General features: G+C 42.1%; 6 protein-coding genes and 1 long non-coding RNA gene across 48 annotated transcripts; 4 read left to right on the forward strand and 3 right to left on the reverse strand.

The window, feature by feature from the left end:
- Positions 1–1,940: 1,940 nt before the first annotated feature.
- On the reverse strand, positions 1,941–6,991 carry MSTN (myostatin). The gene is made up of 3 exons (XM_053947757.1): positions 6,619–6,991; positions 4,423–4,796; positions 1,941–2,321 (listed from the first exon to the last, which is right to left on the reverse strand). Exons 1-3 carry the CDS (start codon positions 6,989–6,991, stop codon positions 1,941–1,943), a joined length of 1,128 nt encoding a protein of 375 aa, XP_053803732.1.
- An 18,149-nt stretch (positions 6,992–25,140) lies between these two features.
- C7H2orf88 (chromosome 7 C2orf88 homolog) lies at positions 25,141–46,137 on the forward strand. 7 transcript variants are annotated; one of them, XR_008431928.1, is made up of 5 exons: positions 32,320–32,443; positions 33,085–33,233; positions 33,448–33,643; positions 38,320–38,392; positions 42,368–42,499. XR_008431928.1 is itself a non-coding variant. In XM_053948291.1 (4 exons), the coding sequence occupies exon 4, from the start codon at positions 42,527–42,529 to the stop codon at positions 42,788–42,790; it is 264 nt and encodes an 87-aa protein (XP_053804266.1). In that variant the 5' UTR covers positions 25,141–25,179; positions 26,278–26,352; positions 38,320–38,392; positions 42,368–42,526; the 3' UTR covers positions 42,791–46,137. The 7 variants fall into 7 exon arrangements, 3 of the variants coding, with proteins under 3 accessions (XP_053804266.1, XP_053804265.1, XP_053804267.1); XR_008431929.1 differs by lacking the exon at positions 33,448–33,643 and adding an exon at positions 39,755–39,922; XM_053948291.1 differs by lacking the exons at positions 32,320–32,443; positions 33,085–33,233; positions 33,448–33,643 and adding exons at positions 25,141–25,179; positions 26,278–26,352 and having other exon boundaries at positions 42,368–46,137.
- A 1,298-nt stretch (positions 46,138–47,435) lies between these two features.
- On the reverse strand, positions 47,436–85,043 carry HIBCH (3-hydroxyisobutyryl-CoA hydrolase). Of its 6 annotated transcripts, XM_053948285.1 has the most exons (15): positions 84,764–84,796; positions 84,076–84,132; positions 83,840–83,882; positions 82,829–82,969; positions 81,805–81,889; positions 80,818–80,898; positions 78,799–78,851; positions 66,352–66,430; positions 62,043–62,188; positions 61,287–61,373; positions 60,068–60,126; positions 59,252–59,333; positions 54,292–54,411; positions 53,124–53,157; positions 47,436–48,142 (listed from the first exon to the last, which is right to left on the reverse strand). In XM_053948285.1, exons 4-15 carry the CDS (start codon positions 82,964–82,966, stop codon positions 48,027–48,029), a joined length of 1,080 nt encoding a protein of 359 aa, XP_053804260.1. In that variant the 5' UTR covers positions 82,967–82,969; positions 83,840–83,882; positions 84,076–84,132; positions 84,764–84,796; the 3' UTR covers positions 47,436–48,026. The 6 variants fall into 6 exon arrangements, with proteins under 6 accessions (XP_053804260.1, XP_053804264.1, XP_053804259.1 ...); XM_053948289.1 differs by lacking the exons at positions 84,076–84,132; positions 84,764–84,796 and adding an exon at positions 84,952–85,043; XM_053948284.1 differs by lacking the exon at positions 84,076–84,132 and having other exon boundaries at positions 84,764–84,827.
- MFSD6 (major facilitator superfamily domain containing 6) lies at positions 84,914–136,322 on the forward strand. 26 transcript variants are annotated; one of them, XR_008431924.1, is made up of 12 exons: positions 84,914–85,003; positions 85,261–85,362; positions 88,654–88,751; positions 97,361–97,415; positions 102,128–102,901; positions 112,044–113,640; positions 118,655–118,752; positions 124,339–124,500; positions 125,064–125,162; positions 126,943–127,223; positions 129,546–129,804; positions 135,231–135,320. XR_008431924.1 is itself a non-coding variant. In XM_053948257.1 (12 exons), exons 7-12 carry the CDS (start codon positions 112,097–112,099, stop codon positions 129,726–129,728), a joined length of 2,367 nt encoding a protein of 788 aa, XP_053804232.1. In that variant the 5' UTR covers positions 84,914–85,003; positions 85,261–85,362; positions 88,654–88,751; positions 97,361–97,415; positions 98,969–99,075; positions 102,128–102,901; positions 112,044–112,096; the 3' UTR covers positions 129,729–131,751. The 26 variants fall into 26 exon arrangements, 25 of the variants coding, with proteins under 25 accessions (XP_053804232.1, XP_053804231.1, XP_053804233.1 ...); XM_053948257.1 differs by lacking the exon at positions 135,231–135,320 and adding an exon at positions 98,969–99,075 and having other exon boundaries at positions 129,546–131,751; XM_053948256.1 differs by lacking the exon at positions 135,231–135,320 and adding an exon at positions 100,906–101,005 and having other exon boundaries at positions 129,546–131,751.
- NEMP2 (nuclear envelope integral membrane protein 2) lies at positions 131,752–146,885 on the reverse strand. 4 transcript variants are annotated; one of them, XM_053948282.1, is made up of 10 exons: positions 146,416–146,663; positions 145,997–146,134; positions 144,362–144,477; positions 142,651–142,879; positions 142,405–142,477; positions 141,309–141,402; positions 140,495–140,609; positions 139,628–139,853; positions 137,255–137,431; positions 131,752–135,268 (listed from the first exon to the last, which is right to left on the reverse strand). In XM_053948282.1, exons 3-10 carry the CDS (start codon positions 144,449–144,451, stop codon positions 135,043–135,045), a joined length of 1,230 nt encoding a protein of 409 aa, XP_053804257.1. In that variant the 5' UTR covers positions 144,452–144,477; positions 145,997–146,134; positions 146,416–146,663; the 3' UTR covers positions 131,752–135,042. The 4 variants fall into 4 exon arrangements, with proteins under 4 accessions (XP_053804257.1, XP_053804258.1, XP_053804255.1 ...); XM_053948283.1 differs by lacking the exons at positions 145,997–146,134; positions 146,416–146,663 and adding an exon at positions 146,797–146,885; XM_053948280.1 differs by having other exon boundaries at positions 145,997–146,423.
- A 22,779-nt stretch (positions 146,886–169,664) lies between these two features.
- Positions 169,665–195,638, forward strand: NAB1 (NGFI-A binding protein 1). Of its 3 annotated transcripts, none has more exons than XM_053948012.1 (8): positions 169,665–169,766; positions 175,165–175,995; positions 181,423–181,556; positions 182,535–182,586; positions 187,954–188,064; positions 190,386–190,527; positions 191,724–191,873; positions 192,981–195,638. In XM_053948012.1, exons 2-8 carry the CDS (start codon positions 175,180–175,182, stop codon positions 193,070–193,072), a joined length of 1,497 nt encoding a protein of 498 aa, XP_053803987.1. In that variant the 5' UTR covers positions 169,665–169,766; positions 175,165–175,179; the 3' UTR covers positions 193,073–195,638. The 3 variants fall into 3 exon arrangements, with proteins under 3 accessions (XP_053803987.1, XP_053803985.1, XP_053803986.1); XM_053948010.1 differs by lacking the exon at positions 169,665–169,766 and adding an exon at positions 169,791–169,983; XM_053948011.1 differs by lacking the exon at positions 169,665–169,766 and adding an exon at positions 170,313–170,476.
- A 40,340-nt stretch (positions 195,639–235,978) lies between these two features.
- LOC128790798 (uncharacterized) lies at positions 235,979–238,176 on the forward strand. The gene is made up of 3 exons (XR_008431862.1): positions 235,979–236,247; positions 237,275–237,419; positions 237,526–238,176. It is a non-coding gene; the product is annotated as an uncharacterized LOC128790798 (long non-coding RNA).
- The last annotated feature ends 5,886 nt before the right edge of the window (positions 238,177–244,062 follow it).

Genomic DNA, 244,062 nt, shown 5'->3' on the forward strand with positions numbered 1-244,062 from the left:
CAGGGACCTGCTCTGGTGAACTGCATTGGGAGAAGCTGAACATCTGCTTGATGCCTGGACACAGCTTTAGTAGAGCTCCTAATCATTCAAAAGAAATTGCAGAAAATCTGTTTGCTTTTAGATTTCAAACCTCATCACTCAAACTTTAAGTTTTAATGTCCTTACATACAAATTCTTTAAAAAAGTAAAAAAACTCAATACAAAATATTTACCGCCAAAGCAGAAAATATATAAAAGAGGAAGGGAAAGAAAATCAAGCAGTTTTGCAATTTTAGGGTGGTTTTACACAAAGGAAAATTCAAAACTGATTTCTGGAATATAACAAAAACGTGCATCATACTAACATGAAGATGTTTTAACAGTGATTGTGTTGTCTTAACAAACACCTGGTTTATCAGCTCTATTTCACATGTGAAATGAAATGGACTTTATAGTAAATAGATCTTTTTAATTTCAATTAACAATATTTTACTATAAGGAAAATGTACAGAATTTTTGTGGAAATCCATGTACTATGTTTACTCAAATACAGAAAATACTTTGCTGCAAACTTTTAAATATAATAAAATGCATTTAATAGCAATCTTTTGTGGTATCATCATTGTTTATGAACATAGCATTCAAAATACGGAAATTCAGTTGTGGATCAAAATGACCATAAAAACAGTAACCCAAAGAACCTTATAAACATGTCAACAGCCATCATTTATCTTAGATGGCTCATACCAATGTAAAAAACATATAAAATGTAGAATAAGTCTCAACATATGGTTTACTTTGTTGCATTGTTCCTACATATTATTTGTGTTAAAATCCAGAAAATTATATTATGAAGAGAATATTGGGGTTTGTTTATTAAACTAAAGTACAGGTTAAAGTAATTCTTTTCTTGTGATGAACATATACCAACAGTGATTAAAAAATAAACATTTATTTACAAAATATTGATGCATACATATTACACAAGTCAGTTATATCAAAGTGGTTTTAAACAATATCTGTAGCAACCAACTATTTGCATTGGTTTACCATAGTGCAAATGGTAATGTTGCAAAGGCAGGTTAAAATGTGGGATTGCAATTTGGATGTTAGATTTCTCTACTGCCTTCTGTTTTTCTATGTCTAGAAAACTATTCCTTTTCATTAAAAAAAATCTATTTCTTGCGAATGTTGAATAGTGTACCTGAGGATAGGGCAAATTCGTTATTAAGCCTAAATTCTTTCACTTATATAACTATCTTTCTATTTACTCAGCCTGCTTACGTAGCACCATTGCCATTGATTACTAACATACTAATGAGAAAAAGGAATGGAAACACACTAAATACACTATGCCATCCCTAATTTCAGGGTTTGTCCATTTGTGTGGAATTTCGTCTGATACATTTCACAAGTCTGCACTATATATTCAAGTGTTTAAGGATGATTCTGGTGGTATTGTGTAGTGGCGTATATGTTTACCAGTATATATGTTCTTGTAAATATGATATTAAGTGAAGCTGTGAAGAAAGGAACCTAAAAGCCTGCTCCTTCTGTCCTCAGGTGAGAAGGAGCTTGCTTTTGATTACCAATGTGTACTGAAACCTGCATACAAATTTGCATCCAAATGACTGAATATTGATTCCCTCATAATGTAAGAACTTAGTGGATTAAATCCAGTGATTTTGATTGTAGCTTTTCTCTTTTGCTGGCTCACAAGCAGCCATCAGGTAATTATATTGTCCTCTAGTTCACGCTCTGTAACTGCTGCCGGTAGCACGCAGGAGGTCGGCAATGCCTTGTGTACGTAACTTCACAGTTTGAAACACTGGTGAGGGAGTATAACTTTTTCTATTTTTCTCCTTTTTTTTCCTTTTTTTTTTTTTTTTTTTTTTTTTTTTTTTTCCTTTTTTTTTTTGGTAGCTTCCACGATGTGTGAAGCGGTGGATCCAACAAGGATCTCATGAGCACCCGCAACGATCTACAACCATGGCTGGTATCTTGCCATAGATGATTTGTTCTTTGCCGTTGAAGTACAGCATATTGATGGGGGACATCTTGGTGGGCGTGCAGCAAGGGCCTGCCGAGCCTCTGGGATTGGCTTGGTGCACCAGGTGGGTGTGCGGGTACTTTTGTAAAAACACAAATTCACATTCTCCGGAGCAATAATTCGCTTTGTATCTTTTAGGAGCGATAATCCAATCCCACCCGAATGCTTCAAAATCCACCGTCAGCGGGTAGCGGCAACATCGGGATTCTGTCGAGTGCTCGTCACAGTCGAGACCGAAATCTCTGCGGGACCGTTTTGGTGTGTCTGTAACTCTGACCTCTAAAAATGGGTTCTGTGAGAAGAGGAGAAGGAATTGGAATCATTTCTGAGGTAAGCCCAAGTTCATTCAAAACATGCAACAATATTTAAGTGTAGATGTATCAAATTAATATTCTGAAATGAAGTTTGCAAACAAAATTTGACATGCAATTCTGTTTGTTATCTCTGCATTTCCCTGCTGTTTCTCTATACAGAGCTTTAATACCTGAGTATTTGTCCCTGAAATCACCACGGTCTCAGTGCTAACATTCTTTAACAGCTATAAGAACATTTCAGAAATTTGGAGGATGCTGGATTTTTACTTTTGATGTGGTTTTTAGTTTGTTTTAAACTCCATAATAAGAGCTTTTGTGAGTCCTTCTGAAATTCCCTTCATTAAAATCATATTGAATTCAGGCTTTCTGGGTTTCAAGGAAAGTGTTTTGTCCGGACCAAGGAGGACGAAAGTTGCTCCCCTGTTGCTGCTTGCTTGAATGACTCTATGACTGAATGAATTTGGAGGGCCAGCTAAATATTTTGACTCCTGGAAGAGTCCTGTGGCCAGGAATGCACTTTTGGCAGATCCCTGAGGCACGTGCCTCCTATGGAAGGTGTATTTCCACAGTCACCAACTGAGACTAGAAGAAAATTGCAACCTCCACGATTGCAACTTCGAAAAAGTTCCCAAAGTTGCTGACTACCACACACTGATTTCTGCCCCATGTGCTGGTTTGGCAGTGATGGGGCCATCCCATGGAGACCATTCCTCAGGAATAACAGCCCAGCTAACTTTGTTATGCAGGTTTCCCTCTCCCCAGACACCTTCAAGCTGTGGAGCTGCTGGAAGTGCCCTTTCCAAAGGTAAATTATATGGGGAGGTGTTTGGTGAGAGGAGCACCCCTGTACTGGGAGGGGAGCTGCTGGAGAGGAGTTGAGGGGAAGAGAGATTTCCTCTCCCATTATCTGTGCCTCTAACCCTGCTCTGCCATTGAAATGTTTATTTATAAATGATGATAGCCATGGGTTATCTGTATGTATCATCATTTGAATGGATGGAGGTGGCGAGGACATTCCTGATCATGCTATCCACCTGGCCTGTTTCAAATACAAGAGATCCACATTTATATTGGATGTACAATTAAGATATCACAGAGTTTTTCTTTTAAGCACTTATAAATTATATTATACTGCTGTGAAGTTAAATGTTGCATAAATATGGTTGGACAAAATGGTCTTCTCGAATCTAAATATTTCTATGTTTCTGTGATCAACAGATTCATCTACAGATTCGTCAGAAGTAAAAGTAGAATAATATTCTTCATACTTTGTGCAAAAGGAGGTATCACTTGGTTGTGATAAGTTTAGAAATTTGTATAGGTTGTAGATGATTAGGGATTTACAGGAACAAATAGCAAGGGAAATGCTGTAGTTTCACTTCAGATTTACTTCAGGTGTACTTGTAGGTACAGTTCAGATTTAATTTGTTCATCTGTTCTTATAAAAACAAACCAGATAGTTATTTTGTGCACTTTCTTATCATCATGATTCGATTATTGTATCAAGCAGAATTTCTCTATTCAGACACTTCTAATAGGTAGAATGATGCACTCTACCAAATAGTGAAAGGTAAAGAACTTAACGTTACAAAGAAAATCTGTTCTCACCTTCATAAAGAGAAAATTTTTGTTGTTGTTAATAGAAAATATATGCATAGAGAGTAAGTGGGAACTCCCTTGCCTTCTCAGCAATATTGGAGGCATCTTTCCCAACCAGTAAAAGAATCTAAGGGCTGTTCATTAACTTTATGTGAAATAGCTGCTTATTAAGCAGTATTTGCTCTCAAAATTGAAAACAATGTTACTTTGATAGTATCATCCATCAGTAATTGCCAAAACCTCTTCTAGTTGATGCCTCGCAATGTCTCTCTGAAATACTGCAATTTCTTTCAATTTGTCAGATAGGGAAACGGAGGCAGAGGAAAGCTATTGATTTTTGGCATGCTCAGAGAGCAAAGAATGAAAGAATTGGGTATACAGAACTTTTATCTTCCATTCCCTGAACACTGCATCCATTTTATCCTTAAAACAGACCTTAAATGCTTTTCAATGAAATGGGATTTTTCTAAATAGACTTACCAATCCATCTTCCCCCGGTCCTGGGAAAGTTACAGCAAGATTCCGTCCGTTCTCATCAAAAGCTTTTATTTCGATGCCTAAATTGGATTCAGGCTGTTTGAGCCAATTTTGCAACACTGTCTTCACATCAATACTCTGCCAAATACCGGTGCCTGGGTTCATGTCAAGTTTCAAAGATCGAATTCCAGTATATCTTGTACCATCTTTCATGGGCTTAATAAGTCTCAGGATCTGCACAAACACCGTTGTAGGTTTTTGGACTTGCCTCAAGTATATCCACAATTGTGCTTTTACTACTTTGTTATATTGTATTTTAGAGCTAAACTTAAAGAAGCAACATTTTGGTTTTCCCTCCATTTGTACAAGAAAATCAGCTATAAATGAATGGAAAGAACAGATTACTGAACAGGGAACAAGAAAAAAATGCGTATATAAACCTGACTATTTTTTTCAGACTGTATAAAAAATATTACAATACTTTATAAAGAGTACCAGTAGCAAAGTGGATTTAACTTAATTCATTTTCTATGGTTTACACTCTACAGCAACTTTAGTGGATGTCAACAAAATACTCTTTCACCTACTACCAATTCACTTCTGATGGTCACCTCCTGAGGACCTTTGTAAAGCATGCAGAATAGCAACTTTGCATAAGCTGACTCAACATGTGTGTGGTGATCCAGCTATTTCTAATTTACTCCAAAGCCTCAGCCTGCTGCAGACCATACAGCCCTGGGCAAACTGCACAAACACTTACATTTCTTTTCTCAGTGGGAAGAAAATAATTGAGGGGATTAATATAAGGATCATTTTGTTTTCATTTGAATAATATTAGAGGAAAGTCACGTGCAGTGCTGCGTGCCTCCTTCCTGTAGCCTACGATGCAGCTGTCATACCTAGTCATGGCAATATCTTTCCATGCCAGGATAAAATGGGTAGTACTAATCCTAAATGGTGCAGGACTTTAACGTTCATAAATCTCATCACTTAAGATACCTGTCTCTTTAGTGCATTTAAAATAGCTCAAGTTCTTTTTATAAGAAGTAGGAAATGAACTCAGAGCAATGAAATACAACTACTTTTCTTGCCGTTGTAAATATGTAGCAATTTGATTAAAAATAGTTATAAAGCCTCAACATAAAAGTCTGGAATAAAAATGCAGGCAGACCTCAGCTTTGTTATAAGGCAGCAGTAAAATAATGCTATTAAGTGCCCATCCTAATAATTACTAAGTTGAAAAATTTCACTGAAAAATTTACTTTTTGATCTGTGGGTTCATTTTTAGCTGGTGAGAGCAGCTGATATTATTCTAGTCTGCATATCATAATGATATCTGTAACTGCTAACATGCCTTATATGTCCTGTCATATTTTTCCTTTTTGACATCATATTCGTAAGTGTTATTTAAAAAAACAGCTGCCATAGTCAAATACTTTAGCTGATGAAGAACATAAGATACTACAGTATTAGCTGTGCAAAAGATACTTGATAGGAGGCATAGCAGATGTTTAGCACTCGGAAGATAACTCAGAATCTGCTCATTCAGTAAATGCCTTCATTCTTCCTTGGCACGATTACATGGGCTGATTGCTATAGCACGGACATTTTTACATTTAATCTGTTACACACATATTTGCTTTAAATATACAGTTTTAACTCCGAGGTGGGTGGTGCTAGTTTATGGGATCAGCGAAGAGGCAAGAATTTAACTCTCTGCTTGCACTTGCTGTAGCATGTTGCAGTTAGGTAGGTGTAGTGCTCTAACCTGCATTTCTGTTAATTTCTATTGCTTCTAAAAATACTGACCAGTGAAACCTCTCTCACAAAAATATAGTTCTCTCATTATCTGCACTTGTACTTTATATTTGTGAGAGGAAATGCCCCGAGTGCTGCAGATAACGAAGTTGACTGAACTGCAGATCTCCCTTTGCTTTCTAAGGCAATGGGCAAATCCTAAGTGCTACAGGGCACACACGTTATAAGGAGCCAAAAACCGAACAGTAAAACAAAGGATCGCCACACGGTCATCTGAACCTGGCTCAAATTCTTTAGAAATAACTCTCCTCCCTCCCTCCCTCCAGCAGACTTCAGACAGCAGCCTGTTGGGAGAGCCTGAGGAGGAGTTGTGTGCTCTACAGCAGGGAGACAACTCTCTCAGAGGGGCAGTGGGAGGCGAAAGAAGCAGGGTTTACTTACACTCTGTAGGCATTGTGATAATCGTTTCGGTGGTGGCATGATAGTCATCATCTTCCAAAGAGCCATCGCTACTGTCATCTCTCTGCACATCATACTGATCAATCAGTTCCTGCAGTGGAGGAGCCTTGGGTAAAAGTTGCTTAATAACATCCCTGCTAATGTTAGGAGCTTGTTCCAGACGCAGTTTGCTGAGGATCTGAATTTTTATGGCTTCTATTCTGGAAGATTTTGTATTCTGTCTCCATGTACAAGCATTGCACAGTCCGTCCTTTTCAGCGTTCTCTGTGGGCTGGCTACTGTCATCAAGAGCCACCGGATCAACTGAAATCAGCATGAACAGGTAAATAGAAGCATAGAGCACTAGCTTTTGCATGATCTCACATTCAGTGCAGCACTTTTCCCTTCTTTTTTTCCCCCTCCCCCTTTCCCTTTCAGTACTAAACAGATCCGTGCAAGCAAATGCAATCTGAGAGACAGCTTGCCACACTGGTGTACCTTATATATTCCAAGGGGGCTTTTTATACTCCAACTTTGATTAGGCTCATGTCGTCAAACCCGACGATTGGTTGCTGTCCCAACAATGAATGTGGCTGTCAGAGGGTAAAGCCCTGTCGATCACAAGTCACTAGACAGCATTTAGTTACAGCCAAGGGTGAACTGATTTATCTGGGTACTTCACAGAGGATATGCCTTTGCATTCTGAAAGGATATATTTCCAAGTATTGTGGGCAGCAGTACTGAAAGGCAGCACTGTCATTCTTAAATATTATACCAACTGTGTGCTTGTACTATGAATCAAGAGAAACCTTGCTCTAAACTTGCTTTAGGCTTCTACCAATCTTTCTGACTTGAAAGTTTGTTCTATTTAAAAGAAAATCCCAAGGGGTTACTTTTAGCAGGCAGGAAAATTATACTTTAGAAATGGTTTGCAATAAGTACTGATTTATATTGTTCAACAACTGATATATATTTAGCAGTTCCCATTTCAGAAAACCTTACTGGGTTTTCCTAGACACTGGCTAAAGCAGTATTGGAGGTTTTGTGCATATGTGATACTATGCAAATGCCTGTCTTATTTGTTTTCCCCCTTTAGCATACACCAAAATCCACAGAACAAATCCTTTACTGAATTAACAGTCACTAATGAAAAACTATTCTGTCCCCTCTTCATGCTGTCACCAGAATACTGGGCAGTAAATTAAGTATCTTTAGTAGCAAAGGTATTTTTAAGGAATATCTTTAGCTAGTCACTCTAATATTACACAGGAATAGTTTAACTTGCTTTTTTCATTATTAGTAAAAGCATTAAAAGACTTAAAATATTTAAATCTCTACTGTGTATTTATCTTCATTTTCCATGTAACCTTTTATTTCTCTTCAAAATATCTCTGTATTATGCCAACTTAAGTGGTATCTCTGCACTTTATTACTTTCTACTCAAATACATAGAAATTCTCTTATGTCCTGCTTGTATGTTAAAAAAAATGCAGTTTTAATATGCTTTCTGCATAAGAGAGAAACATCTCTGTGTGATTGCATAGGTTATGGCTTATAAAATCTTACATTTGATCTTAAAATCAAATGTAGTTCACATTTGATGCACTGTTAGCAATAATTATGGAACACACAGTGAGGGGGGTGAGGGGGTTACTGCTCAACACAGGCTGCATGTCACAGCAAACAGAAACCCTGGAATTGGTATGTATTGTATATATTTGTATATTTGGAATCTGTGTATTACAGCAAAGGGAAATCCTAGAATTTCATGCAATATGCCAAAGTTTGCCTAAGTTAGGACTGAATTTTCAGTTTTTCATGGATTTTCTTTTTTTTTTTTTCCATTCTAAGTACACCTAAAAATATGTCAGACAAGGAGTTTTGCACGTGTTCATGTAGGAAAAATGTTGGTATAAGGAAAGATGTGGACAGAACTCTCAATTTTTTTTGTTTTCTGCCTGGTCATTGATATTCTTTTTGTATTGCCTCTCCAGGGCATGCAAGTTCACTGTGTACCACAGAACTGAGCCTAATATTCAGTTCATAACCAGTGACATAAATCACAATTATTCAATTGAAATTGGTCGTCCTGCCCTGATGTAAAGTTGATGCAAGTGATAGATGTATCATGCTCACACATTCCAGGCATATAGCTTTAGGGTCAGACCCTGATATTCTGATTTTAGCCAAAACCCATGTTTAAAGCAAGCAGTTTGCTGCCTTACTCCTGAGCATTTGATTTTTACACAGAGATGTGTAAACTGCAGCAACTTTCAACATCTGGTAACAAAAATGGGCCATGGTTCACTGGAATAAGAAATCAGGAGTTTTCAGTGCAGACTGCCTGCCATGCCTACAACATCTTTAAAACAGACTCTTAGTGCATTTCAAGTGCTAGAAATGTGTTTTTATGGAACATGCATAGGATGATTCACAGTAAGAATCTTTCTGAAAAGCACTGACCTGTTAGTGAATTTTGGGGGGATTTAAGTTGGGGGTTGCTTACTATTTCTATGGTTAATGTCATAATAAAATTATTTTTAATTATTTCTTTATTTTAATTTAAACTTAACCATATGGCTATAGAAGAGAATCTACCCCAAGTGGAAAGTTCGACAACTACCAGGTTTCACACCAGAAACAGTTTAAGATAATTATCCATCAATAATGATGGAAATAATCATGCAGTCATTGATAAGAAAGTAATTCAGTGTTCTGGCAGACCATGGCTAAAAGCCACTCATGAGGGAGAGGGGCAAGAGAGGTGCTTAGCAAAGCAGTTCCTCAGCACCGGGATCCTCTTGGGCTGTGCTCTGCAGCCACACTGGGACCTTGCCTGCTCCTTCTCCTGCCACTCCTCCTGCTCTGGCTGGCCAGCGTGACCATGCAGAGCTTCAAGGTTCTTTTCCCAGTCTTTTGCAGAGAGTCCATTAATCTGCAAGCAAGAGTCCCTTTGCTCCTTTTTGTTCAGCATTTGGTTATGGCTGCAAGGCCAAGGCCCTCTCCTGTAAGCCCAAAACCCCACGGAGCTCAGAGCAAGGGCTCAGGTGACACGTGGTGACAAACAGACCCTGCTGAGCACTGCTGTTTAGGAGGCAGCAATAGCAGCTGGAGTGGTGACACAGGGACTGGAGGTGACAAAAACCCCCCAGAATTCACCAGCAGCTGCATCACAGAGAGCAATATTTCCATTTCCCTCGTAAAATGCATTTCATAGGTACTATGAATAACTCTAGGCTGTTAGTAGAATACTATTCATCTTTTCTGGTTGCTGACTTACCATTATTTTTCTCTGGAATTGCAAGAATTTAGGAAAGAACACAAAGAGTTGCACTTGGTCAGGAGCTATTGAAGGGTCTAATTTATTTGATAATAGAATATGTGATTTATTTTTCTATCTGACTGGCATTATAGTGTTTTTGGAAAAACCGTGATGACTACAAGTGATGAAAAGTGATGACTACAGAAGTAGGTGATAGAAGAGAAAAAAAATAAGTGATGAAGAGACCAGGTAAAAATTGTTCTAAAATTTATTAGGGGAAAAAAAATTTAAAAACTCCGACAACAACAAAACCCTAACACATTATCACTAGCAAAACTAAAGAAGAGTTAAAAATGAAATGCACATCTTACTGAACTTTATGGCATTTTAATATTATCTTTGGGATTTGTGTCATTCTACCCATTGTGCCTGCCAATAGTGAATAGTATTCCCAATCCTGACTGTGCAAAGATCATGGCTCAGGCCCCCAAAATCAAGCACTGCAAGAATGTTCCTTTGTAAAGGAAAAAGGCATTCATCTGTCTACCTGGCAACTTCTCCTCTACTTTCCCCCTTCCACCATGAGCTTTTGGAAAACCTTAAAAAAACGTTGAAAAAAAGGGAAAAGAAACCAAACCCACCCCTCCAAATTTGATAAAGAGGTTTCAAAGACATGCTGTAACTGCAAGTTATGTGGAAAAACAGTGACTGTGCAGAGGAAAAGGAGATTACTAATGCCCTCCCTGAGGAGAAGGCAAGCAGAGCCCAAGCATTACCCATCCTTTTTGGCAGGCTCTCGTTAGGCAGCGAGCTCGTGCTCCCCCGGCAGCGCTCAGCACACCGCTCGCCCTGCAGCATCCGCAACCTGTCACCCCTGCCCGGCCAGCAGCGCCCAGGGACAGCCAGCTGAGAGCTCAGCTTGTTTTGGGGGAGGACCAAATGGACATGGAAGGCAACCAGGACATTTCTGAGAAAAGGGAGAGTTACAGGAGTATGAAGGAGCTGCTTTCCTGGCAGGGGAGGAAAGGGACATGGGTTATAACCCTACCAGTAACTGGACGACTTTATCCTGCTGTGGGTTACATTTTCAAACACTTCCTTACAGCCTGCAGGACCAGAAATTCACTTTTCTTTTTTTCTGTTTTTTAAGTTAAATGAAATAGTTCTCATAATTGATTCACCTCAGAAGGCAGAACTGGAAGAAACAAAGCAGGTGTTGCAAAATGCACTGTAAATCTGTGATTGCTATTTATGTTGATGTCAAGTGCTACCTCTGAACCAGTTGGCTTCTCTCCCTGATTTGCTTATAAGGAAGAGATAACATTCTTCTGCTGAGGAAGGTACTAATTGAGTAAGCTTTTCTCTCACTTTTGACAGCACAAAGCCTAAATTCAAGAATAGCAAAATGAAATGGATACAAAACTCCATTTTAAATCTTTTTGGACTAGACTAATTTCTCTCTTTGCTGCTATAAGCGGGAAATAATGTTTGTGCAGTTATTTTGTTTGGAACAGTTAAATTTGAATAGAAAAATTCAGACATCATAAAATGTATTGGAGTTAGGGTGTTTCAAGTGCTTAACTATGAGTCCAGCTCACCAGGTGCTTTCTCTTAGCCATCTGAATCACAAGATAAATGCATTACTTAGAACCACAATACAGATATAAGACCATGCCTATAAAACACCTAAAAAGAACCCTCACAATAACAAAATGCCTATGGAAACACCATCCCAATTACATTATGTAAATGTAAGGCAAACACAGCCACTTTTAAACTTATCACCATGAATTAAATATGAAAGCTGTAACTCATGTGAGTTCTTGCTCTGGAACAAATGGCCTGAAAGAGTTTGTCCTTTGCTATACTTCTTCCTTTCCCCTAAAAAAGTAGTCATATATAACCTTCTAAACATTCTGCTGTATCAGCTACTGGAAGTCAACTTCATGGATGTTGATGGTATGAATATTTAACTCCCTCACCTTACCAAGAAAGAAATAAGCATTAGTTTTGCCAGTTCTGAGTTCTAGATATCCTGTTTCACACAGGAGAAGAGCAGGTGTAGCTCAGAGTATGGATGCCTTGGTAGACTGGCATCTGGATGGGGTATCCTGCAATGCCTTTTCTACCCCTGCTGGCAGGTGGCTTTCCCATGAAGACCAAGATGTTCAGCAATTTGGGATTTTGAGTGGTCTCCCCTGAGGTGTACTTGGGTCTGTGGTTTGAGTAGCAGGACAAAATAGCAGATGATTTCCTCCACTCAGAAGCTGGGAGTGTTGCACTAGTGAGGTCTGCCTGCTAAGGAATGTCTCACAAGCCATGGTATGCAATTGTGCAATGGATAAAATGGGGGAAATGGGTAAAACTGGTGGCAAAGGGCTGCTGTGGCCATTTCAGCCCATGATGCACCTCTCAGCTTACCCAAGAGATGCTGCTGAACACAGGCTTTGGGGAAGTTGTTACCTTCAGCTTCTGGCCCTCTCCCTCCTCCCTGCAGCTTTTGTGTTGCCATGCATAATTGTGCCTGTGGAATTAGGCCAAAAATGCCCTGTTGCTTTTTCCTCTCCTGCATGTTCCAGTACACTTTGCTCCAGAACCAACCTGATATAACAGTTGAAATGAAACCTAGAAACAGATAGGGAAGTACATTAAGTTCATTAAAAGCTTTTAAGGAAGAATGCAGTTATAGTGAAAGGTTTTTTTTGAGTTCCTTTGTGTTCAGAATTTTATTCTGCAGCCTTTACTATGGTGTCTATATATCTTGTAAAAGAGTCCTGTTAAATATCTACTTAATTCTAAGAGTTCTGACCTTCTTAAAGGATGCTGTCTTTTCTTTCTTTTCTTTACAGTTGTAGGTTTTCTGCTTTTGTCCAAAATTCCTGACATTCATCCTGACTTTCATCTTCAATATATTTTAAAATAGCTGCATCAGCTGCTGCATCGCTGATGGGAAACCTTGGATTCCTCTCAAGAGTTGTTACCGTGCTTGGAGAGGTTTCACTTGTGCATTTGCACAATCAAAGTGCTTGAAATACCAAAATACTCTGTCTCAGCATCACTTGCTACAAGAATGTTTGTATTTTCTCCGTGGCACAGCTCTTCGGAAGGGATTTTCACCCCAGGAGGTCAGTGGTTTTGTGTGAGTGGCCTGTCCTCTGCTGGGTTCTTCTGGAACAGCATCTGCTGGGAAGCGAGGGCCGCTGCTCTGAAAAGTCTTTTTGCTTTTCCTGTTTCTTTTTCCTTTCCTTTGTTTTCTTTTTTTTTTTTTTTTTTTTTTAATCCATAAGGGGTTTAAACTCTCTGGTGTTCCCATCTTGGCTCCGATCACCTCACAGTCCCTTGGCTCATCTCTGTAGACTTCAAATGTGCTCCAGCACAACCAGTGTGTCTTGGAGTCACCAGCTCAGGGCTCTCACTTGCATCCCATCCCTCTAACCCTGGCATATCATCCCACAATTTGTCATGGCCATTCCTGACGTTATCCCCTCTCCCTTCAAGTCTAGTTCAAAGCTCTGTCAATCAGCCCTGCTGGCTCATAAGCAAAGACCTTTGAGGAAGGTGAATTCCATCAATAAGATGAAGTTATGGCAAAATTAAGCTTTTTTTCCTTTCTGACATGTGCTGGTCTATGATCAGCTTTAGACAGGCTAATTTAAGGCAAATACCACTAGGATTGAATGAAAAGTGGTGGTGACATTCTCCTAGAAATCAAGCAACATTCAGATCTGCAGTCATCCAAGAAGGCCTTTGAATCTGGCATATTCATCAGCAAAGGTCAAATTTACAACTTAGAGCCAGGCTACCTCATTCAACCCTGACATTAAAAATGCTGGTAGTGTAAATTTTTAATAACCCTATAGAAAAAAATTAATCAGCTATTTTCTTACGATGAAATATAATATATTACAAACATATAACCCTACAAGGTCATTTAATGTCATAAGTGTATTATGGGAAACAGCAAGCACAAAATGCTGTGGTTTCTGAGGAAGCTGCTTCTTTTAAAGACCCCAAAGAATCAGGTATTTATGAAAACCCCTGTACAAAATAATGCAGAGACAGGAAATCACATAAGCTGCTTTAGGGTTTTAGAAGACAAAGAGCAGATCAGAGACTGCATAAAATTTCTCTATGTATTTGATTCTTATTTGGAGGAAAAGAACATAAATTAGGTACCTTTAAAGGATTTTCACATAACTAGCACAACTGTTTAAAGGTATTGGGGCATCCAAGAAGAAATTCAGCTTTTACTCCCCCTGCTTTATTTATATCTTTCCTTATTTGTTGTTCATTCCCTGCTGATGCAGTAAAGATGTTCCCTATTTATGAGCTCCATTATGAAGCATCACATAAGAGTATCAACTGAAGGCTAAAGCTTTAGCTTTACTGCCCTTTTCTCTTGGGAATTGCCTCTGGCTGCTCTGGCAGACACTTCCAATTCCTAACAATTTTAAAGGCTGATGCTCTAAAAATGTACAAGTTTGTTTTTGGTTTTTATCCTTGGGAATTCAAGTTCTTCTCTCCCATCAGCCTGCTAGTTGGCAGCATTAGCTAACAGGTTGATAGGAAATGGGATAAATCACAAGGGAATTGCCTGGCTTTTTTTACCTTCAGTAACAGACTTTTAATCCCCCTCTACCATTCTGCAGAGATATAAAACTACTTAAGAATTAAGTCTTCACAGCAACCATTGCTGTATCCATGGCTATATGCCTTACAATCATGGAAATAATGTAAAGATTTTATACTCTCTGTTGACTATGCAAATGATTGAAAGGATGCTTAAAAATTGGAATTCACATAGGAAATCTGAAATTGTTACAGTGGCTGTTGCTTCAAAATTTAAAGATGTCCCAGCATAATGAAGGCTTGAGAATGGCTTTTAGTGAGTAGATCTGGAAGAGTTAATGGAGAAAAATATTCCGTGGATACCCAGATTAATGGATACAGAGTTATTTGTTTGCTACTGACTTTGTGATAACTACACAAAGGTTTTTTTATGTCAAGTGAACTTTGTGCCAGGGTTTTTCCAGTACATAAATCTGACGAACTTCACGACTGCTTCTGATGTTTTGAGAAGAAAAAAGACTTGCTGCATACAAAGCTGAGGTTATGATCAATTAAAAATATAATCACTTGACGAAACTTAAGGCTTTCCAGATCATACTAATAAAAGAGATTGATGGTACAATTAGGAATGCAATGCAAAATGGAAATAAAATTGACTACATCAAATTACTTTATTATACTTTCTACAATTTACTGAAGTAGCTCAACATTAAGAAATGGAAGCATTTTGTCATTTTGTCCAAAGCCTCTAGAACAAAGGAAAATTAATGAATAACTATTGAATTGTGCAGTTGCCTGCTTCACTAATTCTAAACCTTAATTGATGTATCTAATGATTTATATGAGTGACCCTGAGAAAGCAGTGTGGTAAATTTTAACATCCCAGTAATAACTTGGTAGAGAGAAATTGCTTCACTAGATCCCAAATTGTATTAAAAGTTCCTATATTGGTATACTTGTAGTTATAGGGTTTGTGTACATATATTCCATATAGATATGTTTAAGTGGACAGTCAAGTGAAAGAGCAGTTTCTGCTCAAAAGCTTTCTCATTGCACTGGCTGGTTTGAGAAATAAGAATTCCTTATTCTTATTTCAAAGTTTAGCCCTTTCTTCACATCAGTCAATCAGGCATTAGCTAGGGGATCGTAATGGTACAGCTTTGCTACCTGTGCTACCTGACAAGTTCTATATATTTCTTAAAAGAAATAGGATTTATCAAAATAACATGAAGGAATTACTTATTTCAGTGTAGATCTGGAATGGTATGAAATGTGTATTTACAGTTCATATAGGAATAATGCTGTACTTAGAAATGGTAATTATTTAGTGATAGGAACATCTTGCACTTTGGGCTAACAATTCAAGTCACCTGATATTGATAAAAATTAATAATTTTAATAATAACTCAGATTAACAGGTTTTGGTTTTTTTTTTTTTAATTTCAACATCACTGTATAGGGTTAAATTTCATGTTCTTTCAGCATTTAGAACTAATAAAGAGTAACAAGAAGTGGAAAGATGGTAAGCAACTTTGTAGCCTCTTCTGTGAGTAATTTTGAAACAAGTATATTACATGGGAAAGGATGTTAGTTTTGCATTATGATGTGCTGTGTTCCAAGAAAATCTTTGAATGCCCCCAAGCTATGTTAGCCCAGAGTGAATCAGAACAGTGCAGCAAGTACAAATTCAGAGCATAATACCAGCAAATACCATTGCATAGCACAGAATTTAATTTTTATTCTCTAGAGAGAATCTAACTGAAAAGTGTTTTTCACTATAATGATGTAATTTGTGGTTTGCAGACAGTGAGAAAGTCACATCTGTCAGCAATTTCTCCCTACAGCAAGGTATGAGGTGTTCTTTTTAGTTATCTTATAAAGGATTAGAGCCCCAGAATGCTCTGAGTGTTTGCAGCATTTGGAAAGGGTTTTTCTTCCTGAAAACAGCCATCTTCCTAAGCTGGAGCATTGGAGCCAGTCACTGGGGTTGAGCTGCTCTTTGGGAGCTGGCATTAATATGCAGTTCCTGCAACACACCCGTCATGCTTTATGCACCTCTTCCCTCTCAAATGAGTGTGTTCGCCATCTGCAGTGTATAAATCACAGTCAACCTTTCCCATATCCTTCTTCCTTGGGAAAACACCAGGCACTGGGACCAGAGCATGGCAGGCTGGATGCTTGTGCTGGAAGGAAGGACAATCAGGGAACCCACACCTTTACCAGAAACACACCAAAGGATCACCTCACATGAGAAGGGTCATGATGGCCCAGCCAAAACTTTCCTCTTTCTGTACAGAACAAGAAAAATCGGCCAATGGTAACAGGGGAGTGTTTCCATCTCAGTTTTCTCACAGCACTGCCCTCATGGAGTTTCTCTTTCAGTATAAGAGCAGACAGCACAAGAACACACAGCACAAGCATTCCCAATCCTGGGAATTTGTGGAGGTTAAGGGGAGACCAGCATGCCCTCTGCAGCTGCCTGGTTTGTGAAGTAACAGCTATGGAACATGGCAATGGTGGCTCCTCTTCTCCCAGCTGCAGATTGTAGTGATGCTAAACGAGTATTTTTCCATCTTCCAGCAGCGAATTGAGCTTGGAGTGTATTATTTGGGCTTTATTTTGGGGGGAAGTCAGATTTCCTCTGAGGACAAGTACATTTTCTAGCTTTGCCTTGAGAGACACTTGCCTCACATTTTTTATTCCTGAGAAGTGCCAAGAAGGGAACCAAAGGCAAGGGGAAAAATGAGGACCTGGAACCAGCTTGCTCAAATACACTGGCACTGGCTCAGCTCAGCTGGTGATGAAGGTTGATCTGAGACATGGCTAAAGAACTGAAATAATTTTTGTCTTATCTACACAGGTTCCTTTGCCCCCCCCACAGCACAGGGGAAATATCAATCACAGTTTGTATCCAGGTACTCCATTTACAAACTTCTGTGGCAGGTGCAGTAGCCATTAAAAAATAGAGTGGATTTGGTTTGGGGTTTTCCTGGAAAATCTCTTTTGGCACTCTACAAATGATAGAGTAAGAGCAGGTGTTTAAATAGAGAACCACAATAAAACACAAATCTTCTTAATGAATTGTAATCAACCAAAAAGCTAATGGGGTTGGGGGAGTTCTTGTGAGTGTCTGAGGAGTCTCAGGCCTCCAGAGAAGGCTTTGCATCCATAAGATAAAATCCTTGGGAGCCAGGAATTCAGGTTGCTTTCATTCCCCTTCAGACAAGCCTGGTAAGGTTTCTTTGCTTTTGTAGTGATGTAAAGCAAGTATCTTTTCAATATCTCATTGCTGACTCTTAGGCTTGTATTCTTGGATCTAATTCAGCCATTTAGTGTCCTAGGCATTAACATTCAGTTGATTTATATTTCTGTGCTTACTAATTGCTAATTCCTTAAAATTTATGGACTTCTTTTTAATCAGATTCAAGAGGCTTTATCCAGAGGTATGAAGGGAAACGTGGCTACAGGAAATGCAAACTTTGTTACTTGAGCTGCTGTTCCCTCTTTTACCTTTCCATTCTCTCTTCTCTCAAAAGACCATTGTCTTTTGTTTTCCAGGGAAACTGTCATTAAGTTGCATGTTCTATGAAATATGTACTTTTCTGTTTTCTGCTGTTTAATTAATACCTCACTAATTTTGGCTGAGGCTGTGAAATCATTGGTAACTGTGCTTGTTTGAATATAACCAGGTTCTTTGTTATATCACCAAAATCATGGGTGCTAGGAAACTGCATAATCCTCAAGGAATCTCAGCAAGCCTGCAAAATAATCTGCCACCTCACACCTTGAGCTCTGCTAAAGGCTGGCTTAAGTGTCAAATAAATCCTTTCCAATCTTTGAGGTGTATACTGCAGTAAATCTGGGTGCTCTAAATCCATTATAATGGTGGCATCTCCTGTGAGCTCATTATGTATTAGGTATTGTCTTTTTAACCCCTATGGAGTGTCTTTTCTTCCTATTCCATTATATGGTCTATTATACCCTTTAAAATTTTTTATTTATTTTTATGAGAAATCAGTGATTGCTTATCTTCCTTCTCTGTTCCATGCATAACTTTAGATAATTTATTTTGTTCTTTTTTTTTTTTTTTTCCTGTAGTAAATAGCTCTGCTTTTTAGGTATTGGTTCTTCAGCTCTGTATCATTTTTGTCTCCCTTCTCTAGGGTTACACTGCAAGGAGTTTCTTTCTCTGAAGATGGAGTAATCAACAATATTCTGCAAGTGTTTACAGTATTTCTGGCAAGGTAACATACAGATTAGATGAATGTAGATAAACCAGAGCTGTCCTATATTTACTCATTCTACACACTAGTATTTGAAAGTTACAAAAAAAAGTACCTGCATGTTGAAGAGAAGTTTTTAATTAAGCTATCCACAGTGGCATTCTCATTAAACAATAACAGTTTTTAAAAAGAATAATAAACATGAAACCCTGTAAGTTTTGCAGGTAATTCACTTGTTCCTCTGGCTGACTGAGTACTCCCAGCTGAACAGTTTGCTCCACAGGTTTGTGACTGGAAGGCAGAATGAAAGCATTTTTCTCAAAGTAGTTCCCATTTAGCTATGGCCAAACCTCATGAGAACTGTGGGTCTTAAAAAGCAGCACTAAATTATTCCACTTTGGGTGGTTATGACTACTTCTATAACAGACATAAGACATATTCTATGTCTTGAACCTAAAACCAGATTTGCATAGGTTAGATTCATGCAAACAACGTATTATTAGAGGTTTTTTTAAATCAGGTAATAGCTTTAAATACTGTACTTGAGTTTACTGAGGTGGTAATTAGAATACAAAATGCTTCTATCAGTGGCATCCCTTAAATATAATTTAACAGTGGGTAAGAACCCAAAATCTTTCAAAGACAAGATTTTATTTCCACTTGAAGATCTGAAATGTACTTTTCCTCATGGGGTAAAAGTAAAATGTAACATTATTTTTACTACTAGCCAGTGGTGTATCATGCAGCCAGTGTATACACCACCACCTCTGATTTTGCCTGCTGCATGCTCAGTGTTCAGGAAATAAGCTAGAACAAATTTATTTTCCATCTGCTTTATGCTTGAGTGTGGGAGCAGCCTGACTATATTTAAAGAAAATTCATGAGGAAGAAGTGTTTCAGAGCTTAAATAAACAGACTTTGTTCACTTGACTGATGCTCACTGATGACTTTTGGAAATGGCTGAGAACCTTCCAAAATGGCTTTTCATGGGTATAGGACTGAGCTTGGGGGGTTTTGATTGTGGGGAGGAGGGTACTATGGATACTATTCCAGTGCAATGGTATCATCATCAATGTGCCTATGTAAGCATTTGTAACACCATCAAATTCACTGCAGGAGAGAGCACAAAACCTTGCTTGTAGTTTACTGCTTGGGAGAACTGAGAAGCTGTATCAATACCCAAAAGGATGCAGACAGCTTTTCACTAAATTCTTTATTCATGCCTATAATACAGACAGAGACCAAAACATTGAAGTGACTTTCTTCATTCTACAGATGAAATAACAATAAATTTGAAGCATGGTAAAGGTACAAGAAAGTCACAGTGCTAGTTGAAGAGATCAAATCTTGTGTGCAGTTCTGGTCTTTAAGAGGCATATACACAAAGCCATGAGTAAATACCAATAAAACCTGGCAAAATATCACAGAAGACAAAATATTCCAAAGGCAATGTTATCAAAATCCTTTCCAACTGAATTATAAGATCATTTGGACTTGCAAAAGCTGTGTGGAAAAGGGCCCAAGAGAAGTCAATTCTTGGCTTTAGTCTCCAGTGTCCTTTGCCCTTTTGCATCAAGCAGGAGCTTCTTCCAAAAATAATTTCCTGAATGCAAATGACCTGTTATAGCACTTATTACTTGGGGTGTAATGTTCGAAGCAGGAGTGACCCTTAAATTAGTTGAGGAACACATATGAAACTTGCAACTTCTAATAATAGTGAGGCAAGTCTTCCATATGTTGTTATAAATTTCAGTCCAAGATGATTAACGTGGCTCACAGGCTACTCTTGTAAGATGATAGAAGAGATATTTTTGCTGCCTCTCCTGAGAGGGCTAGTGTTTCAAATTATTTCCAAACAAGCTTCTTCCAAGTGAGAGATGGTTCTCATTTTTTTGTCACCTTAATAAAAAGGTGATGAACACTCTCTTCTTAACTGTGCCCTTATATGAACATCAAACAAATATTATGACAGTATGATGTGATAACAGCATGTATGTGCCAGCCATGAAATAATGTTATATTCATAAATACAAGTCATTAATTTATTGTGCCTGTCATTATGTTTGGAATAGAGTGCTTGTATTGTAAGCCTGCAAGGAATCTCAGAAGTGAATTCAACAGCTACATCTTTATTCAAATTTATTCTTACTTACAGCAGGTCTCTATCTAGTATATTTTACATCAATACTGTCCAAAGACTTCAGAAGAAAAAAATCTTTTGAACTCCTTTATTAATTAAAATCAAGGCAATAATAAATAGAGTAGGAAATTGTTCACAGCCATAAACAAGATGGAGTGGCCTAGGATTTTTTTTTTTTTTTTTTTTGTATAGAAAAAGGTGACTGATGAAGCTCAAAGGATCCTATTTGGTCATTCATTTATTTATTTGCAGCTTATTTATTTATTTACTGGTCCTATGTGATGCTGTTCCTAGATGAGATATTCTAAATGAGAACTCTAAATCTTCTTGTTTGGCTGAAACTATTCATCCTGATTCATCCTGTGATTCAGAAGAAGTGAGGCTTGAAATGCCTGTCTGTCTGTGGATCCTGTTGACGCTGGCTGAAAAGAATTTGTCAGACTGTGTGTGTTTGTGAGCTCTTAGCTGTGCCACTGAACAACTCCTTTAGTTCACTAAATGCAGGCTTGTTTTGAAGCTAAGTGACACAAGTTTTGCTGTGGAAACTGCATCTATTTGTTGGCCTCCCATCACAAAGCCTTTATTTGAGTAAAGTTTTCCAGCTAATAAGAGGTCATGCCACATACAAGCAGGATCTTGAACTTTGAACTGTGTGAGATGAACAATCTTTAATTCAGACATCAAAAAGCAGACTTCTGAATTGAGGGAAAGGGGAAGAAGGGACAGCCAGAAAAAGAGTGAGAAGTTATTCAAGTTAATATTAAGCTATAGGGTTGTTGGCAGATCACCTGGGATCAAATGGCCTTCCTGGGTTTTTTGTAGTCCACTTGTCTCTCAGAGATTATATTACTTTTCTATATTAACTATATTATTTTATTAAAACATAACTCTATAATCATACTGAAAATCCCTCCAAGGCATGTTCTAGTTTTAGGAGCTACGGGATCATAGATTATTAGGGTACAAAACTCCATGTGTGTCTGTGCATATCTGTCCTCGTTAAAACTCAGAGCCACATCCCAAACCGCTGTGGTACAGGATATCTGCACTCTAAAAGAGCCACAGACTGATCCCGAGAGGCTTAATTCTCATGTAATACTCATGACATTTTTCTAATGTACACTTCTGCTTGGATAACAAAACCAGGCATCAGTTCATACTGCCTGAGGTAAGCTCTTTTGTAAGCTGGAAAATGGATGGAGATTGGAGCTCCTGCCATTAAACTTCCACTGATAAATTTTGTAGCCTTGGTGGTTTTTGGCAGGCTTCTATAAACAAGATTTTGCCTTAGATCCAAGTTTTCTTCCAGCCTAAACCCTATTTGTCTTTGCCTAACCCAATGCTTAGGCATCACTTCTCAGGGCATATTGGCAGTGTACTTGTGGATGTTTATTTTTTGCTGTAGGTCTGACCTGCCCCTAGCTCCAGCCCTGGCTCAGCTCAGCAGCCTCTGCCAGTCCCAAACCTATAGGTGCACCCAGCACCTGTCAAAGGTGAACAGTGTATCTCAATTAACACTAAAACTGAGGTATTAATCCTGGTGTTATTCCATCCCAAAGCTTATTCCACAGACCCTTTACTATTCAAATCATGCTTTCGCAATTTTTAGATCTTTTTAGCAGTAGATGATCTTAAGCTTCAATGGCTTATTTAGAATGATGCATATTAGCAGATCAAACACTTTGAGTCTTTTTAGTCATAAAAATGTTTTATGTGCACTCAAGATTAGCTTTTCTTCAAAGCCCTGACTTGAAGTAAATCTATAGCAATTTTATGCCATCTAACTCCATATTCCAACTGAAATATTCTTTCCACTACTATATTTAAGGTAGGAATGGGCATCATAAAATTAATGAAAAATTGGGGAAAATGAGACTTGAAGCAGAACTCTAGTCCAAAAGGGCTCCTGAAATGTGAGTTCATGCTCTGTTCAATCTCTGAGCATTGAGTAACTGTTGCACACACCATCCATAACTAACATTATTTCAGCAGAGTTTTCTTCTTGCTTACATTGTCCTCAAAACAGTTGTGTCCCCCCAAGTAAATTACTTTTTCATTGTTAAAAGTTTTTTTTTTTTTTCTCTCTCTTGACATCGAATTGCAAAGTTATGTGTGTAGGCATCTACCTACAGCATGAATGAAATTTGTTATTTTCTTCTTTGCCATTATGTGGTTATTGGTAATATTTCTAGTTATGACCTCCAAAAACTATTATTGCATCTTTATATTTGATCTATAGAATGTCATAAATTTTCCTCTGTACAAGAGTTCTGATTTGAAGGTGATGCAGCTGAAAAACCTCATGATAGAGTGAAAAGGACATTTAATATTGGATGGTATCTCAGATAAGATAATTAGACAATTTGGTATTGAAAAATGTCTAGAGATATCAAAATATTTATTATGTGAGGTAATCATGATGACATTGTTGGTAAGTTAGACTCTTCTGAAAATTAATTTCAAATATATCTTCTCATTTCAGTGACAACTGAAGTAATTTTGTGACTTTATAAAGGAATTTATTTGCCATTTGCACTGCAAAAGGTGATATTGGTGTATGAGAAAAAGTACAGAGGGCTTGATCTCAGCCAGCAAGACAATTTAGGGAAATGGAAGTTTTCAGCAGCAGCAATAGCTCAGATTCAGTCACCCATAAATCTCCTCAAGGGATGCGATTCCTCAGCATCTGTATCCTTCAGTCCCCTGTCTTTGCTTTAATGTATCCTCTGAGGCAGTCACTACCCCAGCTTCTTTCTAAGGCATCTTCTGGCTCATTTCTTCTGGCTCATTTGAAAATCCATTTGCCCTGTGCTCAAAGGGAGCCAGTTTTATTGCCCACCTCCTGAGCACACTGACCAGTTCTGCATGGCAGAACAGAGTCTTTGGTGCTCTCTCCACGGGCTGCCTGTGATATCCCTGAAAGTCAGGGGGATGCAGGTCTGCCCTCGAGGAGCATTGAGAGAAGTGGGCCAGGCTCTTAAAGCAGCAAAAGCCATCATCACTGCTCTCATGGCAGCAAGAGTTCACCCTTTCACATGTTTGTAATGCTTAATCTTTCAAGGTAGATAAAGTGATCTGATAGAGAAAAGTGGTTTGAGGACTTAATGTAGGTACTAGGAAAAACCCTGCATTTCACACCCGTTCATCATCTTTGGCCTTGTCCCTAAAAGCACGTGAACAACAAGTTCTTAGGGGTAGGGTGCCTTACTCTGAAAAAAAGCTGGGATAAAATAATGTGTTGGGTTAATCTCAGTTAACAGCCACACACCCACCTGGTTGACCATGCCCTCCCCTCTCCTGAGAAAGAAGGAGGAAGGAAAGATTTATGGATGGACATAAAGATAGGCAGGTGCAGCCAAAGCAAGCTGTGAAAGCAAGGCAGAGGAGAAGGAAAAGGGAGGAGTTGTTGCTCATCATAATGTTGATCTCAGTGTGAAAATTTGGAGATGCAGACGTGGGTACAACGTTCCTCTGAAACACATGATTTCCCTACATTCATGTCCACAGATGTCACAAATTAGTAGGAGCAGGGTTTTAGTGTGTCACAGTTCTGCTGATCCACAACCACGCCTGCAGTAATGTTTGTTTTTATCGCTGCTGGGAAGCAATTTCCTGTTTAATAATTAATTTTAGTATCTTTTTGGAGCAGGAACACCGACAGTGATTTTTATCTGGGAGAAGGAAATATTATGGTAAGATTGGGCCTCAAGTTCCTCTTACTTCTCTGTATTGTTTCCTTTTGTATGGCAATTTTTGTACAGCTACTGCTTTGTTGCTGCCCTCAGGGCTCTTGGTTTTAGGCGTGCCAGCAACTATGTTTCAATGTGATTCTCACTTTTTTCCAGCTAATACTTGACTGTCACAAAGCTATGATTTTCAGTGTAGAAAGAAGGTGGCTTTGTTTGCAGCTCCATGTCACAGGGAAGCCTGATCTGGTGTTGTATTGCAGTGCACATCCTGAAATTTAAGTTTATTCTAGGAGACATCTAAATGCAAAACATTTACCCACTTTTTCTCTGTCCAGCTTCTCAGCTGACTGTAATTCTGGTGGGTGGCTTTTCAGTCACAAATCTCTTTTGATCCTCTTTGCAATATTCTAATGCCTCATGTTTGGTTAATCCCCTTGCTGTGCTGCTGCCTGGGTTTTCCAGGGCTGCAGTTTGCATGTCTGCCTAGGCTTCATGCCTTAGTGCTGTTAGGTACTGATAAAAAATTAAGTAAAAGAGGACTTGCATATAAATCAGGAATATTTCTGAGGCTGCTCTACTGCCTTATTTGAAAAAAATGTGAATAAGATTTGGTATTTATGATATCTATTTCTATTTTCCAGCCCTGCACATGGGATAGGGATGCTCCCTGCTCACCAGGAGGTAAGTGCCTGAGTGCACAGGCTGGTGCAAACCACACCAGGGCTGCTGCTGGGCCCTGGGTGTCCACATTGCCTCTCATAGCCAATGTATGCTCAGACTCACTGCTGACCTCCTGCCAAACACAATCTTCAATTTCATAAACGCACTGAAAAACAGCTATAGCTGCCTCTTCCCCAGACCGAGCTCCCGGGAGGAGGGGTTAGTGCTGCTGTTTCTGTTATCCTCCGTGATGAATGTGCCGTGCTGCGGTGGTGATTTAGCACCCGGCTTCTGTGGACACCACAGAAGGAGCCATCATGCAGAAAGGTTTCTTAGGGAAAAACAACCCTAGTTCTTGCTATGGCCTCGAGATCAGGCCTGGACCCGAGGCCAGTGTGAACAGGGGAGCAGGCTGCACTCCTCTGGCAGAGCAGAGCCCAGGTCGGGCTCACTGTAATCTCCCCCTGCTGGAAGAAATTCCCCTCTTTTGGAAAACTGTCACCTCGAGTCAAAATTAATACTCGATTTCTTGTTTGCCTCTGAATTCCTTAGGTGTCTTTGCTCTGTGGTTACTCAGAGACACTGACCTCACTGCCCTTGGAGAGTTTGGAATGGCCCAGGGAGTCAGCACCACTGTCCATTCCAGGACACAAAACCTGGAAAGCCCCAAGAGCAAAAATTTCATTTTAAAGGTTCCTAAAATTGCCTGAATAGATTTCCATTTAAAATTTTCTAATAATTTCTGGATTAATTACACAAAAGCATCTAACAACTATTACATTCAGTTGGATAAACATTTGTGCTGTGTAGAAATGTGACATTTATTTTACCCTCTTCTTGATTATCTTAGAAGTTTCCCAGCCTAAATCATTCTGTGATTCTGGTTTCTTCTTTTTTACATTGATGCTAAGTATAGGTTTTTCTATGGGAGAAAAAAATACCCACATATTGCATCTCATTTTTTTGAGCAGAGTGCCTTTATAGTGTAACTTTATCATAATTATTTTCTTAGCACATTTTTAAGCATCTAGACAAATTCTAAGCAGATTATGTTGGGTTTCTTTCCTGGAAAATTTTGCAAATATGGTGACTTAAGCAGTTCTAAATATCTTTGCACAGGTGTTGCTGACTGGATGAAATTAATTTCTGCAACTCAGCCCTTATCCAATGAAGTCCTGCAGGACACACTGAAGTGTAAGTACATGAGTGAAACAGAGCATGTTCTTCAAATTCTGCTGCTAAATGAGGTATTTTTTCATTTAAAAAAAAAAACCTAAAAAAACAAGTCCTTCCCCAAATGTCTCACTGTAATAATCACAAAGGGCTGGGGATTTTTTAATGGGTACAGAGTTCAGGGCACACACTGATTTTGTGGTTTTCCTTTGAGTTATAGCAGTATATGCACATCCAACTAACTCCAAAAGAAGTAAAACTAATAGCAACGTGTTAAACCTATTTTAAATATTCAGGATCTCTTCATACAAGAAAGTGGAATAAGGCTTTACATCTATATTCTATTGTATTTTAACTTAAGTGTAAAAGCTATCAAACCTTTTTCTGAGAGCAGGAGGATGGGACATTCCAAAAATAATCATGATCTAGAAATCAATGTTGTGCCCTAAGGTTTGGAGCAGTCGTGCAATCCCCACTGTCATGTACTTTTGGTAGTAACAGAGTTGAAAACTAGGGCAGCACTGAGGGACTGCCATGGCATGTGCTTGGGCATCCTGCAATCATATTTGTCCTTAATTTTAGTCAACCTGGTTGCAGCCATCAAGGAAATATTTTAAGAGAATAAAAGCTCTGAGAAAAGGCTTTGGTAAATCTCGGTTGTGCGTAGAACAGCGAGAGCAGCTGAGAGTGGTGTATAATGAAAGAAGAATTAGGTAAAAGAAAGAAAAATCTATAGCTGAGAAAAGAACACCTTTCCCATGCACAAAGTTTTTGAAAATAGTGCCTTTATTTAGACAGTGGTTCCTTAGTCTATAAAGCTGTGTTGCAGTGGCCTCCTTTGCATCATAGGTTTGATTCTGAAACTCTACCAAAGTACTTATTAGAAGGTATTCACAGCATATCAGGTACAACTTCAAGGCTTTTGGATTATTAAGAGGTTTTAGTCAATAACAAAAATTTTCAGGGCTTTATAGCTCTTCAGACTTTATATTGATTCTTCTCAGACTGTGCAACATTTCCCAACTCGTACAGTTAGTGGATTACTGCACATATAAATAGATTTGGTAAAGTCACCACGTGGCTGTGGGCATGCTGGGGGGAGCTCCTGGGGCAGAGAGTGCTTGTCATGGCTTCCCTTTAGCTCTTCAGCTGAATTAGAAATACATGCTGAAGTGAAGCCCTCCCTAATACCAGTGTCTGTTTGTATAGTTAAAAAACTAGTTGAGAAACAGAGCAATTGTTTCAGCCAGTGACCTCTGACTGGGGATTGAGTTGGTGGTTGGATTTGGATAAATTCATGGAGTTTTGTAGCCCTTTTTTGAATGCCACATCAGTGGGTTGTCAGTGGGTTCTTAAATGAACTTAAGCACTGCTTGGGAAAAATGTTTGTATTTTCTCTGCTTTCTGTTGGAAAGGCAGGGAGAATCTGACCCAGCATCTGTGCTGAGCAGGACTGATGGACTGAGCATCTGAGCAGCACCTTGGCAAAACCTGAGCAGGTGCTACTGCTGCCAACCACACAGCACAGGTCAGAAGACGTGGAAGAAAGCTGGGGTTACTGGAAATTTGGCACAATTTATAGGTCAAATGGGAGGAAGCTGAGGCAGAAAAACATGTAAGTTGTCCAGAACAAGAGTAGGATATTGTGAGTGTGTGAGACAGAGAAGAGGAATTGAAACCTTGGAGAGGGGTTCACAGACCTGGAGGAACTGTTAAGGGTAGCAAGGGTAGGAACTATGAAATTGTATCAGAGGGAGGCAGAAACCAGCTTTCATTTATTCAGTTACCCTTGGACAAACTCATTAAAACTTTGCCATCTGGTGCAGAGATGGCAAATTGTAACCCAAAAGGAGTAGGCTAGCAGTTTCTTACCCAGGTTCCTCTGAAGCTTCAGCATAGCTGAACCATCCAGTCTGGGTACCATTCCAGCAGTTCCAATGCTAACACCATCCCCTGAGTTCTGTGGTTCACTTTGCACCAGTTTCCCCCGTTGCAGCTGTATTGATGCAGCATCCACATCACTCTGGGGTAAACATGTGCACACAGAGCAGGGCATGCCAAGAATTTAGAGGGCTTAGGCTATATTATAGGAAGAACTAGCAAACTCCAATAAGAAAACTAATAAAAATAGCTAATAAAATAAATACCAGGTCTATGGCAACAAAAACTTAAACTTGCTTTAAAACTATTTCTTCTGGAGGAGAGAGTGCCTTCCTTACTCCTACAGGAAAATGCTTTCAGCCACTGAAATCTGGGAGAGGGGTGTAAGAGGCAGCATTATCTGGCAAGTTGTGTTGCAGGAAAGGCTTTGATGCCTGTGCCCTCCCAAACCAGTCCATGCCCAGCAGGGGTTCCTGCACCCTGGCACGGTGTGGGACCTTGAAGCCCCATAGCCCCACTCCCTGGGCATCTGCTGCACCTCTGAGGCCTCCACGTTGGGGGCTGGGGAACCTCAGATTTGGGTATTGTGTTTTTCAACATCACAGCACCCATGTCTGGCCCCAGCCTTGCACACTGAAATGCTTTACAAGCTAAATATTTCATTGGCTGCCTAGCCTGTGCCTGGCTGTAGTAATTTCAAATGGATGCTCTGCATTTAAAAACACTGGCTGCTTTGCCTCAGCCCAGCATAATCAGCTGTCTTGCAAACTCCACAGCTAATGAAATATTAAATCTGTTTTGGCACCCAGAAATAAATACGGGCTCAAGATTCTCATCGCATATATCTCCCTCTCCTTAGCTCCCTGTCCCTGCCACATCACACTGAGGTGCTGCTGCTGAGGACAAGGTTTGTTGCTGGGTGGTGGCACAGGAGATGAGCAGTGCTCCAGGACCAGACTGTTATCTATTGGGATGCAGTGATCCAGTCAGGCACCAGCTGTGCTTGCAGCCTGTGGAATGTCTGCCCCACGGCACCAAGTTGCTCAGTGGGAGCTGCATTCATTTAAAAGCTGAAGATAAAAGTAGAAACTTGCATTAGAAACCAGGCTAGAATAATAAAGAGCACAGTAGCCATAAGCCTATACAAAGATATTTATAATTTAGTTACAAAATTCTTATTTAAAAATAGGATATAGTTTTAAAATCACTTTTGTAGTAATACCACTGTATTAATGCAAAGTGACCATGCCTTTCCAGTACTTCATCTTGTTTTAATTCTCAGGGCTAGGAGTTTATTTGATTTTCTCCTCCAGCCATCTACAGGTGAGCTGAAACAGTAATAAAACATGTGCACAAGATCTGCCCAGGTCAGCAGGTCCCAAGTCAAAGCTCCTTGAAATAAGAGGGCACAGTGTCACAGCTTTAACAGGTCGAGCTCCTCAGACCTGCCCCTGCAAGCCCTTGCAGCACGTGCTGAGTGCCCAAGGGGCTTAATCGTGCCTGGGGAACTTGTCACTTAAAAATCACACGTGTGAGGACCTGGAGCTGGTGAGGACCTGAGGCTGCCTGCCCTGGAAACTGCTGCTAAGGGTTGAGCTTGGGTTTCCTGTAGCACCCCAGCCCCAGAAGCTCTGCCTTTGGTCTCTGAGGGAGCATGGGTCCCAATAGAGCTGGATGAAATGACACAGCACACGCACTGTGTACAAACCCTGTGCGCAGCACTTGGCAGCACAATGCTTTCTCCAGGCCCCAAGGCAGTAATTAGTAAAATATGTGGGGTTTTTAATTCACAGGTAGACTGATTGCAAGTAATGAGTGTAATATTGTGTGCTGTTGTTGGGTGGTCACAACAGCTGTAGCAGCAGACCTTTGGAACAAGGAACTGCTGGATTTTGTTGGTGGGTGTGTACAGAGGTGGCTGCCTGCTCCCTGTCTCCCAGCTTTCCAGGCTAGGGAGGGTTTCCCAGCCACTGGAGGAGCAGAGGCATGTTGTTCTTATTTTTGTGTGCCTGTCCATCTCCCGGCTCTTGACAAATGTTACCAGCACAGTGTTTTCTTTGGCTTTGAAAACATTGCAAGAAATTCCTTGGCAAGGCCATGACTGACTGGAAAAGTGTTAGAAACCTACTTGACAACTGGAGATCTGCTTGGCAATAATCATTGAGGTGCTGCAATGTGCCCAGGAGCAGGCAACAGAGCTGGGTGAAGGGGCTAGAGAGTCAGTCATGTGAGGAGGGGCTGAGGCACTGGGTGTGTTCAGTCTGGAGAAAAGCTGGCTCAGGGGAGACCTTATTGCTCCCTAGAACTGCCTGAAAGGAGGCTGTAGTGAGATGGCTTGGCCTCTTCTCCCAAGTAACAGCAACAGATCCAGAGGAAATGGCCTCGGGTTGTGCCAGGAGAGGTTTAGGTTGGATATTAGAAAAAATTCCTTCATCAAAGGGATGGCCAAGCATTGTAACAATCTGCCCGATGTCGGGGAAGATGAAACAAGAAGGCCTTATAGGTACGATTGCCTAGCGGGAGATTGGGAAAGTGCAGAGAATGTGAGCCAGATTGAGATGGAAACAAGCTTTGAGATGACAGACCTTGGTTGCTAAGTAGCTGGTGGGCAGTGGTGTAGCTGGTGGAAGATAACTCCCTTTTTTGACCCACAGACAAAGCCAAGGGTCAGATAAATTGTTCTGTCTCATTCCTCAAAAATGTAGAGCTTATCTGGCACTTGTAACCCTCCCCTGAAGATGATGTATCTGTAATCCCATTGGTCTAAAGTCCTTTTCCACACCCACCTTCAAGCCCCCTTGATAAGGTGTACCAGAGAAGCCGGGGCCATCTTCTTCCTCTCCATCTTCTTGTTCTTCTCTCTCTTTTGCCTCCCTCTCTCTCTGCTCTCTTGGACCTCTCTGGCTATCTCGCCCTGCCCCCACTCCTTGGGGCCTGCTTCGGGCTGTGCCTGCAGCTCTGAGCAGGGCCCCAGATAAACCAGATATCCTAAGACCGGGCTCTAGAGATCTCTCGTCTCTGTCTGTCCTGACCGTCCTGGACCAGCGCTCGCCACAGACCAGGGCAGTGGAGGAGTCACCATCCCTGGAGGTATTTAGAAGCTGTGTAGGTGTGGCACTGAGGGACGTGCTTTAGTGGTGTGGTGGACTTGGCAGTGCTGGGTCATCAGCTGGACTTGATTACCTTGGAGGTCCTTTCCAATCTAATTTAGATTCCTCAATCGATGGGAGACTTAGAGCTCAGCACAGGCACTGAGAGTGCCCCTCCAGCAAGAGGCACAAGCACAGTGCCCAGCCCTGCAGCACAGGGTCAGCATGAGCCTTGTGTCCCCAGGCCTGTTACCATCAGGGCCAGGAGACTCCTGCGAGTCCTGGGGTGCTGTTTGCCAGCCCCAGCCCGGCATGAGCTCCGTGACAGCATCCCAGAGGTGATGCCCAGGCATGGTCCTGTGTATTGTACAGTAGTTTGGGTGTCAAGAACTCCCCAAAAGCAGGAATGCTTTACCCAGGGTGTCTCTTTACAGCCTCTCTTACAGAATAATTTTCAGTTTTAGCACAGCTTTTATTTTTAAAAAATTGAAAATGTTATTTTTGTTTGCTCGGCTTTCATTCTGGAAGCTTTCTTTTGGAATGGGGGTGTTTCTTAAAAAACTTTGGTATAATTACTACTTCTCTGTGGTTGTACGTGATTTGATGCTGCCTGACAGGATAAAATCAGAGAAGCATCACCCAGGCCTCTCTCCCTGTCTTTTCCACTGTTTTCTTTGCTTTAATGCTCAGCAGTCCTTGCATGCTCAATGTGTTCTGGCACCTCAGTGCTGTCCCAGGGCTGAGTGGAACACGCAATGTGATGGCCCTAAGCTTTTATATGGCAACTCCATTCTTTGAATGTGCTTTTCCACATTTCACAGAATCACAGAATTGATAGGGTGGTTGGAAGGGACCTCTGGAGATCATCCAGCCCACCCCTCCTGCCAAGGCAGATTGACCTGGAGCAGGGGGCACAGGAACACACCCAGGTGGGTTTGGAATGTCTCTAGGGAAGGAGACTCCATGACCTCACTGGGAAACTGTTCCAGTTCTCTGCCGCTATCAGTGTAAAGAAGTTCTTCCTCATGTTGAGGTGGAACTTGTGTTTTATTTTGTGGCCACTGCTTCTCATCCTGTAGCTGGGCACCATTGAGAAGAGTCTGGCACCATCCTCTTGGCACCCACCTTTGAGATGCTTATATGTAATGATGAGATCCCCTCTCCGTCTCTTTTTCTCTGGACTAAACTGGTCCAGGTCCCGCGGTCTCTCCTTGTAAGAGAGTGCTCCAGGTCCCTCATCATCTCTGTGACCTCTCCTGGACCCTCTCCAGTAGCTCCTCGTGTTTTTTGTACCGAGGAGCCCAGACCTGGACACAGCACTCCAGATGTGCCTCACTAGGGCTGAGCAGAGGGGGAGGATTTAAAGGAGGAGAAGCCAATGGGAGGCGGCTTTCCTGCCTGGCTGATTTTTTCCCCTTTTTCCCTTATTTTAAATGGCAGGGCCGGCGCTGAGGCGCTGCGGCCCCGCTGTGCCCGGGCAGGGCAGGAGCGCCGTGGCCGGGGGCGCTCGGGGGATGCGGGGCGGGCGCAGGTGCCGGCGAGGGGACAGGTCGGGGCCGCGGCGCTGCTCCCGGGTTCGGCGGCGCTCCCGCCCCCCGGCCCCGCCCGGCCCCGCCGCCGCCGCCCCGGGGAGGGCGGGGAGCGCCCGGCGGAGCGGCGGGAGCGGCGGCGGGCGCGGGGGCCCTCCCGGCGCTACCTGTGCGAGCGCCGCGGGGCCGGGCGGGGGGCCGGGAGGCGCTCCCAGCATGGACTTTGACGGTGGGTTTGCGTCTTTGCCGTTCAGGAGCCTGGAGGAGGCGGCGGCGTCGGTGGGACGAGGGCCGGATCCCGCGGGCACCGCCGGAGGAAGGGGCAGCCCGGCGGCCGGGGACCGTGCGCGGCGGGGCCACGCTTCCAGCATGCTGCTCGCACGGACACCGCCCCGCCGCGCCGGTATGTGCCCGGCTCCATCGCCCCGAGCCGCGCCGGGGCCGGGAGGGAGCGGGGATGCGCGGCCGCACCCGCGGGGCGAGCCTGGCCGTGGGCAGCACTGGCCTTCAGCCGCCTCGGGCTCGTGTCGTGCAGGGGAGCAGGGAGAGCCGTGCTTTGAGGTGGGGTTTGTCAGGACAGGCGGCGGGGCTGCTTTACTCCTCCCATCATCTCGCAGCGAGGTTGCCGGCCACGGACTCCTCCGAGCTGAGCGAAGCGGAGGTGCCGCTCCCGCTGGGCACCCTGAGGAAAGGTGGTGCTACGGACAGCAGTGAGAGTGATGCGGAGTGGGAAGGTGAACGGCGTGGCCGGTTCTCTCCGAGCGGTGTTCCTGCTGTGGGGAAGACGTGAGACTACTGTATTTGCCGGCCGAGGTGATGTGAGGGTCTGTCAGCCCCTGCTTTGCCATGAGTACCTTTCCAGGCTTCCACATTGACCCTTATACAGAGCAGGTTACCTTCATCTGGCATGTTATAAAATACAGATTTAATAATTCAAGACCCGTCGTGGCAAAAATTGTTAAACATTTCGAAATATTTTATGCTTTCTCATAGTTGAGTAAGTAGCAGTCCAAATTAGATTTCTAAATATAGTAATTACAAAGAAAAAAAGAAAAAATGCAAGGATTTATCCCGTAGCCTTAACAAAGTGGCATTTTTAACCTTCAAGTACATACAAATTAGTTTTCTTGTGAACATCACGTTCTGCTGAGAACATTCTTGCTTTAAAATCACCTTGGTTCGTACCAGTTGCCCCAGGGGTTGGGCAGAGCCTCAGGACACTCGTGTCCCTGGGGACAAGGTGTTTCCGTGGGCAGGGTCGTGGGGACAGAGGGCTGGCAGCGGTGCCAGGCTGTGCGGGCACAGCTGCCTCGCCTGGCTGCCGGCCTTCCCGCTTCCCAGGCGCGAAGGCGGCAACTGCTGGAAGTAGGAGCTGGCACGTTAGGAGTGATGGAATTCAAGGAAACAAATACTGGGGGAGAGCTGTGAGACAGAGTGATTTTTAAGGCTGACATAGTTCTTTGTTGCAATTCGGGGCAGCTTTTGTACAGTTGGAGCATCTGGTTGTTTACTCCCCACTTTGTCCTCTTACTCCTCGGTTTGTGCAAATCAGTAGTAACATAGTTGTGATTTTAAAATGTGGGGCTGTGTTTTCCTGTGCCTTCCTATGTGAGATGTGGGAAAATGGCTTTCCTGGTGCATTCCTAATTCCCATTTCCCTTTTTATAATTGGCTTCTGGAGATTAAAGAACAGAATGGGGTTGTGTGCTGCTTTTATTGTGCTCTTCTGTGGTTGATCTTGGGCAGATCTTGACCATCCCCTTCCTTCTGACTTTCATTTGTGTTAATCCAGTGGAGCCTTCGGCTTCCTGAGGGTGTCACAAAGGCAGGCAGTGTCCCTCATTCATACCTTATGCTCTGCAGCTCCATATGTTTGTAGCTGAATCTTGTGACAGGCACTACAATAAAACCCGACCCTGTCAGCCTGAGACAGCGATCCGCTGCCTTAGCTGCTGCTGCTCCTCAGTTCCTGCTGGCAGGATCCCCAGGCTGGGCAGCAGCCAGCAATAGCTGCAGGAGGGGTTTTTCTTGCTCGTAAAGATTTGTGCATCCCTTTTCATTGTCTGCAGCTCTGTCTTTGCCAGGCACCTGTGGAGGACAGTAATGCACCTTTACAAACCAGGCTACATCCTGAGCCTTAGTCTCAGAGTTAGTAACTTAATGTTTCAATGTGATCCTGAAGAGGACTGTTAGTAGAAAGGCTGTGACTCCACAATTCGGTTGTTGGGATGAAGTTTTGTGGTATATGTAGGAAAATTCCTGTTTACACTCTAGTTCATTCCAGTGTTGGAGCATTGTAATAAACCAAGAGGCTGCTTTGTCTGGGCCCATTGCTGTGCCTTAGAGCAGTCTAACCTGAGTGTAGGACTTGGCCAGTGTCTCTGACACCTTTGGAGGTGTGCCTTGTGTTTTCCCCTGCTGTGGGGATGGTCTTCAGACCATGGATTTGCAGCTAGTACAGATGGGAGGGGCTGATAATTAAAAGAGCTGTGGGCTTTGCTGAAAGAAGTGTTGGACCTGCATCCTCTGGTGTTATGCAGGGCAAGGAAACAGCTGTACATGTATGTCAAAAACTTTATATCCATTTTTGGAATTTTTTTTTCTGTTCACTCACCAGTTTTGAGCATTATTTTGTATTTGGGGTCTTGGAGAATTTTGGATCTCCTCTGTCACTATTCACTTTCCCTTCTAAAGGCATTCCTCTACAGTTTCTGTAGTTGGGTTCCTTAAGTCTTGGCTAAACTTCCTGCAGATGGAGTTTCTGAGAAGTGCTGCATCTTCTTCATGCCCTTTCTTCTCCAGCCTCACTCCAAGGCCTTAATTGCTAAGGAAATCCATTGGTTCACTGTTACCCACCTAGAAAACAGGCTTCCATCAATGGTAGGCATCCTTCTCCTGTTCCTGTGGGGGTAGTTAAGTTAATGTTCCCTCTTGTCCATGGTCTGGCAGAGTCTGTACTGGTGTATGCATGTATTCTGAGACATTGGGGAAAAACCATCAATGCATTGTAAGCATTCCTGTCCACTTTTGGACTAACAGCAGTCTATACAGCTGTTTGGACAAGTAGCTGAGGTAAAATATGAGCAGAACCTGTAAAAAATTTTTAGCATCCTGTTCTCCAATGGCCTTCAGGCTGCCCACTGAGCTTTGTGTGCAGTTCTGGTGAATAAACTGCTGCACTGGAGGGAGGATTTCAGGACAGGCCAACTGGGTACAGTTTTACTTTCATGAAATTAGACAGCTACCAAGCACACAGTGTTCTTTGCTTTTAACAAGACTTCTTTTTCCTGGATGAAGAATAACACTGTGGCTGCTGAGGGCTGTACCTACTGGCATTGCTGTTCTCTGAACTACTGGTGTTTTCACCCAAAGGTTTCTTTTGGTATTTCATCTTGGTTTGCTGCTTCCCAAAGCTTGGGTAAAATTGCTAGTGCAGAAAGCACTTGATTTTGTTCCTGGCTTCTGTGCTTGTGTGTCTTGGGGAGGGGGCAGACTGTTTCTTGATTTTCTGGGGGATTTTGCCTTCTTTTATTTTTATTTTAAGTCAGTACTAGTTTTAGATTTCCAGAGTTTGTCAGCATAAAAACTCACATCGACACAGCTGTACTATTTAGCAGCAAAAACATCCACTTGCACTGTGTATGTAAATCATAAAGTGAAGTAAGAAGAAACATTTTCTTCTCTCTTGTTTTTCCCTTTAGTTTGAAAATTTTCATGTTCCTTGGCTGCATTGCTAAAGTGCTTGAGAGATGAAATTTGACATGGAAATTGCCTCCATTAAGTAACTCAGTGCTCTGACAAAGGAGGTTGTAGGCAGGTGGGGCTCAGTCTCTTCTCTCAGGTAACAAGGAATAGATCCAGATGAAATTAGCTCAGGTTGTGCCAGGAGAGGTTCTTAGGTTTTAGAATTAGTAAAGATTCTTCACTGAAAGGGTGGCCAAGATTGGAACAGGCTGCCCAGGATGTGGAGATGTGGCCCTTAGGGACAGGTTTTAGCTGTGGATGTGGCAGTGCTGGGATAATGGATAGGACTTGATCTGAAAGGCCTTTTCCAACCAAACCAAATTTATGATTCTGTGATCAGCTGTGCTCTTATTGAAAAACCTTTTAAAGTAAACTAGAGGTCTGTCTGATTTAGAAAAGCAAATGTGTAATTCCCCCATTCAGTTACAAACTGACTTAGAAGGCTGGAAAAGCTTTATCAGTTCTGGCCATGGTGGGGAAAAACCCAAGCCTTTGAAATTCCAGGACGTTCCTTGAGACAGATTACCAGGAGACTTTCACTTCCATGCTAATCCTGCACAGCAGTTGTTTGCAGTTGCTGCATCCAGCCTTTTCCAATCTGCAGCTCTTATCTCTTGTTGGCACTAAGTGACAGGAGAGGGAGGGGATGGCTCTGAAAGGAATGAGAGCTCCATTTTTGCTTTTCATGTCCTGAGTTGTTTTGGGATGTTTGGGTATCAGTGATTGCCTGAGGCAGCAGAATCTTTGGTATTGTGCTTGTCTTAAAAGTATCTGTAGCTGTTCAAAACTTCATTTTCCTATGATTAGGATGAGTTGCTATAATGAATGTTATGCAGTGCATCTCCTCTACAGGATTTTCAGGATGTTAAGGAGAGGCAGAACTGAAGCCTGGTGGGTTGGACTGCTCTGGGAGCCCCTGCCTGGGGCTGCTTTGCACAGGGAGCTCTGAGTCCTGCAGCGATGGAGGGGATGCTGTGCACTGAGTGAATGATTCATCCCGCTGCCATTTATGTGCTGCTGCTCTGCTTGCAGCTGCAGAGGATCCAAAGGCCAGTGCCACGAGTGCTCCTGAATTACAGCCCACCTCGTTAGGGAGAGAGGATGTTCTGGGTTTCCTCTCTGTGATTACATGCAGCGTGTGAATATTTTAAGTGACTGGGTGCAGTTCAGAGGTGCAGATGCCGCAGTGCTGTTTGGTTACCTCTGCTGGTAGGTCACCTGCCCAAACTCCAGCTTTGAATACCTTTGTTCCAGAGTTTATTGTTTCCATGATAATGGCAGCACTGGGATTGTCTGACTGTTCTGCCTGTGTCCTTGGATAATCCAGGTCCAGGTCTCAGTAGAAGCTTTGAGAGGGAGAAGGGGAAACAGGAGAGAACTTTTGAGGTTAGGCATCAGATGGAGCACATTACCCTTCCCCTATCCTTGCTGAAATCCTTACCTGGACTTGCTGTGGGAGGAGGTTGGCATCCTGCAGATGGTCAGGAGCCACTTGCCCAAGCAGTGGCCCCACTCTGAGCCCAGCATTAGGTGCTGTGTATAAATTGTTGCAGCCTGTCATTCAATCTAATTTATTAAGTGCTGTATCATCCTTTTACCTTTGTCAAAGTCAAGTTCTGTGTGGGAGAAAAGGCAGGCAGGCTTGTGCAAGGCCAGCACTACAGATTCATTACCTTGGTGGTGAACAATGTGCGCCTCTGACATCCTGGAGAGTGCTAAGCTCTGTTCCTGGGTTCCCTTTGCAGAGTCCCAGACGTGAAGCTGTCTGTGCTCTCCTGGGGACGAGGGGACAACCTGTTAGAAGCAGATGTGTTTCTGGTAAGTGGCACTCTGAGCTTCTCTTGTGGATACCCAGGGGAAAACTGAAAGCCTCCCTGCTGCAGGAGGAGTCGTATTTGAACCAAAAAGTTTGGCTCTGTCACAGCAGGAATTACTTGCTGCCTTCAGCTGGGCAAAGCTGCGCGTTTTGAATCTATTTTGAAAACTATGACTTATTTTTAATCCAGTGATTGCTGTAACATAAAGTGTTGCAGAAAATGGTTTCTTACAGCATAATATTGAACTCCAAGGTTTTTTCCTGAGGTTCTCATGGATGGAAAACCTGTAAATGGTAGCAGGAACTTACCTGCTTATGATGGCTACAGATGTTGCATAACAGCAAAACGCTTGCTTTTCTGCCTGTTTTCATCATATGATGGTATATTGCAGAGGGCAGTGAAACCCTTATTTTTTGATGTCTTACATTTACCTTTTTGCAATTCCTGTTTGTTTTAAAAATGGCAGTTACGTGATTAATGTTTTTTTCTTCTATTTTTTATTGTCTAAGAGCAAATTGCAGGCATCCTTTCAGCATTGTTTTTCCTTCAGTAGTTAGAAATGAACTTACCTTGGCAGGAAACACTTCGCCAGGCTGGCAAAGAGACTGCTTAGCCCTCGTGTGCCCACTGAGTTCAGCTACCACCCCCTCAGTATTTTCTCACTCCTATTATTACCACAGTAAATAAAGAAATATTGTTACTTTATTATTATATTTATCTGAACTTATCCTTGGGAACTTCCAATTCCAATATGGAATTGATTGTTTTCAAGGCTTTCATTAAAGTCATACACAGTGTTGTACTGAAGTTAAATGAAGCATATAAAAACATTTTGACTGTACATCCAGTAAAATTGAGCACAACTAGTAGCCTATATTTTTCAGATGAATAAATCAGCATTTCACCTACTGTAAAATCTGCCTCTAAAAAGAGAAGATGAGTTCTGGTTTCTGATGGTGCTGCTTTAGCTCCTGGTTGAGAGTGAGCGGAGCAGGCAGAGCTTGCTGACCTCTGGCTCCAGCTAAGCCCAGCAGCTTTGTCACGTGAGGAACTGCGCTGCAGAGCTCTTGGCCTGAGCCCCAAACCATCTATGCAGTGATGTCTGAGGCACAACTGGCCACAGAGCAGAGCTTGGGCACTGACAGAAACAGGCTCCTATCACACAGTTTTGCCTTGTGCAGTTACAGGATGCAACATCGTGCTGGGAGTAAAATGAGCTGGTTTAATTTGTTGGGTTTTTTCCCTCTCAGGGTATGAGCATTGCAAGGAATGGTAGAGATGTTAAAATCTCTGTCAGAACTTAACACTCTGGAGATGAGTTAGGCAGAGAGGATTTAAACAGCATTTCACCATGTGTGTGCAGGCAAGGGCTGTCAGCAAAACAAGGAAGCAGCCAGAAGGCTGAGAGCAGCTTCATTTGCAATCATTTCCGTGCCAGCAATTATTAACTCCCGTAGACCAGGCAAACTGTAACACTCACTTCAGTGCCTTGGAAAGTACTAAGCTCTGTGAAGAATAAAATGAGCAACAGGTAAGAATTTAAACTAAATTCTGTAACTTGGCTTTGAAGCTCAACTGTTTTGGAACAGTTGAATTGTATTGTGTGCCTTGCTGTCTGCAAGCTTTAGAGCTGCCCTATCTTCTGTGTAGGACAGTCCCAGGAACGTTTGATTTGGCCCAGATGAAGAGGCAGAGGTAGTGAGTTCTGCAGAGGAAGATGCTGACCATTTCTCCCTACCTGCTTTAGGAGAAGTTTATCTTCTCTCTACTCACATTCTGTCCTTTCCATTAGACACTAACTCATGTGCTGGTATCCCCTAACAGAAATCTCCAGCTGCATGAGGGAAATATTAAAGCAATGATAAAATCCTAACTAAAGATAGCTTCTATTTAACAGACCTCCATTAAAAAAGGAAAAACTACGGCTCCAGACTTGGATAAAAAAATCCAAATCTGAATAGTCTATTTTAAGGAAAGTGGCAGGGATAAACTCTGATAAAAATACACTGCCGCTGTGTATTACCTTGGCTGGACCAAGACTGCAGCTTTCAGGCATCAGCAGTGCTGGGTGGTACCTGCTGTTAGTGATTCTTTACCATGTACTTGGATCTACATATTTGTCCAGAAGAGCAAGTGGAAGTGATTAGTATTAATGTTTTATTGATGGTAAATATTTAAATCAGACATGCACAAGATATTACTATTAAAGCTTTGAATTATTCAGCCATCTGAATTGCTTTCAGGCCTCTCCTTGGCCTCTGGTCTGGAGGCATGTTAAGTTTGATCAGTGTATGTGATGGATAGTCATGGGTATGAACCTCCATAGAGACAAATACAGTTTTTTGTGCAATGAAGGGAATCTTGCTGTATACTCATCTGATAATAAGTTATCCATCCAGTCTTTACACATTTACTGATGAGTTATTGGAATAAAAATCTGATAGCTTGGCTCTCCTCTGTGTTGGGTAAAACTGCAAGCAGAGGTCAGCCCTTAGCAGCAGGGTTTGTGTTACAGGCCTGTGAACAGCAGTGTCTGTCCCAAAGCACTGGGCACGTGCTGCACAGGTCAGTGTGCACAAAGGAGACTCGCTGAACTTCAGTGAGGTGGTTTACAAATGTTCCTCTACAGTGAAATGTCCTGCTACAAAGCTAAAGGTGTGACAATGTTTGCATGGACTTGGTGGTTTCTGGAGCCCTTTAGGACTGGCTTCGTGCCAGGAGTGCCAGCCACTCCTTCTGTGCTGCACTTCAGCCCTGCAAACAGGTAGCAATGTTTTTTATGAAGCAGCAAAGACAGGAGAGGAGCTTGTCCCGGGAATCTCGTTCTCCTGAGTCAGCTGCTAGACTGGGGAAGTCCCGTCCTACCTGTGAAGAACCATTTGCCTGCAAATGGGATTGATTTCCTCTGCAAATATTTGCCTCTAATCAGGTTACTGGATTGGAGCCCCTATTTCCTCCAGTGTATAAAGGAAATAAATAAGGCTTAACGTCTTTGCCATGATTGTGTTTTCAAAGGCTATTTACAAAAAATCTTTAACTTTGGCTGACCTTAATACAACGTCATTGGGTGAAGCTGTAGGGAACAGTTGGTTTCTGTGCTGCGCAGTCTTTATTTTGGCTGGCAGTCTGTTAACTCTGATAAGTGGGTAAGTGCATGCCAAGCAAAGTCAGGCGTAGCGTGAGATTCTGCTTTGCCTGAGTGAAGGTAGCTCCAGAAACAGCTTTGTAGGCCAGTAAACAAAACTACAAATACCAGCATTTGGAGTTGACCAATTCTGGATCTTGAGGACTTGAAAAGGACTCTGCCAGGTGTTTCGTTGGTCATTTTCCCTACTCTTGATGTAGAGTCGTCCTGCTCTAATGAGAATGGTGCTCTGGCTCTGTTGGAACTGCCTTGATCACAGCAGGCTGCTGCTGCTTTCCCTACCCTCTCCAGGGAAAAAACAAAAACAGCCCTTGTTCCTTGTGAATACCTTCTGGTGGCTGCCCTGCTCCAGCCTCCTTCAGCAACAGCAGAATGACACTGGGAATTAGTGTCATTGTGCCCAGAGGGCGTGTGACAGCCATGACACGGGACTCTGGCTATGGTGGTTGTGTGGTGCTTCTGAGGTGGTTTTGGTGTTTATTTCCAGCAGCAGCAGTCCCTGGAGCTAAACAGCATTTGTTTGCAGTTTCAGGAGAAGCGTAACGCATTGTCGGCTTGGAAGAAACAGACTTTATTTTTTTTATAAGACTTTTACATTCCTAGATGGCCTACATCCTGTACTGGGAATTGCATTCAAAGGCAGCGTGAATTCAGGTCAAACTTTGCCTACTTGTAGTAGATGGATGTTACCAATAAAAACATTTTACGCAGACTGGGCAGAGATTTACTTAAGCCACTTCTACAAGCGCCTGTAGTGAATTTATGTTTCCTTTGAGCTCACTGAGAATGGTATTGTATTTATTGCCTTTATATGAAACACTGTTTTGACAGATTTCCTCGGAAGAAGCACAAAAGGAGATGTTCTGTTCTTTGAAAATAACTGGAGCCACTGGCAAGAAGCAGTAACACTGCATCGAACAAGGGAACCACTTCCAGGTTATCAAAACATGCTGTTGAACTGAATTTTGCAGCTGCATTTTCCAATGTACCATGGGATGCATCAAATCCAAGGCTGCCTTCCAAGGTTCCAACGCTGTCCAGGATGAGAGGATCGGGGGAGGCGGCGAGGGCTGCACTGGGGAGAAGTCGTCGCTGCTGGCGGTGCAGGCAGAGGAGAAGGGCCCCTCGAGCACCATCGTGCTGGACTACGCGCAGCGGCTGTCGTGCGAGATCCTGGAGCAGGCGGTCAAGCAGTGGGCGGTGACCGAGAGCAAGTACAGCGACATCCCCTTCATCGAGAGCGACGTGCCCTGAGCTCTCCGGGGCCAGCCCGGCTGCGAGCGCTCTGTGCGTGCTGCCAGTGCAGAGAAAAGCACCCCCAGCCGTCCTCTGAGCATCGCTGTGGGGAGGTGTCTGCAGGGAGAGCCTGAGAAAATTTGCCCTTTGGCGTAGATTGCTAACAAACTAGTTGGATCACAGTAGAACCTGTTCATCAAGTGTCATTCGTTGTCAGCCACGTGTTGAGTATATTCTGTCTTTGTATGTGTTGGATGTGACCAGAAATTAGCGTTAAAAGGAGGATGAGAAGACTGTGGCTGCCCTGCACCTCTACAAGCACTGCCACAGAGGACAAAACGTGGATTATTTCTATGTTCTGCATAAAAGATCAGTGGTCTGTCTGTAGGTGGGATGAACTCTCTGTGCTTGGTGAATTTGTCTGCGTTTCGCTAAAGTGAAATCAAGGTCTGCATGTAGCAAAGGTTACTGCCATCATAAATTTTACTTTTGATTCTGTGACCTAACTAAATCTGTAAAATCACAAATGAAGGTGACAGGAGGCACTTTGTAAACCCCAGTAGTATTCAGGGAGCCATTTGGATGATGATGCTATTCACCTTCCATTGAAGTGAACCAGTGAGAAACATGCCAGTGTTGATAAGCAGTGCATTATCATTAACAGATGCTTCTGTAAATGCATGAAAGCTTTTCTCTAAAAGCCTGCAGTAAGATAGGTTAATGACATCTGGTCGCTGTGTTCAGACCAAAGCTGTTTGTTTTTTTGATTTTGTTTGGGGTTTTTTTGTGTTAGGGTGCCCGTTTGGGAGGATTTGGTTTTGTCATTTTACCAGAGAGATGTGCAAAAACTACTGATGGTAACTAGTGAAAGGAACCTTCAAAGGTGTGACAGTGCTTTAGGACAATTTGTTTCACGGGAGCTGTGGTTGCATTACACTGCAATTCCTCTCTGAAGTACCACCCTTGGGACAGGATGTCTTCCTTCAACTTCTGTAGGTTGCTGCTTCCCCATTGGAAAACCTGTTCATGGCAATGCCAGCAGGAGCCACAGGAGCACTGAGCAGTGCCCTGAATGCAGTTAGAAACTAAGCCTTAGGCCCAAAGCTCAAGGGCTGCATTTCTCCCCCAGTGCATCCACACACTGCTCCCTGCTTGCCCAGGACTCGCAGCCTGACCCACTGCACTCACAGCTGGCGTCTGCCAGATCAGGACACCGATGGATTCTTTTCATTCATCCCAAAGGTACAATGTTGCTGAGGTTTATACAAAGTGAAGGCCTTCTAACAGCTTGGCTTTTACCACCTGTTTGTTCCTTTCTCTGTGCTGCCCAGCTTAAAAGACGTAGTTCTTTTTCCTAGATCAAAATGCTTTCCATTTTGTTTTAATTTTATAAAGAAATGCTTTCCATACCGGCTAAAGCTGTTACTATTTTTAAAAGGTACACATAGTTCTAGTAAATGATCCAAAGCAGTATTTTTCAAGCAATGGGAAGCAAGCAGAAAGAGGACCACGTCAAATGGTGTAGAAAGTTTATGAATTGAGCTGTTTTGCAAATGTTGTGACACAAATGTAGATATTTGAAATTCCCCTGTATGGGGAAGTGGTTTTATCGGGAATGAAAGGTGAAAAATGCTTCTCTGTGACACAGCACAAGGTTGCCATTAAATCCCAGTGGCCAGACTGGATTCCCAGTGACCTGCTATTAAGGCTGTTCTCAGGCTTTTGCTGGAAAAGGGAACAAAATCAGCTTATGCTGTAATGTTGTCCTCTTTGAAGTTACGTAGTTGTCTTCAAAGCCGCTTGCAAAGTGGGACTAAGGTTTTATGGTTCACTTAAATTCTCCTGCTAAGAGTGACGTTCCTTCAAGTTCTACAGCATATAAAACATACTGTTTGCTCTAAAATACCTCCATATATTAGTGTGAGTTAGAAAGCAAAGCCAAATGACTGATCAAGTCAGTACATATCAATTGGATATTGCTTAAGCACAGTATTAAAAAAGATTCCTATTCTTACTCTTGCTAAAATAAAGCTTTATTACAAAAAAGAAAAAAGGGCCAACCTTTCTAACATGAGTGTGGGCTTGAGAATGTGAACACTGCTAACCACAGTAATTAAAAATAAAAAACCAAAGCTCCACAGCCATTGTTGGCCAGGCAGGTGAGGAGCAGGTGGAAAACTGCACTCACTGTCAGAGCACCTTGAGGTGGATCTGCCCTGGCCCTTGCACAAGGCACCCTGGTGGTTGCCACAGGCAGTGAGGTGTTGCAGTGCTTCCTGTTGCCACGTCTCAAATCCTTCCTCTGGATGCAGCCTTAGCATCTGACACTCTTTATGAATATCAGATGCACTTTTGAAAGCAGTTCCCTGCTGGCAGGCTGCCACTGCACGGTCCAACAGCAGGCAGAGTTATAGAACAGCCTGAGGTTCCACCACAGCATCCCTTGTGATCAGCACTGGGAACTTCCCCGGAGGAGGAGGTCGCCCAGGCACCCTGAACATGCCCCAAGGACTGCTCCCCTGTGCAGGAGCTGCTGTGTGGGGTGGCTGCCCTGCCTGCCCCCAGAGCTGCCCCGGGGTGACTCAGCACCAGCTGCTTGTGGCCCAACCAGTCCCTCACCTGCAGCCACCAACCCCGGCCCTCACTGGTGCCTGAAGATTACAGCACTCAGAGTGGCCCCAAGTGCAATTCCAGCTGCTCTAGGATGCTTTCCATGACACTGGCACTTCAGGGAAGGCATGCAGCAAATGGAAAGCAAACAACAGGGAGACAGCTTCTCACCAGGAAAATCATCTCTTGTACAGGATGCTGTCCTTATAAATAATGCACTCACCCTTAATAGAAAATAAATCTGTTCAGTGCTACGGTCTGGTAGGAGATGGAGGGAGATCCCTCTCCAGAGTTCTGCTGTACATTTAACAGGCTCAATACTAATACATTGTAAAAATGAAGACTTGTTCACCTAAATACATTTATGCTAAGCTGTGTTAGTTTTAGAGCCACTGACAGTGGGTTTCCAGCTAAGTTATCACTGATTCTTTGACTTGATTTTGTGTAATAAAGGCACTCCAGTTTGGGACTGGCATACTCTGCAAAACTGTTTACTTCTATTTAGGAGTTAAAAATACATTTGCTTTATATTTTCTCCAGGAAACAAGATTAATCTGAGTGGATATAATGTGACTGACTTGATATTCTAATAATGGTTCAAAATACATTAACTGCAGCACAACTTTGTAAAGTTGACATTTCTGGACTAAGACACATCAGTATTCCCAAATAAAACACACTACAATATATTTTTACAATATTTTTTGTGGAAAATATTTTCTTGTGGACCAAATAAAATTCAACTTACCATCTTGGCTTGTATGCCTTTTATTTCAAAAAAACACATGATTGCACAGATTGGACAGGATCTTGTTACATTGAGCTTGGGATAATTCCTGTTCACATAAATTCTGGAAGCAGGTGAACATGCAGGTCAAAGTTTATTAATTCAAAATAATGTTCTTCCTTAGATGGTGTACAATCAGAGGAGGCATGATGCTTACTCCCTGGGAATTAGTGTGTTTTTCATTTAATATAGCTGGCTGAAGATTGCTCCTTTTATACAAAAATAATGGAATTATTAAGATGACCAGTCTTTAAAAAATAAGTTAAAAATAGTAATTGTTTATGAATGTAAAACGTACAAAAATTTTAAATAATACAGGGGGAGGTTTGCACTTCTTATGGGACCAGCCTGAGGTAGAAAGTCACGTGACACTTTCAGAATTACCCTGGAGGTTTTAATGAAATCTCAATTACTTTGGAACTAAACTCAAGGACAGTCCCATAACAAGTATGTCCACGGTAACATAAACTCACAGCTGAAATTTTAGCAATTTTATCTTACAAGACTCTAGTGCCAAAGCAAGGTGCCATTTTTTCTTAATTTAGCTCTCCATTTGCTCACTTCTGATTTTTCAAAAGTCACCTTGATGCCTGAATTTCCTGAACTTTGTTTCCAGGTAACAGCTCCTAAAAAGGAAGGAGCCTTAAGCCATTGCAGACCATTGATGTTGGTCATAAAAACTGCCCAATGTTGAAAACTCCATAATGGTTCTGCTGCCGCTCTGACTTTTTGATTCCCCAGTGCTGGTTACTGACTATGGCATATGAACAGAAGTTTTCTTCCTTTGGTCTTCAGAGAAGCCAAAATTTGTACTTGTGACCTGCCTGTAAGTGTAGAAGTAAGAAGAAAGAAGCACTGCTACATGATCTGATGAAGCATAAAAAATAAGGTGTAATGTTGAAGAAAGATTAATAGCTTTCTGTTGCATATACAATAGAAAAAATAATTTCCCTCCCACAAATACTTGCATCTAGAAGTTGTGGTTATGTTGTGTAACTTCATGTATTATCAGCATAAGAACCCTGCCACCTTGAATGCACTGGAAATGTGCTGCTTGGTGTTCACAGCAAGGTTTGAGGCACTTGTTTCTTCACCACTGTAAGACCAAGAAAAACCATCAATTTTCTGAAATAGTGAAATACTGATTATGCAGTTGAATCAGACATAATGACATTTTTAAAAATGGGCTATGCATGGAAAGAGAAGTGTGCTCCAGGCTCTGGCAACATTATCATATTTGAAATAATGTTTACATCACACAGCAAAGCTGAAAAATTACAAACGTTTAATCAACAGAACAATTTCTTGTTCTCAGACTAATAATGTATCAGTCTGAGCTTTTATTCAAAAGTATATTTAACACCATGGATTCTGTCTTGCATTTTCCTTTGTAGCTCTGATTGCATTAAAGGTTTAACCATATTTTATTTTCATTGTACACAGAAGAATCTGTGGCACAATCCCAATTTACCAGATCAGTGACAAAGCCAATAGCACAAAAGGTATCTTGACTTTTTGCTTATTAGATCACCCCTTCAACTGTGCTCTTTTCCCCAAGGGCTCCTCCTAAACTAAGAGTTGATGCAAAAAATTAAATGGTAATCACTGTGTAAATCAGTAAAAATAACAATTTGCCTTAAAGTGATTTTTCCCATTATTAAGAGATACAATTATTTTCTCATTAGAGAATGTTCCTGAATGAAAAAAAAACCAAAAAAAAACCAAAAAAAAAAAAAAAACCCAAAAAAAAAACTTGTGAATCTCAGGCTAGTTAAAAAAGTCTTGTCCAAATGCATCACACTGCAGTTAATTTTTTATCATAGAACTAAGCAGATAAGATGTCAATAGGTTTGATCTTTACAGCTTGAGATCGTCATTTCCCAGTGGTTTAAAACAATTGTCCACAAATTCATCGCTGACTTCTTCTAGAGCAGCTGGCTTCCATTTGGGGGACTGGTCTTTGTCAATCAGCACTGCCAGGTGGAACAGAGAAACACCAGAGTTACTCATAAACTTCCTCTAATTAAATGACTTAAGATTGCATCAAGACAGATCACTACAGTGATTCCATGGGGGAGACAAATCCGTGTGCTCTGGAGAAGGCAGCTTTGGTACCAGAGATATTTCTACTCTAATCAATGTTCCTGAGTTGTGACCTGTCCAGAGATGACTCTGGGAGTTGCCAGATGATACAAGGAGCAGTGAATCACTTCGGAAGCAGCCCAAGATTTGAAGGAATAGACCTGAAATGAGTGGTTTAGTTAGACCTGCCACTCTTGGATGACTTACACTTCTTCTTGGGAGCCTGCGAACGGCACTTTACGGTGCTCCTTTTGGACAAGGCTTTCACACCTCTCTGCAAAATCTGACTCTTGGGAGGGTACAGGAGATGACTCAGTGGTGCTGAGTGCCTAAAGCTAATTTAAACACATCACATTAATAATGAAATAACTCACGAGGAGAGAGTAAAGCAGGGTATCTTTGTGGGAACTGAGGGTGTTTATTTGTAAATACTGACAGCTACTGAGGCCTGGGTAGATTTAACTGTGGCAGTCTGTATAATCTTAGTATAATCTTTATGCTACAGCCTGGGAAATACATCACTGAAGATAAAAACCATCACTGAATGAATCACACGTAAAAGGCTGACACAAAAATGCCAATTCCCAAAGAATATTCCCTGTATCACAGGAATGCTGAAGGCATGTCAGCAATGGCTGCATTAGCAAACAATAAAACAAGAGGGAGTTAATTTGTGTGTAAAAATGAGCAGTATTTATGGAATTCCAGAGCATCCTTTCAGGCTTTAAGAAACCCATAAGTTAATTTGTGTGTAAAAATGAGCAGTATTTATGGAATTCCAGAGCATCCTTTCAGGCTTAAGAAACCCATAAAAAATGTGAATTTTTTATCATTTAAAGAAGAACAGCTGTAAGAACTGTGGCTCTTTAGGATGCACTGATTGCCTCACAACCCTCATTCCCTTCAGATGAGTGAGATCAACAACTGATTTGGAGATGCACCTGTGGCCTGGGGAAACCTCCTGACCAACACAGCTCACAGCATATAAGAGAGGATGGGCAGGAAGAGGAAGCACATTTCAAACTTCTCTCTTGAGAATTTTATTTTATTTGTTTGTTTTCTGACAAAGAGTTTAGAGGAGGAGGATTCTGAAGACAGGTGACCAGATATTTCCACGAATAACAGGTATTTTTGGGCAAGCTGTTATGCTTTTCTAAACTGAGTTTGTTCTTATAGAGTGAACTACAAATGTCCAAGATAAGGAATGTGTAAGGGGGTGGAATGCTATGTTCAGTGAAAAGAATACCTACCTAGAGACTGTGCTTATTAAAAAAATAGGCATTATGGTCTGCCTACCAACTTGTAGTAAAAAAAAAAATGTGACCTGAAAACTTCTCTTTAACTTTTCTGTCTTTAACCAATGGTTGAGAATGGCTAGAAAATACACACCATTCAAATGACAACTGCACTAATTAATATTTCTGTAGCTGAAGATACACAGGCATCACAATGCTTTAGCTTACATCCCCAAAGAAAAAGGCAAATCAGAGCCCTACACCTATTTACTTGTAAATAGGGAACTAAGGACTCCTTAGAAACAAATTAATTGTAAAAAGTAACCCATTATATAGGAAACTGCAATTCCACTGAAAACAGAATCCATGAGGACAGTTCTTTAAAAGAAAAGTCCTATAAAAGAGTGCTTTTACTATGATGTTCAACTAGGTAACTTACTGAAAAGCTGGGATCTTGCAGGGTATTTCTGAACATGGTGAAACCACTGATTGGCTTGAGTCAAAATATATAATTATTCCAAATAAACTATATTTATTCCATTGGAATAAAAATTATCTAGAGATCTTCTTCAATTTTAGTTGAAGTTCACAGTCTAGCCAAAATAGTCTGTTATCCACAAAAGCCAACACTGACTAGAGATGGTTTAAATTAAAGAGGAAAAAGTGTCCGTGTGTATGTTACTACAGCTTCCCCTCTGCCATGCTGTAGGAAGTGCTGCCAGTTCTCCACTCCAGGGTACTGCTGTCTATTCAAGTTCATCTTTCTGTTTGGATCTGTGGCCAGTTTTACTCTGGAGGATAAACTCAATGCTCATAATGGTCTCTCCAGTGGAGTCTTTAATCTTGTATGACTCAAAATATTTGTTTTCTAGTATAATCATGAAAATATTGCCTTTCTGCATTGGCTTCTTTATATTTTCTATCTCTCCAGCTGGAGATCAATCACTAAGAAAAGAGAAATTCTGAGGACTTCTAAAGTAGGCTAAGAGAAATTCATTATGATAAAAGTAACTGAGCACAGACATTGTGTTAAGGGTTTGTTCTTGTGTTTCACTTTTTAAAATCAAAATCTCAAACCCCTCTGTTCAGTAGCAGTGACTTTATCAGACTTCAGTTAGTGCTCTGTTGCTGAGCTTCCTCCAGCACAGTCAAAGTCTGGTATTTCCAAGCCCCTGACATTCTGTTTGCTGCCATAAAATCTCTCAGCTCGTGCAGGGCCCTGGGGTGCCCAGGGTACAGCTTGCATCTGCCAGCCCTGCAGGGGAGGTGGCAGAAGCTGCACAGAAATACCATCTTTGCAGCATCAGCAAGATGTAGGAGTCCTTTACAATTCCATTTCAAGTGCATATTCCTGCACAAAGAGTTAGGAGGGTGAGTGAACAGATATTTGTCCCTGAGATTTGCTGCTGAGGTTGTGTCCTACCTGGATGTGTTTGAGCATTGACTCCAAAAATGGCCACTTAGGCAGTAAAATTTGAAAAACAATTCTTGGCAACTACCCAGACCTATGCATTTCTTAGTTGACATATTATTCTATTAATCAAGGTGAAAAATTGATACCTACTGTGTTCCAAGTCCACTTTTACCATTTTACAGGAAAATGCAGATGAAATACGATCTGTGTGTTTTATACTTTAAGAGTTTTGGCTTTTCTTTAATCACTCCAATCACAATAGTCATAAACAGGGAAGACTGCCACAGCAGATTTTCAGGTTGAAAGAAAAAAGAGAAATTTTGACCTCAGGTCAAAGCTGGCTTTAAAAGCTTTAAAACTACTCCCTAGAAAGCCTTTTAAAATTATAGTTTGAAGCAGATGAAAGGTATTAGTAAAACCTGACCTGTGGCCATTGGCTGCTGAGAAACATTCTTACACTAAAATCTGATTGTTGTAACTCAAGTTCTTTTGGTGGTAGATCTTTTTGTGGTAGAGAGGGCCGAAAGCCAGCTCTTAAATACTCGTAATGTAAGGCTTTAAGAAAGAGAAAGCTAATGCTTAACACTTTAATCAATTTTATTCACAATGGTTGGTCCTGTGAAGTACTTAATAATCTCCCTTCCTGTTAAAAAGGATGCTTAGCACATTGATGGATAATGATTTTTATGAAATTAGACCAAACTACAAAAGTGATCTTGAGTCAGATTCTACGCTCCTCTGCAACAAGAGAAACAATGCTAAGACTGAAAATCTGAGAACAGGATCCATGCAGTAAGCAGAGAACAAAAGTGTTTCAGGAACAAATTATTATAAGCAATCCCCTCAGTGCAGTTGGATCTTTGGGTTTGTTTTTTTCCTTCTTCTGATATAGTTAAACTTTTGCTGCATCATCCTGTATAAAAGAGAAGCTTCTCAGCTGCTGTTCTTGCAGCCTCTCTCTTTACAAGCAGTTTGTGTATTTCCTGGCCATACTGACAAGGGATTTGCCTTTGTACTGTACTGTGGTCCCAGATGGTTTCATGACCTTGTGACTTGCAAAGAGAAATTCAGTTGGTGTTCCTCTGACTCTCAGACTTGGAGTTTGTCACTTCCTGAATAACTACATTTCAGCAGCTTATTTGCTGATTTAGTAAATATCCCAGGAAAAGTATTTTTAAGATATCCTTGTCCCCATTACCAACATAATGAAAACCACTTCTCAACATGTGTGGTAAATTCTTCAAAGGAGTGTCTGCTAATAAGTGCTAAAGACTAATTAATTAAAATCAGAAACCTTCCCCATGCTGGATGAATAAATTTTGCATCTCTCACCCCAGGCTATCTTTAGTACAGTGTTACTAATAGCAGACACTCCAACTAATATCCATTCCTCAAGTGGAATTTAAACTGCTTCATACAGACAGATATAAAACAATGAGGAGGAGGTGATAATACTTGAGTAAGTAACTGTGTGAATTAGAAGTCCAACCAAAAGTTATCCATCCAAATGACTTGTATTGTAAGCTCCTTGGAAAAAGAAATGCCTTTGCTTTATTTCATCTCGTGATGAACAGTACATAAATAATTGCTACAGCTCCTAACAGATGTGACTTTGGGCTTGACAAACTGCACAGTGAATCAGCAGTAGGATCAAGGACAGGCTTGAAGTCTGTCCCCTGGATGCATTTGCTGAGCCATCGCTCTACTTTTACCACAACCTCTCTTGACCAATGCCTTAAAATGCTGAATTTGTTAGTGTTAAGTTTACAGTTTTTAGTAGTAAGACACTTCCATCCAGAGATATTCTGGACATGGGGGAAAGTAAGTTGTTCTAACAGTTTTCTATATGAACAGTAGTTTTTGATTTTGAGTCTCAAAGCATTGGGTAGCTGGCTGAACCAGCACTGTGGCAACACTAAACCTGGACACAAGTGATGCATGCAGCTACTCAGTACTGTCAGTGTTAAATGTGAAATGGTGCAACCAGGGGGGTAAATAACATTAGGGAACTGAGATTGCACAAAGGAAATGACATGGCTCTTGTGCTTTGGAACAACAACAAATTTTGGCCACACAGAAGTCCAATAAGCAAAACCTATGGAAAGCTGGGAAGTTTCTTCTGGGCTGTTGCTGCATGCACTTGTAGTGATTTCCAAAGAAGCACCACAATTGTGAGCTTGCATGCTATTAAGCTTGAGGAGTGTTTCTGGTGTGGATACTTACCTGCTCGAACCCCTTCATAGAAGTCATGGCCTTTCTGAAAGATTATTTAAAAAAAAAAAAGCTGTAACATGACAGATTATATTTATCCCACCATTCCCTATCCAACTTCTGCTTGAAATGCAAGTTCTCAAGATTCAGTTAAATCCCACTTGTACTGTTCTTTTCTAGGCCTACTTTGTCTTTACTTATTAAAGAGCTGTGTATCTTCTTGCTTAAATGCAGCCACATCTCTTAAAATCAGTCTGTTGACCTGTAGCTGATCAGGCACTGTGCCACGGTCCCAGTTCTCTGTGCAACACCTCAGATCTTTTTCTGAAGAGGCTCACATAATGGGGCTAAGGTGTGTAGTATCAGAAGTTCTTTTGAGAAAGGCCAATCTTCAGGAATTGTGATGTATTCTGCATACTTGGAACACTTTGCAGTTAATTGGAATCCTGTAAACATCCAACTGTTTTTAAAAAAACATTTAAATCCCTAAGCATGTTTCACTAGTAATAGAGCCACAATCTTAGTTTTAGTCAGGCATTAGAACATATCAGAATTAGACAGATTTTCACTTCTTTAAATATTTACTTTAACCATCAGAAATAACTGGACACATAAAAACCTTATTTTAAAATGTAACAAAACTAATAATAAGGATGCCATGGCAAACTCTGTAAGGAATTTGTTCATGTAATTCAGTTAGCAGCTCTGTTCCACTGGAAGGATCACTTTCTCATGTGCTATCCAAGTACTCAGCACTTAGTACAAATAGCACTAAAATCTCTTGCTGTGATAAATTTTTCATAGACAACACTCTTGAAAGGCAGTGATAAACAACTATTTGCACCCTGCTGATGGGAACTGAGGGCTAAGCAATTTGAATAGAAAACCTGTTCAAGAACACCAGTTTTAAAACTACAATCCAAATATGAATCTATATATTCATGTTTTCATACTTTAACAGAAGTCTTCTACATTCCCATCTGACCAACATTAATGTAGTGTCCTTTGCATTCCATATAATAACATGAAATGAGACAAAAGTGACAGCCTCACACACAAAGATCCTACTGAAAATTAAAGCCTAGAAACTCTTCATGAAATCTACATAAAATTTGTAGTCTCTGGTAAACTCTTCTCCCCCTGTGGCTGGAAAGGGACAAGGGGCTCAGCTGTTGCTTACCATGCATGCTTGGCTCAGTCTGTATTCCATCCGGAGTACCTCTTGTAAGCTCATGGAAGCTCCTTCCCTGAGCTGTCTGAGAGTCAGCTTCAAAGATGTAGGTGACATCTTATTAATTGTCTGGGGAAGACATTATTTTTATTTTCTTCAATTTGGACACTTCCAAGTCTGTCTTTTGTGCATTTTAAACTCTGTGAAATGATGGCTCTCTTCTCCCTGAGCTCCCTCTGTGACACCTATTCCTCCTGCTCCCTCCCACCAAGCTGTCACATTAAATGAACTTTCCTGCATAAGCTTTGATCAGCAAGATCTCTGGGATGTGTGCCATCACTTGTGGAAAACCTAGAACTCCTAAAGTCCCATCATTTAAGATAAAATTACTACTAGCCAGAGAAATGACTGTAGTTTGAAAGGCATTTTCAAGGAGAATCTTTTGATAAGTGTTACAAGCAATTACTTTGGTTTTGAATACCATATATATATATTTTTTAGTGTGATATACTCTTAGATTCACTGATATTGTAGGTGATATTAGTATTCCTTAGCATTTAAGCTTTATTTGATAAAAAAGAGCAATAAGGTAGTAATAGAGAGATTGGCAACAAACTTCAAGTTGTTGCTTCATGATCATTGGCAAAGACCAAATGATATGCAAAGAAGAAATCTGTGGAAGAAAATACTACAACAAACGAAACATATTTATCCAGGTTTCTTATCTAGGATCAACAGATACTGAAGTAATTTAGCCCTACATTACTTTGCTGATAGGAGGCTTGGAGGTCTTGCCTTACTTCTTTTGACAGAAGCACAGGCTATAAATATTGTGCCAGAGACAGGATTCTTTTAACACACACAAACAAATGCTGTAAATCTGGCTCTCAGGAGTATCCTTTGGTGAACTGCATGCCAGTAAACAGTAGGGGAAAGTGGGGAGAAATACAAAATCCTAGTTAAGGAAAAAGAACTGAGCTTTAAAGCCTCACAAGTTTGTGGGGAAAAGGAGCTAAATCTTATTGTTGCTTATCATTGTTTTCTTACTCTAAGCACGATCCTCCTTTCTCTGTAAACTCAAATAAAAGATGTGTATCATTCATGGTACAATTGACGTTTCCTGATAATTAGGACATTTTTATCACTATTAAAAAGCAGCAGATGGTAAGATTTGCCTCTTTACATTATTGTCATTGCAGACATTAGGCTCCTTACCACAGCCTGAAATGGCAGGTTTCCAGTCATCAGCAGCAACATTTTTTTCTAGCTCCCAATTACTCTTCATCCCTCCAGACACCAGCTGATACAGCAGTGACCCATTTTGCCTAGTTAAGCTGGAAAACATGTGATTGCTATACAAGCAGGAGTCTCTGGAATTGTGCCTTCAGAGCACTGGTTCTGCCATTCTGTAACTTGCATGTAATCACTGTGCTTGAGAGAGAAGCTGGCAAAGAATAAGCCAACACTGGCTCCAAGTGCCAACAGTTCCTCAGTTCTGGTCAAGCTCTCCAACAATGAGCTGCCTTTCTGCAGATTAAGAAATCTGCTGTACCTCTAACTATATCACTCTGTAGGTCCCAGATGGGTGGCAGCTCTTAACTGGACCCCATATTTCCTGTAAGATGCTCTTGCTGGCCTTATCTTTCAGCTGCACCTTTCCTCCTTTGAGTTTCACATTCTGTCATTTAGAATAGGAAGACTTTGCTCAGACCAGGTTAAATGCTATGCATGGTATAGCCAGATGGCTCCAGGGGTGAAATGGTCATGGCAAGTTCTGGTCAAAGCAAGCACTGGAATGGGGAAGATCTGAAAACAGCACTTAAGGCAGCTGCTAGATGCACTAGTCCGGTTATCTTGGCATATCAATGAGGCTGAAGGTGGAGGAGGTACTGACATAAATCAAGCTGGAGGAAGAGGAACATGGCAGGAAAATGGGTAGGTGTAATTGCAGAAAAATGAGTCACCAGTGTAGCTATAAATACATTCTCTGTACAAAGAGGAGGGGATTGGTGCTAGGGAACAAGCCTGAAAAAGAGACAGGATAGGCTGGAGAGGGCAGTACTAAAATGCAAAGAAGTTTTCATAGAAGTATTTGACATCTATTCCACTATCTTTCAAACCATCTTGATTTTGACACAATGATCCCAAAAGCTCTAAGCTGAATTTGCAGTAGACTGAACACCATTAAAATGCTAACAGAAGGTGACTGAATTAAGTGGCACTGACACAGCAAATTTCCTTACAAGCATAAACTGGGAATAGTGACTTTCTTTCACTTGAAAACCCCAAAACCTCCCAGAGGTCCAGTGCCTCACTTCCCTTGCAATAGATGAAGCCATCCATCACTTACTTTCTGAGCTATCAATGCATTTGTTCAGCTACAGGGAACAATGGTCCTGGATGAGCTCTGACAATGTATGAGGAGTATCTAGCCAAAGCTGCACAGGAAAGCTGCCCAAGGACAGAGCATCACTCTCACTGGTCTGCTAACAGAGTTTCAGAATGCTTCTTTGAATTCAACACTACCAAGCTTCATTCCTGCAATCTACCTCACCCATTTGCTGCACACATTAAAGTTTCAGGAGCTATTATGTGCATGCCAGGCTGATCAGTAGATCTGGACAATGGACAATGTGTCTTGTAATCTTTGGTCTGCAGTGCCCTGCACAGTACATTGGCACTCATTCAGTAACAATGACAGATTTTAAACCATGAAGCGTCAGTGCTCAGGAGGTGCACTGTCCTGCCAAAAAACTCTAAGAAAGCATTTTGTGAAAACCAAGTCAAGTATCTGGTGCTTTCCAGGTTTAGACCCAGCATTTACTTCATCCCACTAGAAATAGTACACCTGCCCCTCAGATTAAAGCTTTTTGGCTCATGTAAATCCTGAAAACAAAGTAGCACTACAAAGTTAAAGGTTTGAAAACTACTGAGCTCAAAGTGTTAGTTCTCTAGCTTTATACCTGTTTGTAGCTGGGTTCAAAATGTGGTGTAAATCATGAAGTCATTCTCAAGTAAGATTTTAACAACTTTATATTCTTCTTCACACAATATTTGAGTGTCAGATATGTGACAGCCTGCCAAGCAGGCATGTTTTGAAAGTAAAAAGCAGGAGTACTGTAGGTCAAAGAGACCAGGATACTTGGAATCACAGCATACTTGGATTATTGCAGAACTAGGAGTTCCATTTTATTAACCTTGTTGATCCAAGGTGCAAGGTGGATGTTCTAAGGGGTACCTCCAAATTAGGATATTTGTATTAAAATTTCAGTTAGGGCTTATTCCATGAGCTTACTTATAATAAATACAGGAACAAACAAGAGAATAAGCATAGACATTGCTGTTACTGAATCAGCTGATAGGGTATTTATCAGGAGGATTTGCTGTTGTTCCTGGACACTAACATGAAACCTTGGTTTCACAACCTTGCTTAATCCTACTGCTTAGCACAGCATGTCTGCTGTAAGAAACTCCTCTGAAATTTAAATATTTGTTCACACTAAAATCTTGCATCTGATAGAAAATGTGTGATTTGTTTCATGGTGATTTTCCCACGAATTTCTGCATGGACTGAAGCAAGTCAGTCTTATCTCCTGAACAGAACAGACAATTGTTCTGAAACTCTGGTCAACTCCAAGGACATTCATTTATGAATCACATGAAAGAAAAAAGTTGTTATAAAGTCGTATTAAAGACATAAGAGAACGGAAGAAGCAACAAAATAGCCTTTTTTGTTGTTGTTGTTCAGAAATTTAAAAAATCAGTTACACAAAATCATAACTTTGAAGTAGATGACCTAATTTAGTCATCAATAGATTACTTAGTTTTAAGTTCTGAATTAAAACTGTTAAACAAATGTACTATCATAAACAATAAGGAAAAAGGACAAATAATTCCTTGTTGTTTGCAACAACCACTGAACCTAATCAATATATGAACAGATAGTATTTTTATTCTGGCACCAACTCATTTGACTGCTTTATCCAATGAAACTTGGAATACTAGGGGAAAAAAATCAGCTTTCCCTTTTATTCCATTTTGCTTTTATAAGGCATATGTTAAACTTCTTGCAATGTACTAGATGTACTGGTTGGCACAAAGATAGTCTTAGAACTTCCTTTCTCAAAAACTGTTTGATAGTTCCAGTGACATTTTGAATTAATTTTTTTTTTAAGTGACAGGGTGCCTAATGTGAATACTACCTTATAAAATTCCTTCTGCTCATATCAATGTCAGAGATGATGGATGTTTTATTTTGCTATGAAAGGAGAATTTCTTCTGTGAGCTGTAACTAAAGTTAAAACAACCCTTTTGTTGGAGGAACACTTCAGTTCAATCCAGTTGGAATATTTCACTAGCTCAAATCAAAACTTTTACAAGGCACCTGAACAAATAGACTTCAAAGGAAAAAAAGAAAATACGCATATTATTTATAAATGAATGTAAGTTGCTTCTTGCTTTTGAGGCTGAAGTATGAATTACGTGTGTAGCAGTGCTGCACGTTTTTTGAGTAGTGACTACATCCAACACTCAGAAATGCATTAGAAAGATCAAAAAATACTTTGTGATTATAAATTTTTTTGCTGTTTACCCAAATGAGATACCTGGAATGGAAGCAACAACACTGTTCTGGCACTGTTTTATTCCAAGCCTTGGCAATACAATGAGAAGCTATAAAGGGAACACTTGTTCCCAACAACCTCCTGCCCGTGGGGAGGGGGGAAAAAAGGGCAAGTTGGGGTTTTTTTACTAAATTACAGTTTTATGCACCATATGATGGTGCTCACATTGTGTGATTTTAGAGGAATACCCTTGTCTGAGTAGAACTACTGAGAATCCCTCAGGACTGTGTGTGAGAACCTGAGGCTCTCAGTCCAAAGCCCTATAGGGTAACTAAAGTCTGCCTTATGATAAGAAACCATAAAACCAGACTTAAAATCTCTAACAAAAATGACATAGAAGACTTTACCTCTAACTGCTTCATGGCAAAAGGAGAACCATCTTGCTTTAACTTTTTAACAATTTCTTCCATGCTATTTGCTGAAAAAAGACTAGAAGAAAAATAAATCAGTTAACAAGCTGCTTCAGTCTCTGTTTTACCTTTGCAGGGTCAGTAACACGTTAGAAACAGCATAACCAGCTGATTTGGCTTTTCTTAGCAATGTCCCCCATGTTCCTCAGTTTCAAGTAACTCAGGCATCTCCTTTCCCTTTACAAATCTCTAGTGTTTCAATAAACCTTACTAACAAACTCTGGTATTTATCTATAAACTTCAATTACTACCATCAGTCATAGCTGTATTTTGTAACATGGCAAATCTTTAGCTATCAGCTCCATTCTGCTGGTTTGTTGTCAGCATCTTTTATCTCTAAATGTAGTTACTGCTATCTTTCTTGTAGAGAATTAGCTCTTTCTTATCACTCTCACTTATTTCTCCTTTCCTTAAGTTCCAAGTTGTCACAGAAACGGCCTTCACCCAACGAGTCCTGGAAATGTGTTAGGTAACATTTCCTGTTTAATGGAATAGTTACTCTCATAAATTCCCATCCAATATCGACAGAAAATGTTTATTTTAATGTGCCATAGGCTATGAATCAGGCTACTTTAACCAAGTATTTAATGCAGTGATGAGTGAAATATTTAATGAGCTTCAGATAAAGCTTTCTAAAGACAAAATGTTACTTAAACTTGGAGGCAATTTCTCTCACTTTATCTGTGAAATACTCTTACTAGATTTAACTTCATGTTCTCTACCCACAAAAAATTTTAAAATAATGCTAAATACCTGTTAATCTTCTCCATATGTTCATGAAGAGCAAACTCCTTTTCTTGATCAATTGTGCACTATTTTAAAAGCAAATACATGTTTTACTTGGTTTTACTTGGTTATTTTAGACTGAAAAGTGTATAAAAAGAATTTCAGTGACTTGTGTTCCAGAAATATCGTATCATAAACTGAACTCCTAATGTTCACAAGACAGTGCAATTTTTAATGCATTAAAATTTTGCAGTGTGTATATATGAACTTGGCACTATCCTGTGAATGTTAAAGATGTTGCCTCATACTGCAGGGCTTGCTCTGAGCTACTATGTATGCATATTTTTCTGGGTGGTTGTCTTGTATACAAGTAATTCTGATTATTCTATCAAAACACTTCTGTGCAATACACTAAGAAAGTCAGTGCAGATAAATCTTGAGATTATTTTTAAAAACAACCTTGCATTTTGTTTAAAAATATACAGGCCTATGTTTAGGCTTTTTTAATGACCAAAAAAAAAAAAAAGGGCATTTCTCCTCCTTCTCTTTTCAATGTCATTTAACAAAATTTTATTTAGACATACAAAGTGTGTGATAGATCCATCGGCCTTCTGTGGGAAGGCTGTCAAATGTTTCACATCTTCTGGCATTAAGGGGTTTGGGACATAAGCAGATGTTTCAGGAACAGCAGCTGAAGCTGAAAAGATTCCCTGGCATTTCAGCTCTGATAACTAAAAATGCAGTTTCCTTTTCCATTCAGTGTAATCTTGTAAAGCAGGCTACTGCAACATATAATCACTCCTATTTCACAGTGTTCTGTTTTGCCAAAATAATCAGTACTATGATGTAAATTAGCTTATCCCATTTATTTTTCCAATTAATCTTATTTATGAACTTAGTAATTACAAAATAGAAATAACAAGAGTAGAGACAGCTCATTTTAAAGCTGAAAAACAGCAGAGTAATAGACTAACACTGAATACTAGTTTGACTCTAGAGGTTTTCTTTTGAAAGAGAACTGCAATGCACATCAAAAGTGTTAAAATAGCCACTGATTGTAATGGCAAAACCTTTTATTTTCATGCCCATTGTTACATGGTGCTAACACAAGTATTATGGAGAGAGTGCAATGAGTTTGGAAACTCATTCTTTTCAAACACAGAAAAAGATAATCAGTAACATGGATAAAAAAATAATGTCTACATATATTTAACAATTTTGCTTGATTTCAGTAATTTCAGATTACCTTCATGTGGTAAGAGTTCAATAAATCTGCAATTTTTTCTTTTGAAGGAGATTTCAATGCTATCAGGTCTTTCTCCAAGGCAGGTAGCTGTTAAAAATAAGATTTAATTACAAGTAAGCAAAACAAAACATACTACTTGAGTTATTACTATGGTAATAGTAGGATATACATATATAAACACTTCCTCATCCTCCCCAACTTTGACAGACCCTAAAGAAGTACAAAGCAAACAACACAAGGAGACAGAGTTCATGTGTCAGTGTTGAACCACCCCAATTTAATTATGTCTGCAGTGACCAGCAAAGAACTGCTTCCCAAGCAGCCCCCCAAAGCAGTGCTACAGCTGCAGCAGGTAAAGTTGGGCTGCACCAGCCTGAGAGGAAAGAAAATTTTAATGGAGTGTTACCTTCACTGCAAACACTGCAGTTGTATAAATCTCTAGTTTCATACACTGTTGTTTAAACGGCAAAATTTTTTAAGCAACTTCATTCTGCTGAGTAGATCATGCCCTTCCAACAGTGGAATTGTAAAAACAGCACCATTTGCTCCTTCCTTCAAGCAAAGCTGTCACCAGCTGGCAAGTGTTAGAAGGACAGCTTGAGAGTGTCTCACCATCCCTGTTGGCAGGGCATGGCCAGCTAATGTAAGTGCACCTCTGCAGACACCCGTGTTGGTCCCAGGGTATTGGGGGGCTAAAACCCCAAGCTCTCAGTGTGGCTGTGGGCTGTGCCCTGGCCAGCACTGTTGGCACGTTACCTTTTCAGATTCTACGAAATGCGTAGCGATGCCAACTCTTAGCACATCCCTTCCTTTCAGCCTGCATCCTGTCAGCGCGAGGTAATAGCCAATCTTTCCTGAGAGCCTTGGCAAGAAATACCCTCCACCTACATCAGGGAAAAGGCCTGCAACAAACAACACAAAACAAAAGTGAAGGGAGGAGCTCTTGTACTAATCACCATTAGCAGCAATTTTTTCTAGTCTCCCTTTCATCTTCCTTACATAGGCACAGCAACCTTGCCCAAGTTTCTCCTTGACTTGACATTTCTGGTATCAAAACCCTTCCTAAAAGCAAACTCTTGAACACTTTCCAAATTTCATCCTTTCTACTGGCACATACTTTGCAAACATATCCCAAAGAAAAATATTTATTCTATTTGCCAACACCTTGAGACAATTTTAGGTGCTTGAAAAATCAAGTGTGCTCTCAGAAAGGAAATAGAAGTGGCCCAAAGAATTGTGAAATAATTTGTGCAAGCTCAAACTAGATGCTGTTTTTTCACTGAAATCTTTTATTATGATAAAAATATTAAACACTGATGAAGTGCCACTGATGCACAGCTTAGTTTGAACAAATTTGGGGGCTGAGAATTCACTAATAGTTCAACAATATTACCAGGGTCTTCCTGAAGGTGGAGGCACAAGATGCTGCCTTAGTACTTGGCTCTTTGACAGGATTGTGACTAAGCTAATATTAAAACATAATATTAAACTCTCCAGTTTAGTAACTCTCTATAAACTTTTTTAAAATCTACAGATTAGAGTACTTTTTAAAAGAATTTAAAGCTGTGACTAGTATTTTAAATACTTTTAAAAGTTGTATTGGAAAGTATCTACCTTCTTATATAAATTGCGCACCAAAAATAAATTTAGACATCTTTTTAAACATATTTAAACTTGAGAAAACTTTAGTTTAGCTATTGATTTCAGTATTGAGATTGATTTCAGTATTTAGTCTTGGTTTCAGAAATCTGAAAGCATAGAAGCAGGGTCCAGTTACTGCCTTGAAATCATGCCAATAGTGCATTCATGAAACTGAAAATCTTTTAAAGAAATTAAAGGTGTGGTGGGTTTTTTTTTCCATTTCAGAGAATGAATCATGAAAACAAATAAAATAGAATACAAATGAGCAATAAGAAATTTGTAAGACAGTTGTCAAAGAAGAGATAATAACCGGGAAAATTCATAAGGAGTTTAAATGGGGTTCTGATAACAGATGGTGATTTTTCACTAACATGTAATTACTTTTTTTCACAAGAGTCAATGTATGTATTATAGAAAGACCCTATTCCAAGTATTTTGAGACATGAGGAATTAGTGCTCCCCGAATAGTCCTCCCCCTTGGATGCAATAAAGGGAGGTTTCTTTCAGACAGCTGCTCTTCAGTGTTTCCCTCTTAATAATCTTTATATCTAACCCATCACATCTTTTCTCCTCTGGCTCCCTCTTGGTCTTCTTTTTGTTCTGCTGCTTCTAATACATCAAAAGGTTGGGTTTAGGAGTCACTTCCTATCAGTTACAGCTGTAGTATTCTATTCCCACTGATGTGTGTGCTGTCATTAATTGATTTATTCTTCATCTTCCAGGCTACTGAGACACCCAAATCTTCTGAAATGCTGAATGCCTTGCTGATACCCTTTAAAAGCCCTAAGCTGTATTAACTCCAATTCATCAACTTACCTTTTTTTTATCTGTACTCACATTCTCAAATAGTGTATTCTACTATTATTTTACCTTCTCAGCTTGAGCTATCATAACAGTGATGCAAAGAGTTCTGTTTAGTTTCATTTTTCTATTCATCTGTCTCCCCTTGGATATCCCTTCTACTGCAACAAAAAAACCAAACCCAACCTCATTTGAAAGTAAAACCTATCTTAAAAATGCCCTCCAAAGCAAAAAGGCAACTACATTATTCTCTCCATCCACCAGAACAACAACAGCAACATTATTTTTTTCTTTTTGTTGTAGTTAAAATAATACTGATGCTGGACTACTGCTCCCCCCCACACTCCAGCACATTTCCAGAGGAAAAACATCTTTCTATTGGGATCCATAGTGTCCTTCCACTTGGCCATACACAGGAAATCAGTTCTAAATAAACTGTGAAATTGATTAGCTTATGCAGCTTTAGAGGTAAATAAACCTAAATTGAATGAAGGTTTCTTTAATTAAGGAATTTACAAACAGGATTAGTGAAGGTCTACCTAATCAACTTTAAACTTACTTGGTTGCATAGTCTGCTATAGCTTCTACTGCATCTTTTCAATATTCCTGTCCTCCTTTTTCTCTTATGATTTTACTCCTCTTGTCCATGTTCTACATATTGCTCTTCTCTCCATAACACTTCCCATATGTTTCTCTTTGCTGCTGGGGTTGTCTTAATGTATTCCATACCTGATTTTTGTTTTTTTGTTAGCATTTAGCAATCATTTCTCAATTTCCCAGTGAAGTAAGAGAAGAGCTGTGTTACTGCTGGGCTGCCCAGGCCATGAGCCTATGCCTGTACTGCTGACTTACAGTCTGTGCTCTGACACAGGTGCAACATGCTCTGCTGTAATCCCAAAGGTGCAACTCTACATTTGCCAAGCAGAAGAAAGGCAGTGCTGCTACATTCTTACCTTGCCTGGCACAGGGGGTTGGGAATTTATTAGTAATGACTTCTAGAAAGCTAAAAATTTAGCAGGGATATGCAAGAAAGTATCCATTATTAGTATAACAGCACCTCAAAGCCCATACCTTATACTTGATCCTTTGCTCTCCCCACCAGTGGTTTTTCCACACCTTCCTACTTCTGTGCTGCTTTCTAATGCTTTATCTTATCTATATCAAACTCCTACAGTCTAGAACTGCCTTTTCTTCCTATTTGCTAAGTGGCATATTTATCTACAGCCTTTTATTTATGGTGCTGTACAAATGCAGAATAATTGTGTGAAAACGGAGCAGCTGAATGAATGCTTTGTTTTCACTTCACAGCAAAGGTGTCATGCCTACTGAAATAAGTGAGCACGTGAAAAAAATAAATTAATACAGTATCTAGAGAGCCAGATATTTTAAACACACCCCACAGAGATCAAAACAGCTAAGCCTTTAAATCCAAACAGATTTCAGTGGTTTTACTTCTAAGTGATCCTAAAAGGAGTTTAATTACTTTCTTTCCTAAGCAAGTTCTAAGCTTTTCTTCATGTCTTCTCAGTCTATTTTTTTTAAATAACTCCTTGTCAACACAATAAATCTGTGTAAAGTATGTAGTTCTTGGTAATATAAAACTACTTATATCTTTACCTTTGAAGAAGAAAGTGAAGGTGCTTTTATTATTAGAATAATTTCATACACCAATGAACCTCTGTTTAGTTAAAAAAAATACAAATTGTTTACTTCAAATTGTTTTCATATACAACAACTGATTATTAAATTCAGAGCTTAGAAAACTCATGTTGTATTAAAGCTTAAGTTTAGTTTACTAAGCTTTTCCTCAGAAATAAAACAACACTTGGAGGGCTGAAGTAGTTTTTGGCTTTTTCATCCCAACTTTACTTGTTCAGAAAAATTATATTACATTTATCAGCTAGCAGGAATTGTGCTAATATTTCTCTTGGGAATGAGCTCGGTAACGAGTTTGCTTGTATTTGGGTGGTTTATTATGCTTTATTGTGCTTGACAGTTGCATTAGGAGAGTTCCCTTTAATCTGACTCATTTTTCTTGAGCCATACCTGTATCTTCATGTAGCTCTGGGATACATTTCTTTTTTGTATCTCTCAGAATTGACAAAGAAACTGTAGGATTAAACATTAGAAAACACAAGGTATATGTTGCTGTTTAAAATAAAAAAAGGTGACACTGAAGACACTGTGATCTTGCCTAGGCACAATCTGTGCACAGTTGTAATGGGTCCACATTAATAATCTACAAGAAAAGCTGTAATTCCAAAATCTGTCTCATTAACATTGCAGAGCAGCTTGTGGTACACCCAGTTTGACTCATACCGAGTTCCTAATGTAAAGCTGGTGTACCTGCACTGGGAGCTTCAGACTTTATCTCCCCCCATCTGTAGCAAGACTTAGTTCATTTTAAAAGTTTTCTGCTGACAGCTGTTGTGTCAGTCTACATAGTTAAGAGGCTCAGTGATCAACTCCCAGAACACAGATAAGTTTCTGAAAATTTAACAGAAAGTACTTTCCATATTCTTTCCCTACCACCAAAGCAATCAGTCAAAGACATTTCACCCTGACTACACAGACAGTGAAACCCTAAGCACGTTAACATTTGATAATTTCTTAGAACACTTACCTATTGCTGTTTCTGGCATGGCAAAAACAGTCTTTTCTGTAGCAACTCGAAAATGGCCATGGACTGAGACACCAACTCCCTATACAAGCAAAGGACACAGTTATAAAATTACTGGTAAAAATCATCATAACCACAATTATTGTTATGATTAATCATAAAAATAATAATTCTATGTAACATACCTCTTGCTTTGCTTTATAACTTAAATAATATTAGATTTACCATGTGCAGTTCAACAAAATATTAAAAGGCCTTCTATGGTTCAAACACTAATAAAGCATCATATTAGCTTCATTATTTGGCTGAAATAGCTTTTTCTATGCTTTGAAGGATGGGTGAGTCATACAGAGAATAACTTCAAAAAACCATGATTGTTATCTCCACTGGACTACTAAGAGAGTTGACATCCTTTTGCTAATGTTACTCCATCTGTAATTTTTGCACATACTTCAAATCACCACTAAAAAAAACCCCAATACTTTCGAAAAATACATAAATTTCATGAAGTTGTCATCCTCATACTTTCAGAAGAATTAATAATTAACTATTCTTCTAATGTGATAATTACCTACATTATAAACACAAAAGTATTTCAAACAGAAAAAGCCTTCAGCATTATTGATTCAAATTCAAAATACATGGTTAGAAACCAATTTTTTATCCTGGGCAGTTGTGTTCACCAAGTCAGTAATAGTATTCACATTTCTAAGTATCTAGCACAATTCTCTAGCAGCCTGTCATGATTAAACCCTTCCCTCAAAAGCAGAAGAGTTTCTGCTGTTGTCTATGCCATATTTTCAGATTTAGGTAGTAAGCAGCAGTAAGGCCCAATTTAAAAAAAAAATCACTTTCAACAAAATAATTTTAATTTAGACAAATCTTCAAAAGGGAAACTGATAAATAAAACAAAAATATTCTATGTAATCCAAGAATACTTAGATTATAGGACACAACCACAACACACATATTGAGGTCTCATTTGTCAAAGGTTACCTACATTATACTTGTCAATAAAAATGTGTGTTTGATCCTATCTGGAGACAAGACCCTCTGCTGAATAATTCACAAGTAGTTATTTCACACAAATATTCTCTTTCATCCTTTCTACCATTTCAGTTTACTTCCCTTCCTCACTGTTAATTTTTCCCTTGCTCAGACCTTCCAGCCATCCATTTTTTCATGTTAGAACTAAGATATCTTAAAAATCATTGGCCAAAAGAAGCCAGTGTCTGATGAGGATATAACAGATTTTAAATAACATTTTAAATTGTTCAAATACTAGAAAAAGAGTACTTTACCCAACTAAGGCTATTAGTCTTCACAAATATCTTCACAGTATTTCATACTTCTCATCAAAAACAGTGGGATTAATTGGGTGATACTCCCTTGGACAAGCAGTATGTATTTGACAGGTTTTTAAGGTGAGAGTAGACCTTCTTTTTCTTTTGCTTATCTACAGAGATCTTTGATTGGGTTTTACATGAAAATTTTTTTTAAGTTATCTCAATTTAATATAAATCAAATTTCCTCTCACCCTTCCCTGGACTCTCTTACAATTCTGCCCAAGAAGAAATTAATTTATTCCATTAGGGTGATACACTACTAAATCTGAAAATATTTTCAAGTTTCTTCTGTGTAATGACTATCTGTCACTCTCTGGTTTTAATACAGATGTATGAAGTTTTTAAGATTCCAGTTTAATTTCCTGAGAAACACACCCATAGGGTGAGTGGTTATCAAACTCGATTTTATATTCAGGAACTCGGCCAAATGTATTCACATGAAGCACTGCTGTTCCAAGGAGGCAAATGGGATTTGAGCAAACATCTGAATCTTATTTGCACAGGGTAAAACTTTGTCTCACCCCTTATCTGTCCTTTAGCCCTTTCTCTGAACAGTGGTCAGGTCTCACCTGAGCAGCAGCAAGAGCCATGGGCCTGTGCTTAGCTGTCCTGAAAATGCAAAGTTGTGTGTAAAACTGCGTTCACTCCTAAAACAGCTTCATCACTTCATCACTTCATCACTTCCAGCTTCTTTAATGCCATAATAGCATATTTTCTCTGCATTAAGTAAAGTCTGCTGTTATTTTTATGCATGTTCAGCAATAACGATGACTTTTTTCCTAAAGATAATGAAATAACAATCATGCCCATTTTGGTCTTTCTAATGCTTAAATTAGTATTTTCTAATCCTATATCTAAAAATACAAATACCATCTATCTCAAAGCATTTTTTTCTGGCTTGTTTTCTTGACAATCAGAATTTTGTTTAAGGATTCAAATTTTTGGCTTGAGTATTAAGTACCAAAGATTCGAGTGTGAATTCCATGAAAAGAGCTTCTCTTCCAAGCTTGTTCTTTTTTTAGAGTGATAAAAATAAATGTTGGGTTCTAATAATAGAAAGCTGAAAGATGTAATTTTCTTTTGGAAGAAGTAATTAAATCAGCTTCCACTTTCTCAAGTGTTTTAGCCATAATTGGATTTGTTTCTAGATAGCCTTCAAGTTTTGTACAGCCTTATTTCAGATGTCTATTTAAGAGACTAAAAATATTTTTTCTTTGTATTCATTATAAAGAAAGAGGTGCAAATATGTTCTTGCTTCTTTGAAGATAATTTCTAAATAATCCAGTTTTGAGATAAAATTTTGAAATAAAGATTAATTAATGGTACAAATCCTAGTAAATTCTTTACTGGTATTCATATGCTTTTTTTGATTACTGGTAACTTCCCAAATGGTTAACATACCAGTGCATATTTAACCTTCTAGATCTAACACAGAGGACAGATATTCATTAGATTAATACATGCTGTGGAAAGAACAAACCAAGAAGTCTAAATGCATTCCTTTTTCATTTCTGGATTTTCTAATTTTATTTTGTTTTCATTTAGCTGAACTCTTACATAGCTAGAGTTCCCCCTAGGAGGCCCTTCACACCATTAAAAATCTTTTGTGTTCGCTTCACCAGGTACTTCCAGCATTTACACATACAAGTCTTAACCCTATAATATCTTTATTAAAATACACTTTATTCTGCACTGTCAGAGTTCTACTTTTCATGATCTTATATACTAAAGCTGATGTCTTCCTTCAGCTTTCTCCAAGGTAATACACTCCCATGGTCAATCAGGCTTTTACTGCTGGAAACTTCTTTTTCCACTGACAGCTGTATTTTGTAAAGGGTACTTACAGAATGAGAATAGAAGTTAAGGAGAGTAAAGAAATTAACAAGCAAGCAATTTAAACCAGTGGGCTGGTTTTGGGTGAAATAAGAGTTAATTTTCTTCACAGGAGCTTCTTCATAGCACTGGGCTGTGTTAGTCTCAGCATACCTCAGGGAGGCACATCATTTTACAGGCAGTTCAGTCTGAATTCATCAACAAGCTTGCAAAAAAAGAATGTAGAGTATCTGAATTTTATTTCCCATACAAGGCTGCCCACTCAGCGCTGTACTTCAAAAGTCATTATGTGACTGTGTATAGAAACTTTATAACTGATTTCCATTTTTTTCTCATGATGGATACAGAACCTTATTACAAGTATTTTTCTAATGGAAAACAACATGACCAACAGATGCAGAAATTAAATATAACTACTGTGACTCTTTTGTGTCCTGAAGGCTGTATTATCTTAAATTGAGAATGACCCACATTTAGTCAATCAGAGAATTTAGAGAAGTTATTCAGAAATTGAGGGCCACCACAACAGAGAACTATACAGAGGGAAATAAATACTCCCTTCCTGGTCACATATAGAAAAGCAGACCTGTGTCGCAGCAAAACCACACATCACACTTGGCTATTTACTAAATAATCTAACTCACACTGTAAAAGAATGCTGCCCAGGAATGCTTAGGCAACACAATAACAGAAACATAAATAGAAAAGGTCTTCAGAGATGTTGCTTCTGTCACCTTCATCAGGCTGGTAAATAATTTTTAGCTGTTAGAGTAAGCAGTGTTATGATATTACCAATACTGACTGCAGTGAAAGTCCTTTTGTAACAGCTCCCATCAAGTGACTACACTTGTTACATTTTTAACTGCATAAGAATAGCTTCTGGTAGAGCTAGAACCAAAAAGAAATGTAGCAATCAATTGAGCACAAGTGAGCATAACACAACAAAGGGCAAATATGTCTGCATACAAATGTGCAAAAATAGCTAAGGTGCAGCAAAAATGTTTTCAAAGGCAAAGCAAGTGAGTGGAATTGATTCAGGAAGCAGCAGGAGCTTACAGTACAGTGGATCAAAAATCATGGATGTAAGAGCATTACCCCCTGCATCCAGACACAATGAATCTTAAACTGAATCAAAATTAATCTTTAATCTTTATCATTAATGTTATGGCCCACTCCAAAGAGTATAATCCATTTTCATCTGTAGATACTAACAGATAAGATGACATAGTGAGCCAGAGCAATGCAGTGTCACAGATCAATCTGGACACAGTCTTTGGCTGCTGACATATAAATCAACTCTATACAAGTGTTTTAAAAATATCATTAAAAACAGTGGGTATTGTGAATGTTTCAATAATTTAGTGTGGTATTTTAAAACATAAAATATTGATGTTATATAATTTAAATATAAAATATTTCTTTCCATATACTGATTATGTATTAGAGAGTCTCAGTCCAAATTGCTGCAGACACATAGAAGCACAACGAGCTGACTGGAGACAGATCATCTCTAGTAATATCTGATGTCTCAGACTTGTTCTTCTGACCCCTAAGTATGTAAACAAATTGATCCAACCACATGAGTAGTAATCATTTAGGTCAGGTTCTTACAAGAAAACTTAGAGAAAAAGACACATAGGCCATTCTATGCACCAATGCTGCTACAGTGAGTGTCCTTTATCAACCAGATTTAGATTGACTTTTTAAAAGCCCTAGTTTTCAGTCATCACAAGCAATTTTTACTGAAGTAGCTATCATAATCTGCACAATTTTTTTATGGACACAAGACCTGTGCTGCAACAGAAAGAAAAGAGAAGATGTAAGAAGACCTGGATCTGAAAAGCCTATAGCTCTTAATTAGTAACAAGTGCAACTTTTTCTAGTTTTACATTTGAAAGTACTATTTTTATCCCAGTTTTGTTTCTTTATACATAACTGCCATGTGTATTCAGAAAGAAGATATCAAAAATGTGGCTTTTTTATTGTTTCTAAAATTCTGGAAGAGGCTCTCCCCTTGTCCCTCTGTATGACCTAAAAATGTAGCTACTGCAAGAAATCCCTGTGTCCAGCTTATCAAATCTTGATGTCTGCAGGGAGGGCAGGCAAGTGGGAGGGGATCTGTTCCAGCACCTTGCATCAGTGCATAACTGAGCTTTTAGGCTTTATCTTAAAATTGAAGAAACATTTCTTGTTCTTAAAGACAGGTACGTGCAACAGAATTTTATTTAAACAGTGGCACAGTTATTTGGGGTAACAGAAGTGAATCCAGAGGATTTTTGTAATGATGTTCTATTTAGCTGAAAAAAAGTGCTTGGAAAGTGTAAAATGGATTGGAAGTCTTACAACTCAAGGAGAAAATGAGCACTCAAATTCCTTGGGAATTGAGGAAAATGAGCAGAAATATGAAAGGATGGAGAAGCAGGCAAAGATAATTCCCTTTACAACATTTACTCCTTGATCTATAATAAAGGGAAGAGGAGGGAAATAATGAGGTAACTCTCAATATGAGGCTAGGTAGGTACACAAAGGCCTAGAATTAGAGAAAAATAGAGAGACTTTTAGCATGCAAGAGTCTGGCGTTAAATGGAAAGAACAAATCTGTGCAGAAACCAGCAAAAATCTCAGTCATTGTAGAGTAAGAAGAGGGAGAGAAAAGGAGTTTTACTTACTGTACCAGTACTGAGCTATAATTTAAAATACTTGTATTCAAGACAGTGCTTTATGATTCCCTTTGGGGAATAACATCATGTGCAAATGATTGGGCATTCAGTGGTTCTTTCTGTCGATCTCAAGAGCTGCTGACATTCTAGTCCGATTAGCCACAAAATGAAGAGCACCATTTACCCCTGGGAACATACACCAGAGCCAAGCAGGCAGAGCAGCGTGGCCAGATGGCAAAGAAACTGGAACAGCAGCAAGGAGTGAACCCTTTCTTAGAATTGCCTCAGCATTGTTTTCAACACCCCATGTTTCAGGAGGTAAGTGGTGCACAAGTCAATCTCAAAACTATTTGTCTGTACTTGCAAAATCTGTATTCTATTTCACAGTAAAAGCTGCCTTCAGCTTTGAAGCACTGGCAACAAAACAGGCCACAAGCTTTCTCTGTGGTACACAGGGGAGGGGGGAGGAGGACAGGCAGTGAGAACTGGAAAGCAGCTTATCCAGGTTTAGTATGACAATTACTTTTACTTCAGGGCAGATTTTAGAGTGTAAATTAAAACAAAACCAAAGCTGTTCCAAAGCGTCATGGCTGACAAAAGGCATGACATACTTACAAAAAGGAAGAAAAATAATAAGAATTGGGAGAAGTCCCAATAAGTACTGACATTTCCAGGTTCCAGTTTCCTAGCTTTACAAAGGGCTAAAAAGGGGTAATAATGTCCATTACAATACACAAGTACTATGTAAAATCATAATATTTAATAAGCTTTCATATGCTGCAGCTAGTCAACCCGAGCCCCATATGTATACATGAATATATGTATATTGATAACTATTAAGCAGAATTTCCATGATGTGTAATAAAATTTGCACCCCAAATCAAACCACAAATGAATAGCTTGTTCTGTGGGCAATATCCACTTGAAAATGCACATTCCTGTAATTAAAAATTGCATCACACATGGGCAAAAAAGTGAGATTTTATAGATAACATTCAAAAACTAGGAAACATTAGGATTAAAGTTAAGTCTCAAATGCTGCTATCTACACCTCTGAGTAGAAGTTACATGCACATTACTTATATAACTGGATATATGTTGGTACTGAAAGGAACATTCCGGAAGAGTTTCAGTTACACAATCTGGATAAAAATTTGACAAGACAAAGACAGTTATTGGTCAACTCAGCTCCTCTGTGTACTAAAATTCTATTGACTAAAATGGATAACATACAAGCTGCTTATGACATCACTACCAATCTACTTGAGAACAAATATTAATTTAGTAAGAATTGTTGACCAAATCGTTATAAAGTGTAAATGTAGATGTTTGTAACTATTGGTAGATACGCCATCAGGTCCTGAGATCTGATTTACAAGGAAGGGCAGATTCCTCTAACACTGTCAGCATCTGGAATGTTTTGCTAAAAATGAAATGGCACTAATGTGAAAAAGAGCTAAAGGTAAATATTAGGTACTGAGTTTACTCTTCTATTGCAACACGAATGAAGTAATTCTGATTTTGTATTCCAAAAGAGAAGATGCACAGGTAGATGCACAACAGAATTAGTATTTCCAAACCATGGAGCAGGTTCAGGAATTTGGCTGCATGTGTTTCTCTGGAACACCTGCATTACCCCTTGATTAAAATGACATCACTCATTAAGCAGCATTCTGAGAAAGCTTCATATTTTGAACTGCAATGTTTGTGATGTCTCCCCATCCACGGCATTGCTTCCTTTCACAAACAAGCCAGGGAAGCACAGCCTAAATGTAATCACTGGGAAACAGAGGGCACCATCCTCTGAAACAATATTAAGAGTTAGCAGCAGTTTGCAATAAAACTGAGAAGGTACCCCAGCTGAGGTCATGCAGAGCCAATCATTAATGAAACTTCATTTGACAACTGCATTATCTGCTTGGATGATGAAGTAACAAGGATTTCTATAATTCACAGTTTACTTTTGGGGGACGCAAACACTTTGAAGGACACAATTCAAAACCATCTCACTTTGAAGAAACTAACAAAATGAAAATAACTACACTTAGGAAGATGTAACCAAATACAGAGATGGTAAGTATGCTTCCCATGGAATAAATGCCTAGATGCTTTTCAGGGGCTTACAGCAACCATGCAATTAGTACAAATAAGGCAGTGCTGTTGTGAAAAGAACTACTCTTATCTGTATCACACTACAGCAGTCTGCACTAGCAGGCAGCCAAAGGCTGAGGGGAGAACACTCAGCCTAGATTCACTACACCTGGGCAGCCTCATTAGCCCAGGGCCTCATAAGGCACTCGGGTTTCTTGACATTCAGAGAAAAGGAGTACTTTTTTTTTCCTTTGTACTCTTTGAACAAAAAGGTGGTTCTGCAAAACTGACTCTCTGACAAATGAGTTCAGTTCAAGGAAGAAGATTTAAAATTGATAAAAGATAAGCAATAAAGAAATGTACTGTGATAGAAGTTTACGTTAGGCAAGGAGGAAAGAGGTGACAGTAATAGTTTTGGGAGTAAATAGAAGTGGTGGCCTCCTAGGACTGGATGCTTTCAAAACTGCTATTTACATGGATTATTTGTGACAGAGTATCTCTGCAATATAGGGAGGATAATTATTCTGCTCTACTTGATGCTGATGAATCCTCCAGCTAAAATATTGTCTGGTCTCTGGCAATGAACTGTAAAGTACACAAATGGGAGAGATTCCAGAGGATTGCAAGAAGACTAAAAGACTTAATCTATAAGAAAGGCTGAATGGCTATCCTTATCCCTATTAAAGAGAGAGGACTAGGAGCAAGGAGTGCAAGTGTCTCAAAATGTCCACAGGGAGCTGTGATTAAGACTGGAATATGTTGATTACACACACTGAAGACTTACATTAGACACCAAGGAAACCAAGCTTGAAAGAATAACTAAGCACTCAGGTGGCATATCTAGAAAAAACAGCATTCCTGCTGTTGGAGAGTTCTGAGTGCATTAGGTGAAAATCAGCTAGGCAGTCATCTAGCTGTACTTAACCGTAATGCAAGTGCAAAAGAATAATCCTGATGCTCCTCCCAGCTCTACACATCTGTAGATGTGTAACTTATTTCATATTACACAAGAGAGTAACACTAAAACAGTTCTTAATAAAATTCTACTGTCCAATAGTCACCCTAAAGAAACTCTAAGTAGATGTAGACTCTCAGTGTAAGTAAAAGACCTTGCCTAAAAACCCATACTGCAAGGTGTGATGACAAAACTAAAGGAAAGCTACTCATAAACCGAAAGACCCAGTCACAGGCTGATAGCTTCTTCTCCCAGTCTGTATTCCTGAGGTGCTCCTCTGAGGAAAGATTAGAGTCAGTCCTGTTTACTGCTATTGTTCTCACAAACGGGGCCCCACAATCTGAGGGAGTCAGAGATGGGAATTTGGTCAGATTGAAAACTGTATTAAAGAAAAACCTTCCTGTTAATCTTCCTAAATGTGAAGATTGGAAAATAAGATGCTTGGAATAACTCAAAGCACAGTGCTCTACAAAGGATTTAAGACAGTTAGCAATTCTACCAAACTTATTTCTGCATTCTGAAAATGTTGTTTAAATGTAAATTAAAGTTAAAACCTATTTCCCCCACAGAAAGATTCTTTTTTCATCCTAAAACTAAAAGCCTAAATTTTCAAAGCAAGGCTAAAACAAACTTAGCAAACATGTTGCATAAGGGGCTGGACTGAAGGATTAAATCCTGTAGAAAATTGTCCAAGGCCAAGAATTCCTATTTTTGAGCAACACTCTCTTTACTCATCAGTAAAAAAATAAGCATTAGACAATAGACCTGAAAGAGCAACAAGTTGCTTTTCACAAAGCACAACATTCAACCGTGAAATCGATTGCCAGAGGCCTTTCTGAACACCAAGCCTACTGATGGCTGTTTAGCACTGTGGTTCTGAAATAAAGCCTGGCTCAGGAAGTTTCTAAATCCTGCATGCTCTAGTATATGATACTACAAAAAAGGGCACTTCATTCATGTTGTTACAGGTTCTGCTACAAACTAAAAGTAATGGCCTTTCCTCCTGAGAATGTACTTCTCATTTTGCAAAGCTACTTAAGATTTTTAAATTTTTTTTAACTGTATTAAGTTATTCCAGTGACCTTGACCATTTTCACCAACTTCCAAAGTCTATGCCCAGTTTTTCTTTTTTTATTTTCTGTCAAATAATCTCCTTGAATTCCAAGCCAAATCATTGAAAAGCCACCACTCAGTCTGTCTGTTGTGCTTTATTTGGCTCTGGAACAGGTCACAAAAACAATTTTATGAATCTTTTTGTCTGTTAGACAGACTATCTGATGCAGTAACTAATTTTGTGCCAAAGCTCTATTTAAAACCATAGTTTGGCCTGATCTTATAAATCACCTAAAGAACTTAAGATCGTGACTTTTCTAAAACTGAGAAGACCAAACTCAGGACATCATTTGCAGACAGTAATATTTTTTAAAGCCCCAAACATCTGAATTTCTTGTCAACTGCTCAGAAACTTAATTTCAAGGAGAAGAAATTTTACAGATAGAAACCAGGTAAATCTGAAGTAGTTTTTAGGAACCTGAGAGTGTGTGCCCAGTGTTTCTTTCAACAGTGCACATCCTTTAGCAGTAAATGTGGTATTTATAACTCATTTCACTATTTTTCAGTAAACTGCAGTCACCTTTGCTTCTAACAAATCTTTCTTACAAATTCGAAATTATTGCTCCAAATAAGGACAAAAAGATGGAAAGATACATTTATACTGAATATCAATTTTTGATGAACTACAGGAGAACAGACAAGAAGGTACTGAGAACAAGCTCCACAGCCCCATCTGTTGGCTAATGAAGCTCCCAAAACCATCTACCAGCCCCTAGCCAATACTGAAGTAGAACCAGTTTATTTTTTGGATAAAATTCCATGTTCTACTATCTATGGCATCTGTGCACCAGTAGCAACTTTCACTATCCAAGCACATAGTAACTGACTTTCTAACACACTTCTGGGATTTTTTACTCAGTTCCCCTAAATTAGGCTGCATACTTTCTGAGTCAAAATCTCATCCCCTACCCACAAGTAAAGATGCTACTTCTAGGATATGATAAGTTGTCATTCAAACCCTAATGGCAGTTAAACTGTGTTACAGTACCACTGAAATTTGGGTATCCTGCACTAAAATTTGATTACCCAAAATAAAATTTCAGGCTAATTACTGTCTTTTAAAAGCTCTTTAGAGGAAAGAGAATTCATAAAGAATCTTAGTAATGCAGGATCATCTGACTCCATTATGTTCTTTTCAGTCCAAAAATACACTTTCCTTTCAAAGGACAAAATTCTATTCCTGCTCAGGCCACAGTCATAACAAGCCATCTGCAGGACCTTTAAAAAGATATTGGCTGCTGGGCAGTTTTGCTCATTCATAGCTTTCCATCCTGTTATTCAAAAGTCCATAGAATAAATGGACTCCCTATCTCTTATCTACGAACCTTCAGGACTCCTATGGTCAATAAAGCAGTTTTTCTGCAAGAAGAGCTACAGAACAAGTCCCCTTTATGCTGGAAACAATGTATGTATGCTAGGCTGGGGGGAATGGCTCTGTAACTGAGATCTTTGGGGCTTGGTAGCAAAGAAGCAAAGGGCAAGAGAGCTACTCTGTTTAAATCAAAACCTGAGATGACCAAAACAGATAAATGAAATGTGTAAGGACAGATGAAAAGGAAAGAGCCATGAGACGTCATGTATCACATCTACCTTTGACAAACTTTATTTAAATAGATTCTACACCCATATCACACAGGACATGCCAGAAAACAATACAAATCTAAGCAGTGGCGCAGCAGACAGGCTCCATAGTTAAACTCAGTGCTCAAAATAACTGAAGATTATTTTAATCCACTCTCTAATATGGTGCTGATATATCCTACAGATGTGAAACTCACTAAAACAGAATGGCATTGCCCTGTTAGCTATCTACTTATGGTGTCTACAGACAGCAATTGATGAAAAAATTATTAAGACTGAAGCGTAGCTAGCAATATGATGGAGTCTTCTCTATGTTGCTTTAGAAATAATGTGCAGCCCTGGGTGAGTTGTGTGTGGAATCAGTATCCCACAAATGATGCTTTAAAAGTACTACAGAGGTGAGAAAGTAGATGCATTTCCAGATTATTTGTTGGAAAAATACAGAACACATAAATGTCTTTTAAGGTATAGCTTAGAATTTTCCCAATTTTTCAGAGAGTTGCTCTTTAAATGTATTTTTGTATAATTCTATTTTTAATACACTTAGAATGGAGAAGTGTTCTCAGATTTTGTATGATACATAAACTCCCTTTTGGTATTCTGAGAACCTTTGTGAGGGCTATTTCTAGCAGTGAGGGGATTCTGCTCCTTTCCTAGAGCAAGCACTTGTATTAGCTATGAAGGAACAGCAGAGGCCCTACAAGGGCAGCAGTGCACCCAGACAAGCAGGAGACAAAAGTTCAGATTATGATGTTTGTTCTTCAATCGACAGGTTGGAAGTGCCTTGTGTGCACTTCATTCAACTCACAGACACTACATGAGATGACTTTAAAGCAATCTATAAGGTATCACACCAAGGTCCTTAACTTACCCCTCCCATTGTAATGCCATCAATAAGTGCCACATATGGCTTCTTGCAGGTGCCTGTAAAAAACATCAAGGAAAACAGTCATCCATCTTTTTCAAGAGTGGACCTGCGACTAGATGCTGCATGAAAGGTTTCCCTACATCTTCCTTCAGCAAGAGCAGCAGGAAGTAAATGGGAATTTAAGCAGTAATCATATTATCATTTTACAATGAAGGTACCTCATGTAATTCTTAAGTAATGATTTACTAGATCGTGAGTGCTGTAAGAGAACATTATACAACTATCAAACATTGGACTGTTTGTTATGTGAGTACCTGACAGTCTAGCCAGTATAAATAGCTTTGCCTGATGTTAGGACACAGCAGATGCCCTTTCACCCCCTCTCACAATCTGGATTAAGAGCATGGGGTGTGTTCCAGCCCTTCAGTGCTTTATTACAAAGCCAGAGGTATGGGCGGGTTCCAGGCACAATGTGACACTAAATTCTGCAATGCAGGCATGTTCTGTCATGGCAGCTCTTGCATACAACCCTGAACGTGGTGCAGGCGGGTTCAGATGACAATGTCCTGAATTACCAACTTCATCTCTTGGAGCCTTTAGAAAACATAAAACTAAACCCCAATGCTTGCAATTACCATTCATGGAAAGACTCAGAACTTCACTGGGAATGAAACAGCTGCCTTGTATTCAGTGTTTTCAGGTCAGCCTTACAGTCCAAAAAGATTGCTCATATGGGTATCCTCTGCAACCATGTTGAGAGTTTTTCTGTAACAACTATATAGAGCCTTGTATAAAAAAACTATTATAAAAGGCAGTTCGATCCTTCAAATTAGTAGTTAGAAAATGTTAAGAGAATTGTATTTTGAATTTTGTTCTTACATGAACATACAAACTAATGCATGGGCTGCTACCCCCTGAACCAAATTTCTATAGCAGCAAGCCTTTCCCATTGCAGTGCTGTGACAGCAGCTCCCCACTGTATTTTTAAGTAGTAAAATATAAGATATAAATAAATATTTTTAGCAGAAATCTCAGTCTTAAAGGAATATGGTCATACTCAAGCTAGCAAAAATCTAGGTTTTGTAATTACATGCATTAGAGATATTGAACACCTAATAATTTTAAAAAATTAAAAAAAGAAAACAGACTTTTAAATTATGTACCCTTGCAACAGAATTGTCATCAAGTTCAAGTGGCAAAGTAATATTATTTTTTCCCAACTATTTGAAACCTTAAGCTATTTTTTTGCTTTGTATTGGTGAAGGAAAGAAGGGTACATGACAAGCATGCTCAGTCCTAAAACTCTGTCAAACAAAGTAAAAACAGCTTTTCAGGAATTACTCTAATAGCTATGCTCTTCTGTCAAGGCAAGCAACACCATCTCTCCTCCTGTAGTGACTAACACAGGACACCATATTTTAAAACTCAAACTGTATTCGATTAAAATATATTTGGAGTAGTTTCTTCTCATCAAAACCTTCTTGGCTTTTACCTAAAGAATTAATATCCTTTTTTAATATGCTTTACTCTAGTAAACTTCACCCAGTGTCTTTGCAATAAACTAAGGCAGCTCACTCCTGAGATATGCAGCCCTAGTCTTTCATGCAGTCTATTTAAATGGAAAGCCTTCATATAATTGAATCTTTTGCTTTCTGACTGAATATTAATGATTTTCCACACATCTATTTTTACTTCAGGTCTCCTTTGATGCAGATCAATGATACTTAGGGCAGAACTGCAGTGTCTGCAGCTAAAACTAATTCTTCCACAGAGGAAATAGAACTAACCAGAACAATGGGATGGGATAAAGTAGCTGTCACAATAACTTAAACAAAAGAAGCACATTCTGCATGCAAGGTATAAAAATGGGGTATGTTATATTACTGGTATTGAACTTGGTAAAAAAAAATTACTACTTCTCTGATGTTACCACAGTCTTTAATAGATTATCAAAGAGATAAATTTGCATTTGAAGCCAGTGTAATGAAAACTGTACTGTTTCAGAAATTGCTATTAACATACCAATGGCATTGTTCAGCCTATATTCTCCTCTGAAGAAATCTTGTAACAGTTTATCTCCAACTTTCCCCGCTTCTGTGATGGCTTAAGAGAAATAAAAATTCTGAAGGTAACTGTAAGCTTAATAGAAAATACATGAAAATAATGTGTTGTAAGTTGGGTCTTTTCCTACAGCAAATAGAGACATACTTAATCCTGCTATATTATATTTGAGAAAATTTGTTCAAATTTAAATATGAACATAAGTCTCAAATTTGATTTAACTGTATTTTGCTGGAGACTTTGTCACACACTTGTGAGAGTATGGTCCATTTTCTAACCCCTCCTAATGTCTAGTACTCATTTGTGATATTTTTCATACCAACATTTAGAACAGTCACTTAAAACTGACTATACTAAGGACTTTAAATACTGAAAATGAAAGTCAGTTAGAGCATAACATAAAAATATATTGTTATACATTGTTATAACAATAACCTGTGCTGCTTGTTTACCTACAGTTTACAACAACTGCTAATTTTAACACTTTGGAGATTTCCTGCAGCTCATAGCTAAAAAATAATCACAGATACATTGATTACCCTTGTCAGATCTGTATCTAGCCATCTAAAACATTAGACACAAATTATCCAATACTATCAGAGCTACCTGTTAGGGCCCTTCAAACTTCCTGGAAAGAAGCTGTCAGTAATGAAAATCTGGGAAGAGAAATGTAGAGACAAGAACCCTCTCCTCCCAGAATGACTGGCTGCTATTATCAGTTATTCCTAAAAATGTAATTTTTACTCTTTTATACACTGTCCTGACAGTTGTCTCCTGACAAGTACCTTAAATAACATCTATGCATCAAGGTGTCATAAGAGTCAGCACAACTGATCTCTTACTCTTGTGTAGCAAGATTTTGTTTACAAAGATTTTATAAACAAAGGAAATCAACACAAAATAGTGACTGGGAAAAACATCAAATGTTTAAGGGAGGATAGTCCTTACCTCGGATGTCACCCCCAGCACAAAAAGCTTTTCCTCCAGTTCCCTTTATAATTATTAGAAAAGTTTCAGGATCTTGCTCCCACGTCTAAAAAGAAATAAATATTTCCACATAAGACTAAAATCTGTGTAAATAATGCTTGTTCTGTTTAGTGTCCATAACTCTTCTCTTTTTCAAAAAGCAAGTCAAACCATACTTTAAAATAGGTTGTCTTAAACTGAAGTTTGAGATCTAAATGTCTTTCTGCCACTTCTGCATCCTATTCAACCATGAGAGGAGAGATCAGCAGAGCTGCCTTTCCTATTTCAGAAAAACGCCTGTGCACAGCTCTCAGCCTCTGAAGAAAGGCAGCACCCCACAAAACAGATATCAAAAACTATGATACCTTTTCAGGCTGTGCATCAAAAATGTCTAATAAACACCAAAAGGCATCAGACAATTACCCAACAAATCCAATGAATTTGACTTTGTGCATATGATAAATAGTATCAATAACTTAAAAGAGACTACTTTCATGCTTAAAATCTCATGGTACTTCACTAGCTTGTAGAAACAGTGCCTCTAAATGCATGAGTTCTCATTTAAGGAATGACACTGACAGCCCCCTGCTTCCTAGTGGCTGGTATCTTATTTTCAGCCATGCAGCCTCCCCACAAAACATGCACTCCATCAAGAGGCAACACCACTGTAAGGGTTGAAATTTGTGCCAACTGACCAGGTGGGTGCTGCCAAAAGGAACACATAAATGCTGAACAGTGCTTGCTCTTAATTCAGGGCTGGTATTAACATGGATGTGCATTTACCTATAGAGATGATAAATTTAACTCTGATAGCTCTTTCTTTGATTTGTCTCCTCTTTCTAACTTGCTTGAACCTGCCTGGTTTTCCCCATGCTATAAATCTGAGCTCACTGTACTCATACAAACTTTCATCCTTTAAATCAGTACACTAAGAAGTGTCTAACTGCATTTTAAAATTGGTTTCAAATAACATGTATAGTGGATGGGTAGAAGTGGAGTTACTAACCTTTATCTGAGGATAAATTTGTTGGATCATAGACAGATTTAGTGCATTGAGAGCCTTGGGTCTATTCAAAGTTATTATTCCTGCAGCTCCTTTCTTTTCCAACAACACTTCTGCTGCTGAATCTGTATGCTTAGACATTTTCTGTGCATGCAAAAACAAATAAATAAAGTAAATGTCATCAGTTAGGTAACTTCAGGAACATATTTACAAAAGTGTTTATGGAAATATATTCTCAAAACACACCATCTAAGATCACAAAACACATATTCTGGAATTGTATTCTAAGTTTTTCCCACTGTACTTGTATTTGCATTTCCTAAACAGTTCTTTGGAAACTACTTTGAGTCCTTCAAAGTAATAAAACTCAGACAAATTTTTGGACCATGCATTGTTTTACAACAATATCTTGAGTTCAGTTAAATAAAATTTACAAAAGAAACACAGAAACACAAACAAAAAAAAAAATCGAACAAAAAATTCCCCACCTAACTAATAAAACACAAATCCACAGTTCCTTAAAACTGACATTCTGAAAATATTTGCAACAATTAGAACAATGACAGTTCCATATATCCTTACTAGTAGTTTGACACTGCAAACCCAAATGTACACCCTGCTTTGCCTTTAAGTAACTTTTAACAGTAGAAAACAAATCCCCTCAACTATTTTCACACTCACAGTGGGATGATATTTAAGGAATTTATGGAAGCTAACACAGAAACTATCTATAAAGAAATATCTATAAAGCAAAGCCAAAACAATCAAGCTTTAATTTAATAGTTAATAGACACCTGTAACAAAGTGCTGTTGACCTGCTGTTGACCTGTACAGTCTAATAGACACCTGTAACAAAGTGCTCAAAGATGTGGGCAATACTATGCCTGAGCAATAAATGACAGTGTTCAGAACCTCTGTGTGCAGACACATTAGAAGTTGCATGTGCTGTGTGCTTCAGGGGAGTTAGAGAGTCCTGAAAGCTTCCAACTCAGTCAAACATGATGCTGTCCTTACCAAATGTTGTAATATTACTTGCAGTCTGTTGAATGACCTCAGCCTGAAAAAGAAGCATTAAAAAAACAGCTAAAACCATAAACCAGCCACAGGATTCCCCGAATATCTGACTGCTGAGTTAAGCAAAGCAGCGGCAGAAAAATTTGGGAACAAAACTGCTTTACATTCTCCTTATAAGAATCAATTAAATTAGGGTAAAATTTTGTTATTGAAACAGTTAAAAAAATTTTGCTTACCAGCAAATAAATAGCAGATACCAGTATCAGCTACTAATGTTTTCAAGTTAGGAGCACCTGAAAATACCAGGACAGAGGGGTTGGGGATATGATTGACACACTGTGTCTTTTAAAGATTTACAGCCTTTTTGCGGGCACGTTTAAATGTTGACATTAAAAAAAAAAAAAAAAAAAAGTCTTGTCAAAACCTTCGTCTATTTCCAAAAGCTTCCATGACACAAACCTGCCCTCGTGTGTACAGGTCTCACGTACATTCACACAGGGCTTGTGTAAGAGCTCGCACAGTGCTCGTGCTTTTGTGGGTGACAGGATGACAGGAGAGACCCAGGCTGTCAAACTTCGTGAACACGCCACTCGTTCTGAGCAGTGAGGCTGTAATTTATTAATGACCACTGAGGAAGGTTGTGCTGGCCACACATCAGAGCTGGAGTGAGAAACTTCACCTTTCAGCTACTCCAGCGCACAAACCCAGCCAACTCCATATTCTATGTTAGTGCCGCGGTGTACACTACGCTCTTTTTTAATCGCATGCTTGTTTTTGAAGGTGAAAGTTAGTGAAGGCCTGGCTGATCTAGGCCCAAGCTATAACTCGCAGCAGCTGCGGGGCTGCGATCCCCGACCGGCTCGGCCGCCGCTCCCCTCGCTCCCCGCCGCCGCCGCTTCAGCCCCTCAGGGCGGCCCCGGTTACCTGGGCAGCGCCTGCAGCGCCCGGCCCGCCATGGCGGCACCGCTCCCTCACCGGCTCCGCGGCGCGGCACGGCGCGGGGCGCATGCGCGGCGCTCTGAGGGGCAGCGGCCGCTCCGCCACCGCCCCCGGGACCGGCTCATGAGGGGCGGCCGCCCGCTGGCCCCCGCGAACCGGCCTTTTGCAGTAACCAAGGCAGGTTCCTTACCCTGGGCAGGGAAAGGGTGCTGCTCCCCGTCCTGGGTAAGGCCGGGTGGTGTGAGGGCATCTGGTGATGCAGCTGCTTTTCCGGTGAAGCGAGTAATGCCGCGTGTAGCAGTAATATCAGCCGCGGTGCTTGCTGCTAAAGGTGGGGAAAGCTCGCATTGCCAAACTGCCTTTAGAGCTGAACTTCGTGCGCCAGAGCTGCATTCAGGCTGTTTATTATTTTCAGCAGTAAGACTGGCTTCTTAATTTCTGACCTCCCGGTTTCTCTTCACCCTTTGCACCTGAAACACCAGACACAGCTGTAGTGCCCTCGCAGCTACTGACACACGGTCAGCGGGTGAGATTAAGGAGCCGCTCTAGTGTAACATCCCACCAAGAACTGCTTACCCCTGAAGGTAAATACATAGAGAACATGGATTTACATTTACATTAGGAACAAGCACGGTTACTGACCCAACAGCAGCTACAGACAACGTTGTGCTGAAATACAGCCTGTGCGTTCAGCATAAATAGACTCAGAAGTTGCAGCTGTGAAAATTGCCTTAAAAATAAAATAAAATATTAAGGCACTTGAGAATTTTTCACGCTAGCAGTTAATAATACAAAATTCACTTTGATATCAGGAACTAAGACCATTCCATGATTGTTGTTTTAGGCTGACACATAGCAACATGAGGCATTGAAAAGATGTGATGAACCATGGAGTAAATGACAATACAGTGCATTAGGGTGAACTGTAGCTTCACCATATCTTGGTGTAACAAGTTCTTAGCATCAGCTGCCTTGACTCACATTTGAATTTAAAAGAAGAAAAAAAATCTTAAAACCTTTTAGCGAATTTATTTTGCTGGAAGGAAAAAAATGTCCTAGCTCTCAAAAGCACTTCTAGAGAAGTCTCCAGAGGGCAACCTTGTTCTTCATTTCTAAAATGATTCAGCCCCTGCTTATATCAGCGTCATCTCTGTTGGCATTTCCGTTGCAGTGACTCTCAGAGTATATTAAATCTAGTAAAAATTTTAATCAAACTAAATAGGCACAAAAAAAAAAAAAAACAAAAAGCCCCAGAATATTTCTGTATTAAGGCAGTCTCAGTTTTCAGTCTTGTACAATGTGAACAAAAAATAACTGGGAACAGGACATGAGGTGCTTTTGCAGGCACTGAGAGACTGTCTACTGCAAACTAATTAATTGCAAGAATTCATTAGGTGATCCTGACTAGTCAAACTTTCACCTAAAGGTCATATGATAATCAATGATGCAGTTTATTGGTGTCATTTCGTATGCAGGCAGCCCTATGTGCTGCATTATACAAGTGCCATGCAATTAAATCTAAACCAGGCTAAATGACACCAAATTATCACAGCTGGCAAACCTGAACCCTGACTTAGAGAATTATTTAAACAATTATTTTTGAGGATAACTCTACAGCTCTCATCTGGGCATTACTAATTAGAGAGTTTGATAAGCAGGTAACATTTTTGTTTCTCGTTTCCTGTGACTAAAAGTCTCTACATTTCACAGACAAATATGAAAAGAACTTTTCTGTGGGATAATCTCTTCATTAGTATTGTTGTGAAAATGAAGAAATGGGTGTGTGGAAGCTAACCTTGGGTAAAAGCAGGTGGAGGCTGTTTGAAAGCCCTGGAAATCTCCTAACAAATTCCACCTGCACATGGGCAAGGCTGTGATCAGGGCATGATTACACGGGATGTCTGTTTCTGGGGGTCCAAAATAGAAGCTGGTGATCTGATTCATCTTTTACTTATGCTGATTTTGATCTGTTCTCATCCTGTCCTCAGTGTAAGTAATGGTGTAAACCCTTTGTAGCCTTCCAGCTGTATGTCTGATTTAGGACACAAGTGGACTTACTCCTTTGTAAACGATGAAGTAGCAACAAGCCTTGCCTTGAGACAACTACTGATTTCTCTCCATGGTGCTGACGTTGAATTTATATTTAATGTGGTCTTGAAAATCTTTCCCTTTTTTTTTTTTTTTAAGTAGTTTTTAAGAAGAAGGGGCGGTAACATAGGAGCTGTCTTCCTTGAGGCTTCATTTTTAAACCTGCTGTTGATGGCTTGAATTTACCTACAGTTTTTTTAGGGGCAGAGGATTCATAAGCGTTAGAAAATTGCTGGTTTTTCACAGCTGACTGCAATCCTGTCCAAAAAGCAACTCAGATATCATCCTATTTTCCAGCAGTCCTCCTGCACACTCCATTTTTTTCAGAGTGGAATATCAAAGTGAAAATGCTTTCTAAAAAGTAAATAAAAGACTTTTCTATGTAGGTGGTGGAAAAAAGAGTGAAAGTAATGGAGTTGCCTGAGAATAAGCAGAATGAGATGACCTTTAACCTGGGAGTCTATGGATTATTTTACTATTGGCAAAGAGGGCTGCACAATACTGAACCAAGCCAGGAACTGAGAATGTTTAAGTGCAATAGCCAGAAGGATAAACAGGTTGTAATTCTGTAATTCCTCCCCCTGGAGAAGTTTCCTGGCAGTGCCTTCAGCAGGTTTGAAAAGAGAAAGTTGCAGACTGTAGGAGGTCTTTGGAGTTGAGCAGATGTTTTCAGGTTTTGTTTCTGGTTTGGGGGGGGGGGGGGTTGGTGTGGTGGGTTTTTTGGTGTTTTTTTTTTTTTTTCCCAGAAAAACATATAACTTTAGACTGTGGGAGCTCTTGCTTTCAAGGAGAATTCCAAGAGCAGCTCAGCTGCATTCTGTGTGCCACCTGGACAACCCTAGTTAACCATTAATTTGTGCTTCACATTTGCCTCTGAGAGCTCCCAGAGTAGCTGACCAAGAATAGATAATAAATGGTACAAGTACTTCATCATGTCCCATGCTGCTGTTTCCAGGTTTGCTGTAAATTCAGTCTTTTCCTCTGCTGGTCTAACAGCTGGCATCTCATTTCTGTATGTGTGGGTAGTAAGTGCATCCTTACAGCCTGGGAAGGTTAAGGGAAAATGAGTCTGTGAAGGTTAAGGGAAAATGAGTCTGTGAAGGTTTGAGGAACAGAATGGGAAAACTTCCAGTTCATGCCTGCTACCTGGTTATTATTGTGCTGACAAACAATCCTCACATTGTTATTTCTCAGTTGACAGCCCTTGACAGGCTGACTCAGTTGACAGCCCTTGAAAACAGGTGACACAGGTTGAAATTTCCTCGTGCCAGCTTGGATACCTAATAATAGTAAAGGCTCAGGTCTGCAGTAGAGTCTTCCAGGGACATCACTGAGAGCAGAAGTAGACTTAAAATAAGCAGAAAACAAATGTGTTTCTTCACTCTCTAACAGCAGGTCAACCCAGAGAAGGATTGAAGCACCTGTGTAATGTGGAGAAACAAATATTTGCTTTTGTCTGTAACCTGAGTCTTCTCATGTGAACAGCCTGCCTTCCCTGGGGCTTTTGGTCAGAGACCTTTCAGATAATGCATTCATACAACATCTGAAATCACAGATTTGGGACGAGGGCATACAGCTAATGGCATGCAGTAGTGAATTTCTCCTGTAACAAGAAAGTGTGTGAGAGAGGGGAAAAAAATCAACTTTTATTTTTCCCTTTTTTTTTTTCTTCGCTCGTTAATTTGCATCTTATCAGTGGGGAACTAGAAAGTGTTTGGAAAAGACTGAAAGCAAATCCATAATGAAACTGTGTGAGCGAAGTAGTTTTCATTTTCTTTTGGCCTCAGAGAGCACCGGGGAAAGTGTGGGAGTGGCTGTGTGCTGCTGCAGATGCTGCCGTGTTGATGAGACGACGAGAGAGGATCCAAGTGAGGCCCATCCAGCAGTGAGTTCCTCTCCGCCCACCACCCCGGCTCAGCATAGCACTCGTGCTGCAGCCACCCTGCCAGAACCCCCTGGGTGAGACGGGACCCTGGGCAAACACCCTCCTACATCTTTCTTCCCTGCTGCCACAAGCAATCTGTCACTCCTCTCCCCGAACCACCCTCCACCTACGTACAAAGCCATAACTGTAAGGAACGCCCTCTTCCCTCCTCCTTTTCCTCCCCACGAGCCTGTTCTCCGTGGGTGAAAAATGCTGTCTTCCCAGAGATCTGGTCACCCCCGACTTTGGCTTTGAGACCCAAGCTGTTTGATACCTTTTAGGACTGCAGCTCGGAAAGCTCTGCTTGCAGATCTATTGTGTTAGTTTTTCAATTGCATATAATTGCACATGTGCAGGTGGGAAGGGGCTATTTGCTTCCCACTCTCTTCGATACGCCTCCCTTCCTAAGAGGACCGCTTCCTTCCCTTTCTGCTCTCAGCCTCCCACGCATTTAGCAATGAGAAATGCTGCAGAAAACTGACCAGCTACCAACCCGCCCACCTGAGGAGGAGGAGCACCAGCAGCAGCAGCACATTTCTCTCGCTCTCAGCTTTTTAAACACAGTTAAAAAGAGCTGTAGCGTGGGTGGAAATAGCTGTAGGGAGTGTGTGTAGGAATGGGGTAGAGGAAAGTGCATTTTTTCTTGGTAGGACAGTTAACTTATAGTGGACCAAAAAAATACCCCAAAGATATCTCACTGCTGAGAGCCTCTTTGGCTGTATGATTAGTTCTTGAGTCTCCCAGGCCTGGAAAGGATGAAGCAGGGAATGAAGCAAGTGATGGCAGGGAAGCTTGCCTTCCAGACTTCAGGAGCCTGTTAGGAAATGATATCTGTATTGCATCTCGTTGTGTCATCACGTCTGCTGTTCTGCTCTCAATGTGTGTGCTCGATTCTGTGAGAGTCAGAGCTGCCTGTATGTAGGAAGAGAAAAAGGCATGTGGTTTTCACACCATGTGGGTCGATATTTCAAAATACTGTCCCTGTTGGACCTCTTGAAATAGCACTGTCCCAGAATATCAGTTAATTCAAGATTTACTCGGTGTGCTTCTATAGGAAATTAAAATCAAGCTTATTTGTGTTAACTGGTTGTTATTTGAGGTGCTTTGCTTGTATTACATGAAAATAACAGTGGAACTAGTAAGGAACTATACACTGGTATAGAGTGCAAAGTGGTAGTGCTGTTTCTTAAGGAATCTCTTTGATAGACTCCAAGAACCAAGGGTCCTCAACAGCTGTGAGTTTCTGGCTTAGTTTGACTTAGCTATCTGAAATACAGATTTTACAATATATAATCCTCCTCAGCATTGTCCTCACATGAGTAAGCTGCACCCATTCTTCTCAAGCTAAAACTCTACCCATGCATTAGTTTTGACTAGATTTCTCACCAGCATCAGAACTTCCATATATGTTACTGATGCAGAATCTTATATCAGGATGTGGTCTTTAATGATTCACAATAACAGTAACAGCCAAATAATGACTTCAACTCTGAAAGTACTGGGGATACCTCAAAAAAAAAATATATTGTGCAGGACATGTAATTTTCTCCTAGTGAGTAGAAGCCTCAAGCTTGGGAACTGGGCTCACTGACTTCACTGCCTTCCTCCACAGCCTATCTCCTGTAGCTCTGAAAATTTTACCTTAGCATTGGAAGGCAAATGTAGGCATAACTTTTAGGCTGAGAAACAAAGCAAGTTATGAATAAGCCTAATTAACACATTTCTATGTGTCACAACAGATCAGCTGATGGACTTGTGCTAGCAAGAGGTAGAGCCCTATCAATGGAGATGTAACCTTAATGGAACTAATTACCCTGGTGTTTTAAAAGTCATATTTATGACTGGTGAATAATATTTTAAATATATCCTTCTAACCTTCCACTGAATCTTATGTAGCTCATAATTATAATCTACAGGAATTACATAACCAGCCTGAGGAGGAACAATATTCCAAATATTAAGTTCATGTCACTTGACTCATTTACTTTACAACATTGCAGCAATTCCTTTGTCAGTAGCATTCTGAAGCACTGTTGGCTTGCTTGTAATTCTACCTCATAGTTAGCATTGGTTCAGTTAACTTTGGAGGTAGTACTTTTCATACCTTTATATCTTTATATCTTTCATACCTTTATATCAATGAATGTACATCAGATTTTAAATGCGGATTATAAATGCAGATAATATGCTTGTCTTGCCAACTACCATTAGCCTGAAATTTTTCTTGTATGATCTATCTGTTGTGGTCAAATTATATTATTCTAGAAGCAGTGTAAAAAAAAAAAATTCACCCAAACATTTAGAATCATTAAAAATCTATTTTAGGAGCTCAGTCCTGTACGTAAGATTCCTCTTGGCCTCCCTGTTTTGTCTGTTGTTCAGCTAGAATGTCACATGCTTTGGACTTGAACCATCTGCTTCCTTCTCAGGGAATGAGAAGTGAATGACTAGTTACCTATTTTGTCTCCATCAGAATCACAGTGAATTAAGCACAAAAGCATTTGGTGCAAATTAGTAGCTTTCTGGCAGACCAGAGAATTGAGCAACCCAGATGTTTATTTCAAGAATTTGTTACTCTAAATTAAAGTGAGGCTCTTCAGCAGTGCAGTTTGGCTGACAGTATGACAGTCAGTATCTTATTAAATGGATGTGGTGTATTCAAACCTTTCTAGTCTGGCACCTCACACAAGTATTATTTTCACTTGAAAATATCTACATTTTGTTTTAAAAGTCAATATTAACAATATTTTTCAAAATTTCTTTCTGTTTTATTTCATCCTGTAGTACAGTGAAAACTGTGAAATAGTGACTTGAACATGGCCTAGGGAAAGAGATCTCAATTAATGCCACAAATGATGCAAAGGACAGCAAAGCAGAGTGGAAAAACTTAATAATGAGGGAAAAAATAAGTTAGTAGAATAAACAGAGGCCTTTAAGCTATTAAATAAGTATCTATCACTCACTGCTGCAGATATATTCTGTTCAAAGTATAAATTATTAGTGTCCAATATGGGGTAATCATGAGTTTCAATGCAATTCAATTTATCAGCTCTGTGTATAATGATTAACCTGGCAGAAGGATGTGTAGCAAGTCAGAAGGAGAACTGTTTGTCTTTGTTTTAGGGTTTTTTTGGGGGGGGGGTTCTTTCAAGAAAGAAATAGGGTCACCCTGGATCATAAACAAACTTGCAATGGCAGTGACAGGGACAGAGTACTTGGTTTCTTGAGCACTTATTGAGTGGATATACTTCCCTAGGGATGTAGTGCTCAGTGAAGAAAAGCAGTGGCAGCTGTGGCAGGGCACAGCATAGATTTAAATTGTTCCAAAGGAAATACATGATTTCTAGTCTCATCTCCTCTCTGTAATCTCAGTCTTGCATCTGCTCCATGGATTTCATGGTGCCACTGGTTCTCCTGTCCAGACCCAGACAGTCCATCACACTCTGTGTCTCTGCAATAGCAGGCTGGAGCAGAGGCTCATGCTGCTAACAGCTCTGCATGGCAATAGAGATCATTATTTCAGAAACAACATGGAACTCAAGGTGATTGAGTCATACTTTGACACACCTCTGTCTGCCAAGAAAAATGCAGGCACTCCCTCATAGAGCTGTTGCTAAGAGAACTTCTTCAGGCTCTAGGAGTGAGAAGGTGCTTTATTGTACAGTTAACTGCAGGAGTTAACAGCAGGGTTTCAGTCTGGGACCAGCATGTAATTAAAGGCTGTGCTTCTGCCTAGGAGAAGTTGCACCGTGTAGAATTACTCTGAGACACTATTCTGTAAATGTAAGACCTTTGAAAAGTGATTTTATTTGTAGCCTAAAACATAAAGAAGAGGACGTTCTGGCCAGCACTAAGACAAAACATATTTTATTCTTTTATGCTAAATTTAAATAATTTCATAAGAAAGCGGAGATTTGATGTAAAAAAGAAAAAAAAAAAAGAGAGAGAGAGAAAAATCCTTTTTTCCCTGTGACTGAGCAGGAGAATCATGAAGAACATTTGAACTGTGCATTTCCTTTCCTGTGTCACCACTAGCATCCCTTAGCTTTTGTGAGCCTTTTGGAATATTCACCATTGACCAGTTACCTTCCTAGCTGAATTTTGCAGGTACTCTGTCACCTCAATTACAACAGCAATGTACAATTTTCAGCATATTTTAAATAGTCTGAAGAAGCAGGCAATGAGAAATGACTTTGTTGCTTTTTCACTCTTCTATTTTAGTTCTCGCTTCTGTGAAGTAAAGGAAGTCATCTGTTTCATTGTAATATAAACATTAACCTTTTAGTTGACACAGTAGGACACCATACACGGGTGATAACAAATGGCATCTTGTCATTGCTCCTATTAGTGAGCTAAAACATAAATATAGTTTATCTGTAGGTTTGCAGTGCATGTATCAGTAAAAAGCGACATAGCACAATGACCCAGGATTATGAGATCCAGAGGAAGAAGGTTCAGATGCTTTGAATTTCTGTGTTGCTTTACAAATCAACACATGGAATATATTTTCCAGTTATATCTTAAAGAAAACTGTTCTGTGAACTATTATAAACTGATATTTAAAAGGCTCTATATTACATGGGATGTATGCTTTTTCTTTCCAAGCAAATAATTTGACCATGGCTTCACATGAGCCTGTAACTCTGCCACCTGCCACTCATTACCTTCTACGGAAGGTTTTTTTAGCACAGGACAAACAAATCCTCCATGGACTAAAATGTGCTCACTCAGTCACACTTCTTTCCACAGGAGTCTCTCAATTTATCTTTTCTTCTGAGGAAATTTCCCACCTAAGGATTTCCCACCTTCTTTACTTTTTAAGTAAAGAAAAACAGCTTAGCATTTATATTTACAGAAGTAAAAAGCCCCACACTCCATCATGTTCTCCAGTATGTCATTTCAGGTGGTTGTAGGGTATTTGTAATCATCTGTCTGTTTCCCAGGGACTCATTTTCTTTTGTTAGTTATTCACAGTAATCAGTCATAGTGCTTGTAGGTACCATAATTACTCACCACAGAATGACTGCAACAACGGGTTGTGACTTTGTCACTGCAGAGTGACAACCAGAGCAGTTCTCTCCGGAATATGTGTCATCATTCTGGGAGGTGAAGGAAAACATTCTCCCTTCAAGACGTGACTTCAGCACCCAGAAACTTGACTGCAGTGACCCCCACTGTGTAACCTTCACTCTTCCAAGAGGAGGAACTCTTTGCAGATCTGTTAGACTCTTTCACACCTATCTAATAAGTAGAATGTGAGTACTGTATACTTAGCTCAGAAAAAACTGTAGTTCAGATGTGTTTCTAAAGAGCTTTAGCTCATGAAATAGCTACATTGAAACTGTAGTTTTGTTCCATTTCTGTCTCCCTTTCCCAAATAGACCTGGGTTAATTAGTAACCAACCTTCCAATATCCATTTCCTCCTCTTGCACCTTTTCCGTATGAATTGTGTATATATTTGTTCAGCCACTGTTGTTGCGGGACCATCCCCACCCTGCTCAAGTCCAAAGGTTTACCAGTTTTGTTTAGCTCATAAACTTAAAGATGAGTAAGATAAGACAGGTTTTGTAAACTAATTACTGCATTCTATTTTAGTGATACTGTGTTTGCTTAAAATTTGGTGCTGTTGGACCAAAATATAAAATACATTGCAGTTTGAAGTATTTGAAATTCTTTTCCAGTAGTGTGTTTGGAATGCTAGTTTATGCTTAAGTTACTAATTTAGGAAGTGAAACATACAAGGTAGACAGACAATCTATGTGTCATGTACATTTGTGTCTATCCACATTTTCATTTTTGCCAATGAAAATTATAAATAACACAGCTTACTGAAGAATTTTCAAGATTAGAAGTCTTACTTGTGAGAGTGCTGTCTGAAGGGTTTTTAGGCATCAGGAGGGCTGATTCACAATTGTACTCCATAGTGTTTAGTTTAATTGTTTAACTTTTTTATTCCACTTCAACCTGAACAACAAAACTCCCCTACAGTTCAGAGCTGATGGCATTTGCACTCTCTGTAGTTATGTTATTCAGCACACATACTACAAAGAAAGAAACTGAGACCTTAGTCTTTCCTTAACATTCCCTGCTGTTCCTGCTATCAGTAGCCAAGGCTGTGGAAGACACGAGGAATATCTGACTACTGCTTTTACTTAGATACAGCTGATGACAAGGAGGGGCCAGCTGCTGATAGCTTGCTCTGGCTTCTCCTTCTGTCACTCAGATAGGAAATGCTGCTACTTTACATAAATAAGAATGGCTCTGCCATTCTGGAATAGGAAAAATTCTTCCCCAACCCAGTACATCTGTAAACCATTTTTAAGGCAAAGTATGAGGATTAGTGATATTTACTACATGGTGGCCCAGGGAACTGCAGGGCTCCTGAAACCACCTGTGGCCCAAAGGAGAGCTGCAAAACCTTGAAACATTTCATTATAAGAATGTAAGGTATTTTGAAAAACTGAAGGGGAAATAAATTGTGATACAAAATTTTAGAGAACTATTAATTTATTGTTATTCTAGTACCTTTTAGTTGTTCCCCAGAAAATTACAGGTCTTGGAAACAAAAAAATCCAGTAACCTGGGGATTTCTCTTCTGTGCATGTTCCTTTGCTAGCACTTGACAAACCTTTAGCATCCTTTAGTATCTTGGCAAGTTTTGGACAGGTCTCCTCATAGTTTCATTTGATGTTTCATTTTCCATGTATGAGAAGAAAGAGTAAATGAATTTGCCTTCTCCAATTCAGGACTTACATCTGCTATATCTCTGCTAATTATCCTCTTTATCTGACTGGTGAATATGAGACTACTGAGATGTTCCAGGCAGAGAAGTCAGGCCAAACTTCTGAGCATCCTTCCTGGAACCTTTCTAACACTACCATATTCTTTTTGAAAGGAGGATAACATCCTGATTTTTTTCCCTGTAAATCTTACAAAATCCATGTCTGAATTTCTCTATGTGTGAAAAAAATAAAGCCATATATTATGCTAAAATAGAATTATCCCTTACTTTGCAATTGGATTTGCACATATAATTATTTTTTTTTCCTCCCTCATAGGTGCTTTGATAGTTTTGAACCTTCTGGTAACAAAGAGTTAACAGCATGCTATAGCAATACAAGAAGTCCTCAGGGAGTTAGGTTGTACATCTGAAAAGCAGATAAAATCATCTAACTGTGCAGGCAACAGGCCTTTACTCAACTATTTATAGAGCTATTTATAGGGGAAGAGAAGGTAAAGAAGAAAAGGAATTAGTAAATTACTTTAAAAAGCACAGGTACTTAGAATTCATAGTTGATGTCCTGATTTAGGAAGTCAGGAGATATGACAGAAAAAGGGTAAGGAATGTTAATAATGTTGCATAGTCAAAGACTATTTTTTTCTACTTTTGTCACCTTCCTGTGTTTTGGATTTTTTTTCTTTTCCCACCCAGCCATTTCAAAGGTATATCCTTGCAATGACGCATCAGTTTTCTGTCTGCTTGAGGTTTAGAAATAGCTGAGCTGTTATAAATAGATTGTAATCTGCAAGAGACTAAGAGAATGGAAATACTGTAAAAGCTTCACTGAAAAATTTAGAAGTGGATTGAGATTCCAGCTGTCTCCTAGAGTAGAAGTGCTCCGTTTGAAATGCTTTATTAGCCACTGCAGAGGAACCCGTGCTCTTTGTGCAGCAGGGGGGAACAGCCAGGTGGAATCAGGTGGCACTTTTGGTCACGGTGCCAAGCAGAGGACGACGTCCAGCCTGGTCCCTGCGAGCTCTCAGCTCAATGACGTGAGAAGGAGGCACTTTGTTGTTCCTCACCAGAGGCAGTTACTCTTTTATACACTGTAGAGACACTAAATCAGAATGCTTAACTTTTACACCACAGTTTTTCTGGCAGTACTCGTGCACTCCAAATTGATAACATTCATCAAGTTTGCTCACTTTTCCCACTTTGCCTCCAAAACACCTTTAGTGAGGTGCCATAGCATATGGTTGAAAGCTTGACCTTGTCTTGTAAGGCAGTGAAAAAATCAGAACTGGGAAGCAGTTCAATATCCTTTTGTTTCTGTTTGAGAAATTCCTTTGTAAGGTCATTTAGAACCTGCCAACACTTCCAAACAGACTTCAGAAAAATGAGTAGCTGTCCTGCACTGAAACCTGATACCTGGGAGTGGTGTTATTCCCCCAGCCATATACAAATAGCTGAGGTCCATTTTCTTATACTTGACTATATAATTCTGTAGAAAAACTGAGAAAGATGCTTTGGTATCTGTGGGTAAAATAAGACATTAAATGGAAGGAATAAACTTTCTTAAAAATATGTTTCAGCCTTAAAGAGGAGCTGCTTCCTGAAACCAGGCTATATCATGGCAACTAGTTTAAATAAGCTATCCATTCTCAATCCTTGCCAAACACAAACCACTAAGGTAGGACCTGGTATTTGCCTGAAGTCTGTCCCTAGCTGTTGTAGTAGAACTTTAGGCCAGTACACACTGCAGAATCAGGTCCTTCAAACCTAAATTAGCATTCTGTTGAAAATTAAACATATGTTGTTTTTTTTTACTGTCAATAATTTTGTTTCCAGGTTAGGAAAAGAAACATTGCTGTGGAATAATACAGTGAATTTATTAATGAGCTCGGTAAGTATGTAACTATTAATATCTTCTGAGATTTTGTTTGTCTTATTTTTATCTTCAGTTCCAGACTCTGAAATAAACAGGTGTTCTGAAGCTTTCCACTGAGAATACTACAATATGCTGTCTTAAATACATTGTGATAACTGGGATATTGTAGGAAACAAGTAAATAGCTGTGTACAGTATTTATGAAAAACAATTTGTACCTTTACATGAAGTACTTTATCTCACTTATAGCCCTAAAAAGAAAACATCTAAAATATTTCTTGGATGTTATTAAAGATTTTTCTTTCCAACCAGAAAAGATAATACAAAAATTGAAAAAAATATGTAACTTTGTCCTCTAATATTATCAGAGAGCATTAAATCTGCTATTATTATTCCATGGCATGACTGGCAATATAGTTTACCTGTCCTAAGCACATTTTCAATAGCTGAAAAATCCGTCAATCTGTCAAAAAAGTTTCTATTTATTTCACAGTCACTTTTGATCAGAGATACTGCTTTGAGTCCCAGTGTAACTGAAGTCTGTAGCAATCCTCTTCCTGAGACTTAAGTACTCAGGTCCTATGTTCTTTACAGTGAGGACATCATCTCGAGAGTTTGAGAAGGGCATCAGTAAATTGCTCATTGTTTTCACACTTTGAGGTGAGGGACCCATTTGAAATTCATCTAGAAACTAAATTCAACTACTAGTACTGCTTGGATGTTCTCCTGTTAACCGAGAAATTAAGAGATCAACCCATCAGTTATGTTGGAGGTCCTGAGAGGAAATATAGAATAAAAAGATCAGTATGCTTTCTGGGAAAAGAGGCTAGATGGCTTGGCTAACTCTGACTCCCTTCTGTATGAAAAGTGACATTTACTGCTTTTATTTATACTGAGGCAAATTCAGCTCTAGAGAGATTCAGATGTGAGGCCTCTGAAATCAGCAGCTACCCTTGGTCTGAATTTGGTGCAATGTGTTCCCCAGTACAAAAGATTATTTCACTGCTTGTGTCACTTAAATTTACAGGTACTAAACAAAAATACCTTAGTCTTGGTCCAGGTTTACAAAGCTACATTGTAGAATATAGGAATTTAAGCAGAGAGATAAGACTACATGACTATACTTGCATCTGATTAAAACAAACAAAAACCAGTTCAAATGAAAAGTGCTCTGAGTTATCACCATTTTTTTTAAAGCTATATAAATTGTGAGAGCTAGTCTGTTTATTAAAAGAGAAGAATATGTAGTGCTGTATAAAATCAAAAGTAATTTTCTTGAATAGTCTTTCCATATGTAGAATGTGGAACCTCAATTTAAATTGCTTTTGGTCAGGGAATATTTTGCCATGCAATGGTATGGTATTTCCTTTAAAAGCTATTGTCAGAATTTTTTTTTTTTTTTTTTTTAAGCTGAGAACTCAAATTCTCATTGACCTCAAGTCATTGACTAGTAATTAGGCAAGCAGGGATATCTGACCCTATATGCATTTATTTTGTGGATGTAAAGGACAGTAACAGTAAAGAATTTCTTGCTGGAATGCTGATGTTTGCTCAACCCCTTGCTCTCAGCAGGGACAGAAGGAAGGAAGTTCCTAGGGATCAGAGAAGTGGTCAGTTTGCTGTCCCTTGCTCACATATCTGCAGTCATCAAACACATGAGGCTCAGGAGGTGCTTGGTACGCTCAGAACGCAGCATAAAAACCATACATTTGTTTTACTAAAGTCATGTAGAAGTAAGGACTCATTGTGCAAGGACATAGTGGGCAGAAGAGGTAGGAGGATGTGTCACATTTTTAACTGCTTTGCCTGCCCTACTCATTTTGCATTTTAATTTTAACATTTCTGTTGTTTATTTAGAATAAGATGTACAAGCATGTGGGAGCTATCCATTTAAGTTTTAAAAGTTTGATTTTTTTTTCTGGGGACCCCCCCCCATTGGGGACCCCAGAGGGTCTTAGTAGATCCATCTCTGAGCTCTGGCCAGTTAAGCTTCCTTCTCTCTGTGAAGACAATCCAATGCAGAATTCATTGCAGGTTCAGTGGATACATTGTATAAATTGTCTCTAGCTCCTGCCTGGACTACAGGGTCAGCAGGGCTTCACACACTTCCCAGTCTGGAGGGTCATGACAGGATCAAGGACATCATATTTTTGCACCTATTCATCATGCCATCAATGTTGTCAGCAGCCCAACTTAAACATTTATTCTGTGGACAGCAAAACCAATGAAGCTGTATTTCCTACAGGTTTGTGTATTTGTATTTTTACAAATGCAAATTCCTTGCATTCCCTTGTGTCACCACTTTAAATGTCTCACCTGTTCCCTCTCCTTTTTCTCCAGTTCCCTCCTCTATTCCCTTACCTGCCTCCAAGTTCTTCACTGCTGCTCAGGCACAGTGTCATCCACTGGACAAATGGGCACTGGACACTGTGGAGTTCCTGCCCTGGAATTTCCTCCCTTGGAGGGCACTGTCTTGCCTTTCTTTTCTGCACCATGTTTAGGAACACACTATGTTGTAGGAACTTAATATTTGTGCCCACCAAATTTAATATCTGCCAGTTGGCTCAAAGGTCTTGAGGTGAGGAAAGGTTCATTACTGTATAAGCAGACACCATGCAAAGACAAATCTGAATTCAAGGGGGAAAAAAAAGCCTATCTAATAGGAAAAAGTTGGTGTATACACAGACAGTAAAGATAGTCACAGTAGCAGAGTTTCTGTCTTTGGTGTTGTGCATTGCTCTCCCTTTGCTAATGCATGTAATGCTTCTACAAGTGTTAGATTAAAATTCAGAGGAAGAGAATACTCTGTTTTCCTGCCAAACCGGACAGACCACTGTTCTGGTTGTCTTGCTGGCTGTGAATATTTTGTCCTTGGTTACCATTAACATTGCTGCAGCTGTGCCTGATTTGCTGATTCACTTGGTGACTGTTTTTCAGTTCCTCTGTTGGGATTTTTCTCTTAACTGGTAATGTAACTGCTTTTAGTCTTTGAAGATGTAAGGAAAAGTCACACTGTTCCTCATACTAACTTAAAGTCTTCCCAGATTTACCCTGGGATATGTACAAACTGTTGTATTATAAAGAACTTCCACAAGAGGAAGAAATGAATGTCAGAGCTGCTTTAATGCAATGCCTCTCCTACCAAAGGATTGACTCTAAAAAGTAATTTTCATGTTATGCAAATTATATTACAGGTCTCATGGAAAGGAAAGCTTTTCTGTTGACTTCACTGTATTCTGGAGCAAGTCCTAGCAGCATAAATCTCACCTTAAACTTATCTTTCTAATCTGACTGATGTAAATTATTGGTTTGGTTTTTTTTTGGTTTTTTTTTTTTTTGGCTCAGAGTTAAAATCTGGCAAAGGACAGTAGACTCTTTTCTATCAACCAGAAATTCTTGATTTCAAAGTACAGTTCCGGCTTATTAAAGAAACCAATAAGTTTTTCTAAACATGAAAATTTAAGCTCCTAGAAACCATATATGCTTTATTTCTCCTCTAACCTAAGGAACAAATCATGGAGTCAGCTGATAGCACCTTGTCCTTTTCAAGCAAAGTCTGCTATTAATCTGCACAGTCTACTGGTTATCTATGTGCAGTCATAGCAGGTATTGGTAATCAATTTTGTTTATTTTACTTTTAAAAGATAACTACTTTGCTTTAATTTTTCAATATATTTGGTGCTTTCTTTTAGACATTATGTTTGGTTCTTTTCTTTTAAGCCATTGAACATTTGTAACTATTTTTGGCAAGCATTCTCACTATGAGATATGGTAAAGTTGTATGGGGGACACAAATCAAAATCTTTATAAAATAACATATGTATTCAAACAAAATCCCACAAAGGCATGGATAAGTTAACCCAGGTGTGTGTTTATAGTACAGAGGTTTTTATATGGCATGTTTATGTGTGATTTATATTCATTTTAGAAAGTATGACTTCTGAATTTCGAAATATCCAGTGGTCATGTATATATTTATTAGTGTCACTATCTTAGTTAAGAGAAAAAGATTGTTTTTTAGTATATCACATTTATACATCCCATTTTACTGTCATTCAGAGCTTGAGGTTTTTGAAAAAGAGGTATTTCAATAATTTGAACGTATTTTACACCTTACTCAGCTTTTTGCTTTGTTTCATACTAGGAACTATTTTTAAAAAAAAAACTTTATACTTCAAGTAATTTAAAACAACATTTCCTTTTCTCTGAAGACTGCTTTGACTAGAAATATTTGTGATAGATACATTAGAACAGTTTGTGAGCAGTGCAGCAGTTTGTCCATTTTCCCTAATCCTCATTTTCATAGCTGAAAAAACTCTGAGCAAGTAATTTGTAACAGGCTGCAATCCAGCTGTTTACACACAGCCTGGCTGAAAGAAATAACCATGCAGAGCCCCTGCTATGTTCAGTTCTGCCCAGGCTAGAGCAGCTTGTCAGGCTGGAATAATGCTGTTCTGTGCTCAGGCTTTTCACAATACTCACCTGACCACACTCAATTGGGGATGGACTGGGCTTTTAAACTCAGTAAGAAACCATTTTTTATATGTATGTATAAATACATTGGACATCGTTCTTTATGGGTCATATTCTATTCTCTGGTCCTCAGCTGTAACTTCTTGTTCACATACCAGGTTAGGCAGCAGCCTACAAAGAAATATTATCTATTTTGTCTTGATTCCTCTATTCAAAGAGCATTTAAATATTTAATTTTTTAAAAATTTTATTCAGGAAATGACCCTGGCACTTCTGAGACCAAGTAGAAGGAAGAGGGATAATGACAATGCAAGTACTTAAAAACACAGCTACAAGAAAAGGAAAAACACAGGTCCAAACAAGGCTGCAGAAGATGGTCACATTTCTAGTGTGATGGGCAACACAGAAGAGATTAGAGAAAAAGTGCTTTTAAGACTTCAGTAAATGTAGTCTGTGACTACACAGATCTGTTTTTCCTTTTCAGTTGACAAACAATGACTGCAAATTATTTGAATTACATGTTCTCCCTAAAAGCTTTTGTAGTAATTTGCCAGAATAGTCTCCATTAAGATGAAATAATTTTGTTTGGAGCTTAGATCTGGTTTATTACAGTGCCATTTTGTAGTAAAACCCCCACTACATGAGCTGATAATTGTCTGTCTCTGAATTCTGCAAGATTACAGGAGGTCTGCACTCCTGGTCTCAGACGCGGTTTCTCTTTATGGTTAATTAGCCGTGGGGGAGATTCTCAGAGATGATGAGTTCTGAAAATCCTTCCAGAGACAGATGATAAACAAGCCTTCTCCTGCCCCAGGTCATCTCCACTAGGAAATTCAGCTTTTGTCTCCTGCCTCCTTCAGGAGAAGCCTTTACTGTAGAGGTAGGCAGGATGTTAATGTGATGCCGTCCACAGTGGCAGGTGAATGAATCCATCTACAGAGACCGTGCCCCATTGGTGTGTCGCCGTGGCAAGGGAACAACCTGGAGAGAGCATTGCCTTCCACGCCGGCTGGAGTCCCTTGCACTTTGGTGAGAACTAAATTAAATTAGTTGAATGCCTGTCGTGCCTCTGTTCCTGTTCGTCTGCCTCAATCATGCAAACTTGTAGTTTTCTCTCAATTTCTTCCCTTGGGCAAAATAATGCAAATTATGTTTTATTCTTTGAAAAAAGGGGGAGCCTCCCTCAGAAAAGGGAGGTGCAAAATAAGATGTAAGTAGTGATGTGCTTGTTCTGTGGCATCCCAGTTAATGATGTCTGCTATCAGGTCACTGTCCTGGGCAGAAGCTGCCATGCTGTGCCACTGGGAGAGATGGCCAGTGGAGCTTGTTCATTTTATCGACCTGCTTGGACTACAGCCCAATGTGAACTCTTGTGTAAAGAACACCATCATTTGAGCTTAATCCTCAAACAGCTTCAGGACCTCCTGTTCAGTTCAGGGCTGATAAAACACCCCAAATCTCTGGCTGGCCTTTCGCTTCGTGACTATTCTCCTTTAGTTTAACATCACTGACCTTTTGATATTGCAGCACGACTCAGCTGTTGCTCAGGAGTTACCCTCCCTCCCTTTTTCAGCCTCAGGAATTAGTGTGGGGGGAAGTTTATATTGTTGTTGTTTTAAACATTTAAGTAATTTTATTTGTGTGCAAGTCTAGAAACAGTATTGCGGATGCCAGTGGCTGTGAAAGGCACTGCGGTAATTATTTCTTTATGCCGTAATACGCGTTTGGAACTTGTGAGGAGCAGGAAGCGCTGTGAATGTCATTCGGCTCTTGGGGCCCAGGAACGCTGCCCAAGCAGTGTTTTTAAAGCCAAGGCCCTGCCGTGCCCCAGCGGAGGTGCGGACCCGGCAGGCGGACGCAGCCCGGGATCGGATCGGCCGTGCCCGCGCAGGGCCAGCCCGGGCCGGGCCGCAGCGCGGGGCCCGCGGAGGCGTTGCCGGGCGGTGCGCGGCCCCCCCGCGGCGGGGCGGGGGGCGGCTCGGTCCCTCCCCGCAGCGCCCCTGCGCGGCGGCGGCGCGGCCCGGCCGGGGGGGCGGGAGGTGCGCGGAGCCGCCGCCCGCAGCAGCCGCGGCGGCAGGGAAGGGGCTGCGATGCTCCCGGCCGAGCGCCCCCCCGGAGCCGCCCCCGGGCGAGGTGAGTCAGCGCGGCCCCGCGGTGCGCGGGGGGCCGGGCCGGCAGCCGGGGGCGCCGCCGCCTCCCCTGCCCGCGCTCCGCGGGGACCGGCTCCGCGGGGCGGCCGGGGCCGGCCGTGGCGCACCGAGCCGCTGTGAGCCACCGGGCTGGGGAGGCCGTTCCCCCGCAGTGTCTGTCCCGGCCCCGGCTCCAGCGCCCTCCCACCGGGGCGGCGGGCCTCGTCTCCGCAGCCGCCCGGGATGCTGCCCGTGGGCCCGCGCCGCAGCTTTTCCCCACAGGCGTTCGCTGCCTCGCCGGGGCCGGTCAGCTGCGCCTCCCCGGAGTCGGCCGGTTGTGTCAGCCTTTACGGCCTCTGTGGTGGGTGCCGACCTCGGTGGGGTGCCGGCCCGCTTCTCCGGAAGCTCAGCATCTTGGTTGAAGCGTGCTGCAGCCGAGCCATGTAATACCCCCTGCCCTCCCCGGTGACAGTCGTAGTCCCGGAGGTGGCCGCTGGCCGGGCCGTGTCCCGCGGGAGCTCCTGCACAGGCATCCCCGCACTTCTTGCCGCCAGCATCCAGGCGTGGCGTTACGTGCGGCTGTCACTCGGATCCAGAGCCCTTACATCCTTAAAATACCATGGGGTTTAGTCAGCGGCTTGTCTGTTGCTCCTCTGTTTATTGGAACAAGCGTAGGAACAGATACTTATTTAGGAAGTCAGCGCTGAAGGTGCCATAGCTGCTACGGATGCCTGCGATGTTCTAAGTTAGATGGAGTTTAAAATCCGTGTCTGTTTAGCTGCTCTAAAGTTTTAGCAACAGAGTCTTTTCAAATGTTGTGTTAATGAAAAAGTGCAGTGTTGAGGAGTGATAAACTTGGTTGGATAAACAAACTAGCGCAGAAGAGAACAGCTGAATAAACTTAGTACTGATGTATTTCAGTAAAAACTTCCCCAAGCATTATTACATTACTAAGATATATTAGGTCTTGTTGTCCACTAGTTGGTAATGTCCAAGGAAAAAGATTACAAAATGCTAAGTTTTCTAGCTTGGTTATTTTGTGTGTGGTTTTTTTTTTTTCACTGGGTAGAAATAGTGGACAAAGGTGACATCTATTTTGTTGTTTGTATTCTCTGAAGACCCACCAAGGATAGGAGAAAACAATAATCTCTTTAAGGGTAGTATTTATGGTAGTAGTCATAAATCCAGTAAAACTTGTAAGAAGACTTAAAAAAAAATCAAACAGGTGGAGTGAGAATATGAGAGTAGAAGCTGACGATATGAGGAGCTAATGGGAGGAAGCTGTGCTTTATCAGTAACACAGGGCACAGCTAGAATGCAGCCTAAAATTCATCTTAATCTTCAGCTACAGTACAAGGGGCCTGAGTTTATATAGCAGTGTGGGAAATTGTGTGCTGCTGTCATGATCCATCTGTAGATGTGGCAGTTGGTCCCAGAGGCTGGAATGGCCAGAAAGGCCTTGCTGTCCTGCAGCAGACCAGGACTGCTGCTGCTGCCAGGCTTGCTGGGGCAGCTGGGTGCCCGTGTCCCTCCCCAGCACTGGCAGCACTGTGCTCCTGGAGTGTCTGGGGCACTTGCCTGGTTTGTGGCTGAAAGCACACTTGGAAATTACCATAATTAATCAAGTGTAAATCTTGGAGGCAGTTGACAGCTGGAAAACTGGTTAAAAAAACTGGAGGCTGATACCAACTAAAAACAAGCTCTTTATCAAATAGAGTCTCCTTGGACATCTTAATGTGCACATATTAAATGGAAAACAAGAATGGAATGCAGGAGTCCTAAGATGTGAGTTTAATGTTTTTTCTTTAATAGATAAGGATTCATAGTGTTATTTACTTTAATGTTAATACTAGCACTATTGTAGCAACTTCAGACCTATCTTAAGTGCATTAAACCTATTATAAACCTGATCTTGACATATTTCAGATGTACTGTTGTCAATCTAATTGACTAAATGTGTCAGTGCGTTGAGTTTTTATATCCATATTGAAGAAGCAGAAAAACCTATAGCCCAACACATTAAATAAGTGCATATCAGCAACATAAAATAAAGCAGTGTGAAGTGCTATAGAACAAGGTGGTTTCACTTTCATGGAAACCCACCCTAATTATGTTGGTTAATGTTACAATACTTGTGTCTTGCTTTACAGTTGAAACAAGTACATTTCCCAGCACCAAGTTAATTCATTCTATGTGATTTATTTCTGAATTTATAAATTCAGAGTCAGGTGTTCATGCTGGGGCCTCACAGGAGGAGCTGCTTGCCTTTAGAGAGCAGGGGATGAGGTGGGGCAACCTGTGGGAGTTGTTCTGGATGGCTTGGCAGGGAACAGCCCATCCAAGGGCTCCGCCTGGAGGTTGGCTTATGTGGGAGAGGCTTGGAAACTCTTGGTGATGCAAGAGTGAATGAGGTCTAGGCACTTCTCTGTCATGACGTAAGTTGTTTGTATAACATTCTCCTCCTTTTTGGCATGGATGCAGGTGACAGCATCAGGCTGCTCCTTAGGGGTGAAACTTGCTTGAAAATGGAAAACATGCTCTATTATTTATGGCTGTTGCAGCAGTGCCTTGTAGGCCTGCTGGATGCAGGGCTTCCTTCTGGAGCTGCTGCACAGATAGCAGGAAGTCTTTGTTCCAAAAGTTTTGGAGCTTGGATCGGTGGGTGGGGGGGCTGAGGAGGAGGTGGTGTGCATGAGCTGTGTGATGGATGCACTCATGGCAGTTTCACCAGCTGGGGGATAAGTGAGGTGAGCCTTCGTATACTTTTCAAGTCTCCTTCTCTAGCAGACCTGTTCTTGATCAAACAATACTTAGTGACTTAAAGTGTTTTGAAGAAATGTGGTTTCTATTCATGAATTTTAAAATGTTTGTATGAAAGCTTCATGTGGAGTTTAGTGTATTTGCTACTAAGTGAGTTTTCTAGTCAGTGAAAGGCTGGAAGGGGTCAACTAAAATGTGATGCCATTCTGGCTGGCTTTGATTTATCTGCACAATGCAAACAGCAAGCTGGCCTGCTCTGTTCCTACAGCTGCAAGTTGTTTGAGAGATTAATTGACCATTCCTGTTCTGAATACATTTTCTGAGACTGTATAAATAGAAATCTTCTACAGTGGGTAGTTTTGTTAGGTATTTAATGGGTTAAGCCTCTCTTGATCATTCTCACTGTCTTCTCATGAACTGTCACGGGTCTTTTTGGTGGTTTGTGTTTTAAGATTCACATATATCCAAACCCAGATTTTGAGTCTCTGCTTTGTGAATCTTTATAATTTAATTCTCAAAGCCTAGTGAATGGAATATTGATGCTGAATTAAACTTTATTTTAGAACTACACTACACTTTCACCTCAAATCTAAATTTCTGTTGGTCTGCAAATGAAGTTTCATTGCCTGGTTCTGTAAGTACCATGGTATTTTCCCTGAGAGGTTTAGGGATTTGCTACCAAGGCTGATCTCTTGATTGACTTTTTTTTTTTTTTTTTTTTTAATTTGAGATCCAGTACAAAGCAGGGGTTTTTTTTTCCCAAAGTTTTGGGAAGAGTGACTCCAAGGGGAGAGCTGAGTTTTTAGTATACTGTATTATTATTTTTCTTTGTTTATTTTGTTTCCTTTGTTTTTATTCTTGTAATGTCAGGTTGTCTTGAGCAGATTAGCTTTTTATCCTTTCTGATCTTGAAATCCTGTTAATTATTAGGAGAGACAGACTAAATGAGGATCGATTTAAGAAATAAAAGCAAGAATGCCAAGAAGATACTTAACTAAATGTAGAATACCCTCTTTCTACCTACCTGCCAAAGAGGATCATTACAGGCCTTAAAATGACCATTGCGCTGTCATCACCGAATTTCTTGGGACAAACAGTTCTTCCTCCATCCCCAAGATACCTGCTCAAAGGTGCAAGTCTGCAGGGAAGTTGTATCTGTTTGCAGGGGATGACTGGATAAAAAACATATTCTAGATGTAAGGGCTTGAAAGTGAATTTTGACTTGCTAGAGTAATAGATACTAAAGCAGGTGACAGCAATCTGTATCAGGAAACTCAGAAAAAATAATAGTCTCTACTTAGATAAAAAAAATCCTATCTGTGCAAATCTTGAAGGGAGAAGAGCCTTGTGATTAACAAGTACATTCTTTATATCTGAGGAGAAGCACATGCACTTGTGCATGAAGAGGCTCAGAGAACGCATGATCTCACAGAATAATCCCCAGTCTGAGAGAGCTGGGTCTGCTGCGCTTCCCGTGCAGCTGGGAGCGAGGGATGCGCGCTCCCAGCCCGGCACGGTGGATCACGGGCTGGGGGGAAATTGGCACTTCAGGTCTCACTGAGCTCTTTTCCCATTGTAGCCTTGTAGGGGTGATGGGATGGTGAGGAAACAAGAGCTTGGTTCCCAGTTCTGAGTTCTGTAGTGGTTTGGGAATGTAAACCTCTGTCAAGATAAAAGCTCGTTTGTTAGCTGGAGGACCAAAGTGCTGTCTTGTGACACACATGTGCTGCTGTGCTGTGCCCTTGCTACGCCTCTTCCCTTTCCCTTTGCAGGGCTTTCTCAGGATTCTTGGAGGAGTTCTTTACAATCTACATCTTAGGGCTTTCTTGTATGTTTCTGAACCCTAAGTTTGGGGGTAACACCTCCAAAGCATTATTCCTGTTTTTAGAGTGATGGTACCACTCTGCAACCTCTCTGATCTTATTTGTCCTGGCAGAGCTGATTACATTCAACAGGCCTCCAGCAGAATGTTGTGTTCTCTTCAACTTCAAATGAGTTAAAATTTATATTCACTCTGAATATAAATAACTCTATTAACCTTTCTTCCTTACTCCTGTTCTCCATTGTTCCTTTTAAACTTGCCAGTTGTGCTTGTCTTCTGTCCTCCTATTGTCTTGTGCATTAGGAAAGTATTTGCAAAGTAAAGATACAGTATTTGAAGGCAATGGTTTAAATAACCAATAGATAACTAGTCTCATCACTGAGAAGTATATTGGTGTTTCTGTCTGTCTAGTTTGCTGCATGTTCAATCCCTGACTGGCACAGGGTTTTTGTCAGCAGAATGAAGGCCCCATAGGTTCAGGGTTTTGTAGATTTTTTTCAGTAACAATACTACTCTGTTCATTTTGTTTTCAGTCATTTATTTTCAGAATTTAAAACATTGCTTATTATGACTTTCAAAAACCTGACTCCTAAACAAACTAGTGATCAAAACAATAAAGAATGCCATATGGTGCCTACCACTCTTGAAGAATATTTCTGAAGAGTGTATTCTGTATTATTAATAACATTCAATGAAGCTCTTAGTGTGGGAAAATATTTACTGAAATTACTATGAAATACACTTTTCATAGCGTTCTAACCCAGGATGTTCTAGTCAGAATAGCATGAGTGGATCTTTTGGATTATGCAATTGCAATGTGTTTGAAGATGGATGCTGAGGCCGATACAAATTATGGAGGGGGGAAGAATATGCAGCAACTGAAGTGTTTAAAGATTAACAGTATCATAATTTGTTATGTACTTGCTATTCATACAACATATGAAATTGAAATTCCACTTCAAGAGAAAAGAGAAACAAAATTAATACTAATTGCTCTAAAAGCCTTCAGTATTATTTATATGAAACCAGATGGTTCAGAGCTCATATACAGGAATAAACTTGTTTAAATGAGGATGATTTCAAGCCATACTTACAAAGAAGTTGTCCTGAAATATCCACATCGTTAAAATGTGAGTTCTGTCTTGTCATGTCTGGGGAACAGGAAATCTATTCTTCAGAAGTAAATGCTGTAAAGCTCTGATGCAGCAAGCCAGCAAGTTGCTGTAAACAGATGAGCATATACTGAAAGCTCAGTTACATCCCCTTGACATAAGTGGGGCCCTGCACAAGATCTGGAGTCTTTGTTGTCAAAGAAAGGGAAGGCATAAAGAAAATAAGAGCACAGATGATGACTGATCTAATTTACCCATTAGAAGGGCTTGTTTTATGGATATAGAAATGAGCAAAAACCCCACAGTCCTTCCACCTGTCAGGTGGATGTGGTTAGCTGAAACAAAGATGCAGGAGCTCACTAGACAGCTGTTGGGTTTTGGTTCATGTGGCTTTTGATGGTAACAGGTAAGGGCAAGAAAATGTGCTTTCACATTTGACTGTTCTAACAACTTAATCAGGACTGTCTAAGCTTTTGACAGTTGAAATACTTTTTTAAAAATTTAATTGGATTGCCTCTGAAGAAACTGGAGGAAAAAACTTAAATCACTGTGTATATGCTGGCATGGTTTTCATTTACTTCTGACCTTGAATACATGAATATTTAAGGTTCCAAGATTTGTATGTAGCCTTTTCTCCCTAAGTGAAATCAGAGATCCTCATAAATAGTATCCCATAGAAATGACATTTAAAAGTGAAAAACATAGACAAACCTTATGAGTGTTTGGGATTTTAATGATGGTATTTTTAGACATGTCTTTCACTGAACTGTGTAAGGTTTAGATTATTCTCGTGAGCTGTTGTTTTTAGAAATATTCATGGCTTGTTGTCAGCTGTTAGCTATATGTTGAATCAATAGGGAACATTAATTTAACACACTAGTGAATGTTGGTCTCTTCTCTCTTATTAGCCTTTGTCAGTATTAAATAATCCATTCCAAATCCATTGTCAGTATTGAATAATGATGAATTATAAGTAATAAATTTAAAGGCACTGGATATACTGTTGCATGACTAATTCTAAGGGGATGAGTAATGAAAGACTTATTTCATTGTCCTCTTCTACTTGGAATAAAGTACAGAACTGCAAAAAAACACTTATCATAGAATGATATAATATCCTGAGTTGGAAGGAACTCAGTAGGATCATCCTGTCCAGCTTCAAATTCCTTGAGCAGGTCAAGATCATAAATGGAGTGCTCTTTGAGAAATTTCAGGTTCTTCTGGTTCTTCTTTCAAATATTGGTCCTTGAAAAAGTTCCTCTGTGATAGTAATACTAATCCAAACAGCAAAGGATTACAAAACCAAAATATATAAAATGTTTAACTTTCTCACAATGAACATGAGCTAATCTTACTAGGTTAAATTTAAATATACCAATAGAGCAAAAACCGTTTTTAATAATGATTTGGAGCTGATAGCCTGCTGGCAGAGCTGGTTTTTATTCTTTGAAAAAGACGCTTTTCTTAGCTAGGCTAGTTTATTGGAATGGGTTGTTTTTAAATGTGAAAGCTGGTTGGTCACTCAACGTCTAAGGAGTGTTTATTTTTTAGTGTTGCTTATCAATTTTGCAGGCTCTTCTGCAGAAGATAAGTGCAGGCAGCTGCAGTGCTGTTACCTCCCAGTCCACCTCTTTTCAGTTTCAGAATTTGACTTGAAGATACCTTTATAGGGCCTGTCTCTGTTTCTTTGCTCCCAGGTCTTTGATGTCTTTGAGATTGTTATTCTAATTTTGGTCTTAAAGCCCCATCCTAATTCCCACCTCTTCCCATTCAGTGTAGAAGCTCAAGCCTCCCATCAATTTCTCCTGTAGTTGTGGAGTGCTTAGAAAAATGTATTTCGAGAGGAGACTGATGAGCCTTTTGAAGGCTATCATGAGGCTTTGGATAATAATTTGTTTTGATGATCAAAATAACCCAGATATATGTGTGTATTGCTTAATTACAAAATCATGACTATCCTTTGGCATAGGAAGGAATACTGAAAATAAAGCAGTTAGCCTTGGGGGAGAAAAGCCAACTTGAAAGAAGAGACTTACAAAATCTAGCTCTTAATTGCCACAGTAGCTCTGAATATATGTTATTTTCTCTTCTAAACATGAAAGATGTTTTATTGCACAATATAAAAGCTGATGTTGGGAGAACTTCACAGAATTGGTCATAAAACACATTTTTATTGATGCTACCATGTACCACTAGTCTAGACAAACGGCCTTCCCCACCCTGAATACTGCATTTATTGCTCAGGAATGTTACTTACAAGAAAGAAGCGGTCTTTGTCCTTGATGGCTGGCATTGCAGGTCTGCTCCCCTGTGGTACCTTAACCACCTTATGTTTTATTTGTTCACAGGGTAGCCCTAGTTCCTTGAGAGTCCACCAGATATTGGATTCTTATGGTAAACCATGGCAGCTGATGATAAGGTGGCCATTCTAACCGATGATGAAGAAGAACAGAAGAGAAAGTATGTGCTTGCTGATCCTTTCAATGGCATTTCCAAGGATCAAGACTTGCCCCCCAATAATGAATCCCCTTCGACAGAGACAACCACTGCCCCAGATGAAGAGCTGGATTGGTTAGAAAAGCACTGTGTCAAAATAAACAACGATCTTCTGATCTCAAAGGTCTTTTATTTTTTCTTCTATTCTGCGTATGGCTCTCTCTACCCCTTGCTGCCCGTGTACTACAAGCAGCTGGGTATGACACCCAGCCAGAGCGGACTTCTGGTGGGCATCAGGTACTTTATTGAGTTTTGCAGTGCTCCCTTCTGGGGAGTGGTGGCAGATCGCTTCAAGAAAGGCAAGATTGTCCTCCTGTTTTCGCTTTTATGCTGGGTTTTGTTCAACCTGGGCATTGGATTTGTGAGACCAGCCACCTTAAGATGTGTACCAAAGGGCCTTCCCCCTACGCATCCCACCAACGCAAGCAGCCTTTTAACAACAATTCTGCAAAACACCTCGATGTCTTCTCCACTAACCACAGTGAGTGCTGCATCCCCGAAAGTTCGTGGGAGGAGAGACCTGGTCACTTCCAGTCCAGTCACTTTGGAAACAACAGGGACACCTAATCCCGAAATAACATTCCTGGTACTTACACAGAGCAATGATGAGGATTTTACCTTGGAAAACAGTACCCGTTTGATTTTGCAAAGCACCACCACTAGCCCAGCCTCACTAGGGAACACAACGCTGAGCACCACCCCAGCTTCCATCAGCACAAAGCCAATGCCTTCTGACCAAGCTGTGCTCGTTTATGATCAGCAAGAAGTAGAGGCCATCTTTCTACTCATTCTGCTGGTTGTCATAATAGGAGAATTTTTCAGTGCTTCGTCTGTTACCATTGTGGACACCATAACTCTGCAGTACCTCGGCAAACACAGGGACCGCTACGGATTGCAGCGTATGTGGGGGTCTCTGGGCTGGGGGCTGGCCATGCTCTCAGTGGGAATTGGCATTGACTATACTCACACAGAAGTTGCCATTGAAGGTCAAGGATGTAAGGCTCCAGAGTACAAGAACTACAGGATCGTTTTCATTGTTTTTGGTGTCCTCATGACAATGGCGTTAATTGTGGCCACCCAGTTTCGATTTCATTACGCGCACTTCAAGCAAGATGAAAATAAGAGAAAAGAGGTAGAGATCTCACAGGTGGACAGAAATGCCTCCAATGAATCTTCAGATAACACTCCTACCAGTATGAGTCAGTCACAGTCTTTCAGTTTTTGGGACCTAATTAAACTGCTGTGCAGTATCCAATATGGCTCCGTGCTCTTTGTGGCCTGGTTCATGGGGTTTGGATATGGCTTTGTGTTCACCTTTCTGTACTGGCACTTGGAAGACCTGAATGGCACCACCACTCTCTTTGGAGTTTGTTCTGTGCTCAGTCACGTGTCTGAGTTGACTGCCTACTTCTTCAGCCACAAACTCATTGAATTGGTTGGTCACATCAGGTAAGATAGCAGCAATCATTAAAGAGCTGTACAAAAAATGGTGACTCTCAGGCTCAGCCCTTGTGCTACAAAGTGAAACTCAAGCTAATTTTTAATTCCTGTTCAGTTATGTGGCTCACATGATGGATTTTTCTGTTATTTTAAAAGTTGAAAATGCTCTGAAATGCTTGCTCTGCATGTTAGTATGTGCTTTATGCCTGGCACCATAACCTTTTGCAGATGGTTCCAGAAGATACCCTTGTTCCCTGATTCATCACTCGGTTAGAGATCTTTACAGGTTGCCACCCATTCAAGGGTTGTCTGTTTTGACATACAAATACCATTAGTTTTTCAGTTTTTTTCCTGTGAGTAGCAGCATTCTGCAAACCTCCTGCTGTAGCCTAGTTCCCCTTGCAGGGCAGTTGGTGGCCCCCACGGTAGCCTGGAAAGGTGTCAGCTGCAGGCTGAGAGGGGAGAAGCTGAGCTGAGGAAACGAGGTGAGCACCTCCTGTGTACCATGGCCTCGTAATCAGACTCTGGGTGTTGGCAGAATGGGGTTGCAGCCTGGCAGTGTCACTTACTAGTTCAGGGCTTGCTCTCCTCCTTGAGTTGCAGCAGCGTGTGTCAGCTATGAAGTGAGATGGCTGCAGGGCTTGTCCTGTTGTTTTTGCCTTGTGTAAGTGAAAGCGACTGCTTCCAGCATATTAGTGAACATTGGTTTCCAGTCAATTCACTAAATTGACTTAATAGCCACATATTCTAAATCCCTCTACTACTCTTAAAAAAAAGCACAGGGGAGGAAAGATGGGGAAAAACCTGAGTTAATGAAGCTGCAAAGGTGGTTTTTTTGTATTTACTCAGATATTCTGTGCATCTAAGTTCAGACCTGTGTGTTGTTAGCATCATATCCTTTCCAAATGCCCAGTTTATAATCATACAGTCATTGAGATTTGAGTATTTTTAAGCTGTTTGCACTGTTCTTTTTGTGTATTCTGTTCTAAGGTTTTGCTCTTTGTTTTGCTTTTATTGGGATAAATATTTTTATTCATTTGCCCTCTACTAAAAATGATTGAGATGTTTAGCGCAATAATTTGAGAGATTACTTAAAAGATGGAGTTCTTTCTTACTTGAAACTGAGGAGGACCTCTTTACTTAGAATCAGTCTTAATCTCTGAATTTGACAATAATTAGTAAGAGAAAATGACACCTTGCATGCAAAGCCTGGAGGAAGGATATGGTGATGGAGGAGTGGTGAGAACAGATCACAGTCTTCATAGCTAAAGATAGCTTGGGTATGCTCTTTCATTGTATATTATAGTACAAAATTCAGACTTAGACTTCAGCTAAAGAATGAAAACCAAAAGAGTGGTAGGATTGTGAATAAGATGAAATAGAAGGGATGGGAGCATTGGTTACTGAAAAGAAGGATGATATATGGGATTAGCTCTCCCTCCCCCCTTTTTTTTTTTTTGGCACTGCTAAGCCTGTGAAGCCAAGATTGAACCAAGATTAAATTGTTTAAACACTAGTCCCTGTTTGCTATGAAACAGCATTATGCATACCTACACCTGGGAAATGCACATTAGTCATATTTTAGTGTTATCTAATGCTTACTTGTGTTTAGTCATAACAGTTTGAGATGACTCCTCCTGGTTGCCTTGTACTTTCTGAACTTTGTGTGTTTGAGAGGAAGCAAGCTTTTTTTTTTTTCTTCCCCAAAGAAAAAAGGATAGGAGTTCATAGCTCATCTTCTTTGATAGTTATGTATATGTGTTGTCTGCTGCCTTCTAGTGCAGAAAATTATTTTCCTATTAGGAATAAAATTCCAATAGCCTCCAATTCCATATCCTTAGCCAGAAGCATTTGGTGTTGATATTTTATCTATTTTTTAATAGATCAAATTTCCTTTCTTCCGGGTTGTTGGACTTCTAGATGTAGACATTCTTTCTGCAGTATTTGAATACTTACCATTCAATTTTTCTTTCTGTGCTGAGTATTTGAAGACAGGCATGAGTACCAGAATTGCATGCATTGTCACAGTAGCAGGAAAAAATGTTATTGAATGTCCTTTGTAGAACTGCAAGAAAACGGGCTTTACACCTTATCAGACAGAAGCTCAGTTTCCCTTTTCAAGTTTTAAAAATCTTTGTTTCTGCCATTGTATGTGGTGGCATATAAAATCCTTCCAACAGTTTGAAACCTCTTAGGTTTTCACAATTTTTTAAAACTAATGTTCAAATTATTGTCCAAGTGTTTTATGCATGACCATATTAAATACCTGCTGATTAAAATGCCCAGTTTATAACTTCATTAGCTCTACTATTCATACACTTATGCAGTGCATGTGTGCTTCTAGTGTTTCTTTGAGAGGATATTAGGAAGAAACTCTTCCCTGTGAGGGTGGTGAGGCCCTGGCACAGGTTGCCCAGAGAAGCTGTGGCTGCCACATCCCTGGAAGTGTTCAAGGACAGGCTGGATGGGGCTTTGAACAACTTGGCCTAATTAATGATGTCCCTGCCTATGGCAGAGGGGTTAGAACTGGATGATCTTCAAGGTCCCTTCCAATCCAAACCATCATATGATACTATGACAAAAAAAGTGTACAAAACTGGTTATGAAATAATTAGACCCCACCTGGTGTAGAAGCACTCAAAACTGCTAGTCACTTAAGAAGATGATGAAGCTCTGAAAATAACTTCCTGCTTGAGGTTGAGCTAGAATGTGTTTGTCTGACCACAGTTCCAGCATGAGAGTTTTTATGGGAAGCAGAGACTGGTAGTCATGGCTGTAAACAGCTTAGACTCCTTGTCACAAATATAGATTCAGTGCTTTAAATGTTTAACCTGTGAATTGAGTATGGTGTCTCTGTGGGTGCTGCATATAGGGTTCATAAGGAACATCTGTTTACATTTTCCATTGAGGTCTGATAAGGAGCCTAAGTGATTATTATAAATGCATTTTTGAAAAGACTCTGTAAATACACAGAAGTTTTTGTGTGACGTACCCCTCCAAAACCATATTTATAGAAATCGTCATAAACTGTAATTTACCTAAAACTCTGTACATATATTCTAACAAATTAAGAGGTAGAACCTGACTAAATTGCTGCTCTTAAACTCCAAATCCAAATCTTTGTGCAAATGTAACATGTTGGAAAAACACAGGTGGGTGAGTGGTTAGTGATGATGGAAGAGCTCTGAAGCAGCAGGAGGTCACATCTCTAGTCTGCCTGTGCTAGGGAACAGCTGAGAGAGGAAGACAGTTTTTTGTGAACAGACAAAGTTTTTACTAGACAAAAGTGAAATTAAGGTGGCAACAACTCATCCTAAACAAAGAGGTGCATCTGTACTGCTGCTGAGGGAAAACAGAGGTACATGGTGAGGCCATTCCTTTGTGTTCCTGAGCATATGCATCAGCCTGGGCTTTTCTAGTAGGGGAATGAAGAAGACAGACCTTGTGTAGACCTTGTGAGTTTGGTTACCTTTTGAGGCTGATGTGTCCTAATACATTTCTGAAATGCGGTTGTACGTAAGAACTACATTAAGTTGTGGCTATGAAAAGAACCAAGTTATTTGTTTGGAACAGAAGTCATTAATTAAAGGATGAGATGAAATTTAAGATTCAGAACACAAAGAACAAGTTTGATCTCATTATTGTATAACAGTGAACTTTTTCATGGCTTCCCATGTTTTCTTCCTTGAATGCTTGGGCTTGTGTTGCCTGAAGGCGGCTTAAACCAGCTATTCATGGACCTTACATGTATCTGGAAGCAGCACAGCTTGATTTGATCTATGACTGAGGGGGGCAACTTCCTGCCAGCTTGCCCTACTTGTTGAAAGTAAATTCATGTTGTTGTGAAATGCTCAGGCCTTTTTTGATATCACTGACATGATAAAAACTCTGGTACTGGATTTTTCACTGTCAGCATGTGTATTTGGAGACCTCAAATGTTGACAAGATGCTGTGGTTTTGTGATGACGTCTCACTCTAGATTTTTCAGTGGCTCCGTACCATTTAATTAATTCTTGGTGTGCATTTGTAGAAAAACTAGCTAAAAAAAACAGCACAAAGAATAAAGAGCCCTTTCACAAGGTCGGTGCTTCACCTTAATTATCAATTACATTTATTTCACTTATGCCAAACGGGGTTCAAACAACAAGCCCTATTTGGACAATAAATTATCCTTGTCCCTGAAAAAAATCTTTAAAGGTTGCAATAGCACCCTTTCTCAAGCTGTAAACATGTTTTCAATTAAGCCTTTGTTTCCCAAGATCTGTCTAAAAATAAGAGGAAGATAGCTGGATGAATGAGCACCCCAGAGGGAAGCTGTGCTAAATCTAAAAAAATGGAAGGGAAGAGTCATCAGGTTAAATGTGCAATGGGAAATGCACTTCACAAATAGTCTTTGTATTTCATTGTTTAAAAGCTGTTGTAAGAGATTTTTTTTTTCTTCTCTAAATTCTGAGATGCAGCATCTGCTGCTTTTCAACAGGATGGCTAAGTTTTATCCTGAGGCATATTGTTATAAACCATATTGCTTCTGTGGGATGTGTTTTAGAGTAGTTCTGAGCAGTTTGCAGATACTGGAACTATAAACTTATATTAATTGGGTTAAAATTAATTCCTTTAATTCAAACCTGCTCCAGGCTTTCATTGAAATGGCAGAATGAATCTCTGGATGATTAGAAAAGCAGGTTGTTTGGAAAGGATGTTGAATGCACTCAGAAGTTCTCTCTCTGAACAATCCTGTTTAGAGTGTGGCATAGAACTACAGAGCTCAATTAAAAGCTCAGTTGGTTTGCTGTCTCTTTGATTTATTTTTTTTTTCTATTAGGATTTTGATTGTGTTGAATAGGCAAGAGGAGAGCTTATGTTTGGGTGTAGGACTTGAAGGATATATTTTGTGTTGAGCAAATGCTTTAGACTGGCAAACGATATGCATGCAAATAACTTCTAAATCAGTAATCTGTATTACAACATACCAGAAAGGGAAAGTGCAGACTATCCTGACTTCTCCTTTCTTTATTTCCTTTAGAGTGCTTTATATTGGCCTTGCCTGTAACACAGCACGATACATCTACATCTCGTATCTGGAAAATGCCTGGACTGTTCTTCCGATGGAAGTGCTTCAAGGTAAGACCTTCCAGTACAGGATCAGGTGCTTCCATTTAGCTTGTTTTCAAGTGAGCTATGATTAAGTAAAAAATCTGGTATTTCTCTATTTTTTTTACCACAAATACCCCAGACAATGCATAAAACACATAAAGCATTAGTGTTTATCCTGGGAAATATTTGACGTCAAAAGGGTGGGTGTGCATTTGCTTGTGCACAGTTCTCTGTTTATTCAAACAGAACTGTGTGAGACCAACACACCCTTTAAATAAACAAAGAGACAGAAGCATGAGCTTACAAGGGTACACACCTACTGCAAATCCTGTTTGGTGATAAATGTGAACTTCATTAAGTGCCAGAGGTTGCGGTCCTTGAAAGGATGCTCCAAAAAGCTCCAAACATAGCCTGGGTCATTCTGTCTCTGTTAAAATATTTCAGTTTTTCAGTTCCATCAGTACTCTTAGATTATAGAATTTTTGTTTCAATAGCTAGAGCAGAAGTTCTCTCAATAGCTTTCTCAATGCTAAGAGAAATTCTTTAAGAGACATGGCCTTTCACAAACTTATTTACAATGACAAAGGTGTGGTCTATTGACAAGTAACTTGAGTCCTGCTTTCAAATCCTGTTGTAGAAGTCTGTAAGAACTTCATTGCAGTGTTAAAGAATACATTGTTCTAGCTTACATTTTATGACCTTTTTTTTGTTACTTTGTGGTGGGTACCACTTCTCAAAACCATGAAAAAGTGGAATTGTTTTACTTTATATTTCTTCAATATTTGAAGAATACAATTTTTGACCATCTCTTTAAAGACATCTTTTTTTTTTGTTTTATATAATATTTAGAATTTTTTCCACAGATTATACTTAGAAATTGCTATGTCTAGCATAACTTGAATTTAAATTAACTTTTTCTACTATACTTAAAGAAGTCTTTGTAAGGAAGACTTTGAGTTACGAAATGCCATTAGAGAGCACTGTGTGGATCTCTACATACACACAGAGAGATCCATTTGTGTTCTGGCTCCTTAACGTTCCGAGCTAACAAAACCAGTTTATCATATTTTAATTGTCACAACAGCAACCTTCTGAATTTTGTTATTAAAAAATCCCCCAAATGACAACTGTTGAATTGATGCTTTATTGTTCATACCAAGTGTTAAAATAGGAACATGTTAGAAAGAACCTGAAGAATGAGTATGTGTTATTCTCACTTGCTCAAACATCTAGGGAAAAAAATGATGACTACAATGCTTCGGATGTTGCCTTTTAGGTAATCCTATTTTAAAGCTATCCCATATCAAAATATAGGAAAAAAACCCTTGTGGTTTCACCTACACAGCCATAACTTTGTGCCTGGAAGTATCCTATAAGTCATGGCTGAAAAAGAAGTTTCTTGTACTTTGAATGTGGTTTTTATTCTGCTGAAATTTCAATATGAATTGCACACTACGTAGATTTGGCTTTACATACAGGAAGAGTATACAGTACACAAATCCGGAGTAATTGAGATTTGAAGAAAAAATTAAGGACCTTCAAAATAATACTTTGTCATAAATGTATCTGCCAGATGTTACCATATTTAGCCACTGCTGAATCATGGGCTCCTTGGTTAATCTGGCTATTTGCAGTTATTTCTAGTCAGCAAATGAGAGAGCTAAACCCAAACCAAACCCACGCACAGCTCCCCCACACAGCTCCCAGGTCTCTGTGTTCCGTGTGCTCTTTTCAGCCTGCATCAGATGTCATTTGGTGGTCCCTGATGTCCATGGGTGCCCTGTGTGTGTCTAACCACTGCCTCTGCATTTGTAGGATTCCAGTCATCTCATTCAGTGTTGCCAAATGGGGGATCAAGGTTATCTTTTTAGAAGTACTGCTGACTTCCCCCCGCCTCCTTTATTCATTCCCTTCCTGCTCTTACCAGTTTTCATCTTTTCTAGAGTTGTTGCTTTTTTCTGCAGCAGTTCCAAGTCCTGTTTCTTTGGGCTCTGCTTTGTCTCCTACATAACCACTTATTGTCAGTGGCAGTAAGAAGTGATACCTTTATGAAATTTGGTGAGGTGGAAACTCTTATTTTTAAGTGAGCTTGTTGACAGGGAATCAAGAGTTGTAGCTGTTTTCTCTATGTAAGGATTAGAAGTATTGAAAACCAAAAAAAGGAGTAGATTGTGTACCATATGTGGGCACCATGTGGGGCATCAAGTTGACAAGTCTTTGAAACCCCTTGGTGAAGTCCTTGCTCTAATTGTGCAGAACTTTATTCCAGGAAGTTGTCACATCCATCAGCTCGAGGGGTTTTAAGGCTAACAAAACTTTTCATTAACTTCTGTAAAAAATTTCTTTTTCTGTTGAATATGTTTCTGCAATACAAGCAGGATTATCCCCATGTGCTCTTGCTGAAGGGCATGGAGACCTTTCTGGAAGATGACTCTGCAGACTGCATCAATTGATTGTAATAAGAACCATGCTGTGTTCCAGCTGCTGTTTGTAGATGGGATGAGGACAGTTCTCATTGCATTGCAGTCTCAAAGGAGTAAATGAGGAGATTTAAACTCACTTCTCAATCCAAAGTTTTCAACCACTATGCTGTATTGACTTGCACAGGCAATGTATGAAAAGAAGAGCTAAGTCTGAGTCTGTAATAACTGAAGATTTCAAGACATCCTTGTAAAGCATATAGAGCTATATTTATTGCACATAAGCAATCCTGTTCATTTGGCACTTAGCAGATAAAGTTTTGCTATGCTAGTTAGCTGCAATTTATTGTTCCAGGGCACTGGTCCAGGTTCTCTGATAACAGCTATGCTAGCTCACCAATTTGCATTGGAATTTTTTTCTAAATTACAAAACTATCTTGTTAACCTGAAAATGAGCTGTTTTCACTTGGCAGTTACTCAGCAAACTCCAAAACAAGTACTATTCTTAAGTGTCTCCTACTGATGTTCCAGCAACACAGTTACGTCTAGAGAGCAAAGAGTTTGGTCTTTGGCTGACAATAATTATAATACATATTTCTCTTGAAATAAATTTGGATCCCCAAATCTTCAGCTCACGGTTTACATATAAATTACCCAAAATTCACTAAAATTACAAGCATCACTCCAGGATTGCTGCACTTGTTAGAACTGTTGTGCAGATGATGAAATGGTGGTTAGTGGTTTTAGCAAATAATGTCACAATATATATAGTGAGCAACTTCTTTTAAAAAGAATTGTGGTTAGCAGTAACAGTAATCCAGGCCAGACTTCTTATGTAAGTTGTGGAAAAAACTGTTTCCAATAGTTACTGTTGTATAAATAATTACAATAAAAAACACATTAATAATGTACACATACTAAAATAAAAAGGCTGTGCCTTTAAAGGCAAGTGTAGTGAGGTGATTTAAAGGTATGGATTTGTTTTCAGAGAAACTGAGAACACTGTGTTCTAGTGGGGCTTTCACTGCTAAAGATGAAAGCATCCAAGAACCTGTTGGTTAAGTTATGGCCTTTTGTGTTCAAACTCAGTTCAAATAATTTCTGATGTGTTTTTTATTTGCCTGGCTTTAAGAATTGACTTAATTCTTAGTGGCTTCTAACAGCCACTAAGACTGTATGTTTTATGTTAATTGATGTACTTTCTAAACCAAAACCACTTTACCTATTTTAAATTAGCTCTGCTTTGGGTTTGGGCCAGCTCTTGGTTGCTATTTACAATGGGTCCATGGATCTGCATTAAAGAAAGTAGAGACTCAGTGAGTTTTAAAACTCTTAAGCTTTTTGCATAGAAAATCTGTGAGTTTTAAAGCCTTTAACTATAAATGGTGAGGTAATGCAGACTCATTTTAATGTAAGCTTTTTGTTTTTCAATACAGTGATGTACTAATACCAAAACCTTGAGGGAGAGATACATACATATATATGTGTGTAATAGCCAAAGCTTGAGGAGTTTTGGGTTTGATTTTGAGTAAATTTGACCTGGACAGCCTGGTGGACATCTAACATCTGTATACCTGCACTATATCAATTTCATATAGTGCTATTTCTCATTTTACCTAAGCAAAATCCACATTATTCCATATATTAAGAAAATGTATTTTCTTGCTCTTAGGAGTCTTCAGCTTAAATGCCTAAGTCATTATTGATTGTCCAAATGTTTGTTACTAAGTCAAGTGTAGAGGACAGAAACATGTTGACTGAATCATCAGTTGTGCCAATATTTGTTTAAAACTGAGGCAATAGAGCTTAGGCATTGGTAAACTGTGATGACTATTTTTAATACCTCTGAAATAAGGAAAAAAAAATTCCCACTCAATCTGAGGGTGGCAAAGTAGTTCAGGCTTATTTAATGTGTGATGAACTACAAAACTGTTTTGTTTTTCTAACTTCTCCACAACCCTGCCTTTTCCTCTCCTGTTCTTCCCCACTCCACACAGGGCCCCAGCAGATGCTTCAAGGCGAGGGCTCCACCTGCAGCCAGCCTCTCACACTGAGGGTCATGTGCTGGCTGTCTCTTAGCTCTCCTGCAGGAGGAAAAAGTGTTCCCACCCCCAATCTGCTGGGCATGTGCTGGATAGACACTTGCACAGTCTCTGCTGGGGGCTGGGGCTGCCATGGGGCCATGGTTGGTGGCAATGAGCACTGGGGCTGTGGTCGGTGGTACTGAGCACTGGGGCTGTGGTTGGTGGCACTGAGCACTGGGGCTGTCATTGGGCCGTGGTTGGTGGCACTGGGGCTGTCATTGGGCCGTGGTTGGTGGCACTGAGCACTGGGGCTGTCATTGGGCTCTGGTTGGTGGCACTGAGCACTGGGGCTGTCATTGGGCTCTGGTTGGTGGCAATGAGCACTGGGGCTGCCGCAGGGCAGCTGATGGCAATGAGGACGGCTGATGGGGTTGATGGCAGTGAGCACAGCTGCTGCAGGAGCAGGTGAAGCGGCAGCAGCACCCACACAGGATGCAGGCACAGCAGGAGGGAGGCACACTGACTCTGCCTCTCAACAGCAGCTGTGGAAAGTGATGTCTTTGGCCTAGCCTGAGGAGCTTGTGTGCTGTTCTGATCTGGACCATTCCATGCTAAGTGCAGAGTGTGTTGGTGTTGAGTTCAGAAAGAGTTTGGTGGGAGGTGCTGGGTTTTTGCAGGGAGTGAGAAGGGCAGGAGGGGATTAATTCTTGCCTCTGGAATGGCATGGATATCTCTGATACTGTTGGGATTTTATGACCTTTGTGCTGCCTTCACTGTGGTGGTAAGGAGACTGCTGAGAGGCATCAATGCTTTAATTGCCTGCAGCTTGTGAAATTGGGACTGTATTCCAAAGGCTCTGGGTCACTATGAAGGCACAAGGAATCTGGCAGAGAGACTTGTCTCCCTAGGGACAGTGTCTTCAGAAGAGAAGTGAGGTTGTCTTAGAGGGAGAAAGAGCTTTTGACAGGCTCTGCAGAAGGAGTTGTCCTGTCTCTCTGTGGCTTGGTTGCCAGTTTCACATTACCAAAAGCTGATTTGTACTTCCCAGACATTGTCACTGGAGGGTTTTTGTTGTTTTTCTCTCCATATGCTCCAGCTGGTGAGTGCAGTTGCTCAGATGTGTTGGCACGCTGTGCCCTGGTGCTCCTGACGATGTCTGGTCTCTGCAGGTGTCACACATGCAGCTATCTGGGCAGCCTGCATCTCGTACCTCAGCGCGGCCGTGCCTCCGGAGCTCAGAACGTCGGCACAGGGAATACTGCAAGGCCTCCACTTGGGGCTGGGCAGAGGATGCGGAGCCATGGTTGGAGGGGTTTTGGTCAATTACTTCGGTAAGGAAAAGTAATATTGAAAATTTTAATTTTATTTATTCTGATTTTACCGAACTGTCAGCTTTAAACTTATTTATGCTGCAGGTATTGTTATACATTAAAGAGTTGTACATTTTGTATACAGGATCATAGAACTTCTCAGGCTGGGGAGGGCCCTGAGATCTCCAGTCCAGGCCCCTGGTCAAAGCAAGGTCAGCACTGCATTCAGACCAAATTGCTCATGGCTTTGTTCTGTCAGTGTTCCAGATCGATTCAATATGTTACACCCAGATATTTTCATTATTGTGTCGAATACCTAGCCTCATCTGTTAGATGAATGAATCCTTTGTGAGAGAATAGGTTGGTATTATAAAGACCCTTGATGAACAAATGAGAATCTAATTACTTGCTTAAAAATCCTTTACAAAGCCTGTTGAAGAAGTGATGGGGGAGGAAAATGTAATGAAACAATCTAATAAGAGTCTACATGGGCAATATATAGCCAAGAAGTACATAATGCTGATTCATTTTATTTTATTAAGTAAGTAGTTTCTAAATTCAGGAAAAAAAAAATCTCATTACAGGTCCTGCTGCCACATTCAGAGGAATAGGGATGGCTTGTTTAGTGATTCTGCTTCTGTTTGCACTGATCCAGTGGATGTTGGTTCCTGATGAAGAAGAAGGTAAATGTTCATGTCACAGGGACACTATACAATTAGAAGTAGTGGAAAAAAGTTCTCTCTGTAGCTGCTCCTGCAGCTTTACTTTTGTATGTTTGGTGTCTTAACTTGGATTTTGACAAAACAGTTTGTTTTTAAGTGGGAAGTTTTTGTCCTGAGGAGTGCAGAAATTGAAGTGCTATGCTGCTGCAAGAAGGGCAGCATTGAGTTCTTGAGTGTCCATAGAAGGAAAACATGATATATTTTGCTGCCTGTGTGCCCCCTTAGTTCTGAGAATCCCTTAGGTTAGTCTTCACAGCTGTAGTGAGTCATTTCAGTTGCATCAATTCTTTAAGGTCACCTCAGTCCCACTTTGTGCTCTCATATTCTGCCAGTCAAAGCCACCTGCTAGAAATCGTAGAGGTGGCTTCAGAGGACACAACACTCTATAGTTTGGTTTTTTTTTTTTTTTTTTAAACCTGAGATATCTCCCCTCTGGGGGAACTTGAACTTTGTAATCTATATCTTTATCAATATAAAGGCTAACCGCAAACTAAATTCTTGGAGCAAAGTTAGGAGTTTACCGTCAATATATTTCTTACAAAGACAGTAAAACTCTGGCTAAGTGTGAAAAGTCATGAATTTTTGAGCTGCTTTTTACCCAAATACTTTCCCGTATGAGCTTTGAGTATGAAATGAAAGTTAGTTTTCTTTAGCTGGAATATTAAATTAACTAGTTATCAAGCTACCTGTACTGAAGTGTTTAAATATGTATTTTGCTAGTATTTTCTTCACCTGTGTTCAAATGATAATTGCAAAAAATAGAAAGGTGAAAAGGCTATTGCTGCTTCAGTTTCCCATCAGCATTCAGTTAATTACACATGAATCTACAAAAGGCCAGTTTGTTTATAGTGACCTTATTCTCTTTGTTTCTGTCTTTGGTTTTCATTTAATACACACTACCCATTTAACAGTGTGTATGTTAATTTAAAGCATGACAGTAATTAAGCTGCTTTCAAGCAGACCAGTTGGATGAGTAAAATGAAGCATGTGGTCCAGTGTCTGCAGGATTAGTCTCTTGGTTTATTCACTCCTTGAGAACATCCAGCCCTTCCTTAAAATATCCAGTACTATCTAGGAGTTTTAAACCAAATGTAATTTTATAATTTTGGAAAAAAATCTTTTAAATCTGTAAAATATTTTCTGTGGAAAAAATATTTTTTTCAAAGTTTACAGAATGTGTTTTTCACAGAGAGCACATAGCTATTACTGAAAATATTCCCCAGTTACTAAAAATCTATTTAATTATTTTTTTATGAATACTCTGGCTCTTTAAGATTGTAAGGCACATTGGGTTGGGTCATGGCAGTCATTTTATGGATGACATTTCAAGATAGTTACAAAAACTATCACAGTTTATTGGAAGACTTGAGATGTAAAGGTCTCTTGGGAGGATTTCTTCCTTTACCTGAAACTCTTTGACAGATACTTTGTGTCTTCGAGTGTGTCACCATCCTCGATTCTTGTCTCACTAACTGCATAACTCCTGGGAACAACTGGAGTTTTTCATGCTCCTCAGCCCCGTGCAGTGGCACAGCAGCTGTGCTCATCAGGCAGCAGCCACATTTCCCTAACCAGACTGTGCTGTGTCTGGCTCCAGGTGGCTTGTGCCAGTGTTCTGCTTTCAGGGCAGTGATAACCACAGTGTGAAAGCAAGAAACACTTCATGCTCATTGTCTGCTTCAGGGTTGTTCTTTTTTACGCTTGTTGGCTATGCCAGTGATGATTTTGTTTTAAACTTCAGAAAAGACAATGCTGGCGGAAAGGATTCCAGTGCCTTCCAGTCCTGTTCCCATAGCAACTATTGACCTTGTGCAACAGCAGTCAGAAGATATCATGCCTCGGACTGAGCCCAGACTCCCTCCAAAGAAAACTAAACACCAAGAAGAGCAAGAGGATGTGAACAAGCCTGCCTGGGGTATCAGTTCTTCTCCGTGGGTCACCTTAGCTTATGCTGTGTACCAGATAAAAGAGATGGTTAAACTATCCAAAACCAACCCAGCTCCTGAGAATCAGCCTTTACAGGTAATCTTCTAATGTTCAGGAAGTTCTTACGTAATTTTAGCAGCCCTGAAAACTTGATAGCTCTGTAAATCTGTTAGTACCTGGTAGGTATTTTCTCTCAGCTTGTAGTAAAACTGGACTTGTGACACAATAGTTGAAATACTGCATGAAATAGAGTTGTTTTCTATGTATAATGTAGCAGGAATAACTTTGCAAGTAGTATCTTCCTGAAGATGGTAGGAGGAGACATAGAAAGAGACTCTGTTTTGCAGACTTGGATATATTTGGATTCCGTTTAAGTTTACATTTCTTTTCATAATAGTTGGAATGTGCAGGTTATGCATTTTGCAAAATTTACAAGGTGATAATTGAACAGCTGCTTAACAGACTAAAATTATTTTTATTTAGTTTTGCTTCCTTAGATGATGCTGTCAGACATGTATATGGCTGCTGTGTGCCAGACAGCTGCTGATTGGATACAGAACCTTCTTTTCAAATGAAGTTAATCTCTTTTTTACCTAGAGTTACACCAGATAAGAGCCATCCTGGGACTTAAAATATCTGGTGGCTGGTGCTTACTGTGCACCATTACCCTTCTGTTCAGTCTCCTCACAGAGCAGCTTGTAATAGCTGCCTCAGTGTTTGGATGGGCTTGGACCTTGTAATGCTCTGGTCATGCCTTTCCAACTGGAGCTGGAGCACACTGCTAAGCCAAGTAGGGAGGTGCTCTCAGGGTTTGGAACAGCATGGTCAGTCTCAGCCCTGTGTTTACCTGTCTGAAGTTCAGAGTGGGTGAGGTTCCTTCTTGCACCCAGTAGGCGTAAACACAGAAATGCTTTTTCCACAAGTGCTGTCTTTAGAAATGGGTAATTTGGGATGTGAGTGTGAATCAGCAGAGCTGGGTGTAGGAATTTCACCTGGTCAACGACCTCCTGCCTTTCTTACATGACTTTATTCTTGGAAATGTGTTAGAGGCATGCTTTAGGTTGGCTGGGGTTTTTGTTTGGTTTTGACCTTTCCAGAGTCAAAGAACGTGAGCTGAAGATATCACAAGGTCTCTGAGATCAAAGTAATGTGTCCAAACAAACTGCTTAGTTTCTCATTGCAAATGTCCTCAGGGTCTTGGTTAGTGTAAGCTGCCCTCTTATAAATCAGAGTAAAGAAGTTACCCAGAACTCAGGCAATGATCATGGCAAGAAAATAATGTTTTGCAGGTGCGTGGTGTCTGAGAGTGACTTGTCCAACACTGCTGGAGACAACCCAGCTGCTTCTCTGAGCACTGTGAAGTGCCAGAAAGGCTTTTGTGCCTGTTCTCTATGGCACATGTTCTCTTCACTATGCTTTTATTCCTGTAAAAAATACAGTGCTGATAAAAAAGTACTTGTTGTTAATGTGCCAAAATTCATTGCACCAAGAAAATGGTATCATTTTCTTCATTGTGTATTCTCCAAAATTTCTCATCCCTGTTTCAGTGCTCCAAGAGGACAAACTTGCTTCAAAATATTTCAGGTTTTGTGCTCAGTCATTTATTTTAGGCTGATGATACTAAAACACTGAAACTAGGAAAAGTCTGCCAAGCTCTCTTACTGAATTTGTTAAATAGCTTCCTTAAAATTAAAATAGATCATTTGGAAGGAGGGTCAGTGCACAGAGAATTAGTGACAAAAATGATTCCTTCTTATTTCATTAAGATTTTGGATCAGTTTTGCTTCTGCTTGCTCACAGTCCTTCAAACAAAGGGACACAGTAGCCTTATTCTCTATGCTTCAGTGCAAAACAAATAATCATAGGCAGTGCATCACCTTCTAATGAAATGTGTTAGTGTGGAGGTTTGCTGTTTCAGCCCTGGGAATGTAACTGGTGTTTAAAGGTGCTCTTATGTTCCCTGATAAGGCTTGTTTGATTTGTATGTCAGTACAGCAAAAATTCTGCCAGTCAGAAGGTCCAAGCAGTTTCTTGGGGAGGGTGGGATCACCTGAGAAAAACTATATTTAAGAAACCTGCTTAGTCAAAAGAATTATCTTGTCTAAACACTTTGAAGTCCACTTAATTGTTTTTTCCCCTTGAAACACAAGTTTGTTTTTTGCACGCTTCTTGGGAAAGTGCAGTTAGGAAAAGAGATGGAAGGTAAGCTGCTATCTGCTTGCTATTAGTGTCATCTGGATTTAAATGTACTGCTTTTGCTTTGCTGCTTTAAATTTGACTTGTTATGTTGTGAGCATTGAAAGCAAGTTCTTTGTGACGTTCCAGCAGTGCCTGAATGCATCTGCGGGTTGCCAGTGGGGACAGTGTCCTGAGTATTTATGTTGACTTTTGGCATGCAATCCTTTCCCCTCTTTTTAGAAAACCAATGAGAATTGCAGTGCTTCATCAGCCAGCTCAGCAAGACAACCCCAAAATCCAACAGATTCTGAGCAGTCCAGAAATTGTTCTGCACCAACACCTACAGCACCATCAGATTCCCAAGCAGATGGCAACCATGTGGTGTTGGATCATGATGCTCAGCCTGCTGCTGCAGGGCCCTGAGATGCTCTCATCTTTCCAAATCCAGTGCATGGAATTCTGCTTCTCACCTGGGAAACGCTGGAGTAGGAGCTCAAAAGTAGGACTTCTTCATCTTAACAATCATAATGTGATGCAGTGCAAGCTTTTTAACTATATAAAGAATATTCATATGACTACACAGAGCAACATGAGCAGGGAAGCCAAAAGGTCGGATTCTTGAGAGAAGTGATGTGGCCAGATATAATTGTAGGAAGAATTCTCGGCTGCTTTGCTAAAGCTGAGTCAAGTGCTATGAAATTTCTTTGCCCTCTGTGGAAGAAAGGGAGTTCACTCATTTGTTGAGGCACAGTGTGTCTGACTTGATTGGATAATTTTTTTTTCTTTAAATTTATTCCCAAATCAAAATTAAAAGACTTTTTTTAAGAGACACTGAGATTCCCTGAATCAGAAAATACAGATCTAAAGAAAATACCAGATCTAATAATTCTAGGAAAGTCATGAAACTGTCTCTGGAAAGATTTCTCAGAAACAGAGTTGCTTAAGAAAGCGTATCTTAATATTATGGTGACGGAATAAGTAAACCGCATGCATATTCAAAGAATATGTTTTTGAAGCTAATGTTCTGTTGTTTGAGATAGAAGTTTAGTTCTGCAAAGCAAAGGTTTTGAACTGGTGTTTTAGTGCAACACAAAAGCTGGAGGAAGGCTTCAGAAGAAGTTACCCTCTGTGCTTGCAGCGTGGGCATAAGGTTGTGTGCATTTGAGTAATTTTAAGTTTGATGTTATATTGAGACAAGAATCTTTGATCTAGATTGCACAGCCTGAGATTGATCAATGATCTTTTTGGGTTTTTTATTTGGTCCTCTATACAGGGGTTTATTTAATGCAGTGTACTTATTATGGTTATTTATTAAGAAAACAGTAAGCTTTAAGTGCCTAGGGAAGGTGGGGGGGTAAGGAAGAATCACCTAAAAATCTTAAATGTTTAGGATTAAAGGGGCAAAGTAGTGGATGCAGAAATTAAGTAGAGTGAGAGATTCTCAGGAGGAAGCAAATGTAACTCAATTGCAGTATGTTTAGGAAGTTACTTTGCCCAATGTCAAGACACTGGAGGACTTTGGATTATGTTTTGTTATGCTTCTTAATACTGTCTGCAGCCAGCTTGTGCTGGTGCATAGTGAAAATTGCTGCTGGAGGGAAATTCTCGGGCTCAGGGGAGAGTCAGGGGGTTTAGTCAGGATAGTGTTTTGGTCTATTTTCTTAAACGAGCAGCTTGTTCCCAGGAGATCCTGAGCACTCTGCTCCCATGGGACTGAGGGAGCACTTGCTCAGTTGCCCTCCTGGAAGTGAGATGTGTGTGAGGTGCGAGGCCTTCCGTGGGGAAGGTGCTGCTGGGGGACCAAGCTGAGCCAGAGGCAAGGCCAGCAGGAGCCCAGAGTCAGGGAGAGGAAGGTGGCAGCAGCTGAGCAGGGAAGGGGGTGCACAGGTTTACCCACTATGACATCGGTTAGCTTGACTGAAGGGGTGTCCCGTAGCTGTGCTTTAGCTGTGCTTTTAGAACCCACGTTCTGGCAGTGCCTGGGACCAACACCATAGACAATAAAAAGAAACATCAATGACTAGCCACTAGTTACTTTTTTTGCACTTGAACTTAAATGTACTGTACTCACATAAATCCTCATGACTTGTCTAAGTGTCCTTTAAAATCAGAAATGTATTTATTGTATGTTTGTATAACTTGGGGGAGAACTAAAGACTGAACAGGTGACAGGACAGAAGGATGCTAAAAATCATCTTGAGGCTAACCAACCATTTGTTGAGTTCATGCTGTATGGTGTTACCTCAGCTGCTACTGCATAGCACCTGGATTGTGAAGTGAAAAGCTTGTACACTGTGTTTACACTTCAGAATTGTGTATTTGAAATGCCTGCTCTTTTTGGAATTGTATAGTCATTCTATGTTGCAAAACGGACATGTACACCTGGATTTTGATATTTGTGAAACTGTAAAAACTGTGGTAAGAAATATAAAATATCCACAACATATTTAATAGTATCAACATGAACTTTTATTTTGTTCATATTTGTGTGTATTCAGCAGTGAACATAACCAACCTGAAGTGAAAATAATTCAGTGATAATGACCTTTTATTAAAGTCACTGGAGGATGCTGAACCAAGAACCTGGGAACTACTCTTGCACTGTGTTAAAATAGCATTTGATAATAAAATCTGACTGTAGGCACCAGTTCCCTTCTGTGGGGTGCAGGGAACGTAAGGGACACAAACCAATGTGCATTGTAAACTGGTCAATATGGAAGAGTGCAGGGCATCACTGTGAACACCACAGAGAACAGAGAAAAATGTAACATCCTTTGTTAAGAGAGAAAGGCTTTTGTAAGAGTTAGGGCAATGGATTAATGCCTCGATTCTGTTCCTAGATTTTCTGACTGAAAACCAAAACAACAGTACTTAACAATTGTGTTTCAGTAAGGCTGTGTCATCTCCACATATCACAGGAGCACTGTGCAAGTGAACAGGGCTCCAGTGAAAGCAGCTGGTTTTGGTAGGTTTTGTTTATGAAATGCTTTCAGGGTTGGAACAGGCTTCGGAGGACTTTTAAGGTCACTATTAGCTACCCACTAAGGTAGCCATCATTCTCCTGTTGCTGCCATTCTGTTTTGTATGCATTTAGTAGTTTCCTGCTCTACTTTGAATAGTATTTACCCATCCCTGCCAAATGGTGAATCTCACAACTACATAGAGCATGAGTTGATTTTTATTTAATTTTTATTGCTTTTAAACTTTTTTCCTTGTTGAAGTAGGTGTACCTGGTATTCTTCTAAAACATATAATTACCTAAACTGGGGGGTGGGAGGGCTTTTCCATTTAACATATTGCTTAGGTAAAACACTACCTTAATGTATAATCTGGGCTATTGTATGTAAATACATATTATGCACTTACATAGTACATATATGTACTTCCATGCCTCCATATTATGGAAGGGTAATCATCACTACCTCACTAAAGAGAGGACATCCAGAAAAACTATGCATTTGAGCTCAGACAAATCTGATTCTCTTCCTTGGCCTCAAATTGCCTGGATGGGTTCTTGGCTAACTATGAAGTACACTGAAAAAAAAACTGTGTACTTTAAAACATTAAAGAAACATTAAGACATCTCTTTGACTATCCTTTGCCTAATCTGTAATGATTTTAAGTATTCCATTTTCATGATGGTGACACAAAGATTAAATAAATCTGATTTGATCTATGGTCATTGTTCATGGGGGAGTTTCCACCCTTCTCCCAAACCAGCCAAGATAATGAGGCTTTCCTCTGTTTTCATAACTGCTTGTTGCTAGTGCAGAGCTCCCCAAGCCAAACCTGACTTCCTGAGTGTGCGTAGCAATTTAGCTGTGGATTTGGTAGCAGCAGCCTGTCTTAGGGGTGAGTCTTATTGCTAGTGGCCTTCCTAAACAAAACTCTTGTTCTGGTTTTGAATATTCTTGACTTAACAGCGAGTGCATTTTGGATCACCTGCTTGACATGGCTTTTCTCTTCTAAACATGCTTTAGATTCTGCATAGGTACTTAAAATTTTATGGCACTAAAGGGTGTGAAGTGTCTCTTTACTGTAAAATGGAAGTGTTCCTTTTAAACTGAAGCAAAGCTAAAGCAATATAAAGGAGGAAAGACCACGCCAGTAAGGTTTTAAGGCTTTCAAGCACCAACTCTGAGCTCTTGGATTATGGTATGGCCGCACTTCTTAGCACCATTGGAGGTAACGGGTTTTGTCCCTGCTGCAGTGGTGGACAAGGAGAACCCAGGACAGCACCTGCACTGCTGAAGTCATGCTGCACCACGAGGCATGTTACAAAGAACAGAGACCCCTTTTAAAGCAGATAGATCCCAGTCTGACATGCCCTTCTTGAGCACCAACTGCTCCCCTGGTGGGTTTGTAAGATCAGATGGTGAATTAATCAGAATGAATGGTCTTTTGTTTTGTGCAGTTTGTAAGACAGTAAAGGAAAACAGCAAAGTGAGAACAGAAGAATACAGGGAGAAATGACATCTGCAGGTGGATGAAGTGAGGTACACACACTACTCCCTAGCCTAGGACTGTGTAATACATAAGCTGAAAGACATGGGACTGCCTAAACTTCTCTCTGGTCCTCCCCACTTCTCCTGTGAGAAGTCCCACAGATGGCTGAGAAGGGGAAGGTAAAAGCCAGGTATCTTCCTTCATTGTTTTGCCAGGAAATATTTTCTGCTTCTTACTCCTTGAACAAATTACTGAGTACTCTGAGGCCAGTGGAGCTCTGTGTGGGTTATCTGCATTCCCAGTTCCAGGCTCACAGCAGCACTCTGGCTCTGCTAATAGCAGTTTCTCCAAGCAGCTGAAACTGCCTCAGCCTTTGTGGCCTTTTTGGGGCTCTCGAGAGGCCTGGAATAGACAGCAGCACCCACCTGAGGTAAGCTGACACTGAAACTGAAGGCAGTAGCAAAAATGTTTGGGGATGGAAAACCTCTCCTGAACCATCTCCATTGTCAGAGGTGGGAGAAGCAGAGGGCTGGAGAAAGGTTTAGCAGAAGATCTGCTACAAGAGGGAATAAAGTATGTAAATAAACAAAGGCTGGGAAAGAACAAAATGCAGTGTAACTACAGCGGAGGTCAAGAACAGAATAATATGGGCAGAGGGTGAAAAGTCAGGCAACGTTCTGAGGAACAAGGAGAGCTTAAAACTAAAGGTAGAAGCAGGATGAAGCTAACAGACCAGCCTAGCCAGAAGAGGAAACAAACCTCGTTAATGCAGCTGACTGCATTAACTCTCTATGAAAAGTCTCACAAACAACGAACACAGTTTATCGACACTCTAACAGCATTATCAGAAGTCTTGACACAAAGGGTATTTAGTATAAAGGAGAGTATTAAAAATGGCTTTTCCTCCCTCTAGTGCTCAGCACAGAGGACATGACGATGGAAAGGGCCAAAACAGATTCCCTGTTTACTAGAGGTAGTGTCCTTGGTAAAAGAAGGCATCCTCGTGGACAGGCTGTCTCCTGTACTTGCCTTAGAAATACACAATATTTGTTTACCTAATGAAAATACCCATAGCATGAGATTTCTCTTCACTTGAACAGCCCCTGTGGTTTTCTTCCGTTGCTCTAATAGGTAACAGCAATGATACATGAAACAGTTTTTTCAAAAATCCGTCTTTGTCCACCAGCAGCCACAAGAAAAGGCCAAGTGTGAGTTCTCATTCTGTATCCTCCCTTTCTAGGACAAGTGTGTTTTCTGTCTCTTTTTTGTTATTGTTGTTGTTTCTCAAAGCTCAGAGCAGCTCAGTAGCATATGGAAATGGAATTTGTGTATGCATTTCATTTTCATTCTCCTCATCTTCTTCATGGACAGAATTGGCTGGCTCATCTTGCTCAGACTGTGCCCTTGTCTCAAACAGCTGCTCTTCCAGGAAGAAGCTCCCAATGCCATACTGCTCATCATGTGCTTTTGTTTCTGCAGGTGAGACATGGGGAGATCCCAGAACAAAAGCTGCAAACCTGCCAAATTTTGAAAGGGAGAAGTTACCAGCTGAGAAATTAAAAGAAGAAATACTGTAAATTCTAGGAGTATTGCTATTTAAGGAATGTTGTAAGGACATCCCCACAGGCAGTGCAGATGAGGGGAAATTCCAATAACGGATGGCAACAACCGGAAAGATTGGTTTTCCCAACTCATCTTTTCAGTGTTTTCTGCAGAACTAACTTTTGCTCTTTTGGAAACCTCTGCAAGGTCTTGTGACTAAGCAAGAAGATCTAACTTAGTTTTCACATCTTGTCAGTACTTGCAGGGTAATCAAGCATTTGTACAGTGGGGTAGTTGGTACTTTTATTTCTTTAAAAGTAAATTAATGCTGTAGCATATTTGAAACAAAGACTGTAAGAATTCAGGTGTGTTGATATCGCTAATGAAAGGAAAAAATAGCAAGAATTCTGCACTCCTACATTGTATGTAGTCACCTTGTTGCTGGTGCTGCGTGCACACTGTGGGCAAGCTGAGCTCAAGTCTTCCCAAAGAATTCCTGCCTCCAGTGAAGCTGGAGTTGCAGACTGGGAATTCTGCAGCTGCTCCAAGTCATTGCCCAAACAAAGCATGAACTTAGTGCTGTCCCTATTCTGCAATCCCCCACAAATCTTCCTTTCAGTGGGCAACTCCATTGAGGAGAGAGAAGGGAGCTGGAGGTTTCTGGCAAGAGTGTGGGAACAGACGGCAGTTCTGACACCTGGGTAAGTGTCGACAGCATCAGAGAAATGTATGAAAAAGGAAATGCAGCTACATTCTGGAGTTCTGGTAAACTGATCAATAATTTACATTTCTGTGAGATGAACGTCGTCACCTCGCTCTTCTTGGAAGCTCTGTTAGTCTAAATGGGGAATAGGTTTGCCTTGGGATGAACCACAGTCTGATGCTTAATGGGAGGTGGGAGGGGTTCTCCAAATCCTATTGCTGTTGGTTCTCCTTTTTATTTCCCTATTCTCAACAAGTGAACAGTTTGTAACAACTCTCTTAATGAAATGACGGCTAGAAAATACGTGTGTCTGAAGTTGTTTTGTACATTTGGTGGTATTTAGTTCTACAATACAAAAGTAAGCTATCACTTTTTTTTTCTCTCTCCATCATTCTAAAGAAGGCAAGCAGCTTAGAAAGTAAGACTGTTTAACACTAAATCTATAAAACCTGGTAGAGAGGCTGTCTGCGTGCCAGTCCAAGGAAGATGAAGGTTCTGAAACTGGGTTTAACTTGTTATTGAATAAATTCCAAACAGACTGGGGTTCCTTTAAAATCGTGACACTTGGTTCTTGGCAAGGACTAAGTCTTTGTGGCTGGTTAGTATATGAAACTCTGCTTCTGATCTCTTCAAGTTTTTGTTTTGATGGGAATACACTGTTATGATTAATTTTATCTTCTGCAGGGTTTTCTGGCTTTACTTGCTTGACCTTTCCTGACCTATATTTGTCTTAGGTTTATCTCTTAAGCTATACATGGCACAGCTCTTCTACTTGCTAGTTGCAAGCATTGATTTCTTTCTCTGTATTCTTAGTCTTAGATAGTGATACTTCAATAATAGGATTCCCTGACTGTGCGGATTTGCAGTTGGAGAACTTAGTATACGTAATATTTGAGTATGTATCTTCACTGTGCCCCAGTTTTACACCACAGAAAAGGGCATCGCTCTAAAACCTGAAGGAGGGCAATTTCCCTGGTTAGAGAGCCACCAGGGTCACTGCAAGAGCTTACAGAGACACTGTAGAAGCCTCTAAGTTCTATGACCGTGAATCAGCTGTGAAGGTCTGCAAACTCCCAAGAGTAATTTGTGGTCAGGGAGGAACAAATAGAAGTTTAATGCCACCAGCGAGTAATACCCTTGAGAGGTGTGGCTGTGGTCCTGAGTGGGATATGCAAGATAAACACACCTGGAACAGTGCCTGAAGTGGCATTTAGGTCTGCAATGTGTTTCCTGTTTTAGAGGAGCCAGGTTGTCTTACCTGTGTGGAGCCTGGAGTTTGGATACAGCTATCCATGATGGGAAGTCAGGGCTCCTGCAGAATGAGCGCAGCTCCTCCAGAGCTCTGATAGTTTCGCTTTCACCTTGTTCTCGATACTCCTCTTCAGTAAGGTATTTAAACACCAATTTTTTTGATTTAAAGTGGTGCTTCATTTTTCTAGAACGAAATTAAAATAATCAGTATTTATAAAGTCTTCTGGCACGTAATTATCAGCCCTTTTTCTCTATACCTGCTACTAACATGCATTAGTCACCTCTACCCTTTTAAGAGAACAAGCTGCATTCTTACGTTTGAGGACAAAGTATGTAATGTTTGCTAGCCTGTTTACCCTAGGTTCTTAACCAAAGCTGTAGAATTTCACATTATATTTAATGAGCTTTAGATGAGCTTTAGATCAGGTCCTTATTGTGTATGCATGGACTAAAATCTCACAGAATTAAAGAGATGGCTGCTTGCTCAGCCATTTTTAGGTGCAAAATGCAAAATGTGTCTGTGCATGCACTGAATCAAAACCCAGTCTGCATATGTTACTTCAAAGATAAGCAATGCTCTAAGCCTGCTGTGAGTTGTTCGTGTTGTTTACTAGATAGCTTCTCTTAAATCTTGCTCTGAATTACAAAACTGAGTAGTCTGAGGCCAAAATGTTTACAATCTGATAGTTTTTTAGTTGCTGCGTAGCGATGTATAATATAATTAGATATAAATTAGAAAGTGTGCCATGTTCTGTTTCCTTCTGTCAACTGCTTTCAATTTAAATGTTGTGATGAGTTAAGATAAGCAAGGGCTGGATGCCCACAAAACTTTCAGCTCTGTATAAAAACACCTGCTCCAACATCAGCAGCATTCAACCTTCCTCCTTATATCCCTTTAAAGCAGAGAACTGTAGCCGTTGTTTAGGCTAAATGGTGAAGGGTCTTGCTGGCTCAGTGAGATACACTGTTCTTAGAAGAAATACTGCAAGACTCTAAATTATTTAGATATATTTGCTGCTCTGAACTGTGTATCTGGCATCATGGCCTCACAGTTTGATGCTGTGGCTTAAGGATTTTGAAACAGAAAAATTCGAAAGCCCTTAGCAATCTCCTAAGAGAGATTTGTAGAGCTGTATTTCTTCACAGAAGCATCAGTTCATGAAAACCAAAAAGAGAGAACCACATGAAGAATAAACTACAGTGTTTCAGAGTAAAACTCTAAAGTAAAAGTGAACTTGTGACCACATCCTACTGATTCCAGAGTGTTCTGAACCTGCTTACAACAGGTGCTGATCTTAGATGTTGCTTTTGAAACAGCTGTTACTATTCAGCTGCAGACAAAAATTGGTCTATAACAAATGATAAATTCTACATAAAATAAAAAAGCTTCAACTCAGGCCACACTTCAGCAAGTAAAAAGAGAAGACAAGACTAAAGCAATATGTTCTTCAAAACTAAACAGTGTATATAAAAAAAAAAAAAAGAACAACCCCAAATTATTTGGTTTTTATTATTATGCCAGTTCTAGCCTTTCCCTCTTCCTACTCTGCGGTTCAGCAGAGTCCACAGCTATGGAACAGTCTGTACTAAAGACTGAAGCTGGATGCAATCCATCACTGAAGGTAAAAAAACAGATGTCAATTGGCAGGGCTTTTTAGAATCTTCATTTGAGCGTTGCACTTGTGCTAAAACGTACTTCAAATTCAAGGATGAGCAAACACATTGTTCCTGCATTGCTACTGCAAACACTTAGCAAGTTAAGTTCTACCTACTGCAAGCAGTTCCTGTTCAATTCCACAATGTAAATGGGCCTCTAGGAATACTGAGGAATATCTCCATATTCTGATAAATTGCTTCTATGAATGACAGGGAGAAAAACTAAAATAATGGAGAACACTATTTTGTGGACATGTGATTTTAGTCTCTGCACTCTCTTCAACCTCCAAGGACTGTCTCTTTTGAACAGCTGCATCCTTGGTGATGGTACACTGTTTTATCCCTAAGATTCCATATGAGTTCCCTGCAGCTTCTCTCGCTGCACGTCAAACCAAGGCAGTATTGCTGCAGTCTCATCAATCAAACAGAAATGTTCTGGTTGCCATATGCTGTGGACTAGAAGGTGCTACATTTGTCCTTAAGAACACAGTCACACTTCTCCATTATCCACAGAACAAAACTCATGCTTAAAACTGCCAAGTGGAAAATAATTTCTGTGTCTCGGGACCTTACACCTATCCTAAGGCAGTTTCACATTTGGCAAAATTCTGAACTAGTATTAGAAATTCCTAAACCATTATTGAAGTGTAGCGTTTTTTTCATGATCAGCTTCCAGTATTTCCTGGTTCTCCCAGGACTTGGACACTGACAAACAGACACAAACCTGGCAATATGACAGGCAGCACCCAGGGGGTAACACAGGCCTTTGGAGCAGAGGCTGACTGCTATGACTGCATATGCAACTTGAGGGATGGTGACACCAAAGTAGATCAGGACAAAGGCTGTTAATTGGAGCGTCCATGTGAACAAGGTCATGCTGAGCTCTGTGGTCAGTGGCCCATGCTGATAGCAAATGGCAAAGCTGGTAATCCCAACAGCCAGAAAATACCCTGTAGGAACAGAAAAGGACATGGAGAAAAAGATGCAAACTACCCCTATAAACTTTACTTTGCTTCACAAAGCTTGCAGCTGCTGTGAAGTGTAGCCTGCTGATTTTTGTGTTGTCTTACAGACATGATGGTTTATGTGCTTTCTATTTCCAAAGTGTGCCAAGAGTTCACAAGGTTATCTCTGAACAGCTTTTAGCCAATGCTGTGGGCTGCACATGAATTCTCCTCACGTGACCATGTCGAGGCAGGTGTCAGATCAATAGGTTTGTCAGCCCCTGCAGCCACATCCCATTCCCAGTGTGTGCATCCATTTCCCACATCCAGCAAACTGAAAACCAGAGGAGCTGCTCTTTTGCTCTTACAGGCAAAGTATGTAACAGCAAATCAATGAGCAAATAATGCAAGCAAAATCTGCTCTTAGCACTAGTCCTCTGCATCAAAATCTTTATTTAATGATACAATGTGAGTAAACACTCATTTAAGTGGATTAGGAACCTTTAGAATGTTTCAACATCCATGGCTTAGGAGAAAATAGAAACTCTATAAATGAGTCACTTGATTTTCTTTTTTTATGGGCAGGTATTCATATGACCACTAAATTAAACCAAAATCTGCAGCACATTTCTTGGTAATTTTCTTACCCAACAGGTAGTTTTTGTGTTCAGACCACAACCACTGTAAATTCTCTTTGAAGCAGTAAATAAAATAGAGAGAGACCATCCAGGAGCCACTCATTAAAATCCAGAAGGTACTGTGCTAGAAATTAAAAATAAAATAAAAAAGTTTTAAAAACTTCACCAAAAAAAAAAATTCAAGCCAGATTCAGGACCGTTTTTTTCCAAAGGAACTCACAGGCAAAAACAGATGTGAAATTCTTTAGACCTACAGGGTTTGAGACTTCCACTGCACAGTCCTCTGCATGCTACAACAAAACAGTATCAATTCCAAGCAGAGCAACTGCATCCCTGTATTTGTGCATGATGTCCCAAGTCACAGTATAACCCTACTGACCTGTGTTCCCAATTAACATATCTCAGCAATATTATGAGAATGCACAGGCTTTATAAAACTAAAGGAAAATTTCACAACTGCCTTACAATTAATTGTCTTTGGTAAATGGAAGAGAATCTGTCTCAGTTGCCACTGTATTTTTATTTAGATTGATTCACAGATTCAAAGATAAGCTTAGCTCCAGTTCAATAAAAATTATTTATGTTTCAGAATGAACTCTTCTTGTACATCACCAACACCTGCTCAGTTTAAACTCAGGAGAGTTTAAACTAAATAGAACTTGACTCTGACCTAACTCTATTTACTTGATTCAAGCAATCCTGCAGTCATTTCAATGCAGTTACCTGGCCACAAAACCAGAACAAGGTCAGAATCTGGCTCTGTACTGTCACTTCTTTGTATTATGATGATTACTATTATTCTGTTTTATAAATGTAGATTTACCCTTGGAATAAACCTTTTAAGTGTCAACAGGACAAAGACTAGCAGAGCAAGAACACCCAGTATTACTCCAGAAAGGTAAAAGAACTTGGCGCTCCTGTAAAGAGAACAAGAGAGAATATGGTGAGAAGTATCATTTGTAATTGGTTAAGATGCCAACATTTGTAAAAATAGCAGTGATCTTCAACAAGAACTTAAATCAGCTGTAAATTAGAGTTGTAGTTATATGGTTAACAGGCCCAGTTCAGGTAATAAATCTGTGTAAGGAAAAATTCCCAACAGATACTTAAGGTCACTGGAGTTACAGGTTAAGAGACTGTGCTGGGGTTTTTTAAAGCTCACACTATTTCTGATTGCATTGACCTTCCAGTCTCTAGCATGCAGAAGAAAATGAAATAACCAATATGGTTCTGTACTGCAAGAGAAGTTTTATTTTCATTTTAAATGCAGAAAACCCTCCACAAACCCACAAGTTTTTTTTTTCCTAAGCATATGTCTTTATAAATTCAATCTTCTTAATTCAGAGTTAATGCTGTAAAACCTATTGCTGCTCTGCTTGTTTTAGAGGTGCCTCCTGACAATTATTTTGTGACTCACTTTGCTTTGAAGTTGTGTGCACATATTTTGCTGTAACAACTGAGTACCCTCCCTTACGTGCTATGAAAAATGTGCATCAGAAGAAAGGCTGGTACAAAGGTGGAGGCAGAAGAGGCCCCAGATGACTTCATCCTAAATATTTCCCCCCAGGGAAAGGCTTCATTAATAATTAGCATTATTTAGCATTCAGCTATCCTCAATGGTCTACAAAAGAGAAAAAGGACTTTTCTGATCCACACACTTGCGCACTGAGGATGGATTGTCTTGGTGTCCCCCAGTGCAGGAAGCTTGGATACAAAAACCCTAACACAGCTGATTGATAAACAGAGTTAGGCACTCCAAGATATGTCACAATCTGTCCAAACACAAATGGTATGAGGAAGTTTTAAATATATATTCAGTTCCTTATTTCACTTTCCCAAAGAACTGCCTCTTTAGCTTAGCAAACAGACCAAAGATGCACAGGCTTTGGGAAAGAAGGTCAAAAGCAGCCAGTACTCACCTGCTCAGGCTGTTTGCAAAATGGAACAGAAAAATTCCAGCTACAAACAAAAACAAGAGCTTTCCATCTAGCACTAAAAAAGGGGGAAAGAAATAGAAATTGACTTTAGACTAATTCAATCTGAAATGCTGATTATATAAAATATCAACAGAAAAGTCCCAAGCTTCTTACAGAAGAGATGGTACATTCAGTAGCACTGGCAATACTGAGCCATCTGTAATCTGAATTCAAAGATTTGGTACTTACTTTCTCTTTTCACCCTCACAATGTATGGTTCAATTTTGAAGGGTTGTATTTTGAAACAAACATCCTCTCCATATTGTTTTATGCTCAGAAAAGTTTCTGTACATGTCTCGGGCTTCCAGAGGATTTGAACAGCACATGCAACAAACTCAAAAACAGTTTCTGAATTCCGACAGTTGTTTTTTTCTGAAATAGGCTCAAACCGGAACTTTTCTCTGCTGCTAACTTTTATCTAGAAACAAAGAACAGAATACACAAAAAGCAGCTCAGAATCACTGTGGGTTTTTGTGAACTATATTGCATATCAGCCATGCATGTGGTAATGAAAATCAATCTTAATTGTTTAGTATTGGTTATTTATATTATGCAAAGATTAATTGTTTACAGTTAATCACCTTACAGGGTAATTCAGAGAACTCACTGGCAGCAAAGTTCAGTGGAGGCACCTCAATCCATCCAAAAGCACAGTGGGTTTAGTTTTACTGTGACACTTGCCCACACAAATTTCCAACAAAGCCACTAATATCTGACTGACCACAGTTTGTTTTGTGCCCCTGCCTCCTGCCCCTCCTGAACCGTAACAAATTAGAGTTGCTTTTCTTTATAATGCAATCTTCTTGTTGGGGATATAAGAGGGATGAGAAAAATGAAATATAGCATAACCAGAAATTTAAATAGAAGCACATTCCTGTTGGATATTTTGGTTTTTTTTTTTTTTTTTTTTTTGCTGGTTCCCAGTGCCCTCCCCCACCAAACTGGCAAAAGATCTTGTCCATCTTCTAAGTTGAGGTGATTTTCCTGAGGACTCTGATACATTCATCAGGGCCTACTAGACAACAGAGACCCATCTGCAAAAACAGCGATGCCATGGGTACTAAAAGGAGACAATGTGTCAGCAAGCAATTTGTTGTGGAAAAATTCTGGACTTCTTGCTTTTAAACATTGACTCCAGGAACGTTTGTGTGACTGATGGAGGGTTTTACCACCTGGAGCCTTCTACCATTCATAAATACACCTGCAACATGCTCCTGAGGAAAACAGTCCTGGGAACAGACAAAGAGATGTTCCATTTTCTTATACCTGAGAGCAAAGTCCTCCAACAGAGACAAAATGAAACAGTTTCCTTCCTTTGTCTGGAGACATACTTCTCAGGAAAGAAAAGGAACCATGGAGATGGTTAGCTCATTCCTTTAGCTGTTACTGCCTCCACTCTTGAAGGGATTTTTATTTGCTTCAAACTAATCTCTAAATGTGTGTCTTGTCAGATGACCCTCTGCTACTCAGGAGAACAAACACACTGCTGCTGCTGTTTGTTCATTAGTCACAATCTAACAAGTCTTTGGTTCTTACACTTTGGTGCACTGTAGTGAGAAAGCCACAGAACTGCATGTAGTCCTCAGATTTGGAAGTTCCATAAAGGCAGTTGGTGATAAGCAAAAGCATTTGTTGCAGAGGCTAACAATGATTGACAGAAAAGGTGTGCGAGAAAATAATACACAATCCTAAATTAATGTTTTTGTGCCACCATCATACTCCAAGCCAGAGACCAAACCTCACTGCATCCCAACTGGAGGCTCATAATGCTGCATTTTTATCACGGTCCCAACTGTTTAATTCCATAGAGATGCTGCCCTGATCTTGCTAACTGGCCACATGGTTTGCTGGGAAAAGCTCACGTGAAATGTACTGACTGACCCCCAGAACAGCCTCTCACCTGGACAGTCGACCACAGGTACTGTAAGTGAAAGGTTCTGTTTTGCACATAGCAGTAACAGTTTTCATCCTGCTTCTGGATGACATCCATTTCTTGCAATAAGCTGCAGTTTTTACCTGGGGGGAGCAAAAAAGTTAATTTTAGGCATGTGTCAAAATACAAATGTCTAATTTTAGTCCATTTCATTGTTGTAAATGCCGACAGAAACATGTTCAATATGATTTAGATGGAAATTCAAATTGGACTTTTAATCAAGTTATTTAGGCTCCAACGTAAACTGCAACACCTTTGGAAAAAAAATAACCAGGGTGGTATTTTTAAAAAATGTAATCCAGAAAAGCTTGGCTTCAGTGTCAGTGTTTTGATGGTACTGGAATAGGGCCTCTGGGCCAAATTCACTGCTGGCATGAGTGGGTGTAACTCCACCAGTGTTCCCTGTACCAGTGGTGAATGCAAATGTGGGAGTCTGAGCAGGTAAACAGACTTACATATTAACACAGTCATTTAGCACATGACACGGCTGCTGATCACAAAAGTCATACTCCTCTCCCTCAGAAATGTTTCTGATGTTAAATCACACAACTCTTCTTTTTAGAACATTTTTTTCTCCTGTCCCAGTCCAGCCATGGCATGTAATAAGGGAACTGCACTGACAGCTCACCATAAATCGTTGGGATTAGAGATGTGAATTGTTCTAACCCTCCTGAAACGTTAGTGAACCCCTGTGATCTTCAGAATTAAGACTGCACTTTTAAGCAGAAACGGACCTAAAAGATTAATGGAGCAAAGTTTCAGATACATTCTGATCTATATACATGTGTAAAATATACCTTACAGTGCATTACCACAGTGTTTCAAGAACATAATTAAAGAGAAGCATAGAGGAAATAATTACACATCCGAACAGAGGGATTCATCTAGCTTACTGAATAGAAAATGTAGGTCTCAGCCAAGCTCAGTAATAACTGCTAACATGCTGTCATGCACTCAGAGCAGCAAAATGGGTATATGCAGTCTCAATCCAGACAAGGAGATGCCGTTTGCAGGTAAAAACCTGCTGTGTCTCTATAAGGAAGATGAAATTAGGCTAAATTATATTTTAACAAATTTAGTTAAGCCAATGAAAAATACTGTGTAGATGTTCTTACTTAGGTTTATTATAGTTCTTAGGTTTATTATAGCATTACAGAATTACTGTCCACACATGATCCTACTAAACTGGTTTAACCTTAAAATTTGGGCATTTTTTTCTTGTGGAAAAATGACCCATCGGATTAATTTTCATCCATGGCATCCATGGCAAATCCAGTGGGAGGGAGCACAACCGCTCAGACAAGCACTGGCTGTACCTTTAGACAGGCACTTTCACAAAAGTCATCGCAGGATGCTGCAAAAGGATTATTTGTCACTGACGTGCTGCCGACTGACTGACGCAGCAAGGAGGTGAGGCTGGGCACTACCCAGGCCTAAAACCAGGATAATCCAGTAACAGGAAATGGCAGGGCCGAAACACAGCCCAGGGTGTCCACACCTCCCCTGAAGGGCATCGTAGGATCTCCTGCCACTATGGATAAAGTATGCATCCGTGTCAAAGGCAATGTCATCCACATACAAGGCTAGCAAGGATATTCTTACTACGCAAAGTTTTGAGGCATTTTTCTTGAGAAAAAACAGCGACTTGAGATGTTGCATCAGCTCCACAGAATGAAACAATGATGTTCCAAAAGGAGAGATGCTTCTGAACAGGTATCTCTGAGGTGGTGCTGGGTTTAGCTATTGGGAGGACACAAAGTATAGTAACTCTCAAATTCTGAGTCTGCAAGCAAAGAAATTCGAAATTATGAACCATCAGCATCTGCTGCAGAATCCGCAGGATGCCCGAGACTCGAGAACGTCAGTGCAGGGAGGAAGCCGGTTCTCAAGTTCCTTATTGCTACTACAACTGAGCACAGCCTTTAGGGGTTTGCCTGCCCTCAAGTATGTTAATTAAAGATCTGTTCTACACCCGATTCCCCTAGCCCGAGCTTCCGAGGAAGCCAGAGGGAGTCGCACACCCAGAGGCAGCTCCCGGCCCCGCCGCTGGAGCGGGAGGGACGCGCCCGGCCTTTGTGTGCCGCGGTCCCTTTGTCCCTGCGGGCTCGCCCGGGCCGGTTCCCAGCGCCCCTGCTCTCCCGGCCACGGCGCGGGGCCGTCCTGCGGGACCCGAACTGCGACGGGAGAACAGGGGGACACGGCAAAGCGCCTCAGGCCGCGGCTGCCCCGGCTCCGCTGCAGCTGCCGGCGGGGCGCGGCGGCCCCGACCCGTCAGCCGGGCAGCGCCATGTTGGGCGGCAGCGGGAGCGGAGCGCGTCCCGGCTCCCGAGGGGATGGGGCTGAGGAACCCCCGGCCTGTGAGCACCCGCCCTGCCCCGGGGCCGGGAGGGGACGGGCAGTACCTGCTGGCGGCGCCTCCCCGCTGCCCGCGGCCGCCCCGGGCAGCGCCAGCCGGACGAGCAGCAGGAGCAGCCCCGGCCCCGGGCGGGCCCGCGGGCGCTGCCGCCGGCGGGGCGGCCGCGCCGGACCCATGCGGCCGCCGCCGGCTCCAGGCTCGGCCCTCGCGGCCGGCGAAGGGCGGGGCAGGGGCGGCGCGGGCCCGCTGCCCGCTCCCCCCGCAGGGCCGCCGGCGGCCCGGGGCCGGGGCTGGGGCTCCACCCGCGGCACCCAGCGCTTGTGCGGGAGCAGCCGTGCGGGGCCCGTCTGGAGGGTGACACCTCGCCTTCGGCCCCTCTTCCGCCTGCCGTGGGGTTAAGAGGGTGCGCTTGGGAAGAAGGGAGGAAAAGCATCGAACACCGCTCAGCCCAAAGCGTGTCCTCGGATTGTGATCCCCTCAGAGTGAGAGCGTTGGCCGTCCAGTAAAGATGTAAAGCAGTTCCAAACTAAACGTGGACAGCTTGTGACGCTTGCAGACCTCAGCCCAGGCGGTCACCCAGCTGGACGGGAGACAGTGGATGTTGTCCTCCTTACACGCCCCGTTCCCAGCCCCAGGGAAAGGCCGAGCCAGGTCACCAGGGTGCCGGCAAGCAGCGGTGGCTGAGCCAGACACTGAGCCACACATCACTCAAACCCTCTGTCCACCCAGAGGTCCTGCCTGAACGAAGTGTTGTTAGATGTTGTGATGGAGGTGAACATCCACAGCTATTCTGTATTTCCTGGGCAGCCACAAGGGAAACCCTGGAGCAGGACACCGTTCCATTGTCAACCCTGCGAAGACGTGAGCGAGGTCCAACTCAGCTCAGTCCCCGCTTGCTCACTGCAGTCATTTTAGATCACTAGTGAGTCACAGTCAGCAGTCAGGGGTAGAAAGGGCTGGAGCTTTTTTTCCCTATTCTATGAAAATCAATAAACACAATTTTGCCAAGGCATTCTGGCATCACTGTTGTCTATTTTTACACTGAGCCCTACATTTGGCTTTTCCAACCTACTTGCTTTGCTTCAATGCGTTCCCTTCCTTGTTCTTAAAACAATGCCCCTTCTCTGCGTGAAGGTTGCCTTTAGTTTTATTTTTTATTGTTTAGGGCTGTATCCAACTTCTGGGGGTGCCAGGATGGGCTTTTTTAACACCTGAAGGGTGCTGCCCACTGCCTCGCACCTTGTCTCGGCGCTTACATCTGCAGGGAGTGGGTGGTGCAGGGCTGTGGCTCTCCTCGCCTCACCTCCTACGCCCGCTTGGTGCTGGCTGGGCTCACATCTAACTGTGGATTTTTCCTTGCAGACATTGAGGAAGTGAAGGATAAGGGCAAAAATAGTTGGGATTTGATAGCGTGTGCAACATCTGACAAACTTGACTCCCCAAAGGAAGCAGCAATTGATTTGTATCTTTGTCTTTATGTAACTTGGGTGTTGTCTCTATGTAACTTTCCAGTCACTTCCTCTAGCAAATTTAAGAAAGAAAGAAATACTGGGGTTTGTTCCTTGAGCCCCTGATAAACCCTTAGGAATGTGTTACCTCTCAGCTGTGTGTCTACACAACAAGGGACCATCACAGCCAAGTTATTAGAGGAATCCCTCTCACATTTTCAACTTGCAATACTTTTTTGGTTATGTTAACCTTCCTGACAGTATTTTTTCTGGAAAGGGAGACACTCCGCATTCAGTTCTCGCTTGTATTTTCATTTTTAGAGCTCTTAGCACTTCACCGCTAATTAACTTTCAATAACTGTCGTAGGGTTACAGTTAGTCAGCATGAATCAGACAGAAAATGTAGCTTTAGGGGACCACACTCCATCAAAAACTATTAGAAACCTTTGCTTGATTTCCGAGGAGAATATACTCACTCAAGCAGGATATAGCAGCTATTAGGCAGCATTCTACTGCAGTAAGAAATCCTCAATAAAAGAGACTCAGTGGTTTTGGTAACAGCCCTCCTTTCAGGGTGGCTCTGAGTAATTATGCAGCATTTTCCTTTCTTCCCGTTTGTTTGTCTGATTTCCTAAATAGTGCTGGTGCTTAGGCCAAAGCTGGGGTTGTCAGCTTAAAGGCAGTATTATTACCTGTTTGCTCACAAATATAATTCAAAATAGGGGGAGAAGGGGAAGGTCACTTATAGGCGCAGGTCAGCTCTGCCCTTCCCAGGTCTTTTTAGCTGTGGAAAATTGAGTGAGAACTGCTTTTGGCTGGGAGCACTCAAGGGAAGACTTGGCCGTGGCAGGGAGCAATGCTGTTGGTCCCAGCGATGGGTGACATTCCTGGGATGCAGCATGCAGAGCTCTCAAGCTCCATGCATGACAAATTGACACTTTAGTAACGGGGAAGGAGGAAGGGGAGCAGTGCAGAGCACGTCCACAGCATGTGTTTTCCTCCCAGGCTTTTGAAGTCTTGCCACCCCATACACTCTGACCCCTAAAACACTCAACGTCATCCACAATAGCCTCATCTAGGTGTGTAAAAGCCTGGCTGCAGTGTTAGATGGGATACCAAATCCTCTCAATGCTGCTGAATCCATGTTTTTCCACAAAGGCCCCAGGTGCTCCCTGCTGATGATTTATTTGGCTTCTGCAGCAGGAATAGGCAACAGCTGTGTAAGGTGGGGAGGGAGTTCCTCTGTGCTCCCCAAAGCCCTGCCTGCCTTGGGCTCTCATGCTGTTGGAGGCAGCCCCTGTCCCCTGCAGCACCTGCAAGGCCAGGCTGAGGAGAAGGCACTCGAGTCCCATTCCCACCCCACCAGGTAATGCTCATTGCCCGCTTGCAGCCTGCTCTTTACTTTCTAGCTAGAGCTAATAGAGGCTTTCAATTTCCAGGTGTGCTGTTAAAAATCTCAGCGCATTGCTCCGGGTGACTAAGGATGCTTCCTCTGGTTTATTTAATTTTTCTTTTTTCCCCTTTGCCCTCCCTTCCCCCTTCTTACGTCAGCAGTGGGTATAATTTGTTTGCAGAGTTCCAGGGTGTTTCGTCTTTCTTTGGCTAGCCCCAAGTGCATGGGGGTTTGTTGAAGCAACAGCATTCTTGATTTCTTAGAGCTGGTGTGTGGGTGTTGGATTGTGTCATTCGTAGGAGGTGAACGTCAAAGGAAGCGGGATCAACTGCTGGAGGTTTGTAAGCCAGGTACTTAATATTTGGTTTCCTGGAAAAGCAAGGAAAAATAGCAAAACAGGAAGCCTTTGTGTCTTTAGTTTTCCCATGTAATCAGAATAACACAATGCCTATGCATGCTCAAGAAGAGTTTGGGTTGGTTTTGGTTGGGTTGGGTTGGTTTTTTCCCCTTGGTTTATTCAGGATGGAGAATGACGGTATTTTCCTTTAAATAATTTCACATGTTTTGGTGGATTCTGTTGAATGTTTATTCCAGTAATACAAATAATTTGTGTTCTGCTAGTGCCCTCACAAATAATGCGATTCATTATCAGGTGCATTATGTTGTCTTTTTATTTGATGTAAAATGGTGTCTTTGAGTTAAAATTAGATAGAAGAGCTATTTGAGACTATTTTGTTCATCTCCAACTGTTTTTTTTTTCAAAAGTGCATTAGTCTGAAGTATTTCATGGGCAAAATACTGAGTTATTTTGGGGACAGACAAATTATCTACAAAAGAAGAGTATAGCTGCTTATTTTTACAGTAGTTTTATGGTAATTGTTGTTTTATTTGACAAATATAGATACCAAGCTAAATAGAAAATTCCAGCAGAGTACTTACTCCTAAACTGTTCTAGGGAGCAGGCATCTTTTGCAATCCTTGTTCAGGCTAAGTAAAAAAAAAAAAATAGGACAGAGGTACCCTTTAAAAAAATTATTTATCCATCCTATGGATTAGGCAAAAGGACTGTAGCAGCTTTCTTGGCATTTCCCCCATGCTTGTTTTCCCATGGCTGCCAAAGGGATCTGTAGGTCAGGGGAAGGAAAGCTGATGGTGAAGTGTTCATGGGAGGACTTTTCTGTAATCAGTGGAAAAACAGTCCTTCCCTCTGACTTCAGCAAAGCATTGTGGTGTAAATTTATGGATCTCATTGATATTTCTCCTGATTTACACAACAGTAAGCAGTATGTAAGCACAACAGTAAGTTAAGTAGCAGTGGGCCTTAAATATTTATCTGGTTTATTTTTGGAATGGCAGTTGCAGCTATTTATAGAGCAAGGAAGCAGTGATACAAATCTGACTGGATTCCTTCTTTGCTTTGAATCTGCAAGAGAGAAGCAGTTGGGGCTTTTTGACCATAGGCTCTTATTTATTATGTTAAGTTTGCACTGATTAATAGGTTTATAGGCTTCATTTTTCAAGAGCCTCTGAACCCCTGCTTACAAACATAAGGGATCTTGTTACCTCTGTAAAGGAGCATTGATGCAGCCTAAAAGCTACTGTGAGAGTGCCCTGTGCTGCTGTGCAGCACTAATACCTTACATGGATTTATCCGTGGGGAATGGTCCCAAGAGAAAACACGTTCATGGTGGGTCACTGCTTACCCAGAAAACCCCAGAACAGAACATATTCTCCTGTGGGAGGCCTTGCTGGATGTGGGATGGGCGGATGGGGGTGTTGCTGTGAGTGAGCCTGTGTCTTTGCCAGGGTGCTGGGGAGGATGTTCCCTCTGGAAAGCAACATGAGGGGTAAACTAGGCTGGTGATGGAGATGCCAGAAGAGAGCGTGTCAGTAGTATGTGCTGACTCAGAAATCAGCACTTTTGGCTCTTAGGCCACTGGTTGACGCGTGGCTCAGCTTAGTAGTTACCTAAATCTGTTGTTTCCTTTTGATTCCAGATGGTGTGTGGTAAGTACTCTGGTGATGTTGGCATCCTGACTGAGTCTCAGCCACCTGGGCTTCACTGCAGCTGAACAGCCCTCACCCCACAGAGACAGGCAGGTCAGCACCTGGCAGGGCCAGTTTTATTGCTGCATCCCTCCTGTGGAGAAAGAGGGCTTGCCCACTGTCACAAACTTCAAAACATCATTCTGTATTTCATTTAAAAACAAACCTTGAGAGCCTGGGAAAGAAAGAGAACTAACAGAAGTAGTCAACCTCCTGTGTTTGCTATGAGAAACCACAGAAGGTGGCATGGTTTTGTAAGGAGGCCATGGGAGCAATGTTTTATTTATGGATAAGTGCGTGTCTGTCAGTCTTGTGCCTTCAGATTTATTTTGACTGTTTCTTGTTTCCACACTTATACAGTAGCCTTTAGTAACTGTCCTGGGATTTGATGAAGTACTCTTGGAAGAATGAATTGCTAGTACTGTTAAACAATTGTGAAAAGAATTATTCTCTTTCCAACATTTCTTGAAATTAAATTTTAGCCCTGGTGTGCTCAACCACCTACAGGGTTAATCTCTGTATTGTCAAAAGAGCCTGTCAAGCCCTTTTAGATCAAAGGAGGCTGTTTTCTGTTAAGAAGGTTCTGACGATGTTTTCCAGCTCTTGGGTACAACACAAAGGCAACCTGTGGCTCCCCACTGCTGTTTGACACGTTAAGTTTTTGAGTGTCTTGCTGCTTCCTATTTTCTGTGTGTGGGCTCTGCCAGGTCCAGCTCAGGCAGGTGGCCATTGGCACAGCCATAACCAGGCACCTCCAACCTACCTGAAATATCTCCTTGCTCTTTCAGAGCCTGTCTGGTCAGGGTTGGGTTGTTGATAGTTTCTTTTCACAGCTTGCTGTTCCTCACGGATGCAGCGCTGCGCACCTGCATGGAATCCACTGGTGCACAATTCCTGTTGCTGGCAGAGCACACCAGCTTGGCATGCTTCCCCTCCCTTCCCAGGATGCCTGGCCTTTTTAAATTCCTACTTTTCCTACTTTCAGATACAGTCCTCTGTCATTACACATTTTCTGTGCACTTCTGAACAGGCTGCTTAATGACTTTTTTTTTTGCCTCATCAGCTCAGAATTTTTTGACTGCTGCATTTGTTCTATTTGAATATAAACATGGGAGAGACAAAGAAATAAGTGCTATGGAATGATTAGGTAGAGATATGCCAGTGGCTTTGCCTGATTAATGGATTTACATTGTACATTCCTCCCAGGCAGCTTTCCAATGTCTTTCTCTAAAACAAGGTAATTTGTTTAAAGGGCTATCTTTTTGTAAAACGCTGATAAGTGAGCGATGCTTGGTGCATGTATGGACATCTAAGCAGGGAGAGCCAAGATAGGATGTACAGTCATTTTGCCCCTGCTAGTCACAGCCATTCCTGCAGGTACTTGAGGAATGCAGGATGTTCCCCAAATAGATTTTAACAAATACTCCCTGATGGAGTCATTTCAACCTCTCCTGACATCTGTATTAGCTCTTGCTGACAACAACAGGATTTTTGTGGCGGTGACTGCAGCAGAGTACAAATGCTTTTCTTCTCCTTTTGTGCCAGACAGCAAGTGAAGGTGAAGACTTGCTATGCTGACTCAGAGGAAAGGTTGAACAAGCCTGGGCTCCTGCCTCTGACAGTGGCCAGAGAATCTTCAAGAAAGTCACAGAAGAAAACAGGCACTTTTCCATTATTCATCCTCTTCACAAAGTGAGTATTTCCAGCTCTGGTATCTATTCTGACAGGATGAGAAAGGATAACTTAAAGAAATAGTGTGGCAAGGTGAGGAGAGAGGCTTTGTCTTCAAAGTACTACAGGATTTTGTTTTCTGATCCGGTGCCAAATGCAACACAGGTACTTGCCAAATGCCCTTGCAGTAGGACTTGTCCAGGGGCTTTACAGCTTTGCACCTCTCTCTCTCTGTGTCCTGCTGCTCTGATTCTGTTGGAGTCAGTGGGATTCCTCTGGTGCTGAGCCTGTGTGAAAATCTGGCTTCTGGCTGCAGGGCACATCTCCAGAGTGTGAAAGAGCGGGAGAGCCCAGTTCATGACATTAGCAGGACAAGGTGTTAGTGAGAGCTGTAACTTCTGTGTTTGGGACATGGAAGGACATGTCCTTCCTGCTGAGCAGGGAGACAGCCTGGTTTATCTACTGTCCAGTTTACCACAGTGTGGAGTGAGAACACCTTCTGAAAGGGAGGGGTGATGCTGTGGTTCCTTCCATCTGCTCATGACCAGCCTTGTCTCATGCTTCAATTTCCTCTTGATGTGTAGCCACATTCAGTGTTGTTAAAAATCTGCCAAAGGTTGTAGCATCATTACCAGGCTCCTCTGAGGCACAGGTGCCTGGAAGAGCCTGGCTCAGGATTAGGATGCTGGATTATGTATGTATATAATGCTGAAAATGCACAAGAGATGCAGGCACAAGGTTGAAAGTCAAAACTCCTTTTCCAAGCACTTCCAGCTTTTTTACTTGCACAGCATTCCTCTGGCTTTCCCAGTTCTGTAATATGGATATGAATGCAAAAGGATGTAAAATATTTATGTCAAAATGTTAAAATTAACTGGGGACTGAGCTTCTGGCTTGGATTTTTTTCTTTCAGTTGTGAAAAAAAAAAACTTTTTAAGCTGTTAATTTCAAAAACAGCATGGTCTGGAAAAAAGAGCTTTTCTTCTGTGTCATTAAACTTCGAGTCTGTTCCCAGAACTGTATGTCCAAAGGAAGGCATCCCTAGGCAGGTGTTATTTGCCAGCTGACTTGGACCTTTGGCACTTCCCAGCTCTGAGCAAGCTTCCTCAGTGTGGAGACATGCCAGAGAGAGCTTGCAAACACCGTTCCCTGCTTCAAAGGAGCTCCAATACCAAACACACCAGGAGATCCTGCCAGCTCCATAAGCCAAATAGGCTGCAGTCTGAAGAGGTCAGAAACAACTTAGACACACCTGGAAATACTCATAAAGCCCTTGGGCCTCGTCATTATTGCTCAAGGTGTCCAGCAGCTCTGCAAACATTCAGATGGTGTCTGAGCCAGGCAGGTGTGGCTTCAGCAGCCTGTATGCCCAAATAAACTCAGCAGGCTGGAACCATGCAGCTAATGCTTGTCCGTTTCTTAATTTGTTGTTATCTAAGTGTCTATAATCCTTGTAGGGAGATAACATGCTGGCTGATGCTTTTCCACTCACAGGAAGGACAGGGATAAAAATATCCATGGTTGTGTTCAAAGACAGTGGGGAAAAGCAGCTCCTGCTGGCATCAGGCCAGGGGAGAAACATCCTACTCCACAGGCAGGTGGCCACTGCCTGTGGCACAGCTCTGCTCCTGCCCTTCCAATCCACACTGCCTGTTGTCAGCAACAGCATCTTCCAGCCCAAAACACCCATGTTCACTAAGCTGATTGTGTGTGGCCACAGGATGCCTTAAGACAGAGTATTGCCACTTGCTGACAATGAAGAAACTTCTAAAACATCTCTAAGCGGCCAAAACTTGCAGTGCTCCACATCATTGTCCAATGTTCTGTAGGCATGTATTGCTCTGCAAATGTTCCCTGTTGTTGGTTTAGCTTCCAAGCTGTGCATCCAAGCCAGGTGCTATATTAGTTTCTTTTGCTGTGAGTCATAGCACCACAGCCCTGAGAGAGATCATTGCTACATCCACTGAAAATGGAGACTTCAAACCTTTGAAGAAGAAAAATGGGACGGTTGTGGAGGGGTGACCCATCGTGCACACAGAACTTAAAACCAGGGGGAAACAGGACCGGGGAAACTGTGGGGGAGCAATGGCTGCGGTGTTCCTTAGCCTGTTCCTGCAGAAATGTGGAACACACTTGGGTCCACTGACTCCCTTTATTTGAAGGATAATTAGCTTTTGAGCTTTGAAGTCTTACCTACGTGGCTAATGTGTGATTAGGATGCCCAGCAGTGGGGCCCAGTGCCGAGATGTTCCACACTGGGTTTCCACTGCTGTGGAACACAACACTCTGTGTTTCCACTGTGGTGCTGCAGCTGGGAGCAGCTTTCAGTGGGGAACCAGACCAGCTGCTGCTGCTCTTGTTCTGAGCACTCATAAATGGAATTTGCTCCCTCATGAGAAATATCAATGACATTTAGATTGTTTTGATGCAAAGCAATGGTGTTACAGCTACTGTGCTGTTTCTGATTTAGTAGGATTTATATTTCCAGTGTGGCTAACAGGTAGCCAGTGGAAACCTTGCTGTGGATTGTTTGCTGTTCCTCAGAAGCAGATGTTCTTCAGCTGGATCTCTTGTTCCCTGGTGCTGCAAAACACCACACCCTTCCCAGTCCAATGGCAATATTCCTCCTTTGTTCACTGCTGGCATTTGCAGGAAAGAAATTCTTCAGTTCCAGGCTGAAATAATTCCTCCCCAGTCGTTTTCAGCTGTATGTTTTCTGTGTATTGGGAGCAGAAGGTCAGACTGGTAGTGTGTGGGGCATGGCACGTGTATCTGCAGGAACTTTTCTGTATTAGAGGCAAGTAGAGATCCTGAAGGCCCTAAATGGCACAGAGAGAAGGTGATGCTGGGACTAGGCAGAGTGAGGGTCAGGCAATGGAGTGCCAGCATGGATGGGATATGGGTGAGCTGGGCTTAAAGAGTCTTGGTTTGGCTATTGGTCCTCTCAAATGAGGCTTGACTATGAAATCATCACCCTCGGGCAGTTTGGAACTAGGATTTCTTGCTTAGAGATGGAATATTCCCTGCCACAGAAACTGCATTAACTTCTTTAGTGACAGTTTGTAATACACATCCTGGCTGTTTAATTGGATTTATCATGGCTATTGGGAGCATAAATGTGTTTACAGATTTGTTTTGAAAGCTTTTTTGTGTGTTTTTCTCATAGCAAGTCAACTTCCATGTGGTGCAATTATGTTCAAGATGTTCCCTGTAGCACTGGAATAATGTCAGATTATACTGTGTGTGCATGTTTTTCTTCGAAAGGATTTTATCTGAGGCACGATACACTGTGGCAAGAGAAGAAAAGGAGTTGGTTTTTATTAAGCGAGGTATAAAAAGCTTAAAACACAAAATATTCAGTCAAATCCTGTTTCCTTATTATAGGAAATACTTGTCTCTGTCTATCAAAATGTGAAACTTTTTCCCCTTTAACTTCCCTCCTGCTCCAACCAACTCTGCCAGAGCTCATTCCACACAGCTTGCCACTGTTGTGCCACAGCCTTTCCTGCACTGAAAGGTTGAGGCAAATGCAGCAAGACATTTCAGGGACAAGCATTTAGGGGAAGTGAAAGAAGAGATGACTTTCATTTGTTTTGGGAAGTGTCTTCGTTTTTCTTTGGTTTGCAGTGTGGCCTGGAAACTTGCAGTGTGTTTCATGCAGTGGTACAGGGGGCCCACGTGAAGCCTGCTCACATCCCCAGCCATGGGGCTGGCTCCAAAGGGATGCTGTGGTACAGGAACCACCCTTGGGTGTCAGGGGCTACAGCACACAGTGCTTACTCTTAGATCTGTCTTATTTTTTTCTTTATTTCTTTTATTAGTATTATTATTAACTTGGATAACAATGCAACTTAAAGTGCAATTTCCTGTCTGATGGCAGTTCAGATATTAAATGTCACATCTGCCTGGTACTTTAATCCTTAACTATGACAGGTTTTCCCAGCACTTCTAAAAGAGACAGTTGTGATATGTTTCGCTCCCTGCTGAATGATAGTCAGAACCCCAAATTTGTTCCATGACCCATTATTATTATTATTATTATTATTATTACTACTCCTAATTGTTGTTATTAGTAAGCCTTGTAAGTGGAGTTACTTGGAACAGCAGCACAACAACTCTCCCCACCGTGGGAAAGGGTTTTTTCAGATGTCCTCATTTGCAGCCTGTCACTCTGTGTGTTGCTCACAGCTTTGCTTTCTCAAAGTTGCACTGAAGGATGACTTTCAGATGCCTCTGCTTTCTCTTGCTGCCTCCTGAGTCCATCCCCTCCCCACAGAGCCTCTCTGTCCCAGGGAAAGCTGCCAAGCCCTTGGCTGAGGTTGGCAATGCCATAAACAATGCAGGGATTTGAAAACTAGAAAGCTCAAACCTCCTGTTCTGGTGACCAAAGGGATGGATGGAAAGATCAAAGGAGAGGACAGACAACTTGGGAGGGTGCAGTGGGTTTTGGAAGCGAACAGCAGTCAGGCTCAGTGCCTGTGATGCACACAGCATTGCTGCTGTGCCACAAAAATGCTGATGGAAAGGCATGAAGAGCTTGCAGCTGTGCTTTGCTTCTTGAGGAGCTCCAGGCAATGACTTGCCTTTCTGTCATAAGCTTTAATGAGGTAGGGGAGCAGGAGAAGGGATGCAGGCACATCAGAGCTCAGTGGAAAGGGGAATCCATATGGCAGTACCTCACTAGAAACAAAGCTGAGTGATCTTTGGCAATCAGATTTCTGGTGGCCCTGTGTGGATTCACACAACTGAGAGTGGCAGCAGAGCTGAGAGCAGTGTAACTCTCTGCAAGCTTCAGGTAACAGTTCCCATTGGCTTAGCAAACCCCAATCTGCAGATCTACTTTGCCAGTTGAAAATTTGGCCTTGATTTTAAAGAAGGAGGAAAAAAAAAAAAAAAGATAAAAGCCTGAAGCTCTGGGCAGGTATGTAAGAATGTACCCAAGAATGTAGAAACACACCTTTATGGGCTTAATCAGGTAGATATTTGTCAAATTTTCCAGAATAGTTTGTATATTCAGAAGAAAATCACATTTAAAATCAGCATGCTTTGCAGAAACTTGGTGTGCAGACCATTTCATAGAATTTGGGTTTTTACCCTGCTTCAATCAGGGTAAAAAGCTTGAAAGATGAGCTGTTTGAAAGCATTTCACAAGACCCATGAGTCATGCAAAAATCCTATCGCATTTTTCCTCTGGTTGAAATCACAGAAGTTACGAATGCTAAAAGAGTTATTAGATCATAGATAAAGAATGCTGCACAATGGGTTGGTGAAAATAAATAAATAAAACCCCCTAATTTTCCTCCAGCTTCTAATTCCCTGAGGAAGAATTCAGTAGGCAAGAGTGGAGTATCACAGCTCACCCTTAAAAAGGAGTGGCATGCAGCTGCATCCTTTGCAGAGCTGCTATTCCTTCTCTTGGTTTCTTTAGTGCTCCAGGCAAAAGGAGATTTTAAAACCACTCCTTTATCTAGCACAGTTAATTTCCCCACCCTGTACCAGCTCAGCTTCTCTAGCAGGTATGTTGGGGGATGGTGGACCCAGGCTTTCATCTATTCCCAAGTCTTCTGCTAACAAAATTGCCCATTTGTGATCCCACAGAACCTGCTCTGTACCTGGAGAGATCCAGGCAGGCAGGGAGAAGGTGACACTGTGTTTATGTAACTCAGCTCTACCAGTGCTGCCACTTCTGTTGTGTTAGGATACCTGTATCCCCCAGGTATTTTTATCACTAGAATAAATCCTGCCTGGAACTACTGCTGGGATCTTTGGCTAAGTGCTAGGCTGGCCTTCCAACCTTTTTTTCCCCATATTTATCTCTTATGCCACTGTCACTTCTGAAATACTTCTCCTTTTAGTTTCTTTTCCCTGAAATGCTGTGGTTGGGTTTCCCAGATGTGTTCCTTGTCGATCAGGAATTTCTAAATGCTGAGAAGGAATTGCAGGAAAGCACTAGACAATGGATCTTGTGTGACCATAAACCATAAAAACATTTAATCACATGGAAAGTCTCGCTTTCTATTTCAGTCACCATTTTTTGGAGCACATATTAGAGGTCAGAAATTAATTTTGGCATAAATAAAGTAAATTCAAGCAAGAGGAGAAATATGTGCCATTTTTGTCAGTATTTTGTGGGGAAAAAAACCAACCAGCTGAGGGAAAACAATTATTTTTAATTGCTTACATGATTGAAATCTGTATGAATAAGCTGGTGTTTAGCTAAGGGAAAATAGTGTAGTTCAGCGACTTTGCACGTGGCACAGAGGTGAATAGTTCTGCTTCTCAACAAACCTGAAACATTCTCACTGTTCAAGAGGTTTCTAATGACCTCTCGTTGCTACTTTTTTCAGGTTCCCTTTTTCACACATTTTTTTCTTTCCCACAGTCATTTCATCCTCTCTCTAAACAGTTCCCTCTGGAGAAAAGACAATGGAAAAGAGAAATGCAGCAGCAACCTTTCTTTGGGCATTCAGCTTCTTCCTTATTCCCAGCACAGTGTAGGATCTGCCATCTGATCTTCCCTCCAGCAGTACATGTGAAGGGTCAGTAACACCCTTGAAACAGGTAAAATGAAACCTGTCCTGCTTTTGGAAGGTTGCAAAATTGCACACGTTGCAATGAACAGTGATACTAATTTACTGTAAAATCTTCTGTGTATGTTAACAAGCTAGGTCTTGCCAGTGCTAAAAATAAGTCTCAGTGTAGAAGAGGCTTACAGAATGAGCAAAATTGCTCATTACAAAAAAAAATTCATCTGTTGTCAAAAACACTTGATCATGTTAGATCTCCAGCTCTCTGTTTCTTTTGGGTAACACCAGACCAACTTATCCCTGCTCCTGAAGGTGTGGGTGTAGTGAGCAATTTTAATGTCTTCTCTAGTGAGGATGGTGATACAAGACTTCTCAAAGCAGGTAAGAAAATGCATCAACTCAAGGTAACTCAGCCTAATTATTTGAATTGAAATTTTCCATGCCAAAGTTTAGCCAGAAAGTTTCATTGCAAGAAATATTAGGTAAGGGATGAAGCTCCCAGCCCTGATAGTATTCATCACCTTGGATCAGGACCTTAACCAGATCATATGTTGTTCTTTGAAAAGATGGCAGTGAATTTTGCAAAGAGAAAGTGATTATTGGAGTCAATTTTGCAGCCATCCACACAATACTCAAAGGTGACCGTGTCTTTTCTGCTTTGTTTTCTTAGCAAACCCTTTGGAAGATGTTCTGTTCTGTGTGTATTTCAGCGTATTCAGTGGGGTTTTACTTATATGTGACCTTTCTCAGTGATGTCAGACTTGCACAGAGGAAAGCAAAGCTGCAGGTTTGGTTTTTGCTTGTTTGTTGCTAAACCCAGGTCTCAAGTGTCTGTGTTGGCCAGCAGTCACTTTGTGACAGTTCACAAGGCTAGTCTTTGCTCCCTTTCATCCAGCTGTCACTGGTGCTTCGAAGGCAGCACCACCTAGGCTGTATGTCAGGAAAAGGCAGAATTTGCTGGTCTGCCTCAAGGAAGTAGCTACAGGAAGAAAGCAGCAGGACTCCTTACTCTAGATCCCATGGAGGTGGCCACTGTTGGAGCTGGTGATGTGTGTTGTGTGCTTCCAGCTGTCCCAGGGGGTGTTGCTTTGATGCAAGGATCTGAGGTGATCACACATGTCTTGGTGAATTAGAGAAAGAAAATTTTTGGTTTGTTTATGTGTCAGTAGCACCAGGGTATCCCAAGCATGGGTCAGAACGCCCTGGTGCTGGATCCCAGTGACAAGACAACCCCAGTTTCAGGGGACTGGGAGTGAATGTGTGAATTCAGCAGGGACAGAATCACAGAATTGTCTAAGCTGGAAGGGGCCACAAGGATCATCAAATAAACTTTTCAATGCATGACCTGTACAGGGGTTTTGATGGATGGATACAGAGTTCAGCAGAAAAAATAACATCCTCCCTTTTACAAGGAGAGTGACTTGTGGCATTGAGTCAGGACTGCCTTAAAAGACAGCAAACTGCCTGCTTTATAAAAGGTTTGGACAGATGTTTTGCCATGTGAAGAGCACTTTCTGTAAAATGCAAAGTGTATGTTTCTTATTGTGCAGTGGATGTTCCCTGTGCTGGTGTGTCACCATGGTGCTAGACTGGGGAAGCTGAACATCAAAAGCTTTAGGGAGCTGTATGGCTCAATTGTTCCTGCTTTCATCACCCATTAAAAAAAAAATCTAAATGGAAGATGAGAACCTGCCTGCCTTAGGCTCATATGGAAGCAATTGTAGGACCAAGTAGCAGCAGGGTACTTTCTCAAAGACAAGTAGATGGTTGGGCCTCTACAGGAAATCTGCAGCAAACAGATAATTCAAAAATAACTTCTTGAGGCTATGGGATATAAATGAAAAGAAATAGCTAATCAAAAGGAGAAAAAACTGAAAGGAAGTGTGTCATTTGATGTCAGAAGCTATTGACTTTCATTCTGATCTTCTTGGTTTTTTCTGTATATAGCTTTTAAAGTGCCCTTAAGTCTTCTCAAAAGGTTATTACTCTTCCAGTGGCATTAGAGAGGCTGAGATGATATTTGCAATGAGGGTAAGTGACTCTCTTGAGGTTTTGGCACCCACAGCTCCAGATTAACTAGAAATGCAGGCATTTAATAAATCTGAAAATAAGTGCCTCTTGGCCCTTTGCACTTCAGAGAAGTCAACCAGAGTTTTGTGTGTGAGACCAGAGCAGGAACACAGAATATTCCACACAAGGAACACACTTTTAGAAAAATTACGTCACTCAGAATGAATGCCAGCTCATAATGTAGTGGTCTCCATTCTTTTTGTCCAGACTATCTCATCAATGGAAGTCTGGGAAGACCTGCTGTTAGTTCCATTGATGGAAACAGCGAGACTTCCCTTTCTGGTATTAGTTTTGGCTGACCAGAGGTGTAATTCTTACAATTTTCTGTTATTTAAAATCTCCTTGGGTTTCCAGTTTCCAAGGTAAAAGAGCTCCATTCGAGGTCTGGAGTGGATGAAAGCAGTGAGTGCTAATCCAGAACTGGTTTTTGAGATGCTGCACTGGTAGGGAGATGGCTTCAGCCATCACCATGATGAGGTGGAAGGCCAGGAGGGACCTGGCAATCAAAAACCAGCGCAGGAGACAGAAGGGTAATACCAATGAGGCATGTGCATATACGTACTCCCATATACACAGCTCTGTCTCAGTTGTACAGAAATGTTCCCTGCCTCCCCAGCAGTCACTAACCCACTGGTTTTCTTCCAGAAAGTAAATCCTTGACAGACTTGAAATGATGAGTAATGACTCCACTTTCTTCCATTCCAGCTGCCACACAGGCAAGTACGTTGGTCGCTCATTGACCCATCAAAATTTGAATGTCTTCCCCTTCTCTTGTTGTCCCATGTCTACCCTATCACTTATCAGTTGCTTGCTGTTATGACACAGTGGGAGCACCTCCTCTCAGCAGGCACTGTAATTGTTTTTTGCAAGAAAGAAAATGCTGGTAGGCAGTGGCACACATCTAGGGAAAATGTCAGCACTTAAACCTGAGCCTTGCTTTTCCCTCTGAGCTGTCAGAGCTGGATCCTCTGCCCTTCCTTACAAGTGGGTTTGAGGAGGTGGTTGTTTTGGCTGGAATTGGAGAGGCACAGGTGGTACCACCAGCTGTAAATTGGAGGAGGCACTTCCTGATTATGACCACTGCCTACACACAGATCACTGCCAAGAGAGGAGCTGGAAGGCGCAGCAGCCTTCTCCTTACTTGGAAAAAGAGGGTAGTCATCACTCCCCTCTCCTACAGGCTTTCACCTGTGGACTTTGGGCTTCTTTGTCAGTGCTTGGCCTCCTAAAATGCTGTGATGTGAACAACCCTCAGCCACCAGTGAGAGATGGATAAACCGAGGCACAGAGTATTTAAATTCATCTAACATTTAGGTACTCGGGTCTGTATATACAAATGCATGGCACGTTTGCAAGCCAGCTTACTTTTTTAAGAGGCTTCAGCATGGATTCAGATGTCTACTTAGCCATGGCAAAATAAGTGGTGAACGACGTCCTGACCTCTGCAACATCAAGATTTTGCCCTCTGGCTCTAAATGTCAGTGGTGAGAGGCTTGTACCAAGCTGCAGAGCAAGCATGCACCAGGCTCACCTGCGAGGAGTTTGGAATGTTGCTCTGGGAGTGGGGGGAGGAATTTCAGAGGGCACCAACAGCTACCTGGTCTCAGCTGCAAGCACACACCCCCATTTGCACTTATATATTTTTATTTCCAGGTTACAGTTTTTTAATTATTGTCTGGTGCTCATGTCTGCACCTTCACATTATGCAGACCTCTGTTTGCGGGCCTTGACTTGCCTTGTCTCCAGGAAAACTCAGCTGCCTTGTCACCCCACGTGCTGAAAGCCCTTTCCCTGGGCTGATGCCTTGGCCTACTGCCACCTCAGAGTCTTGATTTCCATTTCTTGTCCCAAACGTGGATCCACCACATGGGGTGCAGCAAGTGAGGGAGACGCACCGCAGGGTTCATCCACCGCTGCGTGCTCCACGCCCACGAGCAGCAGAAGAGAGGCAGATTAAAAGATTAAAGTCCCAAACTGCAAACCCCCTTGGGCTCCTGATGAGGTCTGAGTGCCTGGCTGCGAGGCCAAACTCCCACTCCGGGGATGCAGAGCCCTGTGCGCTGTTGCTCACGCTGGAGCCGCTGGCTCCCGGCATCCCCTCGCTGGTTTTACGGACCAAGAATTAAATAATAAACCAGTTTTGCCCTGAAGGAGGGTCCTGAGTGACGCCTTGGCAATACCCAGGGGCTCAGGGGTTGGCTTTATGCTCCCCTCATTGCACACCTGAGTTTTGGTAGCTTTCACTGGCACCTTGCTTGCTTGTGTTGTGGTGGCTGGATTGCTTTGCTTGGGATGGGGCTGGAGAGGGAGGGGTGGCAGTCAGCAGCATGGTAACCACCCAGGGAGGGTCCTGAGTCCTTTGATGCCATCTGGTCATTTCTTAGAGGTCTCTTACAAGCCTCACCCTAGCAAAACTACCATGAGGTGTGTGCTCACAGGCAGTGTATTTTCTCTTTTTTCTTTTTTTCCTTCCACTTGATCTCTATTAGGCCTGGGCAAATAATTGCCTTTTTGGATTTCTGGCTGAAAGGCACAGAAGTCAAACTGTCACAAGCACTATTACTGTGTTTCTGTCTGTAATTTTTGTTTGACTAAAGCAGTGAGTCAAAAATGATGATTCCAGCATCACCACAGTACTCAGCATGCTGAGCTCTCAAAAGCAATTTTTTCCCATTTTTTTTTAATATTGTTTTTATATTTTCAAGTGCTTTTTTTATCAGAAACAGGTCGTTTCAAGTCATAAAGTTCAGCCCTGCTATTTTGAAAGTGTTGAAATAGTATATTTTGGCTTCTTAGGAGCTGTTCCTCCTTCTCCTCCCTGTGCTTTTCAGACGAAGCTCTTTGTCAGACACAGGCTGAACCTGTGAAGATGTTCAGTTCTGGAGCTCCCTGTTTCAGCACATTTCCCAGCTCTGCTTCCCAAGTGCTCAGGTGACACTGGAGTACAGTGTGTGCCAGCACTTTCTGGCCCTTGCAAGAAACAGCGTGGGGCTGTGGGGTGGCCACACGAGCAGTGCCAGAGTGGCCATGAGCTGCCCGTTGTGCAGCCCTGCCCTGCCTCCAGCTGTGGAAGCACTGGCATCTGTGCCTCCAGGGAGAGAGAGCAGCAGCAGGACCTGGGTTTCCCAAGCTGCTGATATGGCCATAACCAAAACATCACACAGGCACAACCCTAAAATGGAGTCATTTCCAGAATTGTACCTCATTGGTTTTGAGGAAGACTAAAGGCTAAGTTTTAGCAAAGTCTTTTTGTATTAACTGTATACTCATCATCTTTGTGATGCATCTGTATCTTCCAACTGATTACAATTAGTGCACTCTTTTATTTACATAGGATTAATGTAATTCAAATGACTAGATGAAATTCTTTGATCTCCAGGGTACAAGAGGTGAGATTATGATGATTTATGATTTTAAACAGTTGCTCCTGGCCATAAAATCTATTCATTTAAAAATCAATAGAAAGATATCACTTGCCATGTTGATGAGATAACTTCCTCTGCTACTCAGCCCTGACCCTATTCTCCTAGCTTGCACCATCCTATCAAGTTTGGATATCTTCTTTTTTTTTTTTTTTTTTTTTCCCTGGAAGCTCTGCTCCACCTGATCCTGCGCAGCCCGTCTGTGTGTCCTTTTAATTTGAGGCCACTTTCAGATTTATATGCTCCAAGCATGCAAACTCTTCTTCAAAACTCCTTTACCAACCATGCATTCAGTCAGATGGTGTAGCTGCCAAAAAATATATGCAGCTCCATATTTGTTCTTTGTTGCATTGGATGAATTTATAGGTGCAGTGTATTAGAGACTGTAAAGTTTCTGATCTTTAACGAGGGCTGTTGTCTGTTCAGCAAGTCCTGCCCATTGCACAATGGTATGAATATTTATGATGCTAAATAATAATGCTTGCCTCTGACCCTCTTCATCAGCAGATTTAGCATTGCTTCACTGAGGAAGCAGTCAAATCATTATCCTAACATCCAGATGGGGAAACTGAGGTGCTGCAAGGTGAAATAACTTGTCCAATGTCAGCAAAGGAGAGCTAGAAAGGGAATGCAGCTGTCTCTGTCCCCAGCTACATGGTACAGCCACTAGACCCTGCAGCCTTCTTAATGACAGCTCATGAAATTTGCTGTTTATGCAATGCATTCTTCTCTATTAACAGCAAGCAATTCCAGTGTTTTCTTCACAGGTATTAATAGCCTCCCTGAGAAATATGCTTCAACACGCATTTTCAGCAGTACTTGTGCGTGTGTTGTGCCCCAGCCAGCAGCTGTGACCTGCTAGGAGGAGGCAAACTGGGGCAAGGTTGCACCCACACCCCTGCACTCTGCTCCTCTGCTCCAGCACCCCTCCGCTCCTCCAGTGGCAGTCGGGGAGGCTGGGACCGACCACGGAGATGTTCTGCAATACCAGCTGCTGTGTTGGCAGCCTTGGAGTTGCCTCTGGGTCTGACTTACTGCCTTGTCTCCTTGAATATAATTGCTCACTGCTGCTTTTTTTTCCTTTCCCTTTGATTCTGTAGCGCTTGTACCCTACTCAGATTCCTCATCAATCTCGCAATCTGGGGAATCTGAAGAAATAGAGAACTGATCATCTGCAGACTTCTTCTGTATATTATGAAAGCGTCCCTGTGCCATGTGTGATTCCAATCTCTTTTTCCTTTAATCAGACAGAACATCAGTGTGTCAGACTGCACCAGCCAGGTCTGTGTGCTGGGCGGGGAAGGACGGAGGTGCTCCCGGCTCTCTGGAGGTGACGGCACATCTCTGGCTTCCCCCTCCCTAACCCTTCTGCCTCCCCACCCTGCTCAGCTCAGCCTTGCAAATGTTCCATGGCAGGGCATGTTCTGCCCCTGGCCGAGCCCGCTGGGGCACGACTGCTTGAGCAGCGCTGGCTGCGGGGAGTCCTTGAGGAGAGGCAGCACACGTGTGCCTGGAAGTCTGCGTGAGCCGCAGATGAGCCCATTCCTCGCTGTTTGGAGGTCTCGAGGGACCAAATCACTTTGTGGAATTGGCCAGAATTGTAATGATTTCCACCCAAGTACCTTAGCACGGTGCTAGAAAAAGCACGTGTAGAAGTTTTGTGTGAGTGCAAGGGTGCATGTGCTCTTTATACATTACCCTGGAAGTTCATCACAAGCTTTTCAGCACTCTGTAGGGCCTCTGTCATGAAGATCAGGCTAGGCAGTCCACACTAGGTAAGGCCTTAAATTTTGGCGCTTATTCCCTAGCTTGTAAGCATTTTTGGAAGGAAAGGAGATCTGAAATAGAAGTGAATTCTGCCACCTTCATCTTTTTTTAGTGTTTTATTCACTTCGTGTTACAATTTTTTGCTTTTGTCTACCTGTACTCTCAGTACACTACAACCATTTCAGTACTTAATAGAACAGCTATAAAATTAACATAACTCTATCCATCCCTCCCTTCCCATTTGTGCAGGACAACATCTGAAGGACACTTTTACCTCCAGATGTCAGGACATGTGGGAGAGGGAGCAGACTCAGAGCTTGTGTGTTCTCTGTGGGATGTAAGCAGAAATAGTACCTAGACAGGAAAGTGTTTGAATGTTAATGATAGGACAGTGCTAAAAAGCACTTCCCTGCTTTTTTTCTGGGGAAATCTCAATTTGTTGGCTGCCACTGGCTTTTTGCCCAGCATTCTCAGATCTGCTGGTGAAGGGAGACAGCAGAGCACGTTTGTCCTATTCCTCTTCCCCAGAGTGAGATGCCAGATGGGAGAAGATATGCTGCTGTTTCTGTTCCTAAGGACACACTACAGTAGAGACTACAGTCTATTCAACCCTTTCCTACACCTGCCTTGATATATTCAGTAGCCCAGGGCTGAGTTAGGCCTCATTCACTAGCAGCCCCTGGAAGCACAGCGAAGTGGTGTGAGAATCTCCACAAATCCATCGGAATGCTCCTGGAGCAGTGGTGTTGGTCTCTCTGTCCCTAGATAGAAGGATGGACTTCAGCGATGTCCCAGGAGCTTCTTGCGAGAGAAGGGATTTGTGTTGGGCATCCCTGTTAAAATTTGGCTTTCCACCTTGATGTGCATTGTTCCTGCTCCTTTTTTTTCCACGGGAGTGGCTGAATTTCTGTTGCATGGTACATATAAAGCACTTAGGACGAAAAGTCTATAGGAGTGTGATACTAATAATATTTTACAGCTTTAATTACCATGGTTGTAGTGCCTAGAGGCGTATGCAAAAACATTTTGAGTGGGTGGAGGGGAGGCAGTGCTGTGAACATTTTTGTGGTTTTGCTGGGCAATGCGCAATGGAGTTTTCTCATGGGAACCACAGCATGCCAGGGAGAAAAGCTGCCTCTGCCTCCTCATGTGCCCTGTTGGGATACTGGGATCTTTGGGATCACACCCCAAAGACGAGGACTCAGCCCCAGTCACTCCAGTTTTGGGGAAAAGCTGGACTGACCGTCGCTGTGCTTTGCAGAAGGGCTCTAGGGGCAGGTGCTGCCCGTTCCTCCAGGCAACAGGTATTTTTCCTCAGGCAGCATCCCTTCCACGCAGTCAGCTTCACCCGCGGGCTGACTTTGGGATTGGGCAAGCGCTGATTTGGGGCACGGCCTTGCCAGCAGGCTGGAGAGCAGCGTGCCCGGTCCGGGTCAGGGTGTGCAATGCAGACAGAGCTCCCGCCAGCCGCCCACCCGTGCGTGCCGTGCCCGCGTGGGCAGCGCCAGGGACACACAGAGGGCTCCTGTGTGGCACCCACCAGCGCCCTGCCCCGCTGCCAGCAGGCCCAGCGCAATCCAGCGTCACAACTCACCGGGAAACTGGGAAATGCGCCGTGCAGGAATGCAAGTTTTGAGAGTTTGGGTGTTACAACATGAAAAGGGTATGGAAAAAAGGGCGCTTGCGTTTCCCCAGCTCCAGAATGCAGTCCTGTGTGCTTAGAGCTTTTTTAAACTTTGTTTCTAGATCGTGTATTAATTTTTTGACGTTTTTATGTAGTTTTGGTGACAGTGATTTGACATAGATGCTACAAAGCCTCAGCCTCCTATTGGAAAAACTGAAGGAGAAATTCAATTTTGCTTGGAGTTGTTTACCAAGGAGTCAGGTCACAACTGTGCTTCCTGGCTGGCCTGACCCTGCTCAGACAAACAGCCAAGGTATGGATTAGAAAGCAAGGAAAAAGGAAAGAAAACCCTGTGTGAAAGGTATTCCCAGCTCGAGGCAGAGCTGGACGTTGCCGACAACTTATTTTATTGAGGCTTTTTTTCCCCTCACCCGCTAATTTTTTTCCACACATGTAATTCTTTTGTTCTATGAGTTACTTAATTTATTACATATTACTTAATTTTATCATTGAAACACGACTTACTTAAAAACTCATAGCTTAACCAATTCTCCGTCAGTAGAACAACTACATGCTCCCATTTCTCCTCGCTCGAACTCGAACTTTCGCACCGGTTTCTGCACAGCTGCGCGTCGCACCCCAGGCCGGCCCTTTCTGCCCCCTGGGCCGCGCCGGCAGGGTCGCTCCGCGCGTTTCCCGGGCTGTTTTCCCGAGGCCGGGCACTCGGCAGCCGCGCAATTCCCGCGGGGGCGGCGCGGCGGGGTCGCGGCCCCGGCGCGGTCCGGCCGCGGGGGGGCGCTGCCGCTGCCGGTGCCGCCCCCGCCGGGCGCTGCGTCACGCGGCGGCCGCGCGTGGGCGGGCGGCGGAGCGCGCGCGGGCTCTCCCCATGTGACCGCGCGGGAGGGGGCGGCGAGCGGGGGGGCGGGGGCCGCTCCCTCCCTTCCCCTCCTCCCCTCCCCTCTCCTCCCTTCCCCTCCCCTTCTTCCTTCCCTCCCCGCCGCCCGCTCGGCCCCCGCGCACGGCGAAGGCGCGGCCGCGACGAGGCGAGGTGCGGCGGGGCGGCCGCGCGCCCCCCCGGCGGCGGCGGCGGCGGCAGCGAGGCGGTGGCGGGGACAGGCTCGCCCACCCGCCCCGTCGATGGGAAAGGAGGAGCCTGGGCGGGGGGGGCGCGGGCAGGAACTTCGGCGGGGCTGAGTCTGCGGCCCCGGGACGGCACCGAGGGGAGCCCCGGGCAGCCGGCGGCGGCGGCGGCGGCCAACTGCAGAGTACGTGCGGGGCGGCCGGGGGGCGCGGGCAGCGCGGCCCCGGCGCCGCGGGGCACGGCCGGAAGGAGCGGGCGGGTCGTGCGTGGGTGATTCCCGGAGAAATCCGGCGCGGGGAGGGGGACGGGGGAGTGGGAGGAAAGTGCAGAAGCGTCCCCGCCGTGTGCGCCGCGGGGCGGGGGCGGCGGGCGGGACGGCGCGGCCGGGCCGGGCGGAGGCGGCGCCCCGGCGGGGTCCCGGGCAGGGACGGCGGGGCTCCGGCCGCCCCCCGGGCTCTGCGGGGCCGTGCCTCTCCCCGGCGCGGACGGGAGGGGCTGTGCGGGCGCGGCGGCGCCCCGCGGGGCAGCCCCGACGGAGAAGACGCCCCGGGAAGGTTCCTGTCACCGGGCTCGGCGGCCGCGAACTTTGTGTGGGGACCGCAGCTGCCCGTCCGTGCTCGCCGGGTGGGTTTCCTTCCCGGGAGCTCCATCCCGCGGTGCGGGACCCTGCTCTGGAGGTATTTGTGCGCTCGTCTCGTCCTTACGCGAGGGTGTTTTTGCACGTTTCAAGTTTCTCATTAGTTGAGGCGAGGTACGGGTTTGTACGTAAACGCGGAGCTCACTCATCGGCTGTATTTTGGCACATCTCAGAGCTAGACAAGACTATTTAATTTGCGAAGTCTCTCTTCTGCAGCTACATGTAATTTTCTCCTCCTGCTAAAAGTCCTTTGGAAACGCTGCAGAAATGTAATGAATATGCAAAGCAGCCAGCTCTCAAACCCAAACCCAGTTTGTCTTCAGAGACTTTTCAAAACGCCCAAAGTGATCAAGATACATTATGAAATAATCACTTTTGCCTAAAATACAGAGATGTGATGTTTCACACTTTCTCCTTGTATTCCTAATTTAATTGGTGACAGCTCAATTAGAATTCACCTGAAATAAAATCTCTACAATCGGTTAGAGTTGCTCGGTTGCTTTTACTTCCCGTGCAGCCTTAAAAAGCAGGAAAGCTGCTCAGGAAACCCTTGTACCATGCGTGTACATCTCACAGCTCTCGAGTTTTGCTTCTCCCGGTGCTTCACCCACATCCACCACCTGCCTACTTCAGCCGGGCATCCTCCTGCCACCTCCGGGAAGTGTGCGGCTCGGAGCGGGCACGGCGGGGAAGGAGCCGCTGTTTTTCCGTGGTCAAAGATGCTGAGCAGGGCTGCCGCTGCCCCGCTGTCTTGATAGAGGGAGCAGGAATAGGTTGTGATTCCTTCGCTAGCTGTTTACAAATATTTAAGAGCGCTCTGTGGTGTCTCTGTGGTTTTTGTTTTCCTTTTTCCCAGGAGTTATGTTTGTGGTCAGAGTTAAGGTGACAGCCAGCGTTTGGAGAGGAGGGCATGGCATGTGGGGTGTTGGGCTGTGGATGTGAATGAGGTAATGTGGAAAATCAGAATGCATGGTTGTGGGTTGCAAAGGCTGAGTGAAAATCTAACTTGTGATTTCCTGGTTCTCCCGTGGCTATAACTGTATGCAGCCTTGTGTTTATTTTAAACAGCTTGGTCTGCTGTGGGGAGTTTTCTGGCTTCTTTGTTCTATATGTGAAAAACGTAAGAGATGGCTGCTCTTCTCTGTGTGTTCTGACACTTCTCACTGGTATGGACAGCAAGCAAAGAAGAGGGAGAAGTAGTGGCTGAAGTGCTGTGGCTGTGTTCACTTATTCCTTTAGACCTCCCCGTGCCAGCTTTGCATTCCTGCCTCTTGCTGGAAGAAGGGTTTGCAGTCGTGTTAGATGTACCTGCTCACTCCTGAGGCAGCAGATCATTCTGGCTGGCTTCTTAGGATTTGCCAGAGGACATGACCAAGCTGTTACTCCTGAACCAGGTTGGTTTGGGATCACAGATTAGACAGCCTAAGATTTATCGAGCAGGCTGCAGAAGAGGAGGATCACACATGGTGCCCCGGGGTCTTTATCCGAGATGCTCTTCCTGCTGAGGAGCAGACACAAGTGTCCTGGCTGTGAGCTCTCCCTCTGTCTCCTCATTGTGTAACCTCTTCTAATGCTCACCCTTTGCCCCAAAAGCACAGTCCCTAGTGCACTAAGAAATGAGAACAGTGGTGGAAAGCAGTATTTCAGGTCTCTTAGATACAGCTTAAAGGTCACCTGAAAGATGTGGGGCGCTGAGACTTGAGTGGGTGTGCTAAGGCTTTGCGTAGCCAGCCGGGTGAGCAGAGCCAGCAGCAGCAGCAGCGCCAGGTGTCCTTTGGGTTAACAGTCTCCTCGGGTTCAGGCACTGCTGTGCTGCTTTCTCAGCAGTCCTTGCTTGTTGCTTGTCCTCTTCCTAAGCCTCGTCTTACTCCTGCAGGTGGACTAGCATAGCTGCTTCCCGGGCTTTGTAGGCTGGGAGCGGGGCCGAACCAGGCACCGGAGCGCTCGTGTCAGGAGAAGCAGCCTAGCTGGGAGAGGCCTTCTCGGAAAGGGGAAGGAGCCTTCCCCTTGTTACAGTTTAGAAATAACTTGGGATGGCGTTGAGGTGAGTGCTGGAGGAACTCTGTTTAATGCAAGGAGAAAAGAGGTTAAAAGGAGGAGTGTTCGAAAATGCCTTCTCTGCAGAAATCAGTAGCTGTTGTACATGGAAAAATTGCTCAGCCCTGTCAGGAGTTACTGTACTGAATTAGAAAAACAGAGTGGGTCTTTAAAGTACGAAACAAAGGGATTTCAGCCTTGCTTTAAATGCAAATCTCAAAGCAGTCTGAACTGTGGACTTGCTGCTGATGCCTCCATAGTACATATTAATCCTGTTTTATCTGTCATGAGGAGATTTGTTGATTAGAAGCCTCTAGGTAAAGGCTGCTCGTGGACTGGTGGTGCTCTTCCAGCCTGTGGGCTGGAAAAATGAGTTCAGTTCCATAGCTTGCCTGGAGCTGTGTGTAATTTTACTGCCACCGTCCTCCCAAGATTCAATTTAGCGCTCTGCACAAAGTCCATTTATGTAGATTTATGTAGATTTTGTGCTAAGATGAATAACTTTCAGAGGAAATGGGGCTTCTTTTAAGTTATAGAAGTTAATTTGTAGTATTGATGGTGAAAAGTCAGCGTCACTTGAAATGGGAGGGTAGGAACAGTTTACTGGAATGCCACTAAACCATAAGCTGTTAATTTTGTTTGTCTTGACCAAGTTTGTCCAGAATGGGAGGATTTTTCTAAGAAATTCAGTGAATTAATGACATCTCTTAAAACAGTGAATTCGGTGCTCTATAAAAGGTTACCTTTAAGTGATTTTCCTCATTTTCCTTGTTTCTTCTTGTTTGTTTGAGTGTAGACAGTACTTGGTTGATGTTCAGCAGTTAACTATTCTTTCTTAAAGCCAACCTGTATTTCTAAAATATGTAGCTCTTAAATATTTACAGTTTCACCCTGAGTTCCAAAGTGTGTAGTTTATTAGCTCTTAAGCTCACCAGCAGCTCCTTGAGGTAGCTGCTTGAATCTAAACTGCTATTTCTGCCCCTTCTGCTTTGCACTTACTGGCACACATATCAGGAATGAAATGTTCAGCTAGTGGTTTGGGGGTTTTGTATGTTTTGAGTATTTTTTTTTTCCCCTGGGCTTCATTTCTTTTTCCTGAAGAGACTGACTGGCAGTATCCTGTTGCTGCCACATACATTTCTGGGAAGTTTCTGTTGGCTTCCTGATTTTATTTTCTCTAGTAGAGTTAAATCAGAATTTTGCAGCAAAAGCCCAGTCTTCCAGATGCCTTCTGAATAGAAGTTGGGCTTTATTGGTTTTATCTGTATGTTTGACTTGCTGAAGAAAAGGCTTATATTGTGAAAGAACCACAAAAATGCCCAAAACATTTTTTACAATATTTTTCATCTTTTACACTGTGCAAAAGCACATACTGTAAAAATAATTTCCCTCTACTTTTATTTTTGATAACCAATCTCGCAATGCCCCATAGCAAACATACTTGCTTGCATTGCAGTTTTGGAGGAAGGGGAGTTGCACAGTATTAAAATACTTTTTCCCTAGTATATGCAAATCTTTCTGTAGGTGTTGTTTTTTAGGTTACTACTGTGTGTTTTTTCAAGTCCACTGTGATAGTAGAGCCAGAGCAATATTAGCAGACCCGCTCAATGTTTTAGTTCTGTTACTTTCTCAACCAGCTATAAATTGCATGCTTTAGACTTTATTGATTGGTGGTTTAGTGTAGTACAGTAATACTGGAAATTATCTGCTTGTTCCTGTGAAAGCCACCACAGAGTGAAGAGGTGTGTGTGCGAGATCTTAGAATTCTCTGAGGAGTTTATTAGTTGTGCTATAACTGGATAAGGGGTTTATGAAGTTGAAACTTGTGCACATTTTTTTTCCTGGCACTGTAAGGGCTGAACACCTCAGCGATCTGTCTGCTGGGAGCCTTTAAGCACAATTGCTGTATTGCTGAGTGGTATTTCGTGTCTCAAGTGTCAATGACAGGCAGCCTTGTTAGCAAATGAAATGGGCAGGTGAATTTAAACTAGGGTTTTTAAACTGTATGTGTTGGAATCCGACAGTATTTTAGCTTTGTCTGCAGCTGTTGCCAGAATTAAGATCAGCAGAGGCATTAGATCCTTTTTATGTGAAACAGGTAAAACTGTAGAAATACTTGGTTCTTTAAGACTGTCTTACTGACCCAGCTTCATTGATCCGCTGGGGTTCTGTGAAGCACTTTTCTTCTTTGTTTTCCTTTTACAATCCTCCACACTTTCTATGGGGGAAAAATGATGCAACAATTAAAAAGAATTGAAATTGATGAGATTTTTTTTCTTCAGGGAATTGAGTATTGTGTAATTCTTCAGAATGTGTTTTGTGATCATTTTGATCTTAAGATATAAAAGAGAATAGAGTAGAATATCGCTGTGAGCGATATTGCCTGACATTCTTGGGAACAAACATGAAATAGGAATGTTGAAAATAAGTTGGCTTCGTGTTTGGATCATCTTTTTTGCAGATGCATCACAACTATCTGCTGATTTGGTTTCTTTCAAAAATGTTTCCATTAAGTTAACAAGTCAAAAAATAGAGCTTTTGCCCTTATTCATTTCTGTGGGTTTTCTTGTAATGAGAGAAAGAGATGCTGTCCTCTGAGTTGACAGCCTTGTGGAGAGATGGGCGGCGGGACGGTGCATCTGGATGTTGGTGCCTTGGTGCTCATCTTCTCTCTGTTATTACCGTTTGCAGGTTCTGTCATCCGTGATGGCGTCAGCTCTACCCAGAACCCTTGGAGAATTGCAGCTGTATCGAATACTACAGAAAGCAAATCTCTTATTCTACTTCGATGCCTTCATTCAGCAGGGTGGTGATGATGTCCAGCAGCTCTGTGAAGCAGGTGAAGAGGAGTTTTTGGAGATAATGGCTCTCGTAGGCATGGCTAGCAAGCCACTTCATGTCCGACGGCTGCAGAAGGCTTTGAGGGACTGGGTCACAAACCCTGGCCTTTTTAACCAGCCTCTCACCTCCTTACCAGTCAGCAGCATTCCAATATACAAGCTGCCAGAAGGATCTCCTGCGTGGCTGGGGATATCCTGCAGCAGTTACGAGAGGAACAGCAGCACCAGAGAGCCTCACCTGAAGATTCCGAAATGTGCTGCCACGACGTGCGTGCAGAGCGTGGGCACGAGCAAATCTGATGTGGGGAGCTTATCACTGCAGAGCAGCAGCGAGCCCAGACTCTGGCAAGGACACCACACCACAGAGAGTGAGCACAGCCTTTCCCCGGCTGACCTTGGCTCTCCAGCCTCACCAAAGGAAAACAGCGAGACCCTGGATGCTGCTGCTGCTCTGTCAGTTGCTGAATGTGTAGAACGTATGGTTCCCTCCCTGCCCAAAAGTGACTCCAGTGAAGTCAAGGAGTTACTGAAAACAAATAAGAAACTGGCAAAGATGATTGGTCACATCTTTGAGATGAGTGACGATGACCCTCACAAAGAGGAGGAGATCAGGAAGTACAGTGCAATATATGGCAGATTTGACTCGAAAAGAAAGGATGGCAAGCATCTCACCCTCCACGAGGTAAAACAACTTGAGTGGAACTGGGCTTCCTCTCCTATTCCTACACCTGTGACAAGATGTGTTTACAGGGTACACTTCTTGTATGGGCCCTTCTTGCTGAGTGACAAGAGTTGTGTGTCTGAAAGTTGTGCACTGAGTGCTGTAAGCAGGCCTGGCCTGACATGGAAATCTCAGGTGCAGCACAGGTCTCTTTTTGTGGGTGGGTGTGTGTGTGTGCACACATGGTGATTTGGTGAGATCAGACTGCTAGGTCGCTGCTGTGGCCTGACAGAAGATTTAGAGAGTTTGGCACCAAAATAGCAACCAGTATTGCCCTGAGCTTGGCCTTGGGGATTCTAAGGATTTGGTACATTCTTAAAAATGGTCTGTATGGTATTTTCTTGCAGCTTTGAGAGTAGACTTGTTTGTAAGATCAGTAACTAAAATTCCTTGTGTCTGATGTGATTATTACCCTCTGCTGTCTTCCCTCACCTCAAGACTCTACTCTGTAGCTTGTGCACTTGAGATGGAAAGGATTCTGTCAATGAGGTCCCTAAACCCAGTGGCATGGATTTTTTTATTTTTTTGTTTGAATTGAGATGAAGCTCAATTATACAACCTGTGGGGCTTTTTGGGCATAGTGGCCTTAAGCCTGTCAAGTGATGTGCGGACTGCGTGAGGAGGAAAGGAAAGGATGTCTCCAGTATTGATGGGTGGTTGTAATCTGAATGTTTGTTTAATTCCTGAGTAGCATCTTCTCCCTCTTGTCTTTGAAAGTTCATGTGGGCCTCCCGTGCTCCTCTTGTGGCATTCCTGAGGTTCACACTGCATGTGTTGTAATGCAATAGGTGTGTCTGTGTGGGGAGTTGTTTCCTAGTGCCAAAGTGCTGTACAGGAGGAGAACAAACATTAATTCAGAGCGCTGCCAAAACACTGTTGATACGAATGCTGCATCAGCATTTTCACAGTTAACAGTGATTGCAAAATTTCAGTTGGATTTAAAATTTGGCATGTAAGGCTTAGCTCCCAAAAGGAAAGGCAGTGTTTATGTTACAGGAGTGCCAAAAAAACTGTACTGGCTTTAGCCTTTTTTCACTTCAAGAAGTTTTGTAGGTGTGTGATCCATAGCATAAGACTGAGTTCTCTTTATGTTTCTGAGTAGAAGGGCAGAAGGAAACAAGGCGTATTTCTTTACATTTTTGTTTACATATTTGCATTTATAAGGCAACTGCACATCACCAGCAGTGACTTGACAAGGGCTTTTACTGCAGACTGGGGAGACACTTCCACAGTAGTCAGCCACATTCCTACCACACAGTTCTAGTTGTACAGCTTACACTTACGTGCTCTGTGGCTTTATGTCAAACACTGTAATCTATGAATTCATCCACTGTACAAGACGAGATCTCATCTTACTCCCCTGACCTTGTGGAAGTCTCCCTCATAAAAGAAGAAGTTGTGTATGAGATGGAGGCAGGATTTGAAAGGATAAATTGTGTAGATGCCCTGTATACATGGCTGCAGATTCAGGATTCAGAGAAAGGGGGTTCTCCTCACCTGAGGATGGAGGCAGTCGAGGTGTACAACAGTGTGCAGCTGTGTGCTTTCACAGCCTCTCTCTGGGGTAGCGACTGCAGAAAATGCTCTGAAATCTGGGCAGACTACTTGTGGGATAATTTTCTGGCATCCAGCAGTGTACTGGAAGGTGGGCTCCAGGGGCACCTTTTGTGTAGGCTCAGGAGTGGCTGTGCAAAACTGGGGGAATGAACCCTGGGGTAGTAATTGAAGGAGCAGGATAGCAGTGAACTGGAAGAAAGGACAACTGCTCTGCCTTGTTCATTTCTTTTAGTATTGCACTACAGATCTTTACTACATCATTGTAAAACCACGTTTAAAAATGGAATGAGAGCATGGTTTGGCTTTAGGAAATATTTCTATCGCTATTGTGATTAAGGGCACAAGATCAAAGGAGTCTGTGGTTGACTTATGCCTCACGCATGTGGGGCCTCACTGAACTTGATGGGAACTGCACACATGCAAGCAAGAAGAATTTGCTTGTAATTAGTTTACTGTTGGCTTAAAGAGGCTGGATTTCACAAAGTTTTGCCTTGGACAGTTTTGTCTTCATTTTCTGTTTAAGGCAGAAAATAAATAGCAGCAATGAGACCAATTTTTTTTTTGTTTAAAATCTGCTAAACCAGAGTTTGCCTTTTGTAAACTGAGCCTCAGTGTGTTTTTGGTTCTGATGCCTTAAGGAATTTGCTGCTCAGAAGGAAGTACCTTAAACAGCCAGGGAGGTAAGTTTCTGCAGGTCCAGAGACTGTTTTTCTGCACATGTTAATACTGTCATTCTGCCTCACAGCTCAAGGTTTCTCCTTGCAGCTGGCAAGGAACAGCTGAATAAACTTCACTGTGAATTGAGAAAGCTTAAGTAATGGTTAGCTTTTTAACATACAGATTAGGGTATCTGTGGCTCCTCAAGCAGAGAGGAGTTGGACACAAATTAAGATCAAATGTGGTAGAATTATTAGTGGCGAATTAGTGAGAATATTTTGTTTCAGTTTGAGCACTGAAGTGTCTTGGGGCTGGAGCAGCCATTAGAGGCCTGTGAGAGCTGCAGACACTGGGCTGGTTTGGAAGTGTGTGCTCCTGGTAGGAGTATTTGCATAAAGCATTAATCTGACATAAAATCTTTCAAAGACGTTCCAAAACTAATAAACATGCTGTCCTTAATCCATCCCATTGTTTCAGTATTACACAGCTTTTCAAACACAGAGAGCACTTAATGTTTAAAGATGGACTGGAGGAGGGATGAGTACAAGGCATGCCCCTGAACTTGGTGACCCCTGCAAGTTTGAGTCAAGTTTGTAATTTTAATATTTCAGTCTTTGTCTCAGTATCTATAAAACGGGGAAAAAATCCAGTGGAATTAGAAAAATAAGCAATGAATTTTGTCTAGCTTGGTTTCTTCTTTTCTTTTGCTGACTCACCAAAACAGTAGGGCTTGGTATTTAATTATGTGGTTTCTAGTGGAAGAGTCTGTGAACCCCATCAGATGGAAATATACCCATCCCTCTCCTGTATGGTTCTGTGCTGCTCCATATCCTTAAGGCTTTCCAGCAAACAGATTCTTTATTTTTAGGCAGGCAATGCTTTGTATCTGCAGTATTATGCCTCCTGAAAAGGCAGAAAGCCATGATGCACTTCAATTCAGTAAGTCTGAATGTGACCTGAAAGAGAAACTAGGAAAAACAAGCAAATAAACATTTGGCTTTTCTCACATATTAGGATAAACAGCATTTGCCTACAACTACCCAAAGCATTTTCAGTCATTTCAGCTCTTTGCAACCTTTCAGCACTTGGAGGGATAAAAAATATCTCAAATTATTTTGTAAGCATTAGCTGTATTATTCATCCTTGGCAAAGTAATAGCTATCAGTGTTACAGAAATTAATGCCTGCTTTAGATGGTAATTATTTTAATCGGTGTTGTATTAATCTTATATTGTATCTTTTTCTCCATTGTGTTTTTTTCTGGAAAGACAGACATTGTGGAACAGCTGCACCTGTCTAAGGGGTAATTGTTTTTTTAGTACCTTGTATTGTAGGAACATAGTAACCTGTTAATGCCCTTGCACATCTGATCTCTGTGAGATTTGGGGTTTTTGTCTGTACAGACACTAAAGGCTCAGGCAGCATATCTAGTTCACCTGTTAAAAACAAGTTTTGCTCTGATTAACATTTAGATACCATAGGAAGTGCCCTACTGAGATCAGAGGCTTTTAGGCTAAACACAGGAAAAATTGCTTCTGAAATATTAGGAGCAGCAGTTCTATGTGAGGTTTTACTAGAAATACTGCACAGGCTGCTGAGAGAAGAATCTCGCTCTTCTTAATACATGTTTTTTGTTTTCTCAACCTTCCTGGAGAACAGATACCACGTTGGGCAAAATAAATTTTTCCTAGTTCGGATGCCACCAAGCCCTGTGGCAAAGGACAGCGTGGCTGTGTGTTGTTCATATCCTGTGACAGCTTCCATCCTTCAGGGATGGAGTGTGCAGCGATTCAGGTGAGCTGCTGGCCTCTGGCTTAATTCCCAGGTGACCCTGCAGTGTGGCAGCCAGCAGGGTGAAGGGAAGAGCTCTTGGCCCTCTCCCAAGGGACACCCTGTAGGTGCAGACCTGCTGGTCTGTGGGAGCAGCGGGTTTGGTGTCTGAGGTCACACGTGTGCTGTGCTGCCTGTGCGGCTGCCCCGGTGCTGCCAGGTGCAGGGCTGGGGATGGCACGTCTCCATCCATCATGGGTGTGCTGACTGTGCTGTGGAAACCAAGCTGCTCTGGACTATTCACCAGCCTGGGACAGATACACAATATACTGTTGACAGTAGCTCCAAAGCAGCTGTGTTCCTTTGCCAGAAGCCAAGCCTGTTCAAAGCAGCTTAATTTCTAAAAGTAAAAGAGTAGAAAGAGTTGTGGGCACTTGAGAATACTACAGGTGTTTTTTACCTTGGCCTCTTGCTGTTATGCCTCATTACATGTTCTGGCTGTTCTTCAGCCGAGGAAAAAGTGAGAAGGCCTCTTCAAGCCCTGCTTGCTGTGGAAGGAGCTTGGAATAACCTGTCCACGATCTCAACTTGTGTCTCTCTTGGCACTAATAATGTTTTGTCCATACTGCTGAGCATAGGCTTCTCAGACAGCAGTATTTTTAAGCTGATATAATTCATGACAGTATCACAAATTCCTATAGGCTTCTGAAGAGCATTGCAAAACCATTTTGAGTCTCAATTTCAGGCTTTTCCTCCCCTCCCCCCCCCCCAATGAATCTTGCCAGCAGCAGAGGTACTAGAAATGTGTCCTGGCAGGCTTAGGAAAACATCCTTGAAACAAGTTACATTTGATTCATGTCTGAAGATAGTCTTCACAAACACGAGGGTGAGAAACACAGCTAAAAAAAGTTTAATCGTTTCTTAAACCATCACCTTCTACAGAATTTATTCTGTATTCACAAGGGAAAGCCATCTGTACCCACACTGTCAGGGTGGTTGTGTTTTTTTTTTTTTTCCCCCAAGTCCTGGGCATATTGCATTTATAAAAATAGTATTCCCTGTAAGCCAGGCTTTGGGAGCCAAACACTGTGAACGTTCAGAGCTACTGTTTTATACTGAGATTTAATTAGTGCTGGGATGAAGCAAAAGCAGCGCACATTGAGACAGTCTTACAATAATGTTTTACTTTATGCACCAACTACATTCATATTTTTCCTCTTCCCAAAGAGGTTACCTGGTTTAGTAAGGGGTATAAATAAACTGAAGAAACCCTCCAGGGTTTAATGTACAATTACAGGTAATTTTACTTACGATCAAAATTCTTTATTATTTCAGAAGAGGTGCTTTTACAAGCACAGCAGGTGAAAGTATGAAAATCCTGAGTGCCTGTGTGTTTGCTTTGCAGCTAACAGTTAACGAAGCAGCTGCCCAGCTGTGTGTGAAAGATAACGCCTTGCTGACCAGGAGGGATGAGCTCTTTGCACTGGCCCGGCAAATCTCTCGGGAGGTCACCTACAAGTACACCTACAGGACCACCAAGTAAGGCTTTCGTTGGCTCAGAGGGTCTTTACTTGCAGGGACCTAAGCAAGCTAATAGCATTTCTTCTGAAGCACTAGAGGCACCTTGTTCTTGCTCTTCATTTAGCAAAGTGCTCTTCTGAGGAAAGGAGGGACAGGCTATTTGAGTCCTGAAGCTTATAAACTGATAAGATTCAGCTGTCTTGAATTACCTTTTTATTTGCTCTCTATTTTTCCAAGTATTTTGAGGATAGTGCATATTAAGAGGCATCTGAGAGGCTGGTATTTCAAGCATATGAGGCATTAGTGTGTTTTGAGGTTAATGTAAATTGGCAGAGAAGCCAGAGATGCTCAATGCATCGATTTCCTTTTTTCCATATACAGATTTGGTTTGTTAGCCAAAAAGATAAGGTCACAGGGAGTGGCTTACAAGCTTCCTTTAAAGGAATTGAAGCTGAGTTCTAATTTCAGTTGTTACCATTCTGTCAAATGAACTGCTGTCATGAAATGGTGACAAAGGCTTAACAGCTTTTAAATACAATTAAAACCTTAGCATTAGTAAGTATGATTAAATATCTTTGATACATTCCTTAGATTTTTAAATGCTGATTCCCTTTCCTGTAATGTAATATCCTTTCAAAATTCATTTTGCTACCCTTCTAGAAAATTTTCCTTTGCTCCCCTTTCTTCCACAGAGATTCATGTAAATATACATCCATCCTGGATAAGCAACACCAAGGGCATTTTTCATGCTCTGTGCTTGCCTTACTCTTTGGAAGGAAAAATCCATGAATCTCTTGATGCTTCTGAAAACAGCACAAAGTGCTGTGTTCCTCTATACATGAATGACTTTCACTGCCATGTCAAAGTGAAATGGAGGCTTTTTTTTTGTGCATCTCAGTGTTCTTCCCTGAGCTGTTTTTTTTCCATGACTCCTTTATTATTGGTGATCGGGGTTAATGTGCTGTTTGCTGATTGTATATGTGTCTTCTCTTGTAGATCTAAATGTGGAGAAAGGGATGAGCTGTCACCAAAGAGAATCAAGATAGAGGTACAGTAATGTGTCTCCTGTATTTTGACCTGTGTGTGCTAAAATTCAGTTTTGTTTTGAAGGGATCTGTCTTAAGGAAATTGTCAGAAAAACATTTGATAGACAGTTGATGGGTATGAGAGGGAGAGGGTGGGGAAACATCACCACTGTCTCTGTAAATGTAAGTGCTTGACAGAGAAACCTGTAGGAGCAGGGGTAAAGAGTAGGATTTGTTTAATGGTAAAGATACTCTCAGTGTTTTGCACTCAGAGTGAGTAGGAGGGGAGGAATGGGACTGACTGACTTCCTGTGGTAGAAGTAAGCTCAAGCACTGTAGGAAATGTCTTCCCATAAGGCCTGCTGCTTTTCAGTCAGCATGAGGTGGGATTTGCCTAATTCACTGGAGTCAGCTGTTGATCATGTCCGAAATACAGAGTTCTGGATAAGGACTGGTGGCAGAATATTAGCCATCTCTGAGTGTGCCATAAATCAGGACACAGATCATACTGAAAAGTCAAAAACTAACTAAAAGCTGTATATCTCAACACAAAAGGTTGTGCCTGTAGATAATAAATTACAGCTTTTTGTAATGAGTTTTGTGTCAAATGCATGTATACATGGCTAATGCATACACTTGCACAAGATGTTGCTTAGGGAGATGCTGGGAATTTCTTGTTAAGAGTGCAGGAGCAGCATGTATGTAATTTACCTTTTTCTTCAGTTACCACTGTTGGAAGGTAAATTTGAGGCCTTCTTAAAGTTACTTATAACAACAACAGCGACAACAAAAACAAAAAATATATATACCTATATACCTCATAAGAATAGCAGATCTTTCTTTATAATTTGTATTTTAAACAAATTACTGTTTCACTGTTATGTGGGTATCTAATTTATCCTTAGCATTGTGGGTGTTTTTTATTGTAGTGTCTACTCAAAAAGGTGTAGGTTAAATGTGTGTTAGAATATGAGCTAGACCTGGGCTAGATTTGTATGTGACACAGATAGGTGATGTATTCTCTAACCGTAGAGGAAAAATGCAACACATTCTGAAATGTGTTTCTCATATGCAATGCATTCTGTGATAAATGATGCACTGTATGAAGTAAGGCTTTAATATTTTTTTCAGTACTACAGTGTTTCCACCAGTACAAAGGCTTTTCCTGTGAGACAAACCCTGGTGAGAGCAGTTAGTTTTGAAAAGGCAGTTTTGAACAGGTATAGAGGAGTTAGTCCTATTTATTAATTTCCATCAGTCCATATACAGTTGTAGTTTTACGTAGTGCAAAATATACATGTGCAATTAAATTCTTTTATCCAGCTTCACCTTTATCAGCCTTGACCACCATGTTGCAGGATGGTTGCTTGAGTCTCCTCTCTTTTGTTCAGTCCAGCCCTAATTTGTAAGAGCTGGTGGGGAGCTGCCACTCCTCTGCTTGAAGTAGTATTCAAGGACTTAGATTTCAGCATTAGAAAGCTTTTCCTTCATTCAGTAATAATTGATGATGAGCAAGTGTCTAAAATGACACACTTGCAAGGGAGGTGCTGTTTCTTACAGGATCTTCATTGAAAGAAAGCGTAAAATTAAAACCCTGAAAAATACAAGCAGAAACTCAAGGTTTTCTGGAGAGCAGGAAATCTGGACAGCCTTAGGGGATGTGTATTCTCCTATTTTCTGCATGGAAAAATCCTAAGAGTCTGGAAGGCCTGCTTCTTTTATATCCTTTATAGTTCAATAATTCTGGGAAAGGATATTTACTTGGTTCTTGTTTTATCCAAAATTACCAGTTACATTTTAAAATGCTTGTGAAAATTTCATGTCCTAATTGTACAAATGACTATTTCAGAAATAGGTCATTCTTCCAAAATAAGAAATTGAAAATTAAATTGAATTAAATCAAATCTTTAATCTGATAGCATAGCATTATTAATTTTGAAATTAACCATATTGTTATCGGTAGAAATGTCTTTTTTTCCTCACAAAAAGGTACACTGTAAATTTTGGGCTTTACTTCAATGAAATGTAAAAAAGATGCAATATGACACAGTAGATCACTGCTGTTTTGGGTTCCTGGTTCTTGCATTTTTTAAAAAATATATAAAAAGTCCTTTTTTTAGTAATATGTTCAGGGATTTTTTTGGTTATGTTTTGGTTTGGTTTTTTTTGGAAAGGTGAAAGTAAAAAGGAAAATGGTAGCAAATGCAGGTTTTTCCTTCTGTTCTGGGTAAGAATTCCTCACACTGTTTTTGGAGTTGTAATGCTTCATTGTGGATCTCTTTGCTCACTGTCATGAAAATACAGAAAGGACCTGAACATGGGGTATGTTTTTAGGTGTTATAACTAGCTCTTTTCTGGGTTTTTTTTTTGTAATTTTTTTTTGAGAAGAGTCATTTCGCCTTTCTGTTTTAAGGCTGAACTCTGTATTTTGATTCACCATTCCTTTAACTATTAGTCATTAATGTCTCTGTGAAGCGTGGCCTAAAATTACTAGGGCTTCAATTTGGAAAGACTTCACAGCCTGTTTGCATAGTGTAAAAGATTACTTAAAAAAAAGATGAGTTAATTTCCTGAAATATAATAACACTTAAAAAAGCCTCCAGAGAGGCTCTGAAGGTCATCCTTGAGCAGAGCCAGCAGAGCTGTGTGTGCAGGCTGCAGAATTGTCAATGTGCAGCCACATTGTAAATTTATCCTTTTCATGAATATGAAACTTGCACAAGCATTACAAAGAAACAATGTGCCATGAATTACATCAAATTACCTGTAAAAGCCTTTCTCTTCCCCTGTGAGCTCTCCCCCTCTTATTCGTTGAGTGGGTGGGTGAGCTGTGGGAGTGAAGTGTAAAGAGGAGAAGGGGGAAAAAAAATCCAGGCAAATGACAGACTAAAGGTGTGGAGGGAGTGAAAAAAGGAGTGGAGTGAATTGGTATTTGGGAGCAGATTATAAAAAAGGGGTTGTAGTTCCTAAATCCGTTCTGAACAAAGAGCAGGACAGGAGGATAGGGGTGGAAATGGCACATCCTCCTGCAGAGCAAGGATCAATCCTGCTTAGATGTTGTGTGGCAGGGGCACCCCTTATTTTGTCATCTTCCGTGACTCAGTGCCGGCACCACTCAAAGCAGTGAGCTGTTGTGGCACCAGCTTAGAAAGCAAAATAAGTCACAGGTGCATCAGGCAGAAGTGGAGGAAGGGGCTCCTCATCACTATTGGGGTTGACAAAGTTCCCCTTCAGAAGTCTGTGTGAACAGCCAAGAGAGGAAAAAATGAGAGTTTTTAAAAATATTCTTGCTGTCTGTCATCTAAAGAAATTATTGTGTATGTCTGTGTCTCCATTCATCTGAACAAGAGGGGTGGGAAGAGCTTTCAAAAACTCATTTCCCAAAGCTCACTGGGAGTTGGGGGGCACAGGCAGGGAGACCTGAGTGGAGGCTGCAAGGAAGCATCTTCCCTTGGTGCCAGTATGGGTGGAGGAAGAGGAGAGAAAAGCCCCACCTCCACTATTTCTGAAAAGGCTGAAAAGAAAACCAAAGTGTGGGATTTGTTTTTTTTTTCACAAAAACAGCAAAAGCAGTAGAAGGTACTGTTTTCATAGGAAAAATGTCATTAGAGGGAGCGAAAAAGCACATGTGGGACTGGGAACATCTGCTGCACAAAACCGCTTGGAAAACAACTAAGCAGCAGCATGGCAAAACAAAAATGTTGCAGTGCATGCAGGAGGACCTCTAGGCAACCATGGGGCAGAGCAGGCTGGTGCTCGGTCCAGCATGCTCCTCATCCCACGGGGCACTGGGGACAGGCAGCAGTGGGAAGGGCTCTGGGAAGGTGATGCAGAACCTGTCATCCTCCAGGAGTTATCTGCCTGGCTGAGGGGGGACTGACACAGCAACAGGCCAGAGCCACCTTTGGGAAACAGCCTTCAGTTTGGTATAGGCAGGTGATCACAAATCTGTTGTGAAGAACTGTGTTACCTGCTCTATTTTAAAAATAGGATCCTGAGTTGAGAGCATTTTGTGTGTTCAGCTTCTCATCTTCCTACACACAATCATTCTCCTCTCCCAAACAGATGCAGGTCTTAACTATAGAAGAGGTCAGTGCTCATGGAAATGTGCTGCAAAGCCTTTGTTTCTAGCTTAGGCTAGAGGCTTTGTGGCAGTTAACCTGGCTATGAAGTTTTTGCATAGCATTTTTGCATATTGTGTTTATTTGTTCTGTGAGGGAGATGTTGGATGTTTAAAAGCAATATGCAGCATTCTGACAGATTTTAAGGTGTTTTCCTGAGCATAAATAATAGGTTTAATGGCATTACACTTTACATTGCATTGCGCTGAGGTCCTGGCCATCTGCCCTGGGTCAGACCCCTGCTCTGCGGATCAGTGGGCAGCCTGCCAGTGAAGGGAGCCTCATAGTCCTTCCCTGTATTTTTTCTGAAAGATCATATCTATTTTTCTTGGGCTATAACCCTTTTGTCCATCTATTGTCAAAAATGTAATTATTGACATGTACGTGTGTTTGGAATCTACAGGGCAAATATATCCAGTTTAGTGTATTTTTGAGGCTGAGGTCTGTAGACCCTCAGTGACAGATGTCATTGTTCTCAGGTTTGAGTCTGTTTTAAGATCTCTAGCTTCCTTTCACATTTTAACAGTTACCTATACTGTGCTTTTGTAAACATTTCTGGATGTTCCTCTAGTGCACATGAGCTTTCCTTTTATATCAAGCTGGATAAACCCCTCATCTTGAACCTTTGCTTCAATGATTATTTTAATGAAGTCTGGCAGGCTTTCACAGGAACTTTATTTGCTTTATTGATACATATGCAAGCTGCAGAAGAGATTTGCATGTCATAAGAATTTCAGACTGGAAGAATTATTGAATCATGGTTTCTCATAGTCTGTAAATTTTCCACTGTACTTCTGAAATGGTGATACTTCATTCTGTGATACAAGTGTAGGTTCTGTGTGAAATATGTTGAATTTCAGGAGGCTTTTCTCAGTTTCACAAGGTTAGTACACAAGGTAGTAGGTTGACTACATATAAATTTGATTTCTGAAAAGTGACAGAAACTATAGGCCTAAATCTGCCTGTCAAGGCTGAATGTTTAATGTGAATAACAAGGGTAGTCTGGATTCACCTGAAACTGAGAGAGATGAGATTTTCTGTGCCGTATTAGGTATATAGCAGTTGCTGTGGAGGGGCTGTGTGTGTTTTATGCACAAACTTAAATGAAGTGGATAGTACAAACAAGTAAACGGCAGTCCAGAATTTTCACAGAAGTTCAGGAATGCGATTTTTAGTTTTTGGTTTTTTTTTTCTTCTAAGTGTACAGAGAAGGTAAAGAAAAAATAGTAATATGTCCCTCATGGTTTGGTTTCTTTTTCTGCTCAATAGGACGGTTATCCTGATTTCCAGGACACAGTCCAGACGCTCTATCAGCAAGACAAAATGCCACTTGCTTTGGCTAAAGGAAAGAGTGAAGACCCAACAGCTCTTAATTCCCAGGTAAACCAACTACACTACATTGTGAATAATACAGGCCGTGTCTTTGTACATTGCTTCTGATGTTGTTGTTTTGATGACTAAATTAATTCCCATCAGTTTTAAAAGGCTACCTAGCTTAGCTGTGATTGCATCACTCTTAATTTGGGTTTACCTCCCAAAACTGTTCTGTCACAGTACTACAGCTTTGCCCTTGTTAGTTCCAAGGAGATAAGATGCAGCATAGTAGGCTTGAAAATCTGTGGTTGCCTGTTGGGAGCAAGTAGGGTAGTATTGGTACAGTCTGTGCTGTGTTGCTTGCGTTACCCGCTATAAATGGAAAGCTCAAGTTACTGAGTCGAGAGGAATAGAGTAGGCGATCTTGGAGTCCTCTCTTCTGACATGTCTTACAAGAAGAAAGGCCAATGTGTTTAGCAAATAAGTGAACCTCTGGATCTGAGAGGATAAATTGGCTTCCTAAACAGCACCTAGCCTGGTGGAAATGCAGTGTGCTTGAGTAGACAGAAAGCTTTGTATAAATGAAGACAGGTTGCCAATTTTTTCTTTGTCTTTTCTGTAGTGTATCCCAGCCTCGAGGCAAAATACCCATCTCCTACTGCCAGTTCTTGCCAAGGAGGGATTTCATGCTAAGTTGCAACAAATTTGTTTTGTATAGCTAATTTTGGGCAAATGTAATCACCAAATTTGCATGTAAGATTACATTTAGGAGTTACCTTCCTGTTTTCTGAGAATGGATGTGTTACCCTATCATTTATCTTCTTCTCTTGCAAAGTAGTACTTGGTCATACAAATCTGTGATATATCAAATGCAGTTATGCCACATGTTCTGATGTCACAGAATAATTACACAAGCTTGTTTTGTATATGCTTTAAAGTTTTTGTTAGTCACTGCCACATAACAATGGACTAGAGATTTAATTCAAGCTTGAAGGTATCTACAACTCTACAGGTTTTTCTGTGGTGATCAGAAGCATAATTGAAGTTTAAAATTCTGGTTTTATCCCAAGCAAACATCAAAGATGGCATGAATGAGAAATGTTTTATTCTTTTTAAAAATTACTGTGTAGTTCAAAAGTTGGTAACAGGAGTGATAGAATAGCAAAGTTAAAGCACACTTGTAAGTAAACTGTTTGAAAATACTTTTTACCTTCCTCCCAAGACAGGGCTGGAGCTATCAGTGTTCTTCTGCAGACCCTGATGAGCTCTGAGCCAGATGATGTAAATACTGTCCATGCCATTGCCCTGCTGTCAGGCTCACCATGGTGCTGGAGAAGCCCAGGTTTTGCTGGTCTGTTAGGCTGTCATTGTGTATGTTCAAATTACTGAACTATGCTGAGGAAGCAGTCTTTTGTGGGAAGTCAGGACTTTCAGCATCTCCCATGAAAAGTGAAATGCTCTGCAATGAATAGACCTCTGTAGCAGTTGAAACAATTACAGCATTACCTGAAAGAGAAATTAATTTTTCTTGTCAGTTGTATGTGTTAAGTTCGTGTACTTTCTGTTCTTATGTTCATTGTAGCTCTTCTAAATCAACTTCCTTGACTTGTGATTTTCGTCTTATTTTTGCAAGATGCTTATTTACATTCTCTCAAGAACAAGATTATAGTGAAAGTTAGAATTCTCTTGGCATTAAAGTCAATGACAAACATTCAGACGCCATTTCCTCCCACGTTGCACTGGATTGTTTAGCTCCACTCTCTAGAGGTGTATAGGTCTTGTTCTTCTTCTAGACAGACATTTCACACCTTTATCCCCCACAAACATACTGTCATCCTACACTTTCAGAATGGCAGATTTTTAAGCTTGTGTAGTGCTGTTTCCTAAAATAAAGATTCCAAGATGTCTGGTGAAGTCTTGGCATAAGTTTTTAGCAGATGTTGCCATTGCTCTTGGAATACTTTCTGGAATACTTTGTGAAGGCATATATTTGAACAGAGCTAACTGGATAATTAAGACATTCTTTTTTGCTTTTCTTGAGATTCTCTTCACGTAACCTGCAGTCCTAAAGTGCAGGAAGTGATTTTTGTGTGTTTTTGAAGAATAGAATTTAATGTTGCATTTCTGGGTAGATGAACTACAACAGCTTGCATTTTAAGTATTCTTGAGTGACTCAGATGTACATTATGAAAATCTCTATGGGTGCAAAAATATTTTGTTTGCTTCATAGTTTTGAAGAAACCGTAAAACACACATCTGTACATATGAGTCAATAAAAACCACTATCTAGGCTGTTAGTCTTTTCATCTGATCCTGTTTTTCCCCCTGTGTTTTGACTTGCTCTATGAATGTATATAGAGAGAAATCTTTTTTTGTTTCAATTGCAGTCGGAAAAGGTGATGGCAAAACAGATGGAGTTTCTTTGCAACCAGGCAGCGTTAGAGAGACGTCTTTCCACAGGGTGTTACAGGCAGAACTCTGAAGAGCACAGCCCCAATGGCATGTCGTTAGATAATGCTGATGGACAAGGTATGGTAGCTCCCAGGCACGGCGGTGCTGCCAGCAGAGACGTTTGATGTTATGCAATCTCTGTCAGTGGTGGTGTTTATCTCATACAGAACCCTGAGCACTGAATGGACAAGACAAGATCTCTCTCTGCCCTGAAGTGCTTACTGAGTAAATAATGCAATCAGATGCACACTCAGGTTCTGTTCTGTTCCTGTTGTGCATCTGGGCAAACTGCTTTCCCCAGGGATAACGTGGGGAGGGCAGGAGGTTGGGTGCACTGCTGTTACTGAGAGCAGGACTTTGCTCTAGCTTTATCCTCAGTTTTGAAAACAGAGCAGAGTGTTGCATTTCATTTGTGTTCTTGTTTTGAGACATTGAAAATAAAGAGGTAATATAGTTGGTACCCCTTTTTGTTTACCTGTTTGTGCAGTCTAGGAACAAAACCTGAGGAGCTGGCTATGTAAATTACTTAGCACTAAGTATGTTCTAATGATGTTCTTAGTGGCTTGTTATTCTTCAAGAAGCTTACAGTTCTATGGTTCCCTTTGATTTACCAATTGGCTATTCCTTGGCTTGAATTACTTTTAGGAGTGTTTGTTTTGCTTGAGCATTTCTGTTTAGATCACTTTTTTGCCGTTGTGAAATGAGACAAAATGTTATAATCAAGAAATACAACCAGAAGTTCTTGTGTCTGTTTTTTAAATGCTGTTTTTTTAAAGAGGGTTGAAAAGAAGTAGTAGAGGGACAACTAAGGGAATCAATATAAGTACGTGTTAAAAAACAGATTTTCCTTTGTGTGAATTGGTGAAGCAATGAAGTACAGAAATAATCATGAAGAATAAGCGTATGGATCCAGCTTTCCTTGACCCAGCAAGCTTAATGTCATTTAGCCATTGTGCAGAGGAACTGGAAATTTCTAGGATCTCAGAGGGATTGTGCAGTAGCAGAGGAAAATTTTTGTATCTCAAGAGGATTTTTGAGCAGAATAAAGGATTTTTTAAAACTATTTTTTTTTTTTTGGTCTGGCTGAGTGTCCCTTCCTAGCAGTGCCTATGAAGTAGTCTGCAAAGCAATATATTTGTGTGAGCTTTGTTTTGCTAGAAAACTTCCCTGAGCAGCTGGAATCTAGGATGCGTTTTTGCTGATAGAGCTAACATGTGTTTAAGACTCTATCAGTTTTTTAATACTGATTTTCTTTCACTGTGAACAACTTGCAGGTGAAAGACCACTGAACCTCCGGATGTCCAACCTGCCAAGCAGACAGATGCAGCACATTTCACTTGATGGAGAGCAGCACGTTGGGAAATCTCTGTGCAGTGATTTGATCCGGCTTTACCCCAGTGCTGAGGCAAAGTCACAGTCCTCGGGTTAGTGCTGCCCCTGAGAAATTACCCACCATTTCTTATTTTCTGTGATGTCTCTGAGAGAAGCAGCCAGGAAGACAGGCTGGCATATATTGTGTGTAACCATGCCATTAAGACTTTGGAGAAAACTCCAAGAGGAGTGTTATTTGCTAATCTGGAGTCAGATTGAATATTATTTGGGAAAAAAGTTTAGGGGATGCATTAGCTGGAATCAGATAACCAAGTCCTGGCACTTGTCTGTCCTTGGTATTGACCCAAAGTACTGCTATTAAATACTTAAACTCCATCACAGTCATAGCAACATAATTATGACATGGCTTCATTCTGTATAATAGAATCAGGCTTTTTATAAAGAAGATGTCTTTATTCTGATTTATAAGGACTTAGCACTGTTTCTCTGCTCTGAACTGCATGTTATGCAGTAAGTCTTTTCCATCTGGGTTTCTCATTACTGACCTCTGCTCACTGCCAGTCTTGTCATTTACCTCTGGCATTGGGAGAAACCCACTTTAAGTTTGATAGAAGAGAGCAAGAAACCTTTATGAAATCTCTGAGGGTGGTTTCAGTTTAATCTCAGTGCATTGAGATAAAGCTAGGAGTTCTTGAGACTCCTGCAACTTCAGGAGCAATAATAAAATTCCACCTGAGTTTGAAAGATGCAGTGGGAAAGAGGTTATTTGAAAGACAAGATGCAAAAGTAGTTGTTTTGAAGACCAGGCGGAATCCTGTCTTTTTCACTTTGGGATACTGCAATCTTGGCTCACCTCTTTTGCAGATGGTCCCCATCGCAGTGCTAATTCCTTTTGTGAAATCTCTAGTAGGGGATTTTTACCCCTTCCCTCTCAAAACGCAAGTGTAGAGTGCATCTCCATTAGCCCCTGCTGCCAGAGGGGTTGAAGTCAATCTGTGATGCTTCCTCTGTCATCACTGCAGTGTAACTGAGGTGGTTCTTACCCAGCTGGGTTAAAGACCAGGAGGAGGAGGCAGAATTTATTGCTTCAGCTGTTGGTATTCATGTGGTTCTTGGACCTTTTTGTTGATTTAAGAACAAAATATATTAGTTTCCAAACAGTGTTTTAACATCTTTCTTTCTTTCTTTTCTCAATGCAGAAGGCCTTGGTATATTAAAGGATTTTCCTCATTCAGCTTTTAACAATATTGAAAGGAAGGTCATAAAAACAGAACCTGAAGACACAAGATAGTCATTCTGCTCTGGAAAACAGTGTCATAGTAAAGAATGAAACTTCACAAGAGAAAAAAAAACAGCCTTAATAACCAGTGTTGCCTCATTCAAATAAGAGATTTCAATAGCCAAAGCCTAAGAACTGGTACAGTAATCCGTGGAAACAGGAAAGCAAGAGACACTGCAACTAAAACAGTAATACAGGTGGATAAACATTCCTGTAAAAGTGGTTTTATAACGTGGGAAGATTCACAAATTAATATTGTGAGTCTTCATTATTTAAGAATGTATTATGTATTTGTATAACTTATCAAAGTAAATCTAGATGTCGGGACGTGTATTGAGTCCAGTAGATGTGGCTACAGTTCATTTTACTTGAAATTTCAATGTCTACTTTCAGTGTACCTAGCGTAGATATGGTTGTTAAACATTTGAATTAAAAGTCATTGGAGAATTAGGAATGCAAACCTCGTGACACAATTAACAGCAAGTTTGCAACAATATTTGTAGAAAAAAGAAAAATGCATACAATATTTTCATGGTTTAAAATGTTATGTGGATATAGCATTTGATAGACCTAGACCCTGATTCTGTATCATAGCAGATGTTCTTGACACTTAACTATCTCTACATCACTTCCAATGGTTCCAGCAGCCTTTGTGTAACACACTTACAGCATAATACCTACACACAGCTCAGGAGTGTGGGAAATGCCAGTTAGAGGATGGAAGAGTCCATATGATTGGCTCCCATTTCTTAGGGAAAAACTGGGGATTGATGTACCATACAATTACTAAATTTCATTTGGTAGGAAACTCAAGAGACCAAGTAGTATGGACAGGGCTGCAAAAATTGTCATTCAGACTATTATAACTTCTTGGACTTCCCTGTGGATCTTAAAAAAAAAAAAAGACATCCCAGGTGACATGAGATATGGTGCAGGATTTATGCATCGGTGTAAAAGGTTGCACTTGATATCCAGAAACCATAAGATATTTTGGAGGAGAGAAAGGAGTTGTCTTCAGGACATAACTCCTTACTAAGTGCTGTCCAGCCCACATGATTCTATGAATATACTGTACACTGCATACAGTATGCCAATACGTTTCTTTATGTATGTGATTAATTAACATCTGTATTCTTTATTTATTTGACATTTTTTAATTTTTTGTACATGTTCATTTTGAAGATGTCATTTTATCTAAGGAGGAGTAGTTGGCATATAACTTTGGAATTTACCGTGGTGTGTTTGTGTGCATCCATCTTTCCTCTGTGCTGCTCTGCAGTCAGGACAGATATATGCCTCCATTTCCAAAACCAGTTTGTGCTTACATCGTGTTCTGGAGGGGAAAGGGAGAGCTGGAGAAAGTGAGTTACCATGTCAGAGAGTAAACTTCCCTATTCAGGTGTGCACTTCATGTTTGCAGTTTGCTCCGTGTCCTAGGTGTGTATTAACAAATCAGTCAGTCTCTGTTGTACTGAGACGCTCAGCAAGATGTGAGCTGAAATGTCTACACTGCAGTCTCTTATCACTGTAAACATATCTAATTATTTTATCACTTGATTTGTGGAACAAAGCTTTATAGTAGAAACACCAGTAAAACAACTTTTTATACTATTAAAATGTTTGGTTTTTTTTAAAAAAAAATGTTTCTTGAACTGTATGGTACTGTTTCACTTACTGAAGTATCTTACTTTAAGCAATGGAGTTTGCAGCTTTGCTGTTTAGGCATTAGAGATTGAATGTGTAGTTATATTTCCTCTTTCCTGTTGTGTGAGTTAGTAGCACGGATGTTTCTTCAGTTTGTAACATTAACCAGTGCCCTGGTTAGTACCTGAGTAGTTTTCCTGAGACGTGTATGGAATTTATTAAAGGACAGTTTAAGGTTTGAACTGTACAACTTGAGCAATAGAAGGTACCAAGCAGCAAACCTTTAGAGATGCAGGAAACATTCGTTTTCTCCAACATCTGACGCCATCAAAAGTTGTGTGTGGGTCACAGAAGAAGCTCTTAAGCTTGCTGGTCTCTTCAGTTAAAGTGAGAGGAAGGAAAAAGAACTTGCTAAGCAGCACGCTGTTTCAGTTGAGTCCAGAATTTATTTTGTAAACACTAATGTATTAAATTTGCTATAAATTAAAGTCTATAACAGTTATATTTTTGAGTTGTAAATACAGTACTTTGTGTCACGACCAGTTGGTTATCTCCAGAATGATATTTCAGTTTATAGTCCAACAGGCCATTTCAGTCTCAATAAGCTGGAAGCAATTTTTTTTTACTGGTTTGCAGCTGTATGATTTTTATTTTTTTTTAATCCTGGGGTGGGGAAGGTGGGAGGTACATTCCAAGATTGCACATACGCTTGGTAATAGCAAATACTCAAGCATTGGTCTTTCCATGACAAAGGTCTTGGTGGACTGCATCCTGGCCAGCCTCTGGAGTTGCAGGTAAAGGCTTGCCCTCGTCTGCTCGGGAAGGGTTGCTAGATCCAGGGTACTCTGGATCAAAGGCCAGCCCTGCAAATGATTCCTGTTTTATTCACATGTTTATATTGTTGCTTACAAAATAAAATTCACCGTGAGAACTCTTTAGTATCCCCAGGGTTTGTCCTTTTTGGTTTTGTTAAATTGTGTTTTCTAAAAGATGTTAATTTTTTTTTGAGGGGAGGGTAGGGGAGGAGGGAGTACCTCGAACTGCAGCTCTTAGTGGAGGAAGCCTTTTCCTGCTCTTGTGGTTGAATCCTCATTTAAGGGTGGCCTCATTATGTGCACAGCCTGCAGGGCTCAGTGAGCCCCGACAGGAGGGAGGAACTAAAACCTGGGCAGGGTCTGCAGCACTGAGGTGCTGAGTTCCCTTCCCACCTCCTGCGCTCCTACTTTTGCATGTGCTTAGATTTACGCAAGGTTGCAAACAGGACAGGGCTGCTAGGATGGGATGGCAGGCATGTGTAAGTGCTCTCTGAGAATGGGTGATCCACCCTGTTCCAACTTGCTTTCTAAGCAGCAGCCCACATCTCTGCTGGGAGGTTGTTACAGTGCAGCAATTGGAGGGGAGATGGGGTATAAAAAGGGAAAAGCAGACAAGGGAGCAAAAACTTCAAAGAGAAGTCGGGGGGGCAGGGGGGAGAACCCCTCCGTAAACCTTCAAAACGTCCAGATTGCTGAGTTGGCATGAAAGTCAGGAGTGGTTTGAAGCAGAGATGAGGTCAGAGTAGGTGCCATCCCCCTGCCTTCTCCTGGTCTAGGGGAGAGTAAATGAGAATTCTGGACCAGTGGCTCAGTGTTTGCTGGCTTTTACCTTGCACTTCAGTGCAATCTTGCCCTATTCTGGGAAAGGGAGCAGCTACACACTCTTGTATTGAAGGTACAAGGATGGGGGAGAACAGCCACGTTATTGGTCTGTCAGGCTGCACACAAGCATAACTGGAAAACCTTTTGATGTCTGTTTTTTCTAACTTGCCATGGGCTGAGCAGTGGCTGCCCAAAGTTCAGTAAGAGCCCAGTGGTGCTGGAAGGGCACTGTGCTGCTGGAGCCCACAGCTTTGCTTTAGGCCTGCCCACAGAGTCAGCGTCTTACCAAGCTGTGACATCCTTGGTTGGAAAGCACTGCAGGATGGGACAACTTACACGAGGGTCATTAATGTTCACTTGAAGCTTGAGGAGGTACAGCCAAAATTTAGATTTTATTGCTGGCTACCTGCCAAAGCTCCTGTGTCTTTTCCTAAATAAGCAGCTGATATGAGGGTCAGCCAGGAGGGCTTTCGTCTGTGGCTGAGCCTCCACTCACGGCAATGACTCTGCCCACGATAGCAACTGCAGAACTAATTTCCTCCCCATTTTCCTTTCAAAATACAGAGAACTCATACACAACACCAGTATCAGACCTGATGGAAGCATGTCAGCAGCCCCTGGTTAAAGCTTGAAGACTTTTTACTTGCGGCAATTGGGATTTGGTAACTCTTTGGTTTTGATCTGGGCCCCCGAGGCCCTGAGGGGAGCACAGCATGTTCAGTGCCCCCTTCTTTGCTCATTTTCTTCAGTGTGGAGCTATTTTCCAGCTGAACAAGCAGCATCATTCCAGGCACCTTCATGCTGGCATCAGGATGTGGTTTTGGGGTGCCAGCTGGCAGAAGGAGGGGTGTCTGCCCCCCAGACATGGCCCCAGCCAGAGCTAGCGGGGCTCGAGCTGCGCCCAGCCTCGATCTGCGGTGCAACTGGGTCGCGCTGTGGAGCTTGCTGGCTGTCTCCTTAAGCAGGAAAATGAGGAGAAATGCCGAGAGGCTCTTTTGTGCTGTACAGAAGGGTTGAAAAGATGTTGTGCTGCAGTGATTCAGTGGGGAAAGGATAAATCCCTCACATACACCTACGCACCACCACGAGAAAGAACTCCGTGGGCAGAGAAGGAGCAGAACATGAAATATGAATTTCCTCGAGCTGCTCAGGAGGGATGGCTTTCCAGAGCCCTTCCCCCAGTGGCTCTCCCTGCCCGGCTGAGCGGGATGAAGGCCGGCCCCCGCAGGGAAGGCCCCAGCTGGGGCTGCTCGCCCTGCCCAGCACCTGCACCTGCAGCCCCGGGCTGGGGCGAGGCCCCTTCACCCGTGGTTTTGGGCCGTGGTTCTCCCCCGAGGACAGGGCTCCAGCTGACTGGCCGTGCCTGGGTGAGCTGGCAGTGCTTCAGGGCTGAGGGGGATGCTGGAGGTGGTTCCCACTGTGGGAAAGCTTGGGAAGCCCTAATGTGGGCTACTGCCAAATCTTTGGGTCATCAGATGGTGCTCTAGACACCTGCTGACTCCAAAACCACCACTCAGCCTGATTCCTGATGCTCCTGTCTTCCTGCTCTTTGGGTAAGTATGCAACAAATACTGCTTTTGATGATTTAAAACAATTTTGGAGGTCATCAAATCATATTTGTTTGAGGTGCGCACTGTCTGTGACAGGTGCTGGTGAGGCAGGGGCCACGTGGAGCCTGGGGCACACACAGAGTCTCTGGAGGAGCCATGGCAGCAAAGGTAATCACTGCTGGTTTGGGCAGATTTAATTTACATTGCAAGAGGTTTTATTCAATTCCATTTGCTTTCTTAAATATTTTATATTACTTCTCAGTAAATTTGAATTCCTCCTATGTCTATGGAGCATATGGGGATGCAGTCAATTTCCTATTACCTTGGGGATTTCAGACAGCTTCATTCTCAAAGCTATTTTGAAAATTATTTAATCACCTTGGAAAATCCAAGCCAAAAAATCTTGTGTTTACTTATTACTCGGTTGTAAATTTGTGATGCAAAACATAGCAGTACTGGGTTGTAACACTGCAGATAAGCCTTCATTGAAATCCAGTGCCAAAATTAAAAAAGAACCCTGAAAACCACATTAACTCTCTGCATGCAGTGACACGAATATAGATGAATTTTTGCATCATAAGGTTGGGCAGGAATTTCCGAGGTTTCTGTGGAGCCGAGTAACCCGCAGATGCAGGGTAGCTCATTGTGACACGCTGCATTAGGATGTGACCATATTTACGCATTTTGAAACCCCGTAATGACTCATCCCCATGCCGTTAGAAGTCTGCTCTTCATAAATGTATCTTTGGCTGCTGCGAAGGGGCCATGTGAACGCCCACGGGACCTGGGGAAGGCAGCCCTTCCTCCCACCACCTCCGGCGGGCAGGGAATGGAGGCAGGGATGCTGCTTGGCAGTGGGTGCCTGCCTGCGACCTCCATTCTCCTCCCACTGGTCACCAAAATGGGATTTGCATGCACACAAAGCCACTACCAGAAGGGCCCTTAGGTTCAGCATGGCCATATAAAGAAGTGTGAGCTGGTCCCACCCTTAATACAGAAATACTGGGGGACACATTCTTGTGTTTCGCAGGGACCTGTTGAGGTCACCCATCTCTGTGCTTGGCACCACAGTTCGCTGGACTTGACACATGTATAAGAGCTGCCTTATCTTTAAAGGACAATATCCAGCTTTTCCTCCACACTCTGGGTGTCTGGTGAACCAACTGCTGAGCCTGACGGGGGGCACGGCCCCAGCCTGGGGTTGATGTGGGCTCCCACTGGTTTTGGTGGAGCGGTGTCAGCCTGACGCCCACGTGGCAGCCTCGGGATCTGCCTTGCACTCATTCAGGAGCTGCAGCTTCTCCGCCACGCACCAACTGAGCTCAGAGCATCCCTCTTGTATCTCCCCTCCCTGGCTCTCTTCCAGCCTCTCCGTGTGCGCCCGGTTATTACTGTAGCATCCAGCATGTTTTACTTCATATTCATCTCTCTTGCACATACCGGCCCACTCATGTATTAGATCCGAATCCTTTTTTTTTGTTCCCTTTTTTTTTCCGGCTTGTTGCTTGACAGAGCAGTGAGGCACGACACACTGCATGTTGTGACACATCCTGACAGGTCTCGGCGGCACGGCATGCCAGGCTTGGAGCAGCCATCTCCCTGTGTCCTGTTTTCCCACTGGCTGGACCCACTGCTTCCCAGTAGCAGCCGCCTCCGGGGAAGCAGAGGAGAGTGTTGGGTGCTATGGGTGGTGATGGCACCAAAGGTGTCTTGGCTTTGAACATGCCTCTTTGCCAAAGCAGGGGAAAGGCAAAAAATGCAGCTATTCGATATTCCCAAAGCCTTGCTTGCTCTCTTCTTGGTTAATGTTTTGCCCTTTCATTCTCACAGGTGGTGGTGGCTGTGTTAGCTGAAGGTGGCTCCATAGGGGTGGTTGGGGCTATGCTGGATTCCCTGCTGTATTGGTAGCACTGGCAGAAGTGAAGTGTCAGAAACAGTGTGAACAGAGTTTTCAAATTATTTTGGTGTGTTAGGCATGTGGCCAGTTTTGAAGGGCTTGTAACTGTGCTCCTCAAAAGGATAAGAAAAGCTTTAGAAGCTTGATAGGAACAAAGAATCACGAATGGGAAGGAGAATGGAGTGTCTTACCCAAGGAGCTGCTGTGACTGGCTGGGGATGGCAACACTGGTGCATGACTGCAGTGGGAGGGCGGGGGTGTTGTCTGAAATTTTGTTTTTTGATTTTCCGATTTTCCTCTTCTGAAGTGACCTACTCAAAAGGCTAAAACTAATTCTGCTGGCTGGTGGAGTCTGGGTTTTATTTAAATCTGTGAAGGAAAAAAGTCAAAATTATATTCAAAGTGGCCATCTTAAAGTATGCATCCACTGCAGGAGATTCCTGATGTAGCTGTGTAGGTTTTAATTATGAGATAGAGGAGAATTCATGTCAGTGCTTGAAACCAAGTTTACATCTCAACCTCACACAAACATCTTTCTCTTGGTGGCCAAAGCAATCCTCTGGGTGTTGGTGGGGATTGCTTTGGCCACCAAGAAAAAGGTGCCCAAAGGTTTCTTCGCTCAAATAGAGATGAGCTGGCTGGAGAGCAGCAGACACTCTGCATATTGCTTTGTTGGCTCTCCACTCGTGGCAGCTGTTTCATTTCACCCTTTGCTGTGCCCAGCAGTGGCCACACAGTGCTGGGTCTCAGGCTGGACACTGGCTGAGGTAGATTTGTTTGTTTTCTATCAATTTCCATGCCTTTGGAGGCAATGAAGAGGATTGATGTGAACTCCACAGCTGAGACGGAGCCAGTGAAGCAGGTGGCAAGCTTGCATTGGGTGCAGGGAGGAAAAAAATCCTGCAAACCCAACTGAAAGCCTTTTTAATTAAACAAAAGATTAGATCAACAAGGTATTACAACAGGTGGTTAAATCCTGCGGCTAAACAGTCCAGGCTTTGTTCTCCGAGTCTGATGCATGAAGAGAAACTTTCTACAGGGCAAACAGGAGATCCTGAATGCGTGGCACTAAATGTTTATTACAGGTAACACAGCAAAACTGGCCCCTGCATTTCACAGGGAGAGAGCAGAGACATGCAAATGCATGGCTCTCACATCGATGGGTGCTCTCAATGGTGTCAAAAGTTTGTGTTCCCATGGGATGGCAAGAGGCTGATTTGGTTTGCTGCTTGCTGTGCTGGAGCTTCTGGCAGCCCTGTGCACCCAGGAGGTGCGTGCTGCTGGCAGGGACACTGAAGGACCAACACTGACTGGTTTCCTTGTGTCCTACCCCTGTCTGGCAGTGAGGCTGGCACAGCCATCACTCCCCACCCCTCTACACCCTCTTTGTTAAATTAATGGGACATGTTTTGCTCCTCGTGGGCTGTGGTATTTGCAAAGCACTTTGATGTGTGCATTGTTAGGGGTTCTGGGCAGTTCTGCAGGCATGCTGGGAAGGGGCTGGATGTGACACCTGCTGCTGACCCTGCTCCCAGTGCTGTGAGGTGCAACTGAAGTGCCTGCCTGAGGTGCCTTGTTTTTTGTAGATGAGCTACATCTTGACTTTCAGAACCATTGCCCCTTACTTCAGTCTCCTGATCTCGGACACCTAGACCTCAGGACATGCACCTGATGGAATGAGTCAGAAGAGAGCCACAAATGTGGTCAGAGGGCTGGACCACCTCTCCAATGAAGATGGGTTGAGCTAGTTCAGCCTGGAAAAGAGGAAGTTTTGAGGAGCCTTATAGCAGCCTTTCAATACCTAAAGAGGGCCTACAAGAGAGCTAAAGAGGGACTCTTGGCAAGGGCATGTAGTGACAGGACAAGGGGTAATGGCTTCAAAGTGACAGAAGGCAGGTTTAGATTAGTTATTAGGAAGGAATTGTTCCGTATGAGGCCCTGGCACAGGCTGCCCAGAGAAGCTATGAGTGTCCCAGCCCTGGAAGTGTTCAAGGCTGTGCTGGATGGGGTCCTGCAGGGGATGAGGCCAGTGCAATGGATGGGGATGTGCCCTCACTGCAGCTGAGCACTGCACTAAAGGCATTCCTGACAGTGCCTGTAAGTCCTCCCCATGGTGCTCCAGCATCAGAGCTTGAGGAAACAGGTGAGTGCTCTCATAAACACAAATTATACCACGCAAAACAATTCTGAATCCCTATTCAGAATTGCAAGAATTTTCATTTTAATTAAGGCTGGAGGGAAAAAGAAAAAACTGAAAGAAAAGACCCACCACTGTACTGTTTGGTTGCTTTGCTCTAGTCTGTATTCAAAAGAATCTAGGGGAATTACTGTCTTCCTGAAAGACAATCTTTAATCAGAAAAAAGTCCAATCTAAAATCCTCATTGAAGTGTTCCAAAGGGAGGAATTGGATTACCTATGGCTGTGCACTGGGAGAAAAAACGCCATCATCAAGCTATCATCTGATGTTTTTAAAACATCAGCTGGAACACCATTTTAGGCAGGTGAGTATGGCAGGTCCCAGAGCAGTGATGCAGTTCTCCCACAGAGTGGGTATGGCAGGCACAGACCCAGCTCGAAGCATCACTGCCAGCACAGGAACCCTGGGAAGCGGCGCTGTTCCGCGCCTCGGCACCGCCTGCTATTTTTTGCAGAATGAGGAAAACGCTCTTGCCTGACCCAGGGGCTCCTTCCCCCTGGGAGAGCACAGATGGTCTCCTGGTGAAGGTGTGGGCCTGGAAATTGGGAGCTCTGGATGCCTTTCCCGGCTACATCAGAAACTTGCTATGTGGCACCACCTACTTCTACGCCCACATTTCCTCCTACTCCTTCTCTCTCACTCGCCGCTTTTTCTAGACCTTTCACCTCGCTGCTCGAATGTGTTTTTCCTTTTGCAGAGTGCTTTTCTCAGACTCCAAAGCCTCCTGGTGTGCTGTCACCAGTACCTGGACCAGACACCCACTCCTGCCCAGGCTTCTTCTGCCTCTTCACCCTTCCCATCAATCTCTCCCTTCCCCTTGAAGTGCTGCTGCCGTTTGACGTCTCCTCCTGACACTGCTCATGGCCAGAATTCTCCTTGCTCTTCTCTGGGAGTGTCGCTCCCAGTCTCCCACAGGCAGAGTGCTCGGAGGCAGAGCTGAGGTGGGTGCTGGGGGCAGAGCCAGCAGCAGGCAGGCTGTAGCCCCTGCTCGGGCAAGCCTGCTGGCAGGAGTGCTGGGAAATCGATGGATGTGACTCACAGCCCAGCAGACTCAGCCCATGGGTTTTCTGCTCTGGACTGAATGAAACCCTCAGAGCTGAGACCTGCTCGTTCTCTTGGTTGTGTTTGTCCTCAAGCTCTGGGTTTTGCTGTAATTTGTTGCTTCAAGGTGATGTTCTCCATTTTTGGCTGGAAGCGTGTGCTTCATGGAGCAGGCACTGCCTAGTTAATCAGCCTGGGACAGGTTTTTTCTTCCTTAAAGATGATCTGTGTGACATGACACTGCTCATCCCCTTCCCAAGGGCTCCTTGCGAGGGCTTTGCTTTCTGTGCTTCATCCAAGCTGTGGATGTGAACGTCAATTGATATTGCGTGACTAATCACAACATGTTAGTTACTTATTGTGCCTCAAAAGGATGAGATGCCCACTCCTAAGTCAAAACATCTGCAGGATTTCTAAAGCCAGATCTACTCTGGGCTGCCAGGCATGTGTTGCTGCTCCTGGGCACCCAAGGGCTGGATGAAGGTGGTGAGCCACAGTCAGCAGTGCCCAGATGTCAGCGGTGCAGGAATTTGCAGCAGCAAATTCCTTGGCAGCTGCTGTTACGGCTCACTGCCCAGAGCGAGCAGCAGGGACAGCGTGGGGCTCACTTGGAGGCACAGCCCTGTTTCACTGCTGTTCCCACTCGGGATGAGATTTGGGATGAGACTTAGGCTTGCTCCAACTCATGTTGATGCAACTTGTGCCCTTGGAGAGCTCTGTTCCAGCAATCCCATCCCTCAAGGTCCCTCTTGGTCAGGTTCTACCCTGGGCACACACAGCAGTGACACTGTGACTTCAAATCCCATCAGAAGCCTCCCCTTGATGGAATGAGAGTAGATCTGTTGGGGCAGCAACCCGGTTAATTGGGTATTTTAGTGGTGGAGATGGGAACACAGTAGATGCTGCAGTCCTGGTCTCCAGCCAGGTGTTTGGTAGGCAGACTTATGAAGGATGTCATCTGGATCCAAATGTCCAGGGAGTCTGAGAACACCAGAGGTCCACTCCAAATAGGAGTGTGCTTAAGAGTGGGGACCAGAGGTGTTTCCTCCCTTCGAAACACCAAGGTGAGGAAAACTGACTCACCTAGTCTGTAGAGAAAAGCTGGGAATGAGGGAAAGAAGCAATGCCAGGAGGGTAAGAGGATGCCAGGATATAACCCTTGAACCTACAGTTCACAGCTTTCATTTTTCTGGAGCAACCCAAAGGTGGGACAAGCCTGGTGGTGCTGGGAGTGAGGTCTGATGATGGTGGCATCCCCACACACTGCAGAAGGGCAGGGAGAGCAGAGCAGCTTGTGAATGTGTGGCAAAGCAAAAGGTGAACCACAGGACTAGTTGAAAATATCTCTACTTTTCATAACCCAGTAATCCGTCTTGCATGTAAATTAGGTGTCTGAAGTGTTCCCACCACCATCAGCAGGATTTCTATCTGCCTGCAAGAAAGGGAGCCGGGTAGGAACCTTGTGTTACTGAATAATCTTGCAAGGGGAGAAAATATAAGAACTAATTAAATTAAGTCTTATTTAATTCTTGGCTCAGGGATAGGATGGTAATAAAAGAAGAGAAACTGTTTCCTTGTTGTAATATGGTAGAGCATTAATTAAAAGAAAAAAAAAAGGCCCCAAATGGTTGTGATGCCAAGCTGCACTAATATCCAGCTGTTGTGCTTTGCATCTGCTGGAGTGCTGAGGCAATCCTTTAAAATATGTGGCTTTGGGTTTGCATAAATAAAAGCTACGATCAAGGCTAAGGGACAGCAAATCAAAGGGAAAGCAGATGGGCAGGAGACAGAGTTTATTAAGGACCACCAGAGGAGAACACAAACCCCTGGTCCTTCAGACCTCTCCTGCTGCCACTGCAGCCTCCAGCAAGGTTTCTGCACAGTGGAACTGCTGGGGCTTTTCCTCCCCTACTCAGCAAAAGAGATGGCCAGTAGCTGATAAGAAAAACAAAGGAATATTACTTCATCCCTAAACCTACAATATTTTGATCTAGAAATTGAGGATTCAGGAATGTCTTTTGACCTTTTAAAAAACCTTATACAATTAATGCACAAATATTTTCATCAAAGTATTTTGATAATTTGTTTTGCTATTTTAATTTATAAATGTAATATAAATTTGAAGAAAAATCTTAGATTATCTAGGACCTTCTTGATGAGACAGAAACATGCCTTTGAAATATTCTGGATTTACTAAATCTGATATTTCTTTTTGTCCTTGGAGATCACCTGGTTCAGAAAGAATTCAACAAACATGATAATACATCACTAACCAAATCAGGCTTCGGCAGACATTATTTGAATATGGTGTTTTATAAGCCCAATATATGATAGAGAGATAAAGTTCAGGATTGGATTTTGGGATTCTTATAAAATGTCACAAAGGAAAATAATTTGTAGATGCTGAATTACAGAAAACCCAAATATTTTCAGTTTTTCCATAAACAGGAATTTGGGGAAATCTTTTACTAATTATTATTTTTTAAATTATTTTATTTTTAACTTTCTTTTTTAATTTTAGAATGCCTGAGGAAAATCTGGTTAGTGTGTGTGGATGTTTTGCCATTCCAACTTCTGTGTCATCCCTATAAAGGCAGTGCCTTACATGCCTTACAATTACCTACACATCATAGTATGACGTAAGAGCTTCAGCTATTTTTATTTTTAATTTTTTAATTAAGAGTGGTTTGGCTAGATACTGATTAATCTCCCTTGCCTTTGTTTCCAGATCAAAGTGGCTCATGTTCATGTTGTAACAAAATGGTTTGACGACTTCACTGGGGCACAAACAGGAGCCACTTTGATCTAGAACAAAGAAAAGATGTCTTGAACAGCACCAGATAACAGCTGCTCTTTGTGATTGTAATGGCAAGTAAAAGGAGAATATTTCAACTATTATTCCTGTCATAATATGACATGATGGAGTAACTACTTCTGACATGTAATTTAATAGGTAAAAATAATATTAGAATGAAACTCCATAAAATAAGATTTTTTTTTTAATGGAGGAGCCTTCATTTATAAAGTGGCAGCTTTCATCAATACACATGTTTTGCCAACAGCTGAATTGTGTTGCGAGTGCCTTTGTGACAGAAAATACTTAGTTTGACCAAAAATTAAGGAGCAGCTGTCATTGGCTTGGGGTCCTCAGTGCGCAGCCTCTTGGGATGTAGAGATGCTCTGGCAGATGTGCTCTGTACTGGGGGACAGGTCAAGGGCTTTGCTCTGCTGGGACTAGGAGGGGGATGCTGACCCCCACTGAAACGTCAGGAAGCTGCAGGATTTCTTCCAAAAAGAAGGGTTTTCTTTGCTCAGGCTTTTTTCAATGCTGCATGTAAACAGACCTTGTGGCCTCAGTATGTGACTTTGTGACCTCACCTTGTGGCTCTGACTAATGTCTCTCCCTGGGACACAGAGAGCTGGTGTGGGAGGGGAGGTTTCCTCAGCCCACCACAGCTGGGGTCTCGCTGTCCTCACTCCAAAATCAAAGACTCTGTGTTGCTGCCAGCCATGGGGTTGTGTGGCTGTGACCTATTTAAATGTCTTCCCTTGTCCCCTGGCAGGTGACAGGGAGGGCAGGGACCCAATACAACTCTTCCCCACGTCCCTGCAGCCTGGCCACCAGCACACCTGGAGGCACGGCCAGGACCAGAGAAACTTCCTGGGATTTGGGGCCAGGAAGCCCAGTCTGCTCCCAGCCAGCAGGTGAAGTTTGCTGGAACTTCAGGAGCTGTCAGCAGGGTTGCTGGCCAGCCTTAGCCACAGGTGCTCCATGAGGAGCAGCAAACAAAAACTAAATTATTTTGTGTATGTAAATTGTCTCCTGAAACAGGCGTTTGGCAACCCTAATGGTTTTCTGCATGCCGGGGTGTAGCCAGGCACTAAAATAAGTCAGGATGTAGGAGGGATGGGAGGTGGGAGATAGGGAAGACTCTTTTTATATTACTCCCCTTGCTATATTAAGAGGCACTGTTCCCTTTCCTGGCTTGAGAAAAAGCTCTCCCTCGCCTTGCAGACGGTCTCCCATCCTGGTTTAACTGCTCACAAATGAGGATTTAGAGATCCTTGTTCTTGGCCCCACCACCTGCATCTCTGTGACCTGCAGGGATGTGAGGAGGCCCTGGCCAAGCCTGACTGCAAGGGTGAGGCTGTGGCAGTGCTGTTAGCTGACACCAGGCTGCAGGGGTTGCCCTGTGTCCTGAGAGAATATAGGTAACAGCATTAGAGGGAGGTCCTGCTCTTCCCAGAGAAGGGTGGGCTGCCCAAGGGGGTTGCTTCTTGCTTTTCTCCTTTTTTTTTTTTTCCCTCCTTCTTTCCTCCCCCTGCCAAGGCTCACAGCTGGGTGTTGCCGGGGGTGAGGCTGACAGGGGGTGGATAACTTCAGATGTGCTTGTTTTAAATCATGGCACTGAGCCCACAGCTTTTTGGATGGGTGCCGCCTTAGTACTGTAGAAATACAGGGAAATAAATAACTAATCATTGACTCTGACAAAGTCTCTGCTCATGGCTGGCTACTACAGGTGAACTTCATCCTGCAACAATTACAAACGCTGCAGGCACTTTGTAATTCCCGTCCTTGGAAAAGAATCAATGAGATGTTTAATCAGTGACCTCCCCTTATCCCTAGAGTTGCACCCGCTCTGCTGACACGGCTTCTTGCCTTGGCAGCCCGGCACTGCTGGAAGCCGACAGAAGTGAGGAGGAACTGAGAGCAGGCTGTTTTCTTCCCGGCGTGAGTGGGAGTAGGGAGTGGGCGATGCTGCTCCCCCGCTTGTCACAGCTGTTGTTTTCCGCCTGAGTGAGGGGAAGAGATGCAGGCATGGAGAAAGCTGGATCCCACTGAACTGCTGTGCCCCGCCTTCCCTCCAAAGCCCAAACCCATCCCAATCCATCACACTGCTCAGAGTAGTAATTAATGGGTGTTACAGAGCTCCCGAAGAGAGAAGCTCAGGTGAAAAGCGGGGCAGGAACACTGATAGCCCCAGGTGCCCTTGCAGTACGTGGCAGGTTTGGCATGGCTGGCAGGGGAACCCTGGGCTCCTGGCCCACAAAGAGGATGGGAGCAGAGGCTGTGCCCGAGGTCAGGGAATGCTGGATAACACCCCGAGCCGTTTCTCTGAATGTAAAGATTTATTGTTTTTCCATAAGCCTAAATACTGGGCTGCAGTGGAGGTGACTGTAGCTTTTAGTTCACCAGGGTTTAGGATGAAAAGCAAGTCAGGGAAGTGATCCCACAGGGACATGTGTGGATTTCTTCACCCTGCTTATTTATGTTTGTGGGCTACAGCCTGAAGAGAGCAGCTGAAATTACACTCTTTGTGTAGGTATCGCTATTAACATCTACCCTTAATGACAGTGTCATCATTCCTACACAAATTACTTCAACAGAGAAAACGCAGGGGGTCCCTGCAATAAGAACTGTTTGGTTTGTGAGCCAGCTGCTGTGGTAGAGCCAGGCTTGCATCCCCAAAATGCTCCCCTTTTCTTCAGTAGTGCAAAGGGAGTAAAATGTGAGGGTCAGGGTGCTCATGGTTCATCCTCATACGGGATGCAGTGGAAACAAGCCTTGCCTCTGTATTTCTGGCACATGTAGGGATGTTGTGCTGATGACTGGGCCGTAAGGAGGAGGAGGAAGCAGGATGCTCTGACTGTTACCCACAGGAGTGACAGCTCTTTGCTGGGGCTGCCTGCTGTGATACATCTCTCCTGGGGCTGGGGCACGCCCAGTCCCTGTAAAACAATGGCAACTTCCAGGAGTATAGGAAACACATTAAGGAGCATTTATCAGAACTCAAAAATGACTAATGAACAAATTCCTCAGTGGTGTCAGAGGATTTCCCTTGCTCTCATCATGTAAATGCTGATTTACTCAGGAAAACCCAATGCATAGTTTAAAGCTTTATATGCCATTGTCATGACTTTGAGTACTAATTCCAGAAATGATCCACTCCCATTGCTGGAACAAAACCTCACCAATCCTGCACTGTAAGGACCATGTTTGCCTTGTGCTTTGTATAAGATCAAGGTGTCCTACAGAGCCTGCAATACCAGGAGACAACGAATACAGTATTTTTCAACAGGAATGTTTCTAGGGGTAGAAAATAAGCCATTTGTTAGCCATTACATCGATGTAAATGTCATCCTGTATTTTATTCCCGTTTTTCTTCCCTCTTTTCTCACTCTGTTACTTTTTCTCAAGCTTTTTAGAAACAGCTCCTGGTACTAAACGGAGCCCCAGTCTGACAGCGTGACTATTGAGTACATCCAAGATTTCTTCCTGCAATATCAGGTGTGCTTTGAGGATTAGACAGCAGAGCCCTCACCAGATGCCTTTGCTATCAAGCTTCATGAAATCTGCTCTGACAGGGGCAGGCGATCCCCGCTCAGAGCCTGCTGACAGGGCTGTCTGCCTTGTGATGCTCAGCTTTATTTTTGGAGCTCTCAGTGTCTTGAATGTGTTAGGTTCTGAGATGCCATTTTGATTTCTCCCAAAATAAATTCACAGTCTTTGTAGTTGAGGGCAAAAATGCCGAGATTGTATTTTTCTTTCCATTGTTTAAGAGAAGACAGAAAAATTATCCTCCAAAATTACTTTTTTTATGTATTTCAAAGAAGGAAGAAAAGGCATGAGGTCCTTTTTGCTCTGCAGATTACCTTGAATTCCCATTTGCCATTCCCACACCACTCTCTTGGTCCTTAGTGAAAGGAACCAAAATACAGTGACTTTTTACTTTTTAATTTGTTTTGTTTAATTTATCTCTCCAGCTGAAATTGAAGTGGTCCTGGTACAGCTGGGAGAGGGGCAGCAGCTGACCCCTCTTCCCCAGGGACTGTGCTGTTGTATTTCCTCTGAGCAGGATGGGATGCAACCTGTCCCTCCTTGGGCTCCACCCTCAGGGCCTTTAGTAAAATTCCTCTTCTAAAAAGGCAGAAAGCATATTTAAGCCGATACTACATTTTACCTGTTTTCTTTTTTGCTGTGCTGAGGACTTCCCTTGGAAAGGATGGAGAAGGGAGGATGTAAGAGGATGGATGTTACCACAGTGCCTCAGGCTTTGGCAAGATCTAAAAGCCCCCCTTGTGGTCACTGGAAGTTGGTAGCAGAAGGTAAAGGTGGGTGACACCGGCTTTTGCTTTGCTGCTTGCATGAAATTTGTCTGTACTGATCTTTAGGTCAGCAGGACATCAGCACTCCTGTAATGCCAATTCTCTGTTCATGGCAGAGGGCTCCCAAAAAAGGGATTTCTTTTCCTGTCCAAGCAGGAAAAAATCTCTTAATTCATTGTGGTCACAGCTGGGTCATGAATCAAATCAACAGGAGATGATATGGGTTTCCTTGCTGTTGTAAGGTGGTGGGTGTAGGCACACAACCTGTGGTGATTGGCAGTGGGGCTGTGCTGTGGCACACAACCTGTGGTGATTGGCAGTGGGGCTGTGCTGTGGCACACAACCTGTGGTGATTGGCAGTGGGGCTGTGCTGTGGCACACAGTTTGTGGTGATTGGCAGTGGGGCTGTGCTGTGGCACACAGTTTGTGGTGATTGGCAGTGGGGTTGTGCTGTGGCACACAGGCTGTGGTGATTGGCAGTGGGGCTGCAGCCCAGCCTCATCCCCCATGGGCACAGCTGTGAGAAGCAGGTGAGCAGCATTGACAGCAATGAGCCATGGAGTGCCCAGGTGCACTGAGCAACCACCAAAGGGAGCAGAGGGCACACAGGTGCACTGCATGAACAGGAGGGGTAGAAAAGGCTGGGCTAAAGTACAAGAAGGGCCAATGCTTGGGGCCTTCTCAAGTGGTGTGATGTTACTCTGTATATCATAGCTGTCTCAACTGCGACATGTGCTGTGATAGGTGGGAAATAAAAAGGTATGTGGCACTTCGGGGCATGGTTTCATGGTGGGTGTGGCTGTGTTAAGTTTATGATTGGACTCTATGACTGCAAATCTTTTTCAACCTAACTGGTTCTGTAATTCCAAGGTAAATAAAAGGGGACATTCAGATATTAAATATACTAATATCCCAAATGGTGTACATTGCCAATGGGGTTTAACCTAAAGGACTGACTCTCAGTGTGGCTGTGCACAGATGGATTGAGGTGTTTAACTTGGGAGTGTTTGATCAGGCTTGCTCTAATCAGGCTTGCTCTCAGCTAGAGTTGGCCTTTCTTTTGCTTTTGTTTGTTTAGATACAGGATTAATTGATTTTTAATTGAATAGACTAGGACCACAGTCCAAGTGAAATTGACCGTTTTCTTAAGCTAAAGAAACGTTTGAAAAAGGTTTTAGGTTGGTTAAAGACTCAGCAGTCGGGGAGGTGCAGAAAGCTGATGGTGGGGGGACAGCCACAACCCCATCCATGTGTCGGGTGCCTGTGGGCTGCCTCCCCTCCACAGAGCGATGCCGTGGCTCTCACGGCCCAGGGCTTCCCAGCAAGTGTGGCTTTGCTCCTCTGAGCGATTCCTGCTGCGAGTGGAGCCAGCAGCGCCCGCGCCTTGGCATCCCCGCTGTGAGAGGCTACATTGGCGAGGCTCCTGCGCGCTGTACCAGCGTCACTTCTTGACACACAGCTCCCTCCCTGTGCCGGAGCGAGCGGGAACAAATGTTCCCCCATTCAGACACAGCCAAGGTGCTTTCAGCAGCTCTGAATGGAGAGGGAGGGCTGTGGGGAGAGCGGCTGAGTGCCAAGATGCAGCAGAGAGGCAAGGCTGAAAATCTGTGCTCAAAGGCCACAGAGGTGTGTGCCTCCACCAAAGGGAAGCAAATACCCTATCTTATCCCAAAGCAGCAAACCCCACCAGTATGCCCCTCCATCACAGATAAAATTTGCAAAGAAAATGTATTTAAACCAAAAAATTGACAAATAAATGTGGAGTGTTGTGCAAGACCCTAGGTAGGCTCCAAATTTTAACATTCACCCTGGCTTGCTCCAAACCTCTGCTCCAACAGGCAAACACCCACCTCTGTGCCTGCCCACACACATGGCTGTCATGTTCCTCCTGCATCCCAGGATGCAGGAGATGATTAATGCCAGCAGAGTAGGCATGCAAGTAGTATTTGTCTTGATCCTAAATAAATAAGATGTGTATGGAAATAACTGAATAAACAACAATATTTTTAACTGCAGCTCTTCTGGGGTATATCATTTAGAGCCGATGTGTTAGGAATAATAGGGGAAATCAGGCAGTTTCCATGTGGTCTTGTGATTCATTTTGATTCTGCTTATATGTTGCATATCCTTTATGGACCTGGAAGACAGAAATTCTCCCTCTAGTGACTTGCTTACCTTGCTGCTTCCCACTTGGAAGCGCTGCAAGGGTTGGCAAGGGCTGAGTGCCACTTTCTAAGCATGATGCTCAGTACTGCTGATGGCCATCAACACCCTAAAAATATTTGAGACTGTTGAGGCTTCAGTTGCCATATAATATCTATTTCTGTGGAACTGGGTATCACAGGTTGCCACTCTGGCTATTCAAAAAATGTTATTCAGCTTCCAGTGAAACTGGTGAAAATTTGGGTTTGGCCCAAGGCAATATTTTTCAGGCTGGTGAAATGTGCTGTTTTCCCAGACTTGCATGCATCATTCCCATCAAGCATAAAAAAGCACAGGGAAAGTGCAGAGCAATTCAAATCAAATTACACAATGTTTTTTCTACCCCTTTCTCTTCCTCCTCCCCCAGTTCTCTTGAAAACAAACAAAAACAAAATGAAAGAAAATGAACATAAACAACCACGGGGGAAAAAGGGAGAAAAGGTTGTTCAGTACTGAAGTGCTACATTGTTTTAGGTGTTCCAGAAAATAACACCCAGGGAGTGTTAGCCCTTGCTGAGGATCCTTGCTGTGCTCCCTGGGACACTGGGGCTATTTTTGGCACTTTTTGGGGTGTCCAGGAATGGAGCACAGCTACATTTTGCAGTAAGGGTTGGTCACCCTCCTGATGCTGATGTTATTACTGTGAAAAATTACCAGATTGAGATTCGTGCTTCCCTAGTCCAAGATGCTTAAATTAATAAACAGCACCCTCCAGGCCAGCAGAGCATTCCCTGTGCCATGCCCTGCAGTGCTTTCCAGGAGGAATTGCTGGAAGATACAGCACTCCCAGGGAGAACTGAGTCCAGCTGTGCATTGTGCGGGGGGGGGGGGGGGGGGCAGCTCCTTTACAGCTGGGCTCCATTTTGCAGGGGAGATGGATGGCCACAGGTTCCCCCTCTCCCCTGGTGCCAGGCATGATGGCAGTGCTGAGACCCATTAGGAGGATGGATGGGGAATATAAAAGGGTGAGCTCCAACATCAGCCACTGGGAAGCTTTGAAGATTTGGCTTTCTGTTACTCATCTGCTGTGCAGAAGGGAGTTAATTGGTTTATACCCAGGGAGCCAAGGGAAGCAATTTGGCCCTAGGTTTCCCATCTCTAATTGCATGCCTGCAGCTCTCTTGCAGGGAGGTGACAGGAGTTTTGCCACTGACTTCAGGAAGCTCAGGTGTAGGCTCCAAGTTCCACTTTTTTTTTTTTTTTTTTTTTTTTTTTTTTTTTAATATTTAGCATTTTAGGCATGTCTTAGAATTATCCTTGTGACAACTCCATGAAGCCCATCTGGCTTCTCTCCTTTTTTTTTTTTTTTTAATTGTGTCTCAAATGCATCTGTGCAAACCTACATAAGCCATTTGTGAGATACACCCTGTGAAGTGTGAATTCCGTGTGCTTAGAGCTTGTTATCAACAAGTGCAAATCCACTAAGAAGGGCGTTTCCAACGGGGCCTCCTGTCCTTGATAATTCAGGTGGTGTTTGCGCAGATAAATCAGGGCACCAAAGCATTTATTTGCTTTTAGTGACAGGCACCATCTGCTACTTGCCTGTGAAGCACTCAGGAAGGAATGCTGCCTGCCTGCTGTGCGCAGGGAGGCTGTGGAATGGGAATAATGCTGGTGGATGCAGCGGCAAGGCTTGAGGAAGGTACATTTACAAGGTCGAGTGCTGGCTGTGAGAGGGGAGGGGCAGCTCAGGTGCAGGCTGGCATGACCTGGCCAACAGCCTCCAGGTGGGAATGAGCACCTCTGACTATCCACACTCAGCCATGACAGCATCCTCCACAAACCACATAATGGCTTGAAGAGATGGCAGGCTTAGAAATGTTCCCCATGGCTTTTGTGGATCCACCCACAAGTGCTGGATGGATCACCAGGAGACAATACCCACTTGGGAGGAGTTTGGGTATCCCAGGGGCACAGCTCTCAGGGTTTGGGATAACAAGGGACCACAAATCTGCCAGATAGTAGGCGTGAAGCCTTGGTGGAAGCCTGGGTGTCATTACTGCCTTCCCCTGTGACAGCAGCCAAACTGCACTTCCTCGAGGTGTCCAGGACAGATCATCCCCCATGCCTTCATTAAGGTGCTGCCAGTGGCAGGCTGGCTCCTGCCAACGTGCACTTTGAGGTTTGGCACCACCATGCTGCCATCTGCAAAGTGAGGAGAGGGTAACAAGCTGGTGGAGGTGGGAAAAGGCTGTGAAGGTATTTAGTGGAAAGGGGTTCTGAGCATCACTGTGGCCTTATATCCCAGAATAATGCTGTCTCCACTATCTATACCTATATACAAATATATATAATCTTTTAGAGCACCAGGAGACTTTTTGATAGAAAATAATTGCTCTTCTTTTTGGATAAGTAAGCAATTCCCTCCTGGAAGAAGTTCCCAGGAATTGTGTGCTCTCACATGCCTGTGCATTTCAGCAGGGTCAGCCCTCTGTGCAAGCCAAATTCATGCAAAACACCATACATGCAGGCTCTAGCCTACTGGGTTTAGATCAGAGACGGATCAGATGACTCACAGGAATCTATGGAAATAGATCAAAGTAGCAGCACACATTTGAAGGGAGCGTTCGGCGGGGAGCGGGGCTTTTCGAGCGCGGCTCGGAGCATGAGTCAGAGCGTGGGCCGGCGTGGGTGGCGGCGTGGGCGGCCGCAGCTGTGGGTGTCGGGCCGAGACAGACGCAGAGAGATGGCTGCAATTAAGTAGTTAGTGAAATGACTGTAATAGTAAAATGAATTTAAAGGCGCAGGTTGCGAGCGCGGCGTTTCCCAGATAGCTCCTTGCCGGCAGCTTGGGGGCTGGCGGGCGTTTCCCGCTGGATGCTGTGCTCCTGGAGCCAGTTATCCGTGCTGATGTGGAAGGTGATTCCGGTGGTTGCTGGTCGGAAATGGGCCAGTTTCCAGCTGCTGCGCACACCTCCGTGATGGCACAGGGTGCGTGGTGAATCCGTGCCTGGGGCTGCAGGCGCTGACCCCAGCAGAGGGAAGGAGAACTGAGGCGAGGAGGGAATGCCAAGCAGAGACAGTAAGGGAAGGAGAACAGATCTACATTTACTGGGAATAGTTGCAGAACGCCCACACACTTCTGTGGGACTAGGATCATGCCCAGAGCTCACAGAAAAGCTTGAGTTGATGGGGTTTTAGTGTTTTTTTTTTTTTTTTATGTTGCCCATCACTGTTGCTTCTAGGGACTGGTGCTAGATCCCACTTGTGACAAGACCTCAGCCCTCCAGCCCAGGAAGATCTTGGGCAGTACTGCTGCCTTTGCAGTCAATGCAAATCCCTTGCAACCAAGAGCCTCTGAGGGACGTGGGTTTGGGTCCTTTGCTGTTTGCCTCAATGTCCCTGCAATGGGAACAGCATCCAAATTCCACTGTCTGGCCAACTCCATCCCATGGGACCCCACCTTGCTGCAGCCCCGTGTGGCACATTTTTGGGAGGAGGGTGGAAGTGGAGCAAGACTCTTCCTTACTTCTATTTTTAGGTATTGCTGTTTCGTGCCCTGCCAATCAGGTTTGATGAGTGTGCCTGACATGAGAGAAATCTGATTAAAATAAATCAATAAAGCCCTCATTCAGTAAGGAATGAAGGAAACTCAAATCTTGTGGTCACGAACCTGCATAACCAGTGGAATGGCACCTGCTTTGGGCTGATACCTGGGCTTTTGATGTTCAGGCTTCACTTCTATGCAGCAGCACTGCTGACTTAATTCATAGTATTAATTTACTTGAGTCTGTTAGTAATTTTTGAGGTGAAAAAAATTTAAAAAGTCATTCTCCAAGGCCAGCTTTGCCATTCTGTTACAAGATGAGAGATAAATAATTCTCTATGTGTTTTCCTGCCACTTTTAATGATGAATTATAATTAGATTTGCTGCCAGCAAGTGCAAGTGGCTCAGGCATCTTATGTGCCACTAGGATGTTGTGTGCTGAAGCACAACTTGCAGAAGAGATGTCCTCCCAGGTCCTACAAACAGGGCCCTGCATGTTTCCAGGTCTACCAGTTCAGGATTGCCTGTATGCTTCAGAAAACCTCTGAACTTCTGGTGGAAACTGTGTGTGTTTTTTAGTGGTATTTTGATAAAGTGGCTCTGCTAGAAGACATGTATGCTGGGGATTTCCTTCTCCACACAGATGGCTGTGGAAAGAAGGCTTTATAATTTATTAATTTATTGATACTTTTTTTGGTGGTGGTTTTGTGCACAGAGAAGCGTCCAAAGGATTTCTCTTCATTCTGATTGATATGCAGAACAAATTTTAGCAGGGAGGAAGGGTGTTATTTTGAATAATTAAAAAAAACCCACCCCAAAAAAACCCAACCTCTTGAAGTAGTAGATGTGTAAAATTAATGTATTTTTAAAAGTCAGTGTAAGTGCTTCTAAATGTGTCCACTGTATCATACTCTGCCCACGCAGTTGCAGCATTTCCCAGCACGTATGAGCAGCCCTGTCTCTGTTGTCAGAGCTGAGCACGGCCACCATCAGCTTCAGTGCCCAAATCTCACCTGGTTTCTAAACCTCTGAAACTACTCCAAGACTGCACCAGGCTGTGGGTGCAACAATTTGCTTTTTTTTGTGGCTACAAGAGGTCATATTGAAACAGCTGCCCAGTGTGGTACTTTCACTGCTGGTTATCCCTGCCAGTAGGGAGGAAAGGCACCTGGTAGTGAGTTGAGAGACTTTGGGGCTGGGTGCTGGATGTCCTGTACAGAGGTGAGGAGCTGTACCAAGGTGAAATGAAACTCTGTCACTTCCAGCCACCCTGGTGCTCACCTTACTTGCTGCATTTCCTGCGGCATGGCCTGCAAGCAGTTTCATGGAATATAAGTTACTGGAGATAGCTTAGGTTTGCATATTAGGTAGTTTTAATTTACAACACTCTCTGGTCTACAGAGGTATTACCCATCATAATTTAAAATAATTGCATTTCAAATTATGGATTAGAAAGGGAGAGAAACTTAATTGCAACATGATTTTTTTTTTTTTTTTTTTTGGAGGCACATTTCTATTCCTGCCTGTTCTCAGATTGGGGTGCAATTATAGATCTCAGGTTTCCTTTGCCCTCTTTGATTGCCAGGCAGTCAGACCCTTGCCTTTCCCCACCCTGTAATTTAGCTGCTGCTCTGCCATGACATTTGGCTCTGGTTTAATTATGATGATCACTCAATAGGGAAAACTGTTTCAAGGGGGCTGAGGGCTGTGTTCTTTGAGCCCCTCCTGCTTGAAGGCTCTCCTGGAGCTAGGGTTCACAAAGCTGTGCCCAGCAGGCTATGCACCTGGCAAGAGGGCTTTGCATCTTGTGAGAGAAGCATTTTAGGCTTCAAATCAGGATCAGGGCGCTGTGAAGCTGCCAGATGTGCAGGATGCAGGAGAGAGTCTGGAGCCATTAACCATCAGCTTTTTGCTTTCTCATTTTGTGTAAAAGCAGGCCTTTGGTGTTTTTTGCTTTTTCCCTGTGGCAATTGGAGCCTATGTGTTCTGCAAGGACCCTGAGCAGGAGCTCTGTGCCTGCCCACATCCCCACTCCCCAGTCCTGCTCATGGCCCTCGCCCCATCCCACTCATACTGACTCATCCTCCTGTCCCACCACGCCTTCATACGCTGCTGTTGGTGCTTCACCACTCCCTCCATCACTCTGTCTTTTTTTCTTTTATTTTTTTTAACCCTCTGGAAGAACTTAAAAGTAAAAACCAATTTTTCTTGCCATTCCCCTTGTCCACTGGGGATAGCAGTGAATGGCAGCCTCTTTCCATGCTTGTTTTTTACCTCATGGTCTCTGTGGTTTGGTCAAGATATCAAACAGCTTGTGAATCTGTCCAAGTGCTTCAGGGTATGGTGCAGAGGACCCTGAGATCTTTAAAACTTTGTTCCCCCTTAGTCCTGAGTCCCACATCCCAGCTGGACAAGCACCTCTCCTGGCTTTGGTTTTCCTGGTGGTGAGATACCAGGTAGGAGCATAATGAGTGTTATTTTTAAGCTGCTTCTGCTAAATGTCATAACTGCACTGTTGTTGAACTTTTAATGTTTTGGGAATTGTTGATACCAAACCATCTCTCTCATGTTTTTCTGGATCAAAGGGTCTTTTGCTGGGGTTGCCCTGGTGCTTCCCTGTCAGCAGCTGCAGCAGGGCCTGGTGGTGGCAGAGCTGTGTTCCCCTCTCACAACCTGTGCCCCAAAGGCAAAGGGGATTTGGGTTAGGGAAAAAACAAGCAACTCCAATTTGAAAGTTTGCAATGGAAAGGAACACTGAGATGAAGAAAGGAACAAACATGGGAGATGTGCCATGGATGCAAGGGGATAATTCATTCCCACCAGTCACTGTTCCTGCCCCACCAGAGTTCTGACACAACCAAGCAATTTGGCTGTGGCTGCACTGGGCTTGCAGCAGACACTGAGTGTATGAAAAGTATAAAACCATAAGAATAATAGCTTTTTTTCATGTAAATGTATAAAAAAAAAAAGTTTTTTAATGATGGTAGTCCCCCACATGTAAGGGGAAAGGGCTAAGTAATTTTATATGCAGCAGCCTGGGAGACGTTTCTGGCAGTTTGGACTTGGGGCAGGAAAGACTCTTATGGACAAAATCATTATTTCTGTGTTTGTACTCTGGTCTTTCTGCAAGAGAAGGAAAATTGAGGAGCAAACTGCAACTGTGCTTTTCCCAGTGCCTTTCCAGTGTCAGTTCATAAGGATGAATGGGATGGAGTTCATCTGATGCAGCATCTTCCCAGGGTGAGCCAGCCCTGCTGCCCTGCCTTCAGACCAAGGGTAGCTGAGCTGCCCTGGCCCAACTGGCCCCTTCTCTGCTCCCTTTCCCACCCCTCACCCTCTGAGTATGAGGACAGGGGGCCTCCAGTCCCTGGGAAATGCCAGGTCCTGACATTGATGATGCTGCACTTGATGAAAAAAATCACAATATTCAGTACATTCACAAGAATATGTTAGAGTACAGAGGGACAGTTTTGAGGCAACATGTGCTTTACTGTTTGGTGTAACATTAGCCTCTGTTCAAAGCCCATTAATGTGCAGTTGAAAGATGACATTTAATTTTCTTCTGATTTTTCCTTTTCCCTCCTTCTCTTTTTCTCAGTTCCAGTTTCTTTTATCTCTGCCCTGTCACAAGGCTTGGCTTTTGCTCCCCAAGGCTGTAATCTCTGAGCAAATATCCTCTGCTGATACACTTTGTACCAGCTGAGGAGCAGCTCTGTGTGCCTTGGGAGATCCTGTTTGGCCACACGTACCATTTACAGAGTGGATTTATTTATTTAAATAACTTCTGTATTTTCTCCCTACTTGAACATTGGTAGATGCAGGGGTGCCAGAGCCACCTATACTCTGGAGAGGGAGATGGGAACAGCTGAGTTTTTGTTTGCCGCCTGTAGCCACTGTAGCAGAAGTGCATGAGGGCACATTCCCTGCCATGAGCATCCCAGAGCTCCGGGATGAATGAAGACTGGAGAGTGAAAGCTGGAAACAGTTGGTGGGGAAGTAGAGGGATGGTGAGGTGATGGGAATGATGGGGCCATGCAGAACTCAGGCCACACAAACACTTCTTTGTGTTTTGGTCTACTCCACTCCCTCCTCCATGAGTGCATGGGAAATGCCACCCTACATCCCTGATGGAGCATCTTCATCCTGAGATGATGACTTCAGTTGTGAGCTTGATTATTTTCTAGCATGAATAAGTATGGGTCATTTCAACCCTGGTACTGTAGAGTAGTGCTAGGGCCACAGGTGTTTCTTTTGCTACTCAAGCTAAGCTGTTTGCTCAAATCCAATAAAGCAAATCTCTTATATTTTGCTTTCCTGAGCATCCCCCAGCTGTAGAGACTGTATTGGTCACCCTATTATTTTATTCTTTAGTTTTAAAGCTTTGCGGAAGCATTTAATTTCCATAAAACTCATGCTTTTCTTGGTCTTTTAAAATCTTATTGCAAGTCTCTTGCACGAAGGAGGGTGGTGGAAGCAACATTAGCCATCAGTCCTTACAAATGACTCATCTCTGTTTCAAGGTATTTCAGGCTGGCATAGGGTGATGGAACCTGTAAGCAGGAGATGGGCCTGAGGGTATTTGAAGCTGTGCAGGGGGATGTCAGACATTTGTACTCCCACACTTTCACAGGGCTGTTGAAAATGGGTTTCTACAAAGCATCCATCCTCCCCTTTGTATTTGTTCCAGGAGGAGAACAAAATACAAGGCTGTATGGATCCTGGAAAAGAATGGAAGAATTTAGAAGCAAAACCAAAGCAAGAGAACATGGCATGACTCCTGACTTTATGAACCGTACTAATCAATGTTTATATTTAATAGTTAAATTGCTTTGATTTGCTCCACTGCTGGTCACTCAGAAGTTGAGGCTTTGTGGCCCAGCAGCTGCATATGTGGAGGGTTCCTCCAGGTGATGCCTCCTTTCTGGGGGTGACAGAGCTGAAGCTCAGGCCTCTCCTTTTGGGCAAAGCAATGGCTGTCACTCCCTCTTAGCAGTGGTCCAGCACAGCCAAAGGCACTCACCCAGGGTGAAATTCCTGTTATCCTGGGGCTCCTATCCACCTGATGGTTTCCCAGCCCATGGGGTAGACAGAGACTCCTTTTGCAGGTTGCCTGTGCAAAGTCTTCTGGGGCAGGGGAGCCTGCAGTGCCAGTGGTGGTAGAGGTTTGGGTGAGTTCCTGGTGGTTCCATGACAGTTTCCCTCTAGGAGATGCTGGGCTGATTAGTGCAGCTGCTGTGCAGCATTGATGAAGCCCACAGTGTTTCTGGTGATTGAGAAGAGATTTGGGCTCCAGAGGATCCCATTGACTGAAAGCAGTTGTTGAAGTGTTTTAAAAAAATGGCCTATATAGTGTTTACCTGAAGCTCAGAAATCGCTCTGAGATGAGAAATTGCTATTTGCCTGTGCTTTCACTTAGCATTCACAACTCACATCTTGGATAGGGATGCTTTGGGAATCCAATGCTTCTAAAAAGAAGCACCACTCAAAGCCTTGCTCTTGCACATCCTGCTGAAATCCCCCATCCGTGCATTTACTCTGGGCTGGACAGTCTGGCAGCTTCGGGGACCTAGCTGTGACCTCTTGGAAACGGCAATGCAGGCTGAAGTGGCACAAAATAGTGATATCTCCTGGAAAAAAAAGGTTGTGAAGCATCGGTATTGTTAGTGCCCCTAAGGAAGCAGCTAAGGGTCAGTTGTCAGGCATCCTTGCCCTGTATGGGGGTCGTGTGCCGAGGGAGAGGTGGCTCCTGAAACACCAGCCAGGTCCCCTATGGCATGTAAGGCATGTCTGGGTAATTCTGGTCCTTGGCCAGATGGAGGACAACTCCATTTATCTCTTGGCCAGGACCATGTTCCCCAGGCACCTTGATTTGGGGGCCAAGATGCTGTGTCAGCTGAAATGACAACTTACTTCCATGTGACACCTGCTGGTAGGAAAAGGCACGGCTGCCCTTTGGAAACGAGACCTGCTCGTGCGCCTTTTTGTTTTTCCAGAAAACACTCCGTTCTTACAGCCCTCCTCTGCGGGGTTTATTGGTGCTCCTGGTTGGTATTCTCAGCACTCTGACTCATTTTGGCAGGTTGGAAAGTGCTTTTTCCAGGGCGCTTATGCATGCAGAATGTATCTCTTTAGGTGTTTGATTTTTTTTTTTTTTTAATTATTCTGCAGGAAACGGGCTATCAAAAAGCCCCACACCTAAACGAATTAAACTTCAAATTATTTCAGTGCCAACAGAAGCTGTTCTGAACGAGAGCCAGTACAATGACCTGAAAGCAGTGAGTGTCTGGCCCACAGAGGCTGGCTTTACATCTGTCCACATTTTATGAGGAAAAAGTAAATATGCTGGCTACAAAAGAAATATTCTGTATGCAGTCCTTGATAATGTTTGTGGTGAGGACTGCTCCGTGGTTACAGTGCAAACACTGACTTCCTGAAGACCTCTCTCTGCTTATGCAAATCCTCCTGAGCTTATCCTGAAATCCAGCATCACCCTGCGAGCGCTGGCAGGTTTCAAGCATGGCCCCAAGTTCTGCTAAGGTTGTGAACTCCTGATTTACAGGTGTCACTATATTCTTTGGTTGGCTGTTTAAGAAGAATATCATTCAACAAACAGTAGTTGAATGCATTCATGTCAAGTGAAATCATTCCTTTAAGAGTTTTGGTTGTCAGGTATTCATTAAAGCAGGTTTCACATCAAAATGATCGTCACTAATACAGTGAAAACATCTTTTAGAGCTTTCAGGATTTTTATGTTGCATGGTATAAATGCTGGGTCTCCACTAGTATGGAAATGTCTTCCTGGACCTACACAGGAGGTATGAAACTGTGTACCTGCGGTCACCTTCAGAAGGAAATTAATATAGTATGTTAGTGTGGTAGGAACAAGGACATTCCTGAGAGTCCTTTATGTAAGTAGGGTGCAATGGATTATAGCTACAACTTCAGCATAGCATTCCCATCACTTCTGCAAGCTGTTTTCCACCTTGTAAATGCTAAAAAGTGGAGTTTGTATTTTATTATTTCTGTACAGTGAAAATTGTCATTCTAACTTCATTAAAAAAAAAAAAAAAAGGTTCCCAAGTTGAAAGGTAGTTCTGGCTTGAGAAATTGAAGGTAAATAGCAGTCTGGTAATTTCAGAGTTTGGATGCTTTGGAGAATTTCACTCATCTGAGAGACTGCTAAATCAGCACTTAGTTGCTTTTTGCTTGCCTCAGGCTGGAGAAACCCAGCGGACACTGCTAAGGCTGAAATGGCAGGGGGTCCCAAATTCAGGTTAATGGGAGCTTCAGCAGGCCCAGCTTTCCCTGAAAATCAGTCAGGTGCCTAAATACAGCTTGAGACAGCTCACTTCAGACTCGCTATTTTTGAAGCTCCTGGCCCTGGTGTGTGAATTGATGGCATTTCAGTTGCAAAGAGCAGATGGTACTCGCTAGTGATCCAGGACAGCTTTTTTGCATTAGTGTCAAAAATAGATCAAGTGCCAGCTGTAGCTCTTTTGGGTCAGTGGAGGTGAATTCACAGAGTGATGTGCACAATATTGCAACAGAATAGAGAAAAATCAGGTGTTCCTTTTAGGAGCCCAAAGTGCTTTTAAGTGTCTTAAACTGCTGTTTCTCACGTGGTTTTGCACACCTCAGTCCCAAGTGCATCTCACTCAGCAGTGAACTAAACTGCCTGATGCTATAACAGCATTATTCTGCATAGCTGTAGCTTTCAGGTTGGCGCAATTCAGGGTTTGCATCCAGCTCTTGGAGGCAGCTTTGGCCGTGCTGCTGGTGGGGCACTTCTTGGGGACACAGTGCCTTCCCAAGCCTGTGAGCTGGAGAACTCGCTGCCTTCCGTGGTGCTGGAGGGAAGCAGGAGCTGCCGTGCCCTCGTGTGCCTCCCCAGGAAACCTGGTTTCAGAGGTGCTGCTGGGAGAGCTGCCAAGCTGATCCGCCTAAGAGCAGGCAGCGTAAAGAGGAGTTTGAGAGTGTTTATGTTTATTAGAAAACCGGAGGTGATTCTGATTCTCAGCCTACTGCTCCTTTTACGTATTGCTCAAGTTTTGCTGTACTTCAGTGAGAAACTACAGAGAGGTGGTGCAGCATCAGCAAGGATGATCTGTTCTTGTTAGTTTAATTGGGTCATGGTCTTTTTTTTTTTTTTTTTTTTTTTTTTTTTTTTTTTAAAGAAAGCTATGATGCATGAGGAGGAGAGTTTGCATCATTTAAGGCAAAAAAATGAGTTGTCTGGAGGAAAGCTGGTCCGCTGGCACACCCCGCTGGCTTGCAGTGGGAGTGCAAAGGAAATGCATGGCTACACATTTTATAAAGAGATAGCATTCCTGTCTTTTTATAACCTAAATTAACTTTTTTTGCCATGGTGTCTTTCTTGGTTTTCACTTCTAAAAACACGAGCAGTGATGTGCGAGCTGCTAAGGAGGGACCTGCAGAAATCAGGGAGGCTGCCTGGCCAGGAGTGCTCCTGCAGCAGATTCCGGTACTTTTGGAAACCTCTACCAGGTCCTTGTGCCTACCAAAACGACTTCATTGTGTAGCTGAAACTGCTGACATCTAAAGTAGGGTGTATAAGACATTTCCATGCCCTAAGAGAGGTAAACAACACGGTGAGCTTGACTGTTGTTGGGATTAGTTCACATGAAGAAAATTACCAGAATAGCAACACAGAGAAAAAAAATCCTTGTTCTTTGATTCTGCTCTGGAATCTCTCCCAGATGCCCATGTGATGATTGCCTCCATATGACTTTCCATCCAAAAGAACAGAATTAAAAAAAAGAAAAGGTCCCTTTATCCCTGAACAAAATGTCTGCAGTGATTTGGAAATAGTTATTCCAGCCAATTTCTGCACATGGACCTGCTGCAGTTAACAGAGTGACTGAATTACCTGGGAGCAGTAAAGGACTTCAGATTGGATCTGGCCTTCACAGGGCATATATGAAGACTGATATTTTGAAGAGTCGTAGGCGATGGTTGGCTACCCCATTTGAATCCTCTCAAGTGGAGCCAATTTAGAAAAATTGCTGCACAGCTGAAAGCCAGGCTATTTTAGAGGTGTCAGCCCTGAAACAAACCTTGTTCATTAGTTCTGGAGTGGCTGAACACCTGCATTTTTCAAGACACAAATTACAATGTTCATATATTTGGGAGTCATGAGACTGATGGGGACAGAGCTGCCTAGGGAGGGAGGATTGACAAGACCCCTCCTTTCTGGTGCATGACCCTCAAGGGGGCACAGCTGACTGAGCATTAGCAGTCAGGGCTCTCCTCTTCTTCCCTCACCCATGATTTGGATAACCCTGACAACCTGGTACCAGCACAGCCCTGCCTATGATGAGTGCCCTCCAGACCTCATCCCCTGGATGTGGCAGCCTGCTGGGGTTATGCTCCAGCTCACTGGACCCAGGTATGTTGGCGAGACTGGAAAAAAATATTGCCTGGTGATAAAAGTACTGTCCTGGAGATGCAGAAATAGAGTTTGGACTATTTCCCTGAATCGCTGCAGGAAAGGGGATGGAGGCAGAAGAGGTGGCCAGCAAGGTGAGCAGGCTGCATTCACAGCTACTCAGGAAGCTCCCTGAAGAAAAGGAGCCTTCCCTGGAGGCAACCCACCTTTCCTTTTGCCATTTCTCTTTTCTGTATCTGGTGTACATAATGCTTTCATTAACTCCAAGTCTTTCTGACTTATTGGAGAAGGAGGTGATATTGCAAATTACAGTGACTAATTCGCTCCAAGGATAGAAGAACTTCGAGGTAGAACAGTTATTAATATGATGATCCAACCTTCATTCACCATTTTACTCAGTACCCAGTGCTTGTGTTCCTGTCAGGTTTGCAAATCCTCTTCCAGCCCCTTGCCCAGAAGGGGTAAGTGGAGGCCCTTGCTCTGGAAAGGGAACGCTTGGATGCTCTGCATGGGGAGCTGTGGAGCTTGTATCCCTTTCACATCCACAACCGTTTTTATCCTGTCAGGAGGGCTTTACCCAGTGGATAAACTGTTTTTCCATGGCCGTGAGCCGCGCTGATGCCCTCAGCCCGGCGTGCAGTATCAGCTTGTACCTGTAGGTTGTGCCTCTGGATAGCTTTTCCCATCAGCTCCAACTGCTTTCCGATACCCAGCCCAGAAAATGACGCAGTTTCTGTCTCACTGCTCGCGGATTATGTTAGTTGGGGAAGTTATTAATCACTCGCATTTGCTAGATTACCTTTGCATCTGTATAAACCTATCATGAGCTTATAAGAAATCAGAGCGAGATAGCTGCTGCATGGTAAAATAAGCAACAAATGTAGCAACAGCCTTGGTAATAATAATCATCTATGCAGATACTTGTGTATATTTTATGATGCTTTCATATGATGCCAGCAGTGCACTAAGCACTTCAACGCCCTGGGAGACAGATCTTGGCCCCACAGCACTCTTGGAGCAAAAGCAGTTCAGAGGGAGGGCAATGAGGGAGGGCCTTGTCTGGTTGGGATGTTGGAGCAGCGATGTCATTGATTAATTAATGTCAGTGGCATGGTGAAATGCTGGGGCTGATGTGTTTTCTATAGTTGAGGGTTTTTTTTTCTGTTGAGTTCTTTGCTGTTCATGATGAAATACCTCTGTTGCTGACCACACCTGATAATGTGCCACTCCTCATTTGTGAAATGCAATGAAAGTCCTGTGCTGATTTTGCTGTTACAGTATGAAAGGGCTGTGCCTTGTGCAGCTAAATGGAGAAGTAGCTTGGATATGGCAGGCGCAGGAGGAAACAGGCAGCTTGGCTCAGAACAAGTTGAATTTAGTTACAACAGGTTTTATTTTGTTTTGCTAAATGACTTTGTAGAAGAAACAAAAATATCCCTTGTTTCTGCATATCCAGTTTGCATTGTTTTTACAGCATGTTCCTTTCTCAGCTCTCCTCCTCTTCTCACACATAAAAAAAAATGTTATTTTGGATTAAGCCATCACTGTGGTATGCATGGTGGTACTACTCAAGGAAGTAAACAAAACAAAGTGCACCACAACTCTTCCTCTTGCACTGCAAACCTACCGGTCTAAAACATTTTTGTTGTTCTCTGGTAACTTTTATGATCTCCCCGCCTTCATTCTGATTGCTGCAATAGATTTGTGAGATAAGCCATGAAAGCAGCGGTAGACACTACGTGCCCTGCCTGACAGAGAAGCCTCCTGTGACACAGTAGCCCTGGTTATCTACAGCGAACCACACACTAGTGTACAAATACCTTGGATTATGATGAGATTAAATTTGGGTGGAGCAGTAAATCCCCACTGACTCTGCACATGCCTCAGCACCCATTCAGCAGGGCTCATGTGCTGCTGCTGGAGTGCAGGGTGGCAGGCCCTCTCTCCCCACAGGGAGAGGAGAAAGGATCATGGGGTTCTGGAGGGGAGAGTCTGTTACATGCTGTTTTTGCAAAGTGTTCATCCTTCAAAAAGGAAACAACACTTGGTAAGGTGATGTTCCACCAGGCAGGTAACAAATAAACTGGGCAGCAGCTGCAAGGTGACAAATTTCAGCTTCTCCCTTCAGCTGACGTGACTTTTTCCAGTGACACTATTCCAACAGAATGCTCTTGGGGTTTGAGAAACCACCACGTAACTACTGGCATTTCAGTTTTGAAAAGTGAGTCATCTTCAGGCTGAGGAGCACACAATGATGCCTTTCAATGGCTTTTAAGAGCAGGCTGACTTGCATTTATGGATCCAGTGTACAAGTAGGGCTATGATAGGCTATAGGAAAATCAATGGGGGACACTGCTAATCCTTTATTAAGGAAAAATAAATTCTGCTTTTAACTATACCGAAGTAATTGCTCTTGCTTAGGAAGAGGAGGCTGAGAGCTAAAGAAACTCTTAGCCACTGACTTGAGAATCCACTGCAGATAGGGCAGCCAAGGATAGCATCATCTCTGTCACCTTATTTCAATAGTTCATTGAATCTGTGCTTGAATCAGCATCTGAGCAATAGCTTTTCTTTACGAAAAGCACATTTTAAGGCAAATCTGTAATCCACTTTACACAGCAGTGAGGTGTTAACTGCTAAGACTTCATGTGTTAGGATGCTTGACACAGAGTATCTTTATCCAAGACACCTCAGTCGTGCAGAACTAGGTCCAAACTTGCATCTCTGTGGCTCCTTTGAAAATTCAGGACTTGAGATCTGATCATGATCGTTCAACCATAAACAGGATCTGGCTTAAACCTGGCTTCCAGCTAGAGCGTAGTATAAGTATATATACCACAGTCTGAACGCTTTTTGCGTCTTCCTTTTGCTTCTCAGGATTGCTACTGCAGTAACTGAACTGCTTGTCATCTCCAAATTGCTTTACACTCCCTGGATTTGAGACAATAGCGGGTTTTTTTCTGGCTAAGAGCTCAAAAGGGAGTTAGCTGGGCTGGCATGTTTGTTATTACCGATTCTCTGGTGCCCTTTGTGAGAGGGCTCTTGGGAGGGATGAGTCAGGGCCCAGCCCAGTCTCCTTGTAACTCAAGTCGTTGTTTGATGGAGTTTTCACTATTTTCTGTAGTGCTTACATGACTGTGCTGCCCAGGGATCAGAAATGAGTGGCAGAGCTCTGCCGAGTTAAGCACTGGATGAACATGTGATGAAGAGACAAGTGCCGAAGAGTTTGCAGGCTATTGTTGGTGGGCAAAACTCATGGTACAAACATTACACGTTCTCTGAGCTGATTGTTTTTGGGAGGGGGGCGGGGTGGTTTTGTCAAAGGGCGAAGTCAGCTGTCATTTAGCAAAGGCAAAATGAGCAATTCTGTTTTCTTCTTTCTGGCTTGACACTGGTACAATGGCTTATCAGAGTGCAGGACTATTTTTTTGCACTGAAGATTAAAGACTAAGGGAATAGCTAAGTCCAGCTGAGCCCAAAGCTTTGCCTTATAAGGGAACTGCCCGAAAGCACAGATCTCCGGCAAGCCTCTCCTCGGGAGAGAAATCCAGAAAGCAACGCGGTGGTGATGTGTCAAACCGGAGCTTGCAGGGATGGCCAGAAAAACAACGCTCCTTTACATAACTTAGCAAAACTTCAGCGTGAAGGAGGCCACCAGCTTCCTTCCGAGGAGCAGTGTGTGCAGTCACACCAAAGAAACAGCAACAAGTTTGCCTGAACAGGAGCCTCCTTTGTGAGAGCCAGAGCAGAGTCTCCTTGCAGGCTGGTACTTTAGCTGACTTCTCAGCTGGAAGCTATAAACACTTTCTGACTACAGGCACTTTCAGCTGGACAGAGAGAGCTCTTTCCCCTGGTTTAGGAAATGCTCCTGATTGTCACCCCAGGCACCAGTCTGAGCTCTCCTCTCTGACTGCTGGGGCAGATACTTCATGCTGTGGTCTGTAAGGGCCTCACCTATGTGCAGATGTGCCCAGGCAGCTCAAAGGCTCTGAGAGAGGGAATGGGGCCAATAGATTCTCCTCTCCTGCCTCGGGTCCCTTCCTGAGCTCACCTGCTCTTTGCAAAGATGCTTTGCAAAGACTGCTGGCTCAGCAACGAACGTCGTACATTTTTTAATTAAAAGACTTAGCGGTTATGAAATGTTCCTGAAACCGGAATGTAAGTAGACATTGAACCAGTTTTGTTTGAAGCGTAATCAATTTAAATAGATCTGCTCGTGTCTGCCACGCAGCCATGTGACTCCCCTGGTTTGGCATCTCTCTGCGAGACAGCGCTCACAGCCCGCTGGAACGGGGCGGGATGAGGCACAGCCCTGGTGGGGGAGTACAAGGTCTGCTTTGTACGGGAGGCAGCCGCCCAAAGCACAGCGCCGTGGCAGTGCTCCAGCCCCAGCTCTGCTTCTGCTGCCTCTGGTGCTGCCATCGCGGGCTGTAAAGTCTGCTGCCAGACAGAAAAGGAATTTGCAAGCGAGCAGATGTGGGGAACTTCCTCATTTTAGAAAACAAGGGCCAAAACTGGGAAATCCCCATCAGCTTGCTGTGCATATGCACAGACTGTCATCCAACAGGAGAGCTTCACCTGGTCCCACTTGGTGTTGAGCCCAGCTTTGAAGACCCCAGCCTAGGGCACTGACCTCCAACACTTTGGGAAATCAGTTTGGCCAGCCCCCTGCTTTGGAGGTACCTGCCTCCTCCCTGAAGGAGAGGGATACTTCTGAGGAAGCTGATTAGTGCCAACTGTCAGGGATGCTGTGAGTCTGGTTATGACTTCTGTGGGAGCAAGTTCTGCTCTAGAATATACCTTGAGGGCAAGTGTAACACACAACACCCGCTTGTGACAGCTGCTGTTACTGGGTATGGGTGATGCTACATAGCTGTACATAGCTGTAAAGCTGGGGTGATTAAAGGTGTAAATGATGATAAGCTGGTGTTAATGAAAAAAAGCTTCAGGTCCCCTCACTAAAGCATCAACAGTAAAAACTGATTAAAAAAAAAAAAAATATATATATATATATACTGCTGTGCATGGAAAAAATGTTTGTGCAGAAACATCTGATACCCAAGAGCTCAATTAGGTCTGATGAAGGAGTCTGAAGTTGCATTTCAAGAGCAGCCTTCAGAAGTGCAAGGTTGTTTTCCCACATTAATTACATACACACGTAAGTGGCTCTGTAGAGGTCTGAAATATCATCTACTGAGCACAGGTGCAGGAACATGGCACCTTGTCAAAAACCCTTGACAGATTTTAGCAAAACCTAAGGCCTAAGGATAATTAGCAACAATAAATATTTTTTTTCATAACATTTTTTTCTATTAGCACTGTAAAAAATTGAATTTAAATTAAATCAATCCCTCCCATATGCCCATCAGCATTTAGCACAGGGTCCTTTCTCCCAGAGGGATCACTTCACTGTAAGTTGGTATTTTACCTCCTGTGTGGGAGCAAGGCACACCAGAACCTGTCAGATCTAGAAACACAGGGAGGTACCTGTCTCTCAGGGAAGTTAAACCTGTACACTTTCATCTCAGGCTGGAGTTAATAATTGATATCTCTCAGATGTAAGGTACCTGCATCTGAGGAAATATAAAACAAACATACATTCCTGCCCCAAACAAATATCCCTGTGCCTGAATTTGAACTGCTAATGAGTAACTTTAGCAACTAGTTCAGGAAACAGGTATAAGCTCTTCAGTTTAAAACCCTTCTTGGGTAAAACTCTCATCATTGCTTTTGAAAGTACTGCAGCATCTGGAGAAGTATCCTTGAGCATCTTTTTTCTGATCTGTGCTTTCCCTAACCACTTTTCCCTATCTGCTGTATATCCCTAAATGCACAATGTAGCTTTTTGAAGTGGACAGTCACACAGATGTGTTGTTTCAGGTGTACAGTATGACTTGTATTTGACTCAGAGGTTCATCTGAGGCTCTGCAGTTGGTAGGTCTGGAGCAGCCTTGGCAATTTGCAGCACTTCATTCAGCACTAGAGGATGACAGCTAAATGTTGACTTGTATGATATATTTTCTTTCACTGCAGAAGGAAAATCCCAGCTTCTCTCAAGGTGGTAGTCACCAGAACCTAATGCTATGGAAAAAAACACCTCACCCTAACAGAAAAAACCTGTAAGGCTATTGCTCTGCTCTTCCTGAAAGACAGTATGTTTGAGCACCCATCTCTAGCACTTGTCTGTACAGTCATAGACAGCTCAACCACCATGACCATCCCTTCTTGCACCTGGAAAGATGTATGCTGCATGGTCTATGTGTCATTGTTTTCTCATTACAGCTACCTGCCTATTAACATAATCCTTTCATTGTCATTACATTGAGAAATTACATGCTGGGTGCTGTTGCACACTCCAGGAAGGCAATTTTCCTTCCAGGCATGGCATTTGCTCCTCCAGGATGACTGGCAGGGCTTATCTGGAAGGGATGGAGTCACACCTGGCAAGACAGGGGTGTCCTGTCTCACTACACTTCTGTGCTTTCATTTATAGGTTCTGTGTCCTTTTCCTGAAACACTGTGTCTTCCCTCTGGTGTATGAGTTTTTTTAATTTTTAAGTTTAGCTAAAATTCAGAGAACTCAGACCTGACTTTAGTCTGGTGACTAATTTTCACATTTACTTGACAGAGGTGTGGTTTTGACTAAGCATGTTTGATGGGGTGACACTGCCATATCCTAGTGCTGTCAGGGTGCCAGTCAAGTCTTTGGTTAGAGAGTAAACTCAGAGGGTGTAGCAGTGCAGACCCTGAATGAAACCTGTATTACCTTATGGGCCTTACACCACAGAGCTGTGGAGACCAGGTATCTATCTTGGTGTTTTGTGAAGATGTCTGTTGTTTCAGCCTGGCTAAGATCTGAACACATTCTGTTATTTAAGCAGAGACTTCAAAGAATATAGGTCAATTAGTTGACCTGGGCTGCAAACCTTTATTTTTGATGCAGGTAGATGTATTTTGGCTGTGCTGATACATCATCTAGATAGCTTTTAAGTGGTGCTTGTGTATGAATCTTGTTTGGTGCTGCCACTCGAGGTGATGATGATGATTAACAAGATGGTCAAGTTGCCATCTGTCTCTTGGTGGCTTTACTGTCTCATGTGTTCTGTAGGGCAACATTGACTCTGGGCAGCAAACAAGGAGGAAGAACTTCCCTCAGTGCTGCCAAACCACAAGTTATGCTGGACACAGGCTGTATCAGGGGATGACTCACAGGATGATATGTCAGCTGTGTGACCTTCTGAGCTGGGGCCTGGAGCCAGCTGGAGACCACTGACCAGCTCCCTCCAGATAAGTCATGCTTTCTTTGTTACTGTCATGCATCTCTTTAGTGCTGTGGCTGCTGTCATCTTCATGTCCCAAATCAGCTGATGAAGCACTTGACTGCAGGTAGTCCTCTCAGTCCTCTAGCAGAGCTTGAGTACTGAAATGAATGTGGAGGGTTAGGGGTGGGATTCACCTTCAGATGAACGAAAAGGATTTCTTACACTTGCCCTGTGTAAGAGTTCCTGGGATGATTTAGTATATTAAAAAATGCAAGTAGTTACACACACTACCCATATTATTGTGAATGCTTTCCAGACAGAAGACAGTGCATTTGTGTAAGTATTTATATAATACTATGCCTATGGTATTATAGTCTCTTTTATCCCTCACCTTTGTCAGGGCAGGAGCAGCTTGCTTTGTGCGGTTGTGGCACTATCAGGTTGCTGAAAACCCTTGCTTCATTTATCTTCAACTCCTTGGAAGTGCTGAGGGCCGCCAGCCAGGCTGCGAGGTGACAGTGATCATAGCAGTCCTTCCCAGCAGCAGCTGGGGGAGGATGTTTTTGTGAGCTGGGCACGCAGCACAGGTACACAGGCCTTGGCTGTGCACGCCTGAGAACACAGAGGGGAAACTTTGCATGTGTCTGTTTTAATCTCTAGGGTCTAGAGACAAATATCTTAATATCTGCGTGGGTTCACAGTGAGTGTGTCAGTCCTACACATGGGAAGGCTGCCCAGAAGTGTGGAGATGTGCCAGCAACTCTTATTTCAAGTGCTCAGATAGGTCATGGCTGTGCTCTGACTGACTGACTGAGCAGTGAGCCTGCTCTCTTGCATGTCCTCCCTGTGTCTGATCCACACCGCCCTGGGCATCCAGGAAATCCTTTCCACTGAGTCAGAGGAGGGATCCTGTTGTGTAACAAAGGGCCGCAATCCATCATGGCTTCAACACAGGATTAGGACTACATCCACACTTTCCCTAAACTAATCTTCTAGTATGCTGGTGGGGCTGGGGCAGCCAGCCTCCATGGGGATGTCCCTGACAGTAAAGGGAATTAAAGGGACACCGAAGCTCCTCTTTGCAGGGATGAGCAACAGCCACAGAACTTGCCAGGGAGAGCCAGCAGGCTCCAGGTTGCAGCTGCTTCCCATCACTTTCATTTCCTGGATAAGAGTGTTCATTTCTTTCCAGATTTGACTTGCCTGGGAACTCAGTAACATCTGTTCCTCCAGGTTTCATCAAAAATGAATTTCCTCATGGCAGAAAAGGCTTTTAGAAGTTGTTTTGGTTTTGTTTTTTTTTGTTTTGTTTTGTTTTTGTTTTTTTTTTTTTTTCCTCCCTGGTTTTGTTCTCAGAGCAATGACTTCAAGTGAGGTTTATCTCTAAAGGACAATTATAAAAATGATAAGCTTGCCCTGCATTTGGCTTTTTGCTAAGCAGTTTCTGCTCTGACTTTCTCATGACACCAGCTCCAAATGCCCCCCTTCCCACTGTTCAGGGAGCTCCAAATGCCCCTCTTCCCACTGTTCAGGGAGCTCCAAATGCCCCCCTTCCCACTGTTCAGGGAGCTCCAAATGCCCCTCTTCCCACTGTTCAGGGCAGCAGGCAGAGCGCCAGTGGCTGTGTCTGTGCCGGGAGCCCTGCTCCCGTGTGCTGCCTCGTGTCACACAAATGCTGGACAGATTGGCAGTGCCACTACAACATACTGTGCTATAGCCAATTCTGCAGAGGATTCACAAAATGCAAAGGTATGTTCAATCTGCTGCACTAATAGGAGTTAAAAAACCAAAAAGCCTTACAGCAATGATAATAAACAGATTATTTTCTTAGTAAAAAACACCTCTTTAAATAGCTGTTTGCATGTGTAAGCCTGCACTCAGAGTTCTGGATTTTTTTTTAGTGGAATGTGGCATAGTTCCTCTCTGTAGGATCACTTACAGAACTTAGATTTTTTTTTTTCATAAACCCAAAACTAATTAGCTTTGTTAAAAATGCTTACCTCATGATTACCTGTCGCATCACTCCTTATCGATTTTCTCTTCTTGTAATCTCATTATTATAGGGTCAAAAAAGCATGTAATTCCTTAGGAAGGAAAAGTGAAGCAGTTAAGAATCATTTTACTCTCATGTAGCCCAAATCTAAAGCATTTAAAGCACTGAGCTGTTAGTGCCTTCAGTGGACAGCTTTGTGACATGGGTGAGGAAGGCATTTATATAAATGACCTCTCTCTTGGGCCATGGCATGGGCTTTGCACACAGGCAGGCGTGACCCAGTGGACTGACTGTTCCCAGGAGATCTCTTTCTGCTCCAGAGAGAGTGCCCTGACATCCTTCTGCCCACTCTGCTTCGAGGTAATGTGTAACAGACTGCCAGACCCTTTGGGAATAATCTTCTCCATCCACTTGCAACTCTGATCTGAAAGCTTCTGAGAGCTGAAGGTTAAGCAGTTCAAGTTCTGGCTGGAAGATGCTGCTGACTTTCTACGTGAACTCTGAAATAGGCACCCAAAGGTTACACCTGCAAATTTGTGCCTCTTACTCATGCCCTTGAACTGAGAAGGCCAGGAGGTAACAGAGGTAGGGACAAACCAGCTCTGTCCTGCTACGGGCAGGCTGAAGCCAATCTGCTCTGCTGCTGCTCTCTTTGGAGCACAGCATTCCCAATATGGAGTTTCAGCAGTACTCAGCTTCAAAATTGGTCTGTGTCTGTCTGTCTGGGTGAGAGCCACCTGGTGACTATACTGCTTCTGCCTTCATCTCATGCATATGATAATCTTCCAGTTTTTAAGATGGAGGTCTCAATGTGCCAATAAATGTGGCCTAGACATGAGAAATATGCAAGAGACAGGAATCAGCTGGCACAAAAGCACAGCTGTAATGCTATTAAAGGTACTCATTCTTTTTCTCCTCCTTGTAATGTTTATTTGGCAGCTTTGGACCCAATTCTCTGCAATCTATTTGAGGATACAAAAAAAGGCTACCAACCTTTTTTCAGAACTACTATGTGGGAAGAGCACTGTTCCTCACAGTTTTCTTTTTCCATACAAGCACTTATCCTGAGCCAGACTCAATGCCATTCAGGTGGGGTGTGCCAGGCATCCAGAGCCTGGCCAATCCTCAGGAAGTGATCAGCAGCATTCCATCAAACAGATCCTTCTGCTTGTCCTGAAGTACAGGGTCATTGGACTGAGCTGGTGGATGTTTCAGCTCATTACCTTCCTAAGTTAATAGTTCTTGTTACTCAAATTAGTACTGAGATGTAAATTAACCTTTTCCCTCTTCTCTGTTAAATAAAGGGTAAAATATCTATATTCAGGATGTTTCTAGAAGATTATTACTCACTAGCATGTGGTTTCATTGATTAGTTCCAGTTCTAGCAATCATTAACAACTACTGGTAGTTTAAGAATTACTTCTTATTTCAAAGGGTGGAATTTATTTGGCTTTACACCAAGGCAGGTTCAGTAAACCCTGCTAAGCAGTTACCTTTCTCTTCAATCATACTTCTGTGTAAAAAGGCAATACATTCTACTGCTTGTGCTTTTTCAACTCTGAATTTCACCTTTACTGTTAAGAAAACATGTTGACATATCAAACAATGTAACTAACAGGCAAAGCAGAACAAAATGAGTCACTATTAAAGCTATTTTTTTTCCTTTTAGACTACGCTTTCCCTGTTAGAATACATCAATCAAAAGACAGAAATACAACTTAAAAGGTAGATAACCAGAAGAAAAACTTGCAGAAATGTGCAAGGTGAGATAAACTGGATAGAAGAATTGCATGAAAATACACATAATGAAAGTGCAAGAAATGAAACAAATGTAACTTCTTGATTAAACATGACTAATAGGGCATGTGTCTTCCAATCCTGAGAGTTTGTAACTGCTGAAGTCACGATACAGTAAGTCAATGCTGGGGAGGAAACAGAAGGGTGGCTGGATGACGTTTTCCTAACCATAATTACGTGAATAATTACATGTATCTGTTCTACATGCCTTCTGGCCCAAAATACTCAATATAGTTCACTTTTTATTTGTTGTCTTAAAGCATTTATAGCTGAAACTATCCTCCCTACCACAGCTGGGCTGCTCTACTGTGCCACTGTTCTCTGACTCTGTTTCAGCAGAGCCCGTCCTCAAATATCCAATGAGACTTAGTCAAACACAGCACATATAGCAAACAGCCTGAAAACAAAACAAAAATTCCTATTGAATGGACCACAGTAGGGCCTATTAGATTTGTTCTCAAATTAGGTCCATGATGTCTTGGGTGATTAGTGTAGGGTATTACAAGGTTACTTTCTGTGCAACTATATGGCAGAATAAGAGATGTTCTGGTAACTCCAGGATTTGTATTTCCTTAAATCAATATAATCATATTATTCAGATAGGCAACTGGTTTGGCCTTATGCCTTATTATAGGTGTATCTAAAATTGCCCAAATCTCCATTTGTTGATCAAAGAACCAGATGAAACTTTATCTAAATATCCCAAATATCCAAGCCACGTGGTCATAGTTTAAAAACTGCCTGTGACAGGAAGGCTGTGAAGTCTGTTATCTGACAACATCCCTTTCCTGCAGTACAAGGCCAAGTGTACAGAGAGAAACTAAATTATCAGCATTTCTTGGCTACTGCTCTTCCTTTGAGCCCTTCTGCAGCATATTAATTCAAAACACCTCAAGACATGTTTCACAGCCTTATGTGAAACTCCTCTTTCTCAAAGCAGAGAATGACGACCTGTCAATTTGTAACTCAGCTTGTTTCTCTTCTGTTTTACAGCGCGACCCAGTTCAATAGCTGTCTCAGGACAACTGTGGGGGAGTGACAAGCCACGGCACGTGCGTGGGAATGAGTGATGTTGCCACCAGAGTTCATGTCAAGTTAGAAACACGCCAATTTCCACATCACAACCCAGTCAGTTGAGGTAAAAGCCCAAATAATTTGGTCTATTACTGCTATGAAAAGTATGCTGAGAGCTAAACATACTATTTAAAAGCTAGAGTTTCTTGTCTTGTACGTTTTCCCATCAGCTCCTGACTTCTGTGAGAGTTGTTTCAAGCCCTGTCTGAAAAGATGGAGCTTTATGAAGCAGTTAAAGATGATGTGAAGAAGTTCTGTGACAGCAGTTAATGTTACCGAAGCACAAATCTTTGGCTTCCACAAGTGTTTCAAGTGCACCAAAAATACAATATAAAATTTTTCAATGTTTTTCTTCTTGGAGTTTAGGATGAACATCCACATATTTAAACAGTAGACTAGTTATTAGCAAAAACATGTACTTAATCCAGATTATTTTAAAACCTTCATTGCTCTACTTTTTAAATCTTGGGACTCAGTTTTGCAGATCTTCAGTTCCCTGGCTACTCTTGTGGAACTGTTCAAAAGTCCTTGGATAAACATTAAATACCCTTGGAGTATGAGGGTACACCATGTACTACTGGAAGTGCTGCTGGTCTTTCTCCCTTTCACCTCCCTAAGAAAGTTACATGTTTATAAAGAGAGAATTAGATGTGGGGGAAGGAGGGAAATCTTTCAAGGTTACATCCTTCAAGAATTAAAAAACTTGTCTGTTTTCTCATTAGTCTTTATGGGACCTTTTGTTTTTAAGTAAACAGGAGATGTAAACACTCTTGCAGCTTGGAAGGAGACTGGCAACTCACAGCAGTTGCAAAGGAAGGCTGAGGACTCAATCCTCAATCAATAACCTGAAATGTACATTGCTCTTCCCTCAGTGCAGCAACAGAAATGAGAGGGTGCCAAAAATATCAGGGCAGAAAAAAGCATGTGGTTTTGCTGATTAATTTGCCATTTCAGAGGTAGTGGGATTTTGTTGATGCTGGCATTATACCATGTACCAAATCAGAGTGGTTTCTGTGTACTCCAGAGGAGCCTTCTGGAAGTGGAAGACTTTTAAACTATTTGTGCTACCACTTATGATGAGACAGTTTCCATTACAGTCTGACTGCTTGTTTTGCTTGCTTAATTTTACCTTGTTTTGTTTTTGTTTCTCTGCTTAAGACTAGATGTTTTGTCAAGCTTAAGCTTCTACATGGCCACAGGTATTTGTGAAAGGGTAAAACCAGGGCTTTTCCTTCATGGGACAACTTAATGGGATGCACTTCAATGCTTTGGCCTGAAAGCTTGCATCTCTCCAAGGGTCTTTTTAATGTGCTGAAATTCAGAGCTGAAAGCAACCAGCTTAGTACAAGGGGAGGCTGCAGCACACACTGGCTTCTCCATCACTTCAGGGCTGAGGTGGCACATGCAGATCGTGGAATGCATTTGGGTTGGAAGGGACCTTAAAGATCATCTCATTCCAAACCCCTTCTATGGAGAGGGCCATCTTTCACTAGACCAGGTTGCTCCAAGCCCCATCCAACCTGGCCTTGAACACTTTCAGGGATGTGGCAGCCACAGCTTCTCTGGGCAACCTGTGCCAGGGCCTCATCAGCCTCACAAATGAAGAATTTCTTCCTAATATCTGATCTAAACCTGTTCTCTGTCACTGTGAAGCCCTTCCTCTTGTCCTGGTTCTGTGTTCCCTTGTCAAAAGTCCCTCCTCATCTTTTCTTAAGGCCTTCTAGGGGCCTAATAACTGAGGTGTTAATGGTCAGCCAGTGACTGCCCAGTGCTGTGGAGCTTTGTACACGACAAGCCAGCTGGTGGTCAGCCCAAGTGCTCTGACCTCTGCCAAATCCCAGCACCAATTTTCCATGTCTGTTCTCAAGAGCAGCAAGACATGAGCCCATGGGCTCCCCTGGGCTCCCTCACACATGCTCATCTCAGGTATATGATGGGGCAGTTGGATGATGCTGGCACTTGTTTCTTTTTGCTTGCACAAGGTTACCTAGGCTGATATTTGACAGGGAATACAAACAGAAGATTCAAATTTGCTCCCGCTCCCTGGCCTCTATAAATATTAAGGTTGTAGTTTAAGAGATCTCACCAGAATTAAGCATTAAATGTGACTGTGGGTGGAATGCATGGGATATGTAACACTATGATTTAGGTATATTGTAGTGCAAATAACATGCAGAGTGCTGGATGCAGCAAGGAATGCTTTTCTGTTAGCTTCTCAAGCTGGTTGTTCTGAGGTGTGAAGAATTTTACATCTGAAAAACGCTATGACTGATAACGAGCATGAGGAACAATGGTGCTGTCTCACCAAGCAAGATGAAAGGAAGCAGGTTAACCAATAGAGTAATGGGAAAAAATGGTGCCAGCCTTTGCAGGTCATCTCAATAACTCTGCTTCTGTGATTTGCTTGCTCTTGTTACCTATGCTAGAACACATCAAATGCTGTCTGCTAACCACTCTAGGAATGTCCTAGGCCCTTGTAGTCTTTTTTCATGACAATCTCAGAAAATCCTTCCAAATATTCTTCCCTTTGAATTAATTCCTCACTGCCTCTGTTTGCCTGGAATGTGAGTGATATGAACTGAGCTATTGACTCATCGATGCGCTATGCCGGGAGGGTATTTTTGATTTTATTTTTATTGTTTATCACTTGAGGTCACTCCCTCAATCATTACTTTCCAGTTAAATAAATTCTCTGAATGTTTTCCCTCCGTGTTGGATTTCTGAGCTATGATGCCCAAACATTTGAACATTCATTTTCTTAGATTAAATAGTAACTATTTACTACTTATGCTTCTATGCTCAGAGGAAACTATTCTGTATCCTCTGTACAATCCAAGGGGGGAATGTTTCTTGTGACTGAGCACCTTTCCCTTGAATCAATATAAAAATATTACCCAAAGGTGCAGCAAGTTAGCCTCACAAAAGAAAGGAGTATTCTTAGGAACTGCTGCTAGAATGGGTAGAAATACTTGAGTAGATAATAGCTGTCTCTGGTCCTTAGTTCTCTTTTCGAAAGCATTACCCCTTAACAAATGAAATGGAGCCAACATAACCATTTAAAATAGTAAAGTAAACAGTTCATGTCGTAGTCAAGATAATCCTTAATTTCTGCTGCTTATCTGAGATCTGCCCTGCTGATCTGATGGGAGGATTTAACCTTCCTGAAAGCTGTTATCAGTGTATGTGCTTGAACTGGGAAGACCTCTTTGCACCTGCTTTTCAGAGCCCTTTCTCCTAGGAGATTAATGCTGCTATGCCCCTTTTAGAAAGGAAAACCTCTGAAATATGGATTATTTTTAGAGAGCTATTCTAAGAATATTTTGCTACTATACAGCTTAAGGGAAATACTTAAAAATAATGCCTATTTAAAAAGATCCTCTTTTTTTCTTTCCTGAAGAACCTTGTTGTCTTAAATTCAAATAATTTTTGTCTTACAAAAGAACATGTATAGTTGTGGAAATTAAAAAGAGAATAATTGGCTTATGGTTACTGCTGGTTGTGTAACCAACTCAAAATAAAAGCTACGGGGAATTTTAATTTCAAATTTCTTTGCTCTGTGTGGAAACCATTTTGTAATTTTCTGTTTCTCTTGGGATACTGTGTGAAACACAGAATGGCAGAGCAGATGGCGTGTCTTCTCTTTCCAAAGAGACAAGTAACATCACTGTGTTCAAAGGAGAAGTCTAAAGGGGGTTTTGCTGGGATGTGGGAAAGCCCAATCTAACATCTGGATCAATACAAAAATCAGTGTCAGTTTAATAGGCTTAAATGTATAATGTTTTTCCCAAGCAAATGGTGGTGGTTTTGATGCTGTTTTTACTACATTTCTTATTTTAAATTGAAAAAAAAAAAATCTGTCTTTAGATTAAGACTGTCTGGTATACCTGTGCCAGTGGGAGGAGGGGAGAGAATCAGTGGGTGAAACGTCTCAGGCTTAGTCATAGTAGGAGCAAGGAGTGATGGCCTGAATTATGCAGCAAAAGTTCTCAGAATAGAGAATGAGTCACTATTGCCCTTGAACTTTCTGGATCTGAAACTATATTTATTATTTTGCATTGTTCCCAAGCTGTGTATCTGTAGTCCCACACACAGAGCAACTAGCATTTTCTGCCCTCACCAGCTAAAAACACAGGGGAATTTCCAGGGAGAGAAGTCGAGGATTAATTTCTTTGAGTTTTAAGAAAAGCTTTAATGAAGAATACTTGCAGCGGGAGATGACTAATATAGTAAGTGAAGGCAATGCTAAAAGTTTAAATACAGGAATAAGGCAATAGTGTACAAAATAAAAAGAAAAAAAAAAAAGGGAGTAAAATTAAAGAGTTCCTGTAGGGTCAAGTATCATGGGGTACTGTTTTAAGAGGGAAATATTTTTATGAATGTAGTAGCTTTTTCTTTTTCTTCCCACCACCTTATCTGAAATGTTCTGAACAGAAACCAGAGTGCTAAAAGGAAAGGTCCAGATCATTACATTTTTCATTCTTCCACTTCTTCTCCCCCTACAGTATAAGAAATGAATTAGACAAGTTTTTGCACCAGGTTGTGGCTAAACAGCTGGCTTAGAAAAGAGTGCAGCTGTCACACCGACAAACCACCTTGGCACTAAAATTCTAAATCTTGTAGTGTCTGCAGAACTGTGTGTTCAATTAGTGACCAATGCACAGTCTGGAAGAGACAGCACTTGCTGTCTCTGGTCTTAGAACAGCAGACTCTAAAAAAAAAATGGAAGAGGTGCTTGAGAGACTTCTATCTTTAGAGTATTTTACATAACACAATTTTAAAAATGAGAAACATTATTATTGGGCAGCAGGATAAAAGAGGCAGTATTGGCTTGCCAAAAAAGACTTAGCAAATGGAAATCCAAAATTAGTTCCAGGAAATATAATAGGTAATGTAATAAGTATGTGAGAAATGCAGGTACTTTGCATTTTTCTATGTGAAGTTACTGCAGCACAGGATTACACATCCCACACTGGTATTTCAAGTTTCCTTGATCAGTGGGAAGCAAAACCATTGGTGTGTGGAGGCTCATTTTATAGGCATAGATTATCAGCTATCTTTATACCTTCTTCCAAAAACCCTCGTGGCTGTTGTGACAATTTATTAGCATAGGGAACTCCTGTGGGTATTTGTGATGCTGGGTAAGTAGAAGCACAAGGCAAGACTGTTCTCCATCTCTATTTGTAGTTATCTCAGAGTGCATGAAAAATGGGTAACAGAACCTTCTCTGTTTTATGGGGGTCTTTAAGAGGAAGTTACTATGCCTAGACAGCTGAAACTTTCAATCTGTGGGGTGGTGGAAAACAAAATATCAGTATCTTCAAAGTAAAACATTTCAAATAAAGTGTGTAGCAAGATCATTTTAACTCAGAATTGCAGCTTTTCCGCCCCCACCTCTGCCAAACATAATAAACATACCAGATGAAATAAACCTCAATGCATGGGGAAATTGTTCACAAGGAAATTTAGCAGTAATAAACTTACAGCTCCACAAGTATTTACATTTTTGCTCCGAAAATTAAGATTCCTAAACTGAGAAGACTAGGGACAATTAAAAAACTGGTTTGCATGTTGGCATTACTGAGGAAATAGGATGACAGGAAATCTCATCTTCTGCTCTTACCCATAATGGATAAAATTTGCTAATATAGATTTGTACTCATCTAGGACAAATTTAGCAGTTGGTGATGTGAGTAAAGTTTCACCAAGTAACTGCAAAATCTGTGACTTCCAAAATGCTATATCCTGACAGCTGTGACAGAAGCTTAAGTGTATATAAAGAGTGACATTTACACCTTGTACTGAAGCCCTGCAGTTATTTTCTGCTACTCTTCTCTGCTACACTTTTGCTTTTAGGACTTCAAAACCATGGGGCAGTGGCTCCCAAACTGGGACGTGGAGGTGAGCAGCAGCAAAATTTCCACACTCTGATTAAATGTTTGATGATGTGAACATGAAGAATGGCCACACCCAGTTCACCTAGGCAGCCAGGTGGTTGATTTTTGTGGGTTTGTATTTGGTTTATTTATTTTTCTCAAAACCCAAAAACTTCAGACATTTGACCAAGATTTACAGCCTCCACTGTATGTTTTGTCAATGAGCTATGCAGTTACCCTTTTATTGAAAATACGTGAAAACCCCTTAGTAGCTCTGCTCCTTGCCAGAAGTGTTTGACCCAAAAAATGTGGGAACAACCATTCCTTCTGAGGACATTTCCAAGAGGCTCGTGTGCCCTGAGCCCTTTCTTAGGGTGCCTGGTGGGTGACGGACGCAGGCCCTGTGCATCCTTCTCTCTTCTCTGTGGTGACCACTGCAGTTGTGTCAACAGAGGTTTAGGTCGGATATCAGGAGAGGATGGTCAGACAATAGAACAGGCTCCCCAGGGCAGTGGTCACAGCACCAGCCTGACAAGAGTTCAAGAAGGGTTCGGACAAGGCTCTCAGGCACAGGGTGAGGTTCTTGGGGTATCCTGTGCAGGGCCAGGAGTTGGATTCGAAGATCCTTGTGGGTCCCTTCCAACTCAGCATATTCTGCGATCCTGCCGGCACGGCAGAGGCGGTGCACTTCGTAATCAAAAACACACAGTTTTTAAAAATGGCCATATCCATGGCAACCTGAACCCGACACCGCCGCAGCCCAGCCCGCTCCCAACGCCTTTACACGTCGCAGAGCGAGGGAGGGAAGGAGGAAGGGAGGGAAGGAGGAAGGGA

This window comes from Vidua chalybeata, chromosome 7 (assembly GCF_026979565.1).
Source record: "Vidua chalybeata isolate OUT-0048 chromosome 7, bVidCha1 merged haplotype, whole genome shotgun sequence".
NCBI classification, from domain to species: Eukaryota; Metazoa; Chordata; class Aves; order Passeriformes; family Viduidae; genus Vidua; species Vidua chalybeata.

Excerpts from the sequence above, each read along its gene's own strand:
- C7H2orf88 (XM_053948291.1), top strand. The coding sequence starts at position 42,527 with ATGGGATGCATCAAATCCAAGGCTGCCTTCCAAGGTTCCAACGCTGTC.
- MFSD6 (XM_053948257.1), top strand. The coding sequence starts at position 112,097 with ATGGCAGCTGATGATAAGGTGGCCATTCTAACCGATGATGAAGAAGAA. Across the intron at positions 124,501-125,063 it reads GGTTTTGGTCAATTACTTCG|GTCCTGCTGCCACATTCAGA; the intron begins GTAAGGAAAAGT and ends ATCTCATTACAG. Across the intron at positions 127,224-129,545 it reads CTGAGAATCAGCCTTTACAG|AAAACCAATGAGAATTGCAG; the intron begins GTAATCTTCTAA and ends CCCTCTTTTTAG.
- HIBCH (XM_053948289.1), bottom strand. The coding sequence starts at position 85,028 with ATGCCCTCACACCACCCGGCCTTACCCAGGACGGGGAGCAGCACCCTT. Across the intron at positions 81,890-82,828 it reads AAATTTATCCTCAGATAAAG|ACGTGGGAGCAAGATCCTGA; the intron begins GTTAGTAACTCC and ends ATTTCTTTTTAG. Across the intron at positions 59,334-60,067 it reads CATATGGAGAAGATTAACAG|TCTTTTTTCAGCAAATAGCA; the intron begins GTATTTAGCATT and ends TTTTTCTTCTAG.
- NAB1 (XM_053948012.1), top strand. The coding sequence starts at position 175,180 with ATGGCGTCAGCTCTACCCAGAACCCTTGGAGAATTGCAGCTGTATCGA. Across the intron at positions 175,996-181,422 it reads AGCATCTCACCCTCCACGAG|CTAACAGTTAACGAAGCAGC; the intron begins GTAAAACAACTT and ends TTTGCTTTGCAG. Across the intron at positions 190,528-191,723 it reads AGATAATGCTGATGGACAAG|GTGAAAGACCACTGAACCTC; the intron begins GTATGGTAGCTC and ends AACAACTTGCAG.
- NEMP2 (XM_053948280.1), bottom strand. The coding sequence starts at position 146,216 with ATGCTGATGGTTCATAATTTCGAATTTCTTTGCTTGCAGACTCAGAAT. Across the intron at positions 139,854-140,494 it reads ACACAAAAACTACCTGTTGG|GGTATTTTCTGGCTGTTGGG; the intron begins GTAAGAAAATTA and ends CTGTTCCTACAG. Across the intron at positions 135,269-137,254 it reads AAACTCCAGGCTCCACACAG|GTTTGCAGCTTTTGTTCTGG; the intron begins GTAAGACAACCT and ends AAAATTTGGCAG.
- MSTN (XM_053947757.1), bottom strand. The coding sequence starts at position 6,991 with ATGCAAAAGCTAGTGCTCTATGCTTCTATTTACCTGTTCATGCTGATT. Across the intron at positions 4,797-6,618 it reads TATCACAATGCCTACAGAGT|CTGATTTTCTTGTACAAATG; the intron begins GTAAGTAAACCC and ends ATTCATTTATAG. Across the intron at positions 2,322-4,422 it reads GACCGGGGGAAGATGGATTG|AACCCATTTTTAGAGGTCAG; the intron begins GTAAGTCTATTT and ends CTCTTCTCACAG.